General features: G+C 34.2%; 13 protein-coding genes and 1 non-coding gene across 16 annotated transcripts; 6 read left to right on the forward strand and 8 right to left on the reverse strand.

The window, feature by feature from the left end:
• The first annotated feature begins 499 nt into the window (after positions 1-499).
• Positions 500-10,982, forward strand: LOC129805174 (uncharacterized). 2 transcript variants are annotated; one of them, XM_055852931.1, is made up of 3 exons: positions 500-836; positions 1,228-2,427; positions 3,049-10,982. In XM_055852931.1, exons 2-3 carry the CDS (start codon positions 1,252-1,254, stop codon positions 3,154-3,156), a joined length of 1,284 nt encoding a protein of 427 aa, XP_055708906.1. In that variant the 5' UTR covers positions 500-836; positions 1,228-1,251; the 3' UTR covers positions 3,157-10,982. The 2 variants fall into 2 exon arrangements, with proteins under 2 accessions (XP_055708906.1, XP_055708907.1); XM_055852932.1 differs by having other exon boundaries at positions 501-836; positions 3,058-10,982.
• Positions 10,983-32,897: 21,915 nt separating this feature from the next.
• On the reverse strand, positions 32,898-33,928 carry LOC129807722 (TBP-related factor). The gene is made up of 3 exons (XM_055857174.1): positions 33,727-33,928; positions 33,524-33,609; positions 32,898-33,462 (listed from the first exon to the last, which is right to left on the reverse strand). The coding sequence occupies exons 1-3, from the start codon at positions 33,808-33,810 to the stop codon at positions 32,943-32,945; spliced, it is 690 nt and encodes a 229-aa protein (XP_055713149.1). The 5' UTR covers positions 33,811-33,928; the 3' UTR covers positions 32,898-32,942.
• Positions 33,929-37,700: 3,772 nt separating this feature from the next.
• LOC129807721 (RNA-binding protein NOB1) lies at positions 37,701-39,446 on the forward strand. Its single transcript, XM_055857173.1, has 3 exons — positions 37,701-37,833; positions 37,891-38,790; positions 38,872-39,446. The coding sequence occupies exons 1-3, from the start codon at positions 37,768-37,770 to the stop codon at positions 39,175-39,177; spliced, it is 1,272 nt and encodes a 423-aa protein (XP_055713148.1). The 5' UTR covers positions 37,701-37,767; the 3' UTR covers positions 39,178-39,446.
• Positions 39,447-44,013: 4,567 nt separating this feature from the next.
• On the reverse strand, positions 44,014-49,026 carry LOC129807720 (uncharacterized). Its single transcript, XM_055857172.1, has 2 exons — positions 48,962-49,026; positions 44,014-45,620 (listed from the first exon to the last, which is right to left on the reverse strand). Exon 2 carries the CDS (start codon positions 45,608-45,610, stop codon positions 44,039-44,041), a length of 1,572 nt encoding a protein of 523 aa, XP_055713147.1. The 5' UTR covers positions 45,611-45,620; positions 48,962-49,026; the 3' UTR covers positions 44,014-44,038.
• Positions 49,027-49,802: 776 nt separating this feature from the next.
• Positions 49,803-50,477, reverse strand: LOC129807724 (mediator of RNA polymerase II transcription subunit 10). Its single transcript, XM_055857175.1, has 2 exons — positions 50,257-50,477; positions 49,803-50,168 (listed from the first exon to the last, which is right to left on the reverse strand). The coding sequence occupies exons 1-2, from the start codon at positions 50,382-50,384 to the stop codon at positions 49,895-49,897; spliced, it is 402 nt and encodes a 133-aa protein (XP_055713150.1). The 5' UTR covers positions 50,385-50,477; the 3' UTR covers positions 49,803-49,894.
• A 46-nt stretch (positions 50,478-50,523) lies between these two features.
• On the reverse strand, positions 50,524-73,951 carry LOC129807719 (uncharacterized). Its single transcript, XM_055857171.1, has 3 exons — positions 73,779-73,951; positions 72,679-73,687; positions 50,524-51,712 (listed from the first exon to the last, which is right to left on the reverse strand). The coding sequence occupies exons 1-3, from the start codon at positions 73,862-73,864 to the stop codon at positions 50,618-50,620; spliced, it is 2,190 nt and encodes a 729-aa protein (XP_055713146.1). The 5' UTR covers positions 73,865-73,951; the 3' UTR covers positions 50,524-50,617.
• LOC129807718 (exostosin-3) lies at positions 57,292-64,036 on the reverse strand. Its single transcript, XM_055857168.1, has 3 exons — positions 63,555-64,036; positions 62,503-63,481; positions 57,292-59,292 (listed from the first exon to the last, which is right to left on the reverse strand). The coding sequence occupies exons 1-3, from the start codon at positions 63,714-63,716 to the stop codon at positions 57,590-57,592; spliced, it is 2,844 nt and encodes a 947-aa protein (XP_055713143.1). The 5' UTR covers positions 63,717-64,036; the 3' UTR covers positions 57,292-57,589.
• Positions 73,952-80,848: 6,897 nt separating the features above from the next.
• LOC129807726 (netrin-A) lies at positions 80,849-215,550 on the forward strand. The gene is made up of 7 exons (XM_055857177.1): positions 80,849-82,316; positions 189,149-189,337; positions 204,460-204,609; positions 207,381-207,488; positions 207,976-208,041; positions 208,341-208,560; positions 213,761-215,550. The coding sequence occupies exons 1-7, from the start codon at positions 81,152-81,154 to the stop codon at positions 213,903-213,905; spliced, it is 2,043 nt and encodes a 680-aa protein (XP_055713152.1). The 5' UTR covers positions 80,849-81,151; the 3' UTR covers positions 213,906-215,550.
• Positions 127,950-128,021, reverse strand: Trnah-gug (transfer RNA histidin (anticodon GUG)). The gene has a single exon. It is a non-coding gene; the product is annotated as a tRNA-His (tRNA).
• Positions 215,551-223,832: 8,282 nt separating the features above from the next.
• Positions 223,833-229,328, forward strand: LOC129807730 (WW domain-containing oxidoreductase). Its single transcript, XM_055857183.1, has 2 exons — positions 223,833-225,146; positions 229,058-229,328. The coding sequence occupies exons 1-2, from the start codon at positions 224,271-224,273 to the stop codon at positions 229,235-229,237; spliced, it is 1,056 nt and encodes a 351-aa protein (XP_055713158.1). The 5' UTR covers positions 223,833-224,270; the 3' UTR covers positions 229,238-229,328.
• A 4-nt stretch (positions 229,329-229,332) lies between these two features.
• Positions 229,333-239,859, reverse strand: LOC129807727 (uncharacterized). Of its 2 annotated transcripts, none has more exons than XM_055857180.1 (5): positions 239,630-239,859; positions 239,216-239,417; positions 234,545-234,636; positions 233,341-234,477; positions 229,333-229,843 (listed from the first exon to the last, which is right to left on the reverse strand). In XM_055857180.1, exons 1-5 carry the CDS (start codon positions 239,679-239,681, stop codon positions 229,527-229,529), a joined length of 1,800 nt encoding a protein of 599 aa, XP_055713155.1. In that variant the 5' UTR covers positions 239,682-239,859; the 3' UTR covers positions 229,333-229,526. The 2 variants fall into 2 exon arrangements, with proteins under 2 accessions (XP_055713155.1, XP_055713154.1); XM_055857179.1 differs by having other exon boundaries at positions 239,216-239,441; positions 239,630-239,855.
• Positions 239,860-240,514: 655 nt separating this feature from the next.
• LOC129807732 (protein grindelwald) lies at positions 240,515-245,625 on the forward strand. Its single transcript, XM_055857185.1, has 3 exons — positions 240,515-241,038; positions 244,801-244,853; positions 244,940-245,625. Exons 1-3 carry the CDS (start codon positions 240,881-240,883, stop codon positions 245,425-245,427), a joined length of 699 nt encoding a protein of 232 aa, XP_055713160.1. The 5' UTR covers positions 240,515-240,880; the 3' UTR covers positions 245,428-245,625.
• Positions 245,626-247,286: 1,661 nt separating this feature from the next.
• LOC129806744 (chondroitin sulfate proteoglycan 4) lies at positions 247,287-265,820 on the reverse strand. Its single transcript, XM_055855516.1, has 5 exons — positions 265,736-265,820; positions 265,188-265,615; positions 257,159-260,534; positions 253,615-254,256; positions 247,287-251,086 (listed from the first exon to the last, which is right to left on the reverse strand). Exons 1-5 carry the CDS (start codon positions 265,818-265,820, stop codon positions 248,532-248,534), a joined length of 7,086 nt encoding a protein of 2,361 aa, XP_055711491.1. The 3' UTR covers positions 247,287-248,531.
• Positions 265,821-275,027: 9,207 nt separating this feature from the next.
• LOC129807728 (UDP-glucosyltransferase 2) lies at positions 275,028-281,554 on the forward strand. Its single transcript, XM_055857181.1, has 4 exons — positions 275,028-275,249; positions 275,332-275,575; positions 278,983-279,794; positions 280,946-281,554. Exons 1-4 carry the CDS (start codon positions 275,247-275,249, stop codon positions 281,474-281,476), a joined length of 1,590 nt encoding a protein of 529 aa, XP_055713156.1. The 5' UTR covers positions 275,028-275,246; the 3' UTR covers positions 281,477-281,554.
• The last annotated feature ends 1,035 nt before the right edge of the window (positions 281,555-282,589 follow it).

The raw sequence follows: 282,589 nt of genomic DNA on the forward strand, positions 1-282,589 counted from the left end.
ATTGTGCAAGTCCAATGACTGGGATATCCTGTCCATATATTCAATCCCTTAAGGGACAGTTGAGATATTTCACTTCATCTGGCCGTATTGACAAAAGTCGGTTTGAGCAACACAATTTTCCTAATCATGTTCTTATTTTGTCGACGTCATCCGTTGATTATTGATCGCTGTTGTACAGTCCGTCAACCAATCCCAGTTGAATCTAAAATTTTTGCACTCACACATACCCTTACAGGGAATCTTTCCCCTCCATACTGTTGAACTCTTGATGTTACTTAATAGAATTTCCTCACTCTGGCATCTGGTGTTTCCTCTACGTGCACTCTCTTATCTCATGGTATCCCTCCAGCATGTGCTCATGTGTTGGAGCTTTCATCCCCACCAATTTTGCCGGAAAATTCGGAGGGAGAATTTCATTGAGAACGTGTGGGCGATAGACAAGCGGTATAGAGGTGCGGTGCGCGGGAAAATCTATAAAAGCACGTTCAACGCACAACCAAGAGACACTCCGTGAGAATTTTGCCTGGAACACATTCCCAGTGCAATCCCGTTCTCTAAATAAGTTTTTTTTTGGTTCACAGCAGCATTCATTGAGTGAAAAATCAACCCTACCCCCGTAGAGAGTGATAATACCTAAAAGACAACGGAACTTGTGCTGTGTCTAAGATATTGATTTAATTGAGTGTTACTGGAGTGCATGACGTTAAAGTAGAAGAGAATATTGCCAAAAAAAAAACGGACTCATTAACAGCCTATAACATTGTAACGGTCTTACATAGTGATTTTACATTTGGATTATATACTGGAGGTGCCTCTATCAACAGATCTAACCAAAGGTAAGATACCTAAATGGTGTCACAGTGGTTAGATAAGCGGTTTTGAGGTCGATGTATTTTAGTTTAAGGGTGGGAGATGTGTTTTCTGATTTCGACATTTCGTGAAATCAGAACCTATAGAGCTGTACGCAAGAAAACCTGTTGAAAATAGGTCATATTGGATTTTATGACCTAAATTCCATTTATAGATTTCCAGTGAAAATTCTCACAAGCTATTATTATATACTGATTGTGCAATTGCCAGTTATTTCCGAAATTATTTTATTTTGAAGGGTATAGCGTGACAGCTTAAAAAGGGATTTAGCTGCATGTACCAAGGACTAATTGTGAAATTTTTCACTCTTTTTTCCTTTTTTTTTTTGTTTCAATATGAATCTTGGAAAATTGGCAGATATCGATTCATAGGAGCCTAACAATGAATCGAATCACAGTTGGATTTAGTGTACTGGCGATGCTCCTCCTAACTGAGGCATACCCAATTTTTGGTACAAAGCGCTACCATCGCGCCAGTAGTATCCCATTGCAATTGAGTCCTATACCTATTTATACAGCTGTGCCACAGTACTATGACTACAGTCCCTATGAAGCCCAGTACCAAGCATATGGGCTACCGATTTACCATGGAGAATACAAACCAACACAGTACTACTATGCCCAAGGTCCGAGTTATAGCTACTATGATGACCGTGGAGAAGAATCTGGGAATCCCATGGACCATCTCCATGAGGAGATGCTCCAGGAAGAAGAGAGAGATCGCTTTCATGAGAATAGTTTGCCTATTGGCCAGGAGACTTGGTATGCCGAACCAGCTGCCAGACAAGACTCCCTCGCAAATGCCAATGCTGCCTTTCTCAGGAATCTCATAGCCTACAATCAGCAATTGAACGCAGCATCACCAGATCAGAATGACGAGGGGGAATTTGAGGAGTACAGTGACTTTAGCGATGCTGGTGGGTACTTTGACTCACCACAAATGGACACTTACAACTATAATCCCTATGAAGGAAATCAGAGACTCAATGGCAATATGCGAGAGGATGATGATGACGATGTGCAAGAATTGAAGCATCTGGCATATGAGAAGGAACATCAGAATCCTCATGCTTCTATCCACAAAACCCTGCCGAGTTTACCCAAACACCAACCAGTTGCCCAAGATTCCTGGCACCAGGGTAATGAAGCATCTTTCCATCAATACGACTCAGATCCCGAATATGAGGATGAGTGGATAAATTGGGACAGCAAGAGGAGTGTATTGCCAGTGAAGGAGGTGGGACCTATTGTGGCGTTTAGTGATCGAAAACCATTAAATCTAGTGACTAAACATAAGCAAGAAGTAGTCACAGTGGCCCCAGCTGTGACGCCCAAAGAGGTCAAAGGAAGTGGACAGAAGGAAGTAGTTCTTCCACGACCAGCAACACCAGTTCATCAGCCTTTCACGGCATCTGCTATGAAATTTCTGAAGCAGCAGAGTGATGCTGCACCCAAGGAGGAGCCCAAGGATGCCCAGAAGAGAACTCCAGGCAAGGGAAAACAGTCAGTCTATGACACCATCAAGCATCTCATAGCCATGGAACACAGTCTAGAAGAGGTAAGAATATCTTTCAATAAAAAAAGACCCTTGTAGAACGCAATTGAACCCGTCTCGAGAACTAAAGATTTTTGGGAAAAGGGAGGAGGAGCTTCCCTTCTCCCCGGGAAAATTTCATGATGCGTGGAATTTGCAGATAGAGAGGGGAGAGTTGGTAGAAGAAGTGTGGGCTGAATCCCATCTAACCATCTCACTTTCGTTTCATTCACAAAATTGTGAAAGCTCCTCGCCACCCCCTAGGAGAGCCCATTATTTTAGGCCCAAGGAGGCGCCGCTGTACTGGCTCAATTTGACTTGTGGTGGCGTCATTGGATTTATTTTTGCCACCACCCCAACCGCCTCAAGCACCCCATTCAACAGCAAATGGGCTGGGGTTCTATTTTTAGTCAGAATATCTGTGTGAATGGAAGCAGACCTCTTATAATTTCACCACTTTTTCGCTCTCCCAACTATCTAAGCAAACCACGATTTTTCGAATCCCTTGCACGTTAGCCCAAAATTTTTGTTGAATCCCTGACTTTAAAGGCCTATAATCAGGTTAACGTAAATTGAATTTTCTCTTTTTCTTCTCTCTTTCTTTGAAATAACCCTTACCTTACCTCCTTTGGACTTGCTGATTAGAATGCTCAGAAAGAGCAGCAACAGTTGAATCGGTTGAAAAAGCGATTTGTCACAAATGAGGAGAGCCTGGCGCAACAGTTGGATGGCCTGAAGAGAATGGCAGTGTAAGAAAATCAACCACCCTTCAACAACAAAATAATAATAATACCTATTAACTACCCTCAACCCTGAGTTCCGGTAACACAACAACCACCTTCAATAGAGGTAAAACAGCCACATATTTCCATTTTTCCAAAAAAACAACTATACCATTAACCTGAAGTTAGCTGACAAGGTAGGACCTATAAATAAAGGAATCTAATTTCCCCAAACCACCCCCTCTAGACTATCTAAACAACACTTTGTTCAACATAGAGAAGATCTTTTGACTTAAGACTGATTATTTTTAAAAAGAAAAAAAACTGATGGAAGATTTAAGAAAACGAATTATTGAAAATAAAAACAACTAATAAAAAAAAAGAATTCTATGAATGTTGAAGTGCGAAAATAGCTAAATTTTTCAAGTCTTTTGTGCGAAAACAATTATGCCAGTCTCTCAAAACTTGTCGAATTCGGTTAAACTCTGTCCATTGCCCTCCCTAAAAACGAATGGAGTCCTCTTTTTCTACGTACACTTATATAACACGAGCTTTAAAGATAATAATCTAACAAGAATAAAATCTAATGTTAGGAGTGAATTGCATTTTGATTTCAGAAAGCATTTCCATCATTGCAAAATAGCAGATGGTTGACTTGAAGATGTGATTACCATGGTGGCCAGTGCTTCCATGGAATTGCACATTCTTATATTTTCTTAGGATTTGACAAAGACATGGTTATATGATGTGAGGTTATCTAACTAAACAAAATATAGTAAATATTTTTAGGAATATAAATTATAAGGAAAATTATGAAAGACCCTTCCAAAGGCAGCTAGAGTTTCCTTGAATAAAATTAAATAAAAAAATAATAAATACTTATGAAGGACTATTGATATAATGATAAATTTAAAAACAAAAACATTTGTATATAGAACAAGAGAAAATGTGCATTGATATACCAGAAAAAAAATATAAACTTGCTTTAATTATAAAAGAAATTACAGCATAACCATTAAGTCCAGTAATAAAAGCATAAATAATAAAATATGCATTTTCGTCTAAAATAACAGATTCTTTGAAATAAATCGCGTAATATATTTCAAGTGTCTAGCATTGCAAATGTTTTATTTTTTTTTTCCTTTCTCAATGGCATTTATGGACAATTTTATTTTTCACCATGTGGCTTTGAGGTCACATGTTTATCCTAATTATGCGGCATTATTCCTGTTGAACTAAACAAAGATATTGAAACATCAACTAAAAGAGAAAAAAGGACTGTGTACATTGATAATAGCAACTAGTCTTGTAAAATATTCTATTCTCAAGCACACTTCACCGTATCAATAACCAAATCTCTCACTAATTGAATAATAATTTTTGTTTGATCCAAAAATTAAGAAGATCTTCGTAAAGTCATAAGGTTAAGGCAATGTTTACAATTAAAAAGTTCAAATTTATAATATATTTAAGTTCTAATATGGTCTTTGATTGGATAAACCCTAAAGCGGTCTTCAGACTAGAGGTTTAGCTCAGTTCTCGAAGGTATCAAAATCCTAAATACAAAGCAATTTTATTGCTTTTTGAGAACCTAATAGGTCAGTTATCTTTAATAATCCAATCCCAAATTAAAGTTTTCCAAAAAAATTATGATTGATAAGAAATCAGAGTAATTATGTCATATGGCTAAGCCTTAGGTCAGAAGCCCGTATAAGAAATTAAAGCTATAGACGGTCAGAAACGCGATAGAACTGAAATATTTTATTCTTTTATTGGATTAAACATTAATTTACTTCTAAAAATTAAACTACAGGAATACCCAATAGAAGATCAGAAAAAATCTCCTTATCCAGGAAAAAGTACCCAGTTTTTAAAATATATTTCTTGAAAAACATAGGAAAAGTGTTCTCGTTATGAAGTTTGGGATCATACGAAGCATCGGCCCTTTCCCTTACTCTGAGATAAAAATTTTGATTTTCTATGCAGACACTTCCGGTAATCGCCAGTGGAAATTTATTTCACCTCAAGAAGAAAAACAAATTTTCTGTCTTGCCCAGAGCTTTCGGTCCGGATGTGGACCTTCTTCAGTGATCGACTAGACTATGTTTTTTGATTTCCTGAAGTTCGTTATTTTTCAGGAAATCAAAAACATAGTCTAGTCGACCACTGAATAAGGTCCACATCCGGATTGAAAGCTCTGGGCAAGACAGAAAATTTGTTTTTCTTCTTGAGGTGAAATAAATTTCTACTGGCGATTACCGGAAGTGTCCCCATAGAATATCCATCACGCCAGCTCATTATCCAACAATAAATGACCTCAGAGTAATACTACGGAGAGGACGTTTGAATAAAACAAGCTGTGCTAGTTCTCTTTTAAAATATTTTTTCTCAAATTGAATAAAACACACTTTTATAACGAATGCAATCACTTCACGCTTTTTTTATTGACAGCTCGTTATCAAATTGATGTCCATTTGGGGCCCAGCAAAAATTCGAAAAAGATATTCTCTTCCTTTTGTGGAAAAAAAATTTATCGCGGTCCCCGGTGGATGGACTGGACATCTAAAAAGAAAGTTCATGGTATACTCACTAAATGAAGCCTTCAGATTCCAGATTTACACTGGTCATGGAAATTTTTTTTTCACTCCCTAGCACTGTACATTATCACTAAACAGTATTCACCCCAGTTCTTGGCCAAAAAGGTCATCCTGGCCTTAAGAACTGTTAACCAAATTTTATTTGCATTCTGGAAAGCAAATAAAAACACATACATTAAGGAAACTTGATTACAGTGCCCGCTTTTATTCGGATAATTGGGAGACAATTATCAATTATCACATTTCTAAAAAACATCCTTTTGAAAAAATTTGTACCAAATTTGCTTGTCTGCTTTTTTTCACAAAAAGTTTTTTTGAAAACTTTTTTTTCACAGTAGGGAGAACGTTTTTAATTGGCTCATACTTTTATTGCTCAATCATCAAGGAGTCAGTAATAAACAATTTTCAGTTCTAAAAAAAAATCTTTAAAAAATCAAAAATTTTCTTTTTTAATGGGCCATTAAAAAATTGCTTATTAGCAAAAAATTCTTAAGAACTGGCCAAGAAGACATAAAACGTGTTAAGATGTTTACAAGCTTTTCCCATCAGAAACAAAATTTTCAACTTACTTTTAAATGGTTAATAAATGATAGTTAGATGATTTTATAATTTTCAAAATGGCTGTGCTAATGAATAGTTGAAAGTTTTTTAAAAGCTATATTAAAAAAAAACTATTTATTTTCCAATGTTAAAATAAACTTTAAATGATTTATTAAAAAAATATAAAAAAAAATTAATATTTTGTGTAATCACATAATTTTCTGAGAATACAAAAATCCGTATTATTGGTATAAAACCAATTGACTGACCAATCATTGTAATATTTTTACTTTGCTTCCACACAGAAAAAAATATTTCTGTGTGTATAATGCCCAACGCACAATAACATTTGTTTTATAAACATGTTTTTGGAACTACCTATAAGAGTGAACGAGATGACTAGATTTAGATCTCACTCACTCTCACTAAAATTTCAAAACATGTTTACCAACAAAAGTTATTGTGCGTTGGGCATAACCCACAAACAAGTTCGTAAAATTTTGTACTTTTCATATACATTGTTCGTAACTTGATCATTTGACGAGCATTTTTTGTATTTTTACAAACATTTGTTTGTAAATGTTCGTAAACATACAAAAAATGTTCGTAAAATTGTGTTCGTAAATTTTTGTTTGTCTGACAAAAATTTACGAACAAATGACAAAATGTTACGAACATTCTTTGTATTTTTTACGAATCTTTTACGAACTTGTTTGTGGATTACATGATTTACGAGCATTTCGTAAGTCTCTAATAGGAATTCACAAACATTTACAAACAATTTTACAAAATATTTTTTCCTGAGAATATTTATGGTCTCTACAGAATAGAGAAATTTATGTCCATATGGAAGAGTTTTTTCTACACAAGCATAGGGAATTTCCTTCAATTTGGACATAAATTTCTCTAGTGTGTAGACTCCATTGGTTATAGCTGCCGTCAACCTATCATTCTCGTTTTCTTAAGGAATTGCTATACGCTCTGAATCCTAAATCACAGATAGGATGTATTTTTGATTTCAAGTGAAAGATTACAAAAAAATAGACTCTAAAAAACTTACGATTTTCTTTTCAAAAGTAACTTAATAATAAATGATTTAATGATCCCATATACGGTGATTTGTGTTTGGGAATTGCGATTAAATTTTCTTTACAGCACTACTTTTGGCTTTGATAATATTTTAGGGCAAAAGAAAAAAGAAACTATTAGATAATATTCGCTTAATAAGCATACAATATGACAATGTTGAGTCAATAGAACAACCAATTACAAAGAATATTGAAGTATAGTAAGTGTTGTAATAATTGCCTGGGCTTGTATTAGCTATCAACTAATGTGAGGAAGTATAATTATAATATTTGCGGCTATATTAGTGACATACAATAACTACAAAAGTACACATTTTTTTGACTAAATATATACCACTAAAAAGTATATGGAAAAATATTCAGAATAATTGAATTGTTACACAATTAGAGATTTTGGTAGAAAATAACTTATGCATACCAAAGACAAGATTTATTTTTACTGACATCATAATTTAAATTGCTCAAGGTCTCAATAACCCTTTCTTTTTATTCTACGGAGGATAACTTAAGATGTCAAATTGTCCTTCAGCACTTGGGTATTATATTATGTTGACGCATAAATCAAAACTATAATATCGTTATATTGTGGCAGTTTTTGCAGTGAAAGTAGGACTTATTTTCGCCCCTATAAATGCAACAAGTGATTTATGGTGAGAAATATTTTTTCTTTTAGTATCACTGATTCTTGTCTTTGTATGAGACCATGGCCAATTAATTGCCTACGCCAAGAGTCTCCTTTTGGGCTTGAAAAATACGCATATCTCGCCAGAGGTTCAGTATGTACGTGGGTTGGAAAATTCCAAAAGGTGATTGAATTTTCTTTCAGTGCACGCGCATTACACCAAACTCCTTTTTACCACTAGAAAAAAAAGGAGGAATCAACCCGAGTTCATCGGGGAGTATATGTATGTTGCTAAAGAAAATGCCTATAAATGAAAATTCCCTCCACACTTTCTGAACCTAATGGTGGGAATTCTCTAAAGGTTTTGAGGTGGAAAAGAAATGAACTTTTTAGGGACAAAAGACGTCAATACTGCTTAACAAGTTTATTCCTATTTAAGAAAATTTTGGGCGCAATTATTTTTAATTAAACGCCCACATTACACTAAATTCCATTCTTGAAATACAACACCACCAGGTTTTAATATTAAATATTTAGGGCTGTCTACGAATTCGACCTCTGTGGGTACCTTAGGCTAGGCACTAGTTGTGTACCTTCTCCCTTTTTTTGGTTCGAATTATATATTTTGATGTAGAAGACACCACCCTGAAAATAAATCATTGGAGCAGTATTGAATGTCCTTTGTGGAGTGTCTGAGTATATTTCTGAATATATTTAACGTACCTTTATAAAAGAGAGAGAAAGAGATAAACTAAACAAACGAATATTTCTATAAAAAAAATTTTCATCAGTTTGATAGATGCTACCTAATATTATTTTCTTCCAATATAGATGTAGGTATTAGGGATATTTTTTGTATATGAGAAAACAACACATATTTATAGATATTTGATACTGAAAGATTGGTTTTCCTCTTGAGCTTTTCTTTCTTAACCCCTCGTTACATGGCCTCAACAACAACAAAAATTATTACCATCCTTTGTGGCACACTCAGCGAAATTTGAGTAAGGTTACAATTTGATGGGAGATTTTGGGAAGATTTATTAGATCAATTGGAAATTTAATTTTTTGAAACACCAATATTATCAATTAAATTTTAAATATAGGTGTTTTTCTTGTTATTTTTTGTCGTGTTATTCTATTATGCTTCATACTAATTTATGAATCTTTATTCCAAATCTATATTACTGTCCAAATTATTTTTTTGGTAAAAGAAAGTTTTGACGTTTTCGCTCAAACAAGAATTGAACCGAAGGCCTCTGCTTCGAAAAGCCAGAACCTGGCCTAATCGGATATTGAGATACCTTTAACAGAGATCAAAAAGCCACGTAACAGAGGTTGAAATGTTTCACTAATAAAAATAAGATGATGAAATTACAAATGAGAGCCTATTCCAGTGTCACTTAACCCTTTAATGACGATTGGGACACGAGTGTCCCAAAAATAAAAATTAATTTTTCGGGTTATTTAGAGGACATAATACTCTCGTTCAGTAATATTTATTTTAATGAAACTTCAATTAAAACGTTCTGCAATCCTGAAATACAGTAGACGGCAGTTAAATTCGAAAAAAGTTTGTTGATATTTTTCAAGTTCGAATATGACTATCAAATGAAGCAAATATACTCAAATTTGTCATGATTTGTCTTACCTTTAATGTGATTTTGCATTATTAAGAGGTTTTCATGAAATTTATAATAGCAATGAGCATAAACTCAATATGAGTATGCAGATGAACAAAAAATCGTTGCATTTCAAACAATTTTCTGCCCGAATTTCCGCGAATTTCTCTCTAATTCAGTTGACATTTCGGTCCCAAATGCTCGAATTTGGGAAAGTCTACTGTACCACAAAACTACACAAAAGTTGACTTTTTGCAGCAAACGTTTACACACTGTTGTTGAAATTGTTGATGATTGAAGTGTCAAAAATACCGAAAATCGAAATTACAAAACAATCAGCGCTAAAGCGACTAGTACGAGAAAACTTGCACTTTAGTCTTCCAGTAGATTTTCGACTATGTTTGGCTTGGCTTTGGAGTAGTTTCGTCTCTTCTAAAGGTTATTACTGAACAGAACCAATAATTTTCTATAGTCAAAAAATATTTTTGTTTTTGGGACACCGGTGTCTCACTCGTCATTGAAAGGTAATAGGCTTTTATTTGAGTTTTTAACTAATTTTTGATAGTTCTGAGTTTTAGAATCAAATATTTTCACACAGTTTACTCCTATTTTGAAAGAAAATTTTTTGCCATGTTCTTTTTTTCTATTTCAACCAATTGGAGTAAAATTAAACAAATTTTAATTTACAAAAAATATATTTTTTGTAAATTTAATTAAATTCAATTTTTAACTACAATTTTTTGATTAAATATTTAAACAAATATTACTACAAATCAGCTTATAGAGATAATTGATGTAAGTGTGATAGAAATATCTCTACGAGGTCTACACTTTTCGATAAATTTTACATTAAATTTTTTATAAATTATTTATCAAATAAATTTATTCTTTGATAAAATTATTTTAAACATAATTTTTAGGTACTAATAATTTTTTTTAAACAAAACTTATTTTTATGTATTAATATAACGAAAATGGAATTTTTACTTGAATATCTTTATCGAATTTCGACTGTACTAAAAAAGTAGCAAAAGTTTTCGTACTGTACTGAATTTTAATAGAAGGATTTCTTCTCTTACTATAAAAAATTTTTGGTTTTATTTTGGCTTCTCTTTAGATAATTTTTTTATTTGATATTAAAACTAAATTTAGATCAAAAACTAATTTAGTACATGTCTGTGCTAAATGATCTGCAATTGAAAATATTTTATTTATTTTATTTAATTTATTTATTTCGAATACTGCTTTTGAGCTAGAGTTCTTGAAAGAAAAATTTTGACAGATATAGGTGAACAAGGAATTTAATTGTTTGTGTGATAGCGGCTACCGCCGTCTTAACGTTGATAACCAACCTCCAGAGTAAAACGGTGGAAATGTTACAACTTTATTGGCTTTTACTGAATGATTATCACAAATATCCATAGATAATTTAAATACAATTTAATAACCTAAAATTAATTCAAAGTACCCAAAATCTCCCCTGATAACCGCTCAAACCAATATAAATATTGAACATTCCAGTTATGTTTAAAATATGAAATCGGAAAGCAAATGCTTAAATATCTCCAGTTTGTTAAGTGTGCCTAATTATTTACCTGAAAATTGATCAATTGGCTTACAATTGGGGAACCACTAAATGGAACCATTGTTCCTCAATTGTGTTAATTTTTCAATATAAAAAAAAAATCATTTTAAAATTGGAATTTGCGACGTTAGAGCTTTTTGGTTGCATTAAATTTTAAATTGAGGAAGATTGAAAAGTCACATGAGAAGAAGCTGTTTTCTGCACAAACTAAATGTTCAAGATAAGATAGAAAAGAATACAATTTAGGACATTTGATGGTCGGAAGAATAAGGATCATGGAATTATAAGTCAATAATAATGATTATAAATTAATTAAGATTACCAAGAAAAAAAAAGATTTTCTCCTCTATGGTTGACTTTAATATAAATTTGAGGCTTCTGTACATATCCTTTTATATGCTTAAAGTTATTTGTAAATCAATAATTATAGAAATAAAGAAAAAAAAAAGAATGGCAAGAGCGAGCAATTTGATTGAGAGACGGATGGAAAATTGAAAAATTTACCAACAAAAAATATATCAAAATTATGTAAATAAATATCAAAATATATTTTGATAAATTCTGATGAACGACAACATTTTAGGGGAAACTTAGACAGGAGATAAAAATTTTAAAAAAATGTAATATTTACCATCATATAATTTAAAGTCCAAAATATTTTCACAGAGAATTATTTTTGTATATTTTACCTCACGTTCTACTTCATTTTTCCCATAATCCTTCATTATTATAATTTTTCATTTTTAGTCACAGTGAAAAATATACCTATTTTCTCCTCCTTATAGTTGATGAGAGATAAATTTGTGTTTGTTAGTGAGATAAAAATGGTAACACAAAAAATAAAAAAAATATACTGAGGACAATGACTGATGTATAAAACATATATATTGTATTAAATATATTATATAGATAATATATGAAAATGAATCAATAAAATGTATATGTTGAAAATACAATTATCTTTTAAAATTTCTGCAAATTTGATTTCCAGGTACTTTTAAATGAATTCAGAGGACTAAAATGTGTAATCATTGCTAAAATGGTGTTTCTACATTTTCTCCATATCCGCTCTATTCGTACCCTCCATCAACTTAGAAAATATTGAAATGAAGAAGAGTGATGTGTTCAACATAAGTCTGAAAAGTGTTGACTAAATATTGACATAGGCTTTCGATATTTCAATTATCATTGAGGTGGACGATAAAGGTGATTCTCTGAAACAGAAGGTGTCGGAGGTGTGGTAAACATTCATGGGTATGTCACAGATGCCATCAATTTCTACACTCATCCCCAAAACCCATGAACAACAATAGTAAGTGGATTTATTTATATACAGCCCAGTTCAATGGATTCCATATTAAATTTCGATCGATAACCATTTTGTCAAGTTGCATTAAGAATATTGTGAAGTATGTTGAAGATATGGCCATATGAATTATGAATGCATACAATAAAACTGATTGCATAAACTGTACAACATGACATCTCTCAAGGCACTGTTCACGAACTAGTTACTATTGTAAAAATTTATTGAGCAACCCAATAAGCAAAAAATAGAGAATATTTTATTGCTTTTCTTACGTAACTTGCAGGAGGCCTCAATACCCCATGAATGTTAACAGAAGAAGCACTTTGGTAGAAAACACCAATGGCAAAAAAATTAGGTCGAAGCTCAAATGAGGCCATCACCCGGCAAAACTCGAGACAAAAGCGCTACTTACTAGCTTCTGCCTCTGACCTGCAAATACCAAAGTACTCCTGGGGCCAGGAAAAGATGTCAAGCAACTCACTCTGGGGTGGCAATTAATTGAGAAGGTCAATCATAGTCAATTTTGCCTCACAATCTTGATGGATATATTGAATTATGAACAATTTGGGAAAATGCATGCGGAGATTGACCTCTATACCACCCCTAATTCGCCTTTGTCCTCTTAATTATGCTTGTGAGAAAAGCTCTGGAGAATTTTTCTTCAGAAATCAATTGCCTCTCTAAGGAAAAGAAAGGTTCACAACAAAGTATATCTCCTGATAAAACTTTTCTCTATCTAGAAGAGGATTTGTTGACATTTGAGACACTTTTGTTTTTGTATTGAAAATTGTTTTTGACATCTTAATGAGATAGCTGAACTTTTCTAAATTTTGTATAAAGTCACGAATGTATTCATGCGTCTTAATACAAAAGAATAACATACAATCCGGAGATTAAGCAGAAAATTGATTTAATTACTAATCTAATTAATTTTAATTATTATCAAGTTAATTAATATTGATCATAACAATACTATTTTGCTGATATCTACCTTTCACCTTAAAAATACCTTTGAATAAATTATTGTAGTTTCTCAGTAATATGTATAAGGATAAACATTACTTATTTACACTAATTTGTTTAGTTGAATTTCATTTAAGGGTAGGGTCGGAGGAACGTCTGTTCGACAGGGAACCCCTATTGACACTTTTGTTAAAATGTTGAAAATTATTTAATGTATCTAGTAAAATATAAGTAATATAACGATTTTTCTGTAATATACCTTTTACTATAAACAGAGATGTTCAAATTTCATATCCCAAATGGTACAGAGTAGGGTGTCAATAGGTGCTGACACGAGTTCTTAAAGTGTCAATAGACGTTCCTTTCACCCTAAGTGTTCCAAATTTCCGACAGCTTTAAATTAAAACAAGTAAAATAATTAAAATTATGTATTTTATCTTTAAATAGTCAATGAAATTTTACTTTCTTTTAAATATTTATTCGTTTTTGAATGTATAAACACAAAAATCGTTAAAAATATTGGATATAATTTGAAGAGTTTTACAAAAAATATGACAGATCTCTTGTGTTACTAGCAGTCTTGTACCTTGTGGGGAGGCAAATGATTTTCCTTCAAGATTTTTCATTAGGGTAAATGTCCTTATTCAAAACCATTTCCAGACGCTTTAACTTTGACAGAAGATTCAACATATTCACATCGAACAGACTGGGCTTTTTTACATGGTCATTGCTTTTTTACTTCTTCATTGCTTTTTTAGACGTGGAAAAAATATTCAAAAAATTGCGGAATCAAACCAATTTTTGCATCAATTTGATCTTTTTCCGTTCTCTGAGACAATATAAAAGAAAATGATATTTTAGTAAAATTAGTCAAATTTAAATACCTTGAACAAAAAGCAAAAAGCAATTGCCCGGTCAATTGCTTTTTCTTGACAATTCCATATCACATAGTCCGTTAACATTCTCTATTTGAATTCACTGTTCGAAATTTCATCGACCACCATCGAAATCAGCTGATGCCAGGAAAAATCAAAACAAAGGATATTTTACTCATAAAACTCTTGTGAAAAATTTTGAAATACATTTAAAATGAGTCTAGGCTTAGTGAAATTAAAGTTTAGTATAAAATACATGTGAATAATGTGAATTACATTGTTTTGAACAACTAAAAATATTTCCCGCCTTGGACATTTTACTTACACTGGATGGCGCTGTTCTCAGTGAGTTATTTAATCGAAAACAATGAAGGTGTCATATTCACTTCTCCATTGCTTCTTTGAAAATCGATTAAAAGAGCAATGGCCCAGTCTGTTCGATGCTATTAAGTTCATATTTTTACTGGAGAGCATTACATAAACTTGCTCCATGACTCTTCTAAAATGTTACTGTTTAGTGAAAATCCTTTTGATATAATTTGAAAACTTCTTAAATACAAGAAAAATACGCGAGTGTAAAATGCTTCTATTGGAAACAAATTAATCCAAATGGAGACAAGAGAAAGTTTCTAATTGGAGACAAACAGTGTAAGTGAAACCGCGATGGAAGGCTTCCAAAACCTTGTTGAGTTGCTTCTGAGTGCAGGATTTGTTCTTATTCCTGGTCTTTTCTCCACTCCCATCTAAAGCAATAAGAAAATCTCTCCAAAGAAATCATATTTCCAGGGCTTCCTCTTGAAGCATTTGCAGACACTTAAAAAAAACCGTTTTTGTTCACGAAATAGGTAATTATTTCATTTGAAAACTTCACGAACCGTTAACAATAAAAAATAGCACTTAATTTAACTAAAATTAGCCAGAAATATGATATAAATGTTAAACAAAACGAATAAACAACAATCACCTCATTGTGTTTTTCATTGGAAAACATGGTGAAATGGTACACTTTTAATTTTTCTGAGAAATTAACAAATTAAAATTTGTGAATATGAATGGATTTTCGCTTTATTTGGAGAAAAATTAACTAAATAATGAAACTGTGGTATAGAAAATATATAAATATAATAATTAAGTACCGTATTTATCATGAAAACAATGACGTTTCTATTTAGAGTAGCGAAAATTTCCATTTGGAACAGGTTTTGAATTAGCTTAATTTACCCTAAAATTGATTAGTGTTCTTTAAAGATTGTTTTGTTTTCGTTAATTATAAACCATTATTTAAATTTTAAGTGATATTTCCCAGCTGGACCACATATTTCGTATTTCGTGGGATTGTTCTTATCCCAAAATGCTATTGAATATATTCCAAAATGTAATTGATTTTATCGCATTTTGAGATTGATACTACCGCATTTTGAAATTATTTCTATCGCATTATGGGATTGTTTTTATCCCATTTTGGGATTATTTTTGTCCCATTTTGGAATAATTTTTATCCCATTTTGGGATTTTTTTATCGCATTATGAGCTTGTTTTCATCCGATTTTGAGATTGATTTTTTTATCTCATTTTGGGATTGATTTTTTCTAGTTCCATCTGTCCAGGCTATCCAGATATCCACATTTTTTGCTCTGGCCAAGATTTGATCTCACGACTACATGGCATATCTCTACTTCAGGGTCGACAATTTAACAAATTGTTCCACGAGATGACTTGAATTTTCTTGATTCGCAGGACGAAGGGTTTCTAATTTTAACCCTTTGGATTTGATTCTATCGCATTTTGAGATTGATTTTGATTAATTTTGAGTATTACTGCTCGAACTTAAAAAGACACCAGTTATATTATTTTTATTCATTTTTCAATATTTTAGGAATTTATTTGAAGAAAACAAAGATGATAAATTACTTTACAGAACTCCAAAGAACACTTCTAAAAAAGAAATAACAGGAAATTTTAATATTACTAAAAATGTTACACTACAAATAAAGGGTTTTGGTGCTTATTTACAAAGGCAAAATTTGGTACACTAACCAAATTTCGTCTTTAATAGAAAATTAAATTTTCTATTAGGATAATTAGAATTTAAACTTCTTAAAAGCTGCCCCTCCCGTATTTTTAGATGTCAAAGCAAAATATATAATTATTTATTTTATTTTTCCTTAATTGTAAAAAATCAAACATCTTATGGATGAGCATAAAACCTGAGGAGTTTTACACAGCCTTGCTCTGGAGATTGGGATGTTGATAGCCGATGCTATAAGGACGGTGGTAGACGCAAGAAATATTTTTGATATGTATCATATTCTCCAAAATCAATCATGATTAATAAATCCATTTTAAGCATTTTAAGGTTTATCGCAGGAGATATTACATGTCTTTGCGTAAATAAATACAAAAATCTCGGATAAGCTTGTAGTATATGAGATTCTGTATTGACCATTTTAAGAGTACTTACAATTCAAAATTCTTGTAAAAGATTTAGTGTCTCTCTAGCAATATATCCATCGTCAGTCGAGCAGCCTTAGTTACTCACTCATTTCATCGTTAGAATTAGAAATTTTAAAATAGAATTTGAAATATTTCGTTGTTTCAAAAAAATACACAAAACATTCTTAACCCTTTAAGGACGAGACAGTTTTCGCTGACCGAAAATTAGCAATAAAAATGAAACCGATAAACAAAACTTGTAAAACGTCTTACATCTAACCTTCGTAAAGCAAACAGAAACTGATTTGATGTATTTTTTGTCTCTATGAACGATAGGGACAAAAATAGCCCAAAAATTTAAGTAATTTTTCTGACGATACCAATGACTGATAATTTTCACTCTAACGAAAAATATTATGTTTGAGTATTGTAGTTTCCTTTTCCAAAACAGTTTTGCTTAAAAAAGAATGGAAGTATAAAAAATAATTCAAATCAATTTTCATTATGAGAATTTAAAAATTCGTCATTTTAGAGCTTAAATATTTATCATATAGCAAATAGGTGGAGACTTGCAAAAAATATCCTAGATTCCTTCAACCTTCTACTTTGCAATTACGTATAAACATAAGAAATAAAATAACTTTAGGTAGTCAGGAAAAATTATTTTCTTTATGGGACACCGGTGTTCCAATCGTCCTTAAAGAGTTAACTTCTGCCAAAACAATATTTTGAAGACCATGGCGAGTGATAAGGGGGAAATGAAGTTAATAATGAACGAACCCACAGGATAAATTTGAGAGAGAAGTTATCTGAAAACATCAAATCCATCAGCATCATACCTATATGATTTAGTATAATTTGCAAAATGATTTGGTCATTGATAACTTTATTTTTTCAGTCTTGTTGTGTTATATCATATCATAAATAGCAAACATTGAATATATTTACAATGAATCAAAAATACCAAAGAGGACTTTCCTAGAATTTATTGAGTAAATCTTATGAAGCTGTCTGTTTTGAGAATTTATATACTGATTAAACAAGTACAACCAAAAACATGAAATAAAAACATTTTTAGTATCAACAATATATATATATATATATATATATATATATATTTAAATTGAATTAAATAATTGGTGAGAGAATTGTATAAAGGTGTTGCAATCACATCTGTTTATTATTTTGTATCATTTATTATGATAAAAGGTCTTTTAGATGTATTTGAAAATCAAAGAGAAAAAGGAGAAAATCTTATGCGGACATGTACAGGGGCAACCCACGCAAAATTAGTGCCATTCTTGGTATTTTCCTCCGAGTGAAATTGAAAAGTTACCGCGCGTCTCTGGTCGAAACGTTCTTGGTGGATGTGGTAACAACGGTAACGACCTTTGACATTTCCACATGCCATGTACATACAATAGCACGCCCCATGAAAGATGCCAGGGATAAATTAACAAAATTCTCTTTTTCTTCCGCTCCTTTGGACGCTGAAAGAAGGAAAAAATACACTCTCACTTGGATCAATTTACGCCTTTGCAGACATTAAAGTTAGAGACATTAGAATTACCCAAAGGGTATTACAGGAAATTTCTGGGAAATAACAGAACTGGTCAATATTTCCCTGTTTATCACAACTGAAATATACCGAATTGTGCATACATCAGTCTGGCAAATTTCAGAGAAGTCCTAATAAAACATATATGGAAAGGTTTTTTTTTTACTGATGGTAGGAATAAAAGTGCAAAAAGATCTGAAAAGAATATCGTCATATGGGAGAATCATTGTAAACCAAAAGTCGATATCTTTAACCATTTGTCATTATGGATCTAAAACTACCATCAAAGTTTAATTACTTCGCTTTACTAAATGCTTCAGATTTAAAAAAAAAAATTATGAATAAATACATACTACTTTGGGATAGCGAGAATGCGTAAAACATTTCCACGTTATTTCAAACGATTCTTTATTTTATGAAAATATATACAAGCTATTTTCAAAACAAAACCGAGTCATATCCATTATTTAATAACTTTTTGTTTTAAATATTTAATTGAAATTTATTTAGCTACAAAGTGTGATAATCCAGAATTATAGAATATCATAATATCTCCATTTAATTTAAGTCTTTATTGAAAATCTAAGATTTAAATTAGTAATCTAAAGTGTTTTTTTTTTTAATATTTTCATGAAAACTCAGTGAAAATGGATACTGCGAAGCGGGTAAAATTCATAGAAAAACTGTCGTACATCAAGCTAAAATTGTTTGAATATCAGACAAACATGCTATTTATCACAGAACATTAAAATTTCTTGGTAATAATGCAATGCAGAGGGTGTTCCCATTAATACGTGATACAATTCTTAGGAATCCACTATTGTGCTGAGGTAAAAGGGCAAAAGTGTAGTTGAATGGTGGCAAATAATCAATAATCTTCTGGAATTTCCAATTAGAAAGGACCTTTTCAATATATTTGTTGACACATCACTCAAATTGAGCAAGAGAGCATTGCCTAATTTCGAAAACAGCAATCAGAATGGTATTTATTGTGACATTCAGTCAAAGGGCACTTCATAGCCTTCCTCTCTTGTAACTCCTCAACAAACAGGATTGGTAAAAGGTCATACCTTAATAGGTTAATGAACCAACCGTTTGCGATAATGTTCCATCCTCCAACGGAGGTTTTCCATGTTTTATTCTTCATCAGAAGATCAATTGGAAAACAAACATCTTTGTTCCTTAAAAGGCGGAAAACCTACACAATGAATGTGTTTCGCAGTAAGATAAACATTTATTTCATTATTAGCACATTTCCAAAATGAAAACATAGTGAAAGTTGTTCAAGTCAGGATTTTGTTGTAGCGTGGAGCCATGGATATGACCAAATTTAATATTTACTTACGACTTTAGTATATTTTTACGGTTTTGATATAATAATTTGATTAGGATTTAACTAGTAGTGAAATTCGCAAATATCATTGATGAATTTCAGCTCGTTATGTTACAGCTCGAATTGAACCGCTTTCAACCGCTTATCCCTATTGCAGGGGCCTCTCGACATTTAATTTTTCCATAAGTTTTTGCACAGAAGCACTGAAGACTATTGGCAAGTTTTTTTCTAAAGAGAATTGACTTATCAGTTCGATATATAATATTTCGAAAACGTGCATTAAAAGCTATCTAAAAATACATATTTCATAATGTTCGCCGAAATAATACAAGAACTAGGAGCAAATTTGTTTAAGACACGGTGCAGTATCTGCAAAATTTTTACAAGGAAAAGCCAAAAATAGCTTCACTTTTTATTAGGATTGATGGGCCCGTGCCCTATTGGGGTCGCGGGCCTATTACATCCAATTTAGCAACCTACGCATGTCGATTCTCCGCCACTTCAGGAAGATGTTCGGGTTCGATCCCAATGCGTTCCAAGGCAGGATTCTGAATTTGATTCAGCCACCTTGTCCTAGGTCTACCTCGAGATCGACGCCTCTTCACAAATATTATTTTCAAAATTCTGTAGAATTTATTTCAAGTAAAAGTTATTATTATTGTGAGGACATTTTCACAGAATAGCACTTATCTAGGCACAAACTTTAAGATTCCACTAGGTAAATGCGAGGAAAAAGCATCAAAGTAAGATATTTGTATTCCAGGATATAATTCATGCGAGTAACTCTGATGGCAGAGTTTCAGGAGTTTCACCTTCGGGTTTAACAGAAGCAAACACAAGAAAGCAAGAAGCGTAGAGAAACTCATTACGACAAAGTGTGACCTAAAGGGTGTTCTATGGTCGAGAATCAAAACCAACCTATTTGAAAAGTCCTTTCTGAATAGATAAGTACACTGAGTGAGAGAAATCCGAAAAAGTTAAAATAACATTCCTGAAATGTTAATTTTACCCTGCGGTATTGATCCAAAATCGGTGTAAATATTACCCTTTTTAGGTGTATTTGGGGTTAAAGTTACACTTTTCATGTTAATTTTACCCTAAATAAGGTGTAAAATTAACATTAAAAAATGTTGATATATTTTTACACCTAAAAAGTGTTCAATTTCTGAAAAAAAAAGAAGAAAAAAAAATAAGAACACAAAAGATTTCTTTCGATTTTTTTGTTTCTTTTTTATTTTGCAATTACAATAGACTCTCGCTAATTCGGCTCTTTTAAGATCGGGCTACTTTTTAATTCGGGCAGCAGTTAAATTTGAAAAAAGTTTACCGACATTTTTCATTTTTTCGAATAAAGATATTTTTTCACAATTTTCCCATGTTTTGTTTTAGTTACGATGTGATTTTGCACTATAAAGGTTTCATGAAATTTACCATAAATATGAATATGTAAACTTAATATTGGCATGCGGAAGAACAAAAAATCGTGGCATTTCAAACAATTTGATGCCCGAATTTCTCGCTAATTCGGGTGACATTTCGGTCCCAAATGCCCAAATTTGAGAGAGTCTACTGTAAGTGACATTTGATCCGCAACCCTTCAGCACATTTCGTCAAATTCCTCTCGCCCAATTCGCCATTTTCGGCTTTTTAGAATAGTTAAATAGAATTTTCTTGCTAAAAATAGCCTTTGGAAAATAACTCGAAAAGTGCATTTCTCGTTTAGATAGAGAAAAAACGCTCTTCTACAAAGGTTGAGAGGAATAAATTTTCTATGAAAATATGTCATTTAGGTTTTTTTTTTTTTAATTTACAGGAGCCCGTAATAAACCGAACCAAAATGTGATAATTTTACCCTATGCCTGATACTAGTATTTTCACCAGAATTTTTGACTTTTTGAGTATGATTACAAAATTACCTTTTAGAAAACGGCTCGATAAATGTATTTCGTTACAAAATGGAAAGAAATGACTTTCACAAATTTGTAGAACGCTACTTGCGCTAATTAGAATTTCTGAGGCGACGGGTACCTTGTAAAAAATTAAAATATCCGTTTTGTGACTTTTTACCCCAGTCTCCCCTACCTATCCTTTTTCTAACGTACAGTACCAGAAGATCCAGGAAAGATACCAAGGTTTTTGTTCTTACATTTATCGTCAAAAGAACACAATTCGTAAAACGAGTGGCTATGAGTGTGGAAAAGTCATGGAAAATTTCAAAATGCAAATTTTCTATGTCCTAGAAGTGTATTCGTGGGTTTTTTCGATCCAGAAAATGTCACCCAACACGGAAGTCCTCTCTGTACTTTCAAATTTTCTGCAGCCTAATTTCGTAGTTCTTTGAAATATTTTGACGAAAATAAAAAAAAAAATGAAAACAATAAGTTTGGGAACACTCATTCGGAAGGCCCTATTTGACTAAATTAATTTCCAGAAGAGAATCAATTCCCGGAACACTATGGAAAAGTTGAATTGATAGTAAGTCAGATGCTGATTGAAAAGTATGAATTTACTTTCAGAAACCACATTGATTGAATCCATCATACTACTATAATGATAACAATTTAAAAACATTTTCTTGGTTTCCATTTAAAATGAATAGTAACGTTCGATGAGAATGAGTTTTCTAGACTATTCACAATATTTCGCCATTTATTTCTGCACACAAGAAAACTGTGACATTTGACCTTTATCATTTTTAATATTCCACACAGAAATTCAAGTTCATTCATGAGTCAAAATGATTATTTTGGCAAAGGCTCTATGGAAAATACTCCTCGCCCATATCTTCTGCCTTTTTTTACCCACTCATAGTTGTAAATTAAATATTGCAGGAACACGCCAGCAGGAAGAAATATGTATAACGATTGAGGGAAATTAATTAAAAAAAAACTGTGTATGGCGTAGAGAAATATATCGTCCTAGAGATTCTGCCCACAGATTTTTAGAATACAATGCAAACGAATTGAATAAATTTAAATGTTATAATGATTGCCAATTCTAATCACTATAAATATTTTTGCTTTAATAGACTTCCGGAGAAGTGTTTCGGATGACTTATAAATGGGCAATAATGGTTATGCCATTTTTTTTCAAGATATATTTTGATTCATAACATGATATTCTTTAAGGGGTTACATGGATCTGAAAGACTAAAATACAATGAATCTTCTTTAATTTTTTTTTTCAATATTGTGAAAAAATTATTTAATTCAAGGTCTTAAACGTCTTAGGCATATAAAAGCACAACATTTAAGCAATATTTTTTGAAAATTTCATCAAAAAATTTTTTAAAAAAATGCAGTCGTTAGGATCTAATTTTTGCAGACATTTTGTGAAAAATGAGACTTAGGGCAGAATCACATTGACAGTAAAATGCTCCCCGTCACCGTCAAAGCCCTCACCGTATTTCGTTGATTTACGCATTTTCATTGCAAATCTTACGCAAATTTTCCATTACGATATTACCTTGTCTCATACTCGGTGGCACTGGGTGAAAATAGTATAAGAAAATTAAATAAATAAAGCGAAAATGCGGTAAACGGTAAGCAAAAAAAACTGTAGGATTTTTTTGCTACAGTTTTTCGTACAGTTTTTTTGCTCACCGTTTATCGCATTTTCGTTTTATTTCTTCAATTTTCTTATATTATTTTCACCTAGTGCCACCGAGTATGCGATAATGTAACACGGTAATTGAGAATTTGCGTAAAAATTACAATGAAAATGCGTAAATCAACGAAATACGGTGAGGGCTTTGACGGTGACGGTGAGCATTTTACTGTAAATGTGATTCTGCCCTTACTTTGCGATAGTAACCGTGGTGTCATATACCATAGGACTAGTTAAACCCGAATTAAAGCCTGAATTAACCATTATCTTTCACACCTTACGAGAAGCTTACTTAGAAAAGCCAGTGATAAGCCTAAATCAGAGGGCCAATTTTTGAAATTCTCACTCGCACCCGCGAGCTCTTTAGTGGCCGAGAGAAATTAACTCGTACACCCCGGAAATTCTTTAGTATGTGCAACGAGTACTTTATGTTATAAAGAAGTCGTTACATAAGGATTTGAATCTACGGGGTGTGCGAGTGGATATCTCTCGGCCACTAAAGAGCTCGCGGGTGCGAGTGAAAGTTTCAAAAATTGGGCCTCAGCTTATAGAGATGCAATTTGGTGCGATTCCTTCATTGCAAATTTGGATTGTGGCAGATTCGAACAGTTATTTATACATAATGGCGCTAGCACACCTTTTAGATCAGGAAAATTTCACAAAGTCAAAATTCGCATTCCTTTCTTTCTCAAAAGTACTGCATATGTCTATCCTACGCTTTCATACTCTTCTTCTTTTGAACATCATGCGATTTTAAATTTTATGTAACCCAATTTTCTGATCGAAAGAATGACACATACTTATGCAAGTTTTTTGAAAAAGAAAACGACACGAATTTTAATGGCTGCAGCAGAATGGTAAGTATTTTGGTAAAATGGTAAATAAAAAAATCAAAAATGGTAAGTAAGAAATGCAAATTTGGTAAGCGAAACATCAAAATTGGTAAGTAAAAATTCTAAATTGGTAAATAAAAAATCAAAATTGGTAAGTAAAAAATAAAAATTGGGAAGTAAAAATTAAAAATTGTTAAGTAAAAATTAAAAATTCGTAAGTAAAATAATCAAAAATAGTAAGTAAATAAATCAAATTTGATATGTAAAAAGTCGAAAATGGTGAGAAAAAAAATCAAAACTGATAGGATAAGTGTGCCAAATTTCGGCATAGTTGCATGCAAGCGCCAAAGTCTCAAGTTTGAAATGTAATATCTTTAATAGAAATTGATTTTTTATTCCTTCTATTTAAGGAGTGTTGCTTAGAACCTTGTAGACAGTTTATCGTCCTTATTTACTCTAAAATCATTCTTAATACATTTTAAAATAAATAAAAATGTAGACATAGCTTTGGTGCCCTATTTCAGCCACCTTCATTCTCATAGTTCATTGTCCTTCAGAAATTCCTCCAATGCCTTTTTCACGTCATCTCGTTTGTCGAAGCTACATTTTTTGTCATTCTTTTGCATTTTATAATTTTATAATGTAAAAAATAAAAATTCATATAAATTCGAGGAACAAAAAAGGTGGCCGAAATTGCAAGCTGGCCGGAATTTGGCACACTTACCCTAAGTAGAAAAAACTATAATGGTAAGTAAAAATGTCTAAAATTGTAAGTAAGAAAATTTAAAATGGTAAAGAAAAAAAACAAGATTGATAGGTAAAAAATCAAAAATGTTAAAATGCTTCACTGTTAGGACAATGGAAAATTTTCTGTTTAGGAATTTATCAGTAACGCCTGCTGGAGCAAAGGGAAATTTTCTGTGTTTTGGGAACTTATTAGTTCTGCCCATTGGGGCAAAGGGAATTTTTTTTTTGTTTTGAGATTTATGAGTTTTGCTCTTTGGACAAAGGGAAATTTTCTGTGTTTTGAGAAATTATTAGTTTCACCCTGTGATGTGGGGCAAAAGCAAATTTCCCTGGGCAAAGGGGAATTTTTGAAAAGTTTTAAAATAAACTTGTACCATTTATATCATTTTTGGTTTTTTTACTTAGTATTTTTAATTTTTTTACTTGCCATTTTTGATTTCTATACTTACCATTTTTTCTTTTTTTACATATTCTTGAACTTTTTACTTATTTTGGTTTTTTACTTATCATTTTTGATTTTTTTTACTTACCAAATTTCTCTTGTTTACTTACCAAATTTGATGTTTTACTTACCGAACCTAACTTTGACTTACCAAAATTATTTTTTTTTTACTTACCAATTTTGATGTTTTACTTACCAAGTGAATTTTTTACTTACCGTTTTTACCAAAATACTTGCCAAAAATGTTTTAGCCAAGTTTAATTTCATGAAATTATACCAAGCTAAAAGGTGTGCCGGAACCTTAAGAACTTTTGGACTAAAAGGTATGCCGAAGGATTAAAATGTCACAATAGTTATAACATGTTAAATGTCTTAAAATTTCATCCTTATGTAATTCATATTGAAATTTCTATTGGATAGAATTAAAGAAATATGCTGAGCTTTTAGAAGTTTGAATAAATTCTTAACTCCCAGTGTAACAAGTTCCGGGTAAAATCCACAGTGGTCACCTGCACATTAAAATTATTGTAAAATTTTTAATATTTTAAACTGATTTTGATAATGTTAAGTAATTTGATAAACTTCAATAGATATATTTTTCCTGATTTCCAGTAATTATTTTCTTTTAGTTATTGAATGCTCCAGGAAAAAGGTTCAAAGGGTCGTTCAATAGCATTTACGGCTGATAACATTTACTTTAAATGTCAGGAGATGAGAATATCGAAAAGGATAAGTGGAAGAATATATGTCTCAGGAAATGGGATGATTAAGAAGCCTGGAATAATAGGGCGGATTGAAGTTGATACTTGTAGAAATTGGTGTTTTGCTGATGGGTGGCTTTAGTGTCCGGGAGAGATGGAATTCTTGTAGACTTGGCGGCACCGCGACATGCTCCCTCCCTCACATTTAGCACCCGCATTTGGCACGGGATCCGAATCCCCTCCATCCCCCACGGAAGTTTCCCTGCGACGGCAACTCTGACGCCACGGAAAGAGCACGTGTTTGTGTGCAGCAAGAGTCAGAGGTCGCTGAACTTCCGCGCAATTTGATGCGGCTGCCTGGACGCCGCCACTCTTATTCACCAATTTAATGTACCCATTCTTCACATCACCTCTAAACTAGGTCATAGCCTTTTCGACCCAGCTTTTCATGTACCTCTTCACCCAATTAACCCACTGTCAGTCAAAAATAGAAATTAGAACCCAGATGAGAGGAGAGTTCTCCTTCTCCTTCTCCAGATTCAGGAGCAACTATTTCCGCAATAGAAAGGGTGGATGTAGGTTAAAAGTTTGCAAATATTACTTCAATATTCAATGCAAATTACCCAAGAGTGTCACATTTCTGAGAACTTTTCTGCAAGTTGTAGCTCAAAGAATCTCCATTGGAAGTCCTTCCATGAGCCATTCTCACGTGCCAGAAAGTGTGTACTTAGAACTTTTTGCAATAAATATAAAAATTTGCAAATTTATAAAGATTTACATAATATTCCACATTTAGTTTTGGAATACAATATAAATTCCAAATAGCTCATAAAATATATTTAATAATTTAATATAATTTAAAGTGGTACAAGTTGGACATGGCTTTTTTCTTGATAAATACAGTACAAAATTTGTTTTGAAGCACAAGGAACAAAATTATAAAATTAAAGCATTAAAAATATACAAAAAAAAATGAAGTACTAAATTTATCAAGAAAAAAAGCCCTGTCCAACTTGTACCACTTTACCCTATATACCTAAAAGTATATTTTACAAATTTTAGAAAATCTTGTAATAGACGATCCATATAAATTCATTTTAAGAAATCTACCAGTACTATTAGTAAGAAGTATCATTTCGAGTATTTAGTAATACAGTGTGCTTGGCAAGGGGTTACTCAAGATAGAAAATTTGTGTCTAGTCTATAGGGGAAGTGAGGGATGCTTCGCACGCGCGAGCCTTCGAACAATCCGAGTTTTCTCTTTGTTTGAAAAGTGCTACTTGCTCATTTCTTAGGCATTAGATAGATAATCATAAACCTCATCTTCACTGCAAAAATAAGCAACCTAGCCCTTCTTTCCTACATTCTAGAATCACAAATGCAAAAATTGCCTAAAATGGGAAATTTTGATGACTCACATTTCGTGTGATTTCTCACAGTTAAATTGATTTTCAGAAATAATCACTTACACCAATAGATGAAGGGTTAATCTGGGTTGATATTTACGTAATATTTTTTGCATCGGAGGAAAATTATTTTCCGAGTGGCGAAAAAATCCTAAATACTACACTGCGTATTGGTTCAGCCACTGAAAGTGTTATGGTTCGCCAACTCATCAGGTAACTCCAGCAGCTTAAAATCACAACATAACCTCAAAGAGGAAAACAAAAGAACCCAGCAACGAAAGTTCCCTGTTTGAACACCGTTCAGCAAACGCGTTCGAAACAGGGTTCGGTCCAATGTAAATTCTTACGGGCTGGGAAAAAACGAACGCGGTTGAAGCAATAGTTCTCTATAATGGCCACCACTTTCTGAACATTTGGGAGGCCGCCACCGTCGCGACAAGTCAAACAGGGACTCTTTCGTTGCCGGGAAAAGGAAAATGAAGAAAAGACAGCTGATAAATTTTTAGGGTTGTCACATTTGGAATTTTCACATTTCAGTCGATTTTTCGACATAAATTTGCAAGAAAAACAGTGTTTCAGAAAAATTAGAAGAAAACTGTTTTAGACACCTTCTTTTAGTGAAATAATGGTTTCCGTGGATTCATGGAACTTGAATCTAATAATCGGTAAATAATTTTTAATTGTGAGCAAGAGTTATTCCAGGAAAAAATGCAATGACGAACTTTAACAACCCATCGTGCGAATCTTGTCTCCACAGGCAAGGTTCGCACAAATCATCATACTTTTTTTCATTTTCCTGTCCAGGAAAAAGAACAGATTTTACGGCAGTGAATTAGGCACGCATAGAAAGTTGAAAGACCACAGATTCTTGTGGTATAGCGCAATTGATTGTACATTTTGCTGTTCAGCCAGAAAAAAATCTTGAATATTGACTTCCAAAAAGCATGCGAACCATCCCTCACTTCCCCTATTTCGTTTATTCCATGTGATTCCAATGTGATTCTAATGATTCCAAGTGTGTGATTCTGTTAATAATTTAATTCGGTATTCCGTAATTCTAAATTATTTTTGAAGTTTATCGCGGAAAAATCTACTGGCGGATATAGAAAGTAGCAAAGAGGTGATATTGACGGGGCCCGTATCCCAAAGGTGCCTCACTGAACCGTTCTTTTAAGTGTTTTATATTTTTTGTAAGTTTATTTTTATCAACTCGGCTATTTTGCATACTGCATGTTTTAAAGGTAGAACTTACTATTCGGTTCTAATATTAAACGTTGAAAAATTAAAACACAAAAAAATTAAAACATAAAAATATAAAATTTAAAATAATTCAAAAATTAATTCAAGACATTCAAGTTCATTTTCACACAAGACGCTTCTACTGTTTTGAAATGTTTATTGTTAGATTTTATGAGCTTTCCAAAAAAGCTCAAAATCATTTAATTTGGATAAAAGATCGGTAAAAGATAAAAATCGACAGAATATATTCAAATTAAATGTCTTCAAAATAGGATTAAGAAAGAATAAATATTGGAAGTTAAAAAAAATCGGAAGGTGCTTTTAATTTCTTTTCCTTAAAAAAAGAAGCTAAAAAACTTCGGAAATCAATTAAATCGGATTATGTGCTGTTTGAACCACTTAAAATCATCAAAGTCGAATTAAAATAAGATTTATAAAATACGACATCCCGTCGAATTTGTTAAAATTGGCCTCTTTCCTCTTTCCTGATTTGAATTCTATAGTTGCCAATTGGTGTTCTTGGGTAGTTACTCTATCTAAAGCAATAGAGTTTGTAATGAATTAATGCGCAGCAATTAAATTCAGTGACCGTTAAGTCGTGTGTTTGACAGAGGCTCCCCACGACCCCATATGAGATAATTTTTTTTTCTTTTCAAAAAATTCATCTAGGGGAAAGTGCTCTCCCTTCGAACGTTCATGCCTTCGAATAATGTGAATTTATTTTGTTTTTCGTAAGAGATTTACACTAAATTATCACAGAATTATCAACAATTGATGATAAGCCAACTAATATTTAATAGAAATGTGTAAGTATCTTGGGAAAACTAAAAGAAAATTCACATTATTCGAAGGCATGAACGTTCGAAGGGAGAGCACTTTCCCCTACTAATCTGTAGGAAACTAATCCCAAAATATGAACTTTCTATCTCAAGTATTTCTGGTACATTGACTGAATGGGTTAATGCATCTGACTTAGTGGCAATATATCTATTACTGCACGAACTCCACATAACATAATCCCTCAACAAAAATTCCACCAACGCGTCGTGCGATTTTTTTCATTTTCGGATATGTTTTAGAGATTATCCAGGCGGAAACTGACTATGTAGTGTGAAAATAGCGGTGAAATGTTCCTAATAACGGTTTTTCAAGGTCTTTAGTTAAAAATGCTCTAGAGAGCGCATTTAGCAGGCGAATCGGATCATGTTTAGGCTCGTTGGAAAGGTCTTGGAATTTCCGATAACACTAAACCGGTTCCAATCGGTATTGAACCGGTAATAGACCGGTTCATAACCGATAACTATTTTTTATTCTAAATTCAATTTATATTAGTCCTAAGTTATTTTGGACAATGTTTTGAGTGAATTACAAATCTGTACAAATCGGTTGTGACCCGGAAATGAACTGGTCATGAACCGATAAGTAATTTTTCGAGTGATTTATAAATCGGTTGACAAACCGGTAAACGGTAAATAATGCGAAAGTACTTTTTTGGGATAGTATCTGAGTCACGAGATCGAACACTTGGCAAAGACTGAGACGCTTTGTCACCCCTTTTTAACAGCTAGTCTCATGTCAAACATTTTCTGGAAAGATTAAGTGAGATTCATTGAAGGAATATGGGCAAAATATGAAATATTCGAAGACGGAATGTGTGAAGCCTCAGACTATTGCTTTGTTTTTTGTCTTAAAATTATCAATAATATCTGCTATTTCAGTTGAATTATTTATTAAGGTCACAATTTAGTGTTTTTATTTGATAGCCCGTCAAATAATATCTGCAGATCCCGTCAAATCATTGCTCTACCTGCCGATTTTACTCGGAGGTTTTTTTGAATTTTAACGGTATATTCTAGTACATTCAGAGAAAATCTGCAGATTCTCGGCAGAATTTCTCCCTAGAAAATCTGCATAACCTCCATTACTTCACAAAAATATTGTTGATTTATGAAGAAACTGTAGAAGTTATAAAGAAAATTGTATGCTCTGCTTAACAAGCATTACCGAGTACACATTTTAGATAAGTAAAAAAACTGCGAGCAAAAATACTAATTTCTTAAAAATCGCCAATCGAATGATACAAAAACATGAAATTTTGGTCGACACTCTGTTTAAAGTTTTCACTTCACTTTTCTCTACTTGTAACACGGCGTCGCAGAATTCTTTATTTTATATAAACACCGTGATATCACTAAGAATAACTCTATAGAATTTTGCAAACTTCAGTGAAAAATTTTTCCATCTCTTTTCTGACACATCTTGTCTGGAAAGTCTGGAATGTAGAAAAAATCTACAGAATATCTACAGAAATTCATCTAGAGATTCGTCAGAAAATCTGCCGAAATATTCTGACGAATTTTGTCCCAAGCCCAAATAAAATTCGTAAGAATATCTACAGAATTTATCTGCAGATATTCTGTAGAGGTGTAGATTTTCTCTACAGAAATCTTAAAGATATCTGCAGATATTATTTGACGGGATATCTTTAAGATTTCTGTAGAGAAAATCTACACCTCTACAGAATATCTGCAGATAAATTCTGTAGATATTCTTACGAATTTTATTTGGGCTTGGGACAAAATTCGTCAGAATATTTCGGCAGATTTTCTGACGAATCTCTAGATGAATTTCTGTAGATATTCTGTAGATTTTTTCTACATTCCAGACTTTCCAGACAAGATGTGTCAGAAAAGAGATGGAAAAATTTTTCACTGAAGTTTGCAAAATTCTATAGAGTTATTCTTAGTGATATCACGGTGTTTATATAAAATAAAGAATTCTGCGACGCCGTGTTACAAGTAGAGAAAAGTGAAGTGAAAACTTTAAACAGAGTGTCGACCAAAATTTCATGTTTTTGTATCATTCGATTGGCGATTTTTAAGAAATTAGTATTTTTGCTCGCAGTTTTTTTACTTATCTAAAATGTGTACTCGGTAATGCTTGTTAAGCAGAGCATACAATTTTCTTTATAACTTCTATAGTTTCTTCATAAATCAACAATATTTTTGTGAAGTAATGGAGGTTATGCAGATTTTCTAGGGAGAAATTCTGCCGAGAATCTGCAGATTTTCTCTGAATGTACTAGAATATACCGTTAAAATTCAAAAAAACCTCCGAGTAAAATCGGCAGGTAGAGCAATGATTTGACGGGAGTATTAACTTAAAAGCTAAATTGGAAAGGAAATTTTCTGAAAATCCATTGGAGTTAACTCTTTCGTCTCTTTTAGGACTCTAGTACCCAAAGAAACATATACATTTTCTATGAAAAACAATGTTTTTTAATTATTCAGAGTTGATAAAAATCCGATTCTTGTGGATGATTTCAAACTATAAGGATGTCCAAATGTAAGATATTTTTTGCAGGACCTCAATTAATTCCTGAGCTTAGATATTTTTGATTAAAAATTGTGAAATTGCCTTGCAGCATATGCTGCGGTCCGGAAAGAGTTAACGAATATTTTCAAATCTGGAATGCTTACCCGTCAAATCATTGCTCTACCTGCCGATTTTACTCGGAGGTTTTTTTGAATTTTAACGGTATATTCTAGTACATTCAGAGAAAATCTGCAGATTCTCGGCAGAATTTCTCCCTAGAAAATCTGCATAACCTCCATTACTTCACAAAAATATTGTTGATTTATGAAGAAACTGTAGAAGTTATAAAGAAAATTGTATGCTCTGCTTAACAAGCATTACCGAGTACACATTTTAGATAAGTAAAAAAACTGCGAGCAAAAATACTAATTTCTTAAAAATCGCCAATCGAATGATACAAAAACATGAAATTTTGGTCGACACTCTGTTTAAAGTTTTCACTTCACTTTTCTCTACTTGTAACACGGCGTCGCAGAATTCTTTATTTTATATAAGCACCGTGATATCACTAAGAATAACTCTATAGAATTTTGCAAACTTCAGTGAAAAATTTTTCCATCTCTTCTGACACATCTTGTCTGGAAAGTCTGGAATGTAGAAAAAATCTACAGAAAATCAGCAGAATATCTACAGAAATTCGTCAGAGATTCGTCAGAAAATCTGCCGAAATATTCTGACGAATTTTGTCCCAAGCCCAAATAAAATTCGTAAGAATATCTACAGATATTATCTGCAGATATTCTGTAGAGGTGTAGATTTTCTCTACAGAAATCTTAAAGATATCTGCAGATATTATTTGACGGGTATACTTCTGCCAAACTTTCTTTGGAGCATATGCAGTACGACATATTTTTCCCAAATTAATCCAATTTTCTCCCGGAAATAAAACTTTCAATGCTTTCTTTTAATTACAGTCTTATATTTTATATAAAATTTACACAACTTAGATCTTGCGGAAGCTCTGCAAGATGGGATAAATGTTCTCTAAGCTCTCAGCAATCTCCTGCCGTGACTTGGCTCCCGTGAAGACAATTTTGCCATTCACAAAGATCAGGAGCACTACTCGTGGCTTCACCATCCGGTAAACGAGTCCAGGAAAGAGTTCAGGCTCATACGAACTGAACTGCCCGTGCATCTGATTGAGATTCTCCAGGCGAATGGGAAATCTGAGATCGACAGTTGCCACAAGGTTCTGCAACTTGAAGTCCACGAACTGAACTGGAAATCCAAGTTTCTGAATAATTCTGGCAAATTTTCGGGTGCCCAATTGCGAAAATGCCTCTGTGCGAGCTCCTGTGCAGACCATCTTTCCCGAGCGGAAAATCAAGGCTGTGCATCGAGGCTCTCGGATTCTCATGACAATTCCGTGAAATCTAGATGGATTGTACTCGGAATTTCTCGTTCGGGAGTTGATTTTCTGCAAGTCCAAGACGCAGTTGAGATTTACAGTGGATACACAGTTCCTGTGTAGGCACAAAGTGATTAAATTCGGAAAAGCCCTCGTCAATATGTGAAAAATCTTACTGGATTTTGATGGAGTTGACAGCTTCTTGCGGTCCGGACGGTATCGGCGTTTGAGGAACCATACTGAGCTGCGGTGGCACCATTTGCTGAAACAAGGAAGTTCAGGAGTTTCAGACAGAGGTATCCGGTACCAGATTAAAGAAAACATCCTGATTTTGTGAAAATAAACTCAACAAAGCAAATCCAAAACGGCAAGAACGTACTTGTGGCCTGGAAACTGGACGTGGCGTCACTGGACTCGCCAGAAGCGCCCTCAGAGGTGATTCAGGAACAGGAGGGCGTTCCATTGTGTCACAAATAATCCCCAGAAACTAATAAAACACAGATAAAACCAATAAAATTAACAAAACACCCGACAGGAGCAAACGCTCCAAAACACTCCAATAGGCTTATTTGACATTCGAATAGGCTTTACCCGGCTGACAAGTAATGCGAAGATCAACACTTGCAGTATCGATAAGAAATATATAGTACCGTAAGTGCAGAGTGCGGGTGAATTTGACACCCTACTGTTCGTAGCTCTACTTTATTTCTAAAACTTAAGGATAGTCTTTACCGCCGATCTAACAATATTCCGATTCATTTACAATATTCGTTTCTTTAATATACTATTATTGTTTTAAAAAAATTAAATAAAATTCACAAACTAATTAGTAAAAATTCGTATAATTTTCTATTTTTATTATAATTTAAATTATCCCCCAAAAAGTTCGTAATAAAAAAATATATTGTCGAAATTAAGCTCAAAAATATAAAAACCATTTATAATTACTGCAGATTCTGATTTACACTACTTTAGTGGTTGTGTCAAAAATAATATTTCAGAACTTGGGTCATAAATTATATAAAAATAAATTATTTATATTTTTTTTTAAATACTCTAATGTGTGCATATTTTTCATTTTTTTAAATCTCAATTTTTTTCTGAAAGTTGTAGGATAAATTAATATTCTGTAATTTAGTTTTAGTTATTCCCGATAGTTTTCAGTAGAAAAACCATCTCAAAGAATCGACTACTTATTACACTTATTACACTCGAATACTTTTCAACTGAAAATCGTAATTTTAAATTTAAATTTTTGGAAGGCATTCAATTAAGTTTCCTCCATTGCAACAGAGGGCGTTAGTGAAACGCCCGTTAGTGAAACAGCTTTTAATGAGGAATTGACGATAAGTCCTCCAGGATAAGTTTTAATTGCGCTACATGCTTACCAGGACTTTTCATACGATAATTAAATAAAAAATTCGAAAATCATTTCACTTTTTTGAGACTTCCACTTCCGCAGTACTTCCACCTCAGTGTACACCACTTCCAAGCTAATATCTCCCCCTTGTTTCCACACCTATTGAATTAATCGTCGGAAATTGCCAAAAAGGAATGCAGCTCAGTACAACAGCTATTATTTATTTGATCATATAAACAGTTAGGTTGCGTTCATAGGAATGTACACCCGTCTGACATCTGACACAGGGTAAGGGGGCCCAGCCTTGAGCCATTAATTAACACCCAGCTTTAGGAATTATTTTAGCCCTCAGCGCCAAGATCCGAGTGGTAGGTACAAATTAAGGACTGAATTATGCCACATATATCAATGGTGGTGGAATGAAACTGTCAATTTCACATCCTGATTTCACCTTCAAATTTTATATAAATTATAGAAGCTACAAAGTTAGGAATATGTTTTATTTAACCAAGATGAACGATTTAACACTTTAGAAAAGCAAAAACAATTCTGAAAAAAATTGGCTCCTAAAAAATACCCCGAAAGGAAATAAAAACACGTATTTCAACATTGGAAATTTGTTTATAGTTATCACGACACTTTTCTCTAGACAAAACGCACCCACGCACATTTATTATTATTAAAAAAAAACCACTAAAATCACTGAGAATCTTTGCGTGAATTTTAAATACAAATAAAATGATTGGAAAATATTCCATCTTGTAATTGGCAGCTGAGCAACAAGGCCGGCAGCATAATTTTCGTAATTCTGCTGCTCACCACCATGAACGCAAAACAGTGTCCTTCACATATACTCCCTCCGTTCCGAAATAAGTCGTACGTTTGGGAAAAATTCTTGTTCCGAAATAAGTCATACGTTTGGGAAAAATTGGGATTAAGGGAAAATTTGTTGGTAAATGTTTTGTGCCTCAACAATTATCTCTTATGAAGAACTATTGCTAATGTCTAGTACTAAAATTGGGATCCAGTCTTGATGGTATGTTGAGGAACGAATGTCTCAAAAATGTCTTATTTTTGGCGTTCTATTTTCAATCTAAAATAGGTGCAGAATTGTGAGAGATACAGACTTGGGACCTTCGGGGGACCCTCCCATAAGTTAACCCTGGGACCATTAATATGTCCTCTATTTTGCCCCCACCCCTCCCCTTCTCCTCCAAAATCATTTTTTTTTTAGGATTGCTCGAAAACACGTCGTGCGATTTTTTTTTTCAATTCTGAGTATGTTTAGAGAAACATATAAATGGTCCCAGGGTCAACTTATGGGGGGTCCACTAAAGGTCCCAAGTCCCTATCTCTCACTATTTTGCATCCAGATATTCGAACATATAAAAAAGGATATTCTTTTTATTGCTCATTCTGCAAAATTTGAGATATAAAAAATGTCATATCGGTAATAACTGTTGAGTTCTACTTGTGCATACTAAAAATTGCAGTAATTAACTATCTACCGGAGATCTTTGAAAAAAAAAACACGAAAAATGGACAACTTCAACATATCGATTCCTCAACTTACCATCGTGATAGGATCCCCATATTATCCTTGAACATGGAGGATAGTTCATACATAATATATTTACAAATAACAAAAACATTCTCTGAAACCATTCCTTAATCCCTAATTTTTCGCCAAACGTACGACTTATTTCGGAACTGAGGGAGTACTAAATATTTTTAATTGAAGATACACAATTTAGTCAGTAAAAATTGTGAGATCGTTAGTAAATTTCTTAACGATTCGACGTATATATTTGATCGTCAGGCGCATCAGTAAAATAATCTCCACAAAATAATTAAAATTCTACCGAAATATAAAAGTAAATCAGTTTAAAAGTTGCATTGAATGATAGCACATTAAATATTCTTAATTTCGGTGGTACTTCGAAATTATTTTGTGGGAAAAAAATTGAAGATATCTGCGAGGTGGCCACAAGTATAGACTGGACATAAGTAATGCCACCACCCTACAGAATTTTCGTACAACTATGTACTCTCAGCACAGAAATGCGTAGTTTATACCGTGTATGTGAATGAACTTGTATTTGTGAATGACAAGTATTCATCAAATATTTTATAGATGTGTAAACTGTATCTTTTCTACACGAATAAGTTGTAAATATATTGTATGACATGTGAACTGTGTATTTTGGTCCCGCCGGGTTGCGTATTGCGCGCGAAATTCCCGTCAAATCATTGCTCTACCTGCCGATTTTACTCGGAGGTTTTTTTGAATTTTAACGGTATATTCTAGTACATTCAGAGAAAATCTGCAGATTCTCGGCAGAATTTCTCCCTAGAAAATCTGCATAACCTCCATTACTTCACAAAAATATTGTTGATTTATGAAGAAACTGTAGAAGTTATAAAGAAAATTGTATGCTCTGCTTAACAAGCATTACCGAGTACACATTTTAGATAAGTAAAAAAACTGCGAGCAAAAATACTAATTTCTTAAAAATCGCCAATCGAATGATACAAAAACATGAAATTTTGGTCGACACTCTGTTTAAAGTTTTCACTTCACTTTTCTCTACTTGTAACACGGCGTCGCAGAATTCTTTATTTTATATAAGCACCGTGATATCACTAAGAATAACTCTATAGAATTTTGCAAACTTCAGTGAAAAATTTTTCCATCTCTTCTGACACATCTTGTCTGGAAAGTCTGGAATGTAGAAAAAATCTACAGAAAATCAGCAGAATATCTACAGAAATTCGTCAGAGATTCGTCAGAAAATCTGCCGAAATATTCTGACGAATTTTGTCCCAAGCCCAAATAAAATTCGTAAGAATATCTACAGATATTATCTGCAGATATTCTGTAGAGGTGTAGATTTTCTCTACAGAAATCTTAAAGATATCTGCAGATATTATTTGACGGGTTGGTATTCCTTGCAGAGTTTCGTCTTTACCGCCATCTATATGTTATAAAGATCAATTAAACTGTTATATTGTTTTCCTGGGTAGACGTTTCGCACGTGTTTTCTACAATTGCAGTGCGATATGGAGAGGAAAATTAAGTTTTTGGTAGCTGATACAGCTGCATTTATTGAAAATGCACCTCTGCAGGTAAGACTGAAGCATAGTCTATCAATTTCCTTTGGAATAATTTGAATATTGTATTAGGATATTGCTGAGAATGTGATAACAATCACGGAAGTTCTCGATGAGATCAAGAGTAAACGTCAACTCCGGAGACTTGTGGTGCTCCCATTTGACCTGAAAGTACAGGAACCATCTCCTGAAAATATCGCCTATGTCAGGGAATTTTCCAAGAAAACCGGTGACTATGCTAGTCTGTCGGCAGTTGATCTGAAAGTTGTTGCCTTGACCTATCAATTGGAGAAGGAAAATGTTGGAACAGAGCATTTGAGAAAAGAGCCCTTGATGTCCAAGACTGTTGTGAGGAAACCAGAGAAAGATGCTCTGGAGAACTGCAAATTAATGGGCTTCTACATGCCCAAGGAGAAGGGTGAAAAAGAAGAGGAAAATGAAGTGGAAGAAACTGAAGAGATTGAGGAGAAGTCTAATGCTCTCCTGGGCGAAGAAGACACTCAGGAGGATGAGGAAGAGTCTGAAGGGGAAGATGAACAAGTGAATGAACTCACAGAGGACTTCAACACACTGAATTGTGATGAGATTCTGAGGAAACACGAAGATTCAGATGGAGAACAAGATTCTGGAGCTGAGGAAGCTGAAACGGATTCAGACGATGATGGAGGCTGGATAACACCATCAAACATTAAACAGCTGAAAAAAGACATGGGATTCGACGTAAAAGAGGAAAAGCCGGCAATTGTGGCTTGTGTCTCAACTGATTTTTCCGTTCAGAATCTCCTGAAGCAAATTGGACTGAATCTCTCTGCTCTGGACGGTCGTGTAATCCGTCAATCACGAATGTTTGTCCTTCGATGCTATTCCTGCTTCAAAATAACCACCCTAATGCACAAAATGTTCTGCCCAAAATGCGGCAATAAAACTCTGAAGAGATGTGCTGTCAGTATCGATGAAAATGGCCAGCAAGTGGTAAGATTCCTTTAAAAATAATTCCCATTTTTTCTTCTCAATATTAAAATCCCAAAATCTTTACTAATAAATCCCTCAAAGGTTCACATAAACTTCCGCAAACCCATAACGGCCAAAGGGAAGAATGTCTCCTTGCCACTTCCCCGTGGAGGAAAACATTCCCGGAATCCTCTTTTGGTTGAAGATCAACCAATGCCTCAGCAAATGCCATCACGGGTGGCTCGTACTAAAACCGACGCTCTCCATGAGGACTACACAGCCGGCTACTCACCTTTTGTCACTCGCGATGTCAATTCCAAATCGGCCATGCTGAGGAATCGAGGACACATCAAGGACTGGCTGAGGAATCATGAGTACGTCAACAGCAGGCGCGGCAGGAAGAAGTAGATTGCACTCTGGAGGCACTAGAACTTTCGTCCAATTGGCAGGATTTGGTGCCAGATAAATGGCTTAGTCGGAGATAAGATAACAGTGAAGGAATTGTCATTGGCAATGCTGAAAGTTCCATCGCTAAAGGCATCCTCAAAAGGAGTTCTCGATGTCCTCTCGACATTGAGAGCAACCCAAGGGACACTCGGGAATTCATTGATGTACACCCTGCCGAAAAATTTATATTGTGCTTTATAAATAATTTTGAATAAATTAATTTTCAATTATTTTTAGTGTTTATTTTTCTTTTAGTTAAAAATTGGTCCAAGAATTCTTTTTTTCTACTCCTTTTTTTTTTAAATAAAGATGTAGAAATAAAGTTAGTTCAATTTTATCTTAAAAAAAAAAAACACATTCATTGAAAACGCTTCGATTTTCAATGTAAAAATGGTCTTTTTACATTAATCGAGGGGTTATTCATTTGAAAAAATCATGCCACAACAGAGAAATTCATCATTTTTTTCATGACATTTGAAAAACATAAAACAACCCGGCGGGACCAAAATACACAGTTCACATGACATACAATGTATTTACGACTTATTTTTGGAGGAAAAATACATAGTTACACATGTATTATGTATTTGATGAGGACTTGTCATTCAAAAATACAAGTTCACTCACATATACAGTATAAACTACGTATTTCTGTACTGAGAGTACATAGTTGTACGAAAACTCCGTATAAACTACGTACTTGTAACTGCAAAATAACTTTCAACACACACATACAGACGCACACGACCAAATGGCGACCAAAAAAACTTGTCACATGCACCTGCCGTTTTTATTTCCAAATATTGACGAAATTATAGAAGTCACAAGGATTTTAATATATTTTATTCAACCAGAGATAACGAGTGAACAAATTAGATAATCACAAAGTATCGTGTAAAAAAAAATATTTTCCAAAAACACTCACAGAATGGAATAAAAAATCGCGTATTTTAGGTTTGCAACTTCTTTAATATTATCACTTCACTGTTTTCTACAGATAACACAGCGTCGCATAATTATTATATTATTATAATCACTGAAATTACTAATAATTGTAACACATAATTTGTAAACAGAATATTCCAATAGAAAATATTTCCCGTTGTCAAAACAGCTGACGCCTGCCAACAGCATTTTCTGTCATACGGGGTTTTTATTATATTTACGATGTATGTAATACTACGTATTTACTCTGTAAGAGATAATACTTCACACGGACACACTCACACCAAAGCACACTTCGGGTCTCATTTGGTGCTAATAGTACTGAGTAAAATGTATGGGCGTACATGATGATACTGAGTATTCGTACAACGTATATACACAGTTTATACGTAGTTTGGTCCCGCCGGGAATGGCCTCAATTCTGAGACCAAAATCAAGATCAAAATTTCAAGCTGTCAAATATTTCCAAAATCAAGATTTCGTATTCTGACGCGAAATATTGATGGAACTTAACCCTTTAAGGACGATTGGGTCACCCGTGACCCATAGAGAAAATAATTTTTCCTGACTACCTGAAGTTATTTCTTTCTAATATTTGTACAGTAGACTCTCGCTAATTTGCTATATAAAAAATATTTGAGCTCAAAAATAACGAATTTTCACGTTGGTGCTTGAATTTTAATATTTTTAATATTTCTATTTTTTTTTTAAGCAAAAACCTCTTTATGACTAGAAACTATAATAAACTATACATAATATTTCTCAACAAAGTAAAAATTATAGTTTATTGGTATTTTCAGGAAAGCTTCATAATTTTCATGGGTCATATATGACCCAATCGTCCCTAAAGGTAAAAAACACCGAATCTGTCTAGTGGATTTTCGAAGATTTGAGGTTAGACTGTTTCATGTTTTTGTTTATGTGTGCGCAAAATAGTTAATTATTCGTGTGTAATATTGTGTGATATATCAATTAGCTGAAGTTTCCCAGTGCAATACTGACTGAAGAAGGTACAATTTTGATAATTTATAAGATACTTCTGCGTATATGTTGTAAATTCATAACTTTTTACTCTTGTAGATGACTTTAAAAATGGAAAAAAAAAATATTTCATGATCAATGAACTCGAAATCATCCACATATTATGCCCGAAAGATAGCGATGATGCCGACAATCTTGTCCTGAAGGAGACCGACATAATTTATATTAGGAACAAGATGTGGATGAAGTGGACTTTGAAGTCTTCATCGAAAATGCATCAACTCCGGAAGAACTCCCAGGTCCACAGCAATGTGCAACTGTACGTCTTAACCCTTTAAGGACGAGAAGCTTTCCGCTGAGCGAAATTCAATGAAATCAAGTTTCCCTCGATATTTTAGCCTAAATAAGAGATTTACAGTTAAAAAGAAATTTTCCCATCCCTAGGACTCCTGGAAAACTATGGGTCATATATGACCCAATCGTCCTTAAAGGTAAAAAAGCACAAAATTTTCCAGACGATTAGTTTACTTGTTTGCTCTGTTATTTTTGAAGGATAAATAACTTGAATATATTTTTAATTACGTATTAAAGAATAAATGAGAGGCAATAAACGGGAGTACAGGCAGTTCAAACCAAACTTGTAGCCTGTAATAAACCGAGAAATGCTTATGTATAACCGTATAATGTGACTATTTTATAGGTATCCTCTGGGTGGTGTACTCTTCGACGTACATCTAGAAATACATACCATTTCGATTAAATTACAAAATCAAATACAGTATTTCTCTTTTTGTATAATCTTTTATAGAAATATTCCTCGCCATTAGTCATTTCCGTATGAAACTCTTCAAATTGTTAGTATCTTGAAAATTCCAAGTATCTCCGATAAGTTCTTGGAATTATTTCAAGAAAACAAGAAATTTGACGTCTTGAAATTTTGAAATATAGGTTCCAGAATTGCAAATCTTGATATCCACACGGTTTGTGTCTTGAAACTTAAAAAGCTCGATTAAATTAACAAAAATTGGGACTCTGGGTAACGATGGAAAAAAATAATTTTTTTGGACTATTTAGAATCGATAAAAATCCGCTTCTTATGGATGATCACAAGCTATAAGGATGTTCAAATCTAGGATATTTTTGCAGGATCCCAATTAAATTTGATCAATTTTTGGTCAAAAATCGTAAATTTTCGATTTTCTGCTTCCTTGCAGATATTGTGACTTTTTTTTATATTTTTAGAGCAGAATAAGGAAAACCTCTCGGGGCCAATAAGTATGATAACTAATAATTACAGATTACATAAATTTGAAAAATATTTTTTTCTTAAATTTTCAAAACAACTTGTTCAAACTTTACGGGTACTCTCGTCCCCAAAAATCTAGATAGAGGTCAAATGTAAGGTTATCCCGCCAATGCCCGCCATTTGCTTTTTGACACCAACCTTGTAATTATCACTAATTGTGGGAGAATGTCAACAATGCCCAGCCGCCTCTCAAATTTGAATTCAGGACTTTAGGCGAGTTTGGGCCACTTTTGGGAAATTTCCCCTTCTGGGATTTTTTCCTTCTTGCCAATCTGGCAACTCAGCGATTTTCGCTCTCTTGGATTTTCTCTTGACATAGACATCACGCGTTTCTTCTCAGCTCTAAATTAATCTTTTTAAATATCATTAATCTTTGCCGCTATCGAAGTAAAAACAAAGTAGTTGTTGAAAGTATTTCGTGTTTGATTTGTTGGAAGTAAAAGTTTTCTCAAAGAAAAAAAAGGAGAATAGGGAAAATCGATTCAAACCGGATGATAACCCTATTCTTCCTTACAGGTACTGATTTATCACAGACAAGGTGGGCATTATTGGGCAGGAAAATATAAAGGTGTTTCATAAGCTATTCCAGGTAACAAGCTCACACATTAATTATACTACTAAAGTCATTTTATCATTATCTTAAATAACGTTCAGTTCCACTTAAAAATAAGCGAGAAAAAAAATGATTTCAAAGTTACTCCATTTCAAAGGTGCCCCACTTCCCCCTACATTGACTGAATGGTTTAATTGATTTTGAGGGATTATATTTTTTTCCTGATCGTTTGCATTGTAACTATTTGAAATAAGCATTTCAATGATAAGTTCAGATAAACTTGTAGCTTAGAAGCTCACGGAACCATTGAGAATTTAATTTTGAAGACAAAGAATCGCGTTACAAACAGTGAAAAACACTATGTCTTTCAAGAAACAGAAATCACGTCACTTTTTTCAAATTATGAATATCACCTCGCTGGACTAACATCCAAAATTAAAATTTTAAACTTTATAAAAAGAAATATTTTGTACTTACTGCAAATAGTTGAAAACCCTCTTCAGCATATACTTTGAAAAGAATCCTTTCCACTTGATCACTGTAACCTTCGTGGCATCCTCCATTGCCCCAGAGAAACCGTAAGAAGTCAGGAAATCATCCCCTTCAGTTGGACAATCCAGAACTACAAGTCCGAGAAATTCTAAAAAATCCACAACTTTTTCCTCAAAGTCCTCTTTGGACTCTCCATCTTCTTTGCCAATCATGCTGGGAATCTTTCCTGGAAATACTTCCTTGTTCACCTTTTTAGTCGAACAAAGTTCAACTTGGACATTTCTCCGTTCAAAATACATGGCAATTGAGGAAGGACAGTATTTTGTTGATGACGATGTCCAGGATATTTTCAAGTCTATAGGAGGAATGTGGGTACTGTCTAATGATCGGAGGATGATTTTTCGCTTTTCTGTGGTTTTGAGAAGAGCCGCATCCTTGATATTGATCTCGCAGACTGAAAAGAAAAGGTTTTTTTCTTTGGGCAGAGTGGTATATGAACTCTTTATTCTACAAACTACAGTTTTTTTTGGTGATCTTGGTTATTTTTATTCTGATGAGAATTTCTGTGATTTGATGTCCAGATCCATATTTTTCGTTTTGATGTACTTCCTGAATTCAGCCAGTTCACATTCCTTAATCTTTGTCCAACTTTCCAATTCTGAAAGTTTCTGCAAATTGCTGCAACTGTTGGCTAGTTTGTAAACGGAATTGATGGTTAGAGCCTCTGAGAAGATAACTCTAAATTCTTCAAGTTGAGACATTGGATTTTTGGACAGAACATGAGCTATAAGATCATCGTCTGCCGGTACCATTGTACCCACGTAGATGTAGCGAATCTTAAAGGCTGTCGAGAAGAGAAAGTCCAAATGCCAGAACTTGCAACTGGCTGCAATGGTGAGCCTTTCGAGGTTCATAAAGGGCGGTATTGGGAAGCGTCTCATGCAGAGGGAAGTGCTATCAACAAGTTCACAATTGTAGATGACGAAATTTTTGAGATCCGGACAGAACTGACTGATGTATATCAGAGCATTCATGTCAATCTCATCGACATGCTCCAAGTGCAAATGGGTGAGATTGCATCCCTTAACCTCGAGCACATGACGTATTTGATCCCCAAAGAAATCCGCTGAGAGAAGTTTGAGATCCCTGAGATTATCAATGGCAATTAAGGCCATCAAATCGAGAAGCAGAGCATTGTGAAACAGAGAAATTGTATGCAATTTTGGACAGAGTCTCCCTAGAATCTGCAAATGTTCAGTCGTAGCATAGTGACTGATAAACTTAGTCAATTGAAGTTCATCTTGATCCGGATAGTACGTATCAATGTAGGAAAGACATCTACCCAAATCATCATATCTCCCCAAATCCTCAATACGTGGCAAATTCATCAGCAACCTAATATACCCTTCCATACTAACCGAAGTCCTATAGAGTATCACCCTTCGGAGATTCTGCAGAGCAATTAGTAGCTCAACACTGGCATTTGTGATGCACTTGGACGAACTAAAATCAATAGCAACAAGATTTGGACAACATTCCCCTAGACTCCTGATAATGTTGTCCGTAGCATCGTAATTGATACAGATAGACTGTAAATGTCTCATATGAATAATCCCATTGAGTACCGTCGGTTCCATATCTTGCGTCTTCCATCCACCCGATAGTGATCCCAGATCTAGTGACAACAATCCTGGCAATTGATCGAGTTTTGTATAGAAAATATGTCTCATCATCTTGGGAATCTGATCAAAGTGAAGAGTTCGCAAATTGGACGACAACAGAATTTCCGTGAGAGAAACAGCCACATTAACTTCACTGAGAAATTTTCCCATGGACGAATTCAACTCCTGACGACTTTTGATGTTCTCAATCAGTCTGGGTATAGCTATAAACATCTCATCAGCCAATTTGTCGTACAGACAAAATGGCACATTGTATTCAAAGAGATCATGCAGCAGCATCATCTTATCCCGGAGAATTGTCGCAGCTTCCTGGACATTCACCTTGGAGATCTGCGCAATCACCGGCATGTACTCTCTGGCCAGACTGCATAGCCATGAAGCCACAGCTCGCAGTGACAGAGTGCCCAGAAGGGCTGGTTGACGGATTTTAGGCATCCGGCAAACCCTGCAAAGAGGGCGCCTGTTCACTATCCCTAAAGCCCTCATTCATATTCAATTTTCTTACACTAGGTGAGATTCCTATATTTCAGATTTTTGCAAGCTATAGGTTCCCACCCTGATCACGAAAACAACCACTGCGGCTACCACTTACTTAGCTAGGTTTTTCAGGACAATCTTTCCTTCAGGTGAGCGTCGAATCTGTTGATTAAATTCTACGAATCAAACACACAATTTCACCAGAGCTTTCGACCTTTATCGTGTCTTCCTCAGTGGTTCTTGGTTGATCTCTTTCTTTAGGATTTTTGTCACTAATTCCTCTACTTTCTTATGCATCAGTTTTTTGAATTCGGTTAGGAGAGAATTTTCTTCTTTCTTTTATACACAGCGAACGGATTGGTACTAAAAGTCCAGTCCGTCAAGTACTAGTCCATTCGCTGTGTATAAAAGAACCAAATTCAAAAGACTGATGCATATAAGTAGAGGAATTAGTGACCAAGAACCACTGAGGAAGACACGATAAGTGTCGAAAGCTCTGGTGAAAATGTGTGTTTGATTCATAGGATTTGATCAACAGATTTCGACGCGCACCAGAAGGACGAATTGTCCTGAAAAAACCTAGTTCAGTTCCACCACCGTCGGTTATCCCTTTCTAACAACGGTTACTGAAGAGAAAACGGCGGCAGACGCATAGAAGTGTGTGCAGAGTTTGAATAAATTATTATTATTATTATCAGTCTATGGCTTTCGCTAAAATTATATTTTTCCTATTTTTCGCTCTTCTGGAAGCCTAATAAAACTGCTTTTTACAATAAAACTACTGGGAAATTATCAAGTCATCAGATTCAAAAAAGTATCTAAAACTTATCATAATCGCGTTATAATCTGTTAGAACAGATTCAGACTTATATCTGAGATTCTAACACCTTTCAACAGACGTAAGCATGAGCCTAGTCGATTGAAAAATACGCAATTTGGCTTAAAAAGCTGAGATTGTAAAGAACGCCTGTCGAAGCACCCTCACTCCAGGAGGATGTGCGATCGATCCTATGGCGCTCCAAGGCAAGGTCCTGAATTTAATTCAGCTACCTTGCCCTTGGTCTACCCCGAGGTCGACGCCTCCTCACAATGGCTTGAAAAGTTTTTCTGGGACAAAACTCGAACGTCATGGAAAATTTTTCTATCAACACCGAGAACTAGGACAAAATCAGTTATGGATTTTTGTCCTAGGCTTGGATTTTCCCAAGTGTATTTATGAATGTCTTTGTATTGGAAAATGGTATTCATGATTGAGTGACCTTTTATTGATCAGAAGTCCACCAACATTTAGCCGTTCGGGTTCTCGTCATGGTAACTGTCCTCGTCTAGAAGTCAAGACGAGTCAAGATTTCTATTAAGATCCCAACGGCCACAATTTGAAATTTGTGCGTTATTTCCCCTCTAGGGAGCGGGACCGCAACAAGATGTTCGTGGAGAGAGGGAATCAGCCTTGGTTCAATCGAGCGAACGGGAGCATGGAGGCTCTCCGTGTTCTGGGTTTTGAGGAGTGGATAAGTTGGTTATCTCAGGTCCCTTGACAACATCTGTTCTTCTCAATCATACCCTTCCATGTCTCAGAGTCAACACTAATATGGTCATTGAAATCTCCAAACAACACAACTGAATCCGCTTAAAAAGTTGTCTTATCCAGAACCTTCCTCTTCATCTAAGAAAGTTGGGTAAACCTGCAACACCGCCAGGGAATATATCTCAAGCTTGATCTTAATACCCGTCACTATCTCGCAGTGTGTTCAGATATCACAAACCCTGTATAACAGACGGGATCATGTGAGTATCCCCTCACCCGGCTGTGCATACACATCTGGTGCCACTCCGGACAGGAAAAGTTGCCATCATTCCTGAAGGTCTACATGTTCTATTGCCTCTTTGCTTAGTAGACGAAACAGTAATTATATCTAATTGGAGCTTCTTTGCTTCGTTATTTTTTTTTCAGGGGCTTTCTTGTGAACGAAGAGATATTCCATGTAGCCATTTTGAAGTGCCGTTGTCGTCGTGGTAGGCTTACCAAAATTGGTGTCACTCCAGAGCCTCGTTCGTTACTCTGGTGCCCTCCGACCCCGGGTCCAGCGAATGAAGCAACAGCTTTTCCGTTTTCTCGCGTAAGTCGTTTCCTGTGCAATCCATCCGTCATCCGACGCTCTTTGTTGTGCTTTTTTGCGAGCAGAATACTAAGGTCCCAGACCTCCTTATCCAGGAGACACGGATTTTGAGGTGGTCCGCGGTTTAGTATTCACTAAGGACTTCTCGTAAAAGCAAAAATGCTGATACGTGTCTATATCTATTCCCAAATAAACTATTGCCGGTTCTATAACCAACTACAGCCATTTCCTATTCGCTACGGATACGGGTTCGCACGGGCCTTGGGCCTTATAAATTCATATTGTTGTCGAGATTTTTAATTGGATAGCGAAATAAAGCCCGGTTCTGTCCGCGGGAAAGTCGTATTTCCCACATCTCGTTCCAAGCCTTTTACAGATGGTATAGTTCTGTTATCCGCCGTGTGGAGGATTATCTGACAGGAGACACTGTCAGTCGGTATAGCCTGGAAGAGTTTCGGGAGGCACAGAGCTGGCTCACTGCCGGACAATTGCCCGCGATAAGCCTTGGTATCCCTAAGGAATCTTTCAGGGCAAAAACCCGGCTACAATATCTATCTCTATCTATCTACGAACAATTGGTAGGATTACCAATCGAGAAAAGAAAATTTGTCTGTGTTTCCTGTTTCCAGAAACTCAAGAAACACTTTCTGTTTTTTTCATATCTGTTTTTCCGTTTCTTTTTCTCCATTTCTGTTTCTCGATGTGTGTTTCTAAGTTTCTATATTTCTTCCGTATAATTAAAATTGTGTTTCTCCTTCTCCTTACGTTTCCACGTTTTCAGTTATTTTTTCCACGTTTCTCGTGTTTCGAATTATTTTTTTTTTTCAAAAATGTTTTGATGTTTCGTGTGTTTCTATCCAAGTTAGAATTTTTATGGGACTTTGGAGATTTTGTGTTTCAGCGTTTCCAGGAACATTTTTATGTTTCTCATCCATGTTTCTTCGTTTTCAAGCATATTTCCGCGTTTCTGTTTTTCGTGTTTCTAATAATGTTTTATTGTTTCTGAAACAATAAAACTCTGGCCAAATGGCTTCCGTTTTCCAAATGACTCACCCCTTGCGGTTCCCCGGCTTGAATTTTCAACTGACTTTTTGTGCTTTTTGCATTTGGCTCACAATAAGAATCTCACCTACCATAAGTTCATAACCGATTACGCATTCATGCATTGAATAAATCTAATAATACTTACGGTATCTATCCTTGGATTTCCTGGATGTCTGAATTGGTTTCCCGGTCAATTGGATACTCTCAAAAGCGTCTTTATTGACGGCTATGCTGAGGATCCCGCTGGGTGTTACAGCCACAGAACACTCAGAATCTGTCTGCTGGTTCAGTGACAACGCATAGAAATTTCCTGGAAGCAAATCTGCCAGTTGAGAACAGAAATTCAGGAAGAAAAATGTCAGAATTCTCACCTCTCTTGACAAAAGCCTCAATGAATTCCGGCTCCAAGAGTTCCCTCAGTGGCAACTGCCTGAGGATGTATGAGTCACTGCCCAGGAGCACCTTCTCAACCGATGCTGGATGCGGGTAATCTCCAGGAAAGACAATTGTTATCTTGAAGGAAGAAAATTAATCGCAATTTTCCAACTTTCTCGAAAGATTAAAAAAAAATGGTGCAATAGTGGCACGCCCACTGGGACTATTTATAAATTTTCGGCAATACATCGACAAAATGTGCCCGAGATCACGCACTTGCGACTGCCCAGCTTGATCTTGTGCGCCAAGGGAGGGAAGAAATACTCACGTATTCACTGAAATTGCCGGATGAGATTTTCCGCTCAATCAAGTTGTTGTTGGCTTCAAAAACTTCATAATTGTACTTTGGCACAGGAAGATTCCACACGTCTGGACAGAGCATGATTTAAACTAGTTATTTTACACACACTTTTCACGGGAAATTAGCTGATCTTTTTGGGTTTTTGTGCAGATTTTCTCAAGCGTCCTCATATGGATTTTTGAGGTTATGTTTACTAAGTGCTGCCATCTGCGATCTAATTAACAAAATAAACTCCCGGAATAAAAATGCATTTTTGGAAAATCCTAAATAATCCTCTTTAATTTATGATCTCAGTGTGGTTTGTTAGTGCATAAGTGATAGGTATGAGATGATCTGGATGGTTTACTCATCGCCCCGGATTGCACGGTATTTGTTCATCTCGTTGGGAAAGGTTTTCTGGAGTTCCAGAAGCATATTTGCCTTGAACTTCCTGTACGCATCAATTTTCCCCTTCACTTCTTCATTTTTATTCCTCGCCTTGTCGATGCAGTCCTTTGTGTACAGCTGAGGATTTTTTCCTTGGTCGATGTAGTCGAAGACCTCAAATGGAACATGAACATTCTGCACCTGACTCTTGAGTTTATCTATCTCCTGGAGCCCTGTTACCAACCCCTGTCTGCAAATATCAATCCCAAATGCATCACAACATCCTCAACATTCCCTTAAGTGTTTTCCTTCTGGATAATTTCCAGGAAAATACTTACATTTTCTGATTCAGCACATTCTGTCCCTGAGCTTGAAAGTCACTCACAATAATCCTTATTTGGCGTACATTCTCAATGAACATCTCCAGATTGGTCTCTAGGTTCTCCAGAGGATTCTTACAATCCATTTTCCGGCTTTTTTACCCTCAGAAAACCATGAAATTTGGGAAAATTTTCCAGAAATCTCACAAAACGTCAATGGATCAAAACAAACAGGCAGCGCCACTAAGCGACCGGAGCCCAAAGCTCAATTACAAAATGCCGCCATTTTTCATAACCATAAAATTTTATTGGGGAAACTTACAATTTCCAACATGAAAACGGGAAAAATGCATAATGAGCTAGGAAGCTAGATATGGGATTACTTTTTGCCACTCTCCTCGCCACCCCCTTTGAACTTCTTGAGTCCCAGCACAGAAATCAGTGCCTTGGGCGAGGGATCTCTTCCACGGAAACGTCTGAAGACTTCTGCTGGAGCACATGCACCTCCCATGGCCAAGAAAGTATCCCTGAAGCGCCTTCCAACAGCAGCCAGAGCCTCTGGATTGCTCGAGGCTTCATGGAAGGCCGAATAGACATCAGCAGCAATCACCTGGGACCACACATGACTGAAATATGCAGCTGCCCAGTCTCCAGAAAATATGGGAGTAAAGGAACATGGATGAGCATCCTTCTTCTCCAACGGCAGTGTCATATACCTCGGCCAGAGTTCTCGCATAACATCCACCCAGAAATCCTTCCTTGCATGCAGCTCCATGTCCAGAGCTGAAAAATACAGTTCCTGACACAGATCATATCCCGCCAGATGCGTCCGGGAAGCCTGAATACTCTTCACCATGGCATCCGTTAGGGGATCTTCAGTGGCATAATGCGATGAAATCTCCTTCAGCGTTGTCGGATTGTACAGGAAGTGAGCCATAACATGACTGGCAACTTCTACAGCATCCCATTCAATATTTGACACTCCAGCCACTTCGGAATAATTCACCTTGGTCAGCAAATGCTGCAGAGCATAGCCAAATCTCTGAAATAGCATCACTACATCGTCAAAGGACAACAGAGATGGTTTCCCATAAATTGGCGAAGGAAAATTAAAAATAAGCGCAGACAGAGGATTCGTCTTGGTCACTGAACTGCGATTCCTAATGCCAACAGTCCAGCCAAAATTATCCTTCATCTGCATCTTGACATCTTCACGCGTGTACAGATCCAGATAGAAACCCGCCACGGGCTGCTCTTCATCGAGCACATCGAAGTACCGCACATCTTCATGCCATGTGTCCACTCCAGGACGCTCCACAATTCTGATTTGGAACATTCGTTCACACAGCTCTAGCATTCCAGTGAGGACTTTCGGCAGTGGAAAGTACTCCCTGATTATTTCTTCATCGTAATGATGCAGAGCCTTTAGTTGCTTCCGTCTGTAGTATGGGATGTCATGGGCTTCCAATTGACCCTAGAAAAATAGAAAATATTTGCATTTCATCTCCCAGAGTCCCCAGAGACCCTAAACTCCTAATCTTATTATTCCTGAAGAGTTTATCGAAGGAGAAGCTCGAGGAGAAGATATAAAAAAACGGTTTCGAATTTTGAAAAAAGATTTTTTACTTCTCATTTCGTCCGCGTGATGGCTGAACTACTTCCTGTCCAAATTTCAAAGGCTTCTAATATTCCTGTTTCAATTTTCCTTAAAATCACAAAAAAACCTTTATAAACAGCTTCTTAGCATAGTATTTTATAAATTTCCCATTCTCCTTGCGTGGCAGTTACATTTGAAAATTCGATTATTGAGTTTTGAATTCTTCGAAAATCAAGGACATTTTGTGCAAATAGTTTCATTTACCTTTTAGCTAAGACACTATTGGTTCCGTTCAGTAATAACCCTTCAAAGAGACAAAGCCAAGTCACAAAGCCATTCGAAAATCTACCGGAAGCCTAAAGTACAAGTTCACGTATTCGCCGCTTTAGCGCTGATTGTTCTGTTAGGGCCTTGACAGGGAAGCCTAAAGTGAAAGTTCATGTACTCGCCGCTTTAGCGCTGACTGTTCTGCAATTTCGAATTTCGATATTATTGACACTTTAATCGTCAACAAACAGTGCAAAAGTTTGCTGCAAAAAGTGAATTTTGTGTAGTTTTGTGGAATTTCAGGATGGCAGAACGTTTTAATTGCAATTTTATTAAGATAAATGTTCATTTCATGAACTTACTCACTTTTGTGTAACTCGTCGGTTTAAACGTTCGAACTTCCAACGGCTTTTAGGTAAGTACAAAAGTCGTTGATGTTCGAAGAATTCAAATTCAATTTCGAATTGTCATTACTAAATTTTCGAACAAGATGGGGAAAGTTTATCAAATCACATTAGAAAGCTGGCAAAAGGGTTACTCAGTGCTTATGGAGTGATTAAATAATGCTGGAAATTCACGACATGCTGGAATTCCAGCGTTAAATTCCGCGGAAGATTTATATGGAAACTCACACGTGAAACGTCCGCGGGATAAGCTGGAAAAAACATATGGAAATTTCCACTATCTTTCCATAGTGTTTTATATGGATTTTTCCACTAGTTTTCTGAAATGTCAAACAAATAAAATGGTGTTGCGACAACATTGAAAATTTGTTTCCAAACCTTCCGCAAACATTTTTAGTGATTCATGTGGCAATTATAATATAATTAATTATGCGACACTGCGTTTCGTGTAGATAATAGTGAAGTGATTACATTAAATATGCCGCCAACCTAAAATAATACTGTTTTTATGTCATTTAATATATATTTTAGGAAAAATTATTTTTTTTATAAAATAATTTTTATTGCTCAAAATGTTAATTCGTTATTGCTGGTTTAGTAAAACATATTATTATCCTCGTAATCTTTGCTATTTCTTTAATATTCGGAAGTAAAATCACGAGGTGCATGTGACAGCTTCATTTTTTCTCCATTTTATTTTGGTGGAAAAATCCACATAAATTCCACGAGCATTTCCATGGATGTATTCTAGAAAAAATCCAGCATAAATCCATTAAATTTTCCTTGGAACCTATTATGGAAAATTCCTATGGAATTTTTTAAGGAAAAAATAGGGGAAAATTCCAAGGAATTTTTCGCTTGTTATTCCTATTCCGCTTTCTTTTGCAATGGGGTATGAATGACTCCTTTTCACCGTTTTCACCAGAGATCTTCGAATATTTCCAACTTTTCTCGTGATTTATGAATGGTAAGAGGCCTCACGGGCCTCACTTTACAATCCAAGTAGCAAAAACTAGTTTTAACAATATTAATTGTAGTAAAGTTTGACGTATTGACTTCGTCATCTGAGGCCTTGGAGTGATGGTGATGTCACCAATATCATGTCACCCACTTTTTTTAAAAGGTCATTTGATAGCCAAATGGTGGATTTTCACAATCCTTGATCATTACTCTTACCATAATTAGTAGTTTTAAAAATTTGAAGATATTTTTAATAAGCCAAAAAAGAGTTATTCTCACTTCTTGATAATTCCGCAAGGTGGCTGAAGTACATCCTATTTTAATTTCGAAATGGTATAAACCTCATGAGAGCATATGAGAGAAGAACAAACTTAGAGAAAATTCATCATTGTAAAAGGAAGCCATCATAGGAAAGAAATTTTATTCTGAATTATACGCGATTCATTTAATTGTCATTGAATTATTAGTAAGATCATTAGTAGAGTGTAAGAAGTTTGAAAGGAAGAGTGCAAATATAGTTCGGAATAGAAATCATCTGGCATTTAATTTGGAACTTCAAGGAGCTTTTACAAGGAGTCAGCGTGGAAAAAAAACGGTCAATCGATCCGGATTAATCACTTTGTGACTCTTCAGCAGGTATTGCTGGAAGTGAGTTGCAGTAATATATCAGGAATCAATCAGACTATGATTGTGATTCATTTAGGTATCTATTTTGGGGCACATGTGGATTTCTGTAGAAAAGGCAATCAACTGAACCTAACCTAATCTAACCTCTACTTTTATTTAAATTAGAATTAAAATCTACTTAGAATTAAAAACCATCCTCTAAACAGTAAAATGGCAAGTCTTTTGTAGGTTGTAAGAGCTTAAATGAGGTAATTCGAAATTTTTAGATTCTGTAATTTTTTTTTAATTTTGTTTTATTAAAGCAATCTGCGCTAGCAAAAGGTACAGCACAATAAACTTCATGAGTGGCCAAACAGTGTATAAAACGACTTGGAGGTTAAACTCAAGGGTCAACCAAAAACAATCATGACAAAACTATAAGAGCATGAATAAGTCAGAAGGTCTCAACATCAGGAGCCTTCTTTCCGATCCCTCATCAATCGCTAACTGCCCTGCGTGATCATTAGGATGTCCTAGGAGTCTGTTTTTGTTACGTCCACTAGCTGCCACAAATTTCCTCTTTTACTGTAGCTACACTGAGATCCTTGTGCAGCTGATCGTTAGTCACGTACCAGGGAGCGTCCGCGATTTGCCTTAAAGCTTTATTTTGAAACCTTTGCAGAATACCTATATTTGTTTTGCAGGATATCTGCATTCTGTCATTGTTACATAATTTTCATCGAATTTTAATGAAAATTGATCTCCATTTCGATACCTGAGAATAAGAAAAGAACAACTCGCGAATGGCCAACTTTACAGGAGAGCGATTTAAAGCTGAGATTTGCATTTGCTAATAAATCAATTAATTTAACTTCACTTTTCTAATATTGTACATCAAACGAAAGGATTCTATAATAGCTATGTTAATTCCATAAAATTTCCACAAAATAATGTGTATTTTAATAACTATTACAATATTTTCCGAGTTGTAACATATTTTTCCTCAGCTGTCATATCAAAAACTCAGGATAAGACCCAAACAACTCGAGTTTTCCCACGCTGCCAAAAGACCCGGCTGGTCACGCATCACTTGTCAAAATTGTTTCGATATCATTCCCCATACGCATCACTATCTATGTATACTAATCCATCGCGGCCTTTGCTCTGAACCACCACGTGTTTTTAATCACTGTGACAGATTCATTGACAATTTCCCATTAGGTATAAACTATAACCTATAAACACATTATCCTCATAGAAAATTCGATTAAATCGATATTTCGATTACCGCACTTTAAAGGGTTTTCTCGATGTACTTCCAACAGGAAAGCGAAGTACGCATGAAAAGCGTGAGAGGCGCTCGTCGTCCATTTTGTTCTTGGCGTAAAGCGCTCGCTTTGTATGACGCCAACAAAATCAGTAGCCATTTTTTAAGAGACATCCACGCAATAGTGCAACTTTAAAACCCGAGACAAAAAATCACGTAGATTACCAAGTTGGCATACTATGCTAGTTCAGATATTCTTAACAAAAAAGCAAATTTTTAATAGGTTTTCAATTCACAAGACTTCAACAGCAGTTATAGGACTTATAAATTAATTTTTTAATATATATTTTCCTATTTTCTTGTGGTTTTTGTATAAATTTTCTGAAATTTGGCAGAAAATGCCAAAGTGATTTTTCACAGATTATCGTAACAAAAAGCTAATTTCCATTGAATTTTCTTTATCTAGCAATTTGATAAGGATTATACAACTAATATCCGTCTGTACAATTTTTAAATTCTCATTTGTAATTTGTGAATTTTAGATTTTTTATTTTGTGAAATTCCAACAGGAATTCGGGAAAGAAGAACAACTCATGCATTTTCATCTTATTTTTCTTTACTATACCATTACAAGTCTAGTCCAGTTACACATTTGAGGTTACTGGCAATTTAAATGACAATGATTTTTATTAAACAAATCAAACAAAAATCATTGAATTGAAGAGAGATTTTATTAAAAAATCAATTAATTGCATTTTCGAACACATGTGATTATGAGAACAAAAGTTCGATTGGTACGGGAAACCATTCAATGGATGATGTCCCGTTAAATAAAGAGAAGAAGAAAGTTCGATTAGCATTGATGGGTTTCTAACTCACGCGTGACAATTCCACACAGAATTCCCCCTGTGGGAACTCTAGTGAGGGGAGATGTCGATCAGTTGGTGTGTGTCTAGGATGAGGAACTGGAAGAGGAAGAAGAAGAAGAAGTGAAGTGTGGAATGGCGGCTAATTATCCGAAAGAACATGTAGAAGACTTTCATGTGAAAATTGATTAATAAAAAGATATAATTATCGAACCAAGAGGAAGTGTTTCAGTGAAGTAGGATTCCCAGGGCGGGTAACCATACCAACTATAGGTCTTATATTATGTTTTTTTTTATTTTCATTTTTTACGTATTTCTTGTTATTATTTCAAACCAATTTTACAGTTAACAGTTTAAAGTTAACAAGTTATGAGCCCTCGCGCCAAGGAGAAGTTTGCTGAATAATAAATTAGCATTTTATCGCTTTTATCCAGTTTTTGCAACACTTTACAATATTCGAGAACTTAAAAAAATATCAAGATATTAGTAATATTTGATAAATAATAGCATAATAATAGATAATAATAGCATTTTACATCTATTTCGTATTCAATTTCCACTTTTTAGTTTTTGATCCATTGTTTTTTTATTTTTAGAAGATTTATTAACTATTATTAACTATATTAGTTATTACCAATTTGAAGACTATACATATTTGCAGCCAAATAATAGCTTATCCATTGTCGTGAAATCAGCCGGGATACTTTTGACAATCAAAATGATGACGTCACACGCTCGAGTTATGCGGCTCTTATCCTGACTGAATTGAAAAATGAGTGAGATTTTGCTTTTTTGGAAAAAGCACTATAACTTTGGGAATAATTTTGTTTTCCAGTATAATATTCACAGGGGAAGTAGAGGGTGTCAAGGAGTACCCGAAAAGCGAAAAAAACGAATTTCGCAAAAAATCGAGTTGTTCTTTTCTTATTCTCAGGTATCGATTTGACAAAATTTTGAGAAAAAAGTATGAACTTTGTGAGTCGCAACTCGCAAGTGACTGCTTCAGCGTCTCATTTTACCAACATGGTCCTTAATATATCTTCCATTTTATCATTTTCCTAAACAAATAAAATAGCAATACTCCAGTTTTATTCTTGTTAAATAATTTTATTTTTTCGATAAATTTTACATAAAATCTTTCGCTATACAAATAAAATCGCTATTAGTCGAGGAAAGCTATCACGAGGACAAAGTTGTTGCTTCCTCATTATGGTGATGCAAATAAGAGAGTAAAAAGGTAAACAGCCCCATTTTAGAACTTTTCTTTTCAAGTTCTACAAGGCTGAAAAATAAAATTCGTTTCTTCAAAATTGAAGAATTTGTAGTAAAAATCACTATGGCACGCACTAGAAAAAAAAACCTGTGCATCTCTCTTTGGACTATTTCAGATAAACTTGAAGCACTTTTGCTTGTCGTGCGGGATGCGCGTTTTAAATAGAATGGAATCAGCTCGATACTGAGTGTTTAGAAGAGGCGTATAGCCAAAGACGCGAGTGAAGAAATTTATGCACTTGTGGCGTTCTTGGAAGTGCGTATCATCTTCACTCAAGGACACTGGACAACCGGGACATCGGAATGTCCAACGGGAAGTAACTTTGACAGGTGGTTGTCGTGTTACATGAGCCACAAGGAAATTCATAGCGATATCCTCACAGTTCATGTACTCATCGACTTTGTCCCGGATAGCCTGTGGCATCCAGTAGGTATAGAGATAGTTGTAGTATTTGTGGACAAATGCAGCACCAGTCAGAACCATGCTCAGTTCACAGCTGTAGTTGGAATTGTAATTCCAAGCTGAATTGCTATTGAGATCCCATGCATGGAAACGCCCAGGGAAACCCACAATCCTATCCCTATGCTCCCTCCACACCCGGAACCCAAAGAGAATCTCATCGTGACGCAAATGAGCATCATCGTCAACTGATAGAACAGCCTCCGTTTCGATCACATCGAAAGGTAGGAAGCGATTGTTCAGAGAATTTCGAGGAGCCCTTACCACAGACACCGGAACCCCAATGTCCGGCCATCGGAGATCCTCCAGAGGTGGCTTCGGAGAATTCCAAACGACAACAACTTTGTGCAGATAGGGAAGCCCATAGAGACGTCCCAACGAATCCATAAGAACCTGCTCCCTCTCATACGTCAACATGACAATTGTAAACTGTTCTCGCGGATGATTCCCACCCAACGCCTCTCCAAACTCCTTCCCTGCCCCACCAATACCCCTTCCAATTGGCCTGAAGCCCATATGACTCCCCACAAACTTAGCATCTGACGGCAGAACCGGATCAAAAGGTAATTGCGGATAGAGGAAAAAGGGATCACCCCAATCATTCCAAGCTTCCCGGGATTGCACCAGCAATGCTGTGTAATTCCTCCGGAAGGCCGGACTTGGGTATGGCGGCTCAATTGGCCCTAACGATTCTTCAGGTTCCGCATCCAGAACCGGAGGATCTGACTTCAATGGCACAAAAGTTCCATTGAAAACACTCTGAGCAACAATATTTTGAACCGGCCTAGCCGGAATACCCAACCTATCCCTTAGACTCGTCACAATGGTGTCCACTGTAGCCTGAACCGAACTGAAATACCTCTCCCAGAACAACCTTCCCTGCCTACGCATAAAAAGTAAATCTGTATCCGGGACAGCCCTCAAGAGAAAATGCAACTCTGTAATCCTAGCCCGAGGCAGAAGAATCACAGCTCGACGCCAATCCAATGTCTCAGCATACGGCAATTCAACCTGATCCCCACCTAGAATCACCGGAATAGCCCCTGACCTTAGAGACTCATACAACCTGGCCTGTAGGAACGTCGAGGAAATGATGTGACGCTCTGGAGCCAGGATTAAGGCGAATGTAGACTCCCTTAGGACACTCCGCCGAGAAGAATCCGTGCCGCAAAGTGACCAATCACGGAAAGGCGACAAGAACTTCTGTTCTGTCGCCGGAATGCACTGGAATTGCAACATGAATTTGTCCTGAGTCCGTCCGGATGCCATATCCGTCAGATGCTCAACGATGAAGTCATCGAGAGCCTCAGTTTCTCGATCAATCCCCTTTGAAGTATTCTGCACCTTTAGCTCACCTGGAAATAACGTCTCATAGTCAAACGGATCAAGTGTTTTATTTTAAAATGTGAGGTTATGTTAAACATAACCTCTCAACACAAAACCAGTCGTAACAAAATATGAGGTTAAGGAATAAAATTCAATGAGTAAAAAACATAAAAAGTAAATTAAAAGTAGTTACTAATTAGGTTATATTAAGCCTAACCTCAAAAGTTTTATAAACAATTAATACTATTTTCATTTCTGTCCCACTTTCGTACAAAAAGTCAGATGAATTCATTATGCAACCTAGTAGCCACTTGGATTGTTAAATGTTAACACCTGGTCAGCTGGGTCACCAGAAAAATATTCCGAGCAATCGGAATAAACCCTTGAATAAAATGTGATGTTTACTCAAATTCTTCCATCTTGGAACGCTTTTGTAAAATGCATAGATTATAATCTGATAGTTTTTTAATTTTTTTTACAATTATCACCCAGATATCAATCGGTTGTAGATAAAAATTACATGTGACGAAAAAAACCTAACCTCACAATTAAGTCATCTAACCTTAAATTCTGGTTCAATTTCTATATTACGTAAAATGAGGTTGTAATGTAAACAAGTCTCAATTAACAACGAAATTCGATTTAGATTTTAATACAATTCAATTTCAATTTAGGGGAATGTTGGCATGGTTCGTACAAAGTGAACCCTCAAACAAAGCAAAATTTCTATTTGTTGCAAAGATCTAGTTCGTCATTTCTTAGCCATAAGATAGATAATTATTAAGCTCATGAAACGGGATGAGAAATGGTAAGTAAGCTCTTTGCAAACAACGAGAAAATTCACATCGTTTGAAGGTTCACTGTGTGCGAACCATGCCTACATTCCCCTAACAAAGATCAAAGATTCTTTTGGTTATAAACTGCAAATTTTTTAGTTACACTGAATTGCTTCAAAACCCGTTAATTTTCCTATTAAAGAATCGCTTCGAGGAAACTGAGCTTGCTGCGAAACGAACAAAATTGGCTCGATTCTACTCTTTAGGGAAGAATCACATTGTCAATAAAATGCTCGCCGTAGCCTCACCGTACACACGGCTCTTCGTTATCTGGCACTTCGTTATCCGGATGACAGCTGCCAAACGCTGGCGGTTGATGTATTCAAAACGATTTTTTACGAAGCATGCAGTTTGTCCAGAGTGAATTAATGTGTTATTTTCATTTTATCAAAGTTTTTGACACACAATCGTGCTACAAAATGAAACATAAACACACCACGAAGAAAATTCTGTTCTCTTTCGACAGAAAAAAATCCCACAGCAGAAAATATAAAAAAACGTTGACCAGATTCAAAAAACCAAAATGTCATTTTGTCCCCACGTCAGCCGGATAACGAAGAGTCGAGTGTATTTCGTTAATCTACGCACTTTCATTGCAATTCTTACTCAAATTTTGCATTACCATATTACCTTATCTCATACTTGGCGACATTAGGTGAAAATAATATAAGAAAATAGAAGAAATAAAACGAAAATTCGATAAACGGTGAGCAAAAAAACTAAGAGAAATTAGTCGTACAGTTTTGTTTGCTCATCGTTTATCGTATTATCGTTTTATTTCTTCAATTTTCTTATATTACTTTCACCTAGTGCCATCGAGTATGAGATAAGTTAATACGGTATTCGAGAATTTGCGTAAGAATTGCAATGAAAATGCGTAAATCAACGAAAAGGACAGATAATCCTAACCGGCTTATGTAGGTGAGATTCTTAATCGGCCCGATCTGACTAGGTCGGATTTCACCTAGGATCCCAAAAACTGAGATTGTAAAGAAAAATGTCAGCTAAAAATCTGAAAAAATCGTCAAACCGGATTTTTTAAAAATATTTTTGCTTTTTTTTAAATTCGTATTATTTTCGGATAAAATATCAACTTTAACATGTAAAAATATAATTTTTTCAAAACTTTATTTGATTTCAATTAGAAGAGAATTTAAATCTGAAGTGAATAAGATATAAGTCATTATAATGCGATATCAATGAAAAAAGTAATTTTGAAACTCGACGAGAACAGAGGGAAATAGTATAGACGGGAACCAACACAAAGAAAAGCCGATAATTCAGAATGTGAATACGCATTTGAGAACAGTAAGTGCTAAAAAAATGTTCAGGGGAAAAATTTCTTTTTCACTGGAAATTAATTTCATTTTTAATTTGAATAACTCCAATACGGTGCTATTCCAATGGAAAATGAAAAGGGGAAATAGTTCTCCTAAATATTTTTTTAGCACATGACTGATCACATGTACTTCTGTATTATCGACTTTTGTTTGTTTTGTTTCCTACCTCGACTGTTTTCCTCAGTTTTCGCCGTGTTTCTAAAACCGCCAAATAGTCGTGACAAGGATCCAACGAAATGTCGAACGTACACGAAAGCAATCGTGTACTAAAAAATGTTAAGAAATACAGTAGACTCTCACTCAATCGGCTCTTTTTCGATCGGGCGACAAATTTTGTTGACAATTTTCACGTTTAATTATGAAGCTAATTCGCTCAAAATTGCTGTAATTCTTCCTATTTTATCGTGATTCTTTATAATTGAGCGCTTTTTGTGGAATTTACAAAGGCTTTAACGCTCAATTATATCGCTAAACCGGATGACATTTTGCCCTGTATTCCCGATTGAGAGAGTCTACTGTATTTCCTCTTTTCATATTTTGTTGGAATATCACCATTATTCATTTTAACTGATCCACAAGGTTTTCTCTGATAATCTCTTCTACGAATTCAAATTCAGAAAACGCGCTTTAAAGCTTCGAATATTCGCCAGAGCGCTTGCAAACTTGCTTAACGCTCCTTTGCTTTCATCTCTGTATCTTGGAAAATATTTCGAATTGACTTCTGATTTTTTTAGCAATTCGATTTTTTCACTTTGCATTTCAGGCTCCCCCATTAAGTTGATAAAAATCTTTCATACGGAAGTGGGACAGACAGACTAAAATCTAATCTAAATAAACTACATTAGGATTATCCTAATCCAATCCGGGGATTTATAAATGTGCTCACTTTAAAAGGAAAATTTAGTAAATTTCATTAACCTCAATTGGGCAACAAGAAAAATTTATAATGTTTTTAACGATAAAAAATAGTAAAAATTTGAAATAATGACACTGAAAAATTTTGATTCAAAGTAGGATGCGCAAAAAAAAAAAGGAATTAAATTATTGAATTTTATTCACTCACCTTGAAACGACATGAGATATTTCCTTCTGGCAGGCAGCATTGGGGCACATTCATGCCACACATCGCCCCCTGGGGGTCCCAGAATCGGCGGAATGAGGAGATCGAAGCCCCTCCGGAACTGACTGTCTGCAAAAGTTGACTGCACGACCATGGCTCTTCCTGTGTCCACATTCTGCACAGCCAGAGCAGCCGTTGGCGTCAGATCCCTCCTGGCGAAGTTCAGGAGCACATGATTGCGTCCATCGCCTCCCCAGAAGGGCAATTCCTGCAACTTCCTGGCACTCAAGCCAGATCCATTGCGGACTTCCGGAACAGCCGGAAGAGTGTACCGATTGTTCCGGACGGTCTCATGCTCAGGGAGAGATTCCCCTGTAAGGACTAGGAAGACACAAGCTGCCTTTGGATCATCTGTGAGGTGCATATTGTAGCCTAGGGTTTGCTTGATGGTGGTCTTCAGGAAGCCATCTACATCAAATCCCGCACCGACGACAGGGAATACATCAGGATCGTAGAGGTAGATGGGAAATCCAGAGGTAAGGCTGCACCTTGAGTGATCAAAACATGTGCTCATCCGACAATTCCCGGACTTCCGGACATCAACTGCAGAGTTTTTCGATGGGATTTCCACTGGGAATAGTGGCTTGGGCAGAGCTAATTCTGGTGTATTTCTCAGGACAGCTTCCTGCTGAGCAACTTGAGCTTGCTCCACGGATATCTTCAAACGATCCAGTTCAGTTTGTTGCCTGGACATTTCCTGTTTCAACTCATCGATTTTCTGATTGTACGAACTAATATCAAACTGCAGCTTCTGCCGCCTTGATTCTAATTCCCTCAATTCCACAGATACTGTCCCCTTAATCCGCAACATCTCATCGATACGTAGCTTGAGATCAGCTGCCCTCAGGGAGCTAAAATCCTCAAAAGCCTCCAATTGTGATCGAGATTTGTACACATTATTGCTATTCTCTTCCGATTCCACCTGTAATTCCCAACCGACAAAGAATACCCAATGACTAACCTTCATATCATCCACTACAGACCCTGACACTCACATTTACCACATAGAGATGCGTCACCAGGGCCACAGAAATGAGAATGAAGGACACAATGAAGACTATCCGGGAGATTTTCATGTGCTTAATACGCTTCCACACAGAAGTTGCTGTTCCTCCTCCTCCGACTTGATTATATGTCACTGAATTGTTGAAAACCATCTCGTAGCTTTCTGCCTATCCACTGAAGAATTCATTATACCTCTCCATTTCCCTGTAGCACCGCATTTTCTCATTAAATACAGCCATCAAAGAGACACGTGAAAATCATTTCGTGACTTCTATTTTTCTCAATAAATTTTGCCTCTTATCACGATTCCCTCACATTCACCCAAAATTTCACTAATTAAATAACACACAGAAACACAAAATGCACCTGAACTGGGTACTTTTCAGGGGTTTTACCACGATTTTCCCCAGAATTTTCACAATTTTCTGCTTAGCAAAAAATGTAAATAAAAGTTTTCGACCAGAAATGTGACATTGAGACTTCAGCGCTAGCGGCAAAAAATGGAAATATTCTTAGACGAGTTAAGGCTTTCCCGCGTAAATTTCAAAGAGGAAGGAAATTCAACCGTTACCCCTTTAACTCTTTCCGGACCACAACATATCCAGCGAACGAATTTCAGTAAAACTCACTTTATTGTAAGTCTTAGTGGTCAAATATGATACTTTTGTGTAGAGAAAGAATTTTCTCCGCCTCTGGGAAATTGGAAAACTCATGGGAACTCTCGTCCCCTAAAGAACGCAAAAGATAGAAACTTGGACAAACTTCAATTTTCCAAAAGCCAATAATATCAATTTTGTGAATTATTTTTGCATGTCAAATAACTCCTTTACAATGTTGATCACTAAAACAAGAAGAATTATTGACCAGTATCTTGTGGGATGTCCAAGAAGTGCTAAAAAAGACACTCAGCTCCTGCTTGCCAACAGATTCCTCAAAATATTTCACACAATAACACTTCACATTTCTCTCAACACGATGTTATTGCAGACACATTAAGCTTTCTCAAGAGCCAAAAAAACACTTCCTGGACAATCAGAATTCACCAAAATCTGGAAGAATAGAAAAAACTTCCCCGAAAGCAATCTTTTTCGCTGCCAAATGTCAAAATTATCGGCCATATTGACAAAAATTTCGCTCCCGCTTGAATTTTCTTACAAGGTTGGTGTCAAAAACCAAATGGCGGACACTGGCGGGATAACCTTACATTTGACCTCAAGATTCTTGGGGACGAGAATTCCCATCAACTTTGAACAAGTTTTTTGAAAATTTATGAAAAAATTGTTTTTCGAATTTATGTAATCTGTAATTGATAGTTATCATACTTATTGGCCCAGAGAGGTTTTTCCTTATTCGGGTCTAGAAATATGAAAAAAGTCACAATATGTGCAAGGAAGCAGAAAATCGAAAATTCACGATTTTTGACCAAGAATATCTTAGCTCAGTAGTTAATTAGGATCCTGCAAAAAATATCCTAGATTTGGACATCCTTATAGTTTGTAATTATCCAGAAGAATCGGATTTTTATCGATTCTAGATAGTCTAAAAAAATTGTTGTTTCCATGGGTACCCAGTGTCCCAAAGGAGACGAAAGAGTTAAAGTCGATTGGAACACCGGTGTCCCATAAAGAAAATAATTTTTCCTGACTACCTAAAGTTATATTTTCCTTATAACTGTACATAATTGTAAAGTAGAAGGTTGAATGAATCTAGAATATTTTTTGCAAGTCTCTAGCTATTTGCTATGTAGTAAATATTTAAGTTCAAAAATGGCGAATTTTTAAATTCTTAAATTCATAATTGATTTTATTTATTTTTCATACTTCCAATTTTTTTAAGCAAAGCCATTTTGGCAATAAAAACTACAATACTCATACGTATAGTTTTCATTAAAGCGAAAAATATTATTCATTGGTTTTGCCAGAAAAATGACTTACATTTTTGGGTTTTTTTTTGTCCCTATCGATCATAGAAGCACAAAATACACTGAATCAGACTCTGTTAGACTTTCCAAGGTTAGATGTAAGATTTATCATTGATTATGTTTCTCAGTTTAATTTTTATTGTTGATTTTCAGTCCGTAAAAAGTGTCTCGTCGTTAAAGGGTTAAATCAACGAAAAAAAAAAGATTTTTCCGAGTATTTTTCTTATAATTTGCCTAATTTTCCTATCACTTTTGTGTTTATTTGATGAAAATAGGTACAAAAAATAGTATTTCTGTATCGATTTCAAATGATAACACTGTGCAACGATGATTTTGTTCCTGGGTTCTCATGCTATTTTTTCTATTGCTAGGGTCAAATGATTTACGAAAATACTTATCATTTTGATTTCATTTGGATTTTGCGCCTGGAATGTAGGCAAAACCGTTTTTGCCGTTTTTTGATACTTGGGTGCCTATATCTCCGATTCTGCTGAACCGATTTATTTGTCACTATGGAATAATTTGTTCTCCTTTTCATGCCCAATAAATCCTCTGAACAGATGAAGTTTGTACAACCGACACCAGGGGCGCTGTAGTCTCATAAATGTCAGAAAACATGGGAAAATCGAACTTTTTAGCAACTTTGATCAAAAATATCTCGAAAACTAGGACTGTCCCTAACAATCTGTTTTGTGGGTTTGATAGAGAATTTAATCAGCTACATTTTTGTCCATGTACAACTTTTCTCTCAGATTACTTTTTAACCTCGATATTGAAGTTCAAACGAAAAACGAGCACTCAGCCAACTAAAGAAAACCTTCACAATTTCGAGTGTTATTGTTTTTTTTCCTCGCAATTAGGCAGTGCAAGCTTTTATTATATTATTTAATACTTAAATATCGATATTATGGTGATTTTTATATGACATTTTAAATTTTTAAATATTATTTTATTACTTGGAGATTTGTATAAAACTTTAACATATGTGATATACATAAAGTAACAATTACAAGTTCAAAAACTAGTTTTAGATTTATTTCGATGAAAATCACGTAATTATGAGGTTAATTTTAAAATTGTAGGATTGTAGATAAATGTAGGAAATTTTTTTAAAGAATTATAAAAAAAAAATGAATTTAGAAAAGGGATTTCTTGCAAAGTTTTCCATATGTAACTGGTATGTAAAAGGTAAAATAGATACTTATACTTAATGTAAATTTAACAAGAAATATTCTTTGAAATATTTAAAATTTTGCAATATGCAGTTAATATGCCTTTTTTGTAATAGTCTTTTGAGATTGAAATAACACTGAAATCTTACTGAAGATATTGTTTGAGTTATTGCCCTGTATTATATTTAAACACATTTTATAATGCAATAAGTATTAATAACTACAATTGTAAGAAATTGAAAATAATACTCTGGGTTATCTAAACTTGAAAAGAAAACACAATAACACTCGAAATTATGAAGGTTTTCTTTAGTTGGCTGAGTGCTCGTTTTTCGTTTGAACCTCAATATCGAGGTTAAAAAAACAATCTGAGAGAAAAGCTGTACATGGACAAAAATGTAGCTGATTAAATTCTCTATCAAACCCACAAAACAGACTGTTAGGGACAGTCCTAGTTTTCGAGATATTTTTGATCAAAGTTGCTAAAAAGTTCGATTTTCCCATGTTTTCTGACATTAATGAGACTACAGCGTCGCTGGTGTCAGTTGTACGAACTTCATCTGTTCAGAGGATTTATCGAGCATGTAAAGGACAACAAATTGTTCCATAGTGAGAAATAAATCGATTCATCAGAATCGGAGATATAGGCACCCAAGTATCAAAAAACGGCAAAAACGGTTTTGCCTACATTCCAGGCGCAAAATCCAAATGAAATCAAAATGATAAGTATTTTCGTAAATCATTTGACCCTAGCAATAGAAAAAATAGCATGAGAACCCAGGGACAAAAAAAAAGTTCAAAATTGTTGCACAGTGTAATAGAATCAGTAAACTAGGGGAGACTGGGGCAATTGTAATCGCTCCTTGGAAATTACAAGGGGCCAACTCACTTTTTAGCGATTTTGAGGTTTTAATGCACTCAGACAGAGAATTTAATAAAATTTCAGATGATATAAGTCAATAAATTTCGTTATTAGAAAAGTTTTTCAAAATTTTACTTTTTATGATTGCTTGCGCGGTTTTGTTTGAAGTCAAGGGGCACAAAATAGATTTATCGTTCAAATTTTTGTGAAACAAGGGACTAAGTTAAGCAAGTTGATCATTTAGAATGACAAAGAGCTAACTCATAAAAAAAAACATATTTTGAAAGGTAAAAATATGTATGTTTCGATGTTTATAATAATGCTCATACAAATAGAAAAGAATTAAATTGTTTTTATTAACATACTTAATTGAGATAATTATTTATACAAAGTTGAATCTTTCATACTGTCTCCTGAAAAATGGCTCAGATTGAGTTGGCCCCTTGTAATTTCCAAGGAGCAATATTTTTGATGGTTGCGAATTTGAGGCAATTTGCCAAGAACACTGACTTTTTAGAAAATCTTAAATAGCTCATATTTTAGCCTTGTTTATAGGCAACATATCGAGGAAAATTTGGATGCTGGAATACAATTCAGTTTTTCATAAAAATGTGTCACTATGCATTTTTCTCTTCTTGCAAAATACCTGGGATACAAGTAAATAGTTCCTATTGAGGATGTAAACAACTGTTTTTCCACCCTCAACTTTGCACCATTTTCAAATATTTTAATTACTTAAAAAATAAAGAATATATATGTAAAAAAAACACTAGTACGCATTTCAAGGTCGCCTGTAGAGAATCTCAACTACCATAAGCTTTGGGCCAGAGCGGCCAGAGGAACCAACATTTAAGGAAAAAGTCGTTTTTCTGCTTTTGTAGTCGTAGTCGCCAGCATTTGAAAAAAAACGTCGCCGAGATTGCTTTTTAAAGCCAATTTGTGAAGTTTAATTAATGAAATTCCAATAAAAACTGGTGTTAACATAAAGAAATTGTTTCTAGAATTAGTTTAGTATCACAGAATTGATTAAAAGCTGTGATTTGATAGTAAAAATAGGCTGAATATGGGTCGCCCGCCCAGCGACTTTTGCAGCATTTCATAATTCGTGGAATATTATGAAAATTATGTAGAATATCGATGATTTATGAATTGGAATAAAAAATTGGTGAATTTTGAAAGCATTTGTAACTATTTATTTTTTTAATTGTCCGTGGAAATCATCTGGAAAATGTCTTGAAAAAGTGCTTGTTTTACTCAAAGAACATGCACCATAAGACGGTTCAGTTGTCAAATAGAAGATGGCGGACGGTGCCCTTTGCGACATTTGTTTGATGTTTTTCACGTAATTTTGCACAGAAGTAAGCAAATTTACGAAGTAAGTTCATTAAAAATCATTAAAGAATTGGCCAGTGAAGAGATTTTTGAGAAAAATCTGTGATTTTTACTGCTTTTTCTTGTGTTTTTTTAGTGTGAAAATTGCCCTGGAAAAGATAGCATGCAGACCAAATTTGTCGTCTGTTTTGGGGCTCTTGAGGTTTTTTTTTAATCATCCTAACATTCTATCTTCTCGGGAAAAAGCCCTAGAAGTTCTAAGTAGACTTCCAGATAATCTGTGTGCTTTTAGGAAGCCCTCCGTCCGGATACTGAAATTCATTTCATTAGATCGCCATAAGTGCCATTAACTCGAAAAAAAATCACCTTTTATCCTTCTAAAAACGGATAAATCTCACATTATACTGTAAGGATTATAGAATGGTTTCTTTTTCTTTTTAAAGGAAGAAAAGATTAAAAAACTTACAAGAAATATAAAAATTTTCCAATTTTCTATCAGTGTACGTGGACCCCTGTCTTTTGTTCTAAAAAAAACTTGCAAGTTTTACAAATTTATCACAATAATCACATTTTTTTATATTTACTGGTCCTCTTTCATCAAAATTAGGCAAGAAGAATTCCACAAAAATAATTAAAATTCCTAAAAACATTAAAAAATAAATGCAACATCAGCCACTTTTTTTAGTGTTGCCAGATTCGAATGCTTCTTTGGTGGTGGTTCCTCTGTGCCTGTGGGCTTACCACTGGTTTTTCAAATTTTAATGGAAGAATATGTAAATAAAAAAGGATGGCAAAGCATCTAAGGCAGAGGTGTGCAAGAAACCATCGAAACCGAATTAACGTCAAATGAAACATGTATATCAATGGTCAAAACGCTACTAGGGTGAAAAGAACGTCTGTTCGACAGGGAACCCCTATTGACACTCTCATCAAAACATTGAAATTTATTTAATATAAATTGTTTATATCTAGTGAAATTCATGTAATCTGACCTGCTTTCCTTTAACCTACCCTTTTCTATAACTGTTCTGCGAATTTAAGAAGGTTTTAAAAAGGTTTAAGCAATTTCAATTGTCGACGTGGAGAAATTTCAAGATTCTTATGAAAAAGTGTAAGAAAGAAGCTTTTACAAAAATATTTTTTCTATTTTTTTTTTTAATAAAATGAACGTATATCTGTTGCATAACAGTCAAAAAATAACTAAATTTTAATTTAATACACAATTTGCATCAATTTATTTTAATTAAAATGAATTTAATTACAGTGTCAATAAACCGAGACAAAATTGTCGATTTCAACGTCTATTGACAGGTACAGATTGCCGACTTTTGTATCAGCTTGATAGATGAAGAAGAATAAGAAGAATGAATAAAAGTAAACAAAGTTGCTGCATTTTTGTGAAAGAAATAGTGAAATTACTAACAAGTTAAGTGTTTGTGCGCAAAAAAGACTAAGAATGTTTGTTGGTGAGTTGCCACTGGTGATATTTTTATAGTAGAACTTCCTTCAGCTCTAGCACTGCAGAAATCTAATGCGTGACAAAAATTTCGACTGCACCAGAGATGCCCCAATGGAAAGAGTATTGTCTATGAGCTGTTGAGAGAGAATTCTTAAGGAGAGTGTCAAGTTTTATAAATCTAAAAGCTGCCCATTGCATCCTGTAAGGAATACAATGTAAGATTATGAGGATAGAGAAGTTCATCATCACGAGAATGGCTGCTGTGAAGGGACATAAGATTTACAGAAATCTCTGTGAGGAAGAGTTTCTTACGGAAGGACGGGGCATTCTGGATGGAGATTTAATAGATTCCCTGGTTGGCAGTCCCCCAGATGGAGTCATCCAGTGCAATAAGGAAGTTTTCAACCAAAATCTCAATCAAAGGTGTAAAGAAAAAGTGTCCAATAGGTGTTCAAATTTCGTGTGTCAATAGATACCGAAAGTGTCAATAGATATGGCATTTAGTCATGATCTTAAAAAATACAGTTTTTTTTAGTTTTTCAAACATTTTGAGAAAAGTGAATGATACTGAACGGTAGTCAAATTAATAAGTTGATATAAGTTAATATTTAAACACAAAAAAATTTAATACAATAGAAGATATCAGTCAGGAAAGTTACGAAAGTTCTTAAAGTGTCAATAGACGTTCCTTTGACCCTATATAACAAACTTATTTTGACGTTAATTCGGTTTCAACGGTTTCTTGCACACCTCTGATCTAAGGCTTTGCGAAATGCTCGAACTCGTGACTTAGATGCTATACCTCAAAAGTGCATTCGCGTCATTAACCCAGTTTACCGACTCTCAACCGATTTATTAAACCGATTAAATCATACAAAATAACGCCCCAAATAGCTTGGGAGTAATAAATTGGTTTTCGTATAAAAATTACTTAACGATTATGTCAGAAATTCCAAAACCTTTACCAAACGAGCCAAAACATGATATGTATCAGTTTCGAAAACCATTATTAGGAATGATTCAACGGTATTTTCGTATAAAGACGAAATGACGGTCTGGGTAATCTCTAACACATATCCAAAAATGAAAAAAAAAATCGCATGATGCATTTTCATACAATCCTAAAAAACATGGTTTTGCAGGGGAAGGGGAGGGGGGAAATGAGGACATGTTAACGATGTTAACGATCCATCGCGCGAAGGTCTCAAGTCTCGATCTCTTAATGTTTAGTCTTGACCTGGCGACAGCTGGATTTGTGCATATAATTTTCGTCATCTGAGTGTCAAAACGTGTACAGAGAGTTCTCTGCTTTCAAAGAAATTCTCAGGACTAAAAAAGTTCGCAAATTCACTCCAGTGACACAGAAAAATTGCATATCCACAGGAGAGATCTTTGGAATACGTTACGGAAACCTCGTGGATGTATGCAAAACATTTTTGGCGCCAATTTTTCGGCCTATTTTCAGCGCCAACGGTTCATGTAAAATTCATTTCAAATTTACTACGTGAAAAAATGCATACTTTTAGGGGCGTTTCAAAAATTATTTTGTAAATGAGCTCCCAATAGTAGACAATTCCAAATTCTTTCAATCCGTTTTCACTTAAGCCGGAACCCCTTGCAAATTCATTTAAAAAAGGACTGCAGCGTTTCTGAAATTTATTTGAATGAAATTTCCTGCATGGTATTCAAAGTTTCTAGGTGCATAAAGCAAAATGGCATTTCGCGTGGTTTTTCTTTAGTCCCGAAAATATGCATAATCCCAGGACCATCTGTATGCTAAATTCTGGAAACCAAAATTCTAATAATTCTATTGTTATTCACTGAGAGAAATCCGAAAAAGTTAAAATAACATTCCGTAAATGTAAACTTTACCCGGCATTATTGATCCGAAATCGTTGTAAATATTATGCTTTTTATGTGTATTATGGGTTAAAGTTACCCCTTCTCATGTTAATTTTACACTTAAAAAGGTGTAAAATTAACATTAAAAAATATTGATATATTTTTACACCTAAAAAGTGTTAAAGTTACGAGGAAAAAAGTTAATCGCATTCCCTTTTTTCTCAGTGTTCGATTTATCCAATTCTGTTCACAAAAATTCAAATCATTATTTAAGTTCAAAGTTTTGCGACATTTTTTGCGTAGCAACCTAATACAAAAAGGAGTTGCTGAAGGAAATTTAGTCAAATTTGAGCAAGATTTCAATAAATACAATTATTTAATTGATTATAAGGCTTTTAGGGACAGTTTTAGGACGTCTTTCAGGGGGTTCCTCGCGTTCCCCGAATTCATATCTCAAGCCATTTGGACCATATGTTCGGGAAATAATTAAAGGTCAAAGTAAAAATACAATAAAAGGAATACTGACCTTGAATCCAAACTGCCCGGCATACTCCTGCAGAGACTTCAGTTCAGCATCCTGCGCTGGCTTGGCTTTTTCCCTGAGAGCTTCCAGCATCTTACTGACACTCTTCCTGCTGCCAGCCATCTTCGTCTCCATGGACATGTCCACAAAGCTATCGTAGCCGAGAATTTTGGCTTGATCTCTGCGCAAGAACCGAATCTCCTCGATGTGCGTGCTGGTCTCCAGGGATTTCTCGCCGAAGTTAGAGGAGCGCCTGGTCTGTGCTTGCCACAAATTCCAGCGCATTGTACGATCTGGGCAGTATTCAAGGAAGTTTGCGGCCACATGGGGCTGCAGGGTGACCAGCCAGGGACCCTTGGTGGGCTGTGTGGGATCCTTGGCAAACATCTGAAGCACTTCCGGTGGGAAATCCCTCACTAAGCCGTAATCTTCAATCACATGGTTAAATTGCTTCGTGGACATATCGACTTTTTGGCGGAATTTTGATCTCTCATTGCCCAATTTGCTGAGGACATGATTCAGGCGAAGTTTTTGATCCTCCTTCAGTTCAAGTCCATTCAATTTTCCCTCCAGAAGATACTTCTGAACAATCCTCTTCTGTTCTTCCGTTAGGGTTTCACTTCCTTTGAGCTGGGCTTCCTTGATGGCCTTGTAGATGCTGGGACTGGAGAATTTGGCCATCCGGGCTCTTCTGGCCCTCTCATGGATTGTTATGTAACTCTTCGTGGGCATCAGGACACTATTCCCCAAATACAGTGTCTTTGCGAGACCCCATGTAGTCTCCAGTGGAGCTCCAATGTGCTCCAAGGGATCAACAACTTCCCTGAAGACATCACTCACTTCCTTGGCCTCCAACTGTCCATCCAATTCCTTCACCTGCTTCTCAACATCTACCGCCTGTTTGCCAATAACTGAAACGCATTTCTCCACTGTCACTGTACCAAACTCCAGCAGACCATCTTCTCTTTGTAGGGGATTCTTCTCCGGCAAATCCTCACCGATTTCCGGGACTCTGGAAAGGGGACAAAAAGGAAACTTTGGGGTCAAAACACAAGACATAACCTCAAAATTTGACAAGAATGTTTCGGATGGAAAATACTTACAGAACAATGTAGCCAAACCTCTTGGGGCACACATAGTTTTGTGCCCGAGTGAGGAGGGCACGTTTTCCACACAGAGACACAGCCATTTCTTCAAAATTAACACATTTTCTCAAAAAATGAAAGTTCAAGGAGCAATTTTCACTGCCACTGTGTTTTACGTATCAGTCGCTAGGGGGCTTTCGCTCCATTTTTGAAATCAACGGCTTCAAACATGTTGCTGCAAAAGCTGCAAATTTTCAAGAAGACAAAACTAATGCTATTAATAAATTCTACGAATTGTATTTTAGTATTTAAATTACACATAACATCTTTAAAAGATCCATGAATTACCCTAGAATAGAGAGGAGCGCAATTATACAAAAAGAACTACGAGAAAAAGAAGACAATTATCACCCTTATTTATCCCCCAAGTTAATTGCTCAACAAATGCTCAGATTTTCCCAATATCCGGCTAAAATCCCCTTATAAATGCTTCTGGCAACTCAGAGAAGGGTAAAGAAAAGCCTAAAAAACTAGATGAGTAATTTTCGGCGGTCAAATAAGGTGAGAAAGACATCGTGTTTAATCATCAAGCTGCCGGATTATTAATTCAAGTCCACATAGCTCAATTTTGATTTCTAATAAAACGCTTCCGTTCATCCCAGAGAGCAACAGAGAAGAGTCAATTATCACTGAGATGGAGTGAGAAAGAGGCTCAATAGTGGTCTAGAAAAAAAACGTGATTAGAATACATCCCTTTTGGCGCATGAAGTTCACTGAGCTTGGAGATGATTGTGCTGTTAATGATGGAAAATGCCACACGGTTTATTTATTCATGGGCAGGCACAAAATCTCCCGGAGAATCACACTTTCACGCTCACTTTCGCGCCATGAGGAACAGAATGGGCCGGGAGGGTCAGAGTGTGAGGGAAATCCAGAAATTGACATGGAAATGGACTCAAGACTCTCAAGAATTCCCAGAGAAGAAAGTCAAAAGAGGTAGAGAATTTATTGCAAATGCTGCTGCTAAATAAATTGGTGTCATCAATTTGGGATTCAATGTGAGGGATGATCTCGGAGGTGGGAATAAGTTTCCAGCACAGCAGGTTCATGCCACTGATCGTTCTTGTGGCTGCAAAAACCAATAGTCCGAGGACAAATGTGGAAAAGGAAAGGTAACCGCAGACCACAAGATTCACCGGATCGCCTATTTCATCTCCTGCTGTTATGTTGCTGTTTTCCTTCCACAGCACAATCGGAGTGAGAGAAAAAAGGCAAGAATATAGCGTATCCCGCACAAAAGTGCAACATCAATCGACTCATAAATCTCTAATTAATTGATTTATTGATATTTTGGTGCAATATTGGTTATTTGTTCGTTAAACATTTATTTTTAACAAAAATATACAAGTCAAATCAAACATTAGGATATGTGATCAAACATTAGGGTAAATGTGCCAAATTCCAGCCAGCTTGCAATTCCGGACACTGTTTTTGTTCCTCAAATTTCCATGAATTTTTAATTTTTACATACCCTAGGTATTATATAATGCAAAAGAATAACAAGAAATGCAATTTCGACAAACCAAATGACGTGAAAAAGGCATTGAAAGAATTCCCGAAGGGCAGGGAACTATGAGAATGAAGGTGGCCGAAATAAAGCACCAAAGCTATATGTCTACTTTTTTGTTCATTTTAAAATGCACTAAGAATGCTTTTAGAGTAAATGAAGACGATAAACTGTTTAAAAGGTTCCCAGCAACACTCCTTAAGAACAATCAATTTGTATTAAAAATATTACATTTCAAACTTGAGACTTTGGCGCACTCTGACAAAAATCGCTCGTAAAAGTTTTGTAAAATCTCGTTGCCCCATATAGAAAAGTAATGAGATGTTTGGCTACCCCTGTCGCCATAGGGATTTTTGTGAAATCTTTTCATTTTCAACAAGATATCTTGTTGATACCGGATACTACACATATTTTACTAATAATATACAAAATCTTGTAAAAGTTTTGTCAGTATTCTTTTTTTTTTATTCTCCAAAAAATGACGATTTTGTAGTCCTAATTAATTCTAAAGTCCTATTTAACCATTTCCTGCAGACAGCATACCGCCGTATAATTGCTAAATATAACAAAAAGCATGAAAATCGTGATTATTATATCGACCAAATTGATAAACAATTTGACAGAAAATATTGCAAGACCATTTTGAGAGAAAGGGATAAAAATGAAAGAGAAAACGATATATTTTGCAACGCCATCTATTGAGAAATTCCCATGAAAACCAGATTTTGAGAAAACTTTTACAAGAATTTTGTTAATTAATTTTGGTGGATTCGGGTTTTACCGTTTTCCGAAAAGTATTCAATTTCCCCACTTCCTCTTCTTTCACATACGTCCGCCGCCGTCTTAGCGTTAATTCTAGCTTCGAGTCACAATGTCATTGTTGCAAGTGTATTGGGAATAGGCCAGACAGAATAGAGAGAGAGAAGAAAAGTCAATTCCGAACCAAAGGCTGTTTGGGAAGCCAATGCTTTTTTTTACATTAAAAAACTATAAAAAGAAATACATATATCAAGAAATACAAATTAATCATCTAATCACCACAATTCTCTGTTAACATCTGTTTTGAGGTGGGAAAGCGTTTTTTGATGATTTAATTGATTTTCCTCCCAATTCTGAGATAAGGAACGCTTACTGATGTAAATGTAAATTAAAGATCGAGTGTCAAAATTAAATACTCACGACTCTATGAGAGTTGAAAGCTAATAAGGTTTCATTTAATCCAATCTTTCCTCGAAATATTCTACATTTAAAAAGGCAAGTTTAAAAATGTTTAAATGATTCTCCCGAGCAGTTTTTATTAAATAAAAAAATAGATGAAATTTTTAGGAGTCTCATCAAATATCTTCAAAAATCACTTCCATTTTTGGGGAAGTTACGACAAATTTCCATACAAAATTTTCAATAATCAGCATTTGCCGTAACTTCTTTTACTCACTTGCGTGGCTTGTAATTTGCAGCAAAAATGTAATATTTCTCATTAAAACGTCTAAGCGCGTTTTTGAATTATTCGCATTTGAATTATTATTTCGGCCACCTTCATTCTCATAGTTTCTTGCCCTTCGGGAATTCTTCCAATATTTCACGTCATTTCGTTTGTCGAAGCTACATTTTTTGTTATTCTTTTGCATTGTAGGGGAGACTGGGGCAATATTTGTCAAAACGGATATTTAATTTTTTTACAAGCTCCCAGAGAATCTAATTGATTTCTATTGAGCGTATTCTTATAGAAAAATTACTGCTCTACAACTTTGCCGAAGCTCACTTTTCTCTATCTCGAAAGGAAATGCTCTTTCCGAGCCATTTTCCAAAAGATGATTTTGTGGAAATTCTCAAAAGTGCTGGGGCAAAATTTGTCAGACAAGGGGCATTTTTTGTAATTTTCTTTCCCTTTGTTAAGAGCTCTGGTGAATGAAATAAATATTCTATTGACATATTTTGGTAGGAAGTTTGTTCCTCTACAATTTGTTGCAAATCATTAGCCTGTAAATAAACGAAAAATATGATTTTCAAGTAATTTTCCAAGAGCTGTTTCTCGCAAGAAAATTCTCTTCGGCCGCTCAAAAAATGCAGAAAAGGCGAATTGGGCGAGTTGAATGAACGAAGTTTGCCGACTAAATGTCACTTGTGGCGAAACAAAAAGAAGAAGAAGAATATGGCCAAGATGAAGGTTGTGTTTACCTTTTACAGAATTTTCAGATTTTAGAGCTTAGTGAATAATTGGCATGCTGTGTTTATTATCTTCCTCGTGATATCCTACTGTCTTGAATCCCGAAACTTGACTTGATTTAAACCTCTTCGAAAAATAATGTTGGAATTATAAGTGAATAAATTTGTTACAACAAATACTTAAATAGTGTCGCAGAGTTATTTTGGTCACTTTTTTCAACGTTTTAAGCTCCTTCAATGAGATTATTGGCTTCTTGCTCGTAGGCAATATTATTAAAAGTGTTACTAACGTCAAGTGGTCCTAATAATAGGATGGGGGAAATACGAATCAAAAGATAAATATTCTTTGAGCCAGTTTATTTCAGGATAGGTACTAACTAGTTGTAACTTTGTATTTCCTATGTTTTCTTTGGCAGACGTCCCCTCTTTTTCGGCCTCTCTTTTGCAGCCTCCTTCTCAGTTTTTTGTTTTTTAGCAGATTTCTGCTCAGCTGCAAGTTGCGACATCATATCGGGATCTGTTAAAATCTCACTAGATCTCTTCTTGCGTCCGGGACGGGATGTAGATCGTGGTTCTGCTTTTGGCAAAGGCCTTATGGATTCAAGAAGGTCGTCAAAATTTTTCTTTTCACTTTCCGGTGCAGATCTTGTATCAACTGGTTCCTCCTTTATATTTGAAGCTTGAGGAGAATTGCAAACTGCAGGTATTTGAGGGATGTCAGTTACCATGGATGGCTTGAATGCATCGTCATTAAAAATTAAAGGATTGAAGGGCCATATGCCAGTGGCTTTGAAACCAGAAATGTTGTTGGCTCTTGTCACTGCAGCGTCCATGGCTAGAGAAACTACTCCTGGAAGATCATATATAGACAAAGATCGTCCAGGATGTGCATTCATCCAAGAATCCATGTGAGCAGCCATTGCTCTCTTGAACGGGCCATACACTGAGCGGTCTAGTGGTTGGAGTTTGTGGCTAGAATGTGGAGGAATTGACAACACATTGATTCCATTGTCAACGCAAAACTTAAGTCCTGCGATAGACAAATGGGATTGATGGTTATCTAAAACCAGAAGCACTGGGTTTGTCATGGAAGCACCGGAATGCATTTTGAAGTGTTGCAAAAATTGAAGGAAATGGTCAGAGTTCATCCAGCCTGATGGGTTGGCTGCCCCAATACTCCCAGGCGGTGCACCATTGATAAAGTGCTCATTGTACTTTACACGCGGGAAAATAAAAAATGGTGGAATGGAGTTTCCTGCAGCGTTGACCGCAAGTGCCACTGTGATCAGTGTGCCCCTTTCACTCGAGGTTATACGTCCAATTTGCTTAACGCCTCGACGGCAAATTATTTTTCCAGGATCCTGCACAGTGGTTACTCCCGTTTCATCCATGTTATATATGTGGGAGGCATCGAAGGAGTGTCTGGCATATAGTGAACGGAGCTGGGTGAAAAACTTATTTACATTTGTCTTGTTAAATCCCATCGCCCTTTGCAAGCTTGTTGCTTCCGGCTTTCTCAAAGACAAATTCGGATGGCGTTTTCGAAAATTGTAAAACCAGTCAATCCCTGCAATCTTCTTCCGATCCCAAGATGATGGTGTAGAAATCTTCAGTTGATGGGCAAAATCGAAGGCCAATTTTCTTACATTATTTATAGTTAAGCCGAAGTAGCTGTCCGAACAATCCAACAAATATTTTTCCAAAGCAGCTTCCTGTGCTTCATTGAACACACTTGATCGACCTGGCTTCACAGTTTTTAGGAGTTTAGTATTCTCCAATTCTCCTCCTCTTACTTTCCAATAGAGTCGCAATGTTTCGCGGTTGATTCCTTGGGATTTGGCAGCCGATCTCACCGATACACCATCCTTCACCGCATTCAAAGCCAACAAGAGCTTCTCAGGGTCAAGCACGTTGTTTCTTCTCTGATACTCTCGGACCATGATACTCTTGAAAGGTTGATTAATGGTTATAATTATATTAATATAACTACAAGCTAAATATCCAAATATTGATGTTCTCACTTAAGCTGGAATAGATCAATCTGGAACTCCCTGACGTCGAGGAACTAGGAAAAGCGATAAAACTGCTCTGAATCTTTTGATAACCAAAAACAAATAACAAGCGGCGAGTTTTTGACAATGACGTTTCTCTTCGCCGTGCAAAACATCGGAAATCTTCGTTTTTTGCCAAATTTTGCCCCATGCCTTTTGACAAATTTTACCCCGAGTGCTCTTTTCTAATACAAATATTTTTAGGAAGAAAACTTTTTAGAAAAAGCTTAAACTGATACCATATTCATGTTGAGCGGGTTCAAATTATCATAAAAACACACACCAATGAAAAAATTTTGGAAAGCAAATCAATGAAAATTGATATCTCCTGAAGGCCAAATATTTTAAAAAGAGGCCTCAAAATTTCAATATTTTTTATTTTCTATATTTCTTACTTGAATTCTTTAAAACATTGGACGTTTAAAGGACTTCATGCAGGCTATCTGTGGTAAAAAATCTAATTTTTTATTTCTTTTCTCTTCAAAGTTATGGAATATTAAAATTTTTGATTTGGCAAATTTTGCCCCAGTCTCCCCTACTTTCAAAAATAAACTTTTTAAGACGAAAATCAATTATTTGGCAATTGTTTTGTATTTTTTAGATAGTTAATACTCAAGAGAAACTAATGGAATATAGTCTTAAATATGTTTCATATTCTTTTAGCAGATAGATCCTGAAAGAAAGTGCTCCACTCCTGTGTGAAACTGTCCCATCCTTCCCTATTTTGTTTTTTTCTTCTTAAAATTCTTACATAAAGTTTCTTTTCACAAGTTTCTGAAAAATTTTCAAAAATTTGCCCTACTAAATAAAAATAAATATTTTATTATTATATTTAAAATAAATAGTAGGGAAGATCGGGGTAGAATTAGCCACGTATAGAGGAAACCATTATTTATTCGAAGTATATACTTCCCTTCCTATTCATTGAAATATATTTAAGCCTCATACAAATATTTTTTATACAAATTATACGCAATGAAAAATTTCATTTAGTGGCTAATTATATCCCGGTTGCCCCTTGGTACCATTTGTACAGATTTAAAAAATGCATAAGATGATTAGACATTTTTTTTAGCAGAATCAAGTTATATTCCTAAGAAAACCCGCCAATTTCTTTGGTGAAACTGATATTCTCAAGGATATTCTGCACTTCATCTTACATCCACCCCCAACCTTGAGGCACTCTTTCACGGAATACGCCAAATTCACCGCGTACTCCTCACTTGGCCGAAGCACAGATGCGCCGAGAGTGGCTGCTCTAGCGTTTTGTGCCCTCCTCCAGTTTGTATTTTCGTGCCGTCGAGTCAGTCGCATTCTATCCTCCGTGGAAGCGAGTTCTAGAGGCTCTTCCTCCGGCTTTCTCGTGTGCTTCAATAGTGACTCTCCTCGAGTGAACGTGTTCTGGACACCCGGTGTCTCCTCCTGTGCTGTGTCCAGACATTTAGTCGCCTATCGGTTTCTCTGCTAAAAAGAATGCTAATTGGTATTTTTGGTACCATGGGGGTGTAAAGAAAAGTGCATATCGGTGTTGAATATTCAAAAAAGAAACGGTAGATAACTGAAGAATTCTCTGTAAGAAGTTTTTGGTGTGGAGTGAAGACTTGAACATGCATATCAGACAGTGTTTAATTGTGCTGGCAATTGTTGTGACGAGTGTGCAGAAATGCAGGGCAATACCATCGGACATCTACATGAAGATGTTCGCGGTACAACCACCACCTGACCCATGCTATGATGAGAAACGTCCCAGGCGGTGTGTGCCGGATTTTGTGAATGCCGCCTTTGGGACACCTATGATTGCGTCCAGCACGTGCGGTCAGCGAGGTCCTTCGCGATACTGTGAACTCAGTGAACCACTTAATCCAGTATCCAGCAACAGTGCAACTCCCTCTGGAACCACTACAACATGCCAAATCTGCGATGATACCATTCCCAAGCGTCGATTCCCACCGTCCGCCCTGACAGACCTCAACAACCCTAATAATCTCACCTGCTGGCGCTCAGAATCTCTCCCACCTACAGTTCCTGGACAACTGGACAATGTTACCCTTACGCTGTCCCTTGGAAAAAAATATGAATTGACCTATATCAGTCTGCAATTCTGCCCAAGATCTGTAAAACCTGATTCCATGGCGATCTATAAGAGTTCAGATTATGGCATTACTTGGCAACCCTTCCAGTTCTACAGTTCTCAGTGCAGGAAAATCTACGGCCGACCCAATAGGGCTACTATTACTAAGGCTAATGAACAAGAAGCCAGGTGCACCGACGCACATCGTCATTCTGGAGACAGTGTAGGGAATCAAGGTGCTAGGATCGCCTTTAGTATTTTAGAAGGCCGACCCTCAGCTTCAGACTATGAATCTTCTCCAGTTCTTCAAGACTGGGCAACAGCTACGGATGTCCGTGTAATCTTCAATCGCATACAGATGCAACAGGACACAATGGATGAATTGCTCCTAATTGGGCCACAGCAGACCAGCAAGTTTAGGGATGATCTGCATGGAGCCAATGCCATAGAAAGTATTACGGCATCTACGTCAGCGGCAACTAGCATTGCAACGCATCACTACGCGGTGTCTGATTTTGCCGTAGGCGGACGGTGCAAGTGCAATGGACATGCCTCCAAGTGTCTTCCCATGGGTCGCGATGGACAATTGACCTGTGACTGCAAGCACAATACCATGGGCCGAGATTGTGAGCGGTGCAAACCCTTCTACTACGACAGACCTTGGAGCAGAGCAACACAGCGTGATGCCAATGAGTGCAAAGGTAAGTGCTTATCAGTAAATTATCCCCAAAGTCTAATTGACTTCAATCTGGCGCGAAAGTGTGTGCAGAGAAAAGAGATAATTCGATGTTTCCCTGACATTCCTTTTCTGGTCCAGGTGAGATCAGTGTGGGAAAAAAGTTGGCAGATTCTGTGTGGTGTATTGATGCCAAGAAGGCATCATTCACGACAAATTTTTGCCACAAGGGAGATTTACTCACAGGTATATCCTAAAAGACATCCCAGACAATTTCGTCATAACCCGCAACAAAACACCTTTTATCCTTGTGAAATATAACATTTTGAGACATACTTCTTTTGAGGATGGTTTGTGTTCCTCAAGGGAAGGTTTCTTTTCTCTATTTCTTCAAGAAGTGTGACAAAAATTATAAGAAAAGACAGTTAAATGCAACAAAAATGCAACAAGAAGTTGTTCAACATTTCATATTGTCAAGAGAAGCAAGATGAAATTTAATTGGACAATATATGAAAAGATCCCTTAAACTCCCAAAGGTTGTCTGTTGCTTCCGTGCCTGACATAGAACTTTATAGAAGAAACTTAACTTCTGGAAAATGAGTGTATGAACTTGTGATACTTTGTCGTATCGTCAACTTTAAGAAAATTCTATCTCAATATTAAATTTAAAAAAAAACTTTCCTAACGAGTATTGGAAATCAGTTTGGGATTGTTATTTTAAGGCTTACCAGGGTAAAACGGTTAAACGAATTTTTAAAAATAGCGATAGAGCCTCCGGAAATTCAATCAATATAAAAAATATGATGCTCGAAATGTTGAGGAGAGGACTCTGATAATACAATCGCTTGATTTTTAATTCAGAATATGTACAAACGTATGTATATAGTACCGTAAGTGTAAGTCCATGCAGCGATTTTTAGCGTAAATGTTAAATAGTTATAGATCACCACCTCATGCCCTTAGATACTCGAAATTTATTCATGTTTGTTATACGAAATTGATTGAAGAAAGAAATTACGATTTTACTTCCTCTTCTTTTTAGAATTATCCCTTAATTTGGATGCCTATTGTAGCGCTACAATCCGAAACAAATGCTCCATAATTTCCTTATTCCGTTTGAGAGTAGATAAAGATCATATATCTCCATCCTTCTCTATCCTTTTCCTATCGAGTAGCTGTGTTACTGTGAAATCTGGTTCTTACAGGTGGGGTGCCTTTGTGAGACCGGTCATAGTGGTACTGATCATTGGGGAGATCGGTAGGGGAGACTGGGGCAAAAAGTCACAAAATCGAAAAATTCAAAATTCAGTACCTTCCAAGGTAACAAAAATAGCGGCTCAATTTTTTTCTATATATAGCCTCCATAGACCTTCTTCAATGTCGTTAAGTTTCTTAAAATTCGAACAAGGAAGGAATTTAGAAAATAAAAGATATCGAAATTTTTAGCCCTATTTTTGAAATATTTTCCTTGCAGAAGATAACAATTATTAATCAAAATATGACAATACCCAATGTCTGGTACTAATTTCCCCAGCATTTTTGAGAATTTACACAAAATTACCTTTTAGAAATCGGCTCGATTTTCGTATTTCCTTACAAAATAGAGGAAAATTACTTTCACAAAGTTGTAGAGCGGTAAATTTCCTATAAAACTGCGCTAATTAGAAATTTTTGAAGCGCTCGAGTAGCTTGTAAAAAAAATAAAATATCCGTTTTGTGACTTTTTGCCCCAGTCTCCCCTACTGTTCCATAGAAGTTCTGGTCCTTTCCAAAATTCGTTTCCGCTTCCGCCAAACTATTTAATAGACTGTCGACAAGAATTCTTTTTAACATGATTTTGCTTGAATGAAAAAAGGAAACGATAATTGAACAGATCAGTACAGTAATTGACAATTTTCGACAATATGACAAATTTTCGTGATAAATTCGAGAACACGACAACATTAAAGCCCAGTGAGCATCAAAAGACCATTGGAAGCCGCTCTCTGAAGTTCTTAGTAATTAGTTTGAATCTGATTTTTGTTCAATTTTTCTAAATTAACCACTTAAAATTTTTTAAATTTGTCATACGACATTGTTATACTGTTACAGAATTTTTCTACAGAGTTGTTGATATAAACGGTTTAAGAATATTGTTCTTTCTTGTTAAGGATATTTTAAAAATCTAATAAATAAATAAGAAGTATTAAAAAATTACTCCCTCTGTCTCAAAAAAAAGTCGTACATTCTTTTATATAAAATGCACTAACAAACGTACAACTTTTTTTGGGACGGAAAGAGTAATATTTTATAATAAATATTTTAAAAAGCTTTATTTAAGGGATTACGTGGGTCAAAAAGACTCGAAAATACCATATTTTCTCAAATTTTTTTAACTGCACAATTCCACGAGAGAGTAGTTTTGTTTAACGTAATAAATTTTTATTTTTATTTACGGTTTTAAGAATATAAAAGTACAACATTTATATTATATTTTCTCAAATATTCATTAGAAAGTCTTTAAAACTCTGCCGTTGAGACCTGATTTTCAGAGACTTATTTTGAAAAAAAAAATGCTTTTTCGTGGACAAGATTTCTCAGAGTTTATTCATCAGAAATCAAAAAACTAAATATTTTCTGTTAGCTGATGATTTTAACTCGTACTTGAACGGTACAAGTAAATTGAAATACAAATAAAAAATACAATTTTCGGCGTATTTTACACAACTTATCGCCTTGTAAAATAAGTTGTGATCAAGATAGAAAAATTCTACCGTTCAAGTACGAGTTTAACTCATCAGCTAACAGGAAATATTTAGTTTTTTGATGTCAGATAAATACACTCTGAGAAATTTTGTCTACCGAAAACTATGTAATTTTTCAAAAACTGTCTCCAAAAATCAGGTCTCAACGGGTGAATTTTTAAAATTTTGTAATTTTTCAGATAATTTTCAGAAAATGTATTTAAAATGTTATACTTTTATATTCTCAATATCTCGAATTAAATTTTTGTTTATTATCTTGAAAAAAGATGCCAAGGAAATATGCTGTTTTTTCTTTGACTGCGCGACTCACGTAACTCCTGAAAAACAATTACCGTAGAAGCGAATGACTTTGCCGTCCGGCGGCGGTGACTTTGCACCTCTGCTTTTCGTAGGCTTTGTTTTAATTCTGTGAATTAAGAATGATCTAGTGACCAGAAGGGGACTTAAGGATGGTTTAAAAATTATCCTTAAGTGCTAGAATTAAAAAAAAAAAACTAAAACTAAAACTGATCACAGGAATATACTTAATAAAAAAGCCGTTGCACACAAAATAGTTGAGAGGGAAGTGAGGAACTTTTTAATTAAGACACCTTTTCAATAGGGGAAATAGGGCTTTTTCTCCTATTTTTAAATGAAACTGAGCCTTATTGTAATTTAATTAAGTTTTACAATTGATTTCTGGAGATAAATTATGTAATTTTAAGGTTCAATTGCATTTAAAGATTGGAAGGAAAGGCCCTATCTCACAGGTGCTCCACTTTGCCCTACCTTACGTTACTTTCTGAAAATTCAGGCATTTTGTTAAAATAAACAGATATTTTTTTTTAAATTTTGAATTAATAAACGTTCATATGCCTAAAGCTTAACTCTTCATTTACTAATGAAATTTTTTATTTGCTTGTTCTACTATAGAAAGTTGTATAAAAATCAAACATAAAATAATAAAACTGAAAATAAAATCTTTTGTTCATAAAAGATTTATCCGCAATAAATTTTTCAGGGTTAGGATAGAAATTAATATACGAAAATCCTAAAGGCTTCTACAGATTGGAAATCATTTTCAAAAAAAAAAGTCAAAATTCTGTCAAAAATGCATTTTTTGACGAAAATTGCTACCACTGTGTCCTGTACAAAGTCAAACTCTTCCTAAAAATTAATTGTATTAGAAAATTTAATAATGTCAGTCAAAAGTTGTATAAACTCAGGTTTGAATCGTTTTAGGCACCTGATTCAAATAGTCTAAATCCGTAGATTTCAGTTTAGGGGAAAGTGCCCATGCATTGCACGGTCCTAGGCTTTATGATAACTTAATTTTTCCTGTGTTTCTGAATAAATATAATCCTGCAATATATTTAAAAAATAGGACACTTTCCCCTGGTTTTTAAAATTTGGGAGCGATGAGTCATATTTATTGAAAAACATATTAAAAATTTAGTCATAAAGCTTGGGACCGTGCAAAGCTTGGGCAATGGGCACTTTCCCCTACTTGAATAAAATTCTTATTCGAGCATTTTGCGAATTTTCTTCAACATTGTCTTTTTTTTTTAAATAAATTATTCAAGTTTACTCTCTACCTCATTTTTCGTTTAAATGAAAATTCCATTTCCATTCTGCTTTTTTTTTGCCATTGTCAAAGAAATTTAGCCTCTGGCTAGAAGATTCACGAGAGGGTAATTTTTCCGGCTTGTGCTTGTGATTAATGAAATTTCAACATTGACTATTTTATTCCGAGAAACTGAATGATGTGAAATTGAATGGGTTAAAAAAAAATGTCGAATGTTGTGATCCAATCTCATGTGCAGATATTTTTGTAGGCTGTTCCCTCATGTGAGGAAAATGTGACCATTTGATTTTTGTGGCTGTCAGAGACATTTTCAGGGGCAAATAAACATAACTAAGGGACTTTGGGGTGTATAGAGAAGTCCCTATGTCCGTAATTTACTTTTTTTCTGTTCTTTCACTTCAATTTTCCTACAGAACTTTTGTACGTTTTCATGAAGATGTGTATTGGAAGAATGAGGGCACATTAATAGAAATGGGCATTTATGGGAATTGACCTTAAAGTTTTCTCATGAAAAGGTAATTTCTTTTTACAACACATTCAAAAAATAAGAAAATATTCATTTTATTTATATATGGTTATACCGGTTATACCCGTATTAATTAACTTAAAATTCAAAGAACTTTGGCCTAACATACTTAAAAGTAAAAATAGTTATTTGATTATTTGTGAAAATGAGTCCTTTGTTTTTACGGAATTTTAATTATTGGAGATGCAAAATTATTCAAAAATCGGTACTTTACCGATTCATTACCGATGATAATCGATGCAACCGGACTTGAAATTTGAATACCTTTCCAAAAAATCCAAATTTAAGCAAATTGGTTGAAAAATGGGCTGTCCAAAGTGGTTGACTTTTGACCTTCAATAATAATTTAAAATGACAAATTTTCCGGTCATAGGTATATTCGGACGAAATTTTCACCTGGACTACCTCTAATATTCAAAAATCATTGAAAAAGCTTCTTAAATGTTTGTAACATTTTGTCATTTGTTCGTAATCTTTTGCCAAAAACAAAACATTTTTTTTACAAGCATTTACGAATAAATGTTTGTAAAAGTTCAAAAAAAAATGCTCGTCAATTGATCATGTCTTGAACAATGTGTACTAAAAAAAAGTACAACCTTTTGCGAACTTGTTTGTGGGTTATACGATTTATAAGCATTCCGTAAGTCTCCAAATAGGAATTCAGAAACATTTACCAACAAATTTACGAATTATCTTGTTTCTGTTTAGAAAGAAGTTATTCTCGAAATTTTCATTATTACGTTTATTATTATCAAAAGTTCGAAGGACCTGTCGTTTATCCAATGAGATGGGTGGGACAAAAATCCCATGATAGCTATAATCAAGTATTAATTTACAGAAAATAAATTAATTGAAATTGAATTAAATTGAAATAAATTCAGAAATCAAGTGAAAACATCTCAATTTTAGGAACTGACTGCATTAACATAATTTTGTCTACACTAAGAAAAAAACTAAAAAGTTAAAACAACTCTATGGCAGAGTTGAATTAACTCTACGATTATCGACGTAATTATTACTCTTTTTTATGTAAAATTTCATCTCGACTGAAGTATATGTTTAAGTGTTTTCGTTTTAAGAATATACTTCAGTCAACAAGATTTTTGTGTGACAAAGTTCATATGGAACATCAACTAGAAATATGACTAACAGTGTTTCATGAAGACATGTGCGTGCGTCATACGTTACTGAGTGAGAGAAATCCGAAAAAGTAAAAAAAAAAACATTCCGGAAATCTTAATTCTACCCTGCATTATTGATCCGAAATCGGTGTAAATATTATGCTTTTTAGGTGTATTATGTGTTAAGCTTACCCTTTTTATATTAATTTTACAATTAAAAAAAATGTAAAATTAACATTAAAAATGTTGATATATTTTTACACCTAAAAAATGTTAAAGTTATGAGGAAAAAAATTTAATCGCACCCTATTTTTTTCTGAGTGGTGATATTTCGCTTGGACTATAGGGAACTTGAGATCAAGAAAACGTTAATAAAGAAAATTATTAAAATAGAAAAAATATAAAATTGCAAAATCTATCCATTTGAAACGAGCTATTTTAACTCTTAAAACAAGTTATTTTCAGTCTTAAAAAGAGTTATTTACGCTGTTTAGTCATGTAAATTTTAGGAAAGAAAGTTAAAACAATTCTTCTGAATATTACACCTAAATAGAAATAAAATCAACTCTAAAGTTTAGTTAATCGAAAATCACAACGAAAAAGAGTCAATTTAACTTCTAATCGGGTAAGTTTTACTCGATTATTTTTCTGAGTGTATGAATGAAAATGCTTATTTAACGCGAAATTTTCCAATCGTTTGGAAGGACGAACGAGTCATTCTGACGTAAAATTACCTCAATCATAACCGTCAAATTATTTCTCATAATTCCTGACTTTCCGTGATCAAACGCGCTGAAAATCAGTACCAATGAGAACAGAACTTTTCTTTAACATCTAAAGTACGGATATAAGACAATAATATTATTCAAAAATGCTACTTGGGATAGTCTCGTTTTTTTCTGTAAAGTTTATCTCAAAAAGATACATTGGGATTACCATGGAGAAGTCGTAATGGTAGAATAATATTACCTCCTAAGTCCCTTTTCAAATAATTTCTAACAGTGTTTGTGTGATTTTAGCTTTGACTTCCTACAACATTGTTCCTATAAACTCACCCTCCACAAGATATTTCCTCAAAGCTCAAGAAAGTACACAAGAGACCATTCTCCAGGAAAATAATTATTTAAATTTACTCTCAAATTGTCGGTGCTTTTTTTCCTGGCAAGGAGGCACTTTTTCAATTAAAGACAACTTTCCCTGGTGAAAGAGTGAAAGAAGAGTTGAGATAGAAAGAATGAAATTTTACTGTGAAATTGAATGACTCGCGGAAATTCTCTGGTGGTCCATTTTTCCATCATCTGTGCATACTATTGTCGGTTTGTCTTTGGGGTGAATACCGAAGAGAGGAAATAATACACCATAGTATAATTCAGTGTCTTATAAAATATTGCTACAGACCCATTGAATTGACCAAGTATACACGTTTCTTTCGATACCTTCCTCCTGAGCCTCTACCTCTTCTTTCTTTTGCTTTTATTTATTTTTTTTTGGACTCTGGCTGTATATAACTTCTCCCCACATTAGAAAACAACATCTCTGAGAAGGTAATTCATTGATTTCTAATTGAATAGCCGTTAGGGTCGTGTGCTATAATTTTGCAGTCAATTGTTTGCATTCAGTCAATATTGCAATATAATATTTTTATTTCATGAATGACTCTATGTCTCTCCTCCAATATGCACTCAATGTCTTGGAAATTCTCGCTATATCAGGGTCCAATTCACTACTTCAATTCTCCCTGCCTTATATTTTCCATGTTTTTTTCCACATATAAATGTTTATTTTGATAAATTGCCTGAATTTCATCCACATTTAATGTTGACTCTACACTACAAAATTTACTGACTATTGTACTTTCGATTTGAACCAAAAAGGGGATCAATTGCTAAAGTGACACTCTTAAGTGGGAGCTTTCTTGAGCAACTTCTATAAGGAATCTCCTTTAGTCAGTCAAAGTTGAATATTCATATGGAAAAAATGTGATATGCCGTGAAAAAGAAGTTCTTGGGAATTGAATTAAAAAGTCTTCACATCTTCATGTGAGCTTTTATATGATGCCAACAAACTCAATTACCATCCTTACCTTTTGCTGGGAGAAATTGCGAAGATACCCGGGATGGATGAAAATAATATCATTAGGGAGTGATGTTCGACGTGGTTTTCTTCAGAGGAGTTGATTGTGGTGAGATGGTATGTCATATCATATCACTTGTCCTCGAATAGGTACTCCTAAGCCATCGACCATCCACTTAATGGTATTAAGATATTGGAGGAGACAGTGTACACCTTATACCTCCCCTAAAGGTTTATTTTAATTCAATTTTCCAGTATCAAAATGCTCGTGGCTACAGAGATCTTACTCTATCATCATCATCTGGCAATTTTCAATCTTTGACACACAAAATTTCCACCTTCTGGTCAGAAGAGGCAGAGACTGAGAGATTTAGGTAAATCACGTTGTGGGTTTGCCTCTCAGGTTCTCTTGCTCAAATGTCTTGGTGATTATTTGCTAAAATGCCCAGTCGACTGATATGATTAATGAGTGGAATTAATGACAGTTTAATAGTTTATAATGTTCGTCATTTAAATCAATCCCTCTTACATCTCTTCCATCAAATTCAAATCCTGTCATACATAAATTTTAAATTTTCCTCTCTAAATTATGCATTTAGACAAATTTAATCAATACAGATTTATTGAATGTACCTAAATTTATTCTCCAAGCTTATTTTCCTATTTTTCACGTGATATAATTTTAATAAAAGAAAACAGGTAAGCGAATATACCACTTTGCGGAATACTCGAGCAACATTTCGCGAAATTAACTTCGACACTTTACTTATATTTATTTATAGCATTTAGAGATAAACAGTTTAATTAAACCAATTTATAAATAATCTCAAAATTTTCCTGAAATCGTGCAAAATTATCCCTTTAAGCGTCTTCTATACAAGGGGATTTCGAAATGCACCCCACTGTACTATGCACCGGTGAGTCTTGGGAAATCTCCCCTAGTGGTTCACGCCTGAGATAAATTTTCTCCACCCTCTGTTATAAATTCTCCATGTGTGCTCTAACTAAAATAGATAGTCTGAAAGGCTTACTATTTTATTTCGAAACGTTTCAAACGTCAATCACACAGTGTTTTACAATCAAAGAATTTGTTAAAGAGTGGTAAAGTTAATATTTATGCCTGGTGACGAACACTTCATAAGGAAGAGGAGATGATGCACTCATCCTCTATATCAAAACCGTCGTACCGCAGGATTTTATGCCAATATTGTTGCTAAATTAAGAAAATATCCTAAGTTTTTATTTTTCTATAAATCAACTTTATTCTATTTAACTAATTCTTTGTTTCTATTTAATGATGTCTAGTTAACAATTCGTTCATATTAAGAAGATTCAACGATACATTCTAAGAGAGATCGATACCGTGTCCCTATTTCACCTGCTTTTCGACTTTTAAGAATTTGAAAATAGATCACTAGAAAAAATCTCTTGAAAAACAAAAAAAAATTAAAATCGCTTAAAATGTCAAAATATTTGAAGAACATAAACATATGGAGCTTTCGAAGAGGGAGATTTTATGCGCCAAAAGATACACAAAAATGCACCGGACTAAAGCTCAGTGGGGGACTTTTGAGTCAAAATGGCGATTTCGAAATAAAATCCCCCCGTTTAGATGCTCCCTTAGCGTGAGCTCTCTAAAGCGAACGTTGGAAAGCCGAACAGCACGGAATGTCGAACAAACCAATTTTTAAGTTCGAGAATTTTCTTAAAACTTGGCAAAAAATCAATTAAGGTAAAGTGCCCTTACTCGACCGGTTCCTCGCTTCGACCGGTAGATTTATTTATATTTGATATAATATTTTGCATATGATCTAACATTAATAGATCAATTATTCCATGAATAATACGACGAACCAGTGACAAATTCATAGAAATTGACGAAATTGACCGTCAAACATTCAAAAATTGTCCCACCGATCGAGTCCAAGGAACCCGATCGATTGAGAGTACTTTACCTTAAATAACCTTCAAAGTATACTAAAATTGCACAATTACCCAATTTATTACTAGGGTAAGTGTTCCAAATTTCGGCATAGTTGCATGCAAGCGTCAAAGTCTCAAGTTTGAAATGTAATATTTTAAATACAAATTGATTTTTTTTATTTTTTCTTCTAAAAGAGTGTTGCATGGAACCTTGTAAAGAGTTTACCGTCTTTATTTACTCTAACATCTAAAAAAAAATCTAAAATGTTCTTTTGCTGATAATTTTTAGAGTACGTAAAATCTAAAAGTTCATGGAAATTCGAGGAACAAAAAAGGTGGCCGAAATTGCAAGCTGGCCGGAATTAGGCACATTTACCCTATATTATCAAAATTCATTCTCTAAATTTTCTTGTCCGATATTCTCAGCTGTCCGAATATTCAACTTTTATTTTATGCCTTAGAGAGCCTGTTTCTTACTTGATTTGAACAACACAGAAATAATACTTTAAAAAATTGATCATACATATATGTTTTTGAATGGCTACACACAGAAAAAAAAATTATAAAATTGTTCGTAAATGTTTGTGAAATCCTACGAAATGCTCGTGAATCGTATAACCCACAAACAAGTTCGTAAAATTTTGTACTTTTTTTTACAAACATTGTTCGTAAAATGATCATTTGACGAACATTTTTTGTACTTTTACAATCATTTGTTCGTAAATGTTCGTAAACACACAAAAAAATTATTTTTTTTTTTAAATTTTGTCATTTGTTCGTAAAATTTTGTTTGTCTGGCAAAAATTTACGAACAAATGACAACATTTTACGAACATTTTTTTTGTGTGTTTACGAACATTTACGAACAAATGTTTGTAAAAGTACAAAAAGGATTTCACAAATATTTACGAACAATTTTACAAAATATTTTTTTCTGTGTAGAGAACATACGAAATGCTCGTTAATCGTATAACCCATAAACAAGTTCGTAAAAGTTTGTACTTTTTTCACAAACATTGTTCGTAAGATATTCACTTGTCGTACATTTGTTGAACCTTTACAAACATTTGTTTGTAAATCGTAAACGCACAAAAATGTGTTTGTAGATTTTTGCCAGATAAACAAAAATAAGAACAAAAACTGATCACTAATAAGTGAGGATGTTACGAACATTGTTTGTGAAAAAGTATAACTTTTTACAAATTTTTTAGTAGGTTATACGAATTACGAACATTTCGTAAGTTCGCAATAGAAAAACACACATATTGTTACTCTGTGCTAAACTCTTGACTGAACTCTCCTGTCGCTCCTATCCGATTACTGAATAACCGTTTTTGGGAAATTCGTTAAAACTAAGTAATAATTAAGTTATATGATTTTGTGGCTAAATATTCAAGAAGCTGCAGAGAAATTATAATTCTCAATAATTCACAACACAAATTTTTAACATAACCTTACATTTGAGACTTTGATTTCAACAGTGTCGTTTGAATTTGAGAGATTCAGATTTCTGATTTAAAACAATATAAGTTTTTTCCTAGATAACCTTAAAATCATGTCAGAAAAAATAGTTGTTTTTGGAACACAGCGCAACTCCAATAAGGTAACCAATTTTAGTCGATTAATAAATCATCACAAAACTTACGCCAAAATAAAATGATAACGATTGTTTTTTTTTTGAAAAATTTAATTATAGGTTCAAGGTTCATAACTGGCTCTTATCAGGGAGGATTCCAAGACCTTTCCAATGAATATAAAATTATCCCAATCGGTAGAGACATTACGATCTCTAGAGACTTTGAAAATATAGTTATCGAAAAGTAATGTAAGAGGGATTACGTGTATTATTCTTTTTCTATAGAGACCGAGCAATTTGAATTATTTTCACTTTAGTATCATCAAATTATCCCTCTATATTCAATATTGATATGAATTATAGACTTTTGTTGGCAAATGAGTGATTTCTAATCTCCTACATAATATACTTTGCAATATGGAGTTGTTATGCGAGTGAAATGGATCAGAGATAAATCTCTGCTTTAATTATTCCTCTCATATATTCCCAGATCTGCACATCTCAATAAACGTGTTATTATTTGTGGCAGTATTTGCTCTTTAAAGGCAAACACGAGGCCTCGGAAAGAGTGCTCTCGGAGTGAGGTTTAGGGGGAAGTGCAGGAACTCTATCGACCCACCCGATTCATTGAGTCATTAGAGATCCGTCTCACCCTCCATAGACACTGTGCACACGGCACCGAAAATAATTAATTTCCTCCGGCATGGCTTAGACCTCTGTCGACTCAGTGTGTTTGTATCTCTCACATGTGCGTCTTCCGATGCACCAAACTTGGAAGCTACGCCATTAATTTACGAGTAAATTACGGCTTGCCTAAGGTACAGTATGTGATATTTTCTAGAGATTCCGAGAATAATCAGAAAGAGAGTAAAAAAGAAACTTTTTGTATAAGCTAAAACGAGAATTCTAGTGATTTTTGATTTAATCTAATGCGTTTTAATTTGCTTCTGAATTTGAGGTTATGTAGTTACTTTCGTAATAACAATGATGTGGTTACATAATTCGACTGTGAATCAAGGGCTCATTTTCTTTTTTTGCGCGTGAACCAAGAGCGTCAAATCGGGTAATCGGTGCCGATTAAATAATTATTCGGTTGATCGGAAGCCAAAAATGAAATGTAAGTGGCTGATTTGTTTACGCCCTATTTGAAATAACATTCCTGCTTACCTTACCCATTAGATTTTATTTTACCCCTTTTATTTTTTTTATTTTTTTTGAGTTTTCGACTTTTTTCATTTCGATTGTATATTATTTAAACTTCTCTCCAACGGTTTTAATCAGCAGTACCACTGCATGATTGGCCAAAAACAGAAAAAGAAAACAAAAGAAATATTGAACTAACAAAACTGGAATAGAAGATTGAACTCCAATATTTGAAGAGTTTTCATGGAATTTTTCTTTAAAGAAAATTATGACTTTTCTTACCCGTTACAAAGTTTTGACTGTTTTGAGAAATATGACAGATAAATGATACTATTGTAAAGATTTTGAGTTTATTCATTATAATGAAATGTAAATTATCTTTCTTATTACTTAATTACAGCCACCTAATGGGCAGAGCATTTGCTCTATAAATTGGGTGAAGAACTGACGTGATACATATAGATAGAGGACTCTCCGGTGAAGGCCAGATGGTTTCAAAACACCTCATAAAGAAAACACTCTTTAAATCTTACCCAGAGCTTTCGGTTCTGGATATGGCTACTGAAGAAGGTCCAAATCCAGGACCGAAAGCTCTGGGCAAGATTGAAGAAATCTTTGCCTTTCTGAGGTGGCTTAAAATCCTCTGACTATCGCCGGAGAGTTCCCTCTCTACTGACCCTATGATGGCAATGTCCTGGATTCAAATCCCCTTTAGATCATTAGAAATTTTCTTGGGATTAAAGGTGTGCAAATTTTATCCAGTGAGCTACACTCCTCTGCACTTCATTCCATGAGTATCGAAATGATGACCCCATACTTGTATAAAGACCTCTACACATTGGTAGCATTTTTTTCTTGTAAAGAATGCTTTTTTAAAGAAAATTTCCTTTGTCATTACATGCGAAAACGTCAAAATTTTACAAAAAAGGCAATTTTCGACGAAAATTTTCTTCAATATGTAGAGGCCGAAGAAAAAAAGCAATAAAGTATGTCTAAAAATCTTGCTTGTGGGAAGGCCTAGTATTCCAATCGAAGACTACGTTTGGCTTTGACTACAAAAATAGTTTTAAATTCAATTTTCAATCAATGCAACTGACTATAGAATATAGATAGTCTGATAATGAAAATTAAGCTCTATGGCTCCGGCACACCTTTTAGATCAGGAAAACTTCATGAAATCGAAATTAACGTTTCATTCTTTCTCAAAAGTTTTGTATATATCTATCCCACTCCCTCTCACTCTTCTTCTTCTTCTTTTAAACATCACAGCAAATTCAATTTAATTCAATTGAAATTTGAGTGCGAAAGAATGAGATAGACATATGAAAAACGTTTGAGAAAGAAAGAGATGGGTTTTACGATTTTATGAAATTTTTCTGATCTAAAGGATTTGCCCGAGTCTTTAATATTTTAATTACACGTAATAAATTGCCATGGATATATTTTCTTCAAAATTTACCACGAAAATGGCTTGAAGAATAATAGTTGAGGAAGAACACTTAGGAATTCAACATTCACAAGTTCAATGCGCATTAACATCATTATCCTTCACGTAAAGTAAAATATTTACGAAGGATATACAAATTCACTGAATAGAAATATCTGTCTCACCTTTTTTCTCATCACAAAGAAAATGTTAGTTTAGTCAACATTTTGTATGAAAAGTGAAAATTCCTGAAGCAGCTATTGAGGGTGATCCTGCTTTTATGAAGCTAACCACCCCCTGGGGTTGAGTACAAATAGCACAAGATATCCCGCTTGGAGGGGTGGAAGTCAAAGAAAAATGTATCAGTATCAGGAAGTACAGTACAGAAAGTACCAAATTCCCATGCAATATTCAAGCAAATAGCAAAAGCTTTCAGCTGTGGTTTGAGGTGAGATTTCCGCGTACTGATCACGATTTGTGTCATCTCTTACCGTTCTTCCACCTAATTATTGTAACATTCAATAATGAGGAGCTAATGGAGTTGAATCCAACTCACCAGTCACTTCCACTCTTGGAATCATCCCCCTGTCTGCCGGATGCCGATGGATGGGGTTGAGTTCAAATAACGAGATAAATCACATTAAACTCATTTAACAATTACGCTGTGAGCAATTTTGTAGAATGAGAGATGATGGTTAAAGCGCGGAAAATTCAAACATCCAACTAACCCCTGCGTATACCTACATTTGTTATAACTCATGCCCCTAAGATATTTTCCTGTGTTTGAATTGTCTGTGTTTTAATAATGAATAATACCAGAAATAGTTAATTAACTACATTATTTCATTTGCACGCATATTGTTCGCCCGTGGTAGCCTAAGAATAATTTTCAACGAGTGGGAAAATTTCAATGGACATTAGGCAGAGTTTCGAGTGGTAGGGAAAAGCTTTCAGGCTTCGTACACACTCTGGCTTCGAACACTTCATATTTTCCCTGTATTTCTTTAATGACGCTGACCTATGTCAATATAAATTAAAAGATACTATAAGTCCCACACTTCATGAAAAACTTATATCAGATTTATTAAAGAAATGCGGTAAGAGTTTTAAGGCGGAACGTGTGCGAAGCCTAAAAGCCTTCCTCTGTATTTTAAAAATCGTTTTTAATTTTATAATCTGGTGAATCAAAAAAAAAATCCCAGAGTAATATTGTACTTTTTACGAATACTTTACCATGACGTTTTTAAAAATAATTTTATGCCACATCCCTTTTAGACTTATGAGCATAGACACCAGTATCCTTTTAATCTTCGGAACCTCCTTCATAAATAATAGACCACGCCCCCTCCCAATAAATTAGATAAGGTACTAAAGTAATTGAAAAGAATCACTGGGTTTCAAACTAAGCTGCTAGGCTTTAAGCGTGGACCCTGGATTGAAATGGGCGTGGTCTATTTTAAGAGTTAGAACCCATTTTGTTTCACGCACAATCCAATTTGTTAGTCCTGTTCTCAATGTGGAGCAATATAGTTTTTCATTTACCACTGAAAAAAAAACTAATACAAAATTTAAATTAAGCATGAAAAGGGTTGAACCTAAGTGTTTTAGGAGAAGCTTAATAAGCAAGGTAAAAACTATCTCCTTGCGAAGTAGTATTAAAAGAAAAGTTTTCAAATTGGCAGGAAGCTCATTCAAAACTATATTTAGGAAAGTATGAAAAGTATAAAAAGAATGAAAAAGTAGGGAAGAACCCTAGTAACTAAATAGAATGCTCAAAATATTTAATTCTGTGCTACACTTAAAATTCGCCTGAACGTTCTTCTATAAGGTCTTTACTAGGGTTCCGGTCAAAATCCCGAAAGCCAAAACGCTAAAATCCCGAAAGCCAAAATCCCGAATTGTTAAAAGTGTCATAGCTACTCCCACGATTGCACCCGCGATTGCTGGAGGCAAAGGGGAATCTTCTGTGTCTTGGAAAATTATTCTAAACATTTTCCTCTATATAATTTCATCCCTTTCAGAATTTTGAACATTCGAGATTTTGGCTTTCGGGATTTTCGCGTTCTGGATTTTGTCTTTCGGGATTTTGTCTTTCGGGATTTTGGCTGCCACCGCTTTGTTAGAAGTAATTTAAATAAATTGGGAGGTGTAAATTTGATTTATATATGCAATGACCTTGAAAAATTCTTTCTGTTGATTTTTCAAGGTCAAAGTTAAACAGCCCTAGAAGACAAATTTGTCAACCAATTTTAATCAATAGGGGAATGTACTCTCCCTTCGAACGTTCATGCCTTCGAATAATGTGAATCTTCTTTTATTTTTGCTAAGAGACTTACACTTACACTTACATATTTCTATTAAATATTAGTTGGCTTATCAATAATTGTTGAGAATTCTGTGATAATTTAGTGTTAATCTCTTACGAAAAACAAAAGAAATCCACATTATTCGAAGGCATGAACGTTCGAAGGGAGAGCACTTTTCTTTACTGCAATCGTTTAAAGGTTTTAAAATTTTCAACGTATTCGTACTAATTCAAAGTGGAAATTATAATATTTGAATGTTTTATTATTATTTCGAATGTTATTTATTTGACTATTATAAGAAAATACATCGAATATGCTTGTTTCAAAAAGAAAAATTATGATTTTAGTATACAACAAATGAGACCTATTTTAGGAATAAGTGTGGCACTTTCGAATGATTCATTCTTTGGACAACATAATTATTTTTTGCATGTTCTTTATAAATTTCCCATGGCTTTTTTCGGAAAATATGTGGCAAGGAACTGCCTATTAAAATATGCATTGCCATGGGTCATTAAGATCAAAGAAAAAATAGAGCTGTCCGAAGTATAAATCTTCCGAAGGTACCGCACTTTTCCCTATCTGTTCATTTGCTGAAATTAATGAGTATTAGAATTTGCTGAAGCATCATTATTGGTAAAATACTTAAATAAATTTACCTCTGAATTTATCGTTCTATTTTCTCCTTGAAATCACTCACACTGAACCTAGAGGACAAAGTTGAAAAGCGTATTAAATTGTCTACTCAAACATGTTCTTTTGAGTTCTCTGGTCCTTTGAAAATTTCCTTTTGGCGGAAAAACAAATCTCCATGCTTATTATTGTGATATTATATTTAATGTTTTTGCCTTTGTTCTCCAAAGATAACTTCTTATCATAAAAATCTTCTTGGTAGATTTATTAAAGCTTTCAAACATGGAAAAAATGAAAAGTATATGAAAAAGTTTGGGTTTAATTGAATTCCATAAATTTTTATATTGCGTGCATATTTTCATGCTATCGGTATTATTGCTGTTGGATGGAGATTGAAGAATTTAAAGGATGTATAGAAAAGTTTTTTCTATAAATAGGAAAAAATGAGTTTAAATGGATCTAGGGGATACTTCTTCCGTTTCCCTTTTTATCTGGTATTTCCTGAGGAATGCTCCAATCTCATTGAAAAACATTTGGAATCTCAAACATTTTTATAAACTCTGAATTTTTATCAAGTGGATACATTGAGCATTTTTCAGCATGGAAGCATGAAGATCGAAAGTGAAAAATTTACTGAAGAGTTGAATGGTCATTTTGTATCCATGGTTCTTCTACTTTTTTTCATGTAACCTATTCATTCTCCTTTATCCCATACCATATGAGGAATTCTTTGAAGCTTAACTTTAAATCCAGGAGAGAGTTCAAGGATTTTTTTTCTGTCTGTCTATTGTTGGTGTCTTTCAGTGTATATTAATTTTTATAATTGGGTGCACTTTCCCTTCAAAAGAGAAACAGCCCCAAACCGTACTGGAATATAAATTGCCATGGCTAGATTATTTCTGAACAAATTAGTTCAATAAATCAGTGAAATTTCATAAATAATACTGTCCTTTCTTGTACCTTGGCTGAAGGAGAAGAGACTCAAAACTTGCACCCAATTTAATATGGGCATTGTTTCCTGTCTCACGATAAGGATGGTTTAATTTACGCACTGATTAATACCAAGAGGGTTGCTGTAAAAGGGGATCCAACACTGGTTTAAATTAAGTTTATATATCTGCCATCCTTGCACAAAAACACCAAGAGAAATTTCCCTTTATTGATAAATTAAAGCTAAATAGGGAAGTCTGCAAGTTCCTGCCATCTGCAGATTACATTTTTCCCGTAGAACCAAATTCTCCATGCCAAGACGATGAAACTGAATGTGTTAATATTACCTATATTTGTTCACTAAATATACATTGGAGGTCAATATTTCTCTTTTCATTTCACCTCCCCAGCCCCCCAATTGACCTTTTTTTTGATCTTTTTTGTTCTCATCTCAAAGCTATCCCAAACCAACGATAAAAAAAAGCTTGATGAAAGCTTGAAACGTTGGAATTTTTGGCACATGCGATAGAGAGAAAATCCTAAAGAGAATTCCATTTCATTCAAATGGCTAGAATATTGTGGATGAGACGATGAAAAAATATCTGGGGAAATTGGGGAAGTACCCGGCAAAATGGCAAAATATTTTTTAAAAATCAATTTTCTTTTCTGTACACCCAAAAGCACAATCATTTTCCTTCCTCACAGTATCACCCTCCCCTTTAGGCAATACAGCAAAAAGTGTGTATATCGTTTTTCGTAGTACAAACAAATTTACAGTTCATAGAATGTTTTTAGGATCGAACATCGAGCTATGTTTCAAAAATATTCTATTATTATATTTTAAATTATTAAAAATTGTATCTCATGATATAAATTGGCTTTAAATTATTGAGCGCCACTGTAAATATTTAACAAATACAAGTTCCTCCTGAGCGCTTTTCAAAATGGAAAATTCGGAAAATTCCGAATTCAGTTTTTAATTGAACAGAATTATTTACAAAATTCAAGCTAAACATTATTAACTGGACTTTTCACTATTATCTAGGATGATTTAAGTTTGGTTTTCATGCTTAACGCTTTAAGGACGAGACATTTTTAATCGAAAATCAACAATAAAAATGAAACTAATAATCAAAATCAATGAAACGTGTTACATCTAACCTTGAATAATGCAATAAAACACGATTCGGTGTATTTTTTACCGCTATCGGCAATAGGGACAAAAACAGCCTAAAAAATTAATAATTTTTTTGGCGATATCAATGTATGATAATTTTCACTGTAATGAAAAATATTAAGTATTTGTATTGTATTTTTTATTCCCAAAAGAATTTTGTTTAAAAATAAGTTGCAATATAAAAGAATAATAAAAATTATTTATCAGTGTGGTCATTTGAAAATTCGTCATTTTTAGCTTTAAATATTTACTATATAGTAAAAAACTGAAAATTTGCAAAAAATATCCTAGATTCCTATATCCTTCTATTTTATGATTTCGTAAAGAAAGAAATTAGGTAGTCAGGAAAAATTATTTTCTCTATGGAACACGGGTGACCCAATCGACCTTAAAAGGTTAAGGTGCGGCAGTAACAAACAAAAAGAATAATATCAACATCCTACATTATATTTTAGGAATAAAAGGCTCTTACCGCAAAAGTTGCAGCGTTTGATAACTTTGGACCAAAATTGAAAGGAAAAAGCTAAAAACAAAGCAAAATTGCATGAAATAGGGTTTAATTTGGTTCTGCAGCCGCTATATTAGGACTAGGAATTTTAACTATGACATTACATAGTTTTTGCCTGAAAAAATGATTCAGCGATTACCAACTTTACTTAAACGACATGTCCTATTTTGAACGATTTTGAAAGACGAGATAAAAAAAGTTGGATAATCGTTCAAAACGGTATATCAACTTTTATTAGCATTCTCTTGATAATCAAAATCAAATTTAAGGCAGAATCTCATTGACAGTAAAATGCTCACCATAATCGTTAAGGTCTAACCGTATCTCGTTAATTTACGAATTTTCATTGCAAGTATTACGCAAAATCTCAATCAGCATATTACCTTATCTCATACTCGGTTGCATTAGGCGAAACTAATATAAGAAAATTGAAGAACTAAAACGAAAATGAGATAAACGATAAGCTAAAAAATTGTACGAAAAGTTGCAAACACTTCTACAGTTTTTTTGCTCATAGTATATCGTATTTTCGTTTTATTTCTTTTATAATATTTGCTTATAATATTTTCGTAAGACAATGTACGTAAGAATTGCAATGAAAATGCGTAAATTAACGAAATACGGTGAGTATTTAACTGTCAATGTGATTCTGCCTTTAACAGAAATATTTTATTTTCTTACTCATCATACGGACTTATTGAAAGTCTTGTTACATCGTAATCTGATTAAGTTGTAATACAAATACATCTATATGATTAGTAAATAAATGACTTAAAAAATTTTACTTCGCAGGGTCTTGCTATTTAGCTATGGGTTGAAATAGAATCAGCCTGATCATCGCAAATATTTAGCCTGTGAAATTTGGCAGTAAGGATTAGATATTCATGCAAAGGACTTCTAATCGATAATTATAAGCCCTCGGTGTCTGACACTTTAGGATAAATCTTTACACCCAACTTTTCAGGCTAAATATTCTCGAGGATCAGCCTGAGTATATCTGGGCCTAGTCCACGGCGAGTGGCCTTCGAAGTTGAAGCCAATTTCTTACTTTCATATACAAATGCGTATGAGAACTTTTCTGCACTCGTGACCATTACATGATATATGTCAAAATTGAGGTGAGCCTTGTGTACAAGACTCTGAGCCTTGTAAAGAGGGATAAATATACTATATATCTGTCTAAATGCGGTCTTGTTCTGAGAAGTGTAAGCTGAGTTTCTGATCAATTTGTGAGTTGGCTTCAAACAGCTCCATGTAAAAAAAACACTTCGCAGGGGGCTAGATCTGGGCCTTAGGGGTACCAAATAGATTCAGGCTGATTTTTGCATAAATTTGCTAAACCCAAAATGACTAAATAGGATCAGCCTGAGTCTCTTTAGACCCATAGGGTTCCTATAAGAAAGTCAAACTATATAAATACTTATAGAATTAATTTTCATTAAATTTTATTGAGAATTTATTTAGGTTTTCAAAAGAAAAAAATTCAAAATCTCGTAGTTATTCTATGAGAATGTGATTCAACCATACAATATGATTCTTTCCTTGACAAAAGGTTCTCTTGAGAATATAACTTACTAAGTCCTCTCGGAGAGTGTCTTATCTAGAGAACCCCACACTATTAACTATTCCCCTGCAGCATCTCAATTGATATTCATGCGAGGAGCTTAAGTAGACGTGTGGATTTATCGTATGAAAAATAGCATAAATAGCTTATTCAACTGGGAGCATGTTGGTGCATAAATTGGGATGGTTCTAAATCATCTGTCTGAAGTGTATATTGCGTGTTTTTTCTACATTTTCTTGTAGGTTCCATTACTCAGGAATTTTTCGATAGTTCAATACTTTCCCCTAGGGATGGGATCATCTCAACTTTTAAGAGTTGAAGTGTTGAATAGTAATATGGGGGGAATCCTCAGGTTTAGATGTGTAGACGGTTACAAATACCACTTATCATATTTTGTTCTATTTTTTCGAGGGAGATATTGGGAAAATGTATGATCCTGCGAGGGGAAGGGGGAGATGAATGCAGGAGGATATTATACCTGGGTTCAAGTGAAAGAGTGGATTACCTTTACAGCTAATAAACTGATTGCTCGGCGCAAGTAGTGAGAACGACACCCCCTACGGTGGTCGAAATTTGTATAACAGAGTGAGATGAACGATTTACGATCCTATTATAATTTTATGGCATTCATGGTCGGCTCCTGCTGGCACCCACCAATTTAACGATATGGCAAAATGTGAGGGATTCTGCTGGGATGATATTGCTCTTGCTTCTGTACGCATTTTCTCGGTTATATAATAAGGTTTGATTGCAAATTGCATATCGTCTGTCTGCTGACTGGGACACTGTATTTGTGCATAATGGGTCCCAAGTGAGAGAAAACCGCTCGTAACGTGAAAATGACCATTAGCCGAGATATATCTCTCATTCCTAGCTTCCAGGTTATTTTAATTAGAAAGTGCTGCAAGAGAGAAATTTCTCTCTCACATGACTTTTCTGTTCCGAGGGGAATTGCTGTGAACCAAAAAGAGGTGCACATTTCGAGGTGCACCACTATTTTCACTGATAGAATTTTTCCTAAGCTATACATACAATCCATATACATGCATAATCTCACCCCTTGTGAATTAGATTTGCGCTTCCGTTGGCAATTTTGATTCAATATTCATGAAAGGTGACTCCCCCATACCACCCATATCAACTTCTAGGGTTAGGGGGGTCGATAGGGGTGGGTGGTGATGTGCAAAAAAAGTATATATGGAGACACTGATTATCTCGTGGCTTTTTCACGTCTCGCGTACTCTTCATGAATTTCCAGAGTCTGTCTTCCATGCCCTCTTGCGAATGCATGGAAATTGGGTACTTGGACATTTTCTATTTTAGTCACGTACTTTTCACTTTCCCAAAAACTTTCCCGTAGATTCACTTCTCTCCCTGATTCACTTGTTTGTTTTGTTATTTGATTGGTCGCGACATTTTGTGATGTAAGGGGGTGGTTTGCAGACAATTTTCAACACCCCATTCTCTTTGGGAAAATATGAAGGAATGCCCTGATTGTTAGTATATACTTTTCCTTACAAATTCCATAGCACCATCCCCCATCACTCCAGCCCAAGATTTATTATTATTCAAAAGTTTCCCCTATGTAAATATACTCTGTAATTTTCTCCTCGAGTATAAAAGATCAACAATTGCAGCTAGGGATGCCAAGAACGTCATGAAAAGTTGCATTTCAGTTTGTCATGCACATAACAAAAACTGTAATTAAATATGAAAATTGTTGTGATTAATGAGAGATGAAGGAATTTCCAAGTAGTGTTTTTTGCCACTGGTGTTCAGTGAATTAAAATTAAATTTTGAAATGGACATCAGAGAATATTTTATTCCGGTGTCTGAGTTGATGATTAAATAGATATATAATTTAAGAAAAATTATAATGACTGAAAAAGTTGTTTTGTCAGTAATTTTAATAAATATTTAAGAGACTTTGTACATTCAAATCGACACAAGCTTAAAATTGAACAATTTACACTTGAAACTGGTAGTTTAAAGAAAGGGTAAAACCATTCTTGACTAAACACACTTACGACTTAAGCCGAGAGACGGCTTAACTTAATTATTATCAAAACAGTTATTAGAGTACATTCCCATCAGTTCCCCACTAAACTGTCTCTCAACATAAGCCGTAACTCTGTCTAAGGTATAAGGGCCCTAAATAGACTCACAATTGATGATCCTAAGCCCTCATTGTATGACAGTTTGGGATAAATATTTACTGCCACATTTTACAGGCCACGTTTTACAGGCTCCATAAAAAATGGAGTACACGATTTAGTGATGACATTAGGCAACTAACAGTTATAGATTGTTAGTAGTTATATATTAAAAAATTCAAAAATTCTTGTTTTTTATTCCTTGCTAAGATCTTGGGTAATTTAACCATTTGTTGGATCGTCCTGTTCATTTTGCATTAAACATTTTGCATTAAAAATTAGAGTACAAACTTTGGCAGAAAAGAATATCACGCCATACCAAAGGATAGTCAACTTTTCCTAAATCAAAGATAGAGCAGTTATATAACCGTCTTTTTCAACTCACCGTCCTGGAGTTTGTAAAAGATATGAATTTCCGATCTTCGATGGCCCCCAATAGAAAAACAATATCTCCTGGCTTGTTTCCAAATGTTTTTTTATCTTCATCCCCTAAAAGCCATGTTTTTTTCGGTTTATTTCAAAATCAGCCCAAGCTTTTTCAATGATTTTTCGATATGTTTTAGAGGGTAGCACAGGCGAAAATTTCGTCTAAACACGCCTATGACCGGAAAATTCACCATTTTGAATTATTGAACTTCAAAGGCCAACCACTTTAGAGGGCCCATTTTGCAACCGATTTGGTTAAATTTGATTTCTTTAGAAAGGTATTGAAATTTCGTATTTGGCTGCATCTGTAATCATCTGTAATAAACCGGTTAAGTACTAATTTTTGAATATTACTTTTTCGGAAATTTTTAACTTGTCCTTAAGTTTGTTCCCGAGCTATACGTCAAACGGTAAAAGATATCGTCTTCCGATATTCGACGATCCCCCCATGAGTGGACATTGTCTCAGACGGTTGTTTTCCTTCTTCCTCTATCAACCCTAATTCACGGAGAATTAAAAAAAAAAACACGAAGAGCTCTCTCTCGTGAGTTCGAGCATTCCGGAAAGCTGGGACGCTTTGCCATCTTTTTTATAGATTTCATCCTTCCACCCAGAGAAATTTTTATCAATGAGAGAAATCCGAAAGAGTTAAAATAACGTTTCGGAAATGTTTATTTTACCGATTTTACCCTGCAGTATTGATCCGAAATCGGTGTAAATATTATGCTTTTTAGGTGTATTAGGGGTTAAAGTTACCCTTTTTATGTTAATTTTACCCTTAAAGAGATGTAAAATTAACATTAAGAAATGTTGATATATTTTTACACCTAAAAATTGTTAAAGTTATGCAGAAAAAAATTAATCGAACCCCCGTTTTTTTTCAGTGTAGGAAATTTCTAAAATTTTGTATATTTTTGTACATTTTTATGTTGAGTTTAATTATGAGATAATTTCGACTGTACGGTTATGATCTTTAAGGAATCTTACTATTGGAATTTAAAAAGAAAAGAGTATTAGCATAGCGCAGGGTAAAAGCGAATTTTGAGTTTATTTGTTATGTTAAATTGGGTCTAGTAAAAAAAACTATCTATAAATTTAATGAATTTGTAATTAGTTGAAATTAATTGGCTCTCGATGCTGAATCGTAAACTTCAGTATAGAAATAATATTTCAAAAAGCTACAGAAACAAGAAAACGGATACAAGACAACGAAGCTATATTGCTTAATCTTTCAATTAAGAAAATTACGAACGGATTCAGATACAATGAATATTAAATAGGGGAAGACATTCAGGCTTCCCATGTACCTTTAATGTATCTGACCTTTTTTCAAGAAGTGTGTGACTTAAGATTAACTTCAGGTTCATTAGACGAATATAAAAAATATATAAAGTGTTCGAAGCCAAAGTAAATAAATAACCACACTAAGAAAACAAGAAGGTGCGATTAACATTTTTTCCTCAGAAATTTAACACTTTTTAGGTGTAAAAATATATCAACATTTTTTAATGTTAATTTAACACCCTTTGAAGGGTAAAATTAACATGAAAAAGGGTACCTTTAACCCCTAATACACCTAAAAAGGGTAATATTTACACCGATTTTGGATCAATACTGTAGGGTAAAATTAACATTTCCGGAATGTTATTTTAATTTTTTCGGATTTCTCTCAGTCAGTGCAAAAATAATAATCAGTAAAAAATTGTTTTTTTTTGCAATAAGATATGATTTTTTTTCTTTTTTTTTAAGATAGCAGTTACAGATAAAATAAAAACCTTTTTTCCCCTTTCAAATATTGCATAATAATAGTTCAAAATTTTTGAAACTTTAAATTCAGTGCTGCTAAAATTTGATTTTTTGATGATCGAATTTAATTTTTATTACTCATTTGTACGTTTTCCAGCGTAAGTCTGAACATCAAACCATCTAACTTGGAACACAAGAGAAAGAATAATAACACAAAGAAAAGTTTGACAATGTTTTAATAAAAATTTGTGTAATTTTATCTACGGAAGTCCTCTAAAATATACTACAACTCTATGTGTACCAAATATTTTCGTATTCCAATAGCATTCATTTGTGATTATAGAAGTAAGATAGGGAAAGAACCACCCACATTTGGCCACCAACACAAAAGTGAGAAATTGAAATTCCATGAAGTGTCTCTTTTGCAAAATCATAAATTTACACATAATAATTTCTCTACTTTCTCGCAAAATGTAAAATATTTGCTTTGCCAGTTGTACGTGCCATTTCTGATCCTCTTTTTTGAAAGAGGGTCCGTTTTTCCGACAAATTCAGCAATACACCGTACAAGCTCAGTTAATAGATTTAATTAATAACAAAATAATTTTACACGTGCACATATTGGATTTTTCGCTGTCTGCACCAGGATAAATTGCTTGTGAAAATTCAAAGAGCAGATTATGAGGTGAGATGTAAGTGAGGATGGCGTGTAGATGTGGTGAAAATGGGGAAAAGCAAACGTGAGAGAGATCAAGTAAAATTTGTATATGATTGTGTACATTTTCAACAGTTTTCACCACCCACTCCTATGTGGAAATATAGGGTGGAAAGTTAAACCGCTAATTCTTGCTATTCGTCCCTCTCATTTTCACTGTTTCTCACTCCTTTGTGTCTATTGCCATATAGTAAAGATTTATTCATAATTCAAGAGGAGCTGAATATGCAGAGGGGCATGATTTTGATGGTATACAGTAGAGTCTCTCAAATCTGAATCTCTCAAATTCGAACGCCGTTTCAATTCAAAATGTCGATTGTGAGGTTATGTTGAAAAGTTCGTATTTTTTGGATGAATGCAAATCATCATTATGTGCTTCTTCCTGAATGTTTACATACATTATGATCGTATAAAATGAAAAAGAAGTATGTTACTACTAAGACTTGTGAGAAAGTACGGGAATTTGATTCAAAGTACAATCAATCTCACATAAATTTCGTTAGTTTTGAAAAAATCGTTCGAATTTAAGAGGTGAGAAATGTCAGAAATACCCCCCGAGCGTTCGAATTTAGGAGACTCTACTGTATAAGCAAATGAGGTGGTATCGTGAAAATTCCCCTGAAAATCCGATTATCGCCCAGTACTGTCTATACACATTCGCTGTAGTATTTGGAAACAAATGATTTTCCCTCCATTTCCTCGCAAATATTCTAAAAGGGCCTCCCCCCCATTCCCCAATAACGCAACACAGAGGCGCTTATAGTAAACAATATTGATTTATTTTCCTTCCGCCAATTGTTCTTTGGTGCAACTCTGTGAGTAACAGGTCTCCACTCTTGGCACATTCCCATGGGCTTCCCGATACTATAAAAGCTTCTCCACCAGATGTTTTCCATGCGGGTTGAGTATATTGCGAAAAGACCTTTGATCGAATTTTGTATAGTGAAAACAGTTGAGATGGTAAAGGTATCTTGAATTGAAAACTTCCAAATTGGTTTCATCGTCTCTTACCCTTTTTCTCAAACATTAAACACTTTTATGTACACACATTCCTCACTGTTGCTGTCGTATCCATAACTAATTTAAAATTAAATTCTCTCCCTATGCTGAAGAAGTGAGGGTGTATATTCTCCAGATTCACCATCGAGCCACAGAGCCAAAGTGAATCTAGATAAAGTTTATTCCAGTCAAAAATTGAGTTTGGTATTTAACTCATTTTACCCTATTCAATGAATTACTGGTAGACCACTTGATTTTTAGCGCAAGTGTCCAGTCCATGGTACGAATCGTCTTTAGGCAACAAAAAATATTCTTGCATTAAGAAATTACATGGATCAGGAAGACTGAAAAACAGAATATTTTCTTTTGTACATACACTGAGAAAAAAACGGGGGTGCGATTAACTTTTTTTTCTCATAACTTTAACAATTTTTAGGTGTAAAAATATATCAACATTTTTTAATGTTAATTTTACACCTTTTAGAGGGTAAAATTAACATGAAAAAGGGTAACTTTAACCCCTAATGCACATAAGAAGCATAATATTTACACCGATTTAGAATCAATGTGCAGGGTAAAATAAACATTTCTAGAATGATTCCGTATTATCAAAATCCTCATAGGAACGAAATTATACGGAAGATAATGTGTAAAAGAATTTCCCAAAACTCAGAAAGTTTCCCTTTGCCTCCAACAATCGCGAGTGCAATCATGGTAGTAGCTACGACACTTTTAAGAATTCGGGATTTTGGTTTTCGGTATTTTAAAGTTTTCAGGATTGTAGTGTTCCGGAATTTTGATTTTCGAGATTTTGACTCTCGAGATTTTCGCTTTTCTGAATTCTGGCTATGTGAAATTTTAACTGGAACCTTAAAATACAATATTTAAAATATATTTTTCAAAATTTTTATTAAGAAATTTAAAATCTTTAACCGTTTGGACCTGATTTTCGTAGATGATGATGAATAATTTTTATTTCTCCCTCTGCAAACTAGTGTTTAGGGAAGATTTTCGTAGCCCTTTTTCTTAAAAAGTAAAAAAACAGCCCTTTTCCCGTAAAAAGTAGTAGTCAAGTTTACTCAACTTGGTTTTAGCTGATGTCATAAACCAAAATATTTCCTCTTAGCAGATGAGTTAAACTCGTACGTATGGCCTTTTCATGTCCTTGATCACAACTTATTTTTTAGGACGAAATGTAGTATTAAAATAATCCGAAAATGGAAATTTGTGCTGTAAAATTCTCCCAAAAATGAAAATTATTTGTTTTAAAATAAACCCAAGGCATGGGTGGCTGCCACGAAGGAGTTCATAGGCTCATTCTGGGCATCTCAGGTGAGATTCTTAAGGAGAAGCTTTCTAATCGATTACGTAACAGACAGCGGGATTACCCGATAAGCTGTCAGGGCTACAGGCCTGTTCAGGATGGGGTTAGGGCCATCAACATCTAGGAGGGCCATCAACATGGAGGCTGTGGATCTGCCCTAGAGACAGTTGAGAACTTCTTATGAGAATGCCCTTCCCTGGATGTACAGTAGACTCTCGCTCAATCGGCTCTTTTTCAATCGGACGCAAAATTTTGTTGACGATTATCACGTTTGATTTTAAAGCAAATTTGTTCAAATTCGCTGTATTTTTCCTTGTTTTATCGTGATTCTTAAAATTTGAGCGCTTTTTGTGGTATTTATAATGATTTTGATGCCCAAATCTCTCGATAATTTGGATGACATTTTGCCCCATATGCCCGATTGAGAGAGAGTCTACTCCTACTGTATTAGAGAAATTTTGGCACCGTCGCATGAATAGCAGAATCTTACTCCCGAAACGATTCTGAATATACTGAAGTCTAATTGGTTCTTAATAAAGAAGATGCACGGGATATACAAAGGACTAAACAAATCTTGGTATCACTATCCCGATTTATTATAATCTAATATATTCTAATTTAATCATAGCGCAAAATAACTCTTTTCAAGCAAGGTCTCAGAAAATTAGGTCCCAACACCTATTTTTTAAAAAATTTTAAAATGAAAATTTTAAATATTATTTTGAAAAAAAAAGATAAAATATATTGAGGTCTTACTTATCTCGATAGGGAACCCGGATCGTTGGAGAATAAAAATCACTCAAATGTGTCAATTTTTACAGAACTCTTGGCTCAGTCCCCAAGTTTTCATCAATGGTTAAGTCTTTCCGAGGTTCACAATTGCTCCATGTGAAACCAGATCGAAATACAGTTTTCACTTTCCGATTGAGTCCCGGTCAAAATCATTAAAGCCAAAATCCCGAACACCAAAATCCCGAACTCCAAAATCCCGAACGCCAAAATCCTGAAAGCCAAAATCTCTAATGGGTCAAAATTCCGAATTCTTAAAAGTGTTATAGCTAAGCTACTCCCACGATTACACCTGCGCTTGCTGGAGGCAAAGAGAAATTTTTTGTCTTGGGAAATGATTCTACACAATTATTCTATATAATATCATCCGTTCCACGATTTTGAACGTTCGGGATTTTGTCTTTCGGAATTTTGGCCCTTTAGGGATTTTTCCGTTTGGGAATTTGGCTTTCGGGATTTTGGCTGCCTCCGTTTCCGATCATATAATATTTAGTGTTGCATTTAGAGAAAAACCAGATAAAAAATTTGAATTTGATAGAAAAACCGATTTATGGCGCGACTGTACACATTTGTTTTTAGGTTTATGGGTAAATGGTGTGTGTCTTTGCTAAAAAGTTTCTGCTTTAGTCAATCAATGCATTTTAAAACATTATCTACCGAACTTTCTACCTGGTTGCACATCTCAACTCTGATTTTGCAAGAGGGCACGATGGAGTGAATAAATACCTCAAGGTGGAGGAGTTTTCCTAACCTTCCCCCAACCCTATTTTCCCTGTTCAATTTTGCAAAAAGCAACGCTTCAACGAAATGCTACAAGTTGAAGATGCTGGAAGATGTAGATTGCATGAGGGAGACGACAAACTATATCCATCAAATTTGATGAATTTTCCGTGTGGCTGGTGTTCTTCCTTTTGCGTGGGTGTTTTCGACAATTTCAACTTGTAATGCGGGAAGCATTAATTGAATAGAATTCCACCACTTTTACATGCGTTGACACACTCTTCACCACCAGTCGGAGTGCCTCAGTATTTTGCCATGAATGAAGTGAGAGAGGATGCCAGGAGAAGAACATGAGAAGTACAACGTGTCAAATATGAACATCATTTTCATTTTCCCAATCCATCCTCCATGACTCATTGAGTCAGATTAATTAGAAATTCATTGGATCTGCTTGTTAAAGAATGATGTTGGATGTTTTAAAAATGTGCCTGTGAATGTTGTTTTAACTAATGGGATTCTTGTTTTCCTCACACAACATCAACTAAAACCCATTCAACATCACACAAAATTAAATTTCCGCTCGAAATAATTCCGCATTTCGGCACGAAGGATCACCCATTGGATAGCAGGTGAACTTTATGTATTTTTTTCACTCCCCTTGGCTTTTTTCCTTCTACTGCATTTTCTCATTGATTGAGAGATTTTTTTTACAATCCATTCGTTTGACTCTTTTCATCATCTGCACCAACATAGATTCCTCCAGGGGATTCATACTCCTGCCACTGTATGCAAGACTTTTCAACCCTTCGTCTCGACAACTTTTTGGAGTTGGGCAAAATATATGGAATATTTAAATATCAAAAGATTGAATGGTGAGAAAATATTTTGCAAACATACCCCATCCATCAAACGATATCAGTGTGAAAATTGATAAATCTGAGCTTTGAAGTTTCTTTCACGTACCTTCTTGAACATCCAGCAATTTCTCAATAAAAATTCTTCAATTTTCTCCATGGATTTAACGTGTGATTCTACATGATCATAAAATATTTTATTGTAGCACGTATACTTTTGTCGTAAAATACAAAATATTTGTCACGAATACCTTGAACCATTCTAGAAAATCTTCCTCAAACATTTAAATTTCATTGGCAATTCAACTGAATAGGGGAAAAGCGAGTGTAAATTTTATAGACTTGGAAAATTTTTCGATTAACCATTTCAGGTATATGAACCCTTCAGTCTCTGAATTGCAGACAATAGAGGAAATGTGCAGGAAATTCATGGGTGAATCTACTTATTTATTGTGCGACAAAAATCTGTCTTTTAATTTTCGAACAGTTAAATCCGTTAAATCAGAAAATTATCGAGCAGAAGTTCTTAAAATAGAAGCCAAATCGAATTATTGCTCTTGGGCGAAAACATCTGTTTTTTGTCCTGTATAACAATGTGTATAATTCGTGTAGGTTTAGAGTATAACAAGAAATATTTGTTAAAGATTTATGGGAAATATTTTTCTGATACAAATTGAAAAATTACTATCTTCTGTGTCGTTTTGAGCATGTAGATGTATAGTATAACAACGTGTATAACTTCTTATCAGATGGATATTTTAATTTAAAAGTTTTCTTTACGGTTTGTAGAATGAGAAACTCATTATTTACTAGACTATTTTTGCTATATTCGATGCTGTTGTCCTGTATAACAGCACGTATAACTCATCAATGTGTTGAACAATATCAAGTTTTTGTATGACTGCATAGCATATTCGCTGTAATATAAATCAAAGAATTGTTAAGTCATGTGCGGCTTTGATCAACAAGTTTAACTCAATTTTCAATATACGTATAACAGGTCTGTTTTAATATTTAAACGTAAGGTAGTTCTTTAAATTTAGAAACAAAGGGATGATTAATAAATATAAGTTTTAAACGGAATACATTTTTTTTGAAAGTTTGTTTTATTAAAGCAATCTGCGCTAGCAAAAGGTACAGCACAATAAACTTCATAAGCGGCCAAACAGTGTACAAAACGACTTGGAGGTTAACCTCAAGGGTCAACCAAAAACAATCAAGACTAAACTATAAGAGCATGAATAAGTCATAACAGGTCTATTTTTAATATTTAAACGTAAGGTAGTTCTTTAAATTTAGAAACAAAGGGATGATTGCTAAAAATAAGTTTTAAAAGGAATACATTTTTGATTTAATAACAAACAAATATAATAATGATATACTAAATAAAACATCCAATGTCATAAAAATACTGTCTTTTTTACAATAATGCGTACACCATACTTTATCAGACGAGTGTATAACTTTTTTTTTGATCGCAAAAAAGTTTATGTTTTACTATTATTAAAAAAAAGTATACTACAATCTGAGTATGAAGTTTTAGCTACATTTCATACTGTCATTTTGTATAACAAGGCGTATAACTTGGTGCGGAATATAACTTTTATAACAAACTTTAAATCTACAGATGGTTTCAAGAAAACAAATAATATGTTAAGACATTTGATATTCTGATCAAATTGATTATTTAGTCTTGTATAACAGCAAGTATAACTCAGCACACAGATAGTTCAAAGTGTTTATTTTATTTTTCATAATAATATACCGTCATGTGTTTTTATTAGAAATGGAGGAAATATTAGAATGTATGAAGTAAGGATAATGTGAATGATTTTATTTCGTATAACAATGCGTATAATTCTGTGTATTCAAATCTTATACTACAAATAGGATCATTTGGTCATTTTCATATTTGGCAGTAAATGATCAGCTCAAGCAATCAAACATTGATATTTTAGCATCATGGATTATAGGTTCTTTAAATAAGTTACCTTTAGGGGAATGTAGGCATGGTTCGCACATAGTGAACCTTCAAACCATGCAAGTTTTCGTTTTGTTTGGCAGGAGCTGATTTACTATTTCTCATCTCGTCTCATGAGGTTAATAATTATTCATCTATGGCTGAGAAATGACGGATTTACTCTTTGCAAACAAAGCCTTTGATTCACTGCGTGCGAGCCATGCCTACATTCCCCTACCTACCTCCATCGACAAATTTTACGGTTTCAACTGTTACTATTACCTCGATGCTAAATTGAAGAGCGTGTCCCAATTTCCTTTTCGATTTCGTAAAACCGCTTTTGATATTGCAACCAATTTAGCAAGATTGCTCCATGCTAAAACTTTTCAATGCTTCTCAAATTGAAATTATCAACCCTCAAAATCTCTGATTTATGCCAAAATGATTGACTGCAAAATAACTTGAAGCTCAATGCGAAAATGCTATAAAAGAAATTTATTTGAATTATCTAACATTGTCACCTTATATCCTTGAGATACCACGGGAGTCACTCTCACTTCAAATGTGACTTCCTCTATTTAAGTGTTTCAGATTGACGGAATCGAGAGGGAAAAGCGTGTAGTTGGCAAGTTGGAAGAAAGGGAAAAAAGAGCTTTGGTATTTGATTATTCATGAATCCCGCCACCGTGATGTTGGGTGAGAAGAATGCATAACCACAAACACATGATTTCCAATTGAAAAGCATCCAATTGGAGGTTTCCCCCGTGCGACTTACGATCAGATGGCATGTCAGCAATTTGCATAAAATGTTGACAATATTTAACAGTATTTTGTATTGGTGAAGATTGCCGGTTTTCCTCGCACATCCATGCCAATATGCTTCACCTACTAAGGCGGTTATAGCTCGTTTTTTTTGTACCTTTGTGGAGACGGTGAATGGGCAAGAAGAAGCTCTAGTTAGGATCATCAATTCATTTGATTAAAATTACATCTCATTTGGCAATTTTCCTCTCCAGTCAATTCAAATGCCAGTAGAACGGCTTTTGGAAATCAGTCCTATGCTTGATTGCATTATCCATTTTCCACCTCTGTCTCTCAATTTGTGAATTTTCATTCTATACCTTGTGGTATTTATCCACTGGAAATCACGTGCTCAGACTTATTTTTTACGTGACGCAGAAAATGAGCGGGAAATTGGAGAATTGGAGGGCGTATCTTAGAACGCACCATCTATAACCAAAATACCAACTGCAAAGGGAACATTTTTTTCGACATAACCCACAATCAGTGTCTTTTTCTTATTCTCCGTCTTCAACCGACCTCCAAAGTACAATTCTACTAAAATAATCACATGAATATGTGCCACAATGACAAGCAATTTTACTAAAATGTGTTCAACACATTTGGAGGCCCTAACTTCTCATATTGATTGTGTGATTCTTGGTTGTTTAGCTTCTGCAAGAAGTCGATGATATTGTAATTGACTGAGAGCATGGACAGTAGGGAAAAGTACAAACCATTCGAACGTTCATGCCTTCGAATAATGTGAATTTTCTTTTAGTTTTAAAGTAAGCAGTAAGCATTTTACAATTACAAGAACAAGAAGAACACAGTCACAGCGAGCATTTTACAATCACAGTACTACTAATTTGAGACAAATTGGTTGTCCATCTTTTTTTCTTCATTATCTTTAAGAGCACAAACACTTGGTGCAGTATAACTGTGTTATCACACTTGCACATTAAAATTTTAATATGATTCACATTAATTGTCGCTGGTGAGAGTTCAAATGTGTAATTTGTATGTTTGAATCATTTTATATTCAAAATTTGATCTATTTGTTGATAAAAAGGTAGACTTGGCCCGCAAAATTTAATATAAATTAATTTATAGCATTAATGCGAAAAATTAATGCGATTTTCTCTTTAATTTTTTAATGTGAAAAATATTTATGCTTTAGGTAAGTTTAAACTTATTTTTGCAGGCCAAGTCCACTTCTTTATCAATAAATAGAAAAACCCCAAATATTAAGTGACTCAAAGACACAAAACATATATGGACGCTCACAAGTGACAATTAATGTGAATCACATTAAAATTTTAATGTGCAAGTGTGATAACGCCGTAAGACAAAAAATATATGCGTTTCCCTCCCGAAGTGTATGCTGAAGTGTAAAACTTTACTTTCGATTCAAAATATTGGAATTTGAGTAGCAAACGGGTAGCAGACACCCAAGAGTATTGTTCTGGGTTTCGAGGCAATCAATTTCCCAGTCTCCAAAACCCAGGACATGGAGCTCGGTACTCTCCCTTTCAAAACCTTTCCAAGACTGTCCCCTTCCTCACATGAACACTCTCTTTTCGGTCCCATCCTTATGAGGGTACCGACTTGCAAATTTCAAATTATGATCGTGAAGCAGAACTGACTTTAACAAGAATAAGTACATTGCGGAGATAGAGTCGGGCATCATTATTGGTAATTCGGGTAATTCACTACAGTAGACTCTCGCTTATCCGTGAGAGCGGGACCAAATGTCATACGGATTTTGAGAGTGATACCCATCAAATTGTTTGAAATCCAACGATTTTTTTGTTTACATTGAAAATTTATGGAGTGAATCCTGACCTGACTGAATCCGACAGTCTCTCTAAACATGCGTACTGTCCAAAACAGTTACAGTGAGTAAGAATTACAGTAGATAGAGCACATTTGCTTAACAAAAAAAAAACCAAAACGAGAACAATGTGTCATCAAAATTTTGAAAATACAACTGTCTCACGGATTTTTTTATGTCACCCGGAAAAAGAGTCCACGGATAAGCGAGAGTCTACTGTATAAGAACTCCCAAGGTACATAAATGATAGTAATAACAGAAATGTTCTATGTCAATATGTTTCCACATCAAAAGTTTATTTCTGAACTTGGTTAAATTTTAAAGCACATCCCAAAAATATTGTTTTAGGATTACCAAAATATTTATGATGTTATTTTTGTGATGCAAATAATAAAAATTTTACGACTTTTTGAGTCCCTCTGCCAAGAGTGTGGTCAATTTATAGTGTTACATATTTCCCATAATGCTTCATCTTCTTGCCACAGTTTCAGTCGAAGGCGTCTCAAAGGAAAAACAAATTATCTGTTGTGTGCATAAAAGTCCAATAGTATCGGTGGTATTCATAGTGCGAGAGATTGAACATGGTGAGACAAGCAAAGACCCCCAATTACATGCACCATTAATCAGATAACATCCAAATATGTTTGGTATCGGGCGATGTGAATCTCCCATTCTCTCTAACGAAAAAGAAAAACAGCCTCAATCCCTCCCGTCAATAAATAGATGAGATAATTAAATATATGATGGTAAAGAAATGTGAAACTTTTATATTTGATCCCGCGAAGAATATCACACTTCTTATCTCACCTTTTTCTCTTTTATTTTCCTCCTCTGGTTTGAGGTTATATTAGGTGAGATTCTTAACAATCTCACCTACTATAATCCTAACAAAATTTCATGTCGTCCGATCGACCTCAAATTTGGCCAAAATGTGTTTCAGCACTTCCTGATCACGAATATATATGTGGCTAATTTACGTTCCCGGCCGGCCGGCCGGCCGGCCGCTCTTTGGAGCTTAATAGCTCCTAAACTAAAAAAGATATCGACTTGCGGTTTTCGGCAAAGGTTATATATCGGGTGAAAATTGCAACTTGGTGCATAGACCCCCCACCCCCCACCCCTCCTTCCGCCATTTTGAAGACCCCCCTTTTTTTGTTTTCTCAATAGCTCCGCCCCTATGGCATTCAGCGGACTCAAATTTTAGTATGTTATAGCTGGGCCTTAGAGCTTTCCATCAATACCAAACTTAAGGTCCCCCGACCCCCCTGACCCGAGCTATAAGGGTCCAAAAAAAATTTCTTAAAATGGCCATAACTCCGGTTCTAATTATCAGAATTTAAAAAGTGAGGGCTTTTTGGAAAGCTCTCGTGAAATGCCACTTCCCCTTCTAACATCGCAAGTTCATAAAACCACCGCTAGGGGCGCTTTTTTTAAAAAGAAAATTTTTAAATCTTAAAAGTTAAATAACTCAAAAATTCCATTGTGCATCGGGCTGAAAATTTAGTATGTTGTAGCCGTTGATTATACCTATCAAACAAAAAAAACCTTAAGTCGATCCATAACCCCTGACCCGAGCTATAAGGGGTCAAAGTTCGAACATTGACCGGCCTCTATCTCCGGTTCTAATTAACATAGCGACCTAAATTTTACCTTTTTGGTTTCGTCTCGATGAGCACTTTCAGATGGAAGTTCAAAAAGTCACCACAGGTGGCGCTGTGATAGAGTCAAAATTCATCGAAATTCAAAGTCACTTTTCTCAAAAACGGCATTGTGCAAGTTAATCAAATTTTAGTATGTTGTAGTCCAGTCTAGGACGTTTCCAAAATGGTGCGTATGCGCGCTGTGGTTTCAATAGAACCGGAGATATGAGGGGTCAAAGTTCACGAAATTCAAAAAATCATATCTCCGGTTCTATGTGACCGATTTTGATGAATGAGGGCTTAAACGAAAGATCTCACCAAATGCTACAACTTTCTAGAATATTTGAACTTCGTGGGACCAACACCAGGGGCGCCACAGTCGAAAAACCAATTTCAATATCACATAACCTCAATTATCTCGACTGTCGCTGAACCGATTTTGATGATTACTTCAACAGAATTGTAGAGCACATTTGTCTCTACATTTCGTCCATACATCATTTTCTGCTCAGACTACGCTATCACTCCGATTTTGCCGTTTAAGTGTGAAAAAATTGATTTTTCCCATAATAACGCTTTGAAATCACTCAGATGCCAATTTGACTGCCTCTACTCCACCAAGACACTTAAAATAGGGGTTTAAATGGAAAGTCCCGCAAAATACAACAATTCTTTGATATAGTTGAAGTTCAACAAATGAACACTTGGGGCACTCTGGATGAAAAAACGAGTTAAGAAACAAAAAACCTCGCTTATCTTGGCTTCTGAGTAATCGATGAGTTCAAGTTCTACGGCAAAATTATAGAGAACATTCTGGTCTACATTTCACCCATATAACACTTTTCTGTCAGTTCATCCAAATCCTTGACATTTTGGTTCAAATACAAAACTTGTATAATTTCACGAATTTGGTTCAAGATAACTGAATGGCGTCTCCCTACTTCAGCATCAAATCGAATTTGCATGCACTCCGAGTTAGCTCACGTTAAGAATCTCACCTACATAAGCCGGTTAGGATTATCTGTCCCTTTTCACCAAACACGCGGCCCAATAAATATTCAAATGCCCTGCGATACTGGGGAGATGGGCGGATCAGTCTTCTCTTGTGCCTTCCACATCTTATATATATCTAAAAGAGTCTTAGTAGTAACAGTAGTTGACACCTTAACGCCGTGCTCGATCTGATTGTAGGAGGGTACCATCACAATCAGACATTTTCATCGGGCCATATGCAAGTAATTCCATTTAAAAATGTGTCATAAAAGTCGACAGCATGTGATACAAATCGATGAATAGACATAATTGGACCTAATTGTTCCACCAGCGACAGAATTCGTTACAGAGCTTTGGGGAACACGAAGAAATGCGTCAAGAGATAAAATTCCAATGTTCTCATCCGAGAATGCAATCTTTATTTTATTTACTGAAATTCAGGGCAGAGAGTGATTTGCAGTACGCTCGATGAGCTCTGAGGATATCGTTAACTTAGGGTGAATGAATATTACTTTACTAAAATGAGCTACAAAATTTCTTAGATATAGTGTTATGAAGTGATGATATTTATTGTCAGCCCGAGTTTAAGAAATCCTAGGGCAGATCTGGGCCTACTGCAGGGGTGACATAGGGGTATATGTGATAAAATTTGGCAATCGAAAAATTTCAAAACTAGATATCTTCATATTATATGATATAATATTTATTTTCTAAAATCGAAATATTGGAAATTGGCGGTAGACGATGAAAACTACATGGGATCTCAAATTAACTCAAAGGTTTTAGTGATATTTCACACTAATCTTGACAGTTTCCAGAAGTATTACGGGCCTTCTAGATTCCGTTTCAACGATGAAGTATCAGACCACCCCTATTTTGATATCAATATCTATTAAAACGAAACTGTACTTCGAAAACGTTGTTGATGAATAAATTTGGCTATCTATCTATCTATTTAGTTTTTTTGACGCCAGATGAATATACTCTGAGAAATCTTGTCGACTGAAAAAGTATGTTTTTTTTTTCATTCAAAAACCATTTCCAAAAATCAGGTTCCAACGGCTGAATTTTTATAATTTTAAAATGAAAATTTCAAAAAAAAATATAGATAAATTGTTGTAGATTTACATGTTTAAGAGCAAGAACGAAATATTTCTTTTTTATTATCTTGAAAAAAGATGAGAAGGAAATACGCTATTTTTTGGTCTACAGTAACCCACATAACCCCTTAACCCTTTAAGGACGATTGGAATACCGGTGTCCCATAGAGAAAATAATTTTTCCTGACTTCCTAAAGTTATTTTTTTTTCTTATATTTGTACGTAATTGCAAAGTAGAAGGTTGAAAGAATGTAGGATATTTTTTGCAGGTTTCCAAATATTTACTAAATATTAAATATTTAAGCTTAAAAATTACGAATTTTTAAATTCTCATATTTAAAAATTATTTAAATTATTTTTTATACTTCCAATTTTTTTAACAAAATTGTTTTGGTAAAAGAATCTACAATACTCAAGCGTAATATTTTTCATTAGAGTGAAAATTATCAGTCATTGGTATCGTCAGAAAAATTACTTAAATTTTTGTGCTATTTTTGTCCCTGTCGTTCATACAGACAAAAAATACACGAAATGAAATTTTGTTGGATTTTAAGGTTAGATGTAAGACCTTTTACTGATTTTGCTTATCGGTTTCGTTTTTATTGCTGATTTTCGGTCAGCGAAAACTGCCTCGTCATTAAAGAGTCAAAGGGAGTTTACAGAATTGTATGAAGTGCCAAAAAGAACGAATTAGATAGTGCAAAAATCTGCACTTGGTGACATTTACTCGGTGTATTCTTTGGCTCCAGTTTGCCTTTTTGCCTTTACAGAATAATTTAAAATTAAATAGATCTTTCGTAGGCCTCTGCTCATATTAAAGATAATTCAATGGTATGCTTAATGGTCTGTCAATAAGATTGAAAGAATAAAATTAAAAGGCTATATTATGGATTCGTAACGATAAATTACATTAACTGAAATCCGTAAGTTTGGGATCTCATACCATTCTCTTCTATAATCGATTGTTTTATTAAAACCGGATACCCAAAAATTACCATTTTGCCAGGTTTAGAGAAATCTAAATCTTAATTAAAATGTATTTTTATAAAATTAGACGATACCAAGTTCTTATCTTGGATAATTTAGACAACAGTGCCTGGGCTTGAACTGAATCCGAACTAGAAACCAAATTGTAGGATATTTTAAAATTTACTTTTTTAGGTTATTTCGGGATTGATATAATGAGATCATGGAATTGAGTTTATTTTTATTTATTATGTTGATTCTAAGACAATTCCACATTAGAGTAGTTGTTAATTTGGGACTTAGATCAGGAGGGTAAATTCATTAAAAATTTCAATATTCTACTAAATTTTAAACCATATACTTGGCTTTAAATTAACTTTCCAGCCATATTCTAGATGGAACAATTAAATGAATTGGATTTTTTTATATTGCCTGAACTTTTCACTCCTTTTAAAGAAATGATATTTAGAATTTTAGATTTTATATTGTGAGACCGTACTTTTAGAATGTATTACAACTTGGTATTTATCTCTGTCAGTTCGTTTTTAGACCTACAGGCCTAATGGGCAGGGATAGACGATCTAATCTTGAATAGATTCCTCTCCGTGGCATAGGCTGATTATCATGAAGATGACTTTTATTTAAAAGTACCGTAGATGCGGGTGATCTTGTCCTCCATAATGACTTTACCCCTCTTTTATTTTCGTAAACTTTTCTTTAATTCCATAATACTTAAGGATAGCCTTTACCAATACGATCTACCATATCTGATCGGTAAAGATCATTATTAAACGTCACCCACGGAGGACAGTCATCCGCATTTACGGAAGTTTATCGTTTATCGTTTTATTAATCGAATAATGAAAATAAGAATTTCGTAAACCATACTAGAATTGTTTATAATCGCGTTTATAGTCGCTCCTTTACGGGATTCTAAAGTGAGTTTCAGTAATAAAGAAATGATTTAAAACGTCTGTCGTGCATTAAACCACCCTTCCATTTAACCTTTAGTTTTATATCCAGTTGCAACGAATTCATTTTGCGAATTTAATTAAGAAAATTAATTGAAAAAATCTCCAGCAAAGGTGGTACAATAAATTGCTTGAAGGATACAGCCAAATGCTCGACAAGCCTAATTGAATTCCCGGCTTGGAAATTAATGGGACAACCTGTGAAAATTCATAAATGTTAAAATATTCTCTTGGTTTTCGGTCTACTTCTAGTTCAATTGAGAGATCAATTATTATTATTTATAGCTCGTATATCATTGTCTTATTATACAGGTTTTGCATTGTAATTGCAAACTGTGGTCACCCCTAATGTGTATCGTGATAAAAGGTATTGGTTTTTGGAGGTTTGCACGGGAGTTATGATTCAATGGTTTGCCACTTTTGAGTGACAGCACTTGTTGGGTGTTGTAATGAAATTTCTGCTCTTGGGTAATAAATTGATTGGCAATACTGCCGTAATTTCAATTAATACATTTCAATTCATCAACTGATATGTGAATTTGCAAATTTGCATACTCTTTGATGCTTTGAAGTATTATTTATTTATTTTTATTTTTATACTTTATTAGTAGCATGTTAAAGAATTTACTAGAATACCCTTTCTGGCCAGGTAATCATAGTACAAACGATATTAGAACATTAGCGTGATTTGAACATGAGATTGAAAGCTCAACCTGTCGGAAGGAATATTAAGTGCAAAATATTTCTAAGTTTTTGCCGTGTTCTGGTAAGCGCCAGAGAGAATGGTCTCACCAGTGATGAACATACTAATGCAATAGTCATCTTCTCCTCAAGGTACTATTAAATGTTGTGTGTGCATTTCAGCCGCCTCATAAGTACGTGACTTCACGCCAAAATCTAATAAGGCATCTAACCCCATTTCACGCCTCACCATAATCATTTATCCACCCATACATTACATGCTTCTGGGCACAACATAACATTTCGACGTGACATGTGCAAAAATAAACTAATGACGCCTGTGGCACTCTTGGCAAAATTCATAATTTCATAATAAGGATCTCTCATACTCCTTTGCCGCCTCCCCTTCAAATGTCGGAAATCCCTTCGAATATTTTCGAAGCACTTTTCCTCCGCCATTGGCCATTATTAAATATCACGACGGTGATTTTTAGACATTATGATGAATTGAGGGAGAAAATGCTAGGAGGAAAGTATTTTACCATTTGTGGTGGCATTTTGTGGTCGGTTGCCGCCTCTAAATTCAACAGTACTTACAGAGGGTTGCAGATATTTAGGAACAAGTGAAATATTCTGTCACCACACTGAGAAAAAAATGGGGGTGCGATTAACTTTTTTTCATCATAATTTTAACACTTTTTAGGTGTAAAAATATATCAACATTTTCTAATGTTAATTTTACATCTTTTTGAGGATAAAATTAACATGAAAAAAGGGTATCTTTAACCACTAATACACCTAAAAAGGGTACTATTTACACCGATTTCGGATCAATACTGCAGGGTAAAATCAACATTTCCGGAATGTTATTTTAACTTTTTCGGATTTATCTCAGTGCATTAGCGCCTTCTATCCGTTTTACCAATCACTGTGTCAGGTTTTCTTAGCCGTAATTATAGTTACACATTTTCAATAAATTATAATAAATTTAAAACGAAACATATATTTTTTTCAGCCCCTAGCCAAAATAGTGCTGAATTCTGAAATAAAGTAACAGTAGGGATAAGTGGGGTACCTTTGAATTGCGGCAATTTTAAAATCGGGCTTTTTTTCTATTTTGAAATGCTACTGGACCTTACTGTATTATTTAGCTCCATAAACCCATTTTGAAAATAAATTACATTATTATAAGCCTTAATTCCTCTTGAAAATAGGATAAAAAAGTCAATTTTCCAAGGTACCCCAATTCGAAGGCACCCCACTGCCCCCTACTAATTAAATTAATCCAATCTTTAATTCCTCTAGTTTACAACGTTCAAATATCGATTTTTTTGTAATGGTGTCTACACACTAGAAGCAATTTTCGTCAAAAATTGCTTTTTTTTTAATTCTGACAATTCTGCATACAAGGATGGGAGAAACTTTCTTTGAAAAGGCATTTTTTAAAGAAATTGCACGTAGTGTGTAGAGACCTTCAAGGACAAAATTTTTGGATGAAAATTTATTTTAATCCTTAAAGTTCTTGAAAAATTATTGAAACATTTAAGGCTATGATCTATTCTAATGTCATCTCTAACAAATTGGTACTTTTCTTTAATTATTTCGTTATTTTAGAAATGAATTATAAAATACTAATCAAATACTTTGATTTTCAAATGCTAAATTCCAAAAAAAAGTTTGAAAAGATATATTGTATAAAGGACAATAGGCAGAAGTGTATGGGTGTAGGTCCAACCTTCCACCAGAAATGAATATAGGCTCGTTTTGTAGGTATTGATAGACGATTTAAAAAGATGATTAAAAAGAACTGTCAGTATTTGGGAAATCAAGGATATCATTCTGAAAATTCAGAAGTTTGACATTTTATTTTTCGAAAATGGCTTGACCGATTACGGACTGAAAATCATCAATAAAAATTAAACTGAGAAACATAATCAATGATAAATCTTACATCTAACCTTGGAAAGTCCAACAGAGTCTAATGCGATGTATTTTGTGTTTCTATGAACGATATGGACAAAAATAGCCCAAAAATTGAAGTAATTTTTCTGACAATACCAATGAATAATATATTTGGCTTTAATGAAAACTATTACGTATGAGTATTGTAGTTTTAATTGCCTTTTTAGCTCAAAACAATTAGAAGTATAAAAAATAAGTAAAATCAATTATGAATTTGAGAATTTAAAAATTCGCCATTTTTGAGTACAAATATTTACTACATATCAAATGGCTAGAAACTTGCAAAAAATATTGTAGACTCCTTCAAGCTTTTACTTTACAATTCTGTACAGATATAAGAAAAAAATAATTTTAGGTAATCAGGAAAAATTATTTTCTTTATAGGACACCGGTGTTCCAATCGTCCTTAAAGGGTTAAAGGATTGAGGGGCTTTGAGGGTTTACAAACGCACTTGTTAATTATATTCAATTCCCTACTTCTGTACGTCTACACGGTTAGCCCTAGACCCTATTCAATATTATTCCCATTTATTTATTTTTTTTTAATTCTATTTTATTTGCTATTTTATATTAGGATCTCTTAATCTTACTAATACATGATAAATTCACTCATAATAACATATTCTTCCTCCGCGCGAGGACACTATTTTCTCCCGCAAGTGGCGTTGGCATCTGTTCTTAATATTTAATAATTGAGATCTTAATTTAAATGTATACGTGAAAATTTAATGGAATTTTCAAAAAAATATATTTTTAAAAATTTTATTTCTTTCTTTGAACTAAAGGATATAAATTTCCGGGCAAAATTTTTAGTGCAAATATTTCAAACGTAAACTTTTTATTATATTTCTCCCTTTTTATACCGCAGCATCACAAACTTTCATTGCTATTTTATAATGATTTTTAAGGAGATTTCAAACAATAATACAAGTTATAATGAGTTAAAGATATTACATTTTTTCACACTTATATTTATAAATCATTATGTATGCATAAAGACAATATTAAAAGGTTTAAGTATTGGAAAGTGTTCGGTCAGTTATACTTGATGGAAATTTAATAACACGGATTATGACCTGGATCAGAATTTATTCCTTTTATAGCTTCACACTACGTTTCGGGGATGTTTGTCCCCTTCTTCAGGTATGGAGATACTTGGGATAAATTGTGTCCAACCTGAAGAAGGGGACAAACATCCCCGAAACGTAGTGTGAAGCTATAGAAGCAATAAATTCTGATCTAGGTCATTATCCGTGTTATTTAAATTTCCATTAAATGTTTAATTTATTTATTTATTCATATTTTGCAAAACAAAAAAACTTAAAGACATAAGTTTAACTAAAATATTTTTATAAATAATCTTAGAAATTTCTCGTTCAAAATATTTTGTGGTGCACTGTAATATGCCGAATAAGGTGTAATTTTGTGGCTAAGCATCGAGGTGGAAAAAAAGTGGACCTAATTGTAATAAATTGCCGTGAAATGCTAATTAAAATGGATTAACAACCTTCCTCTATTTCTCACTCTTCTTCTAAAGCCACCTTCCTCTATGTCCAGTGACATTATACCAGATCGCTTTGCAACTTCTATGTCACGGATCATATTTTCGTGACTTGTTGTTCGATGCTGTGTCACAATATTTGCCAATTCGAGCACCTTATTTGGTGTATGAAGGTCTTGGGCTAACCACGAAATCCCAGTTGGAGGGATCGACAAGTGTAATGGGATTTGCAGCAACATCTGGTCTGATGCCTTTTGATGGAATTCTTTTAAAAAAAGTCAATTTAAATGTTTTAGCAAAGGGAAGTAAAAAGAAGGATCTCTTACCAACTGCCGTGACCAGGAATCGAACCTGGGCTTTCTCGGCCACAACGAGATGTCATGACCACTAGACGATCACGGCTATTTGAGCTCCAAAAGTTGGTGAAAGAATTTAAAAAGTGGTTCAGTGAGTTTTGTATTACTTTCTGGGGCAAACTCTCCAGTCCATAATATCATTGACGTAAGCACTTTTGATCGTTCGCTCGATAAAGCACCTCATATGATCATGCATGACACTCTCATTTCAATGTTCTCCACTCTTTCTTTCACTCTTCGTACTATCTTTCAGTGATTTTCTTTTCTACCTGGCAGAAAAAATTTCTCATGGAAAGTTGCTGAAGTCTTTTTTCCTCTAAATTTGAAGAAAAAAGCCTTGAATCATCTGATATATTCACCCACATTGCCCATATAAACGCTGTCATTGTGATTTATCGCTTCACGTACCGTTCTTTTATGCTTTCATCCTCACCTTCTAAAATGAATCAAAATTATATTGGATATGTACGATTGCTATTTTTATGCGGAATCCCATTATTTAGCTCCCAATGTGTTTTATATCATCGATGACGATGGGAAAAGAATGAATTATACCACATTGAATCCCTCAATCAGAGATGCTCAAGCAGCGAACGATTTATTCTGCGGTAAGATGATCAATTTCTTCCCCTGCATAGAACTTCTTCAATATAAATGAGTTTAGAACCTATGGCTTTGAGAAAAACATAACAGCATGATGGTGATTCTAAAGGTTGCAGTCAAATAAACATACAACTTATTCTCAAATAAGACTTTCGAGGATTTTACTCCTAACAATCCATCCAGGATCATAAATTATGGTCGGTATGAAGTGTGGATGGAATATATTGATAAATATTCCTTGTGTGTATTTTTATCTCTTTCAACACACCTATCCCTCAAGGTGGGCTTTCTTTTGGGTGTTTACCACACAGAAATACGCCAAGAATTTCAGGTGGGAAAAGTGAAAGATCTTTATTAATTTCTTCCCGTTGGTGTCTTCCCAAAATGAGTCCAATCATAGAAAATATATCTTTGAAAACAGCTAGAAAACGCCACTGATAAGACCTGTTCAGCGTAGTCTTTCGGTTATTCCTATTTAAGTTATCTGCGTATAAATTTTTGGCAATTCTTGTGTACAAGACTATTTCGTATCCTAATTTTGGAAGCTTCGTTTGACCTTATGATAACAACAGTAAAGTAGACTCTCTCTCAATCGGGAATATGGGGCAAAATGTCATCCAAATTATCGAGAGATTTGGGCATCAAAATCATTGTAAATTCCACAAAAAGTGCTCAAATATAAAGAATTACGATAAAATAGGAAGAACTACAGCGAATTTAAGCAAATTAGCTTCATAATTAAACGTGAAAATTGTCAACAAAATTTTGTCCCCGATTGAAAAAGAACCGATTGAGCGAGAGTCTACTGTATATCTCTTATCCCGATATCACATTATAATATTAAATTGTCGCTATAATAACTTATAAATTAATTGTTGCTAATATGTGTTCAAAATGAGTTTTATATCATAAGTTTTTTTTTTTCGTGGTGTTTTATTGTACAATCTGTCTTTTCAACGAATGAAAAACAATAAGTATACATGATTTCAGTTTACATATTATCTCAGGTTATGTAAATAAATGGCAAAGGAAATAACTATCAGGAGTCTAAGACGGGGCCAATGCTCCGACTTAGAGGAAAAAAAATCACTTCTATAAATTCAGAAAAATAGAAAAAAAAATCACTTAGACTGCCACCTACACATCACCTGGCCAGGATCCACTTTGTTCAGTCTTCTAAATTCACAATTATGATACACTTTTGTTGCAAGGGGATTCGGATGAACCCGGATACGTGTGTTGTATCTCACAGCTGCTTCAGAGATAGACTCCCTCACTGTATCCATCCTTAAATCACGATGAATGCAGTGATTTGTAATATACCACGGAGCACCAATGGCTTTCCTTAGCCATTTGAACTGGAAAGATTGCAGTTTGTCAATTAGGGTATTCGCAGCGCATCCCCAAATAGGAGCAGCATACATCCAAACGGGTTTGAGGATCATTTTATAGATCAAAACTTCGCAATGCAGAGACAAAGATCATTGACGTCTTGATAGCCAAAATAACTTTGCACTAGTGATCTTCAATTGCTTGATTTTGGTTGTAATGTGCTCGGCCCATGTCAGCCTTTTATCATTATATCATAAGTAACTTAGAATTTAATTCTTTTATTTATTTAGTGATAAATTGTCGTACTTGGCCCACGAAAATTGCTTGCAAAGTGACAAAGCGTCTCAGGCTTCGCGAAGTGCTCGATCTCGTGACTTAGATGTTGTATCTCAAAAGTATTTTCGTATCATTTACCGTTTACCGGTTCTCAACCCATTTGGACCGATTTATAAATTGCCCAAAAGATCTCTCACAATAGTTTTAAGACTAATAAAATTGTTTTTCGGCTTAAAATTACTTATTGGTTCATAACAGGTTCATTATCAGTTCACAACCGATTTGAACCGATTTATAAATCACTGAAAACATTGCCCAAAATACATTAGGAATAATATATTTAATTCAATTTCAGATAAGAATAAGTTAGTATCGGTTATAAACCGCTTTACAAGCCCCTAGCAAGTGGCCTGTGGAGTTTAAGCCACCTTCTCATACTTCCCCTTAAATTTGTATGGGATTTTTTTTTGTATTAGCGATCGAGTTACAAGATCAGGTACAGAGTGGTGACATAAATATATTAGATTTCTGGATTCAGATCTTCCGATGTTCGTCAGGGGCAACCTCATTTCCTCAATTAGAAACTCAAAATTTTCCCCCAAAGCTTTCGATCCTTGGTATGGGAGTTCCTCAGTGGTACCCATTTCAAGGGTCGACAGCTTTGGAGAAAAAAATTTGAGTTTTTAATTTAGGAAGAGAAGCTGCCCCTGACGAACACCGGAAGATCTGAATCCAATATAATCCATCAGAGTACTGTGAGCTGAGTCCGAGATCAATTTATGAGTTGGCATTAAATGGCTCCGTATAAAAAGTCAACGCACCAGGGGCTTTCCGGTTGATTAGCAGTTCGTGACAGATTTTGAAATTGGCTGAAGCTTGTCAGGAATTACAAGATCTTTTCACCTAGCTCAAACATGATACCATTCTGTTGAGAAATATGCTCTGAGTGCCTTTTAAACGTAAACCTTTGACCATGAAAAACCGTTATTAGGAATGATTCAACAGTATTTTCCTATAAGAACGAAATGTTCGCCTGGGTAATCTCTAAAACATAATACCAAACGGAAAAAATCGTACGATGCTTTTTCAAGTAATCCCAAAAAACATGGTTTCCTAGGGATGGGGTCCTCAGAAGATCACAAGTCTTTATCTCCGATCGTTTGGACTGTAAGACTGTACGGCTGTACGGACAGCCGGACAGTTACAAAACTCGAAACTTCATATTTCCAAAATTCTACCAAAACACGACCCGTAATGGTGTAAGGAGTCTAAATATATATGTAAACTCGAAATCGAGAAATTATATACACTGCTCTCTCTTTGGAATTCGAGCAGTAAAATTAAATCTATTTTTGTAGCGATTTAGCTTTTTAAGTGCCCAAAATTTAATATTTTAAAAAAAAAAAATTTTTAACATAAATTTGTATAGAAACCATAAATTAAATTATTGGAAAACAATTAATTAATATGTTTCTGATAAAAATGTATCAATGTAAATGTTCAATGGGGGTCTTATGATCTTGATATCTCGATCCATTTAGTCAATAACAGAGAGACAAATCGGACAAATCCGTAAATCAAATGAATGACATTGGTCTGTCTTTCTCTGTTTTATCAAAAAAAGATTTACTATAGAATTTCAGAAATTAAAATAATTTAAAAAGATTTTAAAGAAAAGGGTTTGCATCACTCCACTGGCAATATCAGTGACTTGCAATTGAGCAGAATTTGGTAAAAATGTGCAGGAGATTTAATCCATTTCATTTCATTAGCTTACTCGAAAGACTTTCCGGTGTCAAGTGAAAAGTGGATTGAGGAAAGGCCACCAAATTAATTTTCTATCGATGACTGGAGAGAATCAAGGCAAATGGCTCTTGTGGCATGAGGAGTAATTAATTCAGCACGAAGTTATATAACAATATTGCACGCTATGTGGCTAAGTGGTGTTCATATGAAAGAATGGTAAATAGAGTGTCATGACTGTTGAAATTTCAATTGGTGTCATGGGAGGATCAATGAGTACTCCAAGGGCTCAATGTGTCATGATCATATCCCCTTTGAGGATTCTGTAAATAAATCCTCAGCACCTCAGAAAGTCCATCCATGAGTCAGCAATTGAACATTGCCCATAAATAAGTCGATGAAATTACCATACATCCTTCTTTGTGGCAGCCACAAGACCAAATATTTCTCCGGCATTCAATGTCACATTTAAAGTTCTTTTTGCACTTAATATAATTCTAAAAATTCTAAACTAAAAGTTGAAGATGGTGGTAATAGAGTGATTGAAGGGGGTGAAGCAATCTGAGTGTATTATTCATTATTGCAAGGATGTGCCAACACATTTTGTGCAAATATTGACACTTCACTACTATGTAGAATCAACAAATTTCACATATGCTTCGTATTTATACTCAGGCACACTCCCTCACACCTTTTTCGGTTCACTATTTGATTAAGTCACTCTGCAGATTTTACATGATGTTTGTTGAGGTGTTTTCACCCTAGATATTCAAATGAATCTCTATAAAGCTCTATTAATACACTTGATGCTAACAAGTCTATCTACCAGGTTATAATTTTAGCTTCAGGCTAAAATATCATTCTCAGTGAAATTGTATAATTAAATAATGTCACGGAATTATTTGACTTGAAGACCTGTTGCAAGAATATCCTTATTTTTTGACGATAAAATAACTTTGCTTTATTAATCTTTTACATAGTACGTATAGTGCAACGTGTTATTTATTGGACATCGACCCTTAGACCCTTAGACCTTGTCTTAAATATTTATTATCTCAAATAATCTGCATTTGATTGCATCGTCGACACTGGAGCTTAATCAAAGGCTCTAGCCTTCTGTGAAGAAAAACTAGTGAACGGTTCCCTTGTATTTTAGACTAATAAATTGGTAAACTTTGCCCAGGATATCACTGGACAACTTACATCTTTCCATTGTTTGTACGTAATCCCAAAGTAGAAGGTGGAATAATTTAGAATATTTTTTGTAAGCCTCTAGTTATATCCTATGAAACAAATATTCCTCTCGTTCAGTAATAATCTTCCCGATTTGAGAGCTCTCTCCGATTGAGGTTTTTTCCTGTACCGATTCGAAGGTATATCAGAGAGAACTTAGCTAAAAGCCCTGTTGGAAGTTCGAACGTTTAACCTTTTAACGACGAGACAGTTTTCGCTGACCGAAAATCAGCAATAAAAATGAAATCGATAAACAAAACTCTAAACTTTGAAAAGCAAACAGTGTCTGATTTGGTGTATATTTTATCTCTATGAATGATAGGGACAAAAATAGCCCAAAAATTTAAGTAATTTTTCTGACGATACCAATGACTGATAATTTTTACTCTAACGAAAAATAGGGTAAGTGTGCTAAATTCCGGTCAGCTTGCAATTCCGGCCACCTTTTTTCTTCCTCGAATTTCCATGAATTTTTAGTTTTTACATACTTTAGAGATTATACAAGGCAAAAGAATAACAAAAAATGTAGCTTCGACAAACGAGATGACGTGAAAAAGACATTGAAACAATTCCCTAAGTGCAAAGAACTATGAGAATTAAGGTGGCCGGAATAGGGCACCAAAGATATGTCTACATTTTTATTCATTTTAAAATGTATTAAGAATGATTTTAGAGTAAATAAAGACTATAAACGGTTTACAAGGTTCCAAGCAACACTCCTTAAGGAGAAGGAATAAAAAAAATCAATTTTTATTAAAAATGTTACATTTCAAACTTGAGACTTTGGCGCTTGCATGCAACTGTGCCGAAATTTGGCACACTTACCCTATTATGTTTGAGTATTGTAGTTTCCTTTTCCAAAACGGTTTTGCTTAAAAAAAACTGGAAATATAAAAAATAATTATAGTAATTTTCAATATAGGAATTTAAAAATTCGTCATTTTTTAGCCTAACTATTTATCATATAGCAAATAGGTGGAAACTTGCAAAAAATATCCTAGATTCCTTCAACCTTTTACTTTGCAATTACGTATAAACATAAGAAAAAAATAACTTTAGATAGTCAGGAAAAATTATTTTTTTTTATGGGACACCGGTGTTCCAATCGTCCTTAAAGGGTTAAACCCATGAGTTACACAAAAATCAGAAAACTCATGAAAAGGACATTTATTTTAATGAAATGGCAATTCTAATGTTCTGCCATCCTGAAATTCCACAAAACTACACAAAAATGCACTTATTGTAGCAAATGTTTACACACTGTTGTTCGAAATTCCAAATGTCAGAACAATCAGCGCTAAAGCGGCGAGTATATGAGCTTGCAGTTTAGGGGAATGTAGGCATGGTTCGCACAGAGTGAACATTCAAACGATGCGAATTTTCTCTTTGTTTGCAAGGAGCTGACTTACCATTTCTCATCTCGTCTCATGAGATTAATAATTATCTATCTCATGGCTAAGATATGACGAACTATCTCTTTGGTAGACCTTCGAATAGGTTTGGCTTAGCTTTGGAGTGGCTTTTTCATTTTTGGATGTTTTTTAATGGTGGTCTAGGAGAACATTTCTTCTAAACATACCTATGACTTAATAAGATCGCCATCTTGAATTTTTGAAGTTAAAGTTTAACCACTCCAAGTACCTATTTCCTACCGATTTGGTTAAATGTGGATTTTTTGGAAAGGTCTTGAAATCCGTATTTGTGAAATTTTGTATTTGAAATTTTTATTTGTCCGTTTGTTACTCACGCCAGAACACTCTAAAATGATCATTATACTTTATCATTTTTCGATTTTGAAATGCTTTTATGATTTTTTAATCAATTTAGTCGCTAATAGACCAGTAAGCACAAAAGACCCATGTGGAGAGCTCTATCTTGTGAATCTTGTGACTTCGAGCATTCCGCAAAGCTGGGATACTTTGCCATGTATTTTTTAACAAGAATGAAAATTATAATTCATAGGTGTTTTCAAGTAAACCTCTGTAATGTTATGGGCTATAGAAGTTCTTATCGATTTTCCAAGGTTTGGTGTTAGAAATTTCATAGATTTTGTTTATCCGTCTCATTTTAATTGTTATATTTCGGTCAGTGTAAAGAGTTTCGTCTTTAAAGGGCTAAAGTAAAAATTATATTCTTCGAATCGTATAAGCACTTATTAATCATTTGAAAACTTATTGGATTTTTCCTGTTTTCTAATAAAACACAAGTGATTAAAGTTTGATCTTCAATGTAACTTAACCTATAAAAAGAAGTGTTCAAATTCCATGTCTCCAAATGGTACTGAAAGAATGCCAATAGGTCGTGACAATAGGTCATTCTTAAAGTGTCAATAGCTTTTCCATTCACCCTAATTCTAATTGGAGAACATGTTCACATTCTTGCGTGAGTTAGTGTGCTTATATTTTCATCCTGTTTTAAGAGTGCATGTAGAAATTTGAAGGCTTTAAAAGTCGGCAGTCTTTATAGGAATTTTTAGTTCACAGACATATTGCGAGGCATCGAGAAAGAAGAGTCTGATGAATAAACATTCCACAAGACCATATATAGTTGAGATTTATGTACTTCCCAATTGCAATGGATGCTTACGTATGTGCAAGTATTTTAAGATGTCTCCCTATATAACATTGCTGCGTACTGATGTGTTTAATTTAATTACAATTCTCAACGTGAGTATGTCAATGTGGCAAATTTAATTACTACCAACAGAGAGAACAGGTAACATTGTAAGTTTTATATGCATTTCATTTCAGTACCTATCCCCTAACTCCTTCCGCCTCTCGATCGTAAACGCAAAATTTTCACTCTCTTACTTCAATGTTAAACATTATGATGTTGCTGGAGGAACATGAACAACCATTTCCTTCCTCGATAACTTTTGAAAGTCCCTTCTGTTCTTTAAAGTTTAAGAGCTATTGATTGAAAATGTAATTAATGAAAAGTCGATTAGGATGATGGAAATTCTCATGTGGAGATAGGAAATTTACATTTTTTCCATTCTACGCATTTTAATGGTAAAATTTTCTTTTTTTACGGATAAGAAGGAATCTTCTCTAATCCTTCTAAATCCTCTGAAATTTCCATGATGCCGTATCCATTGTTTTTGCCTTTGTCCTATTCCAATTCCTCCCAAAAGTCAATATTAACTCAGGCTACGTTTATTATTTCAAATTTTCTAATTATTCCACAACTTCTTCCGCCTTTTGTTGAACTTTTTGACCACTAAATCAACCCCTTGGTTTACCATATAAGAAACCTTTTGTGAACTCCTAAGAAGAGTCACACTGGGCTTTTTCCTTAATTTCCTCTGACACCGCCAAGCAATTCTTTTTCATCCCAGGAAAAGAGATACAAATCTCATAAATCTCTCACTCTTCCCTGATTCTGAGTCCCATAAACAAAATATTCCACATTGCATTGCATTTGGAGGTGAATGAATGAGGGGGAGGGCAGGAAGATTAAGAACTAGTGTGTAGGTGTGTTTATAGAGAGCCGCCAACAAGACACCAAATGCATGTAATTTTGTTGTTTCATCTCCTAGATGGTTGATTTAAACAAACATTCCGTCCTCTGGGGATTTATTCCCGTGGCTTCTCGTGACGACAGTCACCACATGAAAAATTATCCAACGTGACTTCTTGCCTTCTGGAATTTTCATTTCTTCACTTTTTTCAATTGTTAAACTGCTGGAAATTCTCCTGGGAAGGTACTGTTTCAGCAGAATTAAAATTAATTGAAATGACAATTTATAAAAGCACTTTAAACTTGAAACGAGCAGAAAAATGCGTAATATAAACGGTCAAATAAGGCTTCTGCAGACATATTGAACTTATATAGCCTATTCGACTATGCTTAATCGATTTTGGGAACGTTTTGGAAATATGTATTTAAATATTAAAACTCTTCCTAGATAGTTAAGAGTAGAGCCGAGTTACATTCCTTTGAGGCTTCTAAAACTTTTTAGGAAATTAGTTTTTTTTTTAAATATTCATATAATGGGGAAGTGGAGCAACTTTGGGGCAATGTCAAATTGGCAACTTTGGGGCCTATTTTGAAATAGGGCATTTCAAGTGATAAGGGTCAGTTTCATTTAAAAATAGGATAAAAAGCCTTATTTCAAAAGTACTCCATTTCAAAGGTGTCCCTTTTTCCTCTATTTCGAAAATTAACGGATTTAATTCATTAAGATTTTAAACAAATTTTAGCAGAGTAGATAGACTGTGCTGAAAGCCAAAACTGGCGAATTATCTGGATGATTAACCCTTTAACGATGAGATAGTTTTCGCTGACAGAAAATCAGCAATGAAAATAAAACCGATGAACAAAACTTGTAAAACGTCTTACATCTAGCCTTCGAAAAAATCACCAATCTGATTTGGTGCATTTTTTGTCTCTATGAATGATAGGGACAAAAATAGCCCAAAAATGTAAGAAATTTTTCTGACACTACTAATGACAGATAATTTTCACAAATGAAAAAATATCATGTTTAAATATTGTAGTTTCTTTTTCTAAAACGATTTTGCTTTAAAAAAATTGAAAGTATAAAAAATAAATAAAATCAATTTTTAATATGAGAATTTAAAAATTCGTCATTTTTTTTTTTCATTCATTTTCAACCGCTTATCCCTATTGGGGTCGCGGGCCCATGACATCCAAATTAGAAGCCCACGCTTGTCGATCCTCCGCCACTTCAGGAAGATGTTCGGGTTCGATCCCGAGGTGTTCCAAGGCAAGATTCTGAATTTGATTCATCCACCTTGTCCTAGGTCTGCCTCGAGGCCGAGGTCTCCTCACAATGGCTTGCATAGCTTTTCTGGGGAATCTTTCTTCATTCATGCGTTGAACATGTCCATACCATCGAAGTTGTGATCTCTCAACCCGAAGAAGCAGCTCCTCGACTCTTAGTTCCTCACGAACGGCCACATTCCTCACTCGATCTCTACGAGTGATTCCCTTAACCGCTCGAAGGTACCTCATCTCGGCAGCTTGTACTCGCGATCTTACCCTTTCGGTCATTACCCAAATCTCATGACCATAGGTGAGAATAGGAATGAACACAGCTTTGAAAACCGATAATTTAGCCGATCGACTAAGCTCGACCTTCCTCAGCACGCTTCTGCCAAGCTCCCTCATTACTGCAGAAGCCTGACCGATTCGCGACGAGAGTTCTGCCTCCATCCTACCATCACTCGTGAATAACACCCCGAGATACTTGAACTTCTCCACCTGTGTCAATGAGTCTCCACTAACATGTAGAGTGCATTCCACAGATTGTCGGGAAATCACCATTACCTCCGACTTACCCACGTTCACCTTCATACCTGTTTCGGCACAAACATTTACAAATCGGTCAAGTGTGCGCTGAAGCTCTTCTTCGGAAGATCCAAAAAGAACCAAATCATCTGCATAGAGGAGATGGCTCACCCTGAAATCCCCAATACGAATCGCATTCCGCCCCCGACTGCGTTCCATAATCTTGTCCCTGTATATTATGAACAACAATGGTGATAGAACACACCCTTGACGCAGTCCAACACCCACTTGAAAACCTTCCGATTTGGATCCGTTTACACGAACACAGCTACTACAGTCTCTGTACAATGACTGAATGGCTCCTACCAATTCTTCATCCAGTCCGTACTCGTGCAGTACATCCCAAAGTTGTTCTCTCGGTACTCGGTCATATGCTTTTTCCAAATCTATGAAACAAGCATAGAGTGGAATTGCATACTCCCAAGCCTTTTCGACAATCATCCTCAGGGTAAAAAGCTGGTTCGTGGTGCTTCTACCAGGTCTGAAACCGCATTGTTCCTCACCCAGTCTGGGTTCGACTATTTCTCGGCATCTTCTCTCAAGGATTTTGGCATACACTTTGCCGGGCAAACTCAGAAGGGAAATTCCCCTATAATTGGAGCAATCTTTCTTGTTTCCCTTCTTGAATATGGGTACAATGACCCCAACTTGCCAGTCCTTTGGTGCTCTCCCACTTTGCCAAGCCACCTTAATGACACGCGTGAGCCAATTAACACCCACTATACCCATGAGTTTTAGCATTTCGGGACGTATTTCGTCAATTCCTGCAGCTTTTCCATCCTTCAATTTACTAATCGCATACAGGACTTCTCTCTGAAGGACTACTTTCCTCCCTGCCTTTACTCGTGGGTAAGTCATCATCAGTGCCTTGCCGAGGATTGAGCAATTCTGAGAAGTACTCTTTCCAGCGATTTAAAACCTCTTCCTCTTTGGTCAGAAGATTCCCTTCCTTGGATGTTACTCCTTGGATGGAATTGCTCTTCTTCCCTCGGAGTCTTCGGACTGTTTGCCAGAAAGTTTTGTTTGCCGTCCTATAGTCAAGCTCCAGCTTTTCACCGAACTTTTTCCACGCCTCCTCTCTAGCGGCTTTAACTGCGAGCTTTGTAGCCTTTCGCGCCTCAACATAACGATCACGAGAATCAGAATCCTTACGTTGTATGTACAACTTGTAAGCCTTCTTTTTCTCTCCAACGGCTTCTTTTACTCCCGGTGTTCCCCACCAAGATGACCGTTTCACGTTGTTCGTCACATTAATGCGCTTAACGCCACAAGCTTCTGTAGCCGAGGCCAAAATGGCTGTTTGGAAGCAGGCCCATTCAGCCTCTATGTCAGAAGGAGACTGTGGGATTTGTTAAAACCTTTCCAGTATGCCCTTCACAAATTTTTCCTCAACGTCTTTCTTCTTGAGACTCTCCCACCTAATGCATTTAAGCACTTTGCTCTTACCCTTAGGTAGAGCGGGAGGATCTTCGTTGAGGTTAATTTTTGCAAAGAGCAGGTGGTGATCAGTTGACAGTTCAGCACTGTTAAAAACTCGAACGTCTTGGACAATTCTTCTATCAACACCGGGAACCAGGACAAAGTCAATTATTGACTTAAGTCCTCGTTTTATGTCTTCCCAGGTGTATTTATGAATCTCCTTGTGCTGGAAAAAGGTATTCATGATCGAATAACCTTTGATTGCGCAGAAATCCAGCAACATTTTACCGTTCGCGTTCTCACTCTTATCCCCGTTCTTCCCAATCACACCCCTCCATGTCTCAGAGTCAACACCAACATGGGCATTGAAATCCCCAAACAACACAACTGAATCCGCTTCAGAAGATGCCTTATTCAGGACTTCCTCCACTTCATCTAGGAAAGCTGGGTACTCTGATGATGCGTTCGGTGCGTACACCTGCAACACCGCCAGGGAAGATCTCTCAAGTTTGATCTTGATACCCATCACTCTCCCACTGTGTGTCCAGACATCACAAACCCTGTCTGACAGCCGAGGGCTTGTGAGTATCCCCACACCCGCCTGTGCAGACATTTCCGGTGCCACTCCGGACAGAAAAAGTTGCCACCCTTCCTCAAGATCCACAGTTCCACTACCTCTTTGCTTAGTAGACGAAACACCAATTATATCTAATTGGAATCTTTTTGCTTCGCTCTTAAGCTCCTGGTGCTTCCCTGTGAGTGAAAAGATATTCCATGTAGCCATTCTGAAGTGCCGTTGTCGTCGTGGTAGGCTTGTCAAACCTGATGTCACTCCAGAGCCTCTTCCGTTACTCTGGTGCCCTCCGACCCCGGGACCAGCGGTTGAAGCAACAGCTTGTCCATTGTCTCGCGTAGGTCGTTTCCGGTGCAATCCGTCCGACATCCGAGGCTCTTTGTTGTGTTTTTTTGCTGACAGGTTACTGTGACAACAGGGTGCAAACCTGATGCACAGGCCTCCTTACACGGGATTCGTCATTTTTTAGCTTAAAAATTCACAGTAGAACCTCGCTATAGGCCATTATTGGATTCCAGATTTGACACTTGGATCGCACTATAGTCCACGTCATTTTTTAAAATTATCAACGAATTTTAGTATTGAAATTGCTCTACGGCTTTCGCTGTCTTTGCGATTGTGGTAAGGTAAAGTACCCTTTATTCGACCGGTTCCTCTATTCGACCGGTAGATTTATTTATTCAATTTAATTATATTTGCTATAATATTTTGTGTATGATCTAACATTAATAGGTCAATTATTCTTTAAATAATACGAATCAATGACAAATTCATAGAAATTGATGAAATTCACCACCAAATATTCAAAAATTGACCCACCGGTCGAATAGAGGAACCCGGTCGAGTAAGGGTACTTTACCTTACTTGCCCTCGTTCTATTCATTATGGATCACAATTATCATAACTACTCAATAAAGTTTGCCAAAAATATTAAAATAATTATGACAACATTGCATGTCGCGTACTAAAAAAATATAACTTAAAATCAGTGTTTTGAAATCAACGGTCGATAAATTGTGGACTATAGAGCGATGGCCTGTAGCGGGGTTCTACTATATTATATTACAAATAGCTGGAGACTTGGAAAAAATATTCTGAATAACAACAAATATAAAAAGAAATAACTTTAAGGTAGTCAGGAAAAATTATTTTCTTTATGGAACACCGGTGTTCCAATCGTCCTTAAAGGGTTAGCCATCTAAAGCCTACCAAATGTCAAAACACGCTGCAAAAAATAATCTTTGACAATTCTCATTATATGAGAATGAATACCCCCACATTATTGCCTTGAAGTGAGAAGTAACCTTTACGTCATAATATGGTAATACTTACAAAAAAATACCATGTGGTATGGGAAGCTTGTGCGGCTTCGTGCGGAAAGTGATGTCCAAGATTTAACATTTTTCACTGGAAGTCACATATGCCGAATAGATTATATTTATCAATATGTTAAAAAATCTCTTACTTATTAGGTTAGTGATGCCACCCTATAAAATTTCTGAAAATACTTAGATTTTTCTCTAGAGGAAAATTAAAATTTAGTGGCGATTTAGTGGCACTGGACACAAAAATGTGCACATAACTGTTTATATGGAACTTTAATATGCAGTACAACTCCAATAGAGTAAACACATTTGATTCTTATATACCTACAATATTTTAAGTTATTAATTGTTGTAGTTACTATTTCACTGGTTAAAAATTGTCTCAGGTTCTTATTTAACAAAAGTTGTTTGAAAGTTTAACATTAAACCTGGAATTTTACATAATTTTTCACAGTGTTTAATATTTTTAGGTGTTGACTGTATCGGAGTCCTACTGTACTTGCTTTCGCCATTTGTAGGAAGAATCATGCGTTTTAAAGTCACTTTGCTATTTTTCTCAAAGATATTTTACGCATCAAAATTGTAATTACTGGACCATTTTTTCTTTTTTCTTTTTAAGCCTAAAAAGAGAGGCCTAGGCTATCAATTTTATCAGGAAATGTGAGGTGTTAAACTAGCTACTGGAATAGACCAGGGGTTAATTTTTTTTGTTAGATAATTTTATCGTTAAGTCGATTTAATCAACATTGAAATTTAGTGAGGGAAATTTCTTTAATCATAATTAGGCCATACAGCATCAAATGCCCTGCTTAGCCATTTGAGAATTAATCATATTTTAATTTGAGCTACTGAAAATACCCCAAAATCTGAGTCATGCAAATAATAAATATCTAAATAATCTGTTTAGCAAAACACTTTACATATTCGTATTAAATTAATAAGACAAGAGGATTAGTCTTGATTAATAGAGATGCTATAGAACAACTATTTTAAGTGCAAGAACTATTCGAGCAAACATTTCCGGGAATCTCAAGAGTTATTCAAACAAAATAGCCCAGGATGTTTCTAAATTAGCCCACACTTGTTCTAGATTATTTTGACACATGCTTAAACGTAATAAAAGAGTCCTAATGAATGAGGTGCAAATGATTTTGGTGCACTATATCAATCACTAACAAGACGGTTTTTTTCATATGAGCAATATCGGGGATATAAATCTTTTGAAATAAGAGATTCTTGATAATTGAATCACGCGAAAAGGGGGAGATACGAAAGAAATCCGTGGTTTTTTTGTGTTTTATATTATTTTCTTTGTATATTGGTAATATGGAAAAGGTAGAAGAATACCAGGTTGCAATTTGGAATGCTCATTCAGAAACCGCACCCATTTGACCAACAAGCCTTCGATGGATCAGACCAAATCCTCCGGATAGTGGGGAGTAGTGAATTAATTGAAAACGGCGGATTTTAGTGATCAACACCGGAATGATAGAGGGAAGAATAATAATTAAATGTTTTTGATTAAACAAAGGCAGAGGGGTTGGTACATGTTTGTTGTACATTTCAGATTCCACTCTTTATGACGATTGTTTCGTACCATTCTTTGATCTCTCACTCAGACTAACAAATTTGATTAAATTTCACTCAAAAACACAACCAAAACACATAAAATGTGCCCTCGATATTGTACAAAATACGATATTGTACTCTAAAGTCTCTAAAGTATTCTGATTAATTTGCGAAATGGAGAATAGCGGTAAATATTCCATGAATGTTTTTGACTAGAAAAAAAAACATCGTGCAAAATTATTGCACTAAATAAATAATCAATTAAATGCTAATTAGCATATTTTGCCTGTGATGAAACAATAAATTTTGTTTATATTGCAATTTCAAAAAGACTTCAACAGCGAGATGAATATAATTACCAGGGGGCTAATGGTTCTAGCTTAGAGCTTACGTAGAGTAATGTTGATTTTTGTATTCCTCTGTGTACTATTTATTCCCAATATGAGCTTTTACAATTAAATATCACAAAGAAAACTAAAAAAAAAACAGGATGCAGATGAAAACGTTACTTTACGTGGATAAAACCGTTTTGATTTCAGGTACGACTAAATAACGAAAGACTTATGGCCTAGACACACTTCCGACTTAAGCCGAAACAAGACTTAGTGGAAAATTATGGAAATGTAGTTTAATCATTATTTCGAACATAATTACGCTAGGCCGTCATGTTAATTTGTAACTTGAGAATTTTATTTACTCTGAAAAAGTAACACAATGTATTGCTCGGGACATGAAATGCTAGTGTGACTTTTTGGCTTCGTCATGTCATCTGAGGTCTTTAAAAGCTTTAACTTACATATTTATTATGTTTGTTATTAAAGCATAGTAAAATTTTAGTTATTTTGCAGATGTAGCATAAAAAACGTTTAATCGATGTCGGCTTGTCTAGGCATGAAAAATATATTACATGCATATTTTAAGAAATTCATAAAGTTTTTTAGTGACATAGTACCGTTTAAATTTGTGTTAATTTCAAACCGGTCAATTTGACCGGGTCTTGGTAGGTTTAGTGTTAAAAGTATTATCCATGCTCTTAAATAAGGGTTTTGTCCAAGTACGTCAGATAAATCTCTATTTAGTACTTACTAAGTCATTAATTAAGGAATGTTTTGGGCGATAGTTATGAGATCTGGATGCAAAATGTGGAAAGGGAACAAAGAATGCGATGGAAACATGATAACCATTAGATGGAAAGAAATGTATTCTAATAGATAGAAAAATATGAAAACTATTTAATTAAGAACTTTTACAAAGGCCTTAATTAAGTACTTAGATTTTCTCTGGTAACCGTTGAAATTTTTGCTAGGATGTTCAATGAAATGTTGACATTCAGTTGGCATCAGATCGATGTCCAAGAAGGAGCACCCGCGACAAGTTCCAATTTTCACTGTAAATAGGGGAAAGGCTCATAATTTTGGACAGTTTCTAAATTTGGACACTTTGAGGGTAAAATTGGACACTAAAAATAAATTGACTGCAATTACGGATTTTTATTCCAATATTTGATGAATAATGAATTATACCTAAATATTTGTTCTTTTTGGAAGATTTTGATGCAAATTCAGTGTGAGAAATTGCTTACGAGAAATATGACAGATCTTCGTGTTTACTTCAGTCTTATTTAGCTGTTGTGAAGTACTAACAATGTTTCTTCGCTTTTTTGAGTGATATTATTGAATATTCATTGAATATTGTGTTGATTTCACATTAATGGTGATTTGTACATTTGACCTGAAGTGAGGTTTGCCTTGTGAATTACGTTTTCCGTATGAAAAATGGAAAATTTTCTAAGAGATCTACTAGTGAGGTGATACTCCTTATTTTGAACAGATGTTTTTTCTCGAAATTTCGTGAAGTTTTAGCTTTCGTGATGACTAGGTTGTATAAATGCCTGGAGAAACAAAGGAGCGTCATCTCTACGAACGAGATGTAGTGAGAAAAGCCTTAAAAGGTTCCCGGAATTCTGCATATTTTTGGTGAGTCCATCAGCAAAATGCTAACCGGTTAGCAGTTCTCGAACAAAAAGTGGTAACCAAATATATAGAAATGGCACTGCCTCGCGAGTGTCGCTTTGACGTTAGCAGAATTCAGCTGAAAATACATGTTTTCAGCTGATTTGAAATCAGTTAACATTTGGTGCTCGTTGGGAAATATAGTTTACAACCCCTTAACTGTTCCTTTTCAGTTTGTTTTTTTTTCGTTCTCGATAGCACTACGTAAATAGAGTGAAACTATCTCTGAAGTAAAAAAAAACACTAAGTTCTGCTCTACTATTTGATCTCGAAAAAAGGCAAGGAGAAAAATGTAAGCATTTTGCCATCATTCTCAACCACAGTCAAGTGGAAATTTCGCGCAAAAAAGGGTAAACTATTCATAATTAAACATTTTCCGTGAAATACTGCTGTTAATTGAAAACTTTGCACATTTCGTGTGTTATTTGTTTCTTTTTGCATGCAAGAGGAAACTCAAAACACTTTGTTTTTCAAGTGGCCGACATGAAGGCTATTAGTGGTTGCTCTAATTTGTGTGGGCAGGCACTGTCAGATCATTAGAATATTACTGCGAATGAAGAAGTGGTCAGGAATTGATGGGCAGAAGGCGCGAAGAATACTTCTCTCGCAACAATTCTTCATCCATCTCTCTGGAGATATCTCTATGGGGCAAAAAGGTGCGGGAATTTAGCACGGTAATACGAGGGCAGAAAAAGGGAAACAAAATTGTGCATAATAGAGGAACAACAATAAATGGATGTGTACACAGGGGATTTCACCATTTGACGTTGATTCATTTTCATTTTATGAAGATGTTTCCACATTTAATTTGCATCATTATTCATTCGTAAATCTGAATTTGCTCATTTTTTATTGTTTGCACTTTGTTTTGGAGTCGCGTGAACTGAAGATGTTCTATGGCCATTACCTGCAACTGTACGACATCATTATTCACTTGTGGCTGCTCTTCTTCTATCTGTTTGATCCCCATTTCCTGACACCCCAAAAAGTATATCACAGTCCTGTAAATAATTTCTTTTTGTACTTTTCTATTGCTCCTCGGCTTTTTGCTTTTCCACCTTTTCCCTTCCATTTCCAAACTCTGAAAAAAATGCTATGTTATACCTCTGACCTGGGCGCAATAGAAGAAATTTCCATGTCTAGGGTGTTTGTGGTACAAGAGCACTTGGTAATTTACCTTCTATTTTTGTAATTTAGAATCATGTTTCCTTGGGAATCCTTCAATTCGTCGCAGACGAAACACTTACCACAGAGAAATTATGGAGAAAGTACTTTATTTTCTTGTCAAACATAATTTGCTGTATTAAATTATGAAATAAGGCAACATTTACGATAAAAGCACACCTTCATAGCCATATTAATTTACTATATTTGCACTTTATGATGTACTAAAAGCATACTTCATAAGCGTTTTCTTACCAAATTGCAAGTTCAGGGTGAAGAAAACGTAAATTTTACGTTATTGCAATTACTTTAAGTATTTTAAATCGCATTTTAATTGTGTGAAATATAAAATTGTTCTTAAGTTTCATTTTAGAAAATGCTTTGAAAGGAAGGTATGAAAGAAAAGACTTATCAACTTGTTAAAAGCAAGGGGTCATTCATAACCAATTAGAATAGCTTGAGTTCCAGTTGGTTCCTTGAACAAATATATGAGTTTCCTGAATATTGTAAGGGTTCTCCGCGATTTCCTGAAAAATGTATAAGTTTTCTCGAAGAAATATACGGGTTCCCCGTTAATTCCCTGAAAATCGTAATGGTTCCCTGGTTTTCCTGAAAGTTCCCTGAAAATACACGAGTTCCCGAGCAATATATGAGTTCCCCGAAAAAATATATGGGTTCTCGGATAGATCCCTGAAAATTGTATAGGTCCCATGGGTTCTCTGAGAGTTCCCTTGTATGGGTTTCAGGAGAGCTCCTGAAAAATGGATGCGTTTCCCGGGTTCCCGGAAAGTTCTCTAAAAAATGTATAGGTTCTCCGGATTTCCCGAAAGCTCTTTGGAAAATGAATGTGCTTCCCGTGTTGCCCGTGAGTTCTCTGGCCATATTGGTCCAAGTTTCCCGAAATTAGTTACTCTTTGGTTAAAAGTGCTTAAAGGTGCTGTCGGTATAATCAGATCGACCACTAATTGGATTTTATTAAAAAATATCAAAAATATGTTTTTCTGTAAAAATTATCAAAAAGACTTGTTACATTTGGAATTCACATATTTTTAATCACATTTTAATGAAATTCGGTTGGACACACTAGAAACCTTTTTTAAAAATAATAATAAAGTAAGGTTTTTCTTATTTTTTTCGAAATTTTGGATTATCATTCTGTAATTAAAAAAGGATCACAAAATGTCAAGGTTTTTTAGTTCAGACATGGCAAGATAGCTTTATTTTTGTATAGAGATCGGAAATTAATCGTAGAAAACACACTTAATCACTATTTGTTTTTGAATTAGTTTTTATGGTAAGTTTTATGTTATTATTACAAAAAGAGTTATATCTCATTTTCTAAACTCTTCTGAAAATATTTTATTCACCTTTCAATAGACTGTTGTTCAAGCATTTTTCTGTTAGTTTGTTACTTGGGTATTGCGAATTTTACCTACGATTGTCTTTAACCTTTTCACCACTTATCTTTTCTTTACTTCCTTTTATTTCAAACTTTGAGTACGTAAATAAGTCTATACACTTGCGTCATGTTTTCAGAAAGCAATTGGAATGATTTGATAAACAATCAAAGAGAGAAGATTAAGATTAATTAACACTCCCACACTATGAAGCCAGGCAAAATAAAATGATCATTAATTTACACAATGTTTAATTGAAAATCTCTGAAAGAGGCTTTTTATGCGGATGAGAAGAAGTCGGGACAGAAAACGATCTGATCAATTTGCGGTCATTCCGGTCACGAAGATATTTATTTATCCATCAAATTTCCGCCAAAAGAGATATGATTTTTACCACATATTCAATGTAATTGCATGAGATTTTTTTTTCGAGGGCTTGGGGGTGGATTTTTCCCATTTCCGGGAAATCATTGGGAAATAATCCAGGAGGAAAAAGTCATGAGTAGCAAAGTATATACATGAGAGTAATCATTTCATGATATTTTCAAGCTATATTTAGCTTACTTTATGGTTGTGAATTTAATTTACAAATTTAGGTATCATCTCAAGTGCCTCCCGTTTGATCTCTACTAGTATGAACAGCAATGTCTCCCGTGGGATAAATTATGATGCGGATTGCAGTCTGAGTGGTAGATGATTTCATTCATTCAAAAGTTTGGGATTAGTATTCGGCATAAATCTTCTCTGAGACTGTTTTGAATCAGAGGAAGAGGAACTTGCGGAAAAGAGAAAATTGCACAAAATCTTTTAGTTATTGTTTCAGACAGTCTCGAATTTGGTAGTAAAAGTTTGTGAAATAGTCTCACATTGAGAAATTTTTATTCCTTTTATTGCACATAAGTGTGCACTGAGAAAAATTAAGATGTTCGGATCAAATTTTAGAACACACTTGTTCTAAAAAGCACGACAGAAAAATAAAATAACTAAATAAATATATAAGATTCACATTCATTGTTGAGTTGATAAGCGTTTTCGTTTAAATTTACGAAATCCATGAAAATTTAAAATAATAATGTCGTTAGAAATTTTATTATATCTCATGAATTATTCATTATTGATTGGATTACATATTAATACAACTTCATGTGTAACGACTACGATCATAGGAAACATAATTTTCCTACAATTTGAATAACGAACAGCGTTACACCGTAAGGAAATATCATATTAATATTCAAAGTTTAGTACAGACCTATTAACCTTAAAATCTATTTTATGGTGTAAGTTATGGACAAAAAACTTACAATAATATAAGACGATGATAGTAATTGTACTAATTACACAAAAGAATTGAATGTTTCCGAACGAAAGTTTTATTTATCAGTATTGTATAACAATCGGCATATTAATTTAAGAAATGTTGTGAAAAGTTTTGCAGTTTGTTTTTATTAATTTCAATATTGATATACGTTGTTTTGTTACATGCATAGAGGTATGTTTTGCTAATTTTTTGACACAAATTTCTGAAGTAAGTAAGTTAACTGATTTAGAACCATAAATTCTAGTATTTCACTGGCTGTGGAAATCAGAGGATGAATAAGTGGGGTTAACAGGAAGTGCACTCTTAGAAAAGTTTAGACGTGATTACTAATGAAAATTAGTTGTTCGGGCGATTATTATCAAATCTATTTAAAATGGTTCTTATATTCTTAAAACATTATACTCATAATAAATTTATTAGTAGTGAGAATATAAGACAATATTTACGTGGATAAGTTGCGGCAATTATTTCATAATGCTTTCATACAATTATATTTGCTTGTGTTAATTAAATGAAATCATTATCCCAACTAATATTGGTCACTAATTCCTTTTAGTTCTCACAACCAATGTATATAGATGGGCCTATATTTTCATAAAGTTATGACTACTTTTCCAATAGTAAAGAGTGATTTTTATTTTAGTAATGCGTTGAAGCTCTTACGAATTTTAAGCAACCAATAAGAAATATGCATCACAATGAATGCTATATAGTAACCACAACTAATATGATATAGTTATTACAGCCAATAAGATGGGTATCAACCCCATTTTTTTAGTAATTGGAACTAATATGTTACAGTACCCATTACTATTTTGATTTAGTTGTGATAACTAAATGAAAAGGTTACTTTAACTAACTGTGGTCAACTATTTCATTTAGTTACTCAAACTAAATATATAGTTGGGTCTATATTTACTATATTTTATAGTTCTAATAACTGCATATGAGCTTGTACGAACTAATTTTTTCTAAGAGTGTGGGGCATCTTTGAAATGGGGTACCTTTTAAATTTGGCTGTTTTCTTCTATTTTTAAATAGAACTGAATCTTATCGTGATAAAATTTAGCTCCATAAACTAATTGTGAAGTTAAATTACATCATGATAAGCCTCAATTCTTTTCAAAATAGGTGGAAAAAGCTCATTTTCAAAGGTACCTCAATTCAAAGGTGCCCCACTTCCCCCTGGCAAGCAAGTCATAAGTGAAAGATCGGCAGATCGATGCCGACTTTTCTAGATCGTACTAGAACAATCTAGGATCGTTCGCAGCTAAAGTGAATCGTGACTGGCACACTTCAAGGTCTCTACTTAGACTTTTGATTCGAAAGAGTAAAAGTATTAAGTAGGGAAGACTGGGGCACCGAACACTAATTTTGATTTCCAAATTACTTAGATTTTCTCGACCATTTCTTCAGTGGATAAGTATCCTTATAGTGCCTATAAATTTCTATAAGTCTTGTCATTTGAAGTCTAATATCTGATTAAAACATCGCAATGTTCGGCGCTGTCCGTGTTTGGTGGTGCCCCAGTTCCCACTACATGTTTACGGATGTTTGGAAATGCCTTACAATTCTTAATTTTCGACTAATTTCGCTAGCGAAAAAGGCCATAACTGTGTACAGTGTCAGTGTTGGATAAAAGTTGAATTTATAATAATCGTATTTTTTTTTAAAGTATCCCTAAAGAATCAATCTTAATCTTAATAAAAACAATCTTAATAAAAAGTGGTTACATTCTAAATAAATAAAGATACATATTTTGTAATGAGTTGTTTAACGTGTTCAGTTCATTGTTAGTACATTAATGTTCTAAAAAATCTTTTTAAACCACTTTTTAACTCATTATATACTGAAAATTGTTACATTACGCTTCAACTCAAAAGTGGAAATCTTTAATTTTGACATAAAATATTAACATGAAGATTTGAGGAAAAACCCGATGCACTAAGGAAATACATAGGTTCAAATTTTTAGTACAGAAAAAGTCAGCATTTTATCTCAGTGTTTTAGCTGAGATTTTTTTTATTCAGTGTTAAAGGTTTCATACTGAATTGAACTAGAGTTAAAATGTGGAAATCGTGAATTTGAAGGCTGATATTGAATTGAAAATCGGAAGGCGGCTGCTGGAAGTGCCTTCTGGGGCCCACCGTGTAAATGTGCAAATTGCAAAGAATGCAGAAATCGTTTCGCAACATTATCAATGATTGATGGTTTAATTTGGGTTTGGTGTGGAGTGTACGGAAGGACGAGGGTTGAAATTGGTCAAATATGCTTCGAGTTCGTTCTTCTATATGGGTTATATGCAAGAAATGTCAGAAAAGGGAGTTTATTGTCGAGGGTGTCATCTGCACATGATGGGACTTTGCATATGCAGTAGTGTTCTGAATTTTTGCAAATATGCAAGAAGGAGAGTATTGCAACTCCTTCTATAGGATACTATATTCTCTTTTAGTTTGTCAAAATTACTCTATTTGACACTTTATTCCTCTTCCAGAAAAGAGGCAGAAAATTGGCTTCTGTATTGGCAAAAATTTGGCCAAGATTGTGACAAATTGGTCACAAATGCCATTGAGGGTGTCTGGTTCAACAATAGGACCCACAATTGCCATCAACAGATGCTCCTGCATGGACAAAAAAGAACAGGCAGGAGAAGAAATCGTTTTGGACTGGCAAATTGGTCAACAAATTAACAAGCTCGCAAGTGCAGGCCAATATAAATAATTTGGTGTAATTTTAGAAAATTGCTCAAACTCTTTATTTGTGCTCACATGTTTGGCTTTGAGAGGCCTCTTTCTCCCGCACAAATGCACCTCCCATTTAGGATAGAATTACAGTGTACCAAAGCCTTTTTACAGCACAGTGCCTTCAGTCAACATCCATGGGCTCTTTCTCATTTGCTGTCGGATTTCAATTGAAAAGTACACGATATGGCGCGAAAAAAAGCTACCTCATTAATTTGTGACTTCTTGCGCCACACGCGTGAAGTCTTGTTATGCTAATTGTAAGTACTCTCGAAAAATTTTAATTTACAGTGAATAAACACAAGAGTTAAATTGGGAGTTTGGTGAAGGAGGAAAGAAAACTAGTGATAAGTTTATTTTAGTTTATGGCAGTTGTGATTCTTGTATTTGAAATCGATTTGGGCTTAGATTTGGATGCCAAATGAAATAGCAGTTATGGTTTCAAAATTATACTTGATAGATCTTGAAGTATATTATCCACGTTTGTAAAAAGAGAATAAAAAAATATTTACTTTGTTGCAAAAAGAATTATTGTCATGCTAACCTAACATTTAAAAAAGAAAACTATATAATATTTTTTTTATTTATCTCGGCACTTATAATAAAGATTTAAAATGTAACTTATTTATGATTCACTCCGAATTATACAGTCTAATATTACATAAAATTAATATTACAAATATTTTAAAGCATATATTTCTGTAACTGTACAACGATAATCGAGAATATTTCGAGTCTTTACCTCCCAAGGGGTCCTTTCTTGGTAGAATTTTGGAAATCCGAAGATTCGACTTTTTTGACATCACGCTGTTTCTCTGTCTGTGCGTAATAATGGTTTTTTTCAAGGTCAACGATTAAAAAGGCTCTGAAGGGCGTATTTCTCATCTAAATGGTACCTTGTTTAGGTCCGTTGAAAAGGCCTTGGAATTCCGGACAAGCCTGAAAAGATACCCATCGGTTGTGATCGGTTAAAACCGGTTATAATGCTCAGTTATGAACGGTTATAGTTACTAAGTTTTATCCAAAATTCAATTATACTACTCCTGAGGTATTTTGGGAAATGTTTTGAGTGATTCAATCTGTTCAATAAATCAGTAGTGAACCGGTAATCAGTAAATTATGCGAATTTTTGAGGTATCGAATCTAAATCACGAATTCGAAAATTTCGCAAAGTCAGACACGCCTACAAATTTATTAGATGCTTAATTATTAGTTACAAAGTTTCTTTACATTTGAAAAATTTTGCACGTTTAGTGCAACTTATATTGCAAACATTCAATATATAGGGGAAGGCTTCCAGGCTTCGCACACAATCTGGCTTCAAACACTTGATAATTATCCCATATTCTTTTATTGAATCTAATCTATTTATGGTATTTAAGAAGCTAGTCTTAAGTCACACATTTCCTGAAAAAATAGGTTAAATTCATTAAAGGAACATGGGAAAAATATTAAGTGTTCTAAGCAAGGGGGTGACATTAGCTCTGAAAAATGCGACCAGTTTTAGTGTAAATTTTTTCCTGTTTTCGTACACATTTCACAAGATGTCTTCAAAACTACGTAGGTTGCCAATTTGGGGTTTTCGGTTGCCTCTTCGTTATTAAATTGGCTTTTATTTTGTGTTAGTATTTTTTGCTAATTCATTCTACAATGACAGAAAACAGCTAATAAACTCAAAAGTTTTTTCGGCGCGCTAGAAACATATGGGAAACATAGGAAAGGGGCATAATATTTCCTTAAGCTAGAGTGTGTGCCAAGCCTGAGAGCCTTCCCCTACTCTGTGAATACTAGTTCAATCGAAGATGATAGACTGAACCCTGGCATAGCAGTAGCTGTGATTAAGAAAAAGTCACAGCTGAAAAAAAAATGAAGAGGACGGAAGGCATGAAAAATTTGATTATTTGAAATGTTCCCCTTGATATATTCTCTACTAAACAGAATCTTTCAATTGGAAAGTTTTCTGTTAAATCTTTTGAAATATTTTCACACATATATATTCAATGTTCATACAATACTGGAGAAGACGAAGCAATTAAATCCGTCAACTCAATTCATTTGCGTACCTCTTCATAAGCTCTTTAACAAATTTTTCTCTCAACTGCATATTTGTATCCAAAAAGCTGAAGTGTCTGCGCGGTTTTTTTCTTTGGCTGTGGTAATTTAATTAAACGTTGGGTTAATTATTCAATTTGGGATAGCGGGTGATTGCCTGGTGAATGGATTACACCGTCCATCAATCATCTCATGACACTACCGGTATTAAATTTCACACAGTGAGAGTCTCTTATACGGCATTTTCGGATTGCAATGGGTCATTCCGGATGAATCGACAATTTAGTGGAGTATTAAGCGGCGAGAGAATCATGTCGATTGATTTTCCAAGTGATTCTGCCCATTGAGAGGCAAACACATAAAAAAGCCAGTTAGCGCAGTTTGATACAAATTGACGCTATAAATCTCTGGGAATTATACTTAAATCCCACACACACACGCGCCAAGAGTTAGCCGCTCAATCCTCTGGAGGTTTAGTGAATAAACTTCTCTTGCAATAGTAATTCCCAAATGTGATTTAACGTTTGTCTCCAACTCTATCGATTTAGCTTATAGCTCTCTGAATGGTGGAAACATATTAACATAAAGCTCCATCATGTTGAAGTTCTTTAGACGAAAAGAACTTTTATAGGGGAAAGTGCACATGCTTTGTACGATCCTAAGCTTAGTAATGACTACTTTTTTCCCTATGGTATTCAAGAAATGTAATTAATCGCATGCATAGGGTAAGTGTGCCAAATGCCAGCCAGCTTGCAATTTCGGCCACCTTTTTTGTTCCTTGAATTTCCATGAACTTTTAGATTTTACGTACTCTAGAGATTATACAATGCAAAAGAATAACAAAAATGTAGCTTCGACAAACGAGATGATGTGAAAAAGATATTAGAAGAATTCTCGAAGGGCAAGGAACTATGAGAATGAAGGTGGCCGAAATAGAGCACCAAAGCTAAGTCTACATTTTTATTCATTTTAAAATGCATTGAGAATGATTTTAGAGTAAAATGATTTTAGAGTAAATAAAGACGGCAAACTCTTTACAAGTTTCCAAGCAACACTTTTTAAGAAGAAAGAATAAAAAAAATCAATTTGAATTTAAAATATTGCATTTCAAATTTGAGACTTTGATGCTTGGATGCAACTATGCCGAAATATGGCACATTTACCCTATTTTAAAAACTAGAGGAAATGGCCCAGTTTTTAAAACAAATTGCGGAGTTACATTTATTCAGAAACAAAGGAAAAATGTAGTCATGGGAGTTAGAATTTAGATTACCCCTGAATGATCCCTCCAATATTAAAAGAGGCCCCACCCTTTATAAGGTCTACATATAATAAGATATATTTTAATAATTATAATTTTCATGCAACTACAAAACCTTTGGTGTAGAGCAGACCTGTGCTCGTTAAAAGCCGTGCAATATCGGAAATTTTGTGTTGATAATTTTAATGGAAATTACAGATAGCCATACTTGTAACGGTGCCATAATAAATACTTTTGCGCTAAAAAGACATAACAGAAATAAAAACTCATATAGAAAGAAATTGTCTTCTTGATATTTTTGTCGAAAGACGGATAGCTGTTCACTACATATCCTTTTACTTGAATCTTGCAGAAATACAAAGAAATTAATTGCAAATATCACTTCAAATGCGAAGTTCTTAAATCGCGCGCAATTCAGCTGTGAGAGAGAGATAGAGACACAAATAAATCACTTGACAAACGTTTGGTGGCGCTGCAGTTGCAAAAAATCTCTAAAATACCACAAAATATTTTCTTCTCTATTCTATGCTTATTAGCAGGTCGTGTACCTTCTTCTAATATGTACTTTTGCATTCCTTATTAACCAAAATAGTGTTACACAAAAGGGTTTTTCTCAAACCTATCCTGAATTTTGGGACAGCTCAAAAGAATATCAGTTTACCAGCTCAAAATTTCATCCCAATGTTTTTGTTGTAATATCGACAATTATTCACAATTAACTCAAGTAACTTTATTCAACTAAATTATTAAAAGGAATTTCTTGTGAAAATGCCTTAATTCTACACAGAGAAAAATTTTGAAGTATAGAGAGATTCCATAACAATGGCATCAAAATCAATGCCATAAGTATGCCAAAATCTCTTAAATTTAGATCAATTTTGGCATTAACTTGTAATTCTGCTCTATATCTAATTAAATTGTGGCATTAGTTTTAGTACATTTTGGCATTGATTTTCTAAAACCCGAATTTTAGTAACAAATGGTATTGATTCTAAAGCAACGGTGTCAATTTAAGAGCATTGTAGCATCAATTTAAGAGCATCGTGGTATCAATTTTAGAGCATTGTGGCATCAATTTAAGAGCATTGTGGTATCAATTCAAGAGCATCGTGGTATCAATTTTAGAGCATTGTGGTATCAATTTAAGAGCATTGTGGCATCAAAAGAGCATCATGGTATCAATTCAAGAGCATCGTGGTATCAATTTTAGAGCATTGTGGTGTCAATTTAAGAGCATTGTGGCATTAATTTTAGAGCATTGTAGCATCAATTTTAGAGCATTGTGTCATCAATTTAAGGGCATTGTGGTATCAATTTAAGAGCATCGTAAGTAAAGATCGCTATCGTTAAACACGCATTAAACTTAAAAGTCGGATTAAAGAATTGAGGTTAACAAATTTATTTAGTTTCATTATAGCCATTATAGCTCTTACATTATTAGTTTGTATTAATTCTAAACTACTATCACAGCAAAGAAATTCTTCAGTTGAGGCTATCATCATAAAAGTTATGTAAATGTGTTTGTACTGTATGGCTTTAGAAGTGGTCTAACTCAAGATTAACTCCACAGTATCTCAGAATGGGGCTAATAGCATTCCGCAAAGTCGTGAAATTTTCCACCTTTTCTTCACATGTCAATAAGAACAAAAATTCGACTTTCTTCTCACCATCATTTCCAATTCTATTTACATTATGTTGGAAACTACAGAGAGAAACCTTTTCTTTTTTTTCTTCAACTCTGTCCAAGCACCAGAACATCCCGCGGTGAATTTAAAATAAATAATTTTGCTCAATTACACGAATAATTGGTTTCGCGGGTGGCCTTTCAAGTCTACCTTGGACTCTGCAGAGAACTGTTTCTTGCACCTTGTACACAAATTATCTTATGAGAACCAATCGCCGAATTTATTTATACAGAGTATTTAAATGTAATTTAGCTTCAAGAGTTTTTGGGTCAAAAATATTTCATACGAATTTATTGACACCCACTGAAGAATTTTTGGAGAATTTTAGGCATGATTCTAGTTATTCATTGAAGTTCAATTTGTTATATATATTTCTGATGTACACATGTTGCTCCTTACTTAATGATAATGTGAGCAATTTTATAATTCACTGCTTTTTCAGAAATATCTCATTTTCTTCTCAAATCCCTTAATATTTAATATTTTATATGATATATATTTAAGTTGCTATAATAAATTATACAATTTTTTGAAAATAAGCAGAATTACAATTTAAAAAAAAACAAATTTAAATGCGAAATTTAGATAAACGAGAACTGTCTATGTAAAAGACGATTTGTATGCTAAGTGGCTTAAGATATTGACTTATAGAGGCTTTAGAACTAGAGGTTATCCATATGTTTTAATTTTTACAATTTCTTTTCATGTAATATTTTTGAGATTTTTTCTTTATTTAATTGGCTAGTAGGGGTAAGTGCACTACCTTCGGACGACTCAAGCTTCGGACAATTCATTTTTTCCCCTATGTTCCTTACGGATTTCACCCATAACCCTTCTCTGAAAATTTGAGGCATTGGACTACTATGGCTATTAAAATATAATATTATATTTTCACTCTGTTTCACTCGTTTTCACTCTGGGGGTTGGTCATCAACACTAAGACGGGGGTGGCCGCAGAAACAAAAAACTACATACTCTCGCATGATCAATAACTTGTGCTTCTAAAACATTGTGATGAATAAATTATTTATCTATCTATCAATCTATCTAATGGGCCAATTTGATTTATAATACAATGAAAAAAATGATTTGTGCGAAGCATAAATCGTCTGAAGGTAGCGCGTTTCACCCTACTGGCAAATTATTCAGTAAATCTTGAAAAAGTCAATTTCAAGGACTTTCAAAAAACTTCCTGTTTAAGCAGTTTATCTTCGAAACAGCTCTAATATTTTACGATTTTTTTGGTTCTTCTTATTTAAGAAATTTTTTAAATTAAATTTTTTGCCAAACAATATCCTTCTCTTCTTGTTCTTTAAAGCCAAAAATTGAAGAATTACGATGGATAAGGGCAAAAGAAAAGCGCACATGGTAGCAGGTAGTCGCTGGAGAGCTCGGAAGATTGCCAAGTCAAGCTTCTAACTGATCACTGTCTGAACCTAAACTATATCTGAATAGGATGGGTGTCCAATGTAACATAATATGCAAAGCATGCAATTAGACTGAGGAGACGGTCACTCACTAGGTGTGCGACTGCCCTAGCTTATGTCATATTAAACGGGTGCTACTGGGTAAATTAATGCTGTCTGCTGAAAACCTATCAAGATTAAAGCCGCCCTATTTAATGGGGTTTATCCGAAAAAACAGGTTGGATTGAATTAGTCTACCAATAATACGGGTTAATTTAATTGGGGATGCATAATGGGCCCAAGTGGAGATCTGTGCGTAATAGTTTCGCAATAACCCGCCTGCACTGTAATCTAATCTAATCTTATTTAAATAGAACAAGGCCTCAATAGACTCAAGCTGATCCTCGTGAATATTAGGCATGTTAAATTTGGCAGTAAGGATTTATCACAAACTGCCAAACACTGAGGGCTTAGGATAATCGTTTAGGGGTTCTTTTCATAAATTTTCTTTACCTAATACTTTATTACCAAATTTTATAGGCTAAATATTCTCTAGAACCAGCCTGCGTCTATGTTGACCATAATGCCTTAGACACAGACAAACTTACGACTTAAGCAAAGAGACAGCTTAACGTAATTATAATCAAAATTATGATCAGATTACATTACTAGTGTCTAACTAATCCGTTTCTCGGCTTAAGTCGTACGTGAGTCTAGGGCATAAGTTTTCTAACCGATTTTACATTTGAAAAGCCTTTTATTTTAGCACAAATTTAAACCAGTTCTCACCGGTTATGAACTGTATAATGGTTTCCTAAGGCCCTTGACACAGTTACGATTTAAGCCGAGAGACGTCCTAGTGAAAAATTATAGAAATGTGGTTTAACCATTATTTCGAATATAATTACTCTAAGCCGTCTCTCGGCTAATCCTCAGGTCTGTCAACAAAGCCCTAAATCAGAGTTCATATGAGCAAACTTTAAAGTGATCTATGAATTTAAGTAATACGGGCTTCAGACCTAAGGCTTAGCCATCTGGCTTAACTCCTCTAATTCCTTATCAAGCACGATTTTTTAAGTAATTTTTGTTTAGAATTGGATATTAAGGGCAAATTATCCATTAGATTTTGAAAAATCATTGAAGTTGCTTATTATTTAGATTTTTGTGACCTTCGGGAACTAGGCTAAACCTCCAGTCTGAAGCCGGTCTAAGTTAGGAACCAGTGAATTTAAAAAGAGAAGACTTATGAGCTATGCCATATCCTCGATAGTTTGTTAAAGAACCTTATTGATCCGAACAACCAATTCCAACTATTTTTCAGGTAATAGAATAGAACTCACGAGTTCGAAAAATTCACAGGTTGTTCACTTAGCTATTTCTTTTCTGTATTAAACAACTTGAACTAATTTTAGTATTCGAAAGTGCACAATTTGATGGAAAATCAATATTCATTCTCCTTCTTTCAAGCTATTTCTGTTCTTGAATGAGTTTAAAGCGTTCAATGGCATTCTTTTACTCGAGCATTTATTATTTACTCTTCTTGGCAAACAAACATCCAATATAGATTGTCATCTCCATTATTATTTATAACACATCCTCAAATATGTACTCACAAGAAAAAAGAGAAAGAAAACGACAATTTGTCAACAGTGCATGGCTGTCGATATCGCACTTCAATGATAAATTAAACAGAGTCTTTCGAGGGTAATCTCTTCCGGATTTTCTTCAGTTCTTCGAGAGCCAACATAGACAGAATTTTAATTGTGTGAAAGAGATTTCGAACAGTGATTTATTTTGTCTGAAAATTCCTCTAAAACGCGTTTTTTCATGTCTTTCTTTTTTTTATGGTTTAATTCACTTGCCATCCTTTCGCTGTTATTTTATTCCTTACCAACATCATTAAGCTGAACTGTGAAACAAGGTGCAAAATTTTCAAAAGAATGCCTCCCCTCAAACCTTCCCGGAGAACAGGTGAGTCTCATAAAAATGGTGCGGATGAGTGAAAATTGAAGAAGAAATTTTACAGTAGAAAAAAAATCCACCCACACTCATCACAAACCTGAAGCTCTCGGAAAATAAAGAAAAACCTCTTGCTCTGATATATACTGAGATATTGTACATGTTTGTGGCTTTCCGCTCCAGAGAGACGATGTGGAAAAAATTAATGTGGTTGGTAATGTTTCTAAAATGTTCTTCTCTACGGTAGCACTCAATATATATGGGGAGTCACCCCCTTGTCAGATGATAAATAAAATTATGATTAAAGTCGAAATCTAACCACAATTTTGGAAGTTGATTTGGAGCAACTTGACGACCCTCTTTTAGCCCAGTTTCCCAACAATAGGATTTCAACTGTGAAAGTGTTTCTGACCAGTTCCATTTACGGCCAAAATAGTCCACATTTCAAATGTCCAACTTGACAGTAATCCTAATCAGAAGCGTCTTTTGCAGGAGAGAGAAATTTTCAGGGGGTTTGCAAATTCCAAAAATCTATGAATTTATCTATTTTACCTCAGTATCTTCATATGTAATTTATAAAGGCCAATAAAATATTTCAGATCTTATGTTCCCTGATTGGTTGAAGCTTAGAATTCTTCAAGTTCTTTCAAGCTTTAGGAACAGACACAATAATTTGAACTTGGATACTAAATCATTGATCATTTTTATGTTGATTCATAGTCAAAAACATTCCACAAAGTTCAGTATAGAAATACGTTCGCAGTAAGCTTTAAGAACATGCTCTTCTATTGAGCTATAAAAGAAGTATTGTAAAAGTATATTGAAAAGTATTCCAAAATAATAAATATTACAATTTCATCGTTTTGGCAGCCGTTAAGGGGTTATGCCCTAGACACACTTAATACTTAATCCGAGATATGGCTGAGTGGAAACTTATGGAAATGTAGTTTGACCATTATTTCTAATATAATTACACTAAGCCGTCTCTTGGCTAATGCCATAGACACACTTACGACTTAAGCCGAGAGACGGCTTAGTGGAAAATGATAGAAATGCGGTTTAACCATTATTTCGAATACAATTACGCTAAGTCGTCTCTCGGATAATCCTCAAGTCTGTCAAGGCCCTAATCCTCAGATCTGTCAGGGCCATTAGGTAGGTCAAGAAGACTAAAAAAACAGAATATTTTTGAAAATTTCTGTTTTTTACATAATTAAAACAATATTCAAACTCTCAGGCATATAAAAGTACAACAAATAATATTTACTGAAGTTTTCATTTAAAGTTTTTAAAAATTCTGCCATTGAGACATGATTTAAGACATGATACGTGTAAAACGGTATTTGTTTTTGTAAAATGTTGTAAAAAATTCAAATTTCAGGTTTTTCAAATTCCTGCTTTTGGTTTTTCAAATTTCAGGTTTTCCAAATTCCTTCAGGAAAAATTTGATTTTTTGATTTCGATTGAAACTACACCGTGAAATCTTGTTCATCGAGCAGTTTTTTTTAAAGATCTCCGAAAATCCAATCCTAGAAGCTGAATTTTTAAAATTTTTAAATGAAAACTTCAGAAGAAGTACTTTAAATGTTGCCGTTTTATATGCTTAAGAGCTTGAATTAAATAATTGTTTTTTTTATTATATTGAAAAAATATTGGAGAAAATTATGTTGTTTTGTTTAGTCTTTTTGGCCCACGTAACCCCTTAAGTGACTAGATTAAGTCGGTCATTAGAGGTAAACTTCTGCTAGAATGGTACATGTTGAGTGAAAAAACTCTCGAATAATTGATTATTTTTAAAAATAAGAGATCTATTTATTTCAAATTTTTGTATCATGATGAAAAATGTAGAATTCACGTATATTTTCAAAAACTTATCTTCCCCTTGGCAATTTATGTTTTGCATTGACATGGCTAAAAAGGGCAGAAGAAAGGAATTTAATCCCTTAACGAACGTCGCTTTCTATTTGAATCCTGTTTGCAAAAAAAAAAAAACTTGAGATAAACCCTAACATATTCCATTGATGTGCCCTGAGTGTGTAAATTTAGGATCATTGGGTAAACAAATGATGAAGGCACAAGAGATGGAAATGTCAATAAAGCATTCACTTTCCCATTCAATAGCAAAATAGATACTCCCCTTGAAAACTGATAGTTGAGACAGTTGGGCAGACTATGCAATTTCATTGGCAATAAATGGATAATTTGCTAATGAGCCAGAGTTAATTGCACATGGATTTGGTCAATTGTTCATGATCCCACGTTTCCGATTTATACGATCAACCAGATATTGAGATGCAGAGGTATATTGTCTGTGGTCCATTGTGTGGCACAATGCTAAAGTATAATGACTTAATTATGATTTATTATTCAATCAATATTAATCATGTATTTTCTCTCGAACGTGAGTCAATTAAACCTTTTAGTTTAAACACACAAATGTCTTCGATGGTGCCCCTCACCTTTGAATATGGTTCTGACTTGCGTCTCAATTCTTTTAATAATATTTTAGTAGTCACAGTGACGTGAAGAAGTATTGTAACAGACATGCAATACAATATATTCGTCAACTGCAAGATGAAAAATGCCTGATAACAATGTATGCCAATGCGTCTGTTGGATTTATATCTGAATTACCGAGCTCAATTAAATTAATTCAAACGACTGGCGATTTGTATTTCAATTCAAAACAAATTTATTTAATGTTTCTGGTGCATATTTCCATTGAATTTATGAGGAGTTAGAGTAAAGGCCATGAGATTATTTGCTTGATAGCATTTTGCTAAAAACATCGATAAATTTTAAATATAATAATCATATTTCATACAATCTGATGCAAAATATTCAGAGTTTCCTCGTGAAATTTTACGTTGATACCATGCTTAAAGCTGCGAGAAATATAGGATAGTCAAAATTATAAATCGCCACGGGAAAATTGACTAATATGCCTTCATCATTTTCTAATAATAGAGTTAGATTAGGGAACTTAATTAGTATGGCGTATTTCTAAGTCGAATCCATATTAGAGTTTTGAGATCTTCTCACAGTTGCCAATGAGCGAAGAGAACAAAAAGATCACGATCATCTAACACAAATTTCAAAATTTCAAAATTCCAATTTAGATTAGATTTCCAATCACTTTATTGTACTCTTATAACTCGGCACACTTTTTGGATAAGGAAAATTGAATAAAATCAAAATTCACATCTTTTTCTTTCTTAAAATTTTTGCACATGTCTATCTTACTCTTTCGCACTCTTCTTCTTCTTTTAAACATCACAATATATTAAATTTAGCTCAGTCTAATTTTGTCTTAATAGCTCCGGCGCATTTGGATCAGGAAAATTTCGTGGTCGAAATTCGCATATCTTTACTTCTCAAATCTCTTGAATATGTCTATCTTACTCTTTCGGACTCTTCTTCTTCTTTTATTTATCATAACAGTTTAAATTTAGCTCAACTGAATTTGGAGTGTGAAAGAATGAGATAGAAATACGCAAAACCTTTGAGAAAGAAAGAGACGTAAATTTTGATTTCGCGAAATTTTCCTGATTTAAAAGGTGTGCTGGAGCCATAAGCAAATATTTTGAAAAAGACAGGAAGGCAAATTTTGATTTCATGAAATTTTACCAATCTAAAAAGAGTGCCAGAGGCATTAGGTTGATTTTTCTAAATCGCTTTCAGATTTTACCAAACAATTTTGCTGTTTTAATTTAGTTGTGTGCTACAAAATTTGTGTCCTACAATCCGTTGCAAATTTTGTTGGCCGAATAATTCAAATAATACATATGAATTGTAGAAAATATCGAGAAAAAAAATGTTCTCAGTGTAAGAGCTTTGATTTACGATATTTTTTATATGTCTGCAATACTCTTCTCGCTACTGTTAATCGATGCATTTTCTAGCTTAAGATAAATTCATAAATTTCCCCATACAGAGACTTAAAATCTGCAATAATATCGCCTATTTATAGTTTTCAAGATCATACGCAAGAATAAATTGAAGCACCAAATAGAGTATACAATAGTTTGGGATGCAAAGGAAATTGTTAATGGAATTTTCACATTAAAGAGTTGAGTGTTTATTTTTAGCACCATACTTTCGCCTTTTTAGCATCCTTCCACAATATTTTATAGCATATAGTCATTTTCCCATCATTTCTCGCACTCACAGAGATTATTATATTCGCTTTCATGAAAATACAGGCACCAAAGACGATTATTTGGTTTTAGAATAAGATGCATCTGAAAGTGCTGCAAATTGCTACTAGTAAATCCTCCTTGGGTAATCCTACTGCGGCATAGAGAACTTGACATAATTATTAATGTTGCCGAGAGTCTTTTCGGAAATGACTCTAATGACAAATAATATCTGTGTCTATTCGGTGTCTTCTTTATCTCCTTGAGATGCAGTCTTGGCGCTTTTGGGAAGAACGGCAAAACGGATGCGAAATCATTTAATTTGTATTTGGGTTTGTGCCACAAACCATTAAGTGACAATTTATATTCCCTCATGTTTGTCTTCTTTCTTGCATTGTTTGAACATCCAAAATCTTCCATTGAACCCCAATAACCATCGTGAACCTTCTTTTGACAAGAACCGTAAAATTAAATCACTTTTGAGAGAATAAAATGGTTCTTTGTAAACATACTTATGCCGAAGAAAGCTGTGAGAGAAGACATATTGGATTGTGTGTTGATTGAAGAGATTGTCTATAAAATTTAGAAAATATTTTGATTAATTTTTTATGTTATTCCTCACGAGAGGGTATCATCAAATTTTGCAGCAATATAAATTCATTTTCCATACATAGGGTCGAAGGAACGTCTGTTCGATAGGGAACACCTATTGACACTTTTGTCAAAATATTGAAAATTATTTAATGTATCTAGTAAAATATAAGTAACATAACGTTTTTTCTGTAATATACCTTTTACTATAAACAGAGATGTTCAAATTTCATATCCCAAATGGTACAGAGTAGGGTGTCAATAGGTGCTGACACGAGTTCTTAAAGTGTCAATAGACGTTCCTTTCACCCTAGATTTCCTCTCGAGAGCTGAGCCATTAATAAAAGTTCCCTGGAAGAGGTTGATCAGTCACTGTAAACTTTTTATTTTGCGAAAAAAGTACCAATTTTTCACAGCAAGAAACCGTGGACGATGTTTATAAAAGCTAATACTATTATATATTTTCCTATCAATGATAAAAATTTAGACCACGCCCCTTTCTATACTTAGAACTAATTGACGTTGAAACACAAATTAAAAATCATGATAATAAAAAACCTTTCTTTTACAAAAATTCAAAATAAATAATAGCCAGATGCTAGAGACTATCGTAAGTACACTACCTAATAGAACGGCATAAAATTTCCCTAAAAAACGTACTGTGAAAGAAAAATTTTGTCGAATTAACAAGACAAGTTTGCCAAAAGGATGTTCTTCTTACGGAAAAGTTTTGTCAAATCGGCGGCCAACTGGATCTTGTTAAAAATTTGTCAAAAGGGTATTTTTCCATATAAAATGCGAGAAAGACTTTTATGAAATTGGTAAATAACAACCTTTTTTCAGACTACGAATTATACAATTTTTATTAAAGTTTTTTTTTAAATTTACAATGAAATGTAAATTTTGAATTTTTCTAATTGTAACTCCTTTCAGAGAAGTAGTATTTGTCAGTATCTATACAAGCTCCGCCCACTAATATTTTTAAGCCACACCCATTTCTTGAAAAAATATGGGAAACTGTAGTAGTACATAGAGGAAACTTGGGCACCACCAAACACGGGGTACCACCAAACACTAATTTTTATTTCTAAACTACTTGGACTATCTCGACCATTCCTTCAGTGGACAAGCTTCCCTATAGTGCCCATAAATTCCTATAAGTCTTATCCTCTGAAGTCGAATATCCGATTAAATAATCGCAGTGTTTGGTGGTACCCCGTGTTTGGTGGTGCCCCTGTTTTCCCTATTTAAGTTCGACAATAGAACGTTTCTACAACATATTTTGAACGAAAAATGCTCTACATTTATTTAGATATAGAGAGAAACTACAAGACCCCCGTAAAAATAAACCACACCCTCTACATATCGATTTGAAAATTATTATCTCTTTATCTGCAGTTAAAGCGATCTTCCTTTGCTTTGTTTTACAGTAACCTTACTGTATGTCCTTGTAGGTAGTTTGTGATCTTTCAGGTGTATTGCTTTATAATAAATAAACTTTAGACCACGCCTATTTACAGTAACTCCACCTGAACAAAGTAAAAATGATGAGTTTGAACGTTCGTTAGGTAAATAAAGAGCAGGAAAATTACTCCCATTTTAAAAGTTAGGGAGAACTGGAGGTGCCATCCTATGAAAAATACAGTCATTACCTCTTTGTAGTTTCTGAAAGGTAATATTCATAAAAATAGTTTAAAAGTGAATTGATAATAGATTTGTATATAGGGTCAAGTGAAGCACCTTTGAATTGCGGCAGCTTTGAAATTGGGCTTGTTCTCCTATTTTTAAATCGAATTGGGCATTATCATAAAGCAATTTAGTTTTACAATTGAATTGTTGAGCTAAATTATATTATGGTAAAGTCATGTTCTGTTTAAAAATAGGAAAAAAAGTCTAATTTCTAAGGTATCCCACTTCCCCTTACCGTGTTATCACACTTGCACATTAAAATTTTAATATGACTCACAGTAATTGTCGCTGATGAGAGTCCAAATGTGTATTTTGTGTGTTTGAATCATTTTATATTCAAAATTTAATCTATTTGTTGATAAAAAGGTAGACTTGGCCCGCAAAATTTGATATAAATTGATTTATAGCATTAATGCGAAAAATTAATGCGATTTTCTCTTTAATTTTTTAATGTGAAAAATTTTTATGCTTTAGGTAATTTTAAACTTATTTTTGCAGGCCAAGTCCACTTCTTTATCAATAAATAGAAAAACCCCAAATATTAAGTGACTCAAAGATACAAATAACATATTTGGACGCTCACTAGCGACAATTAATGTGAATCACATTAAAATTTTAATGTGCAAGTGTGATAACGTTGTTAGAGGAAGTTATTTATTTTAGGAATATTGTACTATTTTCTTCCATAAAAGCCTTTTTTTTAATTATATTCCTTTATGTAGAGTGTATAGAGGTATATTGTCTTATTTAAAATTCCAGGAATTTTCTTAAAATAAATAGAAACTATTTCAATTTGTATGCAAAACTGGAATATACCATTTAAGTCCCAAGTCTGAGCATACCACAAAGCTAGTTAGCTTTTCTTATTGCACTATGTGTCAAAATTATCTATTATGAATTAAATCAAATTAACAAATTATCTCATTTTCTAAGTTTCATTCTTCTAAAATGAATTTGAATAAACATAATGTTCTTATGCTTCTAACCTGATGCTTAAAGTGATGAATAAGGATAAAGAGGCGCACAAAGTCGGGAAATGAATAAATGATGTTGGTATATGGATTATTATTCTGCTGCTAACAAGAATGTCAACATTTTCACGCCCATACATAATTCTCAGGGAACCAGGAGGAATACAAAATATCACCTTTTTTTTTCAAACTGAATCCTCCTCCAGAGACCGCACGAAAACTCTGGCCCCAAAGGCGGGAAAAAAATATTATGGTGTGTCATGAAAGTCAAGAAAGAAACAATAAATTTCCACATTTTCTCTGCCTCAAAATCTCTATACAAAAATCTTATACTTTCACCCCCTTCTTGGTGGATTATCGTTTCTGGTGAAAAGCGTGCGCGCAGTGTATATGGAATAAACAAGATAGAAGATGGATCTCTGTGGAGCACCCACCGAGCACTCCTCTTGGAAAGTGTTGAAGTGAGTCCAAATTAATTTCTACTTAATGAAGAAGGAGGTTTCTTTTTTTTTTTTTTTTGGAGGAACCCAACCAAATTATATCTCCAGCATAAGTAACAACAAACAAGACTAATGACATGCTATACTGATGACAGTCATCAGTTCCAGGAAGGGAAATTTTTCAAAACATTTACACCCATTTCCATTCTAATGATGTGTGATCAACATCATTCACGTCACCACCTGGAAATTTCAACAGCAACCGCACATATACAATCCCCTGTCTCAGTAAAATATTGTGGAAAAATAGCAATTTACGAGAATTTCCCAAGAGATTCCGCACGAGGTGAAATGTCACTGGAGCCCAGAGTCCAACCCTCCCACGAAAGCATATAAATTCTTTTGCACACGAAGAGCTTCGCTTAATAAAATTACTCAATTCAGTGCAATGAACGTCTGAGGAAATCAATTTCCCATGTTGGAATGTCATAAAAAATAGAGGTGGAGGTGAGAAAATTTATGAATTGCGATAAGATTGCTCTTATCGCATTTGATTCTGCACATACAACCACCAGCGTCCTTCCTCATGACTTATTTGCAATTTCCCATGGGTTTCTTCTTAATTTTCTTTCCAAGTTTCTTTAATGTTCAGCATAAACAACTTCAACACAAACCAATGCTCTATTTCTCTTCTTAAAATATTTGTATAAAATTTCAATAGAAACTTTTAGAGTCTCTAGAAACAACAAAAAATAACATTGTCTGATGCTAAAGCTATTCTGACTCTAAGATTTATAGAAGTTCAAGATCGGGATAGAAAAGTGACCCCACAAACATTTTCCTGCCAAAGTAGAAATATAATGCAATAAAAACGTAAATGTTACGTTATTAAAATTACTTTCCAGTGTATTTCAAAATTTAAATGACTCGATAACGAAAAGTTATCTTAAGCTTGATCTTAAGCGTTTTTTTCAGTGATGCGTTGAGTTAAGAAGTTTGTTTGAAAGTTTAATGGAAACATTAACGTCATTAACATAAAGAAACTGTAAACTTATGAATTTTCTGTACATTTTACTTTACGGGTATCTTAAAATTTTCTACTCACTAAGGCTGCAATTTAACATTTCCTGTAGTAAAGGATGGGTCATAATATGCCAAAATTGGTCTTACCATATTTTAAAATTTTTCTTTCGTTTGGTGATTAATTCTAAAGATTGATGTAAAAACCAGTGATAAGCCCAGATAAGCTTATGATAGCTAAGATTATATACAGGTGACTCGGGGTTACCCAGTTTAGTCGAAGCGATTTTTTACCCCCAAAATTCAATTCACAATCGAATTTTCACGCATTCCGAGTTGCACACATTTCGAGGTCACCTGTAAAGAATCTCAGCTACCATAAGCTTATCTGGGCTTATCACTGGTCATTTTCTATTTTAAATAGTCTGATTGGGGAAGACCAACAAAAGAAAAAAAGTTCATTGGAATCAGTTAATAAACATTAGAGATAGAGTCCGGTCCATTTGGATATAGTAAGGGTCGGGGTACAGTGGGTTGGGATAGAGACGGATGGGACCCATTATTAGAAAGATCTTGCTCTCAGATACAATATAGGCTAAAATTTCATCGAAATCACTTCATAAACATAAAAAATGCAGTCCGGTCAAGACATTTTTGGTTACAGCTCGGATCAGGGAACATCAAGGGAGGAGTGCGACCCACCGTTGGAAAGGTCTCGACCTCAGCTACAACATACTAAAAGTTAAAGAAAAAGTATCGTCTAGTTTTCGAAATATTCGAGGTCGATTATTCAAAAATCGATTTTTCGATTAATCGGACCTTCGATTAAATCGGATGAAATTGCGGTGTCGCAAAGGCTGTAGTACTCCAAGAGGGCTTTCCAAAACACCAAAATTTTCAATTTTCGATAATTAGAAGTGGAGATATGGCAATTTGAAAATTGAATTTTTGACCCCCACTAGCTCAGGTCACGGGGGTTGGAGGAGGTTAAGTTTGGTATCGACCGAAAATGGCGCCATCATTAACTTTTAGCCACTCATTGATATTTAACCTTTGCTGAAAACCGCTTGTCGATATCTCTTTCCGTTTTCTCTCCAGAAGCGTTTGTATTCCGGTCGGGACGGACGGGACCACGAAAAACGATTTTTAACTTGAACTTGAACTTGAAAACCGTTATTAGGAACAATTCAGCGGTATTTACGTACATATATGAATGTCCGCTTAGTTAATATCTCAAACATATCCAATATCCATAAATGAAAAGAATTGGACGCCACGTTTTATAACAATCCAAAATAAACATGGTTTAGGAAGGTGAGGAGCGTGGGAAAATGAGAGGTAGTTCAATGGTCCGAGGGGCAACTTATGGAGGGGGATCTCCCGAACGCCCCAAGTCTCTATCTGTAGTCGTTTGGGCTCTAAAGTTGGTGACAGCCGGATGTACAGACATACAGACGAACAGACGGAAAACAGCGTAACATTTCTCAGAAATAGCTTCAAACGCATCCAAACATATCCAATATCTCCAATATCTTCAGAAGGTGGAAATTTAGGTATATGAAAATTAAAATTCAGCCACAAACGCAACCCTTCATTAAAGAACTTGTAAATCTTGATTTATTTACTACAACAATAATTGAGTCTTATGAAAGTTGCTAAATATTTCAAGGTAACCTTAAAGATAAAGTGATTTTTGATTTCAAACGACAGTTGTCCTTATGAGTCCTTATATGAGAATTATGAGTCCTTATGTAATATTAAGTTGTTTATTTCATGTTTTGTATTTTCTTTTATTGTTTGCGAATTATGTGCAATATGTAAATAAATGGTATAATTTTTTTTAAAGATACCTCAATGGCCTTGTGTGATAAAAAAAAATATCCTCCACCTCCTCCACCTTACGTCTTTTGACATTATAATTAAAATATTCACTGCGTGAGTTTTGACGAAAAAATCCAATTAAGAAGTAATACCTAGGCTGATTTTAATAAATTTACTGCTCGCTTGGAGAAAGTGGGGAAAATTCTCAGAAGAACCTCTGGTGTATTGTTAGCAGGAGCAATCTTCTGAGAAGAGAGAACACCATTATTAGACATTCATTCATTTTTCCAGTATTAGGAGCTTAATTAAGACTTTATTGTTATGTTCATGAGAAAATGCTGATGTTATTTCTAGGGATGTTGCTGTCTGAGCAAAGTCGGTCACTTTTGCCAAGGAGGAAATTTTTTTTCTTAAAAATCTTACACTGTGTTTTCTTTCACTTCCCCTCGCACCCCAAAGAAGTTAAGGTCAAATCGTACAAATATTGAAAGATAAAAGCATATTTTCTCCTCTTTGAGAATCTCTGTCCATTGTGAATAATATATTGTGATAAATACTGATTTCTTTGTTGTCGTTCGGCCTCCGTGAGTTGGAAGGACAAAAAAATCTGCATGAAGTACTTTTGCTATATGGAATAAAATCTATATATTATGTGTCAATATAAAAATCTCTTTGTACATATCTTATTGTATTTCATGTGCTTAAGAACATACAACGACGATTGGGTATCTTTTCATGCAACAGTGAGAAGGATTGGAAGCAATTTTCCAGCTCTTATCCCTTTACCTGAATCACGTAAAAGATCGCGCGAAAAAGTCAAACGAGTAAAATCACATATCGATTTGTCTTGAAGTAGATTTATTTACCAGTAAGACACTTCATTTGATTTATATAAATTGTTGGCTTATTGGATGTGTTTATTGTGAACTTGGTAAATTGAAAACATTCCCAATGACATCCAATTCTTACTGGTATTGTGTTAAAAACAGAAGCAAAAAGTCTTTCAACGAATAAATCTGGGGTTACATAGTAGAAACACTCGTTTAAAATCGAATCGAAATGGGATTCGATTTTAAATTGAATTTATTACTGTAGAGAATTTTAGTTCAAATAATATATATGGGAGGGCCTGCATGTTTGACACGCAGGTGTTTGGATTAAAGCGAAGCATATATACATACAAGATCACGAGGAAATTTGATTAGGGGAGGGTGGGGCAGTTTCACCCCTAAATTGCAAAATGGATTTTGGGACTATTTTGCAAAAAGATGATAAACATAAGTAAAACTTTGTATATTCTGTGAATTACAGTTGTGTTTAGGGTTAATAAAAATAGTAACAATAATCCTTTAATTTCATTATTCTATTGTGGAGAAATTCATTTCACTTGAAAGGCAGAATGTGTGAAAGTCCCCCATTGCGGGGCACTTTCAAGATAAATATGAGGCAATTTTTGAGAAAAATAAAACGTGTCTATAGAAAACTTGCGATACCAGAATTGATTAAAATTACGATTTTAAAGTCTTCTAAGACTCTAAAACCTAAAAATATAATCAAACAAGAACTTTATAACAGAATTTTAACACTAATTAATCATACAGAGAAAATAAAATATCGCTAGAGATTTCCAAGCCTATTTCTCATTAATTGGGTAGTTTTCTTTGAATTTTTATGCGAATGAAATGTCTTTTGTAGTGCTAAGCTAATTCTGTACATTGTTTGGTCATTATATCGCCTTAGAACATGTCCTTTTTAGTATAACAGTTTTATAATAGTGTTTTAAAGTCTTGAATTTTTATAATACTAAAAAAAATTACAATATCTTGCTGAAAACATTCTGAAAATATATTAAAACAATTAAATTCATCATTTTTAAGCACTTAAAAAACACTGAAAAATTATTTTTTTAAATTTTTATTATGAACTTTTAGGAAATACTACTTTCCATAATTTCGAACTTTATCGACAAAAACAGCTACAAAACGTTTTCAATGATCATTTTAAGTTAATTTTAATTAAAAACTTAAATTGTTAGACACTGGAAACTTCTCAGTGTGCTTGCATGAAACTGCCCCTCACGTACTTTCGAAACTCAAATGAAAATTGTCAGAACCGTCTTAGATTTCATTCAGCGCTAAGTGCCTTAAAATAAACATAAAACCACTGGTAATTTAACACTATTATGTTACTTCGATAGCTAAGTTCAATAGTTCAGAAATTGTTGAAAATAAAACATTACAAAAAGTTTCATTTTGATGCAGTTTTGTAGAATCAATACAGAATTCAAACGCGAAGTGTCACGAAATTAATTATTTTTATGAATATGGATCTCAGTTATCTCTTCAATAACATAATGGTTCTATCCCATTCCTTTCAAAGGGATAAGAAGAATATGCAAAAATTGAAACTGCCCCGTCGTTAAACTGCCCCACCCTTCCACTAAAAAATAATTTTGTTGCTGAAAAATGGAATTAAATATTTTTAGAAACACTGAAAAAATATATCGTAAAAGTAATTTTTATCAGAAAATAACTTGTATTACTCTTAAGCTATTTTGAGCGATCTTTTGTTTAATCGGTAAACTAAGCGAAAGTACTTTTGATGTATAGAGCTTAAGTCACGAGTTCGAGCATTCCAGAAAGCCTGGAACGCATTGCCAACTTTGTTAGAATAGATTTTGTTTTACTGAACCAATTTAAAATATTGTGAAGAGAAAATCAAAGAGAAATTAATATGAGACTATTTTAGATATCGTACCGTATATGCTATGAATACGACATCAGATGGGCTATAATTAAACTTATGACAAGGTCCAAAGCTTGAAGAAATTGAATTTTTTACAAGAAAGAGCTCATTTTGAACCAAAAATACTATTAGAAACAAATCGCTTTAGTAGCATTATCTTTTCCAAGTTAATTTTTGGAATTCTTTCTTTAAACCATGCATTGTATAATTATATATTCTTAAAGTTTACCTGAACCACTAATTATCTTCTCAAAGTGAACCTTATAAGTTGAGACGGTAAAATTTCAGAAATTTCACAGTAGTCGCCATCTACTTTAAGCGGAAATTCATGAAATTTCTTGAAATTTACCAACTTTACTTGTAAGTGAAACGGTGTATTAATGAAAGATACTTTAAAACTTCTGTAATTATTAAAATACAAAATTCTCCTTATAAGCCTTCTAAAAGTACATTACAAGACTCAAAATGCGGCAGCCAGGCATGTAAGATTATCTTCAAAATCGTGAAGCTTTTCTTTAATTTTATCATCTTTCCAACCCTTCCATCCCTTAAGAATTAATGTTTTTATGGATTCAATCTGATCCGAACCACCAATATCTAATCCAAACAGTTTTCAGTTATTGCATTCTTGCCTTTTGTTCCTTCTGTAGAAAATTGAGCTTAAAATACTTCTTGTGAGTTTCTCAATATCGCTTTTTCTTTTCCCCATTTAAGTTTTTGGCCAATAAAATTGTGTCTTGCGGAGAAACTTTCCCAAGAGTTTTTCATCATCAAATCCACCAACATTTTATTCGGGATAGTCTCATAAGTTTTCTCACATATCACTGCAAAATATCTCTTGGTGAATTTGCATAGAAATTATATTTGTTTTTCTACCTTGTCTAAAAAGTACTTTCGTTTTAATATGCGAATGATGCACATTAAAAGTTTGCTACCATATAAGATTTTAATACTTGATTGAAACTTTTTCCACGTGAATGTCATTTTTCTCGTGTGAGATTCATCTCTTTTCTGGTGAATTATGAGGGAATTTCTCTATAGGATGACGACTTTTTTTCCAACCATGAAGTTAAGAGAAAAATGAAGCAAGTGGTTGGTCTGAAAAGTGTGACAGCCTCAAACCAAGAATTGAGTCCACCACGACCTCGAGAGAGAGAAACTCATACAATTCAGGACTCGGATGAAAGATCGCGATCTTAATTCAATGGACTATTGTTATTGTTTTTTAAAGAAGATAAAATGCTGAATATGCGCCAAGTCGTGGATTGATGTTTCATGAATATAAATCTTTTTTTTTTACCTTTTTTCCTCGACTCTTTGCTCAATGATGGTGCCTTTGCCATCGTCCTGCATTTGAAAAAAATGGTAAATAAATGCATTTTATAGGAGTTCAAAGAAACATACAAAAATCATTCTGTTTGAAAACCAAATACTCTTTGCATGTACTTTCATTAAAAATTTAGCAATATTTTCAGAAGGGATTACTTCATGGTACATTAAATATTGTATCCACAAAAGCAAGAGTATCGAAAGTACTGTAGTAATTTGTGGAAATGGAAGGAGATGATTTTATGGTGGTAAGAAATATTGAAGCATCCAGCTTTGGCATTGACCATGGATGGTACTTCTTCCACTCGAAGGCCCTCTTTTTGCTGAATTAAGTGCGACATACAGTAAGGAACTAAAAGCTTGGGTTCATAGAAGGTGTATTAAATTGGAAAATGGGGGTGAAAATTTTCACAGTTCGCTTCGAATTGTTATTTCATTTGGAAAACTACAGTACATTTTCACGATGAAAATATCTCACCAGAAAATATGATCGATTTACTCGAAATTATATTCTCCACAAGATTAAATATTTTGCAGATGGAAAACACCCAAAGAAATAACAAATACCCTCTTAAGCACAATCTCTGAGATTTTCGCCATTAATGCGATAAAAATCGCATTACTAGGGAGTATCGCACAAAGAACCTCATTCTTTTTGGTAAAAGCTTCTCATGGGATTTATAATGATACAAAATGGTTTGTATTATTCGCCTTAATTGTCGTTTATAGAATGTCCAGCACAAATTGTGTGAATTACAGGAATAATTCTTGGAATTTTTTATGTAAAATCCATGACACTTCCGAATTACAACACTTTGGGAATATTTAAAAAAAAAAACTCCAAACCATTCTTCTATTTCATGCCCTCCTTGAACTTAAACAAATACTTAAGCCCAAGAAGTGTGGAGAGTGATTTATTTTGTTGCTAGTACTCCGCAGAAAGAGATTTATCATAATGTCCACCTTTTTCGAATTCGGCGACTTCTAAAGAAAGTGAGTTCGACTTTTTTTCTATTTTTCTGTTATTATGGAGACCAAAAGGTTAGAGATAGTGTCTTGGCACCTTCAGAGACCCCGCCCCCCTCTATAATTTGACTCAAGTACCATTACCAGAACTATCATTTTCTAAATACTAGCTCTTTTTCACTCCTTCGGAATAATATTCTTTGGGATATCTTGAAAAATGTTATGCAAATTTTTGATTATAATTATCTATTTACGAAAACACCTTTGAATAACTCTTTATAACGATCCTTCAACGTCTCCTTTAGAAAAAAAAACCTTTAGAAAGTGTATTTTTCATCAGATGGAAACAAATTAGAAATCGCTGTAGAGGTCCTAGAATTTCGGACAAATCTATAGGAGAGACTGGGGCAAAAAAATCACAAATCGAAAATTTCAAAATTCAATATCTTCCAAGATAAATAAGACAGCGGCTTAAATTTTTATCCCATAGATAGCTTCCATAGACCTTCTTCGATGTCGTATGTTCCTTAGAATTTGAACAAGGAATTTAGAAAACAAAAATAACAAAATTTTTAGCCCTATTTTTGAATTATTATATTTTCCTTGAAGAATATATCAATTATTACTTACTACTCAAAATTTATGCACTGACACTGATGATTATTGCCTAAATTATTTGGATTCTTTAAATACGAAGCCGCTATCTAATTTAGAATTTTACAAAAATTCTCTCAAGAAATCTTTTTATTAAGAACGACTCCCTGGGGTAAAAAGTAACAAAAGGTATGGATCAAAAAGTAAGAAAACCTGAAACAATTTATGATGTCTTACAACAAAAAACGTCAATGCCATGTGTCGCCGCTTGTTGTTTGCATTGGTAAACGATTTGCAGTCTTTTGAGCGTTTTTTTTTAATAGCTTGAAAAGCGTTTTTATCGTACAGATAGACGAAACGGTGTTTTACAAGGGCGTAGATGAATAAATTGCATATGAAAATGTTATCTAGATATTGTTTTTAAATTTACTGAATCCCGTAATAAAGCGAATCAAAATGTGATAATATACTGATACTATTTGTCCCAGCATTTTTGAGAATGATCACAAAATTACCTTTTAGAAAATGCCTCGACAAACGTATTTCCTTACAAAATAGAGGAAAATTGCTTTCACAAAGTTAGAGCGATAAATTTTCTATAAAACTGCGCTAATTAGAAATTTCTAAGGCGTTCGGGTAATTTGTAAAAAAAAAATAAAATATCCGTTTTGTGACTTTTTGCCCCAGTTTCCCCTACTAAATTCAATCAGTTATTGGCTATTACTAAGTTTTTAAATAGGAACTGGGAACTAGGGACGATTTTGAAGCTTAACTAGTTGAATAATCCTTTTTTCACATTCGTAGTATATCGTCGGTCGGTTGGATTAACAACTGTGCTAACTGTATTTGCTCTGTGTATGCATACAGTAGACTCTCTCAAATTCGGGCATTTTGGACCGAAATGTCATTCGAATTAGAGAGAAATTCGGGCGTCAAACTATTTGAAATGTAACGATTTTTTGTTCATCTGCGTACTCATATTAAGTTTAGATACTCGTAATTATTGTGAATTGCATTAAATATTCTTAACACACATCACATTCACATCATAACTGAGTCAAACTGTGGAAAATTTGGGCATATTTGCTTAATTCGATTAATCATAGTCAAACTTGAAAAATGTCAACAAACCTTTTTCAAATTTTACTTCCGATCGAATTAAAAAGTAGCGCGATCTTTAAAGAGCCGAATTAGCGAGAGTTATACTGTACCTTGCAAACGCCACGCAGCGATAAGTCATTTACAACGAACGCAGACGTGAAGCAAATGCAGTTGGCATAGTTGCTGATTCAACCGAAGATATATTCAGAAGTATGAGAAAAAATTAATTTGATTTATTTTCTCATGAGTATATTTGGCTCAAGGTAACGACACTGAGAAAAAAAGAGGGTGCGATTAACTTTTTTTCCTCATAATTTTAACACTTTTAAGGTGTAAAAATATATCAACATTTTTTAATGTTCATTTTACATTTTTGTTAAGGATAAAATTAACATGAAAAAGGGTAACTTTAACCCCTAATACACCTAAAAAGCATAATATTTACACCGATTTCGGATCAATACTGCAGGGTAAAATATACATTTTCGGAATGTTATTTTAAGTTTTTAGGATTTCTCTCACAGTGATGGTCAATCTGATGATATCCTAATTTGAAAATCATAGAGGGAGGTGGGGCTACATTGAAAATACTATTTTTTCACATATTTCTAAATCAAGTGGCACCTAGCCATAATTCAACTTAGATCCTTAATTTTTTGTCTATACAAAATCGTATTACATTAAAGCCCAGCTTCCTTTATAAATACGTAAAAAACTAGCGTTTTTCTTGTTTTTTTTATTTACCTAATTTTCAAATTAATATTTCTTCAGTCATTTTCTAAAATTCCTCTTCAGTTAAATTCATAGTATTTTCTAATTTAAATATATTTTTATCCTCAAATAAAAATAATCAAAAACATTCACTGGAAAATTTAAGAAGTTGTTTTGGTATTCTCACTTACGCTTTCTAATATTTTCATGTCATTTTATCAGCTGTAGGAGTTACATGTACACCACCTCTGATTATAATATCTGTCCCTTGGTCATCAGTTTATCTTCATGTGGTCGTTCAGAACGAGAATGTAGTACATGGAATTTTCTGTAGATTCTTCTGCAAGAAAAGTGCGACACTGAATTATTTTACTGTATTCTATAACATCTCTACATTGTAAAAATGTCTATGGAGACGGGAAAAATCCTTTGAGAATGATGAGACATGTGTATCTGTCGGGACAAATTGAGGGTGGAAATCCCTCAATCGATGACCAACATTTGCTGATGATGACGATAAGTGTGATGATGTAGCCCCATTTATTTGATACTTAAGCTCAAGAGTGAGATGTTGATAAACTGGTTGACTCCTTTCCTTGGTCACCCATTTAGCACAATTGCCCCACCATAAATTCCCGAAGAAGCCAGGACGATAGCCAATTGATGGGGATTTGAAGGAATGGTCTCAATTTAAATTGATAGCCATGTGGGTTGAGTAAACGAACAAAGTTCAATCTCAACAGAATTGTACGCGGTTCAAAGTCTCCAATATCCCAATTGTCACATTTGCAGACAACTTGGGCATACTGCTGAGTAGTGTAGAATAGCTGGTGGCTTGCAAAAGGTGTATGATGCCTCATGGGACGCTGCAGTGCATAGAGGAAAAAGCGTCCCCTTAACAAATCGAATGTTTTGTCTGGCTGGGAGATTTTATTGGCACAATCCCTCTTTTTGGAAAAACCACTTCTTGTGCATGATTCCATCCTTGCCAAGAAGCCTTGAAGGATATGCAGTGGTGCGATAAGAAAACACCCATTCGTATAGTATTACTTGAGATTAGGTTTGCATATTTGGAAACTTTGAATGTGTCTCACAGAGAGAATTTTCCTTCAGCCCAATCACTCACCCCAAAGAATCTGTCTCAAGAGGGTAAAACTCATGGTGACTAAACAAGGAAAATTGAGATGGGGAAACTTATAAATTTCATTGTACGGGGGGGTATTCTTGAAACAGACTGTCCTATGTGGAAGTTTTTACCAAAGACGATTGCACACATCCCGCCAGAGAGAATTTATCGCAATAGTTTCGTTGCTCGAGTAATTTACATCTATCACTAACCATTAATTCACTCTGCATCGTACATTCTTGTCCGCCAGAAATATAACTTTAATTTATTTATCCGCTAAATGCTAAGTAGTTACTTGACTTACAACTATTTGAACAAAATCATCCTTATTGACTGAAATTTTATTTACATAATAATTGTTTTGCTTGAAGCTTAAGTGTTTATAAAATTTTCAATAAAATTAAAGCACTATCACGTGTTTAATATATCTTCCTCAGGAGTAAAAACCATTTGATTTGTCACAAAATAAATTTTTTATCATTGTATGATGGGAAATGCCGTCAGATAGGTGCTGGCTAATTGAGTTTCATTGAAGTGTCCTGTATGTCCCAGTTAAAAGTTGATACAAAAAAATCCACTCATGTTTAAAGCAATGGTCAAGGGAAATTTGCGATATGCTTGAATTCATCAGGGGTTTGTTTTGTGCATTTTCTATATTTTGGAACTTTTAAGTTTAGATTTTCTTTGACGTCACAGTGTTTGTTACCGGTCGAGCGACTAGAGGCCAAGCGATATGAGATATTGACTTCCACTCTTTGATGACCCCCTAATAAAATACTTTCTGGAGATGTTTTTATGCTGCCCCATCCATAATTAATTCCTTTAAAAACAGTTCCCAATAAGGATGTCTTTAATTGTGTTGAGGGCAAAGAGGACGAATATCTTCAATAACTCAATTCAGTGCACGTTTTTCGTTTTATATGAAGAAATGTTGCAAAAACATTTCTTCTCTAGAAGTTCGAGCAATCTAATATTTAAACTACTCAGTGAGAGTTTTACTTTAAATTAAACCCTTTTCACCGAATCCTATCACCAGTGAATAGTTATAGGAAATCATGTTCAGATAATGATTCATAGCAATTTTTAATTGAAAATTCGCATTGAAAGTTTCTCTTACAAAATTCTGTTCTACAACATGGATGTATTTTGCTATCGATTGTAGGATTTTTTCCAACATAATTTACAGCATTTATTAAAATTAAAACATTAAAATGTCAGACCTCAACGAGATGTTGTGCAACAGAGAGTCTGCGACAGTGAAAGAGATCATAGATAAATTTGTCCACATTGGTCCATATGCTGAATAAATTTATTCACCCGCAGAGGGTTTATCAATTTTCCAGATTGTTTACATTTTTCCGAGGTAGTCACAGACAAAAACAAATCCTCGTCAAATATTTAACATTCCTCTCCTTTGACAAATATTTGCTTCTGCAGAATTTCCATTGTGCTTGATACTCCGGGAAGTCATCGGGAAGAATAAAAACACCCCAGTGACACAATTTCCGGAAAAAGAAAGCAATTTTTTAAGATGGGTCACAGAGAGAATTTGTAGTCATCAATTTGCTGTATTTACTTGAGATTCATTCATGAGTGGAGTCTATTAATCTTGAATGATTCACCTTCTGCTCCTACAAGAGGTGCACAGAATAGAGAAAATCAAGGGGTATGTTTCGCAAAATGTTTAAATTTAAAAAGACTTATTTGCTAAATACTTTAAGTTTAAGCAAACACTTATGACCTAAACCGAGAGACCGCTTAACGTAATTAATCAAATAATGATTAGACTAAAATCCCAACAGTTTCCCACTAAGTCGTTTCTTGACTTAATCCGAGTGACGGATTAGTCAAAAACTGATGGAAATATAATCTGATCATAATTTTGATTAGGCATTATTATATATTTACCTTAAGCCTTCTCTCGGCTTAAGTCGTAAGTGTGATTAACATTATCCGTTAGCCAAGAGTGGAAATTTTAATCCAATATATTTATTGGTTATTATTCAACCTCAAAATTTAAGCTAACAACCTATTAGAAGAAATCAATCTTGTTTTTGAGTATACTTGAATATTTGTTTCTAGAACCCTAAAATAAGTTTTAAATTTAAAAGTTTATAGAGGGCATGGTCTTTTTTCAATATTTCAGTACCTTCCTTCGAAAATAAAATTATTACAATAGCTTTCCCAAAGGATTGTATCACTGGTAAAAATAAATGGATCAAATTGATCCGAATTTGATCCTTTTGCAAAGGATGGATCAAATTTCGAACTCTGAATGCACATTTATCATAATAGAACATGTTAATTTGATCCATCCTTTGCAAAATGATCAATTTGATCCTTTTATTTTTACCAGTGATAGCATTACACCAGGGGCCTCTCTACATTTCATTTTTCCATACGTTTTTGCATGGAGGCACTGAAGATTATTGGCAAGTTTTTTCCCAAAGAGAATTGACTTATCAATCTGATATATTTCTAAATCGTGCATTAAAAGCTATCTAAAAATACACATTTCATTATGCTCGCCGAAATAATACAAGAACTACGAGAAAATTTGTTTAACCCATTCCTTACCATGGTATTATACATCATACGCAAATTGTGTGATTTTAGATAATTTATTCCTGGGCAACTTTTATCCGAATTGCTGTCGGGAACGGATTTTTAGTAACTTTAGTTCTTCAATTACTTGGGAAAAGTGATCCGACAGACATGAAAATATATTTTGTTATTGTTTTCTTGTTTCGTGGGAAGTCATGCAAAATTGTTTCTCAAAATGTCGGACGGAAAATTCGACATCCCGTCGAATTTGTTAAAATTGGCCTTCATCCTCTTTCCTGATTAGAATTCTAGTTGACAATTTGTTTTATTGGATAGTTACTCTATCTAAATCAATGGAGTTTGTAATGAATTAATGCATAGAATTTAAATTCAGCGACCGTTAAGACGTGTGTTTGATACCCCGCGACCCCATACTAGATAATTTTTTTTCTTTTCAAAAAAATTCATTTATTAATCTGTAGGAAACTAATCCCAAAATATGAACATTCTATCTTAAGTATTTCTGGTACATTGAAACTTTGAAACTTTGAACTTTGAAACAATAAATTTAAAATTAAAAAACTTATTTTTCCGACAAATTTCAAATATAAATGTTACTAAATAAATTCGCATTACTATGCCCAACCGTGCTATCACACTAGAATTTTTTCAATTTGTAAATTCAATTTACTTTTCAGAAGATTTGCTTCAGAATTTATTTACTCGTAATTAATATTATTTGTGGCCAAAAAATAATATAAGTACAGTGATTTAGTGATAAACTTGCATGAAGTGAAGCTTGAGTATCGGGAGTAATTCATTAAGTTCCTCCAAAGCCATTCGAAGTAAATTATTGTGTTAAGAAATCTTAGTTGGGAGTTGGGACGACTTCATACAAATTTTCAATAAGACTCTGAGTCGCTGCATGAGCCCTTTGCCTACAAATCTTTTTTTCTGACTTTGGGGATCCTTCTGTATAACAGATATGTGACTTGTAAGACATTTCAAGTACTATCACACATTTTCCGGAGTCATTCACCATCAAGAATCTCGCGGCACTATTTAAAATTGAGCAAATTTCTTGCAAAATGTTTCCCGGCTTTCAGAATTCTCAAGTGAATTCTAGAAATCTTAATGCTCAATTGGCTCAATTGAATTTAAAATTAAAATGTGAAAAATCCTAGTGTGATAGCACCGTAAAATACATTTAAATTTTACAGTGGTCGAGTTCACAATTTCAAGAATGCTATTTAAGAGAGAAACACCCCTCAATAAAATTCCCAGAGAGTGAAATAAATGTGTGAAATGGAACAGAAAGTGGTGTTGTTCTCCTTTTCATTGATACCGTCAGCACAATTAATTAAATTTTCTTAATAGCAATTCTGTGTAATGTTTATGAGTCGATTTATACCAATGATATTGTCCAATGGGTGAATTTCGAGTATAGAGCACATAAGACTATAAATGGATTTTTCTCTGTCAATGATTTGTGATCAACTGTTCAGTGAATAATTATGGAATTGCACGAAATGAGAAGAGTGTCTCTCGTCTTTCCCAATTGTCCCTGGCCACTCTCTTACATAGTATTATGGCAATAGATATTTAAGAACAAGAAGGGCGTTTTTTTACCAACTAAAATTTCGCACTCTCGTGAAAGATAAATGAGGTTGTTTGAGACTATAAATAGATCTTTTTGCCATAATCGACTTCTTAAATACCCCACTCTCTGGCTAATTGAGTGATTTTGAGGCGCACACTTAATACAAGTAATGCCTAAAGATAATAAAGGGACAGATAATCCTAACCGGCTTATGTAGGTGAGATTCTTAACGTGAGCTAACTCGGAGTGCATGCAAATTCGATTTAGAGCTGAAGTTGGGAGACGCCATTCAGTTATCTTGAATCAAATTCGTGAAATTATACAAATTTTGTATTTAAACCAAAATATCAAGGATTTGGATGAACTGATAGAAAAGTGATATATGGATGAAATGTAGACCAGAATGTTCTCTATAATTTTCCTATAGAACATGATCTCATCGATTACTCAGAAGCCAAGATAAGCGAGGTTTTTTGTTTCTTAACTCGTTTTTTCATCCAGAGTGCCCCAAGTAGTCATTTGTTGAGCTTCAACTATTTCAAAGAATTGTTGTATTTTGTGGGACTTTCCATTTAAAACCCTATTTTAAGTGTCTTGGTGGAGTAGAGGTAGTCAAATTGGCATCTGAGTTATTTCAAAGCGTTATTATGGGAAAAATCAATTTTTTCACAATTAAACGGCAAAATATGAGTGATAGCGTAGTCTGAGTGGAAAATGATGTATGGACGAAATGTAGAGACAAATGTCCTCTACAATTATGCCGAAGTAATCATCAAAATCGGTTCAGCGACAGTCGAGATAATTGAGGTTATGTGATATTGAAATTGGTTTTTCGACTGTGGCGCCCCTGGTGTTGGTCCCACGAAGTTCAAATATTCTAGAAAGTTGTAGAATTTGGTGAGATCTTTCGTTTAAGCCCTCAGTCATCAAAATCGGTCACATAGAACCGGAGATATGATTTTTTGAATTTTGTGAACTTTGACCCCTCATATCTCCGGTTCTATTGAAACCACAGCGCGCATACGCACCATTTTGGAAACGTCCTAGACTGGACTACAACATACTAAAATTTCATTAACTTGCACAATGCCGTTTTTGAGAAAAGTGACTTTGAATTTCGATGAATTTTGACGCTATCACAGCGCCACCTGTGGTGACTTTTTGTACTTCCATCTGAAAGTGCTCATTGAGACTAAACCAAAAAGGTAAAATTTAGGTCGCTATGTTAATTAGAACCGGAGATAGAGGCCGGTCAATGTTCGAACTTTGACCCCTTATAGCTCGGGTCAGGGGTTATGGATCGACTTAAGGTTTTTTTTGTTTGATAGGTATAATCAACGGCTACAACATACTAAATTTTCAGCCCGATGCACAATGGAATTTTTGAGTTATTTAACTTTTAAGATTTAAAAATTTTCTTTTTAAAAAAAGCGCCCCTAGCGGTGGTTTTATGAACTTGCGATGTTAGAAGGAGAAGTGGCATTTTACGAGAGCTTTCCAAAAAGCCCTCACTTTTTAAATTCTGACAATTAGAACCGGAGTTATGGCCATTTTAAGAAATTTTTTTTGCACCCTTATAGCTCGGGTCAGGGGGGTCGGGGGACCTTAAGTTTGGTATTGATGGAAAGCTCTAAGGCCCAGCTATAACATACTAAAATTTGAGTCCGCTGAATGCCATAGGGGCGGAGCTATTGAGAAAACAAAAAAAGGGGGGTCTTCAAAATGGCGGAAGGAGGGGTGGGGGGTGGGGGGTCTATGCACCAAGTTGCAATTTTCACCCGATATATAACCTTTGCCGAAAACCGCAAGTCGATATCTTTTTTAGTTTAGGAGCTATTAAGCTCCAAAGAGCGGCCGGCCGGCCGGCCGGCCGGCCGGCCGGCCGGGAACGTAACTTAGCCACATATATATTCGGAATCAGGAAGTGGCGAAACACATTTTGGCCAAATTTGAGGTCGATCGGACGACATGAAATTTTGTTAGGATTATAGTAGGTGAGATTTTGTTAAGAATCTCACCTAATAACGATGCCTCGTGAGAGTGCCTCTTAATTATAATGGAAAAATGTCATTTAGTGTCAGCAAGTCTGCGGAAAAGAAAAGAAATTAATGAATGGCGGAGGAGAAAATGCGAAAAATTAGCACTGACTCAATAGATTTTATGTATTTATTTACGTTTTTGTAGAGATGAGGCCACATTTAGAAAATAGAGACATATTTTTATTTCTCCTTTGTCATGCTGGATAATTAGACAAATAAGCCAATTACTCAGTCAATGGGTCTCCAGGAACGAGGATGAAGCTGAAGCATGTGCTTGAACGTGACAAGTTAATTTAAATTCCACAATTCGATTTACTCTATCTCCCCATCGTCTCCAAACAATTTATTTATTTACCCCATCCTAGCTTTCGACCGCCCAATTGTAGTTCCATTCGGAAATTTGTCTGGGGAAGTCGTGGGAGAATGATGGTTCTTGCCAAGAAGATCAGTTCAACATTTGCAATCACTCACGGATTTAACGCATTTTCGCTACGATTGATAGTTTCACGCCGACAAGTCATTATTCTGTCTCTCTTTAGCACCATCAACATATTGAGTTACTTAATGGCAGTTTTGATAAATTTTATTACCTTGGAGTTGATGTACGCACAATTTATTCTGTTTAGTTTAAAGCAATTTTGCAATAACGCCTTGAGTAATAGGCGATTTATCGATTTTACTGTGTTTACAGAACTCAAATTGGTTAATGAATTATTTTGGGAATGCAATTAAAAATTTCATTTAAATCTACATAAAAAAATCAAATGGCAATTGCTTATAATTTTTATGATTGGTAAAATAAACATTTAAAAAACATCTTAAAAGATTAAATTTACAGAATTAAACTGGAAAACTCAGGCAGAATTTTAACTTGATGTTATGTTCTTCCAAATTGAAAAAATTTGCATCTTTAAATTCCTAAATCGACTTTTGCTTAACTGTAAATGTCTATTTTTTTTATATGGTCGAAGTCAAAATCTCGAAATCCAAAATACCAAAAGCCAAAGTCCCGAATTCTTAGGTTTTATATCTACTCGAATGATCGCACCTGCGATTGTTGGAGGCAAAGGGAAATTTTCTGTGTTTTGTGAAATTGTTCTACAAATTATCCTCCGTATAATTTCGTTCCTTTCAAAATTTAACCATTCGGTATTTTGGTATTCGAGATTTTGACTCATTAGGGATATTATGGTTATTCGAGATTTTGACCTATTTGGGAGTTCAGCTTATTCGGGATTTTGGCTTACAGGATTTTGACCCATTCGGGATTTTGTTTCTTTAAGATTTTGGTTTTTCTAGATTTTGGCTATTCGAGATTTTGATCAATTGGGGATTTCGACTCATTCGGGATTTTGGCTTTTAGGATTTCAAGCCATGCGGGATTTTGTTTCTTTAAAATTTTAGCTTTTCTGGATTTTGATTTTCAGTATGTTGGCTTTCGAGACTTTGATAAATTTGGGATTTCGACTCATTCGGGATTTTCTTTCTTTAAAATTCTGGCTTTTCTGGATTTTGGTTATCGGTATTTTGGCTTTTGAGATTTTGGCTATTCGAGATTTTGACCAATTGAGGATTTCGACTCATTCGGGATTTTGACTTTCAGGATTTCGAGCCATTCGGGATTTTGTTTCTTTAAAATTTTGGCTCTTCTGTATTTTGATTTTCAGTATGTTGGCTTTCGAGACTTTGACAAATTTAGGATTTCGACTCATTCGGAATTTTCTCTCTTTAAAATTCTGGCTTTTCTGGGTTTTGGTTTTCGGCATTTTGGCTATTCGAGATTTTGACCAATTGAGGATTTCGACTCATTCGGGATTTTGGCTTTCGTGAATCCTACCCATTCGGGAATTCGAGTGATTCCCAAATCACTCGAAGATCACATCACTCAAGATTTTGGCTTTTTTAGGATTTCGGCGTTTTGGATTTTAGCTTTCGATATTTTAGCTTTTGTTATTCAAGATTTCTAATAACGTTATGCTGACTACATTTTACTACTTGGGTAGGGAGAGATGGGGATGCATTTATATACGATTTTTCGCATATTTCTAAAGGAAACTGGGTCTTACAATTATTTTATTTAGTTCCACTTTTGTTTCGCTGACCTGAATTACATTACGTTAAAGCCCAATTTCCTTTAAAAATATGCGAAAAAATACATATTTATTAATATATGCCCACAGTTCGGTGTAGCCCCAACTTCCCTCACAGTTTTAAACTGAACAGAAAATAAAAAAAAATTATATATTTAACTAATATTCTTAATGTTCCTTGATCATAAAATTGAAGTATTGTATACAAGCATGTGGCAAGTTAATTTTTTATATAGAGCTATTTGATTGAAGCCAATTTCCTAAATTGATCTCGGACTTAGCTCACAGTGTTCCGAGGAAAAAATGAATTTAAACAAAAATTTAGTATATTTATTCCTCCATGCGGAAAGATATCTTATAATACGGAAAAACTTCTCACTTTTTAGATATTTAGCGCAACGGTTGCGAGTGCAAAAAAAATCTCATATAAATTTAAATCGAAATATGAGAAAGTGGCTTCAAATTTCAGGCAACTTGCCAGGGTCGTATTGTATAGATATATTATAAAGAATAATTTCATTGCAAGGTAATAATAATAATAAGGGTAATAAACATATAAAAAATAAAACTGAATTTTAATCCTCTTTTAATTAAATTAAACTAAGACTAGGTATTTTATGAGCGATTTTGAATATCTTACATTTTTTTTAAATCGACCGCTCAGAATAAGAAATGAATAACTCGCACTCGCAGTAGTCAAATTTTACAGGAGAGTGATTTGAAGCTGAGATTTTACATGAGGAGTATAGGATTTTTGAGATTTAAAATCTTCTAAAAATTGCTAATTAAGATTTAAAATATCTAATTAAATATTTAATATTGTGAAGTATTTTACTCAAAGCATTCAAACTTTTAACGAATCACAAAAGCGATGGGATAAAAAATAATGTTTAATTAATTAAAATTCAGATAATTTGATATCGATCTTGAGGTATTAGTGTCACATTTTTTAATGTTCTCAATATGTCATAGTAAATAGTCAAATTCATGCAGTAACTGTCATTGAAATTTTTCTTTTTACAATAAATCGACTATAATAAGAAATCCATGTGAAAAGCTAAAAATTTTTCAGTCTGCATTGCAACTCTTTACTGTCTAACGCATAATTAATCTCGACTGAATTTTCTGTCGCACTTACAAATGATCCCACTATGGCGTCTCTTGCCAGGGAAATGATCTCCAATTCATCATGTTCAGCTGATGCTCTCTGTGTCTGCTGAAATGATTGTGTTTAATTGCGTGGCACTGTGTGATAAGTGTAAATCTCTTTTTCAGAATGCAACTGCAATGGCCATTCCAGACGGTGTCGCTTCAACATGGAACTGTTCAAGTTGTCAGGACGCACTTCCGGGGGGGTCTGCATCAACTGTCGACACGCGACCACTGGCCGTCACTGTCACTACTGCAAGGAGGGCTTCTACAGGGATCCCACAAAACCACTAAATCATCGAAAAGTGTGCAAACGTGAGTATTCTCTCCTTTCTTGCTGGGATTCCTCTCCAACGGGGCTCCCAAACATGCCATAAGATATGAGAATGGAATGTTGTATAAAACCTCGCGAGGAGACACACATATCCCGAAGAAACGATAAAAAAAAGAAAACAAGAAGCGCATGTCGTAAGAGCCAAGGGGATGAATTGAAGATGACCACAATTGAAAGACTATATCAACACAAGATATTGTTGAATGACGTTGGGAGAAACAAATTCGAACAGCGGGATACGAACAACTTCTTGAAAATCTCTCCATTGTTGCTACATGCATAATTTATTGGGACCACAGACTCGCATTGAAAATACCACTCTCTCGGTAGAATTGTCCCCTTATCACGCGGAAAGGGGCAGCATAGAGACGTACAGTCCAAGAGGGAAATGCAAGTTGAAAGAATCTGATTTAAAATATTGCCAACAATGAGCATGTTATACTGCAAATAGCGCGTCCACCACAAAATTTGATATGTATCTGAGGAATTGTCGGTATTTCCAATTGGGAAACACTTACACAAACTTGGATGGTAACATCAAAGAACCTCTCCACATGAAGTGGATAAAAGGTACTTCAAAAAGGGTTGTTCATTGAAACGGACTATCCTTAGTCTTAATGGTAACTTACTTCTAGATGTTTTTTAAATCGATTAATAAAATTTTGTCTTTGGGTCCTTAAATCGAAACGTGTAGTAGGGTGATAGAAACTACCAGCTATTTAAATAAAGGCCCATGCATTGGTAGAAAGAGTCTCTTGTCTTTATAACATAGATATAAAAGAAAGGAATAACTTAAAATAAGCAGAGACATGCTTATATCAGAGAATTTTTATGAGGCTAATCACATAAATGGGCGTGGCCTAATTTACTAACAGCAACACTTATGCATTACCAATAAATAAGTTTATGGAAATGGATATTCTTATGTGGAGCATCACGGTATTCTTTTATTAAGCTGTCAAATTTTAGAAAAAAATAGCTTTGCTCCACTATTAGTCCTAAAATGGGCGGGACTTAAAATTATTTTTAAACTGAATTTAGTCTGAGAATCTAGTACTACCTCCCTGCAAAATTTAAGATATCAATTATTACCTATGTGTTCAGTCTCGACGTCCACGCAAGTGTCAAACTGGATACCCCCTCGCTTAGGTAATATATCAATCACAATTCAATATATTAAGTAAAGTCATAAAGTACACCGACTGTATGTATTTTCAATTGTTTTCTATTTATTTTTAATTGAAAATATAATAACAGTATACGCTTTAGGAAGAAACTGTTCTTCCGCAAAAATCGAAGAGTATAGTAATAGCTTTAAGGGATTCTCATACAGATGTTTAACATTCTAAAAAGAATCGATATAGGTAATAGTCATATGTCATTACTTCTTTAAATTTAATTGAATTCTATTAATAAATAGAAAGGAAAAAATCTTTTTGTACCGTGGATAATACTAATTACAATTGTGGAGCTCGGAGCAAAAAAACTCTAAGTCGTGTATTTCCCTATTAAAATAGCGTTTTTTTGCTCTGAGCTCCTCAATTATCTCATACAATATACCATTTGCTCTTAATCCGAGACACTTTCACAAATTTTAAAAAGAAACTTAAAATTATATTTAGTAACATTTGATGAATCTAATGATTTTCGGCCAATGAAATAGTTTTTAATGCCTCTGACACACATTTTAGATCGGTAAAATTCCATGAAATCAAAATTCGCGTCCCTTTCTTTATCAAAAGATTTGTATAAATCTGTCCAACTCTTTCGACTCCAAATTGGACTTAACTCAATTTAATTTTGTGTGATGTTCAAAAGAAGAAGAAGAAGATTGTAAAAGAGCAGGATAGATATATGCTGAACTTTTAAGAAAAAAAGGGATGTGAATTTTGATTTTATGAAATTTTCCTGATCTAAAAGGTGTGCCAGAGCCATAAGAAGTGAAAACACGGGATTTTGATCTTTGATCTTCTCCTTCTTTATTACTTGCCAACGTTTCGGAGCTTGATGGCTCTTTCTTCAGGTATGGAAATAGAATGGTGTAAAAAGGGTGTCAAGGAAATGGTTCACTACTATTTTTTCACAATTGGACAAAGTGGACATCACGATGGTCAGATTGGGAATTGCTGAAACGTTGACAAGGAATAAAGGAGGAGAAGATCAAAGGTCAAAATCCCGTGTTTTCACTTCTTTGATGAATCTAATTTCACTTCTACGTTTAGAATATAGCGGTCTTCAGACTTAAAGTTTAGCCCAGTTCCCGAAAGTCTCTAAATGCTAAATATAGCATCCAAAGTTATCAGTTTTTCAGAATCTATTAGATCATTTGCTCTTAATTATACTAAGTTAAATGTTTCCATAAAATCTTCACTGATAAGAAATTAGACGAATTAAGCCATGCGACTAGACCTTAAGTCTGAAACCTGTTTATGGCGAAGAAGTGTCTTGGAATAAGGGGAAATGGTGTATTGTACGAGATAACTTGTATTGTCTATAATTAGATTTCTAGGATAATCCACGAATCGATATGACGTTAGGGGAAAGTGCCTAGGCTTCGTACGATCCCAAGCTTCGTAATGACTAAATTTTCCCCATGTTTTCAAAATATGGGTGCGATGAGTCACATTTATTGAAAAACGTAAGAAAACTTTAGTCATTTCGAAGCTTGGGATTGTATGAAACATGGGCACTTTCTCCTAACCAGTATCAAGTTTTATTAGGTTACACTTAGGTTTGAAGTTAGATGCTAAGTATAATTCAGTTATTAGAGCGTAAGTATCCGAGTCAGAGTTGATCAGATTATGTGAATGTGCCCCCATAGCTCAATATGGTTAAATAGCCAAAGATACCCAGTTCAAGCCTGGGTGAAGGCGGGAATTTTTCTGTCCCTACTTTAGGAAATAAAGAATTGGGCATTGGGTGTCACATGCTCTGACTGACGATCTAATACAAATACAATCTTCTTGGGATTACGTACAAAGTTCAAACACTCACAATAATAATTCAGTTATTTCATTTTTCTCCTTAATCTGCACCTCTTCATAATGGCATGTTACGAAGATTGTTTTTGTTTTCGGATTACCGGTATATCAATTGTCTTTAAAGGGTTAATAAAATTCAAAATAATTCCTGAGGAATGTACTCTAAATAGAGTGCGATAAATTTCCTGAAATGGTACTGCTTAATACACGCATAAATCAAGGAAGATTATCCTGGCATGTTGTAAGCCTTGACGCCATTAGCTTTAAGCGGTATTGAATATCAAATAGTTTACTAATCTCTTCCTAAAGATCTCTATCTAACAGCAGTGCTAATCTTTGTTGCCATCATTTAGCAGCAACAATGTCGAACATGGAACATGCAAGGTGCACCCGCGAGCTCAATGACTGACCTCTCGGGTCGAGAGTATGTTTACCGATGCTCAATGGGTGAATGTGAGCAAAATGACAAATTTGCCACACACATGGCACAGTTTAATGGGTGAGAACTGATGACCCTGTCAACACTTAAGACCGGCAGTTTACACCAGAGAGTCCCATGAACTCGAAGTGACGATGAGGCGCACCGCAGACATTCTAAAAGGTGGTATTTGCCTCGGTCACTATCTCTGTTGGCACATTTCGAATTAGCTCATCACGATTCACTTGCTAATTTTGGATTGGCATAAATTTGCACTTGAAATCCACAGAGATGATTGGTGGTTTTCCTCCATCGATAAATAACTATAAGTGCAAGTGCAAGAAATCCGTTGCATGGATTATTTACTGCTCATCCATTGCCATTTTTACGGCTCCATTCAATAATAGTTTATCGGTGAACAATTTCAATTGGTAATGCTTTTGCACACTATCAACTCAATAGGCTTTTTCACACTTGCAACCGTCAATAGTAAAAACTTTAATTACATCCCGCATTAGTGCTATTAAATAATGACTTTCCAGCAAGAATGTTTATCTTCCCGCCTCCGATTCGACACTGAATTGTTTTATATGCCTTTTTGTGCTTCTTTTAACTGCAATTCTTTCGTTAGAGTCACAGCTCTATATTGCAGGGGTAAATGTCTTGACATTCTCAGATCTTGAATTTGTCAGCTATAAATAGATTATCTGTCCTGACTGGTCGATCGGCTGTTTTTTAGATGTTCAACTGCTTCTAGAGATAAAACGGTGAGAAATTTAAGCTTGAAGTTTTCAACAAGAAAAAACATATTTAAATAAACGCTAGAATTTTAAATGCAGACGATTATCTAGTGCAGTAGAGTCTCGTTATAGTCCATATTTGGTTCCAGATTTGACACTTGGGTCGCACTATAGTCCATGTAATTTTTTTAAAATTATCAACGACTTTTAGTATTGAAATTGCTCGACGGCTTCCACTTTCTTTGTGATTGTGGTACTTGTCCTTGCTCTCTTCATTGTGGATCACAATTATCACAACTACTTAATAAAGTTTGCCAAAAATATTAAAATAATTATGCATGTCGCATACTAAAAAACATAACCTAACTTAAAATCAGTGTTTTGAAATCAACGGTCGATAAATTGTGGACTATAGAGCGATGGCCTATAGCGAGACTCTACTGTACTACTTCTTTGTTTGAATTTATGTCAAGTGAGTTTACGTGTTGGTGCATTTTTCAAAATGGAAAAATTTTAAGTCTGTGCAATGATTAGGTCATTTGATAAAATAAATTTAAAGGCAGTGGAAATTTATCCGAAGATAGTAAAGGAACTAGGAGCATCTTTCTCTTGAAAATCAGTTGTGTGTACTTGGTCATTTTTAGTTTTAAGTTGGTCTGCAAAATTTCGGCACATATTTGTTCCAAAAATTAGCTCGTCCACGGACATCATAATTTTTGGCATAATCTTGTTCATTTTACGAGACTCAAAAATATACCCAACATTAGCAACGAATTTGTTCCAAAAATTAGCTCGTCCACGTATACCGAAAAGTTTTGGAATAAATTTGTACCTTCCATGAGAAACAAAAAGATACCCAATATTAGTAACGAATTTGTTCCAAAAAATAGCTCGTCTAGTATAAAATGGTATCCCTCCTCTCACACTCAGTCACCCGTCACCAACGAAGCGAGGAGGACGCCATATCTGTGGAAATTTTCGTGCTACATGGTTTCACTTTTTTAATTCGAGATTCCCTTTCCCTCCTGCTGCCAATACTCGCATTTGATTTCATCATGCACGCGTCTGTATAAAACGCTCTTAAGCTGATTCTTATTTGATGTTCCTTATGAACTTTCGCTACCGAAATCCATCTCGACTGAAGTATAGGCCTTAACTGTAAGACAAAATCACTTTCACGGAATTGTTCCAGACAATGGAAACCAAAAGATTCCCCATATGAGTAACAATTTCGTTCCAAAAATTACCTCGCCCACGGACACCAAAAATTTTTGGAACAAATATGTTACAGATGTAGGAATAATACTGTTATAAAAAAAATGTACCAATTTGTTCCTCACAGTGGGAACAAAACAGCCGAGTGCAACAAATTCTATTCCAACTCTCTGGGACAAATTTGTATAAAAAGAAATCAACTCAAATATATAGACATTCCACCGTATCAAGACGGTTCCAAAAGAAAACTCCAAGAAAATTGTAACTATATTTCGTAACAAAACTGTAAAGAAAACTTTTTGGAACAAACAAATATCTTATCTAGGTACAAATTGATTCCAAAAAAAATTTGTTCCAAGGAAAACTTGTTCCAATATTTTGGTCAGTGTCCAAAAGTTTTTACCGTGACGCTAAAAAATCAACAAGAACCTTTTCCAGTGCTAGTTTCTTAGCCTTGGACCATTTACGTACATTAAAACCGATTTTATGAATTGTGTTCTAACTATGTACAAGTCTTGGACTAATGATCCTAAATTAATACAAGAATTATTTCAGTCCACTGAAGATTCGCTTTCAAATCAAACAAAGCTATAAGAACTTCTTATCGTCTTTTTAGCTCGGGTCTGGGTAAGGGAAAGCATGCTATCTTTGAACGACTCAAGCTTCGAACAACTCATTTTTTTCAACATTATTTCAATAAATTTGATCCATTAAAATATTATAATTTAAAGGCTGGTCCAGTTCCTTAAATTTCCTGAAGTTTCCTTAAATTTTTTCGGTCAAATCTGTTAAGTCGTCCAAATATAGCGCGCTTCCTCCTGCATATGTTTGAAATTTTTCTGTTTAAAAACTTTTAAAGGGCAACTAGGGTAAGTGTGCCAAATTCCGGCCAGCTTGCAATTTCGGCCACCTTTTTTGTTCCTCTAATTTCCATGAACTTTTAGATTTTAAGTACTCTAGAGATTATACAATGCAAAAGAATAACAAAAAATGTAGCTTCGACAAACAAAATGACGTGAAAAAGATATTGGAAGAATTCCCGAAGGGCAAGGAACTATGAGAATGAAGATGGCCGAAATAGGGCACCAAAGCTATGTCTATATTTATATTCATTTTAAAATGTCTTAAGAATGATTATAGAGTAAATAAAAACGGTAAACTCTTTACAAGGGTCCAAGCAACACTCTTTAAGAAGAAAGAATAAAAAAAATTAATTTGATTTTAAAATATTTCATTTCAAACTTGAGACTTTGACGCTTGCATGCAATTATGCCGAAATTTGGCACACTTACCCTACAGCATACTAAAAAATCGAAAAGGATTGTCTGGTTTAAAGCGATTTATTTTTCAAAATGGTTTTGAGATGGACTACAACATACTAAAATTTCTTCAAAATGCAAGCTCTAGTATTCAAGATCATATTTTCAATATGTGGTTCTGAAAGTTTGTAGGTTCATTTCGTAATTCCCTTCAGTGAATCCCAAATACTATAAGTTTAACTCGTCTTAACCACTGCACTATGTTGATTTGTCGGAGCTGCAGAAAGATGAGCATTACCTTTTGCGATTTTAAATTTAGTAAGGAATCTGAGAAAAGTGCTTTTTTCGTTGGTCCAAACGGTTGAGCCACTCTCGCTTCCTTTCGAAAAAAAAAACATCGCTTTCAATTAATTAATGCCACTCAGTCATCTTGTGTATTTGTTCTTGTGTGTGCAGATGGAGCAAAAACGTGCGAGAAAGAGAAATATTTTAATAATAATAAACACTGAATAAAATAAACACACATTCGGGTTCTTTTCTTACAAGAGCACAGTGTGACTTCATTAATGAGATGCAGAGCCCTCCCCCTCCGTGGCAGTTGGGGGGAGCGATGACTTTGTGTGCTAAAGTCATTAGAAAGTGAGACACTGAGAGTGGACGAATGCTCTATTTGCTCCTCTTTTGTCGCTTCGTTTCACGCCAAAAACATTAGTCCAGGAGGTGGGACAAGGGACGGTGAGATGTGAAGAAAAGGAAGCTATTTGCATTTGAGGAGATCCCATACAAGAGCAAATAGAGTAAATGCAATCTGCAATTGTACAAGAACAAACTGATATTTGAGCATTTGCAGTCTTTGCTTGCTCACTAGTCAGATTTGCACTCATCTGAGATTAAAGTCGGTAAGATTGTGTGAAAAGCATTTTCAGAAATTATGGGAAATTGCTTTAGGACGTGCTCAAATTTAACGGAATCATACAGGATATCTCCGGAGATTTCAATTGGTTTGAAAATATGATTATTGTTTGGTAAAATAGATTAGGTATTCTAACACTTTGCCACAAAACTCAGTGTTCATTAATTCTCAGTGCTTCCTTAATAGATAAATTTAGTCAGTAAATTCAAACTAGACACGAAAAGCTACTCAAAATTTAAATTATAAATATCTTATCCTTCTCAAAAATTTAAAAAAAAATATGGTAAAGATAATTTTTTTTTTATTTTTCTGAAATATTTAAAAAAAAAACATGTTAAAATATGGATAAAAGTGGATGATTAAACAACAACCAATATTTGTATTTAAAAAAACTGGGAAATATAATTTTGGTTATAAAATACCCAGACCAAAACGGCCGAAATGTTAATAGCGTTTAATTTCCGTTATTAAATAAACAAGAAACATCAAAAACTTTTTGCAAATCTTTAAATATTTAAATGAAATTTTATTTAATTTAACTTTCGCTAGCAATTTAACTGTCAGTTAAGTTTATTGTTATTATTAATATTCAGTTTCTGGTATGTATCAGAAACTAATATAGCGAATTCTTTTAAATTTTTGATATGCTTAGAAAATAACTAAAACCGGTATACTCCATTAACCTATTCCTTAATTTATTATTTTCGTGAGTTTTCCAAAGTACGTTTGGAGGATCTTCTTAAGAACCTTTTTGTAATATTGTACATATATTGATTAAATCTATTTTAAAATCTTTATTAATATTTTGATTGATTCAACAAGTTTAAATCGAGTTGTTCTGTTTATAGAGAAAGTTGTAGGATAAACAATTTTTTGGTCGTAAATGTTTAGCAAATGAGTCTTAAAACAGAAATAAATTAAATAGTATCATTTGATAAAGAATAGGTAAAATCAATAATAATAGATTGTATAATAATAAAGTAATATTAGATTCAGTCTGATCTCTGATCTACGAAAATCTTTAGCTTGTAAAATTTGGTAAACGAAATTTATATAATGGATATCTTATCGAATGCTATGCAAGCCATTTTAAGGAGACTTCGTTCTCGGGGCAGACCTAGAACAAGGTGGGTGAATCAAATTTAGGATCTTTCCTTGGAACACCTTAAAATCGACAGGCCTGAGCTGTTAAACTGGATGTCCTGGATCAGCGACCCCAATAGGGATAGCGCTTGAAAATGTTGATGATAATGGACCTCTAATCGATTATCTTAAGTTCTCAGTGTGAGACAGTTTGGGATAAATCTTTACTGACAAACTTTGCAAGCTTATTCTAAAGGATCAGCCTGAGTATATTTGGCCCTTATACGGGCTTCAGACCTAGAGCTTAGCCATATGGCCTAACTTCTCTAATTTCTTCTTAATCAAGATTTTTTGGAAAATTATCACTTAAGCTTGGTCAACATGGGCAAGTAATCCATTAAATTTTGAAAAACCAATAGAATTGGTTGCTATTTTGAAATTCTATAACATTGGGAATTGGGCTAAACCTTAGGTTTGAAGCCGGCTTTAGACCTGTATTTTTTCATTGTCTTCTTTTCTCTTTGCAATTATATACCAGAGTGAGGAAATTTAAAATATCAAATTATAAATGATCTTGAATTATAGTGCTATTACAATCAAAAATGCACATATCTTTTTTTAGCACTTTACTGTTCTAAAATGCTTCTGCATTATCGACTTTTCTTTGTTTTGGTTCCTGTCTTGACTGTTTTTCTCAGTCATCGTTGTGTTGTAAAACCAACAAACAGTCGCGACAGAAACCAACTCAAAGAAAAATCGATTATGTAGAAGCATTCATTGGAGTAACACTATTACTCTATGTCATAATTGTTCTTAGATGTGTTTTATACCTTATACTAAAATCCGTGAGAACCATTACAATAGTTTATGTTTTCTTTGCTTTGCATTGCCTCTGATTATATTTTTCAATCCAATGGGAAACTTTAAATTTTAAATGCTAACAAAATAACTCATCCTAAAGTATTTTGATTATGTTTTTTTTATTCGCACAACGGTGTACACCGCAGACATATATATCGTAGAAATAATTAAAATTTATCGCTGTGCAAACCAGCCAGTCTTGCCGCCATATAGAGAGCATTATGCGCCCCTCCAGATCGATAATATTTCTGGGAAAAATGTTCCCGTTCTTGCCGTGTTTTCGACAGTAATCCTCCCGAGGCAGGATAGAAAATCAACTTCAAATGACGATATATTTCACAACGAAGAAAATTGTAATTAATAAGTCCCTCGGGAAGATGATGTTGAATTTCAGTGTAGATGAGAGTCTGCAAATGACATCACCTCGAGCACTATAGATGAGATGTATCTCTCCTTGAAGATTGTCTCCACAATTGCCGTCACCAACTGTTGCTCATCCGAGTGATACGGAGCAGAAGAGAGGATGATAGTTGGGAAAATTGCTGACAGAAGGAGCAGAATATTTGACAAAAAAAGTTCTTTTTCGAGGAGTTGGACCAATAATCCTGAATAATTCACCACTCTGGGTGGTGTATTAATAATTCATTTGGGGCCAAAACTTCACGTGGATGGCAACAGTTCTTGGCAAATAGACAAACAAAAGGACAGTTGGAACTTGGGAAAAATCGAGGAAATTTATTAGGCACGCCAGAGTGAGCACGTGAAAGAATTTCATGTCATTTCTTCTGCTCATTTTCCCGAGGGATTTTTTTTCAGTATTTAAGGAAAGAAAAAAAAAGAAAAAGGGCCCAAGTAGCATAAATAAATCGTAATGTAATAGTACTGATCTCTTGACGAAGATTTTTTAAAAAAAATTAAAATAGAGGAGACTCAATTGCACAATGCGATAAAGTCAACCATTAAATATGAAATCTATCACAAAATTTAGAATAAATCAGACAATGTGAGAGAAAAATTTGTAGATTACGACAGATTTAATCGTAATATGTGACAAATCCGACTTTACGAATAAATTGTAAAATGGGAAATTAATCGTCTACAACGCGTGTAGACCTTAATACGAAATGTGAAAGAATTTATTTTAAAAATGTGTTAAAATCAATCAGAAAAAGGTATGCAGTCGATTGAAGAATGGTTTAATTTATTAATATTAATCGTATCGGAATACTTTTGTAATGTAATCATGTTATATTGCTGTTGTATTCCGTGATGGAAGAATCCGCAAAGTGGATTGTGTTGACCGTGCACGAGCGCCTTTCCCGTAGTGTGAATGCCAGTGAGTGAATGCTTCTTCCATGCTCCTGTCCTGAAGTTTTTTGGGCAGATGCGGTGCATTTTTATTACGTTTTATCACAGTGAAAATGTCTTTTCCTGACATTTAATTGCTTGCACCGGGCAGGACTCGAACTCATAACTTTACGAGTCGAGTTTTAAATCTTGTCCGCCCAAGATCCAACGGTTTTGCCTATCGCGCCACTGAGATCCCCATGGTTTAACCCTTTAACGACGAGACACTTTTTACGGACTGAAAATCAACAATAAAAATTAAACTGAGAAACATAATCAATGGTAAGTCTTACATCTAACCTTGGAAAGTCCAACAGAGTCTGATTCGGTTTATTTTGTGCTTCTATGAACGATTAGGGACAAAAATAGCCCAAAAATTTAAGTAATTTTTCTGACAATACCAATGAATAATATTTTTCGTTTTAATGAAAAATATTACGTATGAGTATTGTAGTTTTTATTGTTTCTTTTATAATCAATTATGAATTTGAGGAATCAAAAATTCTCTATTTTTGAGCTTAAATATTTACTACAAAGCAAATAGCTAGAAACTTGCAAAAAATATTCTAGATTCCTTCAACCTTCTACTTTATAATTATGTACAGACATAAGGAAAAATTAACTTTAGGTAGTCAATTCAATTCAATTTTCAATTCAATTTCAATTTCAATTTATTGATAGCACACAAAAAATAGGGTAGTTACCTCTTACAAATTTGTGGCAGGTAAAACTAAAAAAAAAGTAAGAAAAAAAATAACAAAAAACAACAGAAAGAGAAAAAGGAAAGAGAAAAGTGAAGTACATTAAAACTAAAACTAAAGAGAAAGAAGTTGCCCACCATGTTCACTCTGAATATAATCCCGAATTGCATCCGGAGATCTTCGATTTTGTGGCGCAAGATGTATACACCTCTAACGAATAATGTGCGTCTGAAGCACTCATGAGTGCATTTCAGCACTATGAGTCCCCTGACCCTGGCAGACCCTCCACCAGTCACGAGAGAGGCCAGGTATCCAGGACACCCAGACTCAAGGAGGCGAAACAAAAAAAAATAGAGCGCGCATAAGGAGAAGGGATGGAAGATCACATCCCACTAGATATTGCGAAAAGCAGAGATGTGGTCACGTGGTCGCAGCCCACAGACATACCTGACGCAATTATTAAAAGCAACAGAGAGCCGGCGAATAGTCTCGCTATCTGCCAGAAAAAATAGCTCTGCTCCATAAGTGAAGAAGGGCAATAGCAGTGCTCGAGTTAGAAGCAAGCGTGTATCATAGGGTGTGATGTCCCGGTAGCGACGGAGGGTACATAAAGAATAATTTACCTTGCGGCAAATAGAGGAAGCGTGGTCAGACCAAGACAAGGTATTGTTGAAAATAATGCCTAGGTTCTTAACCTGGTCCACAAAAGGGATAATTTCTCCGTGAAGGAGTAATGGATAAGACGTGACATGGGCTGATTTTTTATAAATAATTATAGCCTGCGACTTTTTTGGATTTAAGAGTAATCCATTCGAAGTGGACCAGTGCTCAACTCTCGCCAAGTTCTCATTCATTAGCTTAAAAGTAGAGGAAGGGTCAGAAGGATCACCTTCTACGTAGATTTGGAGGTCGTCTGCATACAAGTGGTATGAACAGTTGCGCAGGACAGAGGGTAAATCATTAATAAAAAGAGAAAATAAAAGTGGACCAAGAATAGAGCCTTGGCCAATGCCTTTAGTTAGATAGGCCGGAGCGGAAAATTCGTCCCCAAGCTGTACTACTTGGAACCTTCCGGTGAAGTAGGACTTAATGAGAGCGACAGCAGGAGAAGAAAAATTGAAAAAGTTCATGAGTTTATAGCATACTAAGTCATGCGCAGACTGTCAAACGCCTTGGTGAAGTCAAGTAAGACCAAAACCACAAAGTCATGGTTAACTTTCAAGAGAGCTGATACAGTGCTATGACCAGAACGGAATCCTGATTGAAAGTCATTGAGCAACATGTTATGAGATAAGTAACGAGAAATTTGATCGTGAAGGATAAATTCAAATGCTTTGGAGAGAACAGAGAGTAGACTGATTGGTCTAAAGTCGGATGGAGAACTGGGGTTAGAAATCTTTGGAATTGGCACTACTAAAGCCTTTTTCCAAGAATCAGGGAATACTGAGGAAGTAATAACATTGTTAAAAGTATCCGTGAGCACTGAGATTATTTCCGGGAGTAGAATCTTAATGAAGGCAAGAGAAACGCCATCACACCCCATGGCATCCGACTTAACACGGGATATGGCGTGAGCTACGACCTCATGCGAGACGCAGTCAAAGCCAAAACCCTCCCAGGGAGCTGATGGGAAAGAAGGACACATGACTTGAGTGATATGAGATGCAGACGAAATGAATAAATTAAGTTCATCTGCAGAAAGTAGTCCATCAGCGCGCAAGCTTATAGAAGGGCGTAGGCCAAGTTTCTTAACATTTCCCCATAGCTTTCTAGAAGGGAGCTTGGGGTCTACGAATTTATGGAAATGATGTTTTTTTGCCTTCCTGATAAGACTGCATACTTTGTTGCGCTTACTACGGAAGGCAGCACGATCACGGGCTGAACCAGATCTTTTCCATTTTTTATATGCAGCATCACGCGCTTTAATATGGAAGATAATATTTTCAGTTATCCAAGGAGTTAGTAGACCACGTATAAGAACTCTTCTTTTAGGTACTACCCTGTCGTAGAGGCAATTGATATTCTCAGTGAGAATAGATACCCTCTCATTTGAGCTTGTGGCCCAAAAGAAAGGTCTCCAATCAATTTGAGAGGCAGCTAGTAGCGCCACAGTATGGTTGCATTTGGAGATGTCTGTCACTATCTTGAATTCATTCTTAGGCTTAGGTAGGCGTATATTGTAGGAGCCATAAACCAGATCATGGTCTGAAATACCAGGCAATGGCTCCTGGCCATAGTGTATCAACTTTTGCTGATCACTACAAGGAAGAATTACAAGATCCAAAAGTGATCCTTGTCTGGTAGGATTAAAAGGGACATGATATAGAGAATATGAGGAGAGAAGGTCGAGAAATTGAGCACTGAGTCTGGAGTTGCTTATAAGATTGATATTGAAGTCACCCATTATGATAAGTTTATCATAAACTAGGGCAACTTCGAAGAGGGACTCGGCTTCTGAGACAGAAATAATTGGAGGAGGAAAATAGCAAGAAAAAATGGACAAATTAATGCCAGATATAGTTAATCAGACTCCTATGTATTCAAGTTTATTGAAGTTGCCAGAGCAGAGTAATGAAGACGAGAGATCATTACGCACATAGTCAGGAAAAAATATTTTCTTTATGGGACACCGATGTTCCAATCGTCCTTAAAGGGTTAGTGATTGAACGTAAAGTAAGTTTGTATTTGAATATTATGGAAGATTGAATTGTATTCTGCCATGACGTGCTACTTGGGATATTATCAGTATTTCAACGTCCAGAACCTTCAAATAATAACTTTAAATTTATACCATTTTTACTTTTTTTCTTTAATAAAAACGCAATTTACGTGTTCATTCTTTTGTAAAAATTACTTTTTTGTCAAAAAGCACGTGTTCAAATTAGTTTAAGGGAATTAAATAACAAAATTTAAGTGCCTTTGACTTTTCTTAGAATGTTCTTTCTTCAATTTCATGGCAATATTTTCAAGAGCGCTCAAGAATTAAACAATCAGCCGTGTTTTTGCAAAAAAAAAGGCACTCCTCGACCAAAAACGTGATACTTTACTGGCGTGTTTCTATTAGAAAGAGAGAGAGTTTGTGTCTTTTTTAGCCTTTTACAAGAGGGCAAAACTTGAGAATGTCTGTCCAGTCTGGAGACATGAATCAAGATTTAATCTGATATACAACCTAAAAGTTGTACAAGAAGTAAAATACCGCACAATTTATTCAAACTGACCTATAAGTTGCGAAAGAGCTGGAGAAATTTATGGAATGCAAAATAGCATTTTAAATTTTAACCAACAGGCATCACCTAATTTTTCATTTTGTCCTCCCCAAAGTACCAAGATGAGAATACCAGGCATTTTTATCCGACACTGTCTTCTTCCGCTTCATCTCCATCTTCGGGAGAGTGTGTGTCTTATAACACTTTGAGAATGGGCAAAATTTATGATGTGCCTCTTTTTGCCACCATCGAGAATCCTCTTAATCATATTTCATGGAGTTTGTGGCTAAAAGTGCCTTTGGGATGAAGCTCAGATATGGGGAATTAAGCGACGACGCACGTGGGCAATTAATAAATGTGTCGTGTTGTGTCACTTCAGCGTGCGACTGCCATCCAGTTGGATCCTCCGGAAGGACTTGCAATCATACATCCGGACAGTGTCCCTGCAAGGACGGAGTTACGGGACTGAGTTGTAACCGATGCGCCAAAGGATACCAACAGAGTCGTTCCCACATTGCACCGTGTGTCAGTGAGTATCACAATAAAAATATATTCTCAACAAATTATTAATTTATGAGCTCCAGTATATTATTCTTAAAATGTCGTGCACAATTGCAAGAAAATTATCAAAGTTAATGGGAAAGCTTCTTGTCCTAGAATCCATATTTAATATTTTCACTTCCATTTTAGCAAGTGCCCATATAACATTTGAAAGATCCTCTTTACGAAATTAAATTTCGTTCTATGATTTGAAAAAAAAGATACATTTTAATAAATTTGTTGCTAGATTTTAATTATCCGGGGTCAAGTAAAAGTCAATGGAGCAATTTTAACGAGAATTGTGATTAATTAATCCTGATGACCTAAAAGAAATTCTAACTTCAAACATTTGCATCATAGAGCGAGTATCTTATCAATAAAACCATATTGAGTACTCGCAAGGGGGAGATATTAGGGTCGGAAGTGGTGTACAGCTGAAAATGAAGTGCTTGGAAGTCTTTGGAAGCGGAAGTATATAAAGTCTTTTCTGTCTAATTCCGTATTTTTCAGAACGTTACTTTTAGTTGAGATTTTTAATGGTGCTATTCCAATGAAAAAGTGACCATGATTTTTTAGCACATTACTGTTCTCAAGTACTAAAAAAGACCACGTCTGTTCCCATACGTCATATCGAGGAAAATAAAAAGTAGAGAATATTAATGGGGGTCTCGGTAGCTCAATGGGCAAAGTGTTGGCTTTGTGACGCAGAGGCCCTCGGTTCGATCCTTGATCGAAGCGCGTCCGGTGAATAATTGGGAAACAGTTTTTCACCGTCCTAAAAAGCTACAAACTGAACGCAAAAATATCAAGAAGGAAGTATGATAAAAGATAAGGGAGCAAAAAAGGATTTGTGATGGAGCAAAAAGAAAAATGATAAGGAGAGATGAGTTAAATAAGAGTGAGCGAAATGGCTATATGGACCTGATTGAGTCTGACAGCCAAAAAAAAAACATAAAAAGAAGAGAGAGAGAGAGAATATTAATGCTGCTCGCCGACTTTTCACCACTGAGAATTCACGGAAAAACTCATGGAAAATCTACGTAAACCCGCGGTTGTGGTTAAAGTTGCCAACTCCCGGCCATCCAACTGCATCACGCCACCAAGCTAACATTACAGGTTACTCCACACTGACTGAATGTCAGATGGCATTGTGATCGAGTGAAAACTTCCTCGAGGGGAATATTCGAATTCGGATTTCGATTGAACTTTTCTTTTGTGTCGGGTATTCTCATGACTATATCGTGATTTTGAAACACGACGAAGACTGGGGAAAATATGAAGGTTTTGTGTAGAGAGAAGAACCTTACATCTTGTTAATCATGATAAAGAAAATGTAGAAAATACTATGAAAGTGAAAACATTAAATTAATCTTGTCGATTTCCCAACCGAAATCCGAATTCGAATACTCCCGCCGAGTAAGCTTTCACACGATCACAATGCCATCTGACATTAATTGAAATAACATGTGGGAACAGTCATGGTCTTTTTGTACTTGAGAACAGTAATGTGCTAAAAAAAACATGCTCATTTTTTCATTGGAATAGCACCATAATTCTAGCGGCAGTATAGGGTAAGTGTGCCAAATTCCGGCCAGCTTGCAATTTCGGCCATATTTTTTGTTCCTCGAATTTCCATGAAATTTTAGATTTTGAATACTCTTGAGATTGTACAATGCAAAAAATAACAAAAAATGTCGCTTTGACGAGGAAGATGATCTGAAAAAAGATATTTAAAGAAGTCTGGAAGGGCAAGGAACTATGAGAATGAAGGTGGCCGAAATAGGCCACCAATGCTATGTCTATATTTTTGTTCATTTTAAAATGTATTCAGAATGATTTTAGAGAAAATAAAGATGATAAATTGTCTGCAAGGTTCCAAGCAACATTCCTTATAAAAGAGTAACAAAAATATTCAATTTCTATTAGAAATATTACATTTCAAACTTGAGACTTTGTCGCTTACATGCAACTAAGCCGAAATTTGGCACATTGACCCTAAAATTTGAAAAGATTTGTTGAAATTTTCCACTTCGCCTATTAAGATACGTCTGAAGTGCTGAATTAGTTGTTGCACTCATACTTTTGGACTCTCACAGACTTTCCTGCACAGTTTCAATTTACAAATGACAATACATTTTTTTTAGATATTCTATTTTCTAAAAGTAGCTTCACTGGTCTCTTAGGAAAATTCAAAATATGTTGATACCCCTTCGTAAAATGCAGATAATATTAAAATATAGAAAGTATGCAAGAATATCTGGCGGTAGAAATTCAAAATATAAGCAAAATATTAAAAATATGTCTAAAAATAAATTTCTTGAGATTTTTTAAGAATTTTCCTAATTAGATTTTTCAGCAGATTAAGTAAATTATTGTTTTCTAAGTATGAGAAGTGCGTGAAGTACTGGAAGTATTGCAACATTTTTGAGAGTGTTGCGAAGTTTTGGAAGTGCAAAGGCCACTTCCATACAAATATTGGAAGTGCCTGGAAGTGGTGTACACATTTTCACGCAAATATCTCCCCCTTGAGTACTCATGAAGGAAAATTAAATCAATCAAAAATAGTTCTAAAAAGGGGAGTGGTCTAAAATATCTTTTTGGTTAGAATTTATTCCGGAAATACAAAACTATTTCCCTAAAAAATACGGTTTAATAAAATATTCTAATAGTTCATACAAAGTTATGCAAAGATTATATAAAAACTGATTGTTAACGGTGTGTAAATTCACTGAACGTCCCTTCCCCTTTTTCTCCTTACAGAAATTGTCCCTCGAATAAGTGTTATCCAGCCACAGATAGCTCAAGAACCTCAGTACGATCAAGATGTATCCGCCTACCGAAAGAGCAGCGACGATGAGGAGGAAACAGGTGATTTGATAAATTGATCAATTTTGCCGGTAGACGAACAACATTCACCAACTCGAGACAAACAATTAAATTAAGTACTTCCTCTTGCCTATCGCCTGGATTTTCCTGCACCCTCCGTCGAGACGGTTAAATGGAGTGAATCCTTGGCGAGGAACTTTTTCAATTTTCCAAGAGTACCGCCGAAATATCACTGCTATTTGCCTGAGGGGCTGGAATCCCTGCTTTGAACATTCAACCCTCCTTTCCGGACGATAATCACGCATTTTTACGCATTTTCCTGGAAAAAATATAATATGAGCAGTTGGAGGCAGGATTTTATGAAAAATCCAATAGGCTTGAGGAATGCTATGCACAAGATAAATTACAGAGAAATTTAAAGAAATGGAAAATGTATTTAATTGGTGAATTTAATTAAATATAACCGTGAATTTAATATCGATGTCAAATTCCTGAAGACTATTTCTTTTTCCCTTTTTTTCTCTTTCAGATTGTGGAAAATGCAAAATAGCCACAAAGCACCTGACAAAGAAGAAGTTCTGCAGGAGGGATTACGGTAAGTGGAGACAAATGTCGAGGCTACAGCTTCCGGAAGATGGACCAAAAAAAAATCTAGATGAAATTGTAATAATTTTTTAGCATGAGGAAGTAGAATTTCCGTTTCATCTTAAGAACCGTCTTGAAGGAGAGATTGTCGCACGTTACTCGGTGCAATTCAAATAAATCTCTTCCGGTTCTTTGTTATTTCCACCAACCGAATTTCCAGAGAATATTCTGACTGCTATCTCATGAGGCACGCCTTGGCCATTGAGACACGTTTTAATATTAATGCGTGACTTTTTTTTTTGTGTCCAGCAATTATGGCCAAAGTGGCGGGTAGAGATGTGGTGAAGGACAAGGAGGGCAATTCGGAGGACATGATTCAGTTCAATCTGATGGTTCAGGCAGTCTATAAGAAGTCTGCAGGAACGAGCCTGCTGGCTGGAGTTATTCCCGGACTGAGAAGGGCAACAGTTCCACTCATCGTGCCAATGAGAGACTTCGAGTGTAGATGTCCAAAGCTCAAGATCAATAAGTGAGTCCCTCCTTTTTTTAGTACTCTTCTGCCTCTTCAGACATTCTGAGCTAGCTGAGTGCCACTTGAAGATTTCAGTGAGATTTTCAAGTGGAAAGTATCGAAATATTGTGGGTGGTTTCCATATTTACAATTTTATAATTTCCCACGAATACACGTCATCCTGACATCAATTTTATCAGCTTCCGTGTAGAATCAGACAATTTAAAATTTAAGGAAAACTTTCTAGTATTGAGGCTACATTGTACCTACAAATTTACAAAAAGTAAATGATGTACTTATTATTTAATTAGGTATCCCCATCTTTGACTATTTTTCCTGGTGTAAATATTTCATGATTAGCGTTCCTCGTTTTGAAAATACATATTTCAGTGTAATTTTTTTTTAAATAGTACAATGAGGGTTCTAGAGAATGAAATTATGAATCTTTTTAATAAAATGGCAAAAAAAAATTTTAAATAGAAACCAGAAACAGTGATTCAGAAGTTTATCTCAAAAATAGTGGGAAGCGCTAAAGAATTAAAATTCTTAATTAAATTTTATCCAACTAACACATTAAATACTTATTAAGTATTCAATAAGTTCTTAACTTAATGACTTAATTTTTAGAAGTTATGGAACATTCAATTTAAAAACTATATAAAAATGAGATAAACAGAATAGCGAAGCTAGTATGGCATGACTCAGATTAAATACTAAGTACTTAATTAAAGCCTTCGTGAAAGTCCTTAATTAAGTAGTTCGTATTAAGGACACGAAAAGTATTTCACTGTGTTTAGGATTAGGACTTTTTACTAGATACTTTTTAAGAAACATATTTTTTTGCCTAATTTTTTTTAATTTCTCAAAGAACACCAAAAAACAACATTTTTGCCTAATTGGCAATATGGGCAATATGTACTCGTTGTTATCAGTTCTGTTGAATTCTCTGAGCAAGTACTTTTTTCTCTAGCTACAAATGCCAAAGTCAAATTCTTCAGAAGAATTTTTTCAGATGGGATAGGATCAAGAAATTGATAGGACAATCGATTAAAACACATAATTTCGACAAGTTTGTAAAATGTAGACTCCCGGATCATGAGTTTGTGGTACTTAAGTGACAGTATGCATTCCTGGTTTCCGAATTACACGCTGGCGGGACTAGAGAGAGGATTCGTCGAAATTTGGGAATCTTGTGAGTCTTGTGTGTAACTTACACTCACGCGCTAAAGGGAAAATTTAATAGAATATGGGACAGTTGTTTGAAATTTAAGCTTCTATCTAGCAAGTTGAGGGCATGAAAGAAAAGATTTAACTGATTTCGCGATACTTGTGAACAAAATTATATTCCCAGATTACAAGCTGTTGGATTTAAAGTGAGGGCCTTGAATCTATACTTACCAAACAAAAATGTCAACAAGAATATTGAATTAAGGTAAAGTGCCCTTAAGTCGACCAGTTCCTCAACTTGATCATTAAAGTTATTTATTTACTTTTGCTATAATATTTAACGTATTATCTAACATTAATAGATCGATTGTTCCATAAATAATACTCCCTCCGTCCCGAAATAAGTCGGGAAAATCAGGGGCATATTAATGGTCTCAGGGTAAACTTATGGGGGATCCGCCCAAGGTCCCAAGTCCCTATCTCTAACCATTTAGCACCCAGATATTCGAACAAATATAAAAGAATGTTCTTTTTATTGCTCATTCTGCAAAATTTGAGCAATAAAAAATGCCATATCGGTAAGAACTGGTGAGTTCTACTTTTGCATACTAAAAATTTAGAACAAATTCTAGCCTGTAATGTTAATCACAGTCCATTTTTTAGTAATTAACTGTCTACCGGAGCTCTTTGAAAAAAACGCGAAAAATGGACAACTTCAACATATGGATTCCTCAACTTACCATCGTCGTAAAATCCCCATATTATCCCTGAACATGGAGGATAGTTTATATATAAGATATTTGCAAATAACAAAAACATTTTCTGAAACCATTCCTTTACCCCTGGTTTTTCCCCAAACGTACGACTTATTTCGGAACGGAGGGAGTATGAATCAGTGACAATTTCATAGAAATTGACAATAAAACATTCGAAAAATTGATTACTGGTCAAGTCGAGGGTCAGGTCGACTTTAGGGCATTTTACCTTATACTGTACTGATTTCATTAATCTTTCATAGGTTTATTACTAAAATAAAACCTTTGTAAAGGCATTTTACATAATAATATTTTGTGTGTATATTTTTCTAGAATACCAAATTGTTCCTTCACTTTCCATCCAAAATGGTTAATATTTGTCCATCACATTCTTTATTACACTTTTCACTTTTTGCCACCAGAAGTAATAAAAAAATCCTTAACCCTTTAAGGACGATTGGAACACCGGTGTCCCATAAAGAAAATAATTCTTCCTGATTACCTAAAGTTATTTTTTTTCTTATGTTTGTACGTAATTGTAAAGTAGAAGATTGAATGAATCTAGGATATTTTTTGCAAGTCTCCAGCTATTTGCAATATTGTAAATAATTTAAGCTTAAAAATGACTAATTTTGAAATTCTCATATTGAAAAATTATTTTAATTATTTTTTATACTTCCAATTTTTTTAAGCAAGACCGTTTTGGAAAAAGAAACTATAATACTCAAACGTAATATTTTTAATTAGACTGAAAATTATTATTCATTGGTATTTTCAGAAAAATAACTTAAATTTTTAGGCAATTTTTGTACCTATCGCACGTAGAGGTAAAAAATGCACCGAATCAGACTGTTGGATTTTCCAAAGTCATATATAAGACGTTTCATTGATTTTGTTTATCGGTTAAATTTTTATTGTTGATTTTCGGTCCGTAAAAAGTGTCTCGGCGTTAAAGGGTTAATTAAGGACTTATTCACAGTGAACAGACTGGGCTTTTCTACATGGTCATTGTTTTTTTACACCTTCACTGCTTTTTTACATGTGGAAAAAATATTCAAGAAATTGCGGCACCAAACAATTTTTGGCCCAATTTGATGTTTTTTCCGTTTTCTGAGACATTATTCATTAAAAAGAAAATGATTTATTAGTAAAATTTGCCAAATCTAAACACCTCGAATCAAGAGCAAAAAGCAGTTGACTGGTCAATTGCTCTTTGCTCTTTGCTCAAGGTACTTCTAATCGGAAAATTTCACTAATATATCATTTTCTTTTTAAAGAATATTGTCTCATAAGGCGTAATAAATATCAAATTAGTCCAATAATTGGTTTGGTGCAGCAATTTTTTGATTATTTTTCCACGTGTAAAAAAGCAATGAATTTGTAAAAAAGAAATGACCATGTAGAAAAGCCCAGTCTGTTCGCTGTGAATAAGTATACTTTTTAAGTACTTATGTGTTATAATGGTACTTCTTGTGGTAACTGGTAACCCTTTAACCAAACACCTCTCTACCCAATTCCAGAGTACGGGACCACTGGGTCCTGGGCTGTCGTTAAACGGATGTGAAGTCTTTGGGGTAAATAACAATAAAATAGGAGCGTGTGGTGCATAGGGTGACCAAAAACATCTCACTACTCTGACCTCTATCCTGTCTGATGATCTGTCCTTTGGGCTGACCAAGGGCTGGGGGGGGGTGTTTGGGAGAAATCTCTTCCACACTAAGAGGTGAGGTCATTACGGACCTCTGGGTGGTGAACGTTTAACCGAAGGACCTTCATGACTTATCCTAGACCGGTATTATAGTGAGACTACTGCCAATCCGCGAAGCCTACAGAGGTATTGTAGTGAGACTGTTGCCATGCGGGTAACGGGATTGAGACCTTTGAGGGCTGTAAGGGGTAGGGGAGCGTGGAAGATTTGTCTTGGGGTTACCGGCCTCTGGGTTCAAGTGTTCCCTGACCTGTGACCAGTCCAGGATAAACTGGAACTGGGAGGGCGGGATGGGATGGGTGCACACCAATGGTCCCCACCATTTGAAGCCCATATTGAAGAAGGAATCGACCGGGTTGTCTATTTCGATGAGATTGTAGATACTGTGTAAGGAACACCTATTGACACTAAGAATTTATCATGCCATACTTATTAACACTTTCACTACCGATTTAGGATATGAAATTTGAACATCTCTTTTTATAAGAAAAGCTAGATTACAGAAAAAAAGATTTGCATTTTTCCAGATACAGTAAATAAATTTCATCATTTTGACAAAAGTGTCAATAGGGGTTCCCTGTCGAAGAGGTGTTCCTTCGACCTTATAATAATTGAGAAATACTAGTGAATATTGATCTTGGCGGGTTTGTAATATGTGCTGATTCGAACTGATAATAACGAAAAAGAGTTCTTGAAGGGTTAGATTGGTCGATGCTGAACTGGGAATAATCTTCCACCGAATCTAGTGGACTGGTTAGAGATATCAAGGTTTAAACATTTACCAGGACCCCTATTTAAAAAAAAAGACAGGTCTGTAGTCTCTAGTTGGTGAGCGAAAGGCAAGTAGTAGAGTTGTAGACATGCCAAACACTACTACCAAGAAGTAAGTCTAACCAGGAGCGCATCAAACCTAATAAAAAGTGAAGCTATTTTTCGCTTTTCCTTGTAAATATTTTGCAGATATTGCACAGTGACTTAAACAAATTTGCTCCTATAGTTCTTGTATTATTTCAGCGACCATTAATGAAATATGTATTTTTAGATAGCTTATAATGCACGATTTCGAAATATTATATATCAGACTGATAAGTCAATTCTCTTTAGGAAAAACCTTGCCGATAGTCTTCTGTGCCTCTATGCAAAAACGTATGGAAAAATGAAATGTAGAGAGGCCCCTGGTCTAACAAATTGATCTGGATAGGAGAATGTGTGAAAGTCTCCAAATGCAGGCAATATTTCATGCAAAAATGGGGAAGTTTTCTAGAAGGAAAAATCAATCTTCATTTCAAATTTTGAACAGGAATTATACATTAATTAGAACTCTAATTAGACAATGAATTTATTATAACATTAAACTACGGAAAGGACGGGAAGTCTTTCATGGTTTCAAGCTTCACAAATTCTCTGCGTTCGAACTCTCAGTACTTTATTTCTATTAAAAATAATTCTAAAATATGAACATTCTATTCTCCCCATTAATTTTAATATTTCGAATTAGATTGCCTTAATGGGTTAATCCGATTAATCGATAAAATTGTGAAAAAACTGATATTCTAAAGCTGTGAAATGTATATTCTTTTTCTTGAAGGACTTACCTAATCTTGGGGAAAGATACAGAGAATCCTCCAGGTGCTCTGGGAGTGGGTCCCAGGTCGATAATCATCGAATGGCGAGACGATTGGCACAGGCGAATGCGACGGTTTCAGAGACGCTCTCGAGACGACTGTGACTAGAAATTTGTAGTTTTTTACTAGACAACAACAAAAAAAATGGAATAAGAATGTGTGAATTAAGAAAGAAAAATCCAGAACGAGAGAAAGCTGAGATTGTGAAAGAGTAAACCTCAAAAGCTCTCTGGAGACTTTTAACCCATTAAATGCGAATGTTATTTTCTACCTTCACCAGCAAAATTAATCGTGAATCCCCAGATGAAAAGGAATATCGAAAGCAATTAATTGAATATCATTAACAACTACAAAATTAATATAGCTATTTCTATACTCATTATTGAATTACATGCATTGATTGTAATTAATTTATTGATGAAGGGATGAAAAACTACAAATTGTTTATAGCCATTCTACCATGTAAGTATTTTATTTGTCACTCTCCATTAATGCCTAGGGATTTATTACTTTGTAATTAGTTAATTTATTAAGAGATGTAAGAATAAAAAGCAAATGATGAAATATTCCTAAAATGCAGAAAATGAGTTTCAGTCCCAAAAGTTGCCATAATTTCATCTTAAAAGCTTTCATATAAGTAATTCTTAGGACAAGAATTTCATTTTGTAAACTATTTTTTTTCCATACCTCTCAAATTTTCTTTTCACTGCTTTTTTGTACGACAAATGCAAGAAAAGGAAATCAAATGTAAATATTTTCACTATGTTAATTTTTTTTCTTATTGAAAGAAAAAGTGGTAATTCTGCAAATTTAAAGTAATAGCGCTTAGATATCACTGTAATTGTAATAATTTAATAAACATTAATGACTGTGTGTGACTGCTTTGGTGTTAAATGGAAAAAGAAAAATCCTGGAAGATGGTTTCCTAACCATCCTTCAGTCTCTTTCTCCCACAATTTTTCACTGCAATTAACCCCCTGCCCGAGAAAAAGTCCTCTTTATCAAAATTAATCACATTGTATCTCTAATAAATAACGGCAAAAAAGAAAATTAGTATTTAGTGAAAAGGAATATGTGTATATTTAAAATTATAATCATGTACAATTTAAATGAAAATTAATGTATTGACGAGACAAGCAGAAAAGAGGCGTAAGCAGAAAATTAAATTTCTTATCACTCTAGGATACCCATCAGCATTTTTCATATCTCTATTTGGAATTTAACGTCTACAATTGATGCACAAACAACTTTAGGTATTCATTTCTTTTGCAAGAAATTGAGAAGTAAATCAAATATAGCAAAAGATCTAAAAAAAAAATCAACCCAGACCACAAAGAAATCCATAATATCAAATTCAATTATCATATCAACGATATTATCAATTCTAAAAACAGTTTTCGAAATAATTTTACTTTTTGGTACCTAATACGATAAGGCGCAGGATAATTTTAAGAATAATTCTCCCCATATCGGACGGATAGAACCCGCCCAGTTTCATTATTCAATCCTGTAGTTCCTTGGCCAAAGGACAAAAGGATGAATTGCAGAGTTTCAAGAATGCATTTAAAATAGAGATTAAATAAAAACACATTTAGAGGATAAACAGACAGAGGAGACACACAGAATTGAGAGAAGAACCATATAAATTTAGTGAATGTTGTAAAGAAATCAGCGAAATGATGCGAGTGAGAAATATTGATAGAAGAGAAGAAGAAATAAAAATCACAATAAAATGAATTAAATAACAATTTCACAAGATTTTTTTCCTTCAATCTCCCCCTTGATCTCTGAGGGGATGCGGCATTTTCTAGTATTTCCCACCAGCAATTCACGCCAATTTTCTCTATTCTGCTTCAGAGAGGTTCATCACTACACTTTTGGAAGAAATTCAACGTGCTGTATGTATCATTTTCAAAGAAAATGGCAAGAGGATGGTTAATTAAGTTAAATTATGATCAACAATAGAGTTTAAAAGCAAGAAATTGATAAAAATGTGTGAAAATATAAGGATAAATAGTAAATAAACCAATACATTTTGTAAAAATATTCAATATTTTATTGCTTACCTTTCAAAAAGGGGTGGCAAAGCGTCCTAGTTTTGCGGAATGCTCGAACTCGTGACTTTTATGGCCTCTACACATTGGGAGCAAATTTGTCAAAAATTGCCTTTTTGAAGGAAATTCCCTGCAGCGTTTTAGGGGAAAACGTCAAATTTCTGTCAAAAACGCAATTTTTGACGAAAATTGCTCCCAATGTGTAGACGCCTTTAGACGCTATACCTCAAAAGTACTTTCACATCATCTACCGTTTACCTGTTCACAACAGATTTATTAAATAGATTGAATCACTCAAAAGAACCCCCAGTTTAAGAGTAGTTCAAATGGTTATCTGAATAAAATTACTTATCGGTTATAAATAGGTTAATTACCGGTTAAAACCGATTGGAACCAGTTCAGACTTGTCATAAATTCCAAGACCTTTCCAATGAGCCTAAACATGATACTATCGGTAGATAAATTCGCTCTCTAGAGCCTTTTTTACCTTTGATCTTGCAAACCGTTATTAGGAATGATTCAACGTTATTTTCGTAAAAGGACGAAATGTCCGTCTGGATAATCTCTAAAACATATACAAAAACGAAAAAAATCGCACGATATGTTTTCGAGCGGTGGCAGCCAAAATCCCGAATGTGTAAAATCTTGAAAGGGATGAAATTATATGGAGGAAAATTTTTAGAATAATTTCCCAAGACACAGAAGATTTCCCTTTGCCTCCATCACGCGCGGGTGCAATCGTGGAAGTAGCTGTGACATTTTTAAGAATTCGGGATTTTGGCTTTCAGGATTTTGGTCCATTCGGGATTTTGGCTTTCGGGATTTTGGCCCATTCGGGATTTTGGCTTTTGGGATTTTGGCTTTCGAGATTTTGACCGGGAACGTTTTCGAGTAATCTCAAAAAATGGTTTTGGAGAAAAGGGCAAGGGGTCGACTTATACGGGTTTCAGACCTAAGCCTTAGCTATTTGACTTAACTCCTCTAATTTCTCATCAAACATGATTTTTTAGGAAATTGTTGTTTTGGATTGAATATAAAGGGCAAATGATTCATTAGATTTTGAAAAATCAATAAAATTGCTTGTTATTAAGATTTTTGAGACCTTCGGGAACTGGGCTAAACCTCCAGTCTGAAGCCGGCATTAGAGTCCATTCAGGACGAATCTCCCGAACGTCCCAAATCTCTATCTCTAACCGTTTGGGCTCTAGGCGTAGCGACAGCAGGGCGGACTGACGGACAGACAGAGAAACAGCATGACATAATTTCTCAGAAGTAGTCTGAAGTCCGCGAGGAGAGTGAGAATATGTTCAGAAAAGGGATCCCAGCCCATGGTGGTGGAAGATGGAAATATTGAGGGGGGGGGGGATTAAAAAAATCAAGGGATTATAAAGCATCTAAAGGATTAATTTTCCGAATTGAAAAATGGCTCTCTGGTGATCCTATTACTGGTTAACCATGGTTATGGATACTGGTTAACCACAGATGTATTTTCGGAAAGATAATTTCTAAGATTATGTTTTTTTTTTAATCCAATGGCTTTTCGCCGAATTCTGACACTTTTCTCTTAACTTCCTTCATTAGGGATTTGACAAGCCTGTCACCACGGTTTCGTGTACGGGAGGCTTTCTTCCACTTCCTCTTGATATCCGGTAAGTCTTTAACTGACTCAGCCATTTTCCTAAGAGCGTGCTTAAAAATTCCATAGCATTTCTCAATCGTTTGGACATCCGGGATACAGGGCAGATGCTAGATAAGGCCAATATGATGGGCTTATATAGGGGCTTATATAGCCAATATAGGGCTTCATGATGCTAGATCAGGCCAATAAAGTAAAAGTATGTCATAGGCTTAGTATAGGCAGGAGTCGCTTCTGGAAGCACTATAGGTGATGTAGATCTGCTTTTACATCCTGCCGATTGTAAGAAAAATCAGTGCTGCGGGCTGTTACGCTCACAAGAACGGATGACCATTCACAATCCACACCATACACTTCTTCGGAAATTTGGGAAGCCTTCTACTGGAATATGCTAGACAGACCCGTACATAGTTTTGCTGAAAATCGCTAACTAGGGAGATAATTTAAATCACTTTTAACAACGGTTTCGTCGTTCATCAAAATACACCCATAGATCCTTTGCTGTTTATCAGTCAGAAAGTGAGCAGCCTGAGCTTATCAGGTCATCAAACCATCCCTGAGCTGAGAAATGCTACTGCCCTGCTGTATTCTTCAGATTTAGTCTTCTCCGATAATCACTTCTTCCGGTCAATAACATGCACATGGCACATGGTCTGACTAAGCAGCACTGTGCCAATTTCAAAGAAGTGGAAAATCGGATGTGTAGCAAGAATTGCTACGGGTCCACACCTCAACATGCTGCAGCACCCTTTATCGCTTGTCTCCAGGAGTGAGCCCCCATTGCCCATTCCAAGAGAGCAACGAATTTGGCTTCCTCCTCGCATCACTGGTGAAGACTGACTGAAGATTCAATTCTGCCTTCGGAATATCTCGTTGAACACTCACAACCCCGTCTAGCGGAACTATAGCGTAATTTGAGGTTAGCTGCCGTTATAACACCCCTCAGAGTTACCACCCCAGCTGAACAGCGATTGGTTCTGTTGGCTTAGAAAAGTCTTCATTAGGACGGGCTTTCTCCCTCCAACTCCTCTAGGTTCAATAGTCCTATTACAGGTATAAGAATGGTTTTGATCCAGGAATGTCTAATTTTATTTTCAGTATTCAATTTTCTAATTGTGTAGCTAACGATGATCCATGTAATAAATAATTTTTCGATTTCATTCTGAAATTTTTCATGTTCTTTTTTTTTTTTTGATCAGAAAATGGCGGATTTTAAGTTGAGGACCTAAGTAAGATGGAATTTATTTTAAAAGTTTTATATCAGCATTCCATGTAACATAAACAAGTTTAAGGAATTAAAAATATTCTTAAAAAAGAATGGCAAGTGGGTTTTGACAAGGATATTGTTGTTTTTCGTATTGAGATAAGTCTGATATTTCAAGTTGTACTTACATGGGATTGTTTAAACTTTAACATCTTTTTGTCTATGAAATCTGTTTTTTTGTATAATTTGAAGTTTTAATTTTCTGTCCATATATCATTATGTCCATGGTTTCTTAGCAATTCGTGATGGTTGGGTCTTTCAATTAACCATTTACCAGCCTTATTTCTTTCGCGATAGGCACAAGAAATTTTGCGGCAAGCAATCTTAGCTTCGCGAATGGCTTGGAAGTGATTCGGAAATCCCCCGAAATAGGACTTTTTTTGGAAATTGAAATGGGAAAAAGATGATCTTGTGGAGCTATTAGGTGAAATTGAAAAACTTCCATCTCTGACAATTTTTTTCCCGCCAAATCTCAATCTGCATAAATAATGGATCGTGGAAGACACATATATCCCCCTCTCTGGGAGATACTTTATGTGGTGTTGCGCCATCCTCCAAAGTGCAAATAATTTGCGTATACTTGTGGATGGTATGGCAAATGGGGGGATAAATGGATTGGCGTTCTTAAAATTGACATGAAATGTGTCCCCACCGCCAAAGAGACTCCTCTCCATCCAAGTCGTAATCCGAAATAAAGTGAAATTGAAATGATCCCCGGCAAATTGCTCTCAATTGCAAAATCAGACTTTGTGCAGCAAAACGTTAAATTTGAGACGATTTGGGATTAGTTTCAGATTTATGCCTCTTGAGAAAGTTACACACTTTACAATTTATTGCCAACACACTTGAATCCTTGCTAGTCTCCCCCATCACAGGATTTCTTTTTCTTCATCTTACACAAATTCATTGTGAACTGCGAGAAAGTTTCATGGAGGAAAATCCCCTTTTCTAACAAGAAAACCCATTGGAAGACCTTAATTAAGCAGCAATTTCATTTACAACTCTTCAATTCATTCGAAAATTGTTTCTCAATATACCTAAACACTGAAGTTTTCGAGGGAGGTATTTTTCCTTTGTAGCATGGAGCTGGAGTTCAAGTGAGGAAAATGATAAGAAAGAATGGATAAAGAAGGGAAAATAAACTCAGTGAAAAGTTCGACAAAGCGTCAAGATTTCCTGATTGATTATCAAAATCTGCTTGAATGTGTTCAAAGGAACAGTGAAAGTGAAGCTGAATAAATAAAAACCCTCCTGCTTTTTTGTGTTATCAGTTGCAAGTCAAGGGAGTTGGTAAGAAAATTAAAAGTGATAACCTCTAAAAAGCTTGAGGTACCTGAGGTTTTTCACAGACAACCTCGAAAGTTGTACCAACTTTAAAAAATTAGTACAACAATTGTGAAGAAAAAATTGTTAAATTAATGTTGGTGTTTTGACATTGCGCTCAGACACTGCAAGTATAGGTACTAGTAATTATCAAATTAATGCGTCAAATCTGAAATAATAAAATTTATAATATGTAATGTTTCATTATGTATTTTAAATCGTAGTACAGTACAGAGACGCTGAGTAGTTAAATCTGAATGAGTTCTTTTATCTAACCGTCAGATGGCGATATGTCAGCCTATTTACATCGGGCAACACTACTTCTAACTATATCGCGCAGCGCTAACAGTAGGTTTAAAATAACAAAGCGTGTGAAAATCAGGAACAAGAGTTAATTTCATTTTAAAGGAAGTGAAGCATGGTTAGTTGCATTAATAAGGTATAAGGCAGATGCTAGACAAGGCCCTTGTATGTTCTGAGACGTGTAAACCGAGTTTAAGATCAATTTGTGAGTTTCTTGTTCCAATTTAGCCCAAAAAGAAGCAAAAGAAATGAAAATTGAAACGGGAAAAATTTCCCGTTTCAATTTAGTCCAATTCGATCTAAAAAGCAATGTTCTGCACTCGAGTATATTTTTCTTTTAAAACTGTTTAAAGTAATATAAAAAAAATCACTAAACATTAAAACTCTAGAAAAGTCAAAGATCAAATTCATGTATATATATTTTCCTGAGAATAAAGTTTTATTGATTTGTGTTGAATCTTGTGTGCTCAACGCACAATAAATTTTGTTTAGTGAAGATGTTTTTGACATTTCAAAGAGAGTGAGTGAGATCCAGATCTAGTTATCTCTTTCATTCTCATAGGAAAATTTGAAAACATGTTTACAAACAAAAATTATTGTGCGCTGGACATTAAAGTTATAAAAAACTTGCAAATAATAACAAAACAGAAATAAAAAATAAAAAAAACATCTAAACAAGATTTTAGATTTAATCCAGAAGTATTTTAAAATCAATAGTTTTCGAATATGACAAATTGTTAACCTAAACGCTTTTAAAATTTATCTGACTTGGTGATTTGTACGTTGAACTCTTTGGTGTATCCGGAGTATCTCCTTGAACCCACAACAATTCCAATCATTTGTTTTATTATATATTTACGCACAAAAAAAACATCCCACATTATTAATTTTGCTGTAAATTTCTCGCAAAACTGGCATCTTCCATCTGATAAGACGAAGATGGTTTCAGTAGCCCATCTTGAAGAAATACGAGAAATTAAATTGGCAATTTATTGATACTGCATCGGCAAAATTGACACTTTCCTCTTCTTCACACGCTCTCAGTGAACATTATTTGGTATTTATGATCGAATATCTCTTCTTCCTTCGACATGGAGGAGGTGGAAAATTAAATGAATGTTTTTTGGGCATCTTGGGAGCAATTCTTGGAAATGTTAGGCTCACAAGGACGCCAGAATGATTTTTTTTTCAATAACACATTTAAAAATTCCAACAGGTTGTTCGTGTCTTGGAATAATTAAGTACAAACATGTTTCTAAATTTTTTGACAACATGAAGATCTTAATTTTTTTGGGGGAGAAACTCTTTCTGACCACTTGATGTTCTTCCACATCATATTGAGCTTTGATGAACTTGCTGAATTGCTCGCAAATTTGTGAAAATCTCTCGTGAGATTTTGTGGCCTGAAGATACTGTGCGAGGGAGGAGATTACATTCATATTTCGTGTCTCGTGGAATCCCTGGGGCAACTTTATACGACCCCTCAGACGCACTTTGTGAAAAACTTGAGCGCAGCCAAAGCGAAAGAGGCTTGATGGGCCCTCGGGGACCCAGCAATCATTACCAGTTAACAGTCTCAGAGTCTTTGTCAGCCTCCCCTCAGCAAAATTTATCTCCTTCTGCTGAATTGTGACCATGATATGAGGAATTTTCTTGTCTGGATGAACAAGGAGAAAGTCTCTGAGGGCAGAAGGATGACCAGGAAAACCCACAGTTCATAGTCCTATTATTGTGGGATGATAAAAAGAATAGAAAAGAATAACACTAACTCACCATATTTAAGTACCCTTCACAAACTATCAATATTGTTGACATAGTAATAAGATGAATAAGATACAATATTTATTTAGATTTATAGGATTTATACCATCAATGTAAGTGTGAAACGTTGGAAAAGATTTATATTTGGAATGAATAAATTTAATCAGTAAATTATATTAATAGAAATAGGTCAATAAATAATTCAAAATGATCAATAAGAAAATTTAATTTTGATCAGTAGAAAGTAAAATTTTGGTCAGTAAAATACTAAAAAATAATCAGTAATTCGTTAACTGGTTGATAACTTTCTAATGTTTCTAATTTCACGAATATTTCCTACTTCATATGTGTTGCAATTTTAGGGGAAACTCAGGCAGTAGTAAACACGGGATAGTTGTAAAACACTTATTTTTACGCCTATTTTATTTGGACTTAGGGTAAGGACTCACAATTTTGACCAGTCTGCTTATAAGCATCGATGTTCTAAGTTTAAAGTGCGATATTTTCAATACTAATTTACTTTTTTTGTTACTCTCTTTTCAGAAGGATTATTTAGAAACTTGGAAAGCTATATATTGTCTTACTTTTTCTAAAATTAGTTTTAATACTTTTAAAAATGAATTGATATGTAGAGGTGAATTTGACTCGAATTTTGGACAACTTGGTTATTAATTTGGACAACTTGGTTGTAAATTTGGACAGCTAATCCACCTCAATAGGATGCCACTGTTCTCCATTTCAAGAACCTATCTTACCAAGTCATCTTCCTGTTTATGCAAGGGAACCGTAGAATGTCACAAGAAGTCCAAAAATTTGTTATATCATTCACTAAAGTGAGTTGACTTCGGTACTTCAAGTACGTGCGGATTCGCTCATTCCCTGGCCTTTCCGGGAGTCTTTCAAGGCATTTCTCGCTACATCTCTTTCGTAGAGATGATGCTCCTTTGATTCTCCAGGCATTTGTCCAACCTAGTCATCACAAAAGCTAAAACTTCACGAAATTTCGTGAGGAAAACACCTGTCCAAAATAAGGAGTATCATCTCACTGGTGAACCTCGTAGAATATTGCCCATTTTTCACACGAAAAATCTAATTCACAAGGCGAATCTCACTTCAGGTCAAATGTACAAATCACCATTAATGTGAATCAACACAATATTCAATGAATATGTAATAATATCACTCAAAAAAGGCGAAGAAATATTGTTAGTAGTTCACCACAGCTAAATAAAATGGGAGCAAACACGAAGTGCTGTCATATTTCTCGTAAGCAATTGCTCACACTGAATTTTCAACAAAGCAATTTCAACTCAAATCATATGCAAAATTTAACGTATTTAGTGTTAAAATCTTCCAGAAAAAACAAGTATTTAGATAGACTTCATTATTCATTAAATATTGGAATAAAAATCCATCATTTCAATCAATTTATTTTTAGTGCCCAATTTTATCCTCAAAGTGTCCAAAATAAGAAACTGGACAAAATTATGAGCCTTTCCCTTATATTCCCCCCCTAAGAGTTAATCTAGTGGTGAATCAATAACAAAAATTGCCGAGTTCTGTGAAAAATAAGTTCTTTAACTACCCTTATTAACATTAATAACAATTAAATACTAAATATTACGAGCTCATGTGTTGTACTAACAATCTTTTAAAAATTTGAAAATCAATACTTTCGAATCAATTCGACCTTTCTGAAGGAGGCGTGGCTTAAAATAGTTTAGGGAGGAGCCTAATAATGAAGTTAAAATAATCCTTCCTAGAGAATTTACAGTAATTAAAGAACCAAGTTGCAGTAAACTTTAGGAATGCATTGAGAATTAACTTGAACTTCACTAAATTAACCAAGCAATTTGCTTTTCTGATTATAATCTCACAACAACAATTACGCCAAAACTCTTCTAATTTTCCGCAAGGTTCTCATTATCTTTCTCACATTTATCCACTTTTCTGCACAATTGCCCATAGTAAAGTGAAATCTAATTGGCTTTGCATTTTTAATTGCAAAAAATGCAGATAATTGCAGTAATGCAAATTGAGTGTAACCCCTTGATTTTAGCCATCAGAGTAAGAGTACGCAGTGGACTCATCCACGAACTGGGAAGATTAAGAAGGTAGCTGGAGAGTTGCCAATGGGCTGGGAGAGGAAGATCGAGGAGAAAACTGGGAAAGTGATCTTTATTGATCATAACAACAAGACTACCACTTATATTGATCCCCGATTGGCTTTTGCTGTCGAGGAAGTTCCTACGAGTGTCAGTGAGATTAGGCAGCGCTTCGATGGCTCCAGCACTGCCCTACAGATCCTCCATGGACGCGCTCTGTCCGGGAAATTGGCAATTGTAACGGGGAGTAATGTGGGCATTGGGTATGAGACAGCCAAATCCCTGGCCTTCCATGGATGCACAGTCATCATGGCCAATCGCAATGAGAAGTCCACAGAAGAGGCAATTGCCAAAATTGCTCAGGAACGTCCCAATGCTGGGCGTCTTCTGCACTTCCGGCCTCTGGATCTGTGCAGCTTGGCCTCGTGCGAGAGATTCGCCAAGATGATCAAAGTGCAATTCCCGCACATTGACTACCTCATCCTCAATGCTGGAGTAATGGGAATGCCTCATACTCTCACAGAGGATGGTCTGGAGATTACCTTTCAGGTCAATCATCTCTCGCATTTCCATCTCACTCTTCTCTTGAGTGATTTCCTGGATCATACATCCAGGGTTGTTGTCTTGTCTTCGGAATCCCACAGATTCGCAAATCTGAAGCTAGAGGGACTTTCTGAGCATCATCTGAGCGTGTCAGATGCCAAGTACAGCAGCATGATGGCATACAATAATTCCAAGCTCTGCAATGTGCTTTTTGCAAGGGAACTGGGGAAACGCTGGCAGAATCGGGGCATCTCAGTGTTTGCCTGTCATCCAGGAAATTTGGTTTCCACCAACATTAGCAGACATTGGTGGCTTTTCCGGCTTTTCTTTGCCATCGTGCGGCCTTTCACAAAATCATTGGTAAGTTCTATTTTCACCACAGAGTTGAGATGAATTTGAAGATAGATTATGATAAAAAGTTACAGAATTTCTACTATTTCGAACTGAAAAATGAATTGGTTGTAATTGAAATCCTTATAATAGTCCAAAATAGATGAAATTTTTCCGGCGATCGCCAATGAAAAGATCTTATCACTAGTGATTCCAACAGCGGTTAACCGGTTTCGAAAAACCGGTTAACCGCCCTATTTTGGAAACGGTTTTAAAACCGTGGTTTTTAGAGACAAACCCGGTTTAAAACCGTCTCTTTACAAAAATTTCTCTTAAGCTTAAGTTAATTTTTTGAAAATCAAGATTCACTGCAAAATATTTCATTGACTTTAGAAGGGAACCTGAAGTACAATATAATTCTAAGTGTAATGTGTGGTATGGTAATAATGTTAATAATATATGAAGGATAGTGTAATGGGTTTTCTGTACGTTTTTTCTCCACTTTTGAAAAGAATTATTTGGCTTAAAGATTATCGGAAATTATTTCAGGATTTCTTCTTTGAAAATATTTTATCTTTCAAACTTTAGTTAAATATTTACAAGACTAAAAAATCAATTGTATACAGAGAAAAAAAATTTAAACGATTTAGTACAATCTTCTAATATATTGTTCTAAGTAGAACAGTAACAAGATGTTTACCTCTCCGTCATTATAGAGATTTTTTCTAAATTTTGCTATATTTTAACTACATATCTTTTTAGACTCAAATTCATCAAGATTGTTACACAAGATTATTGTAAAATTTTTGTTAAAATCTAATATTTATTAGTTTTTCAACAAATGGAATAAAAAAGAACAAAGGTTCTATTTTATTTTATTCCTTTTTTTTAAATTCCTATGGATTTTTTTCTGTAAAATTATTTCTGAATTTTGTGTAAATTAATTTCAATTCAATTCAATTTTGAAGTTTATTTCATGCCTAAAGGATACAATGTTTCCTAAGTATAAGGCTATATATAACTTACAAAAGTTTATTTATTTTTTGTTTTTGTGACGTGAGTTGCAACCGATCCTAGCCTAACAGAATGACGACGTTCAAAAAAATTCATTGAGTAATTTCTTAATTTCTTTAACAGTTTGGTTTTTTAAATTTGATTTTAGTGTTTGTGGTAAATTTAATGGCAATCATAATTTTCATGATATATAATACCAAAAATTATGCATCGGTATGTTTTCTTTAGAGAATAATTAAAAAAAAATAGACTTTAGAAACCATTCCCGATCGGAAAAACTGGATTTTTCTGTTGAAAAAAGAATAATTTTGACAAAGCTTTTACAAAATTTTACAAAAAAAGCTTTATAGCGAATGTAGGTAGGGAAAAATCTTGGTACTATCCTTCCAATAATCTTTTTTTTTATATTTTTGCGAAAATTATTTTCCTTTCAAGACACGATCCAAATTTTCTAAACTTAAGTTTAACAAGAATAAACTAGTCATAGTATTTTAAAAATAAAGAGGAAAACTCTTTCGGTTTATTCGTTAAAACATTCTCTATATTTTTTTTCCTTTTCCAAGATTTAGAATAAAAATTTTAAGTATTTCCTCATTAAGGATTCTCGAAAATGACAACATTTATAACAAATTTATTCTAAGAAAAATAAATTGTATGAAAAAATAGTCATTTTACGGAAATCTACATTGCATTAGCATTTCCACGGTACAATATTATTAGAAAAACTCCCAGTAATTTTCTTGCACTCTGAAATTTCCTGAATTATTTTAAATACAAAGTAAAACAATAAAATAAATAAATTCTAAACTAACTGAGAAAAGGAATTTATTTGTTTATGTGTTAAATATTACATCAAAGTATAAGTTCTGAAAAATTGCTCAAATTTCAATAATCTAATCCTAAATTTGAAACCAGTTTTAAACCGGTTAACCGGTTTTAGACCCTTTCAAAACAGGTTAACCGTATATCCTAAAAACCCGGTTATTTGGAATCACTACTCATCGTTTGAAAAAAAAAAAACATTTTTTAGGTCTTGTCTAGAGCTTTTGGTTCCGTTTTAGACCGTCTTTAATGGTTGAATAAATGGTATTCTTACGAATTTTCTTAAGGCGTCTCACACCTCTCACACTGACTGAGAGCAAATTTTTGTAAAAAAAAAATTGTGTAGAGGTCTTGAAGAATCGTATAGTTATTGGGAATTTTGGTAATATCAGAAAATTTTCAAAATGGGTTAATTTTGAAAAGACTTTTCCCACTATTACTGCTCGAACTTCACAGAGAAATCAGTATGTACAATCCTTCTATTTTTTATCCCCTCAAAATTTTCACGTTTCAATCTCCCCAGGGACCATTTTCATAACATAGTTTCGCATTTAAAACGATTTCTGAGAAAGTTTTTTCGGTCTGATGAGATGTAGCAGATAGTGGACGGAAAATAGACCTCTCTTGATTTTTACTCTTTAATTCTTCACGACGTTTCGAGGATGAATGTCCTCTTCATCAGTTTTCGAATTGGAGGAAATATCACGTACAGGTGGGAAAATTTACTGTTGCACTTCACTTGAACTTTTTTGCAATTTTTCACTGAGATGTTCACCATCCAAAAGGCTGACACAGAACCTCGAAACGTCGTGAAGAATTAAAGAGTAAAAATCAAGAGAGGTCTATTTTTCCGTCCACTATCTGCTATTTTTGAGAAATGACTACACTGTCCGTCTGATTCGTTCGGCCGTCAGTAGCTCCAGACTCCAAGGGCCAAACGGTTAGAGATAGTGATTTGGGACCTTAGGGAAACCTTCAGAAATCGAACTAAGGTCGATGTCACTCATTTTTCTACACCCTACCCCAGTCCACTATATTCGAAGATACCATTCCTAATCGCGGTTTTTCATGGCCAAAAGTCAAAATGACTCTAAAGACCGTATTCAAAAATTGAATGAGGTAATATTTGAGCTTGTAAAGGAGGTCTTGGAATTTCTGACAAGTTTGAACCGGTTCTAACTTTATCGTTATGAACCGATAACTAATATTATTCTTGTAATTATTATCCGAAAATCAATTGTATTGCTCCTAAGATTTTTTGGGCAATGTATTGAGTGGTTTATAATTAAAGAATTGTTGGAATGGTCATCGATAGCCGAAATTCAATATCTCTTAATGTTTGCCTTCTACATCAAAATAAATTATGAATTAAGAAAATTATGCAAATGCAATTAGCAAGTGCTCTACTACAGTTGAGTGCCCGTAAAGAAAAATAATGTGAAAAATCACTTTACTCCTTGTTTTCCTTTTCCGATTTTTTTTTTTGAAATTCTACGTGAAATTTTTTTTAAAAAAAACCGTAAATGAGAATTTGAATATTTTATAAGAAAATATATTAATTTGAGAACACTAGAATCCTTCCCAAAGTGCTAGAAAAAAAATTAATGGAAATTGAATTTTTGTAACGAAAATGTGTGAAATTCACTTTGGCATTTTCTTGCAAATTTTCAGAAAATTTATGTAAAGACCTCAAGAAACTTGGAAAATCTTTGTTGAAAAATCAATTTATGAGTCCTACAACTGCTGTAAAAGTCTTACGAAATTAAGAACTATAAGTAAAATATATTTTTTATGGAAAATATCTGAACTGGCAAGAAAATCGCAACATTTTGGCACTATGAAAAAAAGACGAGATGTATTTTTTTCAATTTTGGCAAAAAATATTATTTCGGATTTAATTAGAACTTTTTAAGTTATATTAAGTAAACTCTAGAATAGAAATAGAATAAAATAATGAATTCTGTATGAGAATAAAAAAAAAGCGTAAATGGTAAATTGTAATCTTTATCTTTAATCTAGAATTATCTCCAAAGATCTCAACTCTGAATTTATTAACTTTTATGGGATTATTTGGATTATTTATTCATTCATCTTTTTTTTCTCAGCAACAAGCAGCCAGCACCTCGATATTTTGCGCTGTGGCTCCCGAATTGACGGGCCTGACTGGTATTTACTTTAATAATTGCTTCTTCTGTGAGCCCAGCCAGCTTTCGCAGAACGACCAAATGTCCGAGAAGGTGTGGGAAATCAGTGAGAAAATGATCGAGCGGATTCTCCAGAAGTAATTAACAGGCTAACAATGCATTTCAGGGTTTCTTTTGTACACTATCTTTTGAATGTTGGGAAGGTGAATAAACAGCTGTTGCAAAAATTAAATCAATTTCTTTTCCAATACTTTTAATTTTAATATCTATAATTCGGAACAGGGAAAATGCTGTCGATACATTTAAAAAGGGTATCGTGAAGTATTCAAAGAGTGTTTTTTTTTGCCTTAATTTACTTAAATGTGTATAAAATAGATGTAAAAAAAAATCATCAAAAAAGAAGAGTGTATAAAATACTTGGAGTAAGAGATTACTGATGAGCACATTTATCTTTTGATTTCTTCTTCTTATTCTCCAGGGACGTGCTCCGGCGCGATCCCTGGATTGGCATATAAGGAGGCACTGGGCTGGAGCTATGATCCGAGAATTCAGACATCTCGGGTGGTGTCAGGGCACTTCCAGGAGTAGAATTTGAGCTGTGATGATATGTCGGATCGATAATTGTGGCAATATTCTCAATTCCTTCCGGTAGATGGGCTCTTGGAGCTGCCGGACGATTTATCGGTCCCCGGATGTCTAAATGATTGGGTCTAGCCGGTCCCTGATAGCTGTTGGCACTCGCTGATCCTATACAAAGTGTGTTGAATTAGTTCACAATGAATCACACATAATCTAATCTGCAATTTCACACCATTCATTGAGCAAGAATGGAAAGCAAATCAATCCAATTATACATTTTCTTGCACAGATTTATTTTACTGCTTGTTCTTCTTCTCTCTTTCTCTTTATGTGGTAATTTTCGTGCTACTTGAGAGAAAGTTTAACCGGCAACAAAGTGCAAGGTTGATTGGTACTAGAGTTGGGTCCATTGTTTACATTTTTGTGTCATTTTGTCAACAATTATGTCAAGAATAGAAAAAAAAGTACTCCCACGTAATATTGAGATTTTTATTCAATTCAATTCAATTACACTCTGTCCCGAAATTATGCACATTTTCGAGACCGAAAAAAACACATGAAACGGCTTTATGCATCGAGAAAATTTGCATATTCGCAGGGGCTTTCTTTTGAATAAATCGGCCGTAGAACGAATTTCGCCAATTTCGCACGGAGTAAAATCTGTCAAAACAAAAAGATTCAACCGTTTAACCCTTTAACGACGAGACACTTTTTACGGACCGAAAATCAACAATAAAAATTAAACCGATAAACAAAATTTGTGAAACGTTTCATATCTAACTTTGGAATGTTCAACAGAGTCTTATTCGGTACATTTTTTACCTCTACGAGCGATAGGGACAAAAATAGCCCAAGACTTTAAGTTACTTTTCTGACAATAACAATCAATAATAATTTTCAGTCTAATGAAAAATATTCAATATGAGTAATGCAGTTTTTATTCCCAAAAGGATTTAGCTTAAAAAAAATTGGAAGTATAAAAAATAATTAAAATAATTTTTCAATATGAGAATTTGAAAAATTGACATTTTTAAGTTTAAATATTTAGTATACAGCAAATAGCTGGAGACTGGCAAAAAATATCCTAGATTCGTTCAACCTTCTACTTTACAATTATGTACAGACATAAGAAAAAATAACTTTAGGTAATCAGGAAAAATTATTTTCTTTTTGGGACACCGGTGTTCCAATCGTCCTTAAAGGGTTAAAAGAAATTCATCAACAAACAGTATTCATTGGCCAGAGTTCTGCAACAAATTGTTAGAATATTTAAAATTTTTACCTTAATAAAAGAATTTTAAGTTTTATGCTGAAAAATAAGCACAATGTCTTCAAATTTCCCTCGTCACAAAATAGTATACATTCAGGCGTATTTCAAAAATGATTTCATAAATTGACGCCCCAAAGTAGGCAAAGTTGCATAATCGTGTGCGCATAATCTCGTCAGCTGTTCCCGAAATGCATAATGCCGGGACTAATGGCCTTGACAGACCTGAGGCAGGGGCCCATCAAGCCTAATAAAAAGTGAAGATATTTTTCCCTTTTCCTTGTAAAAATGTTGCAGATATTGCACCGCAACTTAAACAAATTTGCTCGTAGTTCTTGTATTATTTCGGCGAACATTATGAAATATATATTTTTAGATAGCTTTTAATGCACGATTTCAAAACATATCAGTCAATTCTCTTTAGGAAAAAACTTGCCAATAGTCTTCAGTGCCTCTATGTAAAAACGTATGGAAAAATGAAATTTCGAGAGGCCCCTGCCTGAGGATTAACCGAGAGACAGCTCAGCGTAATTATATTAGAAATAATGGTCAAACTACATTTCCATCATTTTCCACTAAGTCGTCTCTCGGCTTAAGTCGCAAGTGTGTCTAGGGCATTAGTGTATTTCGTTAATGTACGCATTTTCATTACAATTTATACACAAATTTTCCATTACCGTATTACCTTATCTCATACTCGGTGGCACTACGTGAAAATAATAAGAGAAAATTGAAGAAATAAAACTAAAATTCGACAAATGGTAAGCAAAAACTGTAGCAAAAAATCCTACAGTGTTTTTTGCTCACCGTTTATCTTATTTTCGTTTTATTTCTTCAATTTTCATATATTATTTTCTACTAGTACCAGAGTATGAGATAAGGTAATACGGTATTGGAAATTTTGCGTATGAATTGCAATGAAAATGTGTAAATTAACGAAATACGGTGAGCATTTCATGTCAATGTGATTATGCCACACACCAAATTTCTTACGAGTGGATGGAGTTAAGCTTTCAAAGCTTTCACAATAAGTTTATCCTAAAAAAAATTAGGTTACGGTACAAATTGAACCTTCTAAATGTAAAATTTATTACAAAAAGCCCAGGTAAACTGTGGCAAAGAAAATAAGATCCTTGATTTATAAGTCCTCCTCATCGAACTTAGTCAAATTCGGACAGCTTGCAAAGGCGGACGAATATTTCTTTTGTTTTACGAAATTCAATAAATTTTTAATTTTGTTAATTTATATAAATTGTGCAACCCTAACGAAACAAAAAAGCAGTTTTGAACAAGATTCTGGAGTAAAAAAACTTGACAGAGTTCAGGAACCTCAAGGGACATCGAGAAACTTGGTGTCCGATATTGTACACAAGGCAATATCTATATTTTTATTTAATTTTAAAATAATCAATATGATAATCTGCTTTTAAAGGTTTAATGTTCCAAATATCCCAGAAGAAGATGTAGGGGAAGGCTTTCAAGCTTTGTACACACTCTGACTTCGAACACTGCATATTTTCCCATAGTATTAAATTATGTTTAGGTTAAACTTCATTTAGAAATATGCGAAAAAATAATGTTTTTAATGTAGCCCCAGCTCAATCTAGCCCCACCTTCCCCTATGCAGATTTATAGGACATTTCGATTGAGAAAAATAAATATAAAATGTGCATTATGCATAGATAATTTTCATTGCTAAATATGATAATTTTTAACAATACAGTGCGAAAAGAAATTTTTAAAAGATACTTTGCTTTTGACTTAAAAAATTATGAAAATATTTCAAGGAAAATTGTTTTTTAATATTTTGCATTTTGCAAAAGGCGAAGAACAAAGTTAATTGTAGATCTCGAAAGCATATTATATTTTGTTTTACATTTTTTCGTATTTTGACAAATATTTATCGATTTACTCATTAAAATCTTTCTTTTATAATTTTATTTTTCAAAACCGTATTTGCAAAAATATTTAAAATGTTGTCTTAGATTAGATAAAAAATATTTAATCATTTAATTAATAATAATATTTAATCATATTTAATATTTAAAAATATTTAATATTTAAAATATTTAATTTTAATATTTAAAATATTTAATATTTTTGATAAAAAAAATATTTAAAATATTTTTAAATATTTTAAATAATGTTTTAATATTTAATTTTTAAATATAATTCAGTAATAAAATAAATATCATATTAGATAATATTAAAATTAATTTTGCATTTTTTTATTACTCTGCACTTTACATTTTTTTATTTTAAATATATGAAGATTTTTCTACAGTTAAATAAATTGAAAAAAAGGTAAGAAATTGCAGAAATTTAAAAAAAAATGTAGAAAATCAAAGTCTACAAGAAAATGTAATCAATTGGTGTAAACTAGAGTAATTCAACTGACCTGACATTGGAAATCCAAAGTGTTCATCTTGCTTCTTGGCTCCAGCCGTTTGTTTTTTCACATTGATGGACACCTTGACCTGGTCAGTATCATTTGAGGACGGCATCAACATATCAACTGGATTGGAGTAATTCTCGTCATTCAGAATGGAATTCCTCCCAAACTGATCATACGGCAATCCTCCAGAATTCCCTCTGCTCTCCTCAAAGTACTCCCGCCGATCTCTCTGATACTCCTGATGCATGTGATTGTTCTCAATGAAATCCACAGGATTAGCATAGGAATCCCCATCTGGCTCCAGCATTGGCTGTTTTTCTGAACCTCGAGCCTCTTCTTCTAGCTGTTGCTGCTGCTGTTGCTTCTTTAGTTTCGCTCTCTCCTTGGCCCTCTTGGCTTTTGCTCTTTCCCGATCCTGAAGCATTCTGGCTAATTCTTTGTCCTGTGCTTCCATTGCCACGATTCTATCGCGTTCTTCTTGGCTCATTTCACATGTCAGTTGTTCCTGAAGTTGCCTCGCCAACTCTTCATCTTTGCGTTCTTGTTTGGCTCGACGATCAATCTCCTGGATTTCTTCTGGAGGCAATCCCAGATCTCTCAGTGTCTCAATGGGATCATCTTGGGAATCCAGGAAGGCTTCATTGGAAGCTCCAGCACAGCCGGCAGTGTTCCCCATGAGATAGTCAAATTTTGCAGGTGAGAGCTTTTGGAAGTTGCAATTGGCCTCGAGATCATCCTCCTGGACGTAGTTCTTGTGGGAGTGTTTATTGAGATTCTGCTCGAAGGCATCAAAACTCTTCTCGCGGACATGAACATTTTCTCGACGGGGCAAAAGGGGCGCCAAAATTTTTTCTGGCGTGTGAGATTGCAAATTGAGCGGAGTATCATCGAGAGATGGTAGCTTCCGCTGGGAAAAATTATTGTCAGAATTTTCTTCATAAGATCGAGCATTGTAGACAGTGTCATATGTAAAATTCTGCCCAGACGTCGATGGTCGTGGTAGATCTAATTGAGCATAATTCAATTGAGCATTTGACGACATTGGAGCATCAATTGGTGGAGTATGCTGAATGATATTTGGTCGCTGAGTCTTTGCATTCCGCGGTGGAATTGGCAATTCATTTTTCAGAAGAGGCGGAGCTAAAAATCCCACGGGAAAAATTCATAAAAAAAAGATCCTTCCCTAAAAAAAAACTAATCTTCTAACCTTCGCTCACAAGACGCCTCCTCTCCATATCAACACCCCCTTTCTCCAACTTCCTCGCCAATTCCCTCGCAATTCTTGCATCTGCCTCTTCCCTGCAATACAGATAATATTCCCCATGATCTCACACAATATTTCAGTTATAATCCATGCTCAGAAATTCGCTGAGGGAGCAAAAGAGTCAAGTGTGTTGTGATAAATGGTCAGTATTTCACTGACTCAGACAACGCCGGTCAGAAACAGCATGTTCTGCATTCTTGTCTTCCGCGTCATTTTGCGCAATTTATTTACTTCTTGTTCACTTCTGCAGAATGGCCTTTAATTGTCTCAAGCATAAAATGTTTCACAATAAAATTTCCAAAGAAAGACACACATGGACATTTTATGAACTTTCCAATTTACAATCATATAAATCGTTAGATTTATTGAAAATAGAGAAATTTGCATTTAAATTCGCAATAATGTTGATTGATTTGTGAACATTTTGTCGCATAGAAAATCAAGTTTCAAATAACACACTTACTAAGGCTACATTGGGTAATTTATGCATAAAAATTACACTTGTAAAATTACACAGAACTATTATTAAATTGAAAACGTAATCTGTTTGTTTTATTATGATCTTTAAGTAAAATTGTAAAAAGTAAATTTAAGTTTTATGGAATGCATATTTTTTACACAAAGATTGCAAAATTACACAATTTCATTGTATATACTTAAAATTTATACCAATGTATAAATACTCAAGAACACGTTGAAATTTGTGTAAATTCGCAACGATAAGTTATGCAAAAAACGAGCTCAAAATATTATATAATTCAATTTCAATAATTTCTTGTTTATTTTTTCAATTTTTTTTTAAAGAAGGTCGTTGGGAAAATTATGGCAAAAGTGTCGTGAAAAATCAAATTTGCCAAGTAAAGAATAAAATTTCGTCTGTAATGCTTCTGCACTGAGAAAAAAAGAGGCTACGATTAACTTTTTTTCGTCATAACTTTAACACTTTTCGGGTGTAAAAATATATCAACATTTTTAATGTTAATTTTACACCTTTTGAAGGTAAAATCAATATGAAAAAAGAGTAACTTTAACCCATAATACACCTAAAAAGGGTAATATTTATACCGATTTCGTATCAATACAATACTGCAGGGTAAAATTAACATTTCCGGAATGTTATTTTGACTTTTTCGGATTTCTCTCTCAGCGTGGCAGACTATAGATCAGGAAATTTTCATGAAATCAAGATCCACACCCTTGTTTTAATCAAGTCTTCAAAAATATTATATTTATATTTTTTAAAGCATTACAAACTCAATTTAAATTTGAGTGCGAAAGAGTGAAATGATTTTTTCTTGGATATAATTTATATCAATTACTCAGACTTATTTATTTTTCAAGTATCCTGTCTTTTCTATGAATTATTTAACTTCTTTCTTCTCAGAATTTTGATAAAGCTGGTTAGTAATAGCTCCGCCACACGTTTAAGATCAGAAAAATTTCATGAATTCGAAATTTGCGTTCCTTTCTTTTCTACATGTTTTAAAATTGTCTATTTCATTCCGTTTCACTCTTCTTCTCCTTCTTCTTTTGAAAATCACAACAAGTTTAATTTATTTACAGTAGATTCTATCTCAATTGGGCATTTGGGGAGAAATGTCATCCGGTTTATCGATAAATTTGGGCGTCAAAGCCTTTGTAAAATCCACAAAAAGCGCTCAATTATAAAGAATCACAATAAAATAGGAAGAACTGCAGCGAATTTGAGCAAATTAGCTTTATAATTAAACGTGAAAATTGTCAACAAAATTTTTCGCCCGATTTAAAAAGAGCCGATTGAGCGAGAGTCTACTGTAAATCAAATTTTGAGTACGAAAGAATGAGATAGACATATATAAAATGTTTGAGAAAGAAAAAATATGAATTTTGATTTCAAGAAAATTACCTGTTTCATAGGGCGTCTTGGAGGTTTAAAAATCAAATTTGATCAGTGTGATATAAACAAGTGCAATACAAACAGTAACATAAATCGATTTATGATCGGTTTTTTGGTTTCGGCATATCTTTAAAAACAGTAAAATTTTATTATTTAAAAGATTGAAGATCATTGTTGAAATTGAAAATTGAACTTGAAATTGAAAATTATTGATCATTCTCAAACATTTTGCATACGTCTATTCCACTCTTCTTTTTTTTTAAATGTTATAACAAGTTCAATTTGGTTCGAAACAATTTTAGTGCGATAGAATGAAATAGCGGTATGTAAAACGTTTGAAAGATATGTGAATTTTGATTTCATGAAATTTTCTTGATCTAAAAGATGTTCCGGAGGTATAACTGACCAAATGTTTTGCATAATCCAAAATTTGTAGTGATATTCAAAAAAGAAGAAGAGTACAAAAGAGTGGGATAGATATATGCAACGCATTTGAGAAAGAAAGGATACGAATTTCGATTTTATTAAATTTTCCTAATCTAAAATGTGTAGCGGAAAAAACTCTATGGTTCGAACAACACGATAGGACCACTTTCATTTAATTTAAATTAAAGAATGTAGTCTATAAATGGAAAAAGTTTAAATAAAGCCATATTTAAAAACCGTAAATGTCAGTTTTCCAATTTTTTTGGCAGAACTAAATTTCACTATAGACGTATTCTGGGTAAAATTGAAACCTCTAGCGGCCAAAACAACCCTTATTCTACGATTCTAAAAATTTGAAGATTTCTTCTTCAGAATTATATCAACAAATTGGAAAAAATACAAAAGTTAAAAAATATAAGATTGGTAAAATGATTCTTTTATTTTAGCCGCCACTGTATTTCTGAAAAAATCTAAATAAATGTTTAACAATAAATTGACAAAAAAAAAGTTTTCATCTCTAAAGATCTCTACAAAATGAGAGCAATTTTCATAAGAATTGCTTCCATGTGAAAAAGTCTTAAAACTTTTTCTTCAATTTCTTCAAATGGATTCTCCAGTTGTCTCCTTTTGTCGTAAGTGACATGAGTCTGATACGTCAATTTCATAAGTGTATTAATCAGGGATGGCCTCATAGAAATTTTATTTCAAGAGTGAAACATTTATTAATCAAATGTTCGATATCCGTTACAATATTTTATGTTAAATTGCTAAACAAATTATTCATCAATAATGTCAAATATACTAAGTCCCGGTATTATGCACATTTTCGGGACCGAAAAAAAATGCGCGAAATAGCATTACGCATCAAGAAAACTTGCATACCTGCAGGGGCTTTCCTTTAAATAAATCTGCCGTTAGAACGAATTTCTCGGGGTATGCGAAATTTGTTTCGATGAATATTATAAAAAAATTAAAATGAAGTAAACAATAATACATTTTTTCATGAGATTTTTTAAAATTAATTTTTGATCGTTTTAATTTTTACTCGTACTCTAAATATTTTTTTTTATTATTACAAATATATTCAAGTTATTTATCTTTCAAAAATAACAGAGCTAACGAGTAAACTAGTCGTCTAGAAAATTTTGTGCTTTTTTACCTTTAAGGACGATTGGGTCATATGTGACCCATATTTTTCCAGGACTCCTAGGGATGGGAAAATTTCTTTTTAACCATAAATCTCTTATTTAAGCTAAAATATCGAGGGAAACTTGATTTCATTGAATTTCGCTCAGCGGAAAGCTTATCGTCCTTAAAGGGTTAATAAAAGAAATTAAAGTCTTATTCTGAAAAAGAAGCACAGTGTTTTTAAATATCCCGCATCGCAAAATAGTATACATTTTAGGCGTATTTCAAAAATGATTTTATAAATTGACTCTCAATTGTAGGCAAACTTGCATAATTGTATGTGCATAATTTCGTTAGATGCATAATGCCGGGACAGAGTGTATGGGCATTATTTTCTGTAGTATATAGAGACCATAAAAAACGGGACATTACTTCAAAGAAGTTCTGTATAAAATTGATTAAATAATCGCACAAAAATTATAGGAATTGCAAGATTATAAAAGCTTAAATATGCAAAAATCCTTTCCCCATTCTGTTATAAAATTTAAAAATTATCTTTAAAAGTATTAAATTTCTTTTATCCATTTAAAAATCAGCACTTTGCTACAGTTATCGAATGCAAAAGCTGCAAAAGTTCAACGATCAAAATATGTTTGGCCTCATTAAATATTCGATCCATGTGAATTCATCTTCACAAGGCATGAACCACTTGTAATAAAATATTAATAAATAAATTAAATATTAACTGAAATTTCTAAAATAATTTTCTGATTTTCCTCAAAAACATTTCCGTAGAAAACTTCAACTCAGGAGTATTTTTCTAAAAGCCAAAAGAAGTCTTACTCAACATTCTTTTATGTAGATATTTTTCAAGGTCTTCTGCATAATTTATCCATTTATTTAATGACCCAGAAAGATTTATTTTGTTTCTAGTGCTTATCTATTGTGGAGGAATATTTGCTCAAGAAAGTGTTCCAATAGTCAATTAAATAGATTACATTTTTTCGGGGAATCAAAAAAACTGTGTAAGAAATCGTGTGGAGAGTTTTGATAAGAATTTGTGTGATAAGAAATTTTGAATGTTGTTGGGAAATAAAGTTAGAAAAAACGAACTCGGAAGAGAGTGTTATGGGAATTTTTCTTGTTTGGTTCAGGAGAAGAACAAAGACTTAGAATGGACTTACTGCTCATTTATCATCTGATGATAGACAGCTGCTTGGCGTTCAGCATATTCCTTTTCCTTGATCTGCTCATGGAGAGCAGTAGGATAGTCCTGACGAACTAGGGCATTCCGGAAGCGATTGCCCTTGTAGTGTTCATTGATTTCCTGCGACTGAAGCTGATAGGCCAGAGCCCCATCTTCCCGGACCAGCCACTCTTTGCAGACTTTGGGAGCAGAAAAAGAAGACACTATATTTTTGAATGACACGTAGGAAAATGGGACAGAGAAATTTTTTTTATATATGGAAATAATATTTGCAAGTGTTAGTCATATATAATTATGGGAAAATAATTGAAGAGAGTGATTAAATGTTCTACTTTTTGATTTAAATACCTTCCACGGAGACAAGAGACTCCGGGAAGGTGAAAAATCTCACCTGCATTCACTCGTCCACTTTTTGGCAGATTATCCTTCGTCAGTTCTGTCATGTTTACACAGATTTTATTTGATTTAATTAATCCTGTTCCTGAACTACATCACAAATTTGCATTTTGACACGGTGGATCAAGAAAATCCAATATTTCTGTCGCACAAAAGAACAAAACACATAAACTATGGAGAGCTATGTTGCACTGCTGAAGTTTTTACTAAAATAAAATGCTGCATATATTCAAAATTATTTGTTATACACTGTAAATAAAATGAGATACTAACCATTGGGAACACACTGTAAAAATCTGGTTTAGTGCGAGATGATCAAAAATATCAACCCCATTCCCCATTCCTTAAAAAATATTTTTAAGAAATCAAAAATCTCCAACAGGATCCACAGGATCCATTAAATTCAAAATCAAGAAATACCACTTTAAAGATTTAGAATTTCATAGTTTTGTGCAGAAGAATTGGGGAATTGAGAACAGTTTTTCCCCTTCCACCAGGTGCAACAGGTAAATTCCGTGGCTCTCAGGTAAGAAAAAGGTATTGTGGAATGCCACGCAAAGAGGTGTTGGAGAATCAGTGTCGAACTGGATACCCATTCAAATTATTCTTCTAAGATTCTTGCTAAATCCACCTTAAACCTCATACTAAACTCCAAGGAGTTCCCATCAGTAATCCTAAATCCTCAATTTAAATTTAAATTCCTAGAACGTTTAACGTCCATTAAAAAAAACATTCCCTAAAAATCCCCAATTTGCTTCTGTTTTCAGATGTTAAAAATACAATACTCAGGTGTAATAGTTTTAATACATATCTATCGAATAACGTTACCTCCACTGGAGGAGAGGAGAGTAGGGTGATCTCAGTCTGCAACAAAACCTACCATGAAGATCATCTCCTCCTATTTTTCTTCTAAAAGCAAATATTTACAAATAAAATAGCACAGTGGTGATCATATCAATTAATTCAGATACTTAAACCAGTTTCATCTCAATGATAGTGACTGGAGAAAATTCACAATTCTCTCCTAAAACACCTGCAAAGATGAATCATCTTCACTCTCACGCGAGAAACGTCTAATTCGGACAAGTTTTAGTGGCAATTTGAACGTAAAAACAAATTAAAAAGTGAAAAAAATATCTGTGATTTATGACTCAAACAGGAGCTTTTTAATTAAGCGGAAAATTGTGTCCAATTGTGACTGTGTCCAAGATAAAAGTCAAGGTTTTACGAGAGAAAATCGTCAGAAATGGTAGACATGCTGATCCCTCTGCTGGTCATGAGCATTGTTGGTGCATCGGAGGCTAATCTGGACATCATTGGTCCACCTTGTGGAAAGATTTTCTGTGGGATCAATGAATACTGCAAAGAAGGGGTTCTACAGTGTCACAGTTGCGAACCAATTTGGTGAGAAAATTTATGATGCATACATAGGGTAAGTGTGCCGAATTCCGGTCAGCTTGCAATTTCGGCCACAATTTTTGTTCCTCGAATTTCAATGAAGTTTTAGTTTTTGCATTCTCTAAAGTTTATACAATGCAAAAGAATAACAAAAAATATCGCTTCGACGAGCAAGATGATCTGAAAAAGGCATTGGAAGAATTCCGGAAGGGCAAGGAACTATGAGAATGAAAGTGGCCGAAATAGGCCACCAATGCTATGTCAACATTTTTATTCATTTTAAAAAGTATTAGAAATGATTTTAGAGAAAACAAAGACGATAGACTGTCTACAAGGTTTCAAGGAACACTCCTTATAAAAAGATAATAAATAAATTCAATTTATATTAAAAATATTACATTTAAAACTTGAGACTTTAGCGCTTGCATGCAACTATGCCGAAATTTGGCACACTTACCCTATTAAAGTCTTGAACTCTTCAGTGAACGATCGATTTTCGGGACTGCACCCTATGCAGCAAGCCAATATCCCACTTTTTTTGATCAAAAATATCTTAACTCTGATATTAATCGAGCTCCTACAAAAAATATCCTAAATTTGGATATCATTAGTTTGTAATCATCCGCAAGAATCGGATTTTTATCGATTTTAATTAGTCAAAAAATTGTTTTTCTACTGTCATTAAATAAAAAAAATATTAACTATTAAAAATTGATTAGCATTCTTTTTTATACAATATCTAATAAAGCTTTTCCAGTAACCATAAGTTGACATTGGACACTAATAAATTTCACTTCTTAATTCGTAATTCGAAACTGACTTTTTATTTTTGTGCTTTTAAGAAAATAATATTTCAAAAAGCATTGAAATAAAAGTATACAGTAAATAAATAAATTTAGAAATGAAAGCAGGGGATAACAAGGCATGCTAGTCAAAGTTTAATGACTGTCGATCAGCTGATCATGAAGACAGATCGGCACCGCTCTGCCGATATGCCGATCTGTCATTCACGGTTCACTCACTGACATTAATTATTCATTTTTATTCTGACTAAAAGGAATAAAAAAAATTAAATTCGTGAATATTGTACTATTTTATTATCATCGCTGTCGTACACTAATTGACTATAGTTTTTGACAGTATTTAATGCATAAACTATTATAATTAGAAAACACGTTGGGACTGACTAAAGTATGATTTTAAACTAAAATACTTAATTATTCAGTGAGTATGATATACATACCTAAATGTTATAGTAATTTTTTTCAATTATAAAAGCAATAAATAATCATAGATGTAAAAGCAAATGCTGAAGAAAGCGATTTCCCTACAAGTATTTTAGAGGATAAACTGGTTAAATTACTCCATTTCAGTAACCTTTAGTTTTCTTCAACCACTATGTTTGTATTTCTTATTGACAATTTAAAATATTTTACTACTATTTGTATGGATTAATTAAATTCTGGCCAGTTCGTTTTCAGAGATATTCTTAAAACTTAATCTAAATTCAAAGAATATTTTGTGCATATTTCTTAAAAATATTCGCACTATTCCGATGTTCTATAGTAGTAACATTAATTTTACAAATCCGACCGAAAACGCACAAGATTGTTTGATATCTTAACCACACAGTATTTTATTTACAAGACTTTCAATTTGACTAATTTGAGTCTTTTGAAAAATAGGCAAAAGTTAATATGAATTATGTTTTTCTTTTAATTTTTCTGGATAAATTTCGGTTTACAGTTAATTTAAACTAATTCATAAATCGTTTAAAAACTATACCAAAATCGAATAGAGAAAATTAAATAAAAATAACCAGAATAAATGCCCAGTAGCAAGTTTTTTACCGATTTATTACTATTGGTATTATTTTTTATTATTGGTATATTTAGTGGCGTTTAGAGCTTTATTAAATATTTAACAAAAAATAAAATCCAATTTTGGTTGAGGTATGGCCAAGTTCATTTTTTAATTTAAAAACTCTGATTAGTGGATTTTTCCGACCATAATTTTGCATAAGCGAATAAATAAATGAATAAATTATTATCGTTATTTTACAAATGCAATAATAGTTGTTATTGATCCAACACACCTTTTAGATCGGGAAAATTTCTTGAAATCAAAATATACACCCTTTATTTTTCAACATTTTTGTATATACAAAATTCATTCATTCAGAAATATTCCATTCTTTCGCACTCTAAAATTCTGTTAAGCTAAATTTAATTTGTTATGATGTTTAAAAGAAGAAGAAGAGTGCAAAAAAGCGGGATAGACATATGCAAATCTTTTGAGAAAGAAAGAGATGCTAATTTCGACTTTACGAAGTTTTCCTGAACTAAAAAGTGTGCCGAAGTCATTAGAACGAATTTAGTGAAGTTGAAATTTACGAGACTTTTACATTAAATTAAATCTTAACCTAAAGAGGGAGTAATAAACTAAATTGAAAAAAAAATAGAATACTCTATTCTTCTTCCATTGAGTTCGTTTAACGAAATGCAACAAAGGCTTCAATTCTGAGACCAAGATCAAGATCAAAATTTCAATCTGTCAAATGTTTCCAAGTTCAAGATTTCATATTCTGACGCGAAACATTAATGGAACTTAAAATGTTTTAGCTAAGAACCAAGATTTTCCACATTTAACGACACGTCACTTCTGACAAATATCTTCATTTCTTTGTCGAATTTGTTAAAATTTCGCCTTATATTTAGAAAAATTAATTATATGTTGTATTAAATAACATAATACAGTCCATAATCGGGAATAAAAGAAGTGCAAACAAAACTTGTGACATGTGATAAACCCTAAAATGCTTATTCAAGATGTGATTCTTTTGTAGGTATTTTCAGGATGTTGTACTTCGAAACGTATACATCTAGAAATATGTACCATTGCGATTAAATTACAAGATCAAATATAGCATTTTTCATAGTCATTTTTTTTGTATCATCTCATAGAAATATTCCTCATCAAAAACAATTTCCGCATGAAACTCTTAAAATTGTTAGTATCTTGAAAATTCCAATCAACAAGAAATTTTACTTGAAATCTTGAAATATTGGTTCCAGAATTTCAAATCTTGATATCCACACGGTTTGTGTCTTGCATTTCAAGATTCCAAGACATTTAACAGATTTGACATCTTGATCTTGATTTTTTGATTTCAGAATACCAAAATCCTCGAAATTTTCTTGATCTTGATCTTGATCTCGGTCTCAGAATTGAGGCCATTGTTTGTATAATTTCTGTGATTTGGAAAATGATCTATTTAATCAATTAATCCGTATATAATCTACAAAATATTTTTGAGGGAAGATTTGAAAAGCGTTAAAAAAAATCTGTATTTTTAGAACTATAGAAATCATACAAATAATGGCTTCAATTCTAAGACCAAGATCGAGATCAAGCTAAGACACTTTAAGTTCCATAAATGCTTCGCGTCAGAATACGAAATCTTGATTTTGGAAATATTTGACAGCTTGAAATTTTGATCTTGATTTTGGTCTCAGAATTGAGGCCAATGTTCGATTTTTTAACGCTTTACAAATCATCTCTCAAAAATATTTTTATTAGATCACTTTCTGTACATTGTTAATTAAAAGCAGATATTTATTATTTAGAATTATTATTTATTATTACTTGAGTAATGATCAATTTTGAATAACTTACCAACTCGTTGGCAGATCAAAAAATCACTTATTAGAAATTACGCAACTTTAATTCAAATCTTGAAACTTATTTTAAAATATTTATATTTTCCAGCAATCCGTCTTCTCACAATGCTGATCAAATGGAGTGCCATAAGAGCTGCCAGAGTAAGTATAAAACATCCCACTGACTAATTCATCAAATTGCTTGAATATTTAATTAACATCGAAATAATATTTGCGAATTTTTGCAGAATACATCTACAGAAAGTTGTACGATAAGATGAATCATCTGTCGGGTGAATTTCAACAGCTGGAGAATCGTCAGACTGTAATCTTGATCATTACTCTCGTACTTTTGATCCTGTTCTTGATTGTCCATGGACTTCACTTCTTGCGATGGCTCCACAGAAGAGGATATTTCAGTTTAAAATGTGTGAGATTCTTCAAATCCAAGTCCATGAAGCAGAAACAGTGTCCAGTAGTTGATCTCACACATGCCAATCCTAACACTCAAAGTCCAAAGCTTCACATTCGAACGGATTTGGCCAGGAATTCTGCAAGTTCAAAGAGGGACTCGACTATCTTTTCAGTCGATGGGTCAACCATTCAGACGGTTAGTACTCCGGTGAGTACGAGATACCCTGCTGAAGATTCAACGCTTGACTACTCCTACGACAACAGAGGAATGACCGTGACGCCCGTTGCAGACAAGCCGCGTGGGCCGGAAACAAATTTTTAGAAAAGAGAAAATGTACTCAAAAAATGCTTTCTATTTTCAGAAAAATCTTTGTCACATCACAAAATTTGTTAGTCATACAATTTTAATCTAAGGGAAAGGTACTGAGTAGCACAATTTTGAGCTACGCTTTTAGGATCTATCTTAGATATATTTTTGCTTTAAGGCTTGTAAATATACTTTGGAGAAAAGTGCAGACAATCAAAGGTTGTTTCCGTAAACTCAATACCGTCCTCCTAATTCAGTTTTTACGAGGATTAGGTATTTTATTCTACTCACCGATAAAATAGTCAATATCACAATTAGGTAATTTTTATATATTTTGTTTAACTAGTTAATTTTGGATATAGTGCAATTAAGAGTTATATTAATTACTTAATCCTAAAGGGGAACATGGAGCGGGCAGTTTCATACAGTTCTACGACTTTTATGAGCATTCAAATAAATAAATGAGCTCTATGACTATTTCTGTAACTATCTTTGGATATCAATAGAATTTCCCAAGAAAAATAAATTTCCTGCCGTGTAAATGTATGAAAGAACCCCATCAGCAGTGTAATACATTTCCGTCCCGCAGAGCATTTAAAAAAAAAGTATTGTAGAAATATTTGGCATTATACTTTTAATGTTCTTTAAGATCTAGAGTAGAAAACAATTCAAAATCAAGGGGGAGATAATAGGGTTAGAAGTGGTGTACAGCTAAAAATGAAGTGCTTGGAATTCTTTGGAAGTGGGAGTGTTCGATTATAAAGTCTCTTCTGTCTAATTCCGTATTTTTCAGACTACGTTACTTTTAGTTGAGATTTTTAATTCGAGCGGCAGTATAATTTAAAAGATTTGTTGAAATTCTCAAGTTCGGCTATTACAATGAAATGCAGCAGATACGCTTAAAATTATTACAATATTTGAATTTGTGTCGTATTTTTTCCGAGGAAAATATTCAGTTGAACAATAATTTTGCTTAATTTTTGCAGGAATTTCAAATTCATATAGTGGCACGCAAAAGTGACATAGCATTGTAGTTGACTTTCAATCAATTTGATATAATTTTTTTTCTAATTTATCGTATTCGTTTGACTTTTTCGCGTATGTCATTAAGCGGTATCCCTTATGACCTCTATACACTAGAGAAATTTATGTCCATATTGAAGCAAATTCCCTATGCTTGTGTGGGAAAAACTCTTCAATATGGACATAAATGTCTCTAGTGTGTAGAGGCCATTACCTCCACAATTTTTTGCTTATTTTTTGCATTACTGGAAAGGTTTTACTGTATTATATCTGTTCAATGCCAAAAGTATTCTTCAAAAAAGTGGATTTGTGTTTTTGAGCACAATTACAAAATGAGGAAGGAAAAAGTACATTTGTAATATTTAATGTTAGACTAATTTTGGAAAATTTTAAGTGACGAACTTTCACTTAAGAAACATTTTGGAGGTGTATTTAGATCGCGTCCTTGCTCTAAGTATGACTGAAAAGTGGCTTTGAAAATTTAGAAATAAGGATTTATTCTTTGAAATATCAATTCCATTTAAAAGATCTCTAATATTGATGCTAATATTGTGAGTATCCTAGCGGAAGAAAATTTGTGGATAACAATTGAGAAACTGTTAAGATGTCAGAAAACGATAATTAGATCGTATTTCGCTACGTAGAAAGACTTGGATGTGTTTATAAGCTCGGCACGTAGGTGCCACATTCTTTCACTCAAAGGAAATAGGGTAACTTTATGATCGTGGCCATTTTTTTCCTGATATGTTCCGATTGAAAAATCTTTTCTGCGGATCGATAGGTGACAGGTTATAAGGAATTGATCTAATACAACAATAGCGAAAAGATCCTGGAAAAAATATCCAAGAGTGCAAATTGTTTTAATTTTAAAGGATTTTGAAACCAGAGAGAAAATCAAGCTCAATAAAAGGTGAAGATACGTCTGATGTGCTGAATTAGTTGTTGCACTAGTATTTTTGAACTCTTACAGACTTTCCAGCACAGTTTCAATAATTACAAACGACAATACGTATTTTTCCAAAAGTAGCTTCACTGGTCTCTTAGTAAAATTCAAAATATGTTGATGCCCCCTTCGTAAAACGCAGATAATATTAAAATATTGAAAATATGCAAGAATATCTGGCGCTACAAATTCAAAATTATAACCAAAATATTAAAAAATATGCGTAAAAATAATTTTCTTGAGATTTTTTAAGAATTTTTATTATTAGATTTTTCATCATATTAAATAAATTATTTATTTAAAAGTATAAGAAGTGCATGAAGTGCTGGAAGTATTGCCACATTTTCGAGAGTGTTGGGAAGTTTTGGAAGTACGAAGGCCTCTTCCAAAGTCGTGGAAGTGCTTGGAAGTGGTGTACACATTTTCACCCTAATATCTCCCCCTTGTTCAAAATATTTTGGAAGTGTATTTTTTAATAAACAATTTTATTATTATGTTTATCAAAATAATAGGGTTTCCACAAATGTTTATTGAAGATTTTTAATTCAATCTTCTAGATAAGACCAAGACCGTCAAGATAGTTTTTTTTTACGAAAAGGAAAGTTTTCCATCTGGTTTTCTATAATTTCTTATCAAAAGTTATAAATATTTTGTTTTTCTTTTATTATTTATTTATTTTAAAAACAAAATATTACTATTCTGATCTCAAAAATTTTATTCAGCAAATTTTTTTAAAAGCAAGGCAGTAAAAAATATAGAACTTTTGTCAATTTTTGCTACAGCAGCATATTACTAAATTAATTAAAAACTAGGTTTATTCAAAAATAAGTTTAAGTTTTGTAATGTTAAACATGGAGTTCTACTTAGAAAGATCTATATAAGTTAAATAAATTAGTCGTTAAATTAGGTACTTACTCCTAATTTTGAGTATTAAGTAAAACTTTATTTGGCAATTTATTTTTTGGCAATAAGTACTTTTAAAGGTCAACCAAATTGACCTAATAATTTTAATAGTACAAAATTGTGCTACTGCGTACCATTTGGTTACAAATTGTGTAATTATCTATCAGTAGAAAAATGCTGAAAAAATTGGGGTTGCACTCCAATAAAAAAAACTATATGAGACCTACAATAAAAGTCTAAATTTTAGAAGCTAAACCCAGTACTGATTCCGCCTTAGGAGAGGGTTGGTTCCTTGGGGCGTTTGCGGTTGTTGAGGTTGAGCGATTGAGGAGTAGTTGATGTCGTTGCAAACATCATAGCTGGGACACCAGTTTTCGTTGTCATCTCCATAGGGATAGCGTATACTATGCTGAGGATCAGGAAGATTGAGATCGGCCATATCAGATTCAGAGTCTTGGAAGTCATTGGGGTCAAATCCAATAGGGATCACCTTACACTGGGGTACATTACTGAGCCCAGGGAGGGGTGTTGAAGCTGCCGTAGCGGGGATGGATTCAGGATCTGAGGATGTATTGACACGTACTCCGTAAGGAAGGAAATCAGGAGGACGAGGTAGGGATGGTGGGTAGTCTTTTTTGGCGTTTTTAGCAGCTCTACTGGTCGCGCGGCACTTGATGATGACAACTAATATCAAGGATAGAATAACAATAGCTGCAACAATGCAGACTATAAGAACGTAGTTGATCGGTAGACTGCTATCTGCAACCATAATTCCATTCTCTTCCGTGGCAAGATCGTGAGAATTGATCGTGATTGCTACGGTTCCTTGAGCCGGTTGAACGGATTTTATTTGAAGGACATAGTCGAAACTATCGCTGATCGTGTATAGATCTTCATCTGGGAGTTTCTTGGAAACGAAGTAGATAACTCCACTTTTCAACTCTTTATAAGTAAAAGATGTAATATCCTTATCTTTATAGGAATCTCCATCTCCCGTAGTTCGAGTAATCTTCTTTAGCTTCCCATGCTTGGCCCTTGATGTTAGGGTATATTTTGGGTTGTATCGGTTTAGATTTAAGTTCGATGAATGATGAGACATGGCTGATGTACTCAAACGGATTTTATCTCCCGCAGTAACTGTTATAGCATTGAGTGCGATAAAAGGATGAACGATCACCTTGACCGTAATCACACCTCCGTAGTTCGTATCGGAGATGTAGGCTGTGACTTGGAATGTGTCATTGGACCTAGATAGATCCGTTTGCATGTAGGAGATCTCATGTTCGACCAATTGCATCTGACTAAAACGTAGCACAGGTTTCTCATTGCGTAAGATAAGGCCTGCTGTAGGAGTCATTGTTATGTTATACATCAGCCTGGTTTTATGAACATTGGTTTCAATATACAGATGCCTTTGTTCTATCAGCGCAGCAGAAATGCCTTGTGGAACAAGAATGGCGTCATTCTGAAAACCTGCTGTTATGGTTATCGGCAGTATGTTAATATTGAAGATTTCGTAGGCAGGTTTAAACTCTCCGTCTGAAACTTTGAAGTAAAATGTTGTGGACTGAGCCTTGCCTGAATGAATATAGATCACTTTTCCTTCATCAATGTCAAATTGGCTGAACTGATTGCCATACGCGATGATGTCCTGAGCTATTCCTTCATCGGAAACCTTATACAGCAGGCCTACAGTCGGTCCACTGATGATGTCATAGATGATCTCCGAAGATGGAGTATCTGCATCTTCAGTTAGTAATTCTGATCGGGTAATTGTCTTGTTTTCTCCTTCAACTACGGAAATATGAGGAGATTGCGTGATCAACTGGAAGGGTTGATCATTAATTGGATTAATTATAATCGGAATTGTAAGATTGCAGAGGAATATATGACCCTGGAGTAGATAGACTGACATTAGTAGGCGATCTTCAACCGTATCCGAATGATCATGTTTATAATAAACCCGGTTGTTATTGAAATCTTGTAAGGTAAGACGATTATTGGTGGCATTCATCTTCCCATCGATTATCTCCACAATTCCATGGTTTGGAATAAAGGGTTCAATGTAGAGTTCAGGATCATGGATCCCCGCCCTTGTTTCAAGGTACTCCAATACCTTTGAAAGATCAAGCTTAATTGGAGCTAGTTCTCCCTCATCGAGACTTATTCTAGGTACCGGGAGGAACCTGAGTAAACCCCCAGAAGATACAGAGATATCAATTTGGAAAATTTGATCAATCAGGCTATTAGCATGGCTAGAGATCACGTCGAAGTAGAAGGAATCATTAGTTTTTAGTTCAAGCATTGTATGAGTGTGCTCATAGAGAATCTTTCCAGCCCTCACATCACTCTGTGTGAACTCTGATACTTCAGTGGCCATCCCATTTTCCGAGTATTCATAGAGGATTCTTCCGAGCTGAGGGGGAATTGTCACAACATATCTCACAGCTCTCTCCTCATCAGAACACTTGAAATGCAGCTGTTCAGGGAGAATTTGCTTTCTCGTGAGTGGGAAAACGTGCAGATGCTCATTTCTCACTTGGACCAGAGACACAGGATTCACTGTGATGTAAAGGGTTTGCCTGGAGGTATTATGAACGCCATCCGTGACGAAGAAAGTCAATTGGCCACTTGAGAAGGAGCTGTTGTGCGCGAAGAAGACATTGGTATCATCAATTTGTCTTTGAGTAAAATTCCCAATGACTTTTTGGGATACACGGGCATCGTCCAGAGTCAAAACGCCTCCCACAACTTCATCCACCACAAATGTTAAATCATCAGCTGGTGTATCGTAGTCCTGAGCCACTGCAAAGATACCCCCCAAAGAGAAAGATTAATGATCTGGCAAACGGTTTTTTTTTCGATCAATTAAAATTGCATTGTTTTTTAGGATATATCAGGATCAGGATATCTTATTGACATAAAAATTAAACTCAAAATCGGAAAGTTAAAAAATCAAAATTGCTCAATAAAATCTAATAAGGATAACCAGTGAGAAACGGAGATAAGCATATGGTAACAGAGATTATTTTCTGGTCACATTAATGAGTTTGTGACTCTTATAATGCTTGCATATGCAATTCTAGGGTTAAATATTAAGATAAAAGATCGTTTTTCGAGTCAATTTTAAATGTGTCAACCGCTATAGAAGTAGGTGAGGCCCGGTCAAAATCCCGAACGCTAAAATCCCGAAAGCCAAAAACCCGAACGCTAAAATCCCGAAAGCCAAAATCCCGAACGCCAAAATCCCGAACGCCAAAATCTCAAAAGCCAAAATCCCGAACGCCAAAATCCCGAAAGCCAAAATCCCGAACGCCAAAATCTCAAAAGCCAAAATCCCGAAAGCCAAAATCCCGAATGGGCCAAAATCCCGAACGTCAAAAATTCCGAAAGCCAAAATCCCGAACGCCAATATCCCGAAAGCCAAAATCCCAAACGCCAAAATCCCGAAAGCCAAAATTCCGAATGGGCCAAAATCCCGAACGCCAAAAATCCCGAAAGCCAAAATCCCGAACGCCAAAATCCCGAAAGCCAAAATCCCGAATGGGCCAAAATCCCGAAAGCCAAAATCCCGAATTCTTAAAAGCGTCACAGCTACGCCTACGATTATACCCGCGGTTGCTGGAGGCAAAGGGAAATCTTCTGTGTCTTAGGAAATTACTCTACACATTTTCCTCCATATAATATCATCACTTTCAGAATTTTAAAATTCGGGATTTTGGCTTTCGGGATTTTGACCTTTTCGGGATTTACGCGTTCGGGATTTTGGCTTTCGGGATATTGACTTTCGGGATTTTGGTTTACGGGATTTTGACTGCCATCAGCGAAATATAACGTTAGAAATGTAGCCCCATCTCCCTTTAATCACTTTTCTTGATGAATTTTAATTGGTCGTGAACGTAAACCGATAAGACATAAAAAAAGAAAACGAAACAAAAAAGAATTCAGACTGGATTTTTGTCATTATCATATGCTACGGTTTTGAGTCTTTCGCAAAGACGAACGCTTTGCTATATTCCCTTATATTTTCAATAACCAAATTTTAATGATAGAGCGTATTTCTCAAATGATTTAGACAAATTTGAATTCTTTGAAAAAAAAGTTGGAATCCTGGATAAGCTTGAATTAATTTTAATCGGATTCGAGCCTGTAATAATTCGGTTATGAACAAATTTTAAATTTAATTAGTTAATTTTATTTAAATGTGAACCGATAAGCATTAATGAAATGCAGAGTTTGAAAAAGTTTTACGAAATATTTAAACTTGTGAATACTATGCTTTCCCCCCTTTCTCCTATTAATTGAACTTTTAAAAAACCCTATTATACAAGAGGTCCGAAACTAGTTTTGCGAGATCTATGACCATTTTCAGATCAAAGGTTTAGCCTAGCTTCCGAAGGTCTCAAAATCCTAAATAGCAACCAATTTAATTTGTTCTTCTGATTCAAATTCTGATTCAAATCCCCTTAATTAGTCCATTTATAAGACAAAATTTTCCAAAAAATTTCGACTGACAAAAAATTAGAGAAGTTAAGCCTTATGGCTAAGCCTTAAGTCTGAAGCCCGTATAAGGCACAAGTTCGTGGATTTCGCAAAGCTGCGATTCTGTGTCACCCCCTTTTAGTGATAGATTTGATGTTAATTCTCCTTAATAACTTAATTTTATTCACATAAAATTATTTAACACTGACCGATTTTGATTATTGCTTATCCAATTATTTCTTTTACTAGATCAATGGTTTTTTTTACTGCTCGAAGTCAAAGAGAGAGCAGTTATATAATCGACTTTTTTTCAACTTCTCACTGTTCTGGAGCTTAAACGGTAAGAGATATCGACTTTCGGATTTCGATGGCCCCTCCTCAAATGACATTATCTCGTACCCAACCTTTTTACTTTTCCCCCCTCCTCTTTCGTACGTTCCCTATTCCTTAAAAAATAGGTCAAATTTAATGCATAATGAGCATTTTTTCAATTTCTTATAGAGATTATTAATTTTTGGCGAATGAACAGAATACGAAGTATAAAAAAACAGATATTACTCCAATTTCATGCAGATTAAATTCAATTTGTCATTCATAACAAGGCGTAATAAAAAATAATTATGAAAAGCCGTCAAAATATTTACTCAACAACTTGCTGAGCGAATTTTGTGTTATCACATGGGAAAAACTGGTTTATTTATAAAATGAAACAGATCACAACTCATCACACTCTTGAGATTTATCTCTTCAGAGTTCATAAATTTTTTTTTAGCACAAAGAGGATGATTTCATGAGATCTAGTTTAGGCAAGATCTCTTTGGCAATGCTCATAAAAAATGATTAGTTCTTACTGAGATCAGTCCGGCGTATTGGGCTTCGGCCACCTGTCCACATTTGAAGTCCTGTATTCGTGACTACTTGTGGGATCTCATCGTTAACTGGGAGAATTGCCACGTGGAGGTAGAAGGGAACGCTCTCCTTGTTCCTCGCCACAGCAATCAGAAGGATTGTATCTGATGAATTTTCACTTCCATTGTGATAGTACATGATAATACCAGCTTCCAGTTGCTTTTGGGTGAATCTATTGACTTTTGAGGATTTTCCGGACTTGATATTGCCAAATTGGGGCTGCTGGAGGATCTTGTATTCTAAGATTTTTCCATAGTAGAATTCTGAGAAGGGTATCATGTCGTCTGGAGATAGGGCAACTGATCCTCCTTCCTCCACGAGAATTGTTCTTGTTGATATGTACAGATTCTCAGGGATGATGATGATTTTGAGCTTGAGATCCCTCAGCCAAGTGATACCATTTGTCACGTCGAATACAAAGAAATCAGAAGATTGATTGACTCCTGCTTGAATGTAGAACATCTTCTCAGCATTTATTGTACTCTGATCAAAGACTTTGCTGTTGTATTCATCATCCAAGGTGATGGATTGGATCTCCAAGTATCCATGCTGAGGAGAAGTGGTCACGAGATAGGTAATATCCCCTGGAAATAAAAGATTTTTACCAGAAATTCAATAGGGAGTAGTCCAGAATGGCAAAAAACAAATGGTCAGTAAAAAGTTAAAAGTGGTCAGCAGAAAATCAAATTTGATCAGCAAATAATTCGAAATAATCAGCAAAAATTTTCAATTTTGTCAGTAAAAAGTGGTAAAAAGTTAAAATTGGTCAGTGAATACTTCGAATCAGTAAAAAATTAATCAGCAAAAAATTAAAAATGGTCAGTAAAAAGAAAATATGGTCAGTAAAAAATTAAAAATGAGCAGTAATAATATTCGAGTTGATCACCAAAAAATTAAAAATGAGTAGCAAAAAAAATTAAAAATTAAAAATTAAAAACGAGCAGTAGAAAATACAAATTGGTCAGTAAAAAATAAAATTTGATCAGTAGAAAATCAAAAGTGAACAGTAAAAAATTAATTGTGGTCAGTAAAAAATTAAAAGTGGTCAGTAAAAAATTAAAAGTGGTCTGTAAAAAATACAAATTGGTCAGTAAAAAATTAAAAACGAGCAGTAGAAAATACAAATTGGTCAGTAAAAAATAAAATTTGATCAGTAGAAAATCAAAAGTGGTCAGTAGAAAATAAAAAATGGTCAGTAAAAAAATTAAAAGTAAACAATAAAAAATTAATTGTGGCCAGTAAAAAATTAAAAGAGGTCAGTAAAAAATTAAGAGTGGTCAGTAAAAAATTAAAATTGGTCAGTAAAAAATTAAAATTAGTCAGTAAAAAATATAAATTGGTCAGCGAAGAATTAAGCCAGTGATAATCCTAAATCAGCTTATAGAGGTACATTTCCTTAGGGATCGGGAATCTTCGTTTTTTCCATTTTGTTTTTTACACTTTTGTTTTTCCCGGTTTTTTCTTTGGAATCTTTGTCTTCGGTAACTTTTTTTTTTTTTTTGAAAACTTCGTCTTTGGAAATCTTGTCTTTCATACATTTTTATAACTTTCCAAAAACTTCCTTTTTCTCAAAAAATTTCCCTTTGCCCAAAACGACGAAACTAAAAATTTGCCAAAACAAAATTTCCCTTTGCCCCAAAAGACGAAACTAAAAATTTTTCAAAACACAGAAAATTTCCCTTTGCCCTGAAGGACGTAACTAAAACTTCAAAAACACCATTGTAATATCATTATTTTATTTAATACTCCCTCCGTTCCGAAATAAGTCGTACGTTTGGGAAAAAATCTTGTTCCGAAATAAGTCATACGTTTGGGAAAAATTGGAATTAAGGGAAAGTTTGTTGGTAAATGTTTTATGTATCAACAATTATCTCTTGTAAAGAACTATTGCTAATGTTCAGTACTAAAATTGGGGTCCAGTCTTGATGGTATCTTGAGGAATGAATGTCTTAAAAATGTCTTATTTTTGGCGTTTTATTTTCAATCTAACATAGATGCAGAATGGTGAGAGATACAGACTTGGGACGTTCGGGGGACCCCCCCATAAGTTGACCCTGGGAACATTAATATGTTATTTATTTTGCCCCCACTCCTTCCCTTTCCCTTCAAAATCATGTTTTTTGGGATTGCTCGAAAACACGTCGTGCGATTTCTTTTTTTCAATTCAGAATATGTTTTAGAGAAACATATAAAGTGTCCCAGGGTCAACTTTTGGGGGGTCCTCTGAAGGTCCCAAATCCCTATTTCTCACCATTTTGCATCCAGATATTCGAACACATAAAAAATGGATATTCTTTTTATTGCTCATTCTGCAAAATTTGAGCAATAAAAAATGTCATATCGGTAATAACTGTTGAGTTCTACTTGTGCATACTAAAAATTTAGAACAAATTCTATCCTGTAATGTTAATCACAGTCCATTTTTTAGTAATTAACTATCTACCGGAGCTCTTTGAAAAAAACGCGAAAAATGGACAACTTCAACATATCGAATCCTCAACATACCATCGTGATAGGATCCTCATATTATCCCTGAACATGGAGGATAGTTCATACACAAGATATTTGCCAATAACAAAAACATTCTCTGAAACCATTCCTTAATCCCTAATTTTTCCCCAAACGTACGACTTATTTCGGAACGGAGGGAGTAAAATATATTTGTTTGAAATACATATAAGACAAGATTTCCCAAGACAATGTTTCCAAAAACAAAGGTTACCGAAGACAAAGATTCCAAAGACAAATTGGAAAAAAATAAAATGGAAAAAGACAAAGATTCCGCAAACCCTTGGAAATTATGAGAGATAGAGGCCTCATACTTTACACCCTATTAAAGTCTCCTTTAGGCTCAAGATGTGCGAAATTTCACTTGAAAATGAAGAAAATTACTGCTCATTTTTAATTTTTTACTGACCACTTTTTATTTTTTATTGTCCATTTTTTATTTTTTCTGACCACATTTTATTTTTTTACTGCACATTTTTAATTTTTGCTGACCAATTTTTTACTGAATTGAATATTTTCAATTTCTTGTTTTTTATTGAACTTTTTACTGACCACTTTATTTTCTACTAATCAAATTTTATTTTCTACTGCTCATTTTAAATTTTTAACTGACCACTTTTTATTTTTCTACTGATCACTTTTTATTTTTTACTGATCAAATTTTATTTTCTACTGATAAAATTTTATTTTTTACTGCTCAATTTTAATTTTTTTACTGACCATATTTTATTTTTTACTGAACACTTTTAATTTTTTGCTGATCACTTTTAATTTTTTGCTGACCACTTTTTATTTTTTACTGACCGCTTTTAATAAAGTACTGCTCTATTTTAATTTTTTACTGATCTTTTTAAACTTTTTGCTGCCTTTTTTATTTTTTACTGACCATTTTTTTTATTTTTTACTGATCATTTCGAATTTTTTGCTGACCAATTTTGACTTTTTACTGCTCGTTTATTCAATGTCGTTCAGAATTACCTGGAGAAATCTTCGGATGGACAATTTCCAGAATGTCTCTTGAGATGATCACACTTGTTGACTCCTCGACAAATAGTGTTTGATTCCTCCGGATCTGAAGGAGCTCCCAATAAGCAGCTGGATAAATCCTCACCAGCAATTCACCTTCTGTCCAAATACCTTTGGCAGCAACTCGATACCTAATTTTATCCATGGAAGCCACTTCAGTGTTCCAGTATATGATCTTCTCCTGATTAACATTTTCTTGAGTGAAATTCTTAATTGATGTCACATTGAGATTCCTAGGGAGAATTGTAGCATTTAATTTTCTTTTTAGAGCCATAATGCTTCCGTAATTTGGTCCATCTGTGATCTTGTACTCAATTTCATCAGGTTCAGCATTCAAATTGGTCTCAATTGAGAGATCTTCATGGGTGATCGTGATAAACCTTCCCTCTTGCACTACTGAAGCATTTGAGTCACGAACTTTGAGAAATGGCTCAGAAGCTTGAATCTCCAGAAATCCTGGTACTTCAAATACCCCATCTGACACGATAAAAGTGATCTTTCCGTATTCTGCTCCGTGATGTTTGATCATAATCCGACGATCGTTGATGTCTTCCTGTGTGAAGAAAGTCGTCTCGACACCCTCCTTATACATCACACCATTTGGCACGGTGACTTGGGAATAAAATATGTTTTGTGCACCTGTTTCGAGATCATGATCCTCATATTCGAGATCACTGCGAGACAGTGTCTTACTTTCTTCTCTAACGATGTAGAACACTTTGTGATGGGCATTGTAGGGTTCATTGTCATTGACCAATTTTATTTCAACATCTACTTCACAGACAAATTGAAAATTTGATTCAGGGTCAGAGAGGACGAGGATGCTAAAATTATCCTCTCTGGATTCAGAATCATCATGGCAGTAGTAAATATTTCTGGAGAGGATCTCATCGAAGGTGAAGGATTCCATAACGTTAATCTTGATATTAGTTTCGTCATAATTGCATATTGAACCGTGTTTCGGAGGATGAGAAACATTAAATGTGAGTTCTTTGAAATGATCAAAGACCACTTCAAAATGATTTGCAGTCAGTAGAGCAGCTCTTCCCTCATTCACCACGATCTTTTCTTTAGTCTGGTACATCAGGGACTTCGATAGGTTCTCCGTAGGATTGTACACAATATTCATTCTCCCAAAAATATCCTCACATTCCGGAACTGAAACAGCAAATTCAAAGACATCCACAAAACTTGAATATGAAGCCAGGAAGGTTCTGTACCTCATAACATTTTTATCAATATCTTGCTGAGTGAATGAATCCATTTCTTTGGCAGCTTGAGGATATCCATCAACGTAAATAATTCCGTATTTGGGAGGCTTCAACACAATGTAGATTATGTTTCTGGCAAATGTTGGCAAAGGAAGAGTCTGATGGTAGAGATTATCACTTTTAATCGCAACATCTCCACTTCCATTGATGTACAAGTTTGCTTGACGCTGTATCCCAATCTTCAGTTTCGTGAACGTTATTCGAAAGTCGTAAGATTTAGGCATAGTTATCGGAGCAAGGGAAACTGTGAACTTGAAATCGTCATGTTGAGGAAAATCTGTTGTATGCAGATATCGTATTTGTCCAAGAAGCATTTGGTTACTGGTAAAAGAATCCACAGTTATCCAGGAGCTATCCACACTCCTTAGCTTCTGGATACTCCCATACTGTGGTGGCCTTACGACATCAAACTTAACATCTAGTTGATCATCATCTGAGTTTGAGACAAAGGATAGGTTCCAAGGAGTGATAAAAGCAAATGATTTGTGAACCAGAATAAGGCCGGTGTTGTTAATCATTCGAAGTTGTAAAGGTAGAACTGAGACTTTCAACATTACCGTAGGGCTGGTCTCCATCCCATCTGAGACTTGGATAGAAATTTCCATTGAAGTATCCTCGGGGGTATCCGATTCTATAACATAGGTAACATGTCCTTGATTAATATCCGATTGTGAGAACGTTGATACCGGTTTTCCTGCTACTTCTAACTTTCCAGAAATCCGGTTTGGATATGGAGATGGTAGAAAGGTATAAATCAACGAACTATCAGGACTATCAGGATCGGTTGCTAGAAGCAAATCCGATCCAATTACCTTGGGTATTCCTTGGGTAAGTCTTAGCATTCTATTGTGCGGAATGTATAGCGATGGTGCATCGTTAACAGGAGTTATGTTTACGTGTAAAACAAATCTATGCTTCCCTTGAATGTAATCCGGAACGGATTCTCGATTGGTTGACACCAGTTGCATATCCATAGTGATATGGTCTATGAAATGTTCGTTTCCGTTATGTGTATACTTCACCTTATCTGTACTCAAGTCCATGAGTGAGAAGAGTTTGCTCTGAGTTTCATTGCTATCCGTAGTAAAAGGAGCAATAGCAATGGTTCCATGCTTGGGCGGCTGAACGATATGGAAGATAACTCCAGCTTCCATTAGTCCAATCTTTGAGTAGTCAAAGAGGACATCGATATATGCCGGGGAAAGGAATACACTGTCACCTTCCATCATTTGCATAGGCGATATGGCTAAGATTTCAATGTCTATGGGAAGATCTATCCTGGAGAAGATCTTATATCTCTCCAGGAAGTCCGCTTTAATGCAAAAAGCTTGATTGCAGTGACAGATAAATTCATCAATCCCATATGGTTGGCATATACTACCAATTATGCAAGGCTGTCTTTCTATGCAGGGATACCTCCAGACACAGTCCACAGTCACTCCCTGTGTTATCTTCATATCGGGAAAGCCAACCAGTTGACGATTCACCAAGATGTTCTTCATGCATCCTCTAAAGCTACTTTCAGCAGCTCTACATCCCTTCATAGTAGCCCTCTTTCTGAAATTGTAGTCTAATCCGCCAATAAAGAACTGTTCATTCAACTCAATCACTTGACTACTTCCATTTGCAAAACTTGCAGTATTCTTCACATCATCCACCACAATCTCCACAATCATAGGGCTGTACAGGATCGACACATTGTGCCACTTTCCATCCGAGACATTTCTATCAGGGATTAGTTCGACAGCATTTGATCCTTTTCCCACTAAAAGTCTGAGCTTTGCATCAACAATTTCCAGGGATATAAAATCCATATTTCCAACGTTGTACAAGACACTAGAAATCATTTCAATTGTTCGGAATTCCAAGTTCCACGTATCTCCAGAATACATTGTAGTCTTTCCCAGAACCATAAAGGAATCATCTTCAATAAAACTGACACTTTGCTGATGATCAGCATCAAATTCTGCAGCACAAGCCCAAGATACCCGAACACTTGCAACATGGGATGTCCGTTCTTTAGCACGCTTGAACACATTGATGTTGTTGTAGTACATCTATAAGGATTTAGCATTAAGACAAGCATATTGATCGAATAAAGATGGAATGAAATATTTGACGACATTATATGGAGAATTCTTAAGGATTTGTGTCCTTCGAATGAGCTAAAGCTTTGTATCTACACACAGAAAAATTTTGACTCTAAATTTATGAATATATAAGATCCTGGGAACTTAAATTGGACGTGAATCCCCATGGCCCTTAAGTTTAGAAGCTCTGAGCAAAAGAAATGGGCTAGAATCCCTAGCGCTTTCAAGTTAAGAGATCGGGAACTTAAGTTCAGCATTAGCTGGAAAATGAAAAATGTCTAGAGATTTGCAAATTGCAACTAAAACTAAATGATCAAGGATTTAGAATTAGGGCATTGGCATTCATTCGATGGGATTTGAAATTAAATTCCTGGGTGTTTCTGTTTAAGAATTTTTAATTTTTCTGTGTGTATACAAAAATGTTTTTCACAAATTTCTGATCATAAATTTATTAGGGGTAAAAACGTTCTAGAAGAACGATCATGGTGGACAGTTCGGCCTTATGCAAAAGGTATATGTATATGTCCTGGTTCTCAGCAAAATTATAATCTAAAAATCGGTTTTTGAAATGTCTTTGAATCCACAGGTTATGGATTATAAACGTCTATCATCATCTTATTAGTGATTAGCTATCTTGGTAACAAAATGAGAGAAAGTTCAATGGTTGTGCCATTACTCGTACTTGTACACACTGAGAAGAAAACGGGGTGCGATTAACTTTTTTTCCTCATAACTTTAACACTTTTTAGGTGAAAAAATATATCAACATATCAACATTTTTATTGTTAATTTTACACCTTTTTAAGGGTAAAATCAACATGGAAACGGGTACCTTTAACCCCTAATACACCTAAAAAGCATAATATTTACACCGATTTCGGATCAATACTGCAGGGCAAAATAAACATTTCCGGAATGTTATTTTAACTTCCGAAAAAGTTAAATCCGAAATCCGAAAAAGTTAAAATAACATTCCATAAATGTTAATTTTACCCTGCAGTATTGATCCAAAATCTGTGTAAATATTATGCTTTTTTGGTGTATTATGGGTTAAAGTTACCCTTTTTCATGCTAATTTTACACTTAAAAAGGTGTAAAATTAACATTAAAAAGTGTTGATATATTTTTACACCTAAAAAGTGTTAGTTACGAGAAAAAAAGTTAATTGCACCCCCTTTTTTCTCATTGTAATTATCATAGTCCTTATTGGTAGGTAGATCAGACCGAAATAAATTTTATTTACATGTTTCTAATTTTATTTTTTTCAACAGTTTTATTATAATTTTGTATTTCGCTTAAATCTTTATTGAATTGTAAAAATAAATGGTTCATCATAAACTTTGTGAAGATCTGCACCATATTAGATCCTCTGAAAAGCTTGGGACTAAATCTTTTTTTCATTAAATGAACTTTTCGAGGTTTAAATCAACTTTGGAAGTTGCTCATATCAACCCCTTGAATTTTTCGGGGGATCAAATGAGGTCCAACTTTTTAAAAGATTTTATAGTGGACTTTTTTTTTAGTTGTAATTTTTAGTATATTTAGTAGTAAAATCCGTTTTAATTTGATTTCGAAGAGCAATATGGCTCCCGTCTTACTCAACAAAAGTAACTAATTTATTCATTTAATTTAATTTTTAATTAATTAATTAATTCAATTATTTTTAACTACACAGATAAAAAATCGTGCAATTGTTCGTAAATGTTTGTAAATTCCTACTGGGGACTTACGAAATGCTCATAAATCGTATAACACACAAATAAGTTCGTAAAAATTTGTACTTTTCTTTTAACGATTTTGTAACATGTTCACTTGACGTACAAACATTTTTTCGTGAATTTCTTGTTTGACAAAATTTTACGAACAAATTACGATATTTTACGAATATTAGGTGAGATTCTTAACAATCTCACCTACTATAATCCTAACAAAATTTCATGTCGTCCGATCGACCTCAAATTTGGCCAAAATGTGTTTCAGCACTTCCTGATCACGAATATATATGTGGCTATTTTACGTTCCCGGCCGGCCGGCTGGCCGGCCGGCCGGCCGGCCGCTCTTTGGAGCTTAATAGCTCCTAAACTAAAAAAGATATCGACTTGAGGTTTTCGGCAAAGGTTATATATCGGGTGAAAATTGCAACTTGGTGCATTGACCCCCCACCCCCCACCCCTCCTTCCGCCATTTTGAAGACCCCCCTTTTTTTGTTTTCTCAATAGCTCAGCCCCTATGGCATTCAGCGGACTCAAATTTTAGTATGTTATAGCTGGGCCTTAGGGCTTTCCATCTATACCAAACTTAAGGTCCCCCGACCCCCCTGACCCGAGCTATAAGGGTCCAAAAAAAATTTCTTAAAATGGCCATAACTCCGGTTATAATTGTCAGAATTTAAAAAGTGAGGGCTTTTTGGAAAGCTCTCGTGAAATGCCACTTCCCCTTCTAACATCGCAAGTTCATAAAACCACCGCTAGGGGCGCTATTATTAAAAAGAAAATTTTTAAATCTTAAAAGTTAAATAACTCAAAAATTCCATTGTGCATCGGGCTGAAAATTTAGTATGTTGTAGCCGTTGATTATACCTATCAAACAAAAAAAACCTTAAGTCGATCCATAACCCCTGACCCGAGCTATAAGGGGTCAAAGTTCGAACATTGACCGGCCTCTATCTCCGGTTCTAACTAACATAGCGACCTAAATTTTACCTTTTTGGTTTCGTCTCGATGAGCACTTTCAGATGGAAGTTCAAAAAGTCACCACAGATGGCGCTGTGATAGCGTCAAAATTCATCGAAATTCAAAGTCACTTTTCTCAAAAACGGCATTGTGCAAGTTAATGAAATTTTAGTATGTTGTAGTCCAGTCTAGGACGTTTCCAAAATGGTGCAAATGCGCGCTGTGGTTAAAACAGAACCGGAGATATGAGGGGTCAAAGTTCACAAAATTCAAAAAATCATATCTCCGGTTCTATACGACCGATTTTGATGAATGAGGGCTTAAACGAAAGATCTCACCAAATGCTACAACTTTCTAGAATATTTGAACTTCGTGGGACCAACACCAGGGGCGCCACAGTCGAAAAACCAATTTCAATATCACATAACCTCAATTATCTCGACTGTCGCTGAACCGATTTTGATGATTACTTGAACATAATTGTAGAGCACATTTGTCTCTACATTTCGTCCATACATCATTTTCCACTCAGACTACGCTATCACTCCGATTTTGCCGTTTAAGTGTGAAAAAATTGATTTTTCCAATAATAACGCTTTGAAATCACTCAGATGCCAAGTTGACTGCCTCTACTCCACCAAGACACTTAAAATATGGTTTTAAATGAAGAGTCTCACAAAATACAACAATTCTTTGATATAGTTGAAGTTCAACAAATGACTACTTGGGGAACTCTGGATGAAAAAACAAGTTAAGAAACAAAAAACCTCGATTATCTTGGCTTCTGAGTAATCGATGAGATCATGTTCTATAGAAAAATTATAGAGTACATTCTGGTCTACATTTCACCCATATATCACTTTTGTGCCAGTTCATCCCAATCCTTGATATTTTGGTTTAAATACAAAATTTGTATAATTTCACGAATTTGATTCAAGATAACTGAATGGCGACTCACAATTTCAGCTCTAAATCGAATTTGCATGCACTCCGAGTTAACTCACGTTAAGAATCTCACCTACATAAGCCGGTTAGGATTATCTGTCCCTTTTTTATGTGTTTACGAACATTTACGAACAAATGTTCGTAAAGTACAAACTAAGTACTAACAAAGTAAAAATAAAGTACAAAATTTTACGAACTTTTAAGTTGGTTACATGATTTTAGAGCATTTCGTAAGTTCCCAATAAGAATTCACAATTATTTAGAAACAGTTTTACAATTTTACCTACACTGAGAAAAAACGAGGGTGCGATTACCTTTTTTTTCTCATAAATTTAACACTTTTTAGATGTAAAAATATACTAACATTTTTTAATGTTAATTTTACACCTTTTTAAGGGTAAAATTAACATGAGAAAGGGTAACTTTAACCCCTAAAAAGGGTATTATTTACACCGATTTTGGATCAATACTGCAGGGTAAAATTAACATTTTTCGGATTTCTCTCTGTGTACATAAGTTCGTATTTTTGATGAAAACCAACTTTCTCATTTCATTATATTGTTTCGAGCAATAAAAGATTAAAATATTCTTGTTTCATTAATTCTTTTGTGAAGGATTTTTCCTTTAGCATTTAAAATTGCTAAAATGATCCGTAGAGCAATTTTTCTAATTTTCGTTTATCTCCAAAAAATTTTAATTAATTTTCGTAGTGTGAAGAAAAAGAATAGAATATTCCATAATTGCTCGAGAATACGAGAATAGAGTTTAATGGTCGTTTCTGGAGAATTTATGCATATACAAATTTGAGGAAAATGTCTATAAAACCACAATATAATCTCTATTTTTAGAAACCTGGCTGCTTCATATTTTACAAAGGGTTAATATTTTGAGAAAATTTTTGAAGGAATGTCTTAGAATCTCCATGCAAAATTTTCGTAAAGAAAAAAAATATTGTCGTCAAATATTCTCACCCAAAAGTTATTCTTGGATTCAGATACTCTACATCAGACATGCATCCACGGAAATTGTCCACGGTGCTTAAGTATGCTTGAGAGAAGTCCCCGACTCCACCGAGAAAGACGCCAAAATGTATGTTGAGTTCGCCAATTCGCGATGGAACGGTTTTCCGATTAAAATGTTCATCCACTTGCATCGTTATATTGGAATCATAGCGCTGAATTGCAATTTCGTGCCAATTGAGATCATTGAAGAGGATGTTCCTGGGTGACCAGAGTTCCGTGGTAAAGTCTTCAATTTTGAAGATGAACTTTATCCTTCCCGCCTCGAGATTAATCAGGGCATAGTCAGTTCGCCCGGCTGCCAGGAAGATGAAGCAATCGGGCAGCATTGTGCGAAATCTCAGGCGAATATTGGTAGAACTCTTTGCCTCTTGCATGGGCATGGCAATATGACTGGCACCATAGAATGAAACTGCAGCATCGCATGGGGAAATTTGTAGAGAAAATTAATTTTAGGATGCCGCTAGTTCTCCTTTTTGGTGAGAGCACTCAAGAGAGACGTGGTACAACAAAAATATTTACATTAACTTACCTTTCACACAGTCAACGCCACGAACAGCTGTTTGCAGCAGTACAAATAGTACGACTGGCACCAAAATAGCACCGGCATCTCTCATCTTTAGCATCCTCCTTGATGTGCGTTCGGAACTCTCTTGCTAAACTCTCGTGAATCCCCAATACGATGACGCCTCGTTTGAACACAAACGTTCAGCCAGAAGAGTGCTAAATCCCATTGATCTCCATTCACAACTATTATTTCATCGCCAGCCGGAAGATTTTGCAATATGGGGGAAATTACATAAATATACACATCATATGTATTTAAAAAGGATAGAAGAATGTTAATTGTTTAATGGACCATCAAAGATGCATAAAATCAATCATTAAAAAATATCTCTTGGGATCAAAATATTGCATTTGGGAGTAATTATCAGAGTTGAAGATTTAGATGTAAAATCTACTTGAATAGGGATAACCGTAATTAAAGATATAGACTAAGACTGCAATATAATTAAGTTTAATAATTATTTATTTTACTAAAAATTATTTAACTCTAAATACCTATCTAAAAACACTTTTTTATAACATCTTGTGAGAAACTTGAAATAGAACTACACAAATTCTTGTAGCTTTCTTAAATCCGTCTTATTCAGTCGCAGTACCTAATTGTCATATAAATAGGACGCTTATAAAAATTTTGAAAATAAATAGATAGACATTTTATTTAGTAACAAACATTTAAAAATTACTGAGACCCAAGACAAAAATAACTGTCTGTCCCTTAGAAATTAATGATATCCTTCTGAAAATTCACAAATTCGACATTGTCTCATAAACGATCTTAATGAAATTCGGCTCAAAGTCGATAAGCTTTAATATTTTCGTATTTCACCTCTAATTGCTTCATGTGGTAGCTTCCATATAAACAATTGCTCTGTAAAATCATCAAGCATCGAACTTCTTTCGTCACAGGAAACCGTCGATATTTTCGGAATCCTTGGTGTATTTTGAATATCTATCTCTTAGAAGGAAGTGGGGCACCTTTGAAATTGGAATTTTTCACCTATTTTTAAATAAAATTGAGCCTTATCGTGATATAATTTGGGTGCACAAACAGATTGAGAAGCTAAATTACATTGTGATACGGCTCAGTTCTACTTAAACATAGGAGAAAAATCCCAATTTCAAAGGTACCCCACTTCCAAAACTGCCCCACTTCTCCCTATAGCGAATATTCTTAAGAAAAATGTAGATTTTTTAATGAAACTTCCTTTTTTTCTCAAAAATGGTACATCGCAAGTTTTTGGCGCCAGAAAATGTTTTCTACAGGAGGATTCAAGGAACATTATCCTAGAAGAAAGTACATCCCTATCTCTGCATTTTCATTGTAATTTTGCATATTTTCTTCATAGATTCTTAAATATCCTTTAATTTCAGGAAAATACGTGTACCAACATCGTTATTGACAAAAATCTACTTAATTGAAAAAGAGCTAGGGTTATTAAAGACTAGGGTTAAAAAAGGTATCGTTATGAAGTAAATTTTTAAGTAAGTTCAGAGTATATTGGGTTTATGAGATTGTTTTGACTCTCAGTTTATTATTTAAGGTTTCTGGATATAATAATAATAATAAATAATAAAACATTTATTAATGCCCCAAGCAAACATATCGGTGTCTTTTACACTGAGAAAAAAAAGAGGGTGCGATTAACTTTTTCACCCTCATAACTTTAACACTTTTTAGGTGTAAAAATATATCAAAATTTTTTAATGTTAATTTTACACCTTTTTAAGGGTAAAATCCACATGAAAAAGGGTAACTTTAACCCTCAATACACCTAAAAAGGGTAATATTTGCACCGATTTCGGATCAATACTGCAGGGTAAGATTAACATATACGGAATGTTATTTTAAGATTTTCGGATTTCTCTCAGTGTAGGATCCTACGATTTTCAGAGACCTTAACTATTTTTACAAGGTATTTCAGTGTAGAAGACACGTTTCTATATGCAATTCTTTTCATGAATTTAAAGGCTATTCAAGGATAAGAAACATCTGAAAAATTAGAAGAAAATGATGAGATAGGGACAGTGGAGACCGGGGCAGAAATAGCCAGCAAATGAAATTTTTCATTGTGTATAATTTGTAAGAGAAATGTTTGTAACAAGGCAGATAAATATTTCAATGAATACGAGTGGATGTAATTTCTCCGAATAAGTAGTGGTTTCTTCAGTATTCCTTCTACGGTAGGCTATAACATCTCACTGTATAATATCATGTGTGGCTAATTCTGCCCCGGTCTCCCCTATAGTTTGTTCTAGGAAAATGTTCTATGGTTTGTTCTTCCTTAAGTCTTCCTTCACAAACTATTGTTTGATAGCAACAACATTAGATAAACTGTTATTGTAAGAGTTTTATAAAATATTCAACCCATTTCTTAAGCATATCATGCTTAAATTTTAATTGTGTTTGTCCAAAAAATTGAATTTGTATTATTATTTTGGTTGAACATTATAAAAACAATTTCATATAGGGCCCGGTATATTTCGTAGGAAATCATATATCTTTTTTTTTGAATGTTATCGCTTCTGTCAATTATTGTCGTATCTGCATATTTATTTATTTTTTGGTTTCATTTGTCTTTAATTTTACCTTTATGTTCATTTTTTCTGGATTTTAAAAATTGTATTTATTAATGAACCTCAGATTCTGTATTTAGATAAAATATAACGATAATACGGTAACATTTGGAATTCCGGACAAATCAATTTAGAGTTAGGAAATATCTCTTACAACCTTATAAAAATTAATTGTGTAATCCTGAAATTTGGAATTGCATAAATAATTAGGGTGAAGTGGGGCACATTTGAAATTGGGGTACCTTTGAAATTGGGATTTTTCACTTATTTTTTAAATAAAATTGAGCCTTACCGTGATATAATTTAGCTGCGCAAACAGATTATGAAGCTAAATTATATCACGATAAGGCTCAATTTTATTTAAAAATAAGTGAAAAATCTCAATTTCAAAGGTGCCCCACTTCTCCCTACTAAGTTATCTAAGTCTCAGAAAGCACTTGATTGGTCGAAATTTTAAATAGTGTCCTATCGGCTCATTATCATTTTTCGAAGTAGACAAAACAAAAAAAAAACCACATTTACAGTGCTGGAATTATGTTTTTTCACAAAAATTGTATAATAAAATGATTAATAAAATAAAATTGAGGAATTTAAAAAATACAGATACGATAACGATCGATCCAATTGGCAATACACAGAACAAAACGCACTGATATCTTTTAAGGTTTACCAAAAAATATTGTTTTGGTTTTAAAATTAAAAGATTCGAATTTTTCAATGAATTTGTTAATTTCATCTCTATTTATGTGAATTTTCTTTGAGAAATCTTCAACTCTGGTTGTGAATGAAATTCTCAGTAGTACCAATATGTCGTGAATTGCTCATCGCAAAGTGGATAGACAGCCAGATATCAAATAAATATTGACTGTGAATGACTTTTAATGGATCACTCACCACAAGATATAATTCACCAGACACACTTTACAATTTTTCACAATTTTGTGTAGATGGGATCGTTCAATTGGATATAATTATTTTGGAATGAGTTTGTTTGTTGGTTCTCTTGCTGTTTGATTACAGAATTTCTTGGTAAATGTTGGCGCAAAGTTCCTCCTCAGAAGATGGGATAAAGTGTAGAGTGGTTGAGAATCACTTCTTGTCTTCTTGCACTAAACATAGAGCGGGATTGAAGTCAAGCGCTTCTCCCGAGACAAAATGAAAAATGAGATTTAACAAAAATAAATCGTCAACGAGGAACATCTTTACGCATTACAAGCCTCATCTTCATGGGTTGTATATTAAAATGAAAAGCGACGAAATCTATTCTTGGAAACTTTTCTTCTTAGCCACAGACATGATTCACTGCTCTTCATGCGTTTGTCCTGACTCTTCTTCACTAAGAAATTTTACACAACACTTAAAATCAGGGACTTTATCCACAATTTAATCCGTGAATGAAACCTCCCACACAATTTTATTCATTTCTTCTTTTTTTCCATTCGTCTGTAAATTATGAATGATCGTTTTGCATGGATAAACTTGAGACGATGTGCTTCGATGGGTTTTTTGATTTTTAAATTGAAGAAACTGCACTAATTTGTCACAAAAATCAACATTTTTAACATAATTCACAAAATTTGCACATAAATATGCTGCATTAGTTCACTTTTGCCTCAGCAAAAAGAAGGAAGAGATGATGGAAAACTAAAGGAGAAAACCCAAAGAGATCACAAGAGTCACGCAAGTTGTGATCTACTAATCATGAAAGGCGACTCAAGACTAAAATAATCTCTAGAGAATCTCTTCTTTCAGTAGAACAGAAGATCACTTTGTTGAAGGAGATCGTCGTTTTCCGCACCCGAATTCGAATTGTCTCTCCGAGAGTTCCCCTATTTCCACATTCACTCATACAATATTATTTATCTCCTCTCAGAATTGAAAATGCACATTAGTTTGTTTTTTTTTCCTTAAAGAAATGCATGCACTTGAGTTGCATCCCAGAAGAGGGTTCTTATTAATGTCGGAAACTAATTAGGGGAGTGGAATCGACATTAATGAGTCAATACCAAAGAAATGCAGTGCATCTCAAAAGGGGAGTGTAAATCATTAGAATGGGAATTACCAGAATTATATTTTAGAATATTAGAAAATAGCTCAAAGATTGTATTTATTTATAATTTAAAGAGCTTAAGATAAAGTGTCTTGTGTAGCTTCGTTGCTCTTTAACATTTTTAAAGAAAAAAAAAACAAATAAACAGTAAGAAAAAACAATTAGATCAATTAGATCAGTAAAATATTAATTTTGGTCAGTAAAGAACCTAAACCTTTACCAAAAAAAAAATCTAATTTATCTGATTAAGATCTAAGATGACTGCAGGTAAAATGAAAACCATTTAATTTTCCCTTTCATGACAATTAAACTGCTTTCAAAGTTCAGATTGATTTTTTTACTGCTGATTTAGCATAAGGAAAATCATGGAGGGAAAATAAAGAATATGAACTATTCCGAGGAACGGTGTTAAGCGTCCATTAGAATGTTTACCCTGTAAAATGTTGCAGTATAGATCTTTTTTACAGGCTTTATACCCTAGCTAGACACACTTACGAATTAAACCGAGAGACGGCTTAACGTAATTCACTGAGAAAAAAACGGGGATGCGATTAACTTTTTTTCCTCGTAACTTTAACATTTTTAGGTGTAAAAATATATCAAAATTTTTAATGTTAATTTTACACCTTTTTAAGGGTAAAATTAACATGAAAAAGGGTAATATTTACACCGATTTCGGATCAATAATGCAGGGTAAAATTAACATTTCCAGAATGTTATTTTAACTTTTTCGGACTTCTCTCAGTGTATCAGTTTCCCACTAACTAAACCATGTCTAGACTTAAGCCAAGAGATGGATTAGTCAGAAGCTGATAGAAACGTAATATGATCATTATTTCGATTATAATTACGTTAATACGTATCTTGGCTTAAGTCATAAGTGTATATATCTTGGGCATTAATATCATATTATATTAGAGTTCCTTCGAATAAATTTCATCTACATAATGCTTTTTTGGTAAATTTTACAGGTTAACTATTCTTGAAGATCAGTCTGGATCTATTTGGGTCCAATTGCGTGGAGTCCTACAAGAAATGTCTAAAACATTATTGGTAAGTATTTTGGTAAAAACAGTAAGTAAAAAATTCACTCTGTAAGTAAAACATCAAAATTGGTAAGTAAAAATGAGGTTCGGTAAGTAAAATATTGGAAGGGTAAGTAAAATAGTAAGTTTGGTAAGTAAAAAATCAAAATTAGTAAGTAAAAAAGAGAAATTGGTAGAAAGAAAAATTCCTGGGCAAAGGGAAATTTTTGGAAAGTTATAAAATATACTTGTACCATTAGTATCGTTTTTTGGTTTTTTTACTTACTATTTTTAATTTTTTTACTTATCATTTTTTATTTCTTATTATTTTTGATTTTTATACTTACCATTTTTATTTTTTTTACTTGCCAATTTGATTTTTTTACTTACCTGTTTTGATTTTTACCATTTTTGATTTTTTTACTAACCATTTTACCAAAATACCATTGTGCCTCAGCCCAAAAAAATTAGGAAAAATATTCTCTTCCATTTGTGGTTGAACATTATTTTTTATACCGCTTCTCGGTGGTTGGACATCTAAAAAGAAAGTTCAAAATGTGCTCACTAAAAGGAACTTTCAGGTGCAAGCTCTTCAATGATCATGAAAATTTATTTTTACACTCCTTATCACTGCACTTCATCACTAAACAATATCTACTTCACGTCTTGGCCAAAACCGTCATCCTGGCCTTAAAAACTGTACAATAAATTTTATTTACGCTCTTCAGTTTCTTCTTAAAAAATGTAATTACATGTCCACTCCGTAGTATTATTTTGAGATTCTTATTGATTTTTAGAATAAAAGAGAATGTTTATTTAATCACAAAATTTTTGAGAATTAGCTCTTAAAATTCTAATCTAAACAATGAGGTTTTGCTCTTAATGCTTTAGTAAAAAGATTTGAACATTTTTGAAGCACTTCAAATTTTTAAATTTTAATTAATAAGTTCTTTATAGAAAATGTGGGACAGTTTCAAGCAGCCTACAGTTTTTATACTGGACTCTCAAGTTTTATTAACTTATAATAAACAAAGTCTAGCTAATTTCAGATCCCAAAATTTTATATATCTCTAAGCCATGCTTATTCTGATTGATTTCTAGTTATTTTTCTTTTTAATTTAATTCAATGATCTAGTAAGTAAACCCGAGATTAATTGATATTACATAGGGGAGACTTTGGCAAAAAGTCACAAATCGAAAAATTCAAAATTCAACATCTTCCAAGATGAAAAAAAATAGCGGCTGAAAATTTTTCTATAGATAGCCTCCATAGACCTCCTTCAATGTCGTAAGTTTCTTAGAATTTGAACAAGGAATTTAAAAAATAAAAAAAAACATTGAAATTTTTAGCCCTATTTTTGAAATATTTTGCTTGCAGAAGATATCAATTATTACCTACTTATTTTCCAAAATTGATGCACTGGTGAATATTTTCTAAATAATTTGGATTTTTTAAATACTAACCCGCTATATATTTTAGAATTTCATAAAGGTTCTTTTCTCCAGAAATCCTTTTATTAAAAATGGTCACTTGGGATAAAAAGTAACAAAAGGTAGAGAGCAAAAATTAACAAAAAGCGAAGCAATTTCTGATGTCTGAAACGTCATTACCATGTCTCGCCGCTTGTTGCTTGAATTGGTCAAACGATCTGCAGTCTTTTCTGTGTTTTTTCTAAAATAGCTTGAAAAGCGTTTTTCTCGTTCAGATAAAGAAAACGGTGTTTTACAAAGGTGTAGTGTAGATGAATAAATTTTCTATGAAAATATATCCTCTTGGTATTTTTTTCAAATTTACGGAAGCCCGTAATGGATCGAATCAAAATGTGATAATACTCCATGTCTGGTACTATTTGCCCCAGCATTTTTGAGAATGGTCACAAAGTTACCTTTTAGAAAACGATTCGACAAACGTATTTCCTTACAAAATAGAGGAAAATTACTTTCACAAAGTTGTAGAGCGGTAAATTTCCTATAAAACTTCCCTAATTAGAAATTTCTGAAGCGTTCGAGTAGCTTGTAAAAAAATAAAATATCCGTTTTGTGACTTTTTGCCCCAGTCTTCCCTATTTGGTGTCATTAAAAAATCAGACAAGTTAAATTCTGAAAATATGCTATTTTTCTATTAATTACAATATTATATAAATTAAATATAAATATTAAATATAACTACAGTTCGACTACAAATAGAGCCAACAAATTTGATAATCCACCTTTTTTCTACTTGTAATATGCCTAGATCTCAAACGGTAAGACATATCAATTTCTCTATAAGTCAATATCGTCAATATTATTCGAAAATCTTTTCCTCTTATTTTCTTATCCTTTCTTCCTTATAGAAACTATGTTTTTATAAGGGCTAGTTTACCATTATGGATCCAAAGACAATGCGAAAAGACAATTCACGGATCTCGTATGTTCTAGTATTTTGGTAAAGGACACATTTCTATCTATTCTTTAGTTATCCTGTTAAAAATCTTAGTATTTACAAGGTTTAGACAGTTGTTACAACTTTTAGATATTTTTTTATTTTTAACAATTATTTGTTCCTTATTAAAATACATTTGAGCCCTATAATCCACTGAAAACCCATTCCCTGCTCATATATAGACGATGATGGCATGGTGGCCATCGCCGTCTTATCAAGAATCTCCACGGGAAAATTGAAGAAACTCGTTTAAGAAGACTGAATGCTATATGTTATGCTTTATATAAATTATTCCATTATTTTATTAATTTATTGCAAGATAACGTTTAGTGAACGAAAAGAAGGCTATCTATATATAAGAGGATCTTTGCATTGTTCTCAATGAAATTAAATCTAAAATCGATTATTTTAAAAGCAAAAAAGAAAACCTAATACCGCATCCCAAAACATAAAAATGCATTAAAATTATTTAACTAACTAAAACTAGAAAACAAAAGGTGCATGAAGAAAGAGAGAATAGTGCATATTGGAGCAAAGTAAATTGATAATTTTTAATATTTTTTTTATTAGAATAGGTTATTTTTCTTATTTCGTTTTTTTGAGAGTTAAACCTATACCTTTGTGCGTAGCCCATAGTTTGTAATTTCTATGCAAACAACAAACATAGACATTGAAACTACTAACTTCAATCTCAATCTCAATAGAGGGTTTTCTTCTTATCAACGAGTGTGTAAGTTTTTACCTTATCTTTCTAAAGTTGTATGTTGACACTTCACTCACTCGTATGATTCTTAATGTGTTGATATACCGGTTCAAGATTTTATCACGAAACATAGATAAGAATAAATGATTTTCTACAACTACATTACATATTTATGTAAACTTCTAAAACTGCATCATCAGCAGTGAACCGGAAAAATCTTAATATTCCGAGGAAATTGCAACAAAATTACAATGAGAGTTTTCCTGTATCATTTTCAAGGCTTTTCATTGACCGGCATAAACGATATAAGGAAATTCAGTGGGATGACATACAGAAAGATGCCTTCTGACTTCTCAACTGAGATTGTGCTTAATGAGTGAGTCAACTAGTTGGACTCTCACACACTCCTGTGGTCTGTTAGCATCAAATTGTGGCTTATCACACACATTCGCCATGAAAATTCAATTGTACAGCTGTTATCAGTGTGACTGAGACTATTGAATCACATTCAATTGAGTGAGACATTCAGTGAGGTGCCATTGACGCGTTCGACTGCATCTTCCTCGCGATTCTCCCACAAATTGAGCACAGTGATTACCCAATAGTGTCCCAAAATTTAAAGAAAAAGTCTCTTCCCAACCCAAATTTTTACCTTAGAAATTTACTTTTTTGATAACAAATTTAACGTTACGTGATAAAATGGTAGGTTAATCTAAGTGGTCGACCAGTGTTTTTCCTTATCAAGTGACAAAAATTTTTATGAATATTTCTTGCAAAAATTCAGAAAATCGCCATGAGAGGCTTCATTTTGGCTGTGATCTGTCTATTTGGAACTGTAGATAGTTTAAAAATCCTCTTTATGGCCCCATTTCCTGTACCAAGTCACTGGTTTTGGCTCAATTCGGTTGTGGAAGGACTCTTGGACAGAGGTCATGAGGTCACAGCCATAACGAATTTTCCGGCCAAGAAGCCGCACTCAAACTACACAGAAATAATCCTGGATCCTCCATATGACCTTCTGAAATACTGTAAGTATGTCACCGGTAGAACAAAGTTGAACCAATTGATCAAATATTTTAAATGAAATAATTAAAATTTGCTTCAGAAATATAGCTTTAACCCTTCAATGGTATTTAAAGTTATACATTAAAATTAATTTTGCTTTATATCAAAATAATAGCGCTTACAAAAATGTTTGAAATATAATTCTGTGATATTTTTATTTGACAATTTTACTATTTTGTCACGTTCTTTTTTAAGTACATTGTTTAGGATAAATAACATGATAAGCAGAGAATTATGCGCAAATTGATGCAAACTCTAATATACGTTAAAATTAGAATAAAAATCGTCTCTCATCAAAGAATTGATTTTATAACAGAAATTTGCACAAATTCCCCTTGATTCGATCCAAGATCGAGTTGTACTAATGAAAATTTAGTAGTTGTTTTAGAAGATTTTATTTGCAAAAGCACAACATAAATCATAAAACAAGTAAAGTAGGGGAGACCGGGGAGGTTTGGGACACTTTTTCATGTTTTGACTTTGAGACACTATTCCAAAAAATCACGATAGCGTATCATAATTTTATGCGGTCTATAGGATACTTATGGGTAAAAAGTACTCGATAGAACTTGGAAAACAAATTAGTTTTCTTGAAGAAGATAAAACATTTAACTTGACGCTTTGTCCCAAACCTCCCCGCATTGGGGCTGTATGGGACGCATTTTTTCTCGCATAATTTGCATTATTGAAGCACGTTAATTAATTTTAAATACTAGATTAAAAATATACTTTTGTTTCATACTTAGAAATTAATACCAATTTTATTTGTACAGTTAAGTCATTTATTGTCAATCAATTATTTAAAGTTTTTTCTTCTTATTTTCCATCTAATTTTCTTTGCTTTTTTTATTCTAAATATTGCAATCATGATCATCAAATTCCTCAGGCGAGTAGATTATCTTCACACTTTTAGTTTTGAACTCATTAGCGGATTTCTGTTTGATTTTACGACAACTGCATGGTATCTGTTTTTTCCCTATTTCTTTGAATTATCTCTCGCCTTGCCTTTTCTGGAGAACTTGTAAAAATTGTAGAGGATATTGTTCGAGAAATTTTCGAGAAAATAGTTTTTAACGAGACTGGGCAAAGATCGAATATCCTCTGAGAAGGAATTATTGATTTCCAAGCCAATGATGGTTTAATTGTCCCTGTAGTTAGAGAAATCTGCTCCACTGGTAAACTTTGCACAAGAGAGAGATTTTCAGTAGAAACTGGGCATTACTCTTCATTTTGACAATAAACAATTGCATGCCACCTACAATCTTGTCGAGAATCAACGTCCCATTTATCCCCATTCAGGTGTCCCAAACATCCCCGCGTGTAGTTTTGGTATTTAAAACCTTTATGTAAAAAACAAGAGCGTATAAACTCTAAAACTTTTATAAAAATATGTTCCCAGATTACACTGCTACCTAATGAGATAAAAAAGTTTTGATTATATATCGCTGATATAAAATACAAAGACGAAAACTGAGACGTCAAAATATACAATTTTTATCAATTTTTAAAAAAGTGTTCATAGAATTAAAACAATCAAACTGAGGATATCCATTCTTTTAGTCAAGGTACATCTTAATGTTGCCTACGATCGAGTAGTAGTTAAATCCCATTTATTTAAAAAAAAATAATGAAAAAATCGCCTTGTCCCACACTACCCCTGTCCCAAACCTCCCCGGTCTCCCCTTAGATGAAAAAATATGGGAGACTCTAGCCCTTGGCAAGGTCACTGAAATTTGAAGCCACTTTCTCATACTCCCACTAAAATTTATATGGGATTTTTTTTTGCACTCGCGACCGGTACGCTAAATATCTGAAAATTGAGAAGTTTTTTCGTATTATAAGATCCCTTACCGCGTGGAGGGATAAATATACTAAATTTTTGTTTAAATACATTTTTCCCTCGGAGCACTGTGAGCTGAGTCCGAGATCAATCTAGGAAATTGGCTTCAAATAGCTCCATATAAAAAACTCAACTTTCCGGTGCTTGGGGAGACTGAAACTACTAAAACAATAAAGAAAAGATGTAGTAAAACCATGAAAAAAAGATTAAGGGAAAAAGTAAAAATCTATAATATGAAAACAAAAATTAGCAAAATTGGAAAAGTTGTGAGTAAATATTAAAAATGTAAATTAAATTCTACATGTACGGAATTTATTTATTGAGAAACATAGGAAAAATTTAGTCACTATGAAGCTTGGGATCGTAAGAAGCATGGGCACTTTTCCCTAATCAAATTATGTTAAAGAGCCAAACTCTATAATAGGGCAAAGAGGGGCACTTTGAATTGGGCTACCTTTGAAATAAGATTTTTTTCCTCTTTTTATATGGAACTGAACTTTACTATGGGATAAAATTAAGCTCCACAAACCAATTGCGAATCTAAATTACTAAAACTCAGGCTCAGTTCGATTTAAAAATAGGTGGAAAAGGTCTTATTTTAAAGCTACTCTAATTTCCCCTACATGGCATGCTAAAAAATGTTTTATAGCTGGATTATCTCTAGATTCATCGTAAAAACAAAACCTTGTGCAGTTGCGTAACCTTATCATACTTTTTCTGACTAAAAACTTATTCTAAGTAAATATTGTGGTTGTTTTACTACTCTACATTTAAATGCCAATAAAATAAAATTAATTAAATTGTAAGGATCTTCTTAGTATTGGCCTACGTCAAATCTTTTTTTCTTCTTCGCAACCTTTACACGCTTTGTATGTAATTTTTGTCGAATTGGATCATTTTGATACTTTTTGATGCAATTTACGTCCACATTTTGCGCCAAAAAGTATCAGAAGCCTCCAATTGGGCAAAAATTTATCACAATGTGTTGATGCCATAAAGAGTTTTACTCATGATATTTGATTATAGCTCTTATTTTTATGATAAATAAATATTGTTTGTAAATTACAAAAAAATTGAAATGAGTTTATTATTTGCTGAGAAATGTTTCGTATTTTTTTTCAAAATATCTTTTGCGAAGTTTGTAAATGTAAGAGAGATTAAATATTTTGTTGCGAAATTTTTAATAGTTTGCAAGACTACATAAATTTTAAAAATTATTTCTCTCATTGTTTATGTTTTTAAAAAAATATGATTCTTTTTTATACAATAGATTTCCGTGTGAACCGTCGTTAAATTGATTATGAAAATTTGCCTATTTAGGAGTAAATTGCACCGTGACTTAGAACAAGATTATGCAAATACATGCGTTGACAATAAATAAGGTCACTGTTTCAATCTTATCACCATTTAACACAATTATCCATCTCAAGATCATTCATTGCGTTATTGTTGATATTTTCTAATCTTTAACTGGCATTTTTCTTTTATAAGCATTAAGTGTAAGTCACTAAACCAAATCTTTATCTGCAGCTCCTGAAAACTTGATCTATGAACTGAAATACCGCAGTGACTTCAGCAATTTATTTCTTATTTGGAATGTTGGACTACTTACGACCAGATATGCACTTGAACATCCCGAAGTTCAGCATTTGATAAGAAGTGACAAAGAGCATTTTGACCTAGTAATATCGGAACAATTTGGCCAAGAGGCCTTCCTCATGTTTGCTCGGAAGTACAATGCTCCCATTGTTACAATTAGCACCTATGACTTCACAGACTATCTGGACTTAAGTACTGGATTTCGGGCTCCCTTTTCCTTTGTTCCACACATCCTTTTGCCCTACACAGACGACATGACCTTCACCCAGAGGTCCTACAACCTTTTTATCAGCCTCTTCGATCGCATTGTTCGGGGACTTTTCTATATTCCCGCGCAAAATGCTCTACTGCAGAAGAATTTCAAGTCTCTGGAGCATGAACTGGGACCTCTACCTTCTGTTCAGGATCTCGAGAAATCAATAGCAGTGACACTCTTCAACAGCCATTCAGCAACATCTCCACCTCGGCCAGAAATGCCTGGATTCGTGAAAATAGGAGGTATTCACATTAAAGATGTGAAACCACTTCCTGCTAAAATCAAAGAATTTCTCGATGGAGCTGATCATGGAGTAATCCTCTTCAGCCTTGGTTCTCATGTCCAAAGCTCCCATTTGGCATCAGAGAAAGTTCAAGCCTTCGTGAGGGTCTTTAGGAAGATGAAACAGAGGATTCTGTGGAAGTACGAGGCAGATGATCTTAAGGATATTCCTTCAAATGTTTTGTTGCAGAAGTGGATACCTCAGGTAGGAAAGATTAAAAGAAAATCCTAATAACTTTAGCGATTAAAAGAATTTTCAAGACCTGATAAAAAATATTTATGATATTTATTTTTTTCATTCAATTTTAAAAAAATAAATTACATTTATTAATAAGTTTATTTAATTTGAAACAGTTTTAAGTTTGAAATAAAAATATTTTAACTCGTTAAGTAAACTTTTGAATTTATTTTTTTGATTTTAAAACTTTAAATCTAAATTAAAATTTATGTTTTTGGTCAGTGAAAATGTAAATTTCACAAATATAAGTTTCATTTATAAATACCTTTATAATCTTATTTTTCATACTCGAACTAATTTATAAATTTGTAAATTTGTACTGATCATACTATTCAAGCAGTTGCAATATTCTGTTTCTGTATTCTGTAGAATATTCTTAGAATAAAATTTTTAATGTTTTCAAAGCCTAATTCGGTTTCTGTCTTTATTCCCATTAGGTAAGATTTTCAATATTCTTACGGAGTGTCGCTAATATTTTGCGAATATTATTAAGTAAAAAGTAAAATGAATTAAAATAGAATATTTCAGATATTTTACGAATATTTTAAGTATCGCTAATATTTTTCGAATATTACTTAAGAAGAAATAAGTTAAATTGAAATAGAATATTGCTCGTAACTATTTTACGAATATTACTAGGGAAGAATAAATTTAATTGAAATTGAATATTTCTGATTTTTGCGAATATCTAAAATATTTCAAATATTTTGCGAATAATATTTAAAGAGAAATATTTTTAATTGAAGTAGAATATTCCAAATATTGTTAATATTTTGGGAATATTACTTAATAAGAAATTAAATAAACTGAAATAGAATGTTTCTAATATTTCGCGAAATATAATAGAGGAGACCGGGGTAAAACAGTGGAATGTTTAGTTTGCCCTAGAAGGAATATTGAGCAAACAAATATTTATTCGGAATAAAGTCTACAATCCTTATTCATTGGAATTTTTATCGGTCTCATAATTGTTATAAAGAAAAATTTGACTTGCTGTCTGATTCAGACCAAGCCTCCGGCACTTTTGAGATTAAATAAGAGCCAGAATAAAATTGAAAAGATTTAGAGGAATAACAAAGATAAAAATTTATAATTTCTCAACTTTTCATTCTTTTCAGGTGGATGTTCTTGCTCATGAAAACGTGGTCCTGTTTATCAATCATGGCGGAATTTTTGGCACTCAGGAAAGTATCTATCATGGCGTCCCTATGCTTACGATACCCTTCTATGGAGATCAGTTCCGGAATGCCTATCGCTCTCAGACTCGTGGACATGCTTTAGTTCTCGAGTACGATGCCATAACTGAGGAGAATATTTCGGAGAAGCTTCAGTCAATCTTGACCGACGAACGATTTATGGAAACAGCAAAGAAAGTATCAAGATTATTTAGGGATAACCTGGAGAGTCCCTTAAACACTGCCATGTATTGGATTGAGTACGTGGCGAGAAATGAAGGAGCTGAACATCTGAAATCCTCAGCGAGGAATCTCAATTGGTTTCAGTATTTGATGTTAGATGTTGTTGGACTAGTTTTTCTGGTATACATGATTTTTGCCACGATTATGTATTTCGTAGTGGATCGTTATTGTGGGAAAAAGAAGTCTTCTGGAAAAGACAGAAAATTGTCCGGGAAGAAAAAGACAAATTGATAATTTGTAACTTGCCAAAGAGTCATTGGATATTTTTTTTATCCCATAAATTCATTAATAAACTGGTATTTTTTAAAAGTGTGTTTTTTTATTGTAAGAAATGTCTGATAAGAGCTTTCTACCATTTTCTAACAAAGAACATCGAGTTCTGTGTCCTAATCCAGGGTCTTTTGTCTTTTTAGATCGGATATTCGGTTGTCCTGAGTTCCAGAACATCAAATTAGATCTGAACCTATGCTCTTTCGTTGTCCTTTTATCTCAATTTTCATAAGAATATTATAATTACCACGTCTATGCATACTTTTAGAGAAGAAAGTAATTAAGAAGTTTCGCTTTGAAAGAAATTCTCGAGATCGGAAAAAACCCCATATTCACTCCTATGACACAGCAAAATGGCTGTGTCATAGGCGTTTTTGACGCCCATTTTTCAGCTTTTTTTTCAACACAAACGGTTCATAAGAAGAGCATTTAAAATTTACTGCGTAAAAAATTGCATGCATTTAGGGACATTTCAAAAAAGATTTTCATAAATTAGTTTCTAATTGTAGGCAATTCATATTAAATTCTTTCAGTTGGTTTTCACTTAAGCCGGAACTCCCTGTATTATGTCATAGTAACGTAAGAATTCCATTAAATTTTCCGTAAAATTTACCTCACAAAATTGTAATAAAAGAAAATTAAAATTATTGAATTGATTAGCAAAATATACAATCCATTCTTTTTTCTAACTTTTCACTATTCTGTAGGGGAATTTTGTAACAGTATGACAATGTCATATGACAAATTTAGACTTTTTTATGTGATAAATTTGAGGAATGTCTTCGAAAATTTGACTCGTAATATCAATGATTGATAAGTTCATAAAGCTATGTAGCTACTTGCAGTAGCCATTCGATATTCACCGGTCTTTAATGTTGTCCTGCTCCTGAATTTAACCACGAAAATTTCTTATATGATATTGTCATTTTTGTTACAAAATTCCCCTACACACTGGTAAAAATAAAAGGATCAAATTAGATTGTATACCATCCTTTTCAAAAGTATAAATCATATTTGATCCTTTGAAAGGATCACTAGTGTCTCTTGAAATTTTGCATGTTACATTTATCACGA

Source organism: Phlebotomus papatasi, chromosome 3 (assembly GCF_024763615.1).
Source record: "Phlebotomus papatasi isolate M1 chromosome 3, Ppap_2.1, whole genome shotgun sequence".
Lineage (NCBI taxonomy): Eukaryota > Metazoa > Arthropoda > Insecta > Diptera > Psychodidae > Phlebotomus > Phlebotomus papatasi.

Coding starts and splice junctions, on each gene's coding strand:
- LOC129805174 (XM_055852931.1), top strand. CDS start 1,252: ATGAATCGAATCACAGTTGGATTTAGTGTACTGGCGATGCTCCTCCTA. Junction 2,428..3,048: donor TGGAACACAGTCTAGAAGAG/GTAAGAATATCT, acceptor CTTGCTGATTAG/AATGCTCAGAAAGAGCAGCA.
- LOC129807722 (XM_055857174.1), bottom strand. CDS start 33,810: ATGGAACGCCCTCCTGTTCCTGAATCACCTCTGAGGGCGCTTCTGGCG. Junction 33,610..33,726: donor GTCCAGTTTCCAGGCCACAA/GTACGTTCTTGC, acceptor TCCTTGTTTCAG/CAAATGGTGCCACCGCAGCT. Junction 33,463..33,523: donor GTCAACTCCATCAAAATCCA/GTAAGATTTTTC, acceptor GTGCCTACACAG/GAACTGTGTATCCACTGTAA.
- LOC129807721 (XM_055857173.1), top strand. CDS start 37,768: ATGGAGAGGAAAATTAAGTTTTTGGTAGCTGATACAGCTGCATTTATT. Junction 37,834..37,890: donor TTGAAAATGCACCTCTGCAG/GTAAGACTGAAG, acceptor ATATTGTATTAG/GATATTGCTGAGAATGTGAT. Junction 38,791..38,871: donor ATGAAAATGGCCAGCAAGTG/GTAAGATTCCTT, acceptor AATCCCTCAAAG/GTTCACATAAACTTCCGCAA.
- LOC129807720 (XM_055857172.1), bottom strand. CDS start 45,610: ATGCCTAAAATCCGTCAACCAGCCCTTCTGGGCACTCTGTCACTGCGA.
- LOC129807724 (XM_055857175.1), bottom strand. CDS start 50,384: ATGGATTGTAAGAATCCTCTGGAGAACCTAGAGACCAATCTGGAGATG. Junction 50,169..50,256: donor AATGTGCTGAATCAGAAAAT/GTAAGTATTTTC, acceptor TGATATTTGCAG/ACAGGGGTTGGTAACAGGGC.
- LOC129807718 (XM_055857168.1), bottom strand. CDS start 63,716: ATGGTTTTCAACAATTCAGTGACATATAATCAAGTCGGAGGAGGAGGA. Junction 63,482..63,554: donor CGCATCTCTATGTGGTAAAT/GTGAGTGTCAGG, acceptor TGGGAATTACAG/GTGGAATCGGAAGAGAATAG. Junction 59,293..62,502: donor ATATCTCATGTCGTTTCAAG/GTGAGTGAATAA, acceptor CGTTATTTCCAG/GTGAGCTAAAGGTGCAGAAT.
- LOC129807719 (XM_055857171.1), bottom strand. CDS start 73,864: ATGGCTGTGTCTCTGTGTGGAAAACGTGCCCTCCTCACTCGGGCACAA. Junction 73,688..73,778: donor AGGTTTGGCTACATTGTTCT/GTAAGTATTTTC, acceptor TCCCCTTTCCAG/AGTCCCGGAAATCGGTGAGG. Junction 51,713..72,678: donor CCGGGCAGTTTGGATTCAAG/GTCAGTATTCCT, acceptor CTATTTTTCTAG/GGTCAATTGGAAGCCCATGA.
- LOC129807726 (XM_055857177.1), top strand. CDS start 81,152: ATGCATATCAGACAGTGTTTAATTGTGCTGGCAATTGTTGTGACGAGT. Junction 204,610..207,380: donor CCACATTGCACCGTGTGTCA/GTGAGTATCACA, acceptor TTCTCCTTACAG/AAATTGTCCCTCGAATAAGT. Junction 207,489..207,975: donor CGACGATGAGGAGGAAACAG/GTGATTTGATAA, acceptor TTTCTCTTTCAG/ATTGTGGAAAATGCAAAATA.
- LOC129807730 (XM_055857183.1), top strand. CDS start 224,271: ATGGGCTGGGAGAGGAAGATCGAGGAGAAAACTGGGAAAGTGATCTTT. Junction 225,147..229,057: donor GGCCTTTCACAAAATCATTG/GTAAGTTCTATT, acceptor TTTTTTTCTCAG/CAACAAGCAGCCAGCACCTC.
- LOC129807727 (XM_055857179.1), bottom strand. CDS start 239,681: ATGACAGAACTGACGAAGGATAATCTGCCAAAAAGTGGACGAGTGAAT. Junction 239,442..239,629: donor AAGTGGACGAGTGAATGCAG/GTGAGATTTTTC, acceptor TCAAAAATATAG/TGTCTTCTTTTTCTGCTCCC. Junction 234,637..239,215: donor CATCAGATGATAAATGAGCA/GTAAGTCCATTC, acceptor TCTGTATTGCAG/GGAAGAGGCAGATGCAAGAA.
- LOC129807732 (XM_055857185.1), top strand. CDS start 240,881: ATGGTAGACATGCTGATCCCTCTGCTGGTCATGAGCATTGTTGGTGCA. Junction 241,039..244,800: donor CACAGTTGCGAACCAATTTG/GTGAGAAAATTT, acceptor TATATTTTCCAG/CAATCCGTCTTCTCACAATG. Junction 244,854..244,939: donor GTGCCATAAGAGCTGCCAGA/GTAAGTATAAAA, acceptor GAATTTTTGCAG/AATACATCTACAGAAAGTTG.
- LOC129806744 (XM_055855516.1), bottom strand. CDS start 265,820: ATGAGAGATGCCGGTGCTATTTTGGTGCCAGTCGTACTATTTGTACTG. Junction 260,535..265,187: donor TCCGTGGATGCATGTCTGAT/GTAGAGTATCTG, acceptor AAATCCTTATAG/ATGTACTACAACAACATCAA. Junction 254,257..257,158: donor CCATCCGAAGATTTCTCCAG/GTAATTCTGAAC, acceptor TTTTATTTCCAG/GGGATATTACCTATCTCGTG.
- LOC129807728 (XM_055857181.1), top strand. Junction 275,576..278,982: donor ATATGACCTTCTGAAATACT/GTAAGTATGTCA, acceptor CTTTATCTGCAG/CTCCTGAAAACTTGATCTAT. Junction 279,795..280,945: donor TGCAGAAGTGGATACCTCAG/GTAGGAAAGATT, acceptor CATTCTTTTCAG/GTGGATGTTCTTGCTCATGA.